This window comes from Orcinus orca, chromosome 10 (genome assembly GCF_937001465.1).
Source record: "Orcinus orca chromosome 10, mOrcOrc1.1, whole genome shotgun sequence".
NCBI classification, from domain to species: Eukaryota; Metazoa; Chordata; class Mammalia; order Artiodactyla; family Delphinidae; genus Orcinus; species Orcinus orca.
This window is the reverse complement of record NC_064568.1, coordinates 74578329-74864089: the sequence shown is the minus strand read 5'-3', so window position 1 is coordinate 74864089 and position 285761 is coordinate 74578329. Positions and strand designations below refer to the sequence as shown.

At 52.5% G+C, this 285761-nt stretch overlaps 2 protein-coding genes across 5 annotated transcripts in view; one reads left to right on the top strand and one right to left on the bottom strand.

Moving 5' to 3' along the window:
• The window catches only part of MRPL14 (mitochondrial ribosomal protein L14), an 11889-nt gene extending 5024 nt beyond the window's left edge, over positions 1–6865 (top strand). Inside the window, exons 2-3 of one of the 4 annotated variants that reach the window (XM_004267534.4) lie at positions 3920–4011; positions 6380–6865. In XM_004267534.4, the coding sequence (XP_004267582.1) occupies positions 3941–4011; positions 6380–6746 (438 nt within the window). In that variant the 5' untranslated portion in view covers positions 3920–3940 and the 3' untranslated portion in view covers positions 6747–6865. Of the gene's footprint in view, positions 1–3919; positions 4012–6156 lie in introns of those variants that run through there. The other 3 variants (XM_033423920.2, XM_033423921.2, XM_033423922.2) reach the window with 3 other exon arrangements.
• Positions 6866–106984: 100119 nt separating this feature from the next.
• Positions 106985–276582, bottom strand: LOC117200644 (uncharacterized protein C6orf223-like). Its single transcript, XM_049716152.1, is given in 6 exon segments — positions 106985–107134; positions 107137–107218; positions 107221–107477; positions 108898–109193; positions 159969–160114; positions 276506–276582. Coding segments are annotated over 6 exon segments (1008 nt in total).
• Positions 276583–285761: the final 9179 nt, after the last annotated feature.

Here is a 285761-nt window from a genome sequence, read left to right as displayed (position 1 = left end):
CTTCTCTTGCCCTCCCCATCCCCCCACCCCCAGAGGTTATTATTCACACTCTAAACCTGGATGGCAGTACTAGTGCTGACCAGGAAGTGGCATGAACAGCCATCTCTGGCGCTGGAGTCTTCCGAATACCTGGCCTCCTCTGAGTGAGAGGCGAGGAGGAAATATCATTGGAGTTAGCTTCCTGTGCAAACACAGGACTCAGAATAACATTGCTTGTGAGACAAAGCACTCTATACAGACTGATTTGAAGTGAATCAGGGCCTATGTCTACAGGATGGATTTATCCTAGGAAATAACATCAAGGTCAGTCAGTTGCTTTGAAATAAATTGTAGCCCTCATTACTCTTACCTGATCTGAGCCAGTTGTTTAGTGGTGCAATGGTGTTTTTTCACAGTGGGCAGTGTAAGCACCAGACCGAGGAGATGATTCCAGGGGCCTGTAGACATAGCATGAGCTGATCCTCTCATGACCAGCACCATGGTTCTCCTAAAGCATGTTTGCATGTGATGTGCTGGTTCCCGATATACGGATGAGATCTCTACAGTGTCTGGATTTCCCTGTGTCGAGCCGTGGGTGGGGGGATCTGTCTTTCTGTTGGCTACCTCATTTATTTTATTCAACAAGTATTTATTGTACTCCCACTCTGTCAGGACCTGCTGGGATCTTTTGCAGGGGTGACAGTGGAGGGGACCACAGATTCTTTTTGTATACAAATATACAAGTATATTTGCTTCTTTTATGCGTTCAAGTTCATAGGAATGCTTACTGCTGTCCATTTGATGTCTTTAAGTCCTTTGGGTCTGGAGGTCACTATCAGATCCACCAAAGAGCTAGTGAAAAGTCTTTGAATTTGGTCTTTTCTTGTGAAAATGGAGGTGCTCCCTGCAGCCATGAATGTATTACGTTTGCGTTTGAGGGTAGTACAGGTAATCCGGAGTCTGTGATTCCTGAGTTCCTATAGTGAGTTCAGATGCCACGTTGTCAAGATCTCTGTGGTTTCTGTGGATATTGAGTAGCAAGAACTAGAATGTTAAGGACTATCAGCCTCATCTCCAGAAATAAGAAAATAAAATAGAAATCCAGAGTTATTCCGTGTCTGAGTTTGGATAGTGAACATTGGCACAGTGAGAGTTCCTTTGGCACAGGACGCCCAGATGTCCTTGGTGTGCAGGAGGGGTGACAGCAGATGCTGTAGCCTTACACAGAGCTGCTCGCAGGAGGTGTGTTTGGGGCCAGGGCAGTTTGGTTGGGCAGAGATGGACCCAGGTTGTGGTGGTGGCTTCTCAGCAAGGCAGAGAGAGGGGGCCTGGGTGTGGTCTGTGCACAGGCTGGCCTGTAGATTTTAGGGAGGTGCCTTGAATGGTGGGGTTTGTTATGCCCAAGTTGGGAAAGTGCTGGGAAGCTTCCAGGCACTTCTGCATTTCTTGGACTCACATAAAGGCTCTGGAGGAAGCGATGCAGCGTGGAGAGGCTGGATGTTGCAATTCTCAGGAGAAGGAATGTGGGTGGCGCTGGACTAACCTTGAGGGTTCTTTGGAGGAGCCGAGGAGCCTCTTTTCTCCCAGGGAGTGAGAGTAGGGGCCCGCCAGCATCAGATGGGAAGGCTTGGCTGTGATTGGACGTAACTGCAGCCTGGACCAGAAGGACTGCTTTTCAGAGCTACTTTTTTTATTCCGTTTTTTTAAAGCCAATTTTCCATTATTGCTCAGAGTGTGGAGCTCTTCTTGCCACCTACACTTCAAATTGTATTCAAAACCTAAATTGGTTGAAAGTGAATGACTTTCACCTGGTGTTTGTCTACATTTCAGTTGATTCAGCAAGCACTGAGTTAGGTCTGAGTAAAATGTTCATGTGACATCAGTATTCTTGATGGAACAAGGATGATCTAACAGTTGGAAAAATATTAATATTTAAGTTAAAGTTACCATGTTAACTGTGCTGATTCAGAGGGTGGGTTCAGGAAACCGACTTCTGGGGTTCAGATTTCAGCTTTGTCACTCCTAGCTGTGCGACTTGGGCAGATTATCTAACCTCTCTGGGCCTCATTTCCTCCTGTATAAAATGGGGCTAATAATAGTGTCCATTTCGTAGTTTTTGTGAGGCTTAAATGAGACGATAATGTAAAGCACTTAGACTAGTCGATACATTTTCATAAAGAAAGAAAGCAGAAAAAGACCAGGTGACCCTCAAAGCTGCTTCTCACCCTGAGTTCCTGTGTGAAGTGGGCTTTTTACGGCAGAGTGAGGCCGTAGGGTGTGGAGGGAAGACCCTGGGACCTAAGCTGAGTCCACTTCTGGTTCTGCTTCTGCCCTGGGCTAGTTACGGGGCTTTATGCAAGTCCCTTCCTCTCTCTGTATCTCAGTTTCCTGATCTTCGAAACGGGACGTGATGTGCTGACGATGATGATGGAGAGGGCTAATAGGTATTGAGGGTGTATTGAGTGCGGGCGTCATGCTCTGTGCTTTGCGTGGCTTACCTCAGGACCGTCTTGTGAATAGGTGTTACAGGTGGGGAAACCCCATGTTACAGATGGGGAAACCGAAGCTCATAGCTCCTTCTCCAGGGCTACCAGGCTGTGAGGGTAAAGCTGGCCTCATCTGATAGTCTTTGATTCTGTGTGTCAGATGTTAGTAGTTCTGTAAGTAGGCCGCCTTCTTTTGCATACGTTTCTGATCATATTTACATTTTGGCCAACGCTTCCTGGGTTGTCTTAAGGAAAACACTGGCGAATAAGTTTGAGGTTTGAGGCTAAATTGTAGTTAATAAGCATTTCTGGAGTGTTTAGGTATTTCTGTGAAAGTAAATAGTGAGTTTTCCCCCACCATTATTAAATAAACTCTTATCTAAGGTGCTTTGAACTTATGCAAGGCAAAGCTGTGTGTAAATACTACAGTGGTAGAGGCTTTCTCAGCAGAGCTCTTGAATGAGGCCCTCTGTAGCCAAACATGTGGGTGGAAAACAGGCATGTCTTGCAGCTGGAATTCCCAGCTGGCTGTAGGTTGTTCTTAAATATTCCCCTCACTGGTGCCCAGGTGTTTCAGGAACCTGGGGATGGCCATAGAGGTTGGTGCTAGGGAGCACAGGGTTGAGGTTCTGCAAGCTGCAGTCAGTCACCAGTGTTGGGTTGGCGTTTGCTCTTTTGTCTCCAGCTTGCTCTCCCAAAGCCCACTTTCAGCTGCAGTGTAGGGTAGGTAGTTTTTCTTTCTTTTTTTTTTTTAATTGGGGTATAGTTGCTTTATAATATTGTGTTAGTTTCTGCTGTACAGCGAGTAGGTAGTTGTTCTGTGTTATGTTGTCAGTTGGGAGACCGACCCAAATAGAGGCCTTGGTCAGTGACTTGGCAAGGGCATCCTTTGGCACTCCTTTGCTAACCTTGAGCTGTCCAGGTGTTCTGGCTTTTACATTTGGGGGAAAGGTGATGTGGTGACAGACAACGTGGGCAGCTGCTCAGATAATCTACTTTCCTCCAGGGAGTAAAAGTTCTGGTTTCAGGAGGCACACGAGTGTCAACAAGGGGCCAGTGTGCAGGTTTTCCTCTGTGGAGGATGTGGGAAGTGCTTCCTGCCTGGGTGTGTCCCAGAAGACTCGTGCTGTGGAGGTGATATAATTATGAAGGCATTCTCTGTGCTGTTGTGTAACCTACAGCGAGAACTGTGGTGGGCCATTCCAGCTCTCTGACCCCAGTTAGAATATGAATCAGCAAAATTGCAGCTGGAATTCCATCTAATCATCTGCGTATCTTTTAACCACTAAGATTTATATTTAGTGACTAATGATCTTTTGCTCAAAGTGCCATCTCCCACACAAGTCCCCAAAAGTCTTAAAAAAAAAAAACAAACACCAAACACCAAAAACTACTGGCTCTGAGTGTGGACATTGACTTAGAAATAAATCCTTTTCCCCCCTTTTTCCCTGCAGGATTTGCCATCTTGGGATCCCATGGCTTTCTTTACTGGGCTCTGGGGCCCCTTCGCCCACGTGAGCAGAGCACTGAGCCAACGCTGTTTCAGGTAACTTTTCCTATTAAGTTCTTAAAGCTGTGTCTTTGAGTAAGCCTCCTGTCAGGGTGGGGTATTGGTGACTAGAGTGGGAGTGGAAACTCAGGGAGGTGGGCTTGGGGTCAGGGAAATCCAAAGGCATAGGTGGAACTGGGGTTTGGTCAGGCCAGGTGAGGGGGATAGGTAAGGAGGCGATATTGCTGTTGAGGACGGGATTGGGAATGGATATAGAGAATGATGAAACCTCCATCCTTGCCAGACTCTTGTAGTGAATCTGATGTCTCTCAACCCTGTCATTCCTCCAGTGCATTAAAACCTTCTCCTTTAAGAAAATGTATATATGTACATTTTATATACACTTTGTATATACACACACACATATATATTCTCTATATATACACATATGTGTATATATAAATATATACTCTATATACATATATATGTATATATACATATATATACTCTATATGCATATATATGCATATATATACATTTTATATATATCTAAAGTATATATATACTTTAGATATATATGAGTATATATACTCATTCTTAGTCACATTGCTATACACCTGAAACTAACAGAACATTGTAATCAACTATAATATTTCATTTTTAAAAAAACATATAAATAAAAGAGGGGAAAAACCCTTCTCTCTTAAAAATGGAATATATATATATATATATTTTTTAAATCACATACTTATTACCATAAACTCAAGCATGATGGAAGTTTGACAACCTCTCCCCTCCCCATTTAGATGCTAAGTCAGGGCGGAGAGCACAGGTTGCATTCCTGTTGGCAAACATGCCTTTTGGCCCTGTTCATGCACTCGTTCCGCAAGTGTTTACTGAGCCCTGTGCCCAGGGTTGGTCATAGAGAGATGAATAAGAATTGCTTCCTGCCCTGGAAGAGTTCTCACAGTTGGCCATGGGAGCAAAGTTGGAAACAAATAACTCTAAGAAAATGTGACCAGTATAATAATAGAGGCTTGTACAGTTCTTTGGAAGGCCCGAGGCAGGGGCTGCTAACGGAGGAGGAGGAGGAAAAGAGGAGGATAGCAGCTGCCTTCCCAGAAGGCACATGGGGGCAGGTCCTGTCCAGGCCCCCAGGGAGGGCCAAGAGGCCAGGCACACTTGGAGAGCTCCAGGGATTCCCGGCCATCGGGGCTCAGAGTGAATGTGTGAGTGGCAGGATAGAGGACCTCAGAAGGCAGGTACATAGAGACCAGGTTGTTGACAGTGTATACAGTGGGGGAACCACTGACCAGTCCTGAGCAGGGGAGTGACCTCCATTTTATATTTTAAAAAGAGCTCCTGGTTGGCAGAGTGAGGTGCGCAGGGAGCTGGTTAGGACACTAACGGAATAGTCTTGGTGTAAGAGAGTGAGCTGCTGGATGAAGGAGGTGTCGACGGGGGTGGAGGGAGAGGACAGAGGTGTTTAGGAGTGGTGTCAGTAGAACGGGGTAGCCAGTGGATGGTGATGGAGAGAGGTTTATGGCTCAGGAGCTGAATTTTCTGGAGAAGCCATCATCTAGTCAGGAAACACAGCAGTGGGAGGAGGTTTGCAGGGGGAGGCGATGAAGTCACTGTAGGACCTACTGAGTTGCAGCATCTGTAGGACACGTGAGGAGTTGGAGTGGAAATATAGGACCGAAGGATAGGAGAGAAGTGGGGCTGGAGATGGAATTTACTAGCTGGAAACAATGGGGATAGAGAACCTTGCCCAGGGTAGGCATGTGGAATGAGAGAAGAGGACGCCGGGTCACCCGGGAGAACACCAGCACTAGGGTCCTAGTGGCAGCAAACTAGAATTCCCACTGTCATCAGATGGCTTAATAATAGCTTATTTGCCTTTAATAGGTACGCTTTATAGTGGGGAAAAATACATTAAAACAAAAGATTGTTACCTTGACTTATTTTCCATTTCTGCTATGTTGCGTCAAAGGACTCCCTTAGCAGACACACTCACTTGTACCTTCTGGTTCTCAGCAACATGTAGATGGGACATTTGGTAATCAGCGTATTCTGGGGGAGCAGGTTTTGCAGGCTAGGCAGTGGGCGAGGCCTGGCCCATAAGGTATTCCCTTAATCCTCAGAGGCCTTTTGGAAACCGAAGGCTTTAAATTAAGTCTGCCATGCAGTTTGTTGTAACAGAATATCAGGTCCTCTTTAAAACCCATCCAGATCGAGGTCCTGACCCGGCAGCAGAAGCCGTGAAGAACCGTGAGGGCACTGCCTTGGGCACAGAGAAGCCTTCCCAGGCACCACCTCTGTCAGGGCCCTGCTGATGTGCACGCTGCCAAGCCTGGTCTGGCAGAGGCCTCTGCGCCCTGACCAGCAGAGATGCAGACCTCAGACTCTTTTCCTCTTCCGCCAGCACCACTGGGAGCCTTGGTGCAATTCAGAAGATGACGCGGGTGCGTGTGGTGGACAACAGTGCCCTGGGAAACACCCCGTACCATCGCCCTCCTCGCTGCATCCACGTCTATAACAAGAACGGGGTGGGCAAAGTGGGCGACCGGATCCTGCTGGCCATCAAGGGGCAGAAGAAAAAGGCACTTATCGTGGGGCATCGTATGCCTGGTCCCAGGATGACCCCCAGGTTCGACTCTAACAACGTGGTCCTCATCGAGGACAACGGGAACCCTGTGGGGACCCGAATCAAGACACCCATCCCCAGCAGCCTACGCCAGAGGGAAGGCGAGTTTTCCAAGGTGCTGGCCATTGCCCAGAACTTTGTGTGAACAGAGCCCAGGCACCGGCTGCCTGGGGGCTCATGGATGGAGCCGTTCTGAGAGCGGTGCCTCTGCTGAGAGGGAGCCCGGGGCGCAGTGTGCTGTGAGAAAATAAATGTTTTCCTGTACGTTTCTTCCTGAGCTTTCTGGGTGTGGCCATGGGGTCAACGGTACTGAAACAGTTAAAAGGTGCCACGTGACGTGGTGGTCTTTGCCTGCAATAGCCTGTGAACTCACCCAGGATTATCAGGCTCTGGAAAACTGGGGTACACGCCAAATGCCAGTTTGTAGATATGCAATGGAATATCACTTTCTAGCCAGGCAAACTGTTTATTTGCCTTCCACAGTGTCATCTTCCTGTGTCAGAGGGCCGGAGGTGCTAAATGGGTATGAAGGTGACTGGGTTGCTGGGTTAGCGTGAATGGAGCCGGGGGACCGTTTCCTCCAGCACAGCGTGGCCTCCAGCCTCCGAGAGAACCTGCACCGTGATCCTTCCTCCACCATGGGGTGCCCTCTGCTAGGCACCGGCTGCTTCTCTGTGCCCAGAGCAGACAGCTTCCTGCCTTGACTCCTGGGGAAATGCACTAGCTCCGGTGTTTGCAGAGCACCAAATCGTGGGCCTGTGCAGGGGATTCAGTGACAGTTTACCTCCCATTTGTTTGTTGGTCTCCTTGGGGAGGTTCTGGGGCGCTCCCTTAGTTTCTTTAAATGGAATCTCATCAGCTCATTTCTAAAGTCACTCCTTTATTCATTCAAACTGTCCTGGGCACTTCTCATTAAACATTCCAGTGGCCTCTGAGAGGCAGAGTTGCATGATGATTAAGCACATGCTCTGTAGCCAGACCGCCTGGGTTCCAATCCTGACTCCACCACTTACACGTAATGCCTTTGGGCAGGTTATTTTGCTTCTTACACCTTCTGTTTCCTCACCTGTAAAATGGGTACATGATAATGGTACCTGCTTGATACGGTGGATGTAAGAAATGAGTTTGTGCCTATGAGTACCTGGTGATAATAAGCACTTGATAGGCATCAGCTGTTCTCTGTCATCATTGCTCTGCAGCTGCCAGCGCTGGGAAAGAGAGGTGAGGATAAGTACATGTCCGTGCTCTCCTGGGCAGATTGACACAGATCACCTAATGACTCCAACACATGCAGATCCCCAAGTGTAACAAGTGCCTCCGATGGAGAGGTTAGACTTTTTCCATGGGACAGGAGGCGGCTTCCCTGAGAAAAGGTTGCATGGTCTGCCTTTTGAAGAATGAATAGGCATTGTGATAGAAGTCAGAATAGTGGCTACCTGCGGGGGTGGGGAAGAGCATAGACCACAAAGGTCACAAGGGAAACTTACGGGTGTTGGAAATGTTCTAAATCTAGATCTGGGTGGGAGTCACGTGAGTGTATACATCTAAATAATTCTTGAGCTGTATACTTCAGTGCACTGTACTTTACACCTTAGTAAAAATAAATGGACAGGCATTAGCTAGGTGATAGAGGAGGGGAAAGTGTTCCAGGCAGAGGGAAGAGCATATGCAAAAACCCTGTGGCAGAAGGGAATGGGGTGAGTCCCAGGGACTCAAAGGAAAAGCCGATGTGGCTAGAGCAGGGTGAGCAGGAGGGATTGTGGTGTGGGATGGGGCTGGAGAGGCAGGGCCAGCCAAGCCTGGGAAGCCCTCCTTATCCTGAGGGCGTTGGGACGCTGTTGGAGGGTATTCAGCAAGGAGGGTCAGGGTGGTGGGAGGGGAGATACGGTTGGATTGACTGTGGAGTGGGGCTGAGGGAGTCCAGAGTGGACGAGTGTAGGCTTTGCGTGATGATGACCTGCTGGCCTAGGGCGGTGGTGAAGGAGGGGAGCAGAAGCCTTTAGCGGGTGCAGTTGACTGGGCTTGGCAATGCGTTAGGGTGGTGGGGAAGGGCCAAGAATGTGTCTCAGGTGTCCAGCTTCCGCGCCTGGATGGTTGGTCTTGCAGAACACCGAGCTGGGTGCTCTGGGGGAGGCCCGAGGGTGGGGGAGGGTGAAGCTGAATGGCGTCTGAGTGGAGGCACCTCTGAGATGTCCGAGAGGTGTCAAGTAGGCAGCTGGATGTAAGTAATCTCTTAAATTGGAATAGCACTCAGTGTCTATTTTGAAAGCATTTGTGTGTACGTGCACTCTTGGTGTTCCTCACGGTTTGGCGGCCACTGGTCCCGTGTTTTACATGAGGACACCGAGTTTCAGAGGTAACGTGATTTTTCTGCAACTAACATGATCAAGCTGGTCTCAAAGCCAGAGCCTGTGACTTCACCGCAGGGGTCTTCCCACAATGTCCGGGGGTCTTACTTTTGTGGTTGATGAGCCCTTGCCATCTTGAGCTGATTCTCACTAGCTGTGAGTCCAGAGGATAATAATCTGGTTTTCCCGAATTCAGTGGGTTCACTTGGAGCCTCACCAGCTCAGCCTTGACTGCTGGGAAGCGAAGGCTCTTCTTTTTCCGTCTTCCTGGTCGAGGCGTGCACCGCTCCCCAGGGCTGCTCTGATTAAAGGCTGATTCAAGGTCCCTCTGGGTATTTTAGGAGCTAGCAGCCCTCCTCACCGGGCCCTCTGGAAGGGCCGGCAGACTCTGGCTGACCTGCTCTGCTGCAGCAGCTGACGCTGGCCACGGAGGAGGAAGCGCCTGCACCGGGGCCTGCTTTGCCAGGGACGAGTGTCTCCCCAGCTGCAGCAGCTGCTACTCAGCAAGTTCTTAATTCCTCTGCTTTCTGGGCTGCTTCCCGAAGGCTGGGGGAGGAAGAGACCCCTGTCCTTAGGGAAAGGAAGGGCGGGATTGCTATTCTCAGCCTGGCATCACCTGCTCAGGGCATGGCCTTTGCTCTGACCAGGGCAGCTTGACCAAAGCTGCCCTCTAGCTTTGAAGGGCACTCGCTGTCTAGGGTCGGGCTCACTTCTTCCCCTGCCCTTAGTCAGCAGAACGTGAGTCCATCCTTTCACGGGTCTACAGGGCACCAGCTGCCCTGCTCCAGCCCCGCTCCCGCCTCCCTCCTGTTGAGGTTTGCGGGAGTCTTTCAAATGACTGTCCTGCCATCCCCCCTCAGCTCAGGTCTGCCATGGGCTTAAACACTCTTCCCAAGGTGTTCTGTGCTGACCGCTGGAAGGCTGTGGTTTCCAGGGGCTGGGGGCCAGAGACCGCTCCCCGACCGTGACGCAGGCCCTGGCAGCACACAGCCCAGAATAGCCTCAGCTCTGCTGCTTTCCCAGCTGCCCTATCACTTTGCAAACTGGAATCTAATTTGCTGTCCACCCTCCCCGCCCCAGTCTCTCAGTCAGTACCGCTTTCTTTGCTCATGAAATATTTATAATCACAGATTATGTTTCCCTATGAGTATAAACTTGCTTTTGTTTTTTTCCCTTCTATGCCCTTAAGACAAGTCAAAGAGCCTCATCTCTCTGGGTTCATAGACCTCATCCAAGTGTCTGCTGCAGCGGCCAGCTCCACCCACAGGTTGACTCCCTCTGCCGCCCCACTGCTGAAGAAACGTGGAAAGCTGTACATTGAGGGTTGTGGTTGGGAGACCTGGGTTCCAGTTGGGCCTGTGCTAACTAGCCATGTGACCCTGGGCGAATCACCGCCTGGGGAGCTGGGGAGCTCACCCCTTGGGGGCTTGGTGCCTCCACTGGTGGTCATGCCTCCAGGGTCACCAGGCATGGCTCTGACTGCACGCTTGCCCCAGCGACCTTGGAGGGTGTGCCCCTGGCTGCAGATGGGGACCTGGCCAAAGAATGTAGGGCTCACCCTGTCACCAGCAATACTCCTGGAAAAATAGCCAGAAGCCAACCACCTCCCGTCGGGGCGGCGAGGCTACAGCACTGCAGGCATAGCAGGCGGTTCCCTCCGGAAACCCTCAAGGCCAGCCCTGCTTTACTGAGGTGCCAGGTGGGGGCAGAAGGGAGGGGGTGCCCCCTGGTGGGCAGGATGCCCCAGAGGCCTGGCTCCTCCGGAATCAGAGTGAGGAGGAGGCCCCCGCGGGGCATGCTGGGCCTCACCTGGGCACAGCCTCCTTAGCTTCCCTGCTCCATCCTCCCATTGCCTTTCTTGGCCGCTTGTTCTCTCTTGTTCTTTCTCAGTTGCTGAGAATTCTTGTTTTTGACGAAAATTGCATGATATTGGAATCAAATACTTACCTGAAATTCAAATCTGTCCCAGCAGCTGCATTTCTTTCCTTCCCCTAGTCTTGTGATTCAATCTTTTAACAAAAAATTTCAGGATTTCATTTTATTCTTTCCCACCTGGAGGATGGATCACAGTTCAGTTCCCCTCAGTATTTTGGACACTTGCTGAATTGTTTTGCCAAATATTAGGTAATTTTCCAAATTAGGTGGACTTCCAAGGCTCAAAGTGAAAATGAGTTTGCTTCTCAGTTTTCAGCATCAAGCCAGTTTCATTATGATTTTTTAAAGCTAGTGGTTTCCAGCCAGATTTGGTGATAACCTGTTGTCACTTGCTTGATATCATGACAGGCTGTCTTGTAAGACATACCACAAGCTTTTTCTTTCTTTTTTTTGGCTGCGCTGGGTCTTCGTTGCTGCGCGTGGGCTTTCGCTAGTTGCGGTGAGCAGGGGCTACTCCTCGTTGCGGTGCACAGGCTTCTCATTGCGGTGGCTTCTCTTGTTGTGGAGCACGGGCTCTGGGCACGCGGGCTTCAGTAGTTGCAGCATGCGGGCCCCAGAGGGCGCGGGCTTCAGTAGTTGTGGCGCGTGGGCTCAGTAGTTGCGGTGTGTGGGCTCTGGAGCGTGGGCTCAGTAGTTGTGGCACATGGGCTTAGTTGCCCCATGGCATGTGGGATCTTCCCGGACCAGGGATCGAACCGTGTCCCCTGCACTGGCAGGAGGATTTTTAACCACTGGACCACCAGGAAAGTCCGTGCTTTTTCTTTTTTTAAATGAAAATGAATTTAAACTTATTTTGAGAATTTCATAAGAACCCTTGAATAATTGGGATACCCCTGGATGTTATGAAACTGCTTGGCAGTTGATTTTAGGCCAAATATTTATATGACAAATAGATGCAGCTCTCGGTCAATTGAGACTGATGATCTGGTGTGGGATCAGAGCCATCCTGCCCTCTCCCTGCTCTGGGCTCCCTGGTGATTTGTACCACCTCCTAGGGCTGGAAGAGGAGAGAAAGAGAGACCTTCTCTCCCAGTGCTGGCCTTTTCAAGGGATGCCATGCCTGGCCTCCCATGGTTTCCCGGGCTGGGAGTGGGCAGTACTGACCCATCCCCATGGGCTAACCCAGTGCCCTTCCTGGCTGGCACAGAGCAGAGCTTTCGTTTGTTCATATACCTCACTGGCACTGTCCTTACCCAGTTACATTAGCTCATCGGTTTGCTGCTAGCTCTGGTTAAAGGTTCGCTAGCGAAGAAGAATGAAACCCTTGCTTCAAAAGAGATTTTAGAGTTGTCTGTGGATTTCGTTTCTCCAGGCTGGGTCCCTACAATAGACAGACGATTAAGAATGACTTACATGGTTCTCCATTTATTTGAACAGTGTTTGCTGCAGATCTGCTGTCCCATAGGCTTACCTTTGTAATTAATTAAATTGCTTTCTAGTAGGTAACTGCTTGCAGAGAGACAGTCCACCTATATATATATTTTCTTTTGTAAAATAAAAAAAATTAATTTTAGTCTTACCCATTCCCTTTATTTATAAGATGTATTTATGGTTTTAAAAAGTCTGGTGCTGAAGCACTTAGGGAGTGAAGTGTCATGATATCTGCAAGAAACTACCAATTGATGCATCTAAATGAGGAGTATATGGAGATTATACTATGTTTTCAACTTTTCAAAGGTCTGACATTTTCAACATGTTAGTAATAAAAGTAATAAAAACGAATGACTGCTTTTTAAAAAATAAATTCTGGGAGGAGGAATCAAGATGGCAGAATAGAAGGATGTGGCTCTCACCTCCTCCCACAAAAAAAATTCTGATGATAAAACCAAACCTGTGTGTGAAACGTGTTTGCGTTGGCCGGGGCCCTGGCTGGCCCCCAGAGCTGTGGCTGTGCGCTGGCCGATGGGGACGGGACAGTTCAGGCAGCAGGAGCCAGGGCTGCCAAGTCCACTCACTGCTGCCCACGCACCAGCTTCTGACCTGGCCGTTCTCACCATCCTCCCCACTTCCGGGCCAGGGCTTGGGTTGTATTCTATAGGAACGTGGCTATATTATTTCTTTTAACTCTGTGTTCCCAGCACCTGGCACATAGTAGGTGTGCGGTAAATGTCAAACTAATAGATTTCCTCTGTTCAAGTCTGTGGTGCGCTTTTCAAGGTGAGGAGAACTTTGCGCTTCCTAAGTAACACTGTTAGTCGATGTGTACTTTGTTTTGGGGAAGGCATAGGGTACCTCTCTCGCCAAGGGCATGTCATAGCTAACCCACCTGTGGCTTGAGTTCATTTCAAAACAAAACTGGGGGTTTTGTCTCACCCATGTGGTTTGAACCTTTCACTATGACTGTGTAGACTTGGGGGTTGAGGAGCCCCCGAATTCCACAGGGGAAAGTAGCAGATTCAGTCAGACCTTGGGTTCTCTGGTGCCTAGTCCTGTTCTTTTCCACAGCATCACTGAGCACTTTCTTTCACCACTGAGTTTAAAAACATGATGAAAAAAAGAATAAAAAATAAATAAAAACATGAGGAACTTTCTGAAAAATACATTTGGATGGGGCCATATGTACCCAGCTGGTAGGGGTAGGAAGCAGCATTGCTTGTGAGCAGCTGGCAGGATCGAGGCTCCCTGGTGAGCATATTTCCCAAGATGTGGTGACCAGGCTGTTGGGTGTGCAGCGGTGATGGGATTGGGAGGAAGCAGATTTGTGATGCTGTGTCTGAAACCTCCCCTCTGACCCTTTAGGTCCCCCACTGGGTCCGAGGGCTTCAGAGCACCTCACAGCCCTCTCTTACTCCTCCTGAGTAGCAAGGTGCTTCCTCACTGGGGTCCTTGTGGTCTCTGAACACCTCTACCTCCACAGAGCCCTTTCGCTGTACAGATGCCCCCATCTTTGTGATCTCACCTCGTGCCTACTGCTAAGGCTTCCCCCAGCTGGGTGGTAGGTAGGGCTGAGGTCCCCGTTTTATACACAGAAAACTGAGTAAGTGTGCAGTGGAATTGAGCCCAGCGTTCTTATTACTCTATACGTGCTATGCCTGGTACCCAGACCCCCGCCAGGCATAGTGCTTTTCACACCTCTTTGTAATTGATAATCCCCATGGGCTCCGGAACAGTGTCCGTCTTGTTCATGGCTGTCTCCCCCATGCTCAGTAAATGCACAAAAAATATTGAGAGCTCCAGTAAGTTAATGACCCCCCCAAAACGTGCTCTTTGACCCCTAGGACCTGCTCTTTGCACAATGCCCTAAAAACAATAAAACATATTGGAGAAGAAGACCTACAGCCTGCCCAGTGGTGTCGTCAAGTTAATGACCGCCAGCACATGCTCTGCGCACACACAAAAACAATCATTTATGGAAAGGTGACATTTCAAAGTGAAAGACCCTCATTGTACTGAGACCTGAAATAATTTTTCCAAAGTGCCATGACAGTCCTGGCCTGACCACGTAGGGACAAGAAAACTCCTGTGCCCAACCTGGAGGAGGAGCCGATGATGTCTGTTCAAGAAAGATACAGAAGGTCTTCTCCCCCTCCCCTGTCTTCCTCTGATTATGAAAATGTAACCCACTAAAGTAGTCAGGGCAGCGCAACGCTTGCCTGCCTGCTTGAAAGCCTCACCAGCATCCTGTTCTAATAAATCACTTCTTATCTATCAAAAAAATATTGAGAGCTCAAAGGTTAAAATTTGGATTCTCAATTTAGGAGTCTGTACAGATGTCTAGTATAGGAGTCAGCAGAAATGGACATTTATGGTATATCTCCAAGGACTGGTGCTGGGTAGCGTTGCAGATCTGCATGTAGATCCTTACCCTGTGGACTTCACCCACACTGGCCAGATGCCCAGCGTTTCCTCTTCGTAAGCTGTCTTCCCATGCCAAGTCTGGATTGATAACCCTGTTAAACTGGAGTTCACGTTGTGTCCAAAGAATCAGTGTGTGCTTCCTTGGAGGAAACCCATGATGAGGTGTGGCTTTTGGCCGTACCTTGGGTATCTCTTACCAGGACTAGCCAGGCATGAACAAAGAGCCTTTAACTGCAGTTTGGTTTCTAACTTTTCCAAACATAAACTACTTTATTCCTAAACTTGCTTTCAGTCACACAAAAATTTTTAATACCTTCAAATGTTCAGGCAACAATAAAAAAGATAGTTATGAAGCACCTTATAAGGCCTTAGTTTCTACGGGGTGCAGAGGGCAGCAGTCCCTTCAGGCGGGTGGATGTCTGTGGGATGGATGGGAGGGGGAAGATGAACAGCTCAATCCTTGGCTCAAGTTCATTGGGTTAAATGATGTCCTTGGAAGCAGTCAGCAGTCCTCAGGCTTAGGCAGGGGACAGAAAGAAAGGGAGTAGGAGGAGAAAAGAAAGCAGTGCACGTGATGGAAAATGACAGTGTGTCACCATAAATCGGCCTCAGTGTTCATCAGTGCCCAGGCTGCCGGCTGCTTCTTTTTGACAGAGCTCTTCCACCTTCCTCTGTCTTGTTTCCTCCACTCTCCCCACCCAGAGGGGTGTAGAATAAACAAGTTTACTAATGGATTAATGTTGAATTTTTTACTCTTTTTTTTTTTTTTTTGGCGGTACGCAGGCCTCTCACTGCTGTGGCCTCTCCCGTTGCGGAGCACAGGCTCCGGACGCGCAGGCTCAGTGGCCATGGCTCACGGGCCCAGCCGCTCCACGGCATGTGGGATCTTCCCGGACCGGGGCACGAACCCGCGTCCCCTGCATTGGCAGGCGGATTCTCAACCACTGCGCCACCAGGGAAGCCCGAATTTTTTACTCTTCACCATGTTTAGGGAAAAAGAAAGCTGTTCAAAGGGTAAGGCAGTGGTTCTCCACGGGGGACACTTGGCAGTGTCTGGAGACTTGGTTTTCACAACTGGGGGTGGCATCTAGTGCCTAGAGACCAGGGACGCGACTAGACATGTTACAGTGTACAGGACAGCCGCCACGACAAAGAACCACCGGCCCCAAGTGGAGATGGTGCCAAGGGTGAGAAACCCTGGTGTGAGACTAGGTGGGACCTCTTGTGTGTAAGGGGACAGAGGACACCTGGGAGTCATTGTGAACCGTGTAGAATTATAGGAATGGAACCCACACTGGGACCCACGCAGCTCTGCACTTGACTGCTATTTATCTGCCCATTGTCCTGACTTGAGCCTTAGAGGTAGAGCAGGTGATGGAGAATCTGGAAGGCTGTGGCTCGCCAAAGGGTTGAAAAGTAGAGTCAAGGCCATCAGAGCGCTGGGCCACTGGCTCACAGAGTGCAGATGGCGGGACGTGGTCCACACGAGAGGCTCTGGGCTGGGGCTCGAGCTCAGCAGCTTGTGGGGTTGCCTTTGGTGAGTCACTTTTCCCAAAACTTTGGCTTCTGCCCCTGCTCATCCTCCGTGACTGTCCTGGCAGTGGCACCAGCAGCCCTCCTACCTTACAAATCTCACAACTTTGGAGTCACTTTTGGCTTTGTCCTGCTGTTCCCTGTCCATTTTTAGTTTTCCCAAAGTGCTACCCATTCTCTTACGGCACGGTGGTCCTCCTCGTCCATCCCAGGGCCCCAAACGAGTCTGGGCATGCTGCTGCCTAGTCACTGTCACAATCCAGCCACCCACCAGAGGCAGCTCTCAGTGTAGGAATCTCATCTCTTCATCCATCATCTAGAGGCCTGGGGTCTGTGGCGCATGGTAGTAGGAGCAGAAAAGAAACACTAATGTATTGAGAAAGCAATGTATTGGGGGCTTACTTTGTGCCACTGTTGTACCAGGCGCTTTACACATTCTGTTCCAAGTAGTGTCTACGGTGACACTGCGGTCATTGTGCCTGGGGTATGTTGCCCTGTCTCACTGTGCAGCTCTCGGCACCCAGTCCTTAGTGGGTTCCCAGATGGAGAGCGTGCGTCCTTCCCCACCCCCAGGAAAGGCTGTCTCTGCTTCTCCAAACCCATCCCTCAGCTGGAAAACCCAGGCCAAGGCAGCCCTGCAGAGGCCAGGCTCGGCTCGCCCATCCCTTCAGCGTGAAGTGCGGTTTGTCCCTCCCAGAGACCGCACCTCACTTTGTCTCTCCAGCCCCGTCCCCTGGACCCCTGCCTTTCCATCAGCACACGCCCCGCTGAGCCCACAGCTCTGGCTGTGCACGTCTTTCACTCAGAATGTCCTTTTCTCCTGGAGTGGAGGCCAGTCAGCCTATGGAGCCCTGCTCAGAGTCTCATCGGTGAAATTCTGATCTCACATTTGTTGCCCGGGGCTTACATCTTCACTTGCCCCTAAGGGTCCCTCTTGCTCCTGTCCACCCTGCTCCGTGCCCACGCAGCTGACCTGCATGATGGACCAGGGGCTCCCTGGCCCTCTGATTTCCAGCTGGGTTTGGCCCGTGGGGGCACCAGCAGGAACTCAAAGGACCAGAGGAAAGAGAGGGTTTGGGGTCTTTGGCGCCGTCACCCCTGCTTTCTCCCTGCAGGGCTGGCCACAACCCTCAGGCATGTGTCACAGCTTCTCATGGCAGTTCTCCTTCCGGGGGCGCTGGCCACAGCCTGTGGTGCCCACTGCCCTGGTCCACACCTTTGTAAATCATCACTTTGTCAAACCCTCCTCAAATGATCTTTTTTCTTTTTAATATATTTATTTATTTATTTTTGGCTGCATTGGATCCTTGTTGCTGTGCACGGGCTTTCTCTAGTTGCGGCGAGCAGGGGCCACTCTTCACTGTGGTGCGCGGACCTCTCACCGTGGTGGCCTTTCCCGTTGCGGAGCACGGGCCCCAGGCGCGTGGGCTTCAGTAGTAGCGGCACGTGGGCTCAGCAGTTGTGGCTCGCCGGCTCCAGAGCACAGGCTCAGCAGTTGGGGTGCACGGACCTAGTTGCTCCATGGCACGTGGGATCCTCCCGGACCAGAGATCGAACCCGTGTCCCCTGCATTGGCAGAGGGACTCCCAACCACTGCGCCACCAGGGAAGTCCCTCAAATGATCTTAATGGAATGTGCACCTCTGTCTGCTTGGACCCTGCCCCACACAAACACTTACTGTGTGTCCCCAGAGGGGCAAAGTATGGTTCCTGCCCTGGAGAAGCTCCCGAGAGGTGGCAAGATGTGTTCATTGTACGGTAAGTGGCACGCAGCCGTTAGCCTGGGAGGTTCAGAGAGGCTTCCTGGGGGGATCACTAGATGCTGGATGGTTGGTCAGAGTTAGCCAAGCGACAGTCTTTCCTCTGAGCACCTTTCATCCCACCCGGAGCCAGAAGTGTGATACCCAGTAGGGTGTACAGGGACCTGCCAGCAGTTTGGGGGCCCTAGAGGGCAGCAGTGAGTGTGGAGGGGGGCAGGCCCGGCCAGGAGCCCGGACTTAGACCTGTCACTACCCTACTTTACATGGCCAGGGCCTCCTCGCCCCAGATGTGCCTTATCAAGATGGCCCGGGGCTTCCCTGGTGGCGCAGTGGTTGAGAGTCCGCCTGCCGATGCAGGGGACACGGGTTCGTGCCCCGGTCTGGGAAGATTCCCACATGCCGTGGAGTGGCTGGGCCCGTGAGCCGTGGCCGCTGAGCCTGCACGTCCGGAGCCTGTGCTCCGCAACGGGATAGGTCACAACAGTGAGAGGCCCGTGTACCACACACACAAAAAAAAGATGGCCCAGTGCTGTGCAGAGGACCCCTCTAAGGGAGGGTGCAAGCGGCCGCCGGGCAGCAGGAAATCCGTAAGTTCAAGAGATGATAAGAACACCAGGCCAGGGCAGGGATGGAGGACGGCAGTCAAGAACTATTTGGGGGGCGGGAATAGGCGTTTAGCAGGCTGGGGGAGCATGGCATAGAGGAGTCATGTTGGGAGACAGGACAGGGGTCCAGAAGTTCAAGTTAGCACAACCAAGCTATTTGGGATAGGTGTGTATTCAGAGGAACTGTGTGGTGGGGTGGGAAGCAGTGAAAGAGGGTGGGTGGGGAGGGAGGAGCCGCTTGGGGGTGAGATGCTCGGCCAGCTCAGGGGTGACTTGTGGTGGCCTGAGCTGGGTGGGCGGGGGGAGATGGCTGCGACATCCCTGGTCCAGCCGGGGCAGACCACCCTGGGGTCCACGTCGTGGCCTGGTCACACTGCCGTGTGACCCCAGCCGTGGGGCTTGCTACCCTCCACTGCCCTGTGCCCCTTCTCGGCCCTGCCCTTACATTCGGAGCCGCCCCTCCTCTGAGCCACATCCTTGAAATAAAGGCATCCAAGCGTCCTGCGCCTTGAGTCCTACGGCTGCTGGGCTACCCGACTGTCAAGCTGCCCCAAGGGGGGATGGGCAGCATCCCATGCATGTCTGGAGGTGGGAGGAGACGAGGGAGCCTTCTAGGTCTCCCAGCTGGGGTGGGGAGCACTGCAGGGCTCCTCAGGGTGTCTGGGGTCCTGGCAGAGGAGAGGAGAGGAGCAAGGGAGATATCTTCTGGTTGTCGAGCTGCAAGTGTTGGGTGACAGTGGGCTATACTCAACACAAGGTCAGGGGAGAGAACAGGGTGGGAGATTTCAGAGGCATCAGGATGTACATGGTACTTCAAACCATGAGGTCACAAGGAGAGAGGGAGGGAGGAGCAGTGGGCCAGGGGCAGAACTTGGGGCCACACTGATGCTTGGGCGGCGGGTGGAGGAGGAGGCAGCTGGGCAGGAGATCTGGAAGAAACGGCCAGGGAGGGAGGACGCCGCCTGGGGAGTGGAGGCCAGGAGGCCAGGGAGGCGAGGTTTGAGGAGGAAGTGGTCGATCTGGTCAGCTGTCACCGGCCCCTTAGCAGTGGGGGCTGCAGAGGGACGGGGAAATGATTGCACAGCTGTCACTGGTGGAGAGCTGGGTCAGAGGCAGCCCACAGTGGGGTGAGGAGGGGATGGGGCAGGGGACTTCTTCAAGAGGAGAGGGGGGCTATAGCTAGAGGGCGACTGAAGGAGCTTTTCAGGATGGAGAGACCTGAGCAACTCTTTGTAGGCACATGGGTTCTCCCCTGGCTCTGAGGGGTCTTTGATAAGAAGATATTAGCAAGGTGAGTATCAAGAGGTTGACGTTAGCAGCATGAGAAGACCACGAGCTTGGTCTGTGTTTCACTCTGAAGCCTCCAGGGACGCCCAGACCAGTGGAAACCGACCCACCCCTCACAGGAGAGTGGAACAAAACTGCCTGGTGGAGGGTGGGGCTCCCACCCTCCCCCTGTCACACGTGCCATGGGAATTCCCATGGCACGTGTGACAGATGAGAAGCAGTGGCTCTCCACACCCTTCACGGGGCACGTCACAGTGCACAAGGACGTTCGTACGTGGACGGGCATTGCAGTTTCATTTTTCTTTGTTTTGGCCGCGCCACTCGGCTCGTGGGATCCTAGTTCCCCGACCAGGGATTGAACCCGTGCCCCCTGCAGTGCAAGTGCGAGTCCTAACCACCGGACCGCCAAGGAATTCCCTCAGCCTCATTTTTCATCGTGAGAGCTGTGAGCAGCCTGAATGGACATCAGTAGTGGGTGGTTCCAGAAGCAAAGCCCATCCTTGCCATGGAATAGCACACGACAGTTCCCAGGAAGGATGGCATAGCTCTAAACAGGTGCAGCTCCCCAAGACATATTGTTGAGTGGGAAAAAGCATGTTCACGAGTGATACGTACACATACATCATTTATGTAAAATCAAACGAAAGCACTCAACAATATTACTTATTTCCTACACATGTAGAAAAATGCATGGAAAATGGACTTGAATGATATCCAGGATGCTGCTAATAGCGGGGTTCTTTGGGGAGAGTAGAAGGTCCTGGGCCCAGGTGACACAGCCCTATCTATACTGCTTTAATGTTTTTATAAGGACAAAATACCTGTTTTATGTGTATACTTAAAACTAATTATCAAATGCAGCACACACACTGGGTATATGGGGGAAGGAGGGCAGGAGGGAGGGATTCTGAAGGAGGTGGGGTGGGGTAGGGGAAATATGTTTGTGTCAGACATCCCTGTATTCCAGTCTTGACCTTGGCAATTACCTGTCAGTGACCTTGGGCAAGTCACTTTAACTCTCCAACTTCTGTGAAATGGGGATGATAATGTCTGCCTTCCAGGGCTCTTATGAAGATGAAGTAGGATAAAGAACTCTTAGCACATAGTAGGTGCTCAATGAATCATAGCCATTATTGTTTTTTAAATTTCAGACCCCCAAATATTCGAGCTCTGACTAGGTGACCAGTTGGGTTAAGGGCTTCGGGACCATAACTGGTTCAATCAGAGGTGACTTCTTGGAGGAGGAGGAGTTACAGCTACTTGAGTGTGTGGGAAACAGGGCATCAGTGAGTCAGAGAGAGGGCTGTGTGCAGTGGCCAGGAGGGATCATATCTGTGTGCCCGTTATCAGTAATGATATTATTATATCCATATTATAGACAAGGATACTTGGAGAGTCTAAATAAGTTGCCTATAGACACATAGCTAGGAAGTGTAGAACTGATCACACGGAAGGGATGGGCTGATGCAGAGAACTCAGGAAAATGCAGAAAACTGGGGTAGTTCTGTGGGACAGGAAAGTGGGAAAGAATGGGCCTCGGCACAAGAAAGACTCCTGAAGACAGGGATGGGGCCGTGTCATGTGCTAGCATGATCTTGGTGAGGGCTCGGTAGAGGCAGGCAGAGCAGGCCTAGGGGGACAGTGGGACCTCAGGTCTTACAATCACAAGGCACTCTTTTATTTTTGTTTTTCGTTTTTTTGTGTGTGTGTGTGGCCATGCCACGAGGCTTGTGGGATCTTAGTTCCCTGACCAGGAATCGAACCCGGGCCCTCAGCAGTGAAAGCACAGAGTCCTAACCACTGGACTGCCAGGGAATTCCACAAGGTGCTCTTGACAGAGGCCACCCACCAGCAGCCTTCCAACTGCCCTAAGGCCCAAGCAGAAAGGATTTGGGGCAACCCACAGGGAGGATGCCAGGCTGCGTGGTCCTGGGAGGCCAAGAGACTTTTCCCAGGAACCTTCCAAGAACTGGGCGAGTTGAAAGCTGGCTGGCGGTGCTGCATTAAATTAAGTCAACACATACCCTGTGACCTGACAATTCTGCTCCCTAGGCAGGGCCACAGGGAGTGTCATGCACAAGGACGCTCATGCAGGATTGTTGAGGGGTGTTGGAGGGGACGTGGGTGCCCGTCACCCTCAGAGTGGGTAAATAGATGTGGAGGACACCCGCCATTGCAATATGGATGGGTTTAAAAACTACGGTGCTGAGTGAACAAAGTGAGAATATATACAATGTATTAAGTATGAAACTAGAAAATACAGGCTCAGGTTTTCACAAGAACACACACACACAAATGGTTGGCTGTGGGTTGGGGGTGAGGAATGGGGATAAAAGTGAGAGAAATACAGAGGGTGTGCGTAGTGAAAAATACAGCCCCTCTGCAGGTGAGCAGAGCGGCCCAGCGGTCAAACCCGCATTTCTGTGTGCATCGCGCCACCTAGTGGGCACAGGGCTGCCAGCACCCTGGACACAGGACATCCTGGGGGGTTTGGGGTGTGGGTGCTGCCTGGCTGGGCACTGGAAAAGAGGGGACAGGGAGGGCTGGCTGGGGTTGGTTGTGGGCCTGGCTCCCAGGTCCAGGGTGGTGAGGGTTCAGACAGGCTTGCCCTGCTCCCAGGGGGGCCTTCCCACATCAGGTGAGCTACAGGTAGATGGTTCCTGAGGCCCATGCCACCTCGCCACACACAGCCCTTGCTCCTGGCAGGAATGGGAGCATCTGGCAGGATCATCATGAAAGCAACGAGGAGAGAGGAGAGAGAGTGTAGCCGGGCTGAAGACCCAGCGCAGGGGAGAATCGATAAGCACAGAGAATTCCTTGGGTAGGCCCCTTGTGCCTCAGTTTCCCTTCTTTGGAGCACAGTTGTATCTACCTTGTAGGGATGTTGTGTGGATGAAATGAGTAAAAATGAAACAACAGGCCCCTCTCAGAGTGAGGGCTGTTAAGTGTTGAGCTTTTATCTGTATCTGAGGGTCACCCAACCCTGTGAAGCTGGCCCCCCATCCTTCATGCTCCCCAGAGAGTAGGGGCTGGGGGCTCTGAGGGAAGGTGATGGGCCTGGGGGCCGTAGGGGCATGAACAGAAAGCCCTGGGGGATTCCCTGGCGGTCCAGTGGCTAGGACTTGGCATTTTCAGTGCTGGGGCCCGGGTTCGAATCTTGGTCAGGGAATTGGGATCCTGCAAGCCGCATGGCCAAAAAAAAAAAAAAAAAAGAACAGAAAGCCCTGGGCCGATGGGGGTCACTGACAGCAGGGCCTGGGGCTCTTGGCTAGGAATGGACCATGGACCTAGGCCAGGCCTGGAGTGAAGCAGGGTGGGCACCCAGGCTGTGCTACCCCATTCTTGAGGTCTGCAGAAATGCCTCTCTGTGTACTGCCTGAGCTCCCCTTTCTCCACATACCCCCCAGCCAGGTTGTGGAGGTTATGTGTGGTCAGCGTCAATATGCCCCCGTGGCGGGGGAGCGGGGACCAGCAGTGCTGTTGTCTCTGGGGTGAGAGGGGCCCTGCCCTGCCCCCCACCTCCCTCTGCAGTTCACACTTCCCTCCTTTTTCCCTCTCTCCTGTCTACCAGCCTCTGTCCCCTCATTAATTTCAGCTGTCCCTTCCCCCCATCCCTCTCCTGGCTCCTGTACCAGAATCATCTTCCTAAAGACAGAACAGCTTAGCCTGTTCAAGAACCTTCCTTGGCCTCTCATTGCCTGTGAGTCAATTCGGGCATCCTCGGTGGCTTTTGTGGTCCCTTATCATCCAGCTCCCAATGCCTTCTCACACCGCAACTGCTACGCTCCCCAACCCAGTTGCCCTCAAACATGCCGTGTGCTCTTTTCTTTGAACACTCTTCCTCCTACTTCTCCACCTGGTACAGTCCTCTTCACTTTTTAAAAAAAATTTTATTTCGGCGGCACTGCGTGCCTTGCAGGATCTCAGTTCCCCAGCCAGGGATTGAACCTGGGGCCGCAGCAGTTAAAGCACCGAATCGCAACCGCTAGACCACCAGGGAACTCCCCAAAGTCCTCCTCACTCTCAAAGGCCTGGTTCAGTGGTCAGTTCCTCCACAAAGACATCCCCGGCGAACCGGCCACCCCTTAAATCTGTTGTCATTAATCATATACCCGTCATGGAGCAGCCAGCCTAGTGCTGCTAGTGGGTAGAGGAAAGAAAACATAGGGGCTTTGACGTCAGGTTGGGAATCTCAGCTTGGCCACTCACCAGCTGTGTGACTTTGGGCAAGGTAGTTAACCTCTCTGAGTCTTGGGTTTTGTATCTGCTAAATGGGGATAAAGCTCTTATCACACAACCCAAATTCCTCACCACAGCCTGGAAGGCCTTGCCTGTCCTGTCTCCTTCCTCTCTCCCCGTGGCTTCCCACGCTCCAACCACACCGGCCCCCCTGCTCTTCCTTGAACTCACCAAGTCCTTTCCTGCCCCCCGGCCTTTGCACCTGCTGCTCTCTACCTAGAACATTCTCCCTTCTCATCCTCCTCCACTTCATCTCCAGTGTCACCTCCTCAGAGAAGCCCTGTGCAACCACCCTTGAAATCGCCGCCCCCCCGTTCTGCTTTGTCTCACGCTGTTTATTTTCTTCTAGGGTTTACCACAATCTGTAATTTTCCGGCTTTCTGACTTGGTTGTCAGCTTTGTTAGGCTGGGGCTCTTGTCTCTGGGATTATGGGAAATGAACAGACTTGCTAAGTGTCACTCCCGGCCTCGCCTCTTCCCCCGGTTGCTCACGGGGAGCCCCTCAGGGCAGGTGTGTGTCTCACTCATGTTTGCCTTCTTAGCACCCAGCACAATGCCCGGCCCAGAGCGGACACTTAGTCTGTGTTTGCTGCCTGCCCATCCTTGTTCTTGGCCCCTGTTTTCCCTTCACAGCTCCTCATGGCCCCTGATGGTTTCTAATGTGTGTCAGGTTGAGCCGGGCATCTCCCAGAATGAGAATGTCCCGGGCAGGCCCCAGGTCTCTGCCATTTACTTTGCTTCCAAGTCAAACATAGGATTTTATTTTTTATTTTATTTATTTATTTATTTATTTATTTATTTATTTATTTTTTGTGGTACGCGGGCCTCTCACTGTTGTGGCCTCTCCCTTTGCGGAGCACAGGCTCCGGACGCGCAGGCTCAGCGGCCATGGCTCATGGGCCCAGCTGCTCCGCGGCATGTGGGATCTTCCCGGACTGGGGCACGAATCCGTATCCCCTGCATCGGCAGGCAGACTCTCAACCACTGCGCCACCAGGGAAGCCCCCTATTTTTTATTTTTATAAATTTATTTATTTATTTTTGGCTGCATTGGGTCTTTGTTGTGGCTTTCTCTAATTGCGGCGAGCGGGGGCTACTCTTGGTTGCGGTGCTCGGGCTTCTCTTTGTGGTAGCTTCTCTCGTTGCAGAGCACGGGCTCTAGGCACGCGGGCTTCAGTAGATCTGGCACATGGGCTTCAGTAGTTGCGGCTCACGGGCTCTAGAGCGCAGGCTCAGTAGTTGTGGTGCACGGGTTTAGTTGCTCCGCGGCATGTGGGATCTTCCTGGACCAGGGCTCAAACCTGTGTCCCCTGCATTGACAGGTGGATTCTTAACCACTGTGCCACCAGGGAAGTCCCCAAACACAGGATTTTACAGTATTTGTTGTTTTTTTTTTTAAGCCGTACGCGGGCCTCTCACTGCTGTGGCCTCTCCCGTTGCGGAGCACAGGCTCCGGACGCGCAGGCTCAGTGGCCATGGCTCACGGGCCCAGCCGCTCCACAGCATGTGGGATCCTCCCGGACCGGGGCACGAACCCGTGTCCCCTGCATCGGCAGGCGGACTCTCAACCACTGCGCCACCAGGGAAGCCCCCCAAACACAGGATTTTAAATGGGGAGTTTGGGTCTCATTTCTGATTGGAGTTTTAGAGGCCTTGGGTGGTAGGACAGAGACCTAGAATGGTCTGGTCTAACCTGAGGGACTTGGAGAGGGCAGGAGGTCCCAGTGATGCCCACCAGCCTCTCACGGGTCGGGGAGCTTGGGTTGTGAGTTGCCCAGGCTGAGTGGAGTCCACGCAGTCTAATGAAGCCTCATTTGGCTCACAGGCAAATTGATCCCTGAACATGGCTTGTCCTTTCTTAAGCTGAACCAGAGGCCTTGTAAAGGGTACAGTGCCATGGCTCTGTGTCACCCACTCCACTGCTGGAGGATGGCCTCTGGCACCAGGAAGCAGGAACCAGTCTGTTGGTATCCAGAGGCTGGCCCTCGGGGCTGTGGCACCCAGCCTGAAATCAGTGTGCTGCTGTGGGGATGCGGGGGAGGGGCTGGAGAGAGCCACTCAGGCAGGGACAGACCTCAGGGCCCTGCCCTCTACCCACCCACTGAGCTAGTGAGGTGGAATTCACCCCCTGCTGGATGAGGGAGACTTGCGGGGGAGTGTGGGTGGGTAGAGGAAGCCATGCTCCTTGGATTTGAGGATTTACAATAAAATTTCAAAAAGTCATTTTGGGAACTGATGTAAGGGCTGCTGGCATCTTATTTTGTTAAGTAAAGACATAAGAATAATTTAAAAAATTATTTTCTTATTATTACAGCCTAAAAAAAATGAACATTTTAATACCAAAAAAGAGAGATAAGAATAGTCTTTCCTCAGAAAGATTGATAGGCATTCTTATGCTGACATTTTGAGCTGTGGACAGGTAAGAACCTGGTCAGGGATCAGCTCTTAAGAATTGTTGGCTTAGGGGACTTCCCTGGTGGCACAGTGGTTAAGACTCCGCCTGCCAGTGCAGGGGACATGGGTTCGAGCCCTGGTCCGGGAAGATCCCACATGCCACGGAGCAACTAAGCCTGTGCACCGCAACTACTGAGCCTGCACTTTAGAGCCTGCGAGCCACAGCTACTGAGCCCACGCTCCACAACTACTGAAGCCCGTGCGCCTAGAGCCTATGCTCTGCAACAAGAGAATCCACCACAGTGAGAAGCCCACGCACCGCAATGAAGAGTAGCCCCCACTCGCCGCAACTAGAGAAAGCCTGTGCACAGCAGCGAAGACCCAACGCGGCCAAAAGTAAATAAATAAAAATAAATTAATTAATTAAAAAAATGAATTCTTGGCTTAGGGATTTGGGGGTATGTGTGTGTATGTGTGTAAGCGTGTGTGTGTGTGTGTGTGTGTGTGTGTGTGTGTGTGTAGGATAGAGGTGTGAAAGCAGGTAGCTACCTAAGTGGTGTGATTGGAGGGAAAAGGGAGTGCTTCCCGCAACCCAAATATTTGTTGGATGAATCCAGAAAGTCTCCACTTCTCTATATCACTTAGAATTTCTGTGGATTAACGAGTTTTCTCTTTGAAAGTGCAAATATCCCATGGGCAGGGTCCCTCGGGGTAGCTGGACAAGTGCTGGGTGTGTGGACGACCTCCAGGACCGTGTTTGTCCAGGTGACATCTGGTTGGGATAAATGTCATGGGCACATGTAGGGACAGGAGACGGAGGAAAGGGGCAGGTTTGCTGAGCCCTCACTTTGTGTCAGGCACTATCCCCTGGGCTTTTCCACGTGTGTCAACTCACTGAATTCTCCTAACAACATGGAGAGCGTCTTCTTCTTCTGTCCATTTTCTGGATGAGAAAACTGAAGCCCAGAAAGGACACAGGGTGTGTCCAAGGTCACACAGCCTGTGCTGGAGCCAGCGTTTATGTCCACGTCTATCTGAACTCAAGCCTGGAGCTGTCATTTTTCTAGCAGGCCAAGGCCCAGAAATGTTTAAAAGCCACTTGAGGGGAATTCCCTGGTGGTCCAATGGTTAGGACTCCGCGCTTCCACTGCTGGGGGCACGGGTTTGATCTGTGGTTGGGGAACTAAGATCCCGCGTGCCGCGCGGCGTGGCCAAACAAACAAAAAACAAAAAAACAAAAACACTTGGGTCCCATATCTGTGTCAGCACAGTGTCCAGCAGACTTTTATTTGTTCTGTCCATACTGAAACACCACGGCTGAGCGTGTGGGCCGCTCCGAGGCCTGTGAAGGGAAGGGACAAGAACTGGTCTGGTCCAGGTTCTGTCTTTCAGTCACTTCTTTTTTAACTTAAAAAAAACTGTGGTAAAATGCATATAACATAAAATTTACCATTTTAACCACCTAAAAGTGTACAGCTTGATTCACTGAAGTGTACTGAATTCAGTAGCATTTAGTACGTTCCAGGGTTGTGCAACCCTCCCCACTACGTAGTTCTGCACCCACTGGGTGGTCACCCCCTATTGTTCTTCCCCCAGCCCCTGGCAACCACTGATCTTCTTTCTGTCTCTATGAATTTGCCTGTTCTGGACATTTCATATAAACAGAATCACACAGTATGTGGCCTTTTTAAAAAAATTATTTATTTAACCTATTTATTTTTGGCTGCATTGGGTCTTCATTGCAGTGCGTGGGCTTCTCATTGCTGTGGCTTCTCTTGTTGCGGAGCACGGGCTCTAGGCGCACAGGCTTCAGTAGCTGTAGCACGTGGGCTCAGTATTTGCGGCTCACGGGCTCTAGAGCGCAGGCTCAGTAGTTGTGGTGCACGGGCTTAGTTGCTCCGTGGCATGTAGGATCTTCCTGGACCAGGGCTTGAACCCATGTCCCCTGCATTGGCCGGCAGATTCTTAACCACTGAACCACCAGGGAAGTCCCCAATACGTGGCCTTTTGTGACTGGCGTAGCAGGTGACTCAGCATGATGTTTTCAAGGTTCATCCACGTTGTAGCAGGAATCAGAACGTCATTCCTTTTTATGGCTGAATAATATTCCACTGCATGGATAGACCACATTTTGTTTATCTGTTTATCAGCTGATGGACACTTAGGTTGTTCCTACCTTTTAGCTATTGTGAATAGGGCTGCTATGAATATTCGTGTCCAAGTTTTTGTCTGAACACCTGTTCTCAATATTTTTTGGTCCCTACTAGGAGTGGAATTGTTGGGTCATATGGTAATTCTATGTTTAACTTCCTGAGGAGCAGCCAAAGTGTTTTCCACAGCAGCTGCCACATTATACATTCTTACCAGCAGCGTATGAGGGTTCCAATTTCTCCACCTCCTTGCCAACACTTGTCATTTTCCTTTTTATAGCTGTCCTAGTGGGTGTGAAATGGTATCTCATTGTGGGTTTTGTTTGCATTTTCCTAATGACTAATGACATTAATCACCTTTGCTGTTAACTCCTTGGGGGCCCCTCACTCTCTCCATGCCTGTTTTCTCATGTCCAAATCAGGATACACCTAAGGAGGATGTGAGGTTGAAATGAGTGAACCAGGCAAAGAACTTAGCATCCATGTCAGGCATATAGTAGGGGCTCCTAGACCACCTCAGGCAGCCCCAGGCCCGCCCTTGCTCTGTGAGGGGAGTCGCTGGCTGCTCGGGGGGCCCTCCTGGCTCTGACCAGCTGGGACTCTGGAATAAGTTAGAGCTGCTCCCCTCTGCCTCGACCACCCAGGACTCTACAGGGAACCGTGACCCTTCGAGGCTGGGTCGGGGCTCATTTCCATTCAACCCAGAAGACAGTTATGGAGTGTAGCAGATCCCCTGGGACCCCTTTTCCATTTCCGAGCACCCCCTGCCCTCCGTGAGTTTCCCCTTCTTTGCGAGCTCTCTGCAGACTGCCCTCAGCTTCTGGAGCAGCAGAAGTGCCTGGAAGCTCATCCCCCCAAGGTGACCCTTAGCCAATGACTGGGATGTGGGGGAGGGAAGACCCAGCTCCCTTGCCTGGCATGGGGACAACCTTCACTCCAAAGTCCCCCATGTGGGACAGACTGCAGGTGTCCTCTGCACACTTATTGGCCTCTTCCTCTCCCCTCCTGCTTCCCCAGTCCCTCTCACGTCCCCTGGGAGCACTCCCTTAGGAAATTGGAATCCCTTCTCCGGATCTGCTTCTGGAAAATTCAACTTAAGACATGAAGCATCTACTGTGTGCCAAGCCCTTTGGAAAATGCCGAGATCGACAAAGATCAGCAAGAGGCAGTTCCTTCCCCAGTGGAGCCCCCAGCTTGCTTGGGGCTGACGTTGACAGCAGTAGCAAGGCTGGCAGCCCGTGTTGTGTACCTGCTATGTGCCCGGCACCGAGCTGAGCGTTTTACATACTTCATTTCATTTAAACCTTGTAACAGTTCTGTGAGGGGATGCTATTATCATCCCCACTTTACAGATGAGAAAACTGAGGCCCAGAGAGGTTAACTAATACGTACAGAGGGACAAACTTTGGGGGGAGGTGGAAGGGGATGTCCAGATGCTCCCGTTCAACGAAGGACTGGTTGTGAGGGTGTTTCACAAGTAATTTGTTACTGACCTTGGTCAACCTTGTGGGAATGATTCAGATTAAGAAGGAAGAAAGAAAGAGAATTCAAGTCCATCCCTCTGATACTGTCATTCTCTGCTCATTTACTCCTACTCTGCTTTCCTGAGCGAGAGATGTGTGGAAGTCCTGCCCATGGGCCAGGTGAAGACCCCGTCCCACACGTGTGGGTGCAAATGGGGTACCAGCTGCTGCCTTACCTGGTCTCCCCACCATCTGAGCTGCCAGGAGGCCGATGTGGAGCAGGTGCCCCAGGCACCCATGGGGGGAAGAGGCATGGCCTGTGCCCCTTTGTGATTGAGCCCTGCCCCAAGTATCAACAACTACCAGACCCCTGGGAAACAAGAAGCACCCACTCAGGAGAAGCCAGGCAATTGCTCTCTGAGAGTGTATTGGGGTGATTAAGTGCATAGACCCAAGGCAGACAGCCTGGGATCAAATCCTAGCTCTTCTGTTTACAAGCTGAGTGACTTTGGGAAAGTTACTTAACCCACTCAGTACCTCAGTTTCCTCATCTATAAAGTGGGGACAATAATAAATTGGTCTCTTAGGATTGTTGTAAGAATTAAATGAGATAATACACGCAAGGTAGAAGAAGGATAGAAGACTGCCTTGTATGTAGTAGGAACTATACAAAGGTTGGCTATGTTATTACTCATTACTATTGTTGTGAAAGGTGAGTCAAGGCCCAGCTAAGACTCCTGGCTTAGGAGTCTTCTAGCAGCCCCTGATAGAGGCCCTGAGTCTCGATGCACTCTCCCAGACAGATGACCTTGGATCCTCGGTGCTCCTGTGGGGCAGGATAAAGTCTTCTGCCTCCCTCTTGCCCCACTTGCCACCCCTGGCTTGCATCTTGCCCCTGCAATGTTCCTGGGGCTCCCCTGAGTGGGAGGCTCTAGGAAGGGGACTGGGGGCTGGAGGGGATGGTCCCAGGGACACCGCCCTGGACTCTGAATGAGGACATTCTGTGTGCCAGCCTGCAAGCCTTATGGTGGGGGTGGGGGGCTGACAGCTGGCTCTGTGTCCTGCAGCTGTGACTAAGCCATCTCAGCCACTACCTCGCTGTGTGACCCTGGCCAGCTCCCTCCCCTGGTCCTGGGGACAGTATGAACATTTTGGAAACACTGCCTCATTTAATCCTCACCCCCATCCCCCTGCTGGTGATTCTGGTCCCCATTATCCAGACAAAGAGGCAGAGGTAGCGAGAGGTGAGTAACTGCAGTAAGACAGGACAGACTCCATCATGGAGGGGCTGGGCTGGTGGAAGCTTCTCCCCGCTGGAAATAGCTGGATTCACTGGGTGTTCCCTCCGTTCCAGGCAGGTGCTGCTAAGGTGAGAAGTCTAGAGCCGCGTGCAGGTGGAGCTGGACCTGGAACCAGATCTGCTTAGATGGGGTTCCAGTGCCTGACCCTGGGCCGCAGCCACGAGGGCCAGGTCCAGGGGCTCAGCCCTTGGACTGTGCCTCTGTCCCTGGCTGGGGTTGGGGGGTGCTGAGGAGGTGCAGGGAGTCCTTGGCCACACAGAGGGCAGAGGGCTGTGTCTCCCCGATCAGACTGCGGGTCCCTGAGGTCAGGCGCTGGTCTCCTCACCTGAGAGACTTTCTTACTGGGAACATTTTCTTTTTTAAGTTTCTATTACCGAAACTTTCAAACATACGCGTGTGTAGAGAACAAAGCATAATGACATTGGTAATCAGCTATGCTTCAATATAAATAGTTTTTAAAAAAGCATAATGAACCCATTCTCAGGCTCAAGGCCACCCCCCCATCCCCTCTCCCTGTCCCCACCCCCAGATCATCTTGAAGCGCACCTCAGACACAGTATCTCACGAATGTTTCTGAATGTATCTAAAGGTAAGGACCCTCCGCAAAGAAAAGAAAGAAAACCCCTTAATTAAGGAGACATTTGTGAAGGCAAGAACCCAATTCTCATTCATTTCCACCTCGCATCCAGCTCAGGGGAGCCTCATGGCTCTGGGTTTGAGGTTCCTTCTGCTTCCGTTTTCAGGCGCGAAAGCAGCACAAGCCGGGAGGGGCTTCGAGTGTGCAGGGGACCGACTCTGGCAAAGACCCTCAGCTGCCTGGGGAGGGCGGGGACAGGGGCGACCTCTGGGGTCCTCAGACCTTGGGGACAGTTCCCCTCGCGGACCTCGGGTCCAGAGTGCGTCTCACTCTGCTCACGGCAGGCTGGAGGGCATCGCTGGCCGTCTTGTTTTGTGTGTGTGTTTCTTCTTTTTCCTTCCCTTCCCACACTCTTCCCCTCTCCTCTCATAGTATTTGATGCCCATCTTTCTGTTGGTATGTTTCCTGCAAATGGGTGCTGCTGCTTTGTAAACTTTTTTTGTTTTACTCTGGTAAGTGTCATTGTGTGATAGACCTCCTTCACTCAGCACTGTTTTAAGAGTCTAGCCTTGTTGCTTCCAACCGCTTCACTGTACCCCAGATGTGCAGACCCACAATTTTCTGCTCGTCCTGACCATGAACAAGTTGCCATGACACCCCCGACTTACCTGCCGGGTAGGGACAGGGCTGAGATTCCTGGGAGGTAATCGTGAGTGGAGCTGCTGGGTCCCAGGCACGCTCGTGTTTCATTTGATTAAGCACAGCTGACCCGCATCCACGGCACAGAGAAGGGGGTCCCTGTGTCCCCACACCCCTGCACGGCTGGGCTTCAGCCTGCTACCTCATATTTGCCCGTGCACCAGAGGTGATGCCTGTGATTGTCAGTGTCTCTTCTCATGCTTGCTAGCTTCGAGGGCCTATGTCCCCTTTCCCGGCTTGTTCATGGTCCTTGTTCATGCTGGGGTCGGGCCGCTGTCCTCTTGTCGCTCTGCAGGCGTTCCTCGTATCCTCTAATCTAGGTATTAATCCCTTGTCTGTTTTGACATGGCGAGTATCCGCCATCATTCTGTCATCCTCCAGAACTTTGAAACCTAACTCCTCTCCCTCCTGCCTGCGCCCGGCTCCTTTCTGAGCGGATGGCACAGGTGAGGCCCTTCTCACTGTCTCTGCCCTTTTGGTAAATGCCAGGCAACCGGAACAGGGTACAACCTGCACCAGGAACTTGCTCTTAGCACAGGGCTCGGGCACAGGGGAGGGAGGGATGGGCCAGGGCAGGATGGCAGCTGCCCCAGGGCCCTAACCCTTGGGTTCCCTGGTCAGGGCCTCTGGGCTCAACTGGTCAGGGTGCCTTCATTCCACACTCCCCAGTGCTAGGCTGATCACTGTGTTGGACCTGGGGCCTCCAGCTTGACCAAGACCCTGCCTTTGGCCTCAAAAACGCCTGCTCAGTGCGGGGAAAGAGAACGTCCACTGCCCAGGGTGGTGGCTGGGCTGAATCTGCAGAGAGAGGGCATTGCAGGACGCAGTCTTGGACCACTGCCATCGCTGGGCAGGGAGGGCTTCCCAGAGGAGGTGTCTTTGATCCGGGCTTTGGAGGAAGCAGGAGCGTTCTCCAGGCCTCAACAAGGTCTTAGCTCAAGCCCGGGCAGGAACAGGAGCCCAGCCTTTCATCTTCATTTCCAGGGAACATGCCTTCTAGGTCTCTCCCTTTCATGGAATTGAGTGGTCATTGCTCCTGGCTTCTCCTTCTGAACAGGGGCCAGGATGCCTCACAGGGAAGGGAGGCTTGCTTGGGGGTTAGCAGACCTGCCTTCCGTCCTTGCTCTCCCAGTGACCTTGGGCAAGTCCCACTTTGTCTCTGGACCCCGTTCGCCAGTGAACAGTGAGAGCGTGGGGTGGAGACAGGCTCTCCCAGAACCCTCTGGGAACGCTGCCAGCATGGCAGCAGTGGCATCTTCCCCTCTTCTTGGTCCCGCCACACCGATCAAGGGATGGGGAACTGAGGGCAGAGGTCACCCGGAGTCTGTGGCCCCAGGCGCTCTCCACTGCCTCTCTGCCCTGTAAACCACCTTGCTAATAGCCCCAGGCTTTGCTCTCAGAGCCTTTCTGTACTTTCCTCATAAAACTCCTGTGAACAGAGCAGGTTCCATGGGCCAGCCGCTGTGCAGGTGTTTTACATTCCTGACCTCATTTACTTCCCACAAATCTGCAAGGTGGGTACGATGACCACCCTCCTTTTGCAGGTGATACAGAGGGGCTCAGAGAGACTGAGACACCTGCTCAAGGTCACCCAGCTTATAAGTGGCAGGACAAGGATCCCAGCGCGGCTCTGCCTGCTCCTAATCGCCTTCTCCCACACCCCCATGGGGCCTCCCTCCTAAATTCCACCTACCCTGTTAGCGTTTCTCGGCCAAGCCCTCTCCATCTGTCTCCTTGATTCCAAACCTCGGCCTCACACAGACACCTCCGCCTCTCCCAGGCTCATTCCTAATTTCCCCTCTGCCGTCCCCCTTCCTGGTGGAGCCCCATCTGCCCCCTCCCCATCCCAGCTTCTTCTCACTTCTCTGCACCTCCCTGGGGTGTGCCCAGGAGCTGGGTGCCTACAAAGCACGCCTGAGGCTCCCCATTAAGCCCCAGCCGTGCAGCACACACTGAGGTGGGGCTTGGGGGTGCTCTGGGCCTCGCATCCAGGGGTGTCGCCCCCCTTCCTGAGGCTGAGCTGAGTCAGCCACGGAGGAGGTCACCCTCTAGGGCCCAGAGGGGCTGGCAGCTCGTCTGGCATGTGCCTGATGTGACCAGCCTGAGGGGTACGTGCCTATCTTGCTGGAAGGCACTGGCTTATCAGAGGGGAGTGAAGGGGCTGGGACACCCCGTCTCCTGGGACGTGCAGGGACTCACGCCACCTGGGGGTGTGCATGTGTGCGTGTGTGCACGTGCCGGCTGTGCCCGACCAGGGCAGCGCCGGCCTGGCCCCAGAGGACGGGTGGTGGGAGTTCTCGGTTCACTACTTGCTTCCCCTGCATTGAACAAACAGCACAGTGTCTGGGACCCAGCAGGCCTCTGGCCCGTCTTCGTTGTTATTATTTTGTAGTTAGGAGCTTAAATCACATTTTCTTTCCCCCCAGGCAAAGCCTGTCTTTCACATGAAACCCCAGCTGGTGGAGGGCCCAGCGTGTGTGTGTGTGTGTGTGTGTGTGTGTGTGTGTGTGTGTGTGTGTGTGTGTGTGTGAAGTGAGAAGTGAGAACTGGGTTGGGAGTGCAGCTGCCTAGGCTGAGTCCTGGCTGTACTTCTCTTCCGGCTGCAAAGTCATCCCCTGCTCAGACTCAGCTTCTGCTTGTCAAGGAGGCCACCAGCACCTGGGATGGTTGCTGAGTCTGAAATGAAACCGGGGCTGTGCTGTGTGTAAGCGCTGCCGTGCGACATAGACGTGTGCGTGGCCTTGCTGCGCAGCGTCTTCTGTTTCTCCTTAGCGCTGTGCCAGGCCCAGGAAGAGTGGTTGCCGGACCCCTGGCTCTACTTGATAAGGATTTAGCTCGTGCCCTTGAAAAGGGATTGGGTTGCCTCGGCCCCTGAGATGTAGAGCTGGCTGGGTGAGGTTCATTGCGTGACTGACCGAGTGAATGAATGAAGAGACATCTGTCTCTGCAGCTGCTGAGGCAGCTGGGAGGTCATGAGGGGCTGGACCAGATGATTTTTGAGGTCACTTCCCACTGCACGTTCTTTCCAGGTTCTGTGACGTGAGCCGACTTCTGCTCTTTTTCCAAGAGCCTCTCACTCCAAAGCCTCCCTGCAGCTGGTTCTGTGCTGGGCACAGTACTTTCTGTGCCTACACGGTCCTGCCCTCAGGGTTTCCTGGGTCAAGGAAAGCCCACAGTGAGCAGAACTGAGGCCCAGGCAGGACCTACGTGATGGGCCAGGGGTGAGGCTGGGGAGGGGAGGACATCCTTCGGGAGGTCGTGGCTGGGTGTGGGGAGGGGGATTCTGGCCCTTTGTGGATCAGCCTGGAAGGCTTTTTGGAGGAATCAGTGTTGAATATCAATGAGAGCGCCAGCGGGCTGGCCTTAGGTCCCAGCCATCACAGGCTTGTGGTAACCAGCATGCGCCTGCCCTCTGCTTGCCATGCCCAGACCATGACCCTGGAGGGCAGGAGGGAGGGGTGCCCAGCTGTGGAGGCAGAGGGACTCCGGCCCAGGTGAGCATGGGAACTCCTCAGCCTGCAGGTGTCAGTCCTTGCTGGCCCATCTGGGCAGTCTCTTGGGAAGCTGGGGCTTCTACGTGTGCTTCCGGCACTGCATGACCTTAGCTGGTTCTAATCTCTCAGAACCTGTTTCCTCCCCTGCAAATGTGTGGTTAGCAAAGGTGACTACCCAGGCCCCCCAGTATGAGAGCTCTGGGTGGGGGTCTGCTACGAGCTAGAGCCCAGCCCAAGACCTTGCACCCTGGGGTGAGCTAGGGGTGGGAGTGATCCCTCCTCTCTTTTCAGCTGCCACTTCCTGGAGGGTTTTTTTGGGGCCTGGCCCCATCCCGCCTCCCCCAGGTCCCTCTGCCCCATTTTGTCCCCTCGGTGTTAAATTCCACAGAGGAAAGTGATCCCTCACTCAAGGCCTGAGGATTACAGGCTGGAGAGAAGTCTACGTTGCCCTGGGAACGCTCACGTAGCCCTTTCCCATCGGTGCCCTCCTTCTGCCAAAGGCCGGGGAAGGGGGACGATCCTGGCGCAAACCAGCCTGGAGGAGCAGCAGGGCCTCTGGGGTTGGGAGGCTGGTCAGTCCTTCCCTCCCCGCCACGGGGGGTCAGCAGCCCCAGTGTGGGGTGAACTATGTTGAGCTTCTAGTGGGCCCTCTCAGGAGGGGGCTAGGGGCTAGGGGCCCTGGGATCTCTGTGTGCCGGTGCCCCCCCGCCCCCTCACTTCTGCCCTGTACCCCCTCCCAGGCTGAAGCCCCTCCATCCCTACTAAGCTGGGGATTTCCGCAGGCTGAGCCAACCGCATGATCCTAATTATGGCGCCTTCATCCTGTTGGGGTTAAGCTCCCCATGGCCTTCCCTGCCCCCACCCCAGAGGCCAGGCCTGGGGTCAGAGATTCAGGAGGCTCATGCCTGCTGGCCCCCCTCTGGGAAGGGCCCGAATTCTCCCTGGGGTCTGGGGGGTGGGGAGACAGCTTGTGCTGGGGGTCTGCGCAGACAAGTTAAGATGTCCAGGGAATGCTGGGGAGGGAGGGCTGGTTTCTCTGGAGAGCCCTCAGGGCAGCGGGGAGCCCTGGGGAGCTGACCTTCAGAGGGCAGTGAAGTCTAGAGATGAGACACTCCCAGGGGCCCCGTTCTCAACCCAGGCTTCATGTAGAATCACCTAGATTTTTAAAAATACCATACTTCGGTCCCACACCTACTGACTTCGATTTCATCAGCCAGGGCTGGGGCAAGCATCTGCATTTAAAAAATTCTCCCCAGTTGATTCTCATGTCCAGCCAGTTTGAGAATCACTGCTCTATCTGATGCCCCACGGTGCTGTCAAGGAGACTGATCTGCCAGCAGAAGGCCCTTGAGGGAGGTAACTTCACTAGGTGGGCAAGACTGGGTTGAAACTTGGGGCTTCTAACCCCATGGCAGGCCACTTCCTCTCAGCCTCCTCCATCCACTGGAGGCTTGCCGGGTGTCCCATTCATTTAATCATTTGGGCACTTAGGAGCTGTGTGACCCTGAACAAGTTGCTTAACCTTGCTGTGCCTGGTGATAAGAACAGAAGGAGATGATGCTTATAAGGTCCCAGCAGCACTGGGAGGGGGGAAGGGTAGCCATTGTCCTTCTGCCTTCTGCCTGGGGCCAGTGTCTGGGCAGAGGCCTCCATCATCTCATCCATCAGGCAGGTACAACCCTCAGAACTCCAGCTACTCTCAGGTGGAGTGGAGTAGTGGCCAGCCTGGAGGTTCCCTGGGCCCTGAGAGGGAGTTGGGAGGTGCAGGGAAAGTGCTGGAAAGAATGGCTCCCTCACCCTAGGACCTCCTGTTAGGAGGTGTCACTGGTCTGGGTCCTGCAGATATAGAAATGGCCACCAGGTGTCACCCTCAGCTCATGCATGAAGTGAAGGCAGTGCCGAAGGAGGGAAAGGGGTTGGGTGGAGAAGAGGAAGATGCCCTTCCGGGGAGTGGGTGAACTTGGAGAGGGCCCGAGGCTGCTGGGGTGGCTGTTAATTTCCTCAGGAAGGTGATCTGCAAAGGTTCAATTGTCCGCATTCAGAATTCTCCTTCCCATGTTGATGGCAAATCACAGGTCAACAGGTTCTTTATGGGGCACCTGCTGCACACGGGAGTGGGGGGGTTGGGGGACGGGTGTGGGGGGGAAGCAAGAGGAGGTAAGAATCTTACTGAACACCTACTCTGTGCCAGACCCTGTGCACATAGGAGGCCACTCAGTATTCACAACAACCTGGTATAGTAAGATCATTAGTCCCATGTTACAGATGAGGAAACTGAGGCTCATACTGATTATGTGTTGGGCTGAGGTCACCTAGCTGGACAAGATTGAGGTCTGTCTACAGACTAAATTCTTTCTCCTATACCAGGTTACTCAGAGGACAGGAAACCTGTAATGGGCTTCCCACCAGGCTGGGAGAGGATGTGGCGGGTGGCAACCCTTCCTGGCTCTGGTAAGCAGGAGCTAGCAAGGAGCTCAGACAGGCCTGCTGCCAGTGTGCTGGGGAGGTAGCTATGCTCACTGCGGTGGGTGGAAGTGGGGTTTGGGTGCATGACGGGTGTGGGCATGGGCAGGCTGCAGACACAACAGCAACGAGAGGCTCTCACTACCTGCACATGTGCTCCTTGGAGCAAACTTCCCACCCCAGTGTTATTTCAGTTTCCTCACCTGTCAATTCTACAGGCAGACTTTGTTCATCCAATACCCTGTCCCTGCCCCCTGCTGGGCTCTGAGCTGACCACTCCTCAGGTCAGGTACTAAGACGGACAAGACAGGCCATCCCTCACCTGCAAACCCCCACCTTATGCCTAGATCCAAAGTTTTTTGATCATGCCCCCTAGCAATAAAACAATTGCTGAGCGTGCACCTGTAATATAAGCATGTTTTCATACTGTTTACCTTGTAAAACACACTCACACTGAATGAAAAAAGATGAGATTAAAAAATATAGATGTCCTAATATTTTCCTCCTGCACCTCTGTTAACCCCTCCAACCCCTCCCCCGCCCCCGCCAACAGCACTTTAGACCCAACTGATCCAGGAAATGGGAGGGTAGAATCAGTCCAACCCAGCTCAGGATGGAAGTATGGTCAGTGTTCTGGAACATCCTTGCCCACCCCTTCATGCCCTAGCAATGGAAGGGAGAAACTTCAGGCACAGCAGGGTGGGAGCGTGGGCAGACAGGAAGCATAAGCAGGGCCATGTCAGGGAGGGACTCCGATGACCTGGACAAGAAGCAGGTTTTTATTTTAGACCCTGATGCTGAAAGTTTTGTGATTACTTTTTACACTGCCCCAGGACATATAGAACCAGATATTGTGTCCTAGGTAGTTATCTGATTTTATGTCCTTCAGGTAGTTCTGTTCTGTTTCCAACAATTTAAAACATCGCCCCCCCCCCCACTCCCGCCCCGAGTTGGGAGCAGTCCTTCCAACACACACACTTGGGACAGGAAGGACAGAGTCTGGCGGGGGACGACTTAGGTGCCCCTTCCTCAGGGGTTTCATCCTCCACTGCCCTTCCTGGGTTGGAGGCCCCTGTGTCATCCTTGCCTGGGCAGGTCCTCCTGCAGGACCAGCACTTGGGGGCCTCCATGAATAGGAGTTGCAGGAGAGGAGGGGCAAGAGGCTGCATCTGGGGTACAGAAGTGAGCCCCCCCTTACTCAGAGAAGTCTTGAGAGAAGCCCCCTTTCCCCCAACCCTGGCTGGGTGCTGGAAAGGACCAAATGGCTTGTGAAGACATCTGGCTGCCCCCCAGGGTGGCTGCCAGGGCGGCAGCCATGGTGGCTGGCCCAGTGTGGGTGCCTTTGTGTGCTGTGACTGGGTGTCTGTTTCCGCAGTCACTGGGTGCTTGTTCTGTGGGGTGAGGGGTGTGGGGGTGGGAGTGGGGGCACGGCCTGTGGCTGGGCAAGTACGTGAGGCTGGGCACGAACAGCCTCACCTACCAGCCCTACTCCTGCCAGGTACAACCAGCTGCTGCGGCTGCCCGCCACCCGCCTCCTCCCTTCCCTGGGCCTGGCCAGGCCGGGGGGCAAATGACTTGGCGGGCACCTCCCCTCACTTGGACCCACTGGGGCAGGGCCGGCTCACCTAGGGTACAGGCCCGCCTCCAGCTAGGTTGGTGCTCTGCTAACTGCCCTCCCCCACTCCTCACCAGGGGGATGGGGGATGCGGCAAGGGAGGGGGCTTGGGGCAGAGCTACGCCCCCTCTCCTCTCCCAGACTGCGGATGGGTAGAGCAGGGCAGAGGGGGCCAAAGGAAGGGGGGCGTTCTCTGTTTAGGGCCAGGAAATGATTTCCATGCAAATAAGATGCAAACTCCTTAATGAATTTGCAATTAGGAACAGAGGCTGCCAGGCCCGGGCAGCTCCTGCAGGTTTTATGAATGGGCCAGCGTGGGGCGGGGGCGGGGGCGGCGCGCCGCCCCGCCCCCACGTTTCCCTGCCGCTGCGCCCGCGACATGCCGCGCCGCACGTTGCTGCCTCCCGGCCCCGCCGCGACCTGGCCCGCCGCCAGCGGGTCAGCTGCTTCGGACCGGGAGCGGGAGGCTGCCGGCCAGAGTCCCCACCGCGCCGCCGGCGGCGACGCGGCGGGCCGAGACACGCCTCCTGGGGCCCGGCAGGGGTCTCCCCGCTGGCGTCCCTTTCCTTGGTTATTGGAATGGTTTCCTGAAGCAGGAGGGAGTGAAGATAGCTTTCAGGCCCTGTTCCCTTAGGATGGGCAGCCCTGGGAGGTCACTGACCACAGGAGGAGGTGGGCCCCTAACTTGGCGGGGGTGGTGGTGGGGTTGGGGCAATGACCTTGGGAAGGCTGGATGTATAATGTATAGTGAGAGGAGGGGAGAGGGACCAGTTCCCATCCTAGAACTCCCTGCGCCTCCCCAGTCCTCCTCATGCCAGTTCCCACCTCCCTAACCTCAACAGGCCTGTTTCCACCACCCCAGGGCACCTGTTTTTTTTCCTGCAGGACCACCGCAGTCTGCTCTGGGCCTTGCTCTGACCTGGCCAAAGAGTGGGTGTCCTGGGCGGGTGAGTTTGCTTAGGTCAGCTCTGGTCCGGAAAGAGACCAGTTTGAGAGTCTGAGCCCTATTAGACCACAGACTCTATCCCCTCCCCTCCCCCTCCCCCATTGCTTTCAGAGTAAATTAACCAATTACCTCTAATTAAATCGCCATGCTTTCTGTTCCCTCCTGGGCCTCAATCTCCACCCTGGGAGTCCTCTTCACCCCGGCTGGTCTGGAAGGGAGCCTGGCCAATAAGGTGGAATCAATGAATCAGTGAGTAGAGCTGGGCGGGGTGGGGGAGGGGAAGCCCACAGTGCCGTTTACTTCTGGGGAGTGGTCTGGGCAGCCAGGGCCCCTACCTTCCTTGGGGTCTGGGGATTGGGCCCCCTGTGGCGCCTCGGAAGGCTGGGAGCCTGGGGTGCCTTTGGAGGTAAGACCTGCACGAAGCCCTGTGCAGATGCTGAGGCCCTGAGGGCGACCCTCCTCAGAGGACTTGTGGGGCAGGTTCTTGAAGCTGCCAGTCCTTGGTGATACCTGCTGCTCCCTCACTCCACACGCCAGGAGAGGCTCTGGACGCCTGGGGGTCCATCCAGTCCCTTGTCTCTCTAACCCATCTCCTCCCGCTGCAGTGAGAACCCCTTCTTTCTTTTCCTCCTGCCCTCCATGGCCCTGAGGCACAGGCCCCAGCGCTAGCAGGGCCTGCACCGCCCTGACACCTCCCTGGCCCCACCCTGGCCCCACGTGTGAGACGTGATGGGGAGGATGCCCAGTGGCCAGAGGCAGGGTGATGGGCTGTTGAGCCGGGTCTCACCTCTTGGCAAGCTGGCCTTTCCTGACACTGGGCAGTACCACACCGGGCTGTGACTCAGGCCCGTACCCTACCTTGAGCCCCGCCATGCCAAGGACCTGTGTATGTGGGGTGGATTTGTCAATTGTAGACTTCTCTCTGGGGTCACCTTCTCTCCCAGCCCCGAGGAGCCAGGCCATGACTAGAAGGTTTAGGGCTTCCAGCCCTGGCTGTTTCTCCCAGCCCACCACCCCACTAGAGGCTGACAGGGAGGGCCCCCTGGCGGGGCACAGCAGTCATCAGAGTCAGTGGGGGTGTGAGCCATCCAGGGCAGGGGCAGGACTCTGCACACAGGCAGGGCTGCCCCTGGGGTGCCCTGAGCCCCCATCTGCCAGCATAGTTGCCCTTCTCTGCCCAGGGAAAGCTGGCTCAAAATTCCCCACCTTCAGGAAGCCTTCAGCATACCTCCCTTATTTGTGGCCATCCCAGCGCCACTGTTAGGGGGTTCCTGGTCTTCATTTGCTTCTTTGACTTCTGTCCGCTTCTCCAGACCCTCCATGAGTGCATCTGCAAGACTCTGTTCTTTTCCTGCATTTCCCAGTGGCCAGCAGAGGGCGCCTCCAAAAAGACGGAGGTATCAGGGAGGAAGCGAATCCGCTTCCCTGGATCCAGGCACTGTGCAAAGCCCAGGCTCATGGGTTCGTTTGTGTGAATTGAAACTGACCCAGGACGCCTTCCTTCCTGGCGATCTAGACTTAACCTGTCAGCAGAGGGCTAGAGGTTAGACTACAGCTTAAACCCAGGCGGCTGCCTTCAAGGTGAACCCAGGTGGCCCGCGCAGGATGGAGAGGATGAGAGAGCTGCCTCCTCCCAGTAGCCCGAATGGGGAAGGGGCACTGGAGGTCGCCAGCTTTCCTCCCCTGACCCTGAGAGAAGAGTTGGGAGGGGCTGCATAGAATAGCTGGTGTCCCACCCTGTGGGAGGGACTGCTGTGGACATCTGGGCCACATCTGGATTCCTGGCAGCAAGGGGAGCTGGTCTGCTTGGGATCCTCAAGGGATATACCGTCCACCCCTTGGTGGCTTCTCACCATTACATTGCTGGGGAGCTCTTTACACACAGGTGTATAGGACACAGCTCCGTACTGTGGTGAATCCATGCCAATCTAGCGGGGGACCCTCCTGACACTCGTTCCTTTGGACATGGACTTAGGGTCCTGGGCAGCAGCCTGCTCTTCTGGGCCACTAGCCCTTTCCGCCATCCTTTCCGAGTTCGCGTGGGAGGTGCTGGGCTTTCCCTTGTGGAAATTCTGGGAACTAGGCTCTAGTGTCCATCCTGTCCATACCCCTTCCTCCAGGTGGGTGGTAAGAGAGAGAAGAGTGAGGCTACAGTACTTCTTAGGGACCCCATCCATGAAAGGCGGAGTGGGAAAGGGCTTCCTGTTGGGTTATCTCACACAAAAGCCTGGGAATGTGATTGGGACGGGAAGAGGGGAGAGGGGACAGCAGGAGTGGTTCTTTCTTGGGTTTGGGTTCTGGGTTTTGGGTAGGGGACAACACGGAGAAAAGCCCCCTTGGTCGGCTAGGTTCCAGGACGTCCGGGCAGGGAACGGGGGTCTGGCCGGAATGGCCTTGAAGTAGGGAGCGACGGCGAGGGGGGAAGGGGAAGGGAGGCAGCGTTGCGCCCACCCAGGCTCCCCTGAAGCCCCTCTCCCCCAGCTTTCCCCCGCCCGGCCCGCCGCGGCCCCTCCTCCAGACCTGGGCACCGCCTCCCCCTCCCCTCCTCCTCCCCCTCCCACCCGGCGCTGCAGCTGCTGCCGACGGACCATTCTGCACGTAGCGAATGGAGGAGACGCACAAGGGAAGCCTCAAGTGCGCGCGCGCGGGAGCCAGAGCCGCGCGGGCGGGGGAGCGGCTGCTGGTGCGCGTGCGCGTGCGGCGCCGGCCCCGAGCGCGCGCGCGGAGCCCCGGAGCGCGCGGCTCTTATGTGCGCTGAGGTTGGGGATGCTCGGCGGTGGGGTCCCCGCTGCTCTGGGGCCTCCCATGCACTCTGCCCACCTTCCAGCGAACCCCACCTCTACCCAGGCCCCTTTTCATCATCCACCCGAATAGCGCGGTCCTTCACCCGCAGTAGGCGCTTCATGGTGACAGGGTGCTGAAATGAATTGATTCGCTCGCCCTTCTCATCCTCTGGGTCACTGCTCTACAGTCGGCTGGGTCCTGGGCTGGGGGTCAGAGAGGGCTGAAAACTCTGGTCCTTTGGGGACTTAGATTCACAACCCTATAGTCCCACCTTTGCCTCAGGAGCTCTCAGCCTGGAGGCCCTCACCCTGAGACCTCTCTGTACCTGGATCCAGGGTAGGCCCCTAGGAGCCCTAGACAAGTGGCTGTCAAGGAAAAACAAATGAGTTCTTTGACCTTTATCTCTGCTGGGTTGGGGAGCTCCCAAGGGAGTGCCTTTCCCTGCCACCTCCTCCCTCTGCATGTCACCTGCACCACTCCCACTCCCTGGGACATCCGGGACAGGACTGGGCTCTGCCCACCCCAGTGGCGAAGGTGTGGTATGGTGAACACAGAGTCTGTCTCCTGGGACAGGAGAGGCCATGCCAGCCTGGGGTAGACAATACTCATCTTGGAGGTGTCTTCTGAGTCCCCGGGGCACCCTCCCCACTTTCTGAGCCCCTGATCCTGGGGGCTGGTAAATGGGTGGCCTGGAGGCTGCTCCTTCCTTCCCTAGAGGGCCCAGATTGGCACCTCACTCCACCCTCCCTACCACTCAGAGGCATGGGATGAGGCTCTTCCAGCTGTGTGAGCCTTGGGCAAGGCAGGTGCAGGGCCTTGCAAAGGGGTGTTTGAATTGGATTGGTCGCCTGTTGGACCTCCTGTTGGTTGGGGTGCGGGGAGTGAGTTGAAGGGGACTGGTTAGTGGCGTGTGGGGTGAAGGTGGCTGAGGGTTCTTCGTTGCATGTGCCCAGACTTGACCTCTCCAAGCCTCAATCTCCTGTCTAATGGGAGCACAGCCTTCACCTAGTGGCGCTGTTGAGGATTGAAATGTAGTCTGCATATAACATGCTTCACGTATTGGAGGCAGATGCTCAGTAAGAGCTAAATCTTTTTTTTTTTTTTTTTAAATTGTGTGTGGACTGGCTGAAAGGCTGGGACCATTTCCCTCTGATGAATTTCCACAGATAGAGTGAATTCAAATCCCAGAACTCCTTGGAATTTGGAGGTGGGTTTTGCAAAAACTATAGAGAAACCAGTAACATGTCATACTTTTGTCATCATCCAAGAATGAACCATTTCACATTAGTTTTCCAGACATTAATATCCGAGACCTTAAAAAGAGATATTTTGGATGGAAGTCACTAGTGGGTATTACACACTTTCCTGCCTTCTTATTCAGACGTTATAGAACATGTGAGTCCTTATGACTCAGAGTTGTGGTTACAAGTGTCCCTCACGATCCTGGTTGTAATACAGTGAAAATCCAAGGTCTTTTTTGGCCGCACACTAATGGCCCATTCCCTGATGTCTATTTTTTCATAGTTCTTTATCACTTCAGCAACTCTCCATTAGCTGTCACTTACCACCATCACTGCCTCAGGCAGACCACCACCTCACCTCTTCTCAACTTGTCTCTATTCTGCTGTGGGCTGAGAAACCAGAAAATCACATCTGTTAGAAGATGTGAAAAACAACGAATCTTCTGAACTTGACAAATTATATTAAAATTCATCTGGAAAAATAAACATGCAAAAAGAGTTTGGAAAATTCTGGAGAAGAGGCATTATAAGGGGCAACTAGAGCTACTAAAATGTATAAATCTTCAGTAATAAAACAGCTGAGTACTGGCACACAGACGGTCAGATCAAAGGAACAGAACAGAGCCCAGACACACACCCATGAACAAATGGAAATTGATATATATGGTAAAGTGACATTTTAGATCAGAGGAGAAGATGTAATCAAATTGGACAACTGGCTAGCCGTTCAAGAAAAAAAAAAAAAAAAGCCACTTCTCCACTTCATTCCTTATTCTGAAGTAAGTCCCAGATGGATCAAATATTTTAAATGTGAAAAGAAAACCATAAAATTACTGGAAGAAATCATTAACAAAAATTTTAAAATGTATATTCTTGAATTGGGAAAGTAGGACACAAAATATAGGAGTCAAAAAGGGAAAGATTTAAAAAAATTGGCTACATAAACATGTAATAGCTTAAAGTCTAAAGGCAAATAACAAACCAGAAAAAATATTTTCACTATACATGACAGGTGAGTTTATACAAGTCAATAAAGAAAAGAGAAGCAAATAGAAAAATGGGCAAAACACATGAACAAGGAAGGGACTACTAATGGCTAATAAATAGGTGAAAATTCCTACCCTCAGTCAAAATACAAGAAATCAAAAGTAAGAAATGATAAGATTCTCTTTCCCCCTTAGGATGGACAACAACTGAAAGAGGGACCCCTCTCTTTGTGGACACAGGCATCCTCGGAATTGGTGGGAAGGCAACTGCACCCAAGAAGGGGGTTGGCAATTACCCGGAAAGAATTAATTCTCAAACTGTTTGGTCAGGGGCTCCATATCTAGGAATTTATCAGATACACTGTCCCAAATGTCGCAAGTGTCTAAAGTCTATGCATGACTGCATTCATTGCAGTTTTATTTCCTAATCTAAAAAACTGGAAGCAACGTCAAGTCCATCAGTAAGGCAGCTGTGTTCTGAGGCATCCAAACACTAGAGTTGCATGCAGTGATGAAAAAGAATGAGGTCCATAGGTTGATATTCATTAAATGGGTTGATATTCATTAAGTGGTTGATATTCATTAAGGTTGATATTCATTAAGTGGGAAAGCAAGTGGCAGGACTGCTCTGATCGTACTAGTCCACAAAGGGTATACCTTCGGGCAGCACTGAATCTTGAGAAGCCTGTTAGAGACCCAGAACCTCAGGGGTGGTGGGATGGGGAGGGTGGGATGGAGCTCAGAACAAGTGGGTCAGGAACTTGGGGCTGGGGCCGAGCAGTCTATTTTAACATGCTCTCTAGAGGATTCTGACTTCAGGTTTGAGAAATACTGGTGAGGAGTATGTCACTATTTGTGTAAAAAATGGATATAAGTCCATCTGCCCTCTGCTTCAGAAATTTCAGGGATTCAGTCTGAGCAGAACAAGGTGGGGCTGAGGTGAACTTTCACTTTGCACTTTATCTGTTTGTGAAAGCCTCAGATTTTTTTACCCTGAGAATATATTACTTTGATTTTCTAAAAGAAATCAACAAGCTACCCAAATGGAGAAACAAAATGCGATATATACATACCATGGAATATTATTCAGTCTTAAAAAGGAAGAAAATTCTGACACACACTACAATGCAGACAAACCTTGAGGACATTATGCTAAGTGAAATCAGCCTGTCACAAAAGGATAAATCCTGTATGACTCCACTTTAACGAGGTACCACATTCATAGAAACGGAAAGTGGAATGGTGATTGCCAGGGGCTGGGGGGAGGGAAGAATGAGGAGTTATTGTTTGTTGGATACAGAGTTTGGGGGAAGATGAAAAGACTTCCGGAGACGGATGGAGGTGGTTGCCAAACAATGTGAATTACTTCATGCCACTGAACAGTGCGCTTAAAAATGATTAAGATAGTGAACTTTCTGTTCTATTTATTTTGTCACAATTTAAAAAATGTTTTTTTCTTTTTAAAAAAGAGCTACCTGACCAAAAAGTTGTGTAAAGTAGGGCTAGGGATGGAAAACGGCAGGTTCTGGGAGAGCCTCTCTCTAGATTACAGCGTATGAACTTGAGGGTTGGGCTTGATGACAACTCTTTCTGCTGCAGGGTCGGGTTGCAGCAAGTCTTGGCATCCGATAAGAGAGAGACCACATCCTCGCCCACACAATGGGAAACAGACCTAACGAACTTGCTCCCTTGAAAGATGGCATAGGCTGGTAATAGGGACAGAGAGGAGAGTGGTTTGGGTGGAATACAGAGACATGCGAGGTTATGGGGAAGCTGAGTCGTGGCCCCTTCCTGGCTGCCTCTGCTGAGACCCTTCCCTGGGCTGGGGAATGGCTGGCTCTCCATGTGGGTAAGAGCTCTGCAGAGAGTGTGGTGAGCCCGGTGGCCCCAGGAAGATGGCTTGCGTGGGGAGAGGAGGGAGAGAGGGCAGGATGAGCAGAAACTGGTAGGGTAGGGCATGGATTTCTCTGGGACAAGTCTGTGCTCAGGCATCTGGCTGGAGCAAGGACTGTACTTGAAGGAGGGATGGCGGGGGTGGGGGGGTGGGGGTGGGGGGGCACTGGCCAAGTTGGACCAGGCATGGCCAACTGGCTGGAGCACGTGGGCTACTGCCTGCCCTTCTCTCAGCTTGGGGAAGAGGGCTCCTGCACCATGCTCTGGGGACTTCTGCAGGTAGCCCAAACTGGTCTGGATGCAGGCCTGCCTGTTCACCCTAGACCCCCCTCTGCCAGGAACCAAGCAGGGGGACTTGTGGCCCAGGAGGGGACCAGAGATGGGGAGGCCCTGCAGCCAACCTGGTCAGGCTGAGGGGGCAGTGCAAAGCAAAGGGGAGGGGGAGAGGATCTGGAGAACCTTCTGAGCTTCCTGTGTGTTCTCTAGGACAGGAGACACGACGAGAGGACCCTGATGTGAGGCTTCCTGCATGAATCCCCCCCCACTCCGCCCCAGGGCCAACCCAGCTCTGTACTCAGTCTGCCCTCATTTAGCAAGCCCTTTTCAGGAAGCTGGAGACAGTCCCTGATCTCAGGGACCTCACAGTCCCACCGGGGAAGGGGCCGCCCTGACACAGGCAGACGTAGGTCTGGCCAGCTCACTTCAGGGCTGGATCTACTCTGTCTCTGCAAAGTCACAGGCCTCAGTCTCCCCTTCTGTACAGTGGGTTGCTAGCTCAGGGTGCTTCCAGAGATGGTGATGCTCAATTCTCAGTGCTCGGTGGGGAGTACAGACCCTCCAACACCACCCAGAAGTCTTTGCCTCTGGTGTGGCCTCACCAGCCCTAGCGCTACATGGCTTTGTGGTTCATTTCCCTGAAAGAGGTGTAGGAGGTAAAGAGGTGACGGAGAGGAGTGGAGGTAGAAGGCTGAGGAGAGCCCTATTCCTGGTATAGAACAGTGGTTAAGAGTGTGGGGTGGGATTCCCAGGCCCGTCCAGCCCATTTCCTGCTTCCTTTACTACCAAAAGTATCCACTCCAGGGTAGGGCTGCCCCCTCGCAGTGATCCGTTGGGGTAGGAGGCCTCTCCTCTAATCTGTCCGGGTAGCGTGCAGGATAAAGGCGAGCTGATAGGAGTTGAGAGCCACTTCCTGTGCTGATTTGGACTCACGCAGGTAAAAGCCTGCCTAGTCCAGCCTCCCCAGGCCACACATGCCCACGGGCTTGTCTGCTCCTCCCCATGCTCCGCTGCAGACCTAGGGGGAACTGGACCTGCAGACTCCTCCAGGTGAGGGCTGCTGGATGTGATGCCAGAGAATGCCAGCTCCCTCAGCTGGACCCCCACCACGTCCTGCACATGTCCTGTGGGTCGACCCTGCCCAGCGGGTGACTTAGCATGAGAGACTGGGGCTAGAGAGCGGGAGGGACCACCCAGAGAGGCGAGTGGGTGAACTTCGAGCAGGCTGCTCTCTGAGGGGGCCCCTGCCAGTGAGCATAATGGGTCTCCCGCAGGATGTGGCTGTTGGGAAGATGCTCCCTCCCACCTCCAGCCCTCCAAGCAGTCTGAAAACCCCAGTGATGGAGGTGGTGCATGAGTCACCTGTTACAGAGCTGAAGGAGATCCAGTTTGATGGGAAATACACAGCCCTGCCTCAGGGACCCCATTCTGAGGGAAGACACAGCCCTGCCCTCGGGGAGCCCCAGTTTGAGGGAAGACACAGCCCTGCCATCCATGTCCCACTTGATGGGGAAATGCCTTATGCTCCCTACTTCCTCCCTGGCGTGTTACTTTTCCTCCCCAGCCGCATCCTCTGCTCTCCTGGAGCTTTTCGTTCCTAGGCAGTATTGGTCAGGGCATGGCGGGGTGTGTGTGTGTGGGTGGGGTGGGGTGGGGTGGGGATCGGGAACTCCGGGCCGGCTCTGCGCCGCCTGCCTGCTGACTCCAAGCCTGCTGATGGTCCCTGCATGAAACCTGTGAAGCTGAGTGTGAGGGTTCCAGGCAGGGAGAGTGAGTCATGGTGACTCCAGGGTGGACTGGACCCCCCTCGCCCCAACAGCAGTGGCTGTGTGAGAGGGGACAAGAGAGCCAGAGGTAGGAGAAGAAGGGGCACCCCCCCCACCCCACTGCCCTCTCTGTGCGCGCTGGGGCCGCACACGTGTGTGGAGGAGCCTGTGTAGCTCCAAGCCTACGTCCTCCCATTTCTGCAGACATGTGGGATGGGAGTGAATCACTGAGCAAGAGGTGGATGTCTGGAAGCCAGATGTGGGCCAGCTGTTCAGGGCAGCGAGCCCAGCCTCCCCAGGACCAGATGTGGCGGCACTTCTGTTTCCCTCCACCCTCTATGGTCCGGGCACTCAGAAGCACCTCTGGGGAAGATGCCCCAGCCCTGGGCGGACAGAGGACTCTCTCTCTCTCTACTGTGAGGCGTTATCTCCCCCCATCAGGCGGGTGGTCCCGGAGGGGGTTCCACACAGGGCATTCACCTGTGCCTGCACACCTTTCGCTTAAGCCTGAGTGCTTAAGGCAGAGAGCGCCCCGAGGGCAGAGGCCACATTTGCCCCATCAGATTAGAGGGTCTGAAGGAAAGGTGCTCCCTAGATGCCCATATAGATAGGGTGCTCCCTAGATGCCCATATAGATAGGTGTTCCCTAGATGCCCACATAGATGCCCAGAGCTGGGGCTCCCTAAGAGCAGAGGCTGAGTCTCCCCATCACACTGTAACTCCTGGGGGCAGACGTCAGTACAACTTCCCCATCAGCTAGGGAGTTCCACCTACAATGCTTGAAAGGAGATTACTTAAATAGCTAGGAAGCAGCTAGAAAGATAACTTTGGAATCAAATACACCGGAGTTTGAGCTGGATTCTTTTAGATCCTCTGAACAGTATTGACTGATTATTTTTTAAATCAGTTAATTTGGATAAAGAGAGTAAGACTTCCTCTCTCTCCCCATCAGACTGGGGCTTCCCGACGGCAGGCCTGTGTGTCCCCATCAACCTGGGGTCCCTATGAGGTCAGGGCTGAGTCTCCAGCTCAGGCTGCTTCCTCTAGGGTCCCTGGAACTCAGGTCAGCTGCAGTTCCCTTCCTGTCCTCTCTGGCCACCGCCTCATTCCTTGAGGCTTCCCGGGGTCTCCTGTGGTCCCTCCTGTGGTCATTTCACTCTCAGTGGCTGGAAAGGCAGCAGATTCCCAGCATCTCCTGCATCGCTGGTGACTCAGCTCCTTCAGCCTTTCTTCCTCTGCCTGAGCAGCCTGAGGCCCCACATCACGGTGGGGAAATCCCTCTGCTTCCCTCTTTCGCTGACGTCTATGCCTGTCTCCCATGTCCTCCCAGTCAGGACGGCCCCCACGCTGCCCACACACACATAGTGTAGTCCTAATGTACCCGCAGAGATCATGAGGAGGGAGCGTGTCACACGCACACACGTGGCTTCATCTCATCTTCACTAGCCTGGGATGTAGACAGGAAATGTAATCTCCACTTGGCAAGTGAGAAAACGGAAGGATTGAGGGACCTGCTCAGGGTCACACAGCTCTTAGGCGGTGGACTGGAAATGGAGCAGGGCCTGACTGTGCACGTTCCCCAGGTCAGTAGCCTGGATGGCATGCCTTGCTCGGCCTCTGCTCTCAGAGAGCACCAGCTTGGGGTGTCTGTGTCTGAGGGAGCACCTTTCCTGTCTTCAGACCCTCTGATCAGACCGGGGGGAGCCACGGCCTCTGCCCTCAGCCTGTCTGCAGGTACGCACAGTCTCCCTGCGGAGAAGACAGGGAGAACCCAATAGCCGTGGAGGGTTACGTGACAGTGCTCGGGCTGAGCTGGCCGTGCCATTGGAGCTGCCTGGCTAGACATGCTTGTGGCTTGCAGCAGAGCCCGAGTGCCAGGGAATGGAGCCACTCTGTGGGTTTGGCCCGAGGGAGGCTGGGATGGCACACGTCAACTGACCAGACATTCTAGAGGACATTCTAATCACTCGATGGAAGAACACTCAGAACTCTGCTAGGTGAAGGCAGTAGTACCTTCTCTGTGTCAGGCCACTGTACTTCATCACTGCATCACTGTGCCCGTTTTACGGGCCGGGAAACATTGGCCCAGAGAGGGTCTTCACTGGGCTTAGAGCACACAGCTCCTGGCCTCGAGCCCATATCTGTCAGACCCCAAAGCCTTCACTCCCATGGGGTCGGAGGCTGAGCACCGCCCAGTCCCATCCCTGTTCCTGCTGCATTCTGTTGGGTGTGGTTCGGCTCTTGACTCAGCTTGCATGGTTTGAATCCTGACTCTGTCCCTTCCAGCTGTGTGGCTGTGGGTAAGTTGCTCAACCTCTCTGTGCCTCTGTTTCCCTATGTATTAAATGTGTATAATGTAATAGTACTTATTATATGGAGGTAGAGTTGGTATTTGTGAGCTGACCCAGAGTAATCATAGGAAGATGTCGGCCTCTTCCTTCTCCCCCACCCTAACCCCCTCAGTCCAAGAGAAGAGTGGTTGAGAGCTGGGACTTGGCAAGACGGGGCTAAGTCTCTCTGGGGGTGGGACATTCCCCGAGGGGTACTCTGGGCCTGTGAAGGCCCCTCCTTGGGAGTTTCGGGGGGCAGGGGGAAGCAGAAAGCCTTACTCCCCACTGATTCCATCCGTCCCGGGCTTCCAGTCCTCTCCCCACCACAGAGTGTGGGCATGTGGGCTCCTGGCACGTACCGGTGATAAGGGCCACCCAGCAGTCAGGACGTGGGGGGGCCAGCGGAGGCGGCTGCTTCGGCTGACAGCCGCCTGCCCAGTTCAAGGGGCCAAGGCTGGGAGGCTGGGCTGTGGGGTCCATTGTCTGCCCGCTGCCCCCCTCTGGTGAGCACAGCCTCACCAGCAGCCGGCAGCGGGCCCTTGGCAGAAGCTCTGGTCCTGCTTCCCCCACGCAAGCACGCCCTGGCCCGCACGTCCTCGCCTGGGCCTCCAGCCACCGTGGCACTGCCCGCTGCGCTGGCCACCGCTGCGGCTGGACTCCAGGGGGCACTGCTTGGGCACCTGGGAAATCCTTGCAGGGTGGGTCAGGGCCTGGGGACTTTGTTTTGGGCTTGTCAGGGGCTGGGTCCACCAGGGTGGAACAGACTGGGCAGGGGGGAAGGGCAAGGTGACCCCCTGGACGCAGCCTTGGAGAGTTATTGAGATGTCCATGTCAGATTTCAGGTGCACAAGGGGGCAGAGAGCTGGTGCTAACCAGTGGTGTGACCTTGGGCCTCCTCTCTCAGGTCTCAGTTACCTGTAGGATGTGGACGGCAGAGGCCCCATCTCCAGGTCACCAATCTGTGATTTACAATACCCTTGTTCTTCCCGGCTGAGCTCAACCCCAGGTGAAACCAGTGCACAAGATAGGGCATGTCCTGTTCTATGTATCTCTCTCCCCTCCTCCATCAAAGTGCGGTGAAGGCTGGGGTCCCCACAGCCCAGTGCCCTTGAGGGTCATTGAGGTGAGGCCTGGCCACACACTTCCCCCTGAGAGCCCGCATCCCCGGTCCTCCCAGGGCCAGAGCTGTGGCCTCTGATCAACAGGTTAAAAATAACCCCCACAGGCTCTTCTCGTTCCATACGAATGGTGTTTATGTTGGCATCCGCGGCCCCTCTGGGCCTGCCAACTTCCACAGCATGTGACATTGTCAGGGGACCATAGGTGTGAGGAAATCAGCCAGAGGGGCTCGTGCTGCCCCGACTCCAGGTGAGGGCACAGTGCAGGGGTCAGAGACAGCTGGCAGGGCCACCTGGGGCCCTGGGGCTGCCACGGGACTGCCATGAGGCTGGGGGCATGTGATGGGCAGGGTGAAGCCCACTTGTGGAAGTAAAATGATGTGGGCTGCAGCCTGGACTGTGAGGTTCTGGGCTGGGGCCGCACGAGGCAGAGCTGTGCAGATGTGTCATTCTTAGTCCTCAGATCCCAGAGTCAGAATCGGGAACCACGGGACTGTGGAATCAAGGAATTCTAGACTCGAAAAGAACTCCAAGGGACACTTTCAGCCTGATCTCTGCCCAAACAGGAGAAAAATAGCAGTGGCCCACTAGAGAATACTTACAGGTGCCTGGCCCTCATCTGACGCCCACTTAATTAATCCTCCCAGTGGCCCTCTGAGCCCAGCTCTGTTGTTGTTTTATTATTTTGTATTTAAAAAAATTTTTTTAACTGAAGAAGAAACAAAGTCACAGCAATTAAGTAACTTTGTCCAAGGTGGCTTCAAACTCACCTCTGTATGATTCCCAAACCCAGTGATCCCCAAATCATTACCTTGTGAGATTCTATGGAGGTGGGAGCGGAGGCCGGGAGGCTCAGATGCTGGCTGGAGGTTCCGCTTAGGGTGCGGGACCCTTTCATCCATAGCTCCCTCTGCATCAGGGCTCATCTCGTGGGCAGTCACAGTTCTCCCTTAGGCCACCTGGAGTCACGGTGACTTTTATGTAAGATCATTTTTTTCTTGTTTGCTGCTCGAAGGAGATATGACAGCCCTCAGTTCCCCTGGGAAAGTCCCTTCGTACCCTGAATCGCAGTCTCACTCGTATTATAAACCCTGGGGTTTTTCTGGGTAGTTTTAGGAAGGGCATCCCTGTGCAATAGCTCATGGAGCTGCAGAAGCTGGCGTTGAGGTGGACCCCAAGCCTTCCCCTCCCCAGGCAGGACAAGCCAATGCCTTTCCCCTTCTGCTCAGGCCTGTGTTCACCCTCCTCATGGCCTCTGTTGCCCTGCGTGGCCTCTCGCCCACTTCCTGTGACCAGACATGGACCTGCCGAGGGTCTGGTCTCACTGCAGTGAGACAGCAGGCTATGCCCTAGCCATCCCCGCCCTGCCAGGTCTCTCTGCTACTCCCATCCCCGCCTGCGTCCTCGGGGTCCCGATGGGGAGGGAGGGTGGCTCTCCCAGGGCATTTACGTTCCTTGATCTTTAGGGTCCCCAAGGGCTGGGGCTGTTGCTCTGGGATGAGGAGCCCAGCCAGGTCTCTCCCTAGACTCACACCACAGGTCACCCGGTGGCAACTCTGTTCCTCACACCCCAGGGTAGGATTTCACGAGAGTGGCAGTAACGAGCTCCTAGGGTTTCCTGCGCGTTGCATTGCGCCAGGCGCTGTGAGAGGCACACTGTGGACTCAGCTCCCTGAATCCTCGTGACACCTGGATGCGGGTGGCATCCCAGTACAGAGAGGGGCTCCAGGCTGGGGGCTGTACTGGTGCAATGCCGCACTGATGCTGTGGTCTTAAAAAAAATATCACTGCTTGTTGCCCTTGAGTAATGAGGCAGTAAGACCCATTCCCGAAGCACAGATGGGAAAACAGAGAGTCCGACACAAACAGTGGGTCAGGCTGGCCATCCTCCTCTCCCCACATCCCAAGCCTGGCTGTCTGTCACCTGAAACATCTTCCCAGGGTATTTCCCTCTTTCTGGATATCTCTCCCCAGCTCACCCACTTACCTGATTTTTTCCTTCCTTCCTTCTTTGCTTCCTTCCTTTTTTTTTTTAATCCACCCACCCATCTATCCCCAGCTCCTCTTGGAGATAGGTCCTCCCAACAGGGCTCCTCCTGGCCTTGCAGCTCATACAGAAGGAAGTGCTCCTTGAGGGGATGTCACATCTCGGGCAACTCCTCTCTCCCAGGCATGCCATCTGTCCCACCCGACCCAGGCACACATGAGTCTTGAGGTGAGTCCACCAGAGGAAGGGCCTATTAGAGTTAGGTTTGAGAAGCCATCGTGCATTTTTTGCTCCTGTACTTGAAGGTGGGGTCAACAACTCTGTGCTGCCATGGATCCAGGCCCCTTCTAGCTTATTGATCTGCTGGGTGTCATTTCTATTTCCAAGGTCAGTTCAGCCACTGGAGCTCCAGCTGGAGGGAAGGAAGAAGAAAGCCTGACCCTTCCCTTTAAGGAAACTTCCCGGAAATCACACACTGTTTCTATCCCACTGGCCACAACTCAGTCCTCCAGCCACCCCTGGCCCAAGGGAAGCTGGGGACCATAGAGTCATTCCCGTGTGGGTCTTGCTGAAAACTGAGGAAGGAGGGACGCATGGAGGTTGGGAGACCGTGTCTGCCACCAGGCCCCTGTTACCTTTAGTCTGCAGTTGGCAGAGCCTGGGTGGGGCTTTCCCAACTCCCTTCCTCAGACAGCCCTGCTCCCCTCCCTTATCTGAAGCCCCAGTTCTTCCTGGTACTTGGCATTTCCTGCCTGGAGCTGTTAAGGGTGGCAGTGCAACAGCAAGACTGGCTGCTGTGGGCCGCTGTCTATCCACTGCCAGGCCAGGGCACTCACTTATCCTCATGGCCACCCGGGAGGCAGTTCATCTTAGTCCCACTTTACAGTTGGGGAAATTGAGGCCCAGAGAGGTTGGGTAACTTTCCTAAGAGCACCCAGCTGGGCTTTGAGCCCAGTTGCTGTGCGTCCCTTTCTTTCCCACAGAGCCTTCCCTGGAGGAGTGGATGCCCTTGGGTCTCTTAGGGTCTGACAGGAGGAACTGGAATGGTCTGGGCTCCAGGAGTGCTTGTCTGGGAGGAGAGGGCAGGCGGGGCGTGACATCAGTCCACAGGTGTCTCCTCAGTACTTAACTCAATGCCACGGTCAGCCGACGCGTCTGAACAGGGTCTACTGACGGGCTTGGGGATTTCTGCTGGCGCCAGGAGCTGGCCACTGCAGCCACGTCCTCAGACGCCACTGTCCCCGGCATGAGTGTCCTGGAGCCAGCAGTGAGGAAGGGCAGGGATGGGGCAGGCTCTGCCACTTCCCCTCTCCCGTTCCTGCCCACCTCGGCTGAGTCCCTACCCCAACTGGGCTGCTTTGGTGGGGGAGAGGGAGGGTGTGCAACCAACTCTGAGGGCAAGGGGCCAGACTCTGGGCTTCTCAAGCAGACCAGGGCAGTCCAGCCCATCCCGCTGCCTGTGGGAAGGACTGTCTTTGCTTGCTGCTGACCCCCGAGGGTGAGGTCACTGCTCTGCCCTCGGGGTAGGGGGAGCTGCTCTGAGCGTAAGCACGGTCACAGCCACCACATCGGTTAGTAATGTTACTGTAATATCGGCTCCCCAATCTCTGGCCAAGAGGAAAGGCTCATGAGCCATGAGTCACAGCTGGCAGCTGCGGCTGTGGGGCAGGCCACGCGCGGCTCCCATAGGGATGTGCTGGGGATAGCCCTGAGACCCAGACATGACCTCTGGCCTCTGGGACTTCCCACCGGAAATAGGTGATGAACAGGAAGAGCAGATGTGAGACTGGAACCCCACCCTCCTCCCCCCAACCCTGGCTCCCCTCCCACCTCTGGCAAGATGGGCTCTATCGTGCCAAGTCTGGGCACCTACAGTTTCTGTGCTAGGAGCGAGGGTGTGGACAGGAATGTGGAGACTTTATTCAAGTCATTCATTCATTCGTTCTTCTGACAAATGTGCCAGGTGCTCAGGATACACTGGTGAACCCCATGGACTCCGTCCTGCTCTCTCAGAGCCTGGAAGAGAGACTGAAAGCAAATGGTCACACAAATAAAAAAGAATTGCAAGCTGGATCCAGGGAGGGCAGGGCCTGGGGGTGAGGGGATGGCGGTTAGGGAGCTTCTGGGGGTCTGGGGCACTCCTGGTGGGCGCAGATCCCCCTGGCAGCCCTCCCCTGCCGGAAAGGGTTCTGCAGGGAGATGGCTGGCCAGCACGGTGGCACGGTGCCCACCAATGGGGGCCGTGCCAAGCGTGATGTGATGTGTGCCGATCCCTCTCCGCTCCTTACTGAAGACCAGTGTCTGCTGCCCCCACAGCACAGGGAGCCTGGGGCAGCGCTCGCATCTCATCTGGAGGTGTTTGCGGGAGATGCCGGAGTGCGGAGAGGGTCCCCCTTGTGCTTCAGGCAGAGGGGCGGTCTGAGAGAATCTGGTCCTCCACCCTCAGCTGAAGGGCCCCCTGGCACTGCCCAGGGTGTCAGTCCCTCTGCACTCCACTTGCACCATTGCAGTGGATGGAGGACGTGGCCCTTTTGACCCTGCTGCTTCTCTTGCCCCATGCTTTGGACCTCCCACCATAAGACGCGTTGGAGACATGGTGTTTTTGCCCTCTTTTGCCTGACTCTGCCTGTTTGGGCCCCAGTTCCAGGAGAGAGAGAGAGAGTGAAGGAGCCTATTAATAAAATGGGGCCCAGAGGCAGGGATGCTCCCATCCCTCCAGAATTAACGAGTGCACGTTGACTGGACTCCGTCTCCTTTTTCCTTCTGCGGGGGTCCCTGTTGTCTGAGATGGGGGGCTGCACCAGGTGGGAGGAGGTCCAAAGCCAGGGGCAGCTACTGTATTTAAATATAGACTCTTGGGTCCTACTCACAGAGCCTCTGATTCTTTAGGTCTGGAAGGATTTAGGACTCTGCATTTCAAAAAGTCCTTCAGCCTTCGTGACACCAATGGCCAAGAAGCACACTCGGCTTTTGAGGAAAGAGCTCAGATTCTGGAGGTCGGAAGTCTTGCTCTCTGGGTGACTTTGGACACTGATTCTTGAGGTCTTGGCTTTCTCATCTGTATAGTGGGATGGCGATATCCCCCTTAAAGATTAAATGGGCAAGTGCAGGTAAAGCACCAGCATTGGGCCTGGCACGTAGCAGGTGCCCAGTAAACAGTGTTCATTCTTGTTCTTTATCTGTGTTTGGAACGCAGTTGGCTCATTCACTTCCTGGGCAGGGTTAGAGCCGCTTGTTCCTTTCACCACTTGGGGATCCTGGTGGGGTGAGGGAGGGGATTCGGAGGTTGGGAATAATGGGTATGCAAAGAGAAGCCCCCTCAGGGCTGCTGCTGCTGGTGACAGGGAAGGGTGAGAATCTCCCCCACACAGGGCCTCTTGCCTTAAAAATAATAACCTAGATCAAACACACAGCATTGTGTATCAGCTCTGTTCTGAGTCCATTAACTAGTCCACTAAATCTTGAGAAAATATTCTCCCATTTTACAGATGGGGAAGCTGAGGCACAGAGGGATTAAAGAAGCTGCCCACAGTCACGCAGGCTGGGGACTGGCAGGGCTGGGGATTGAACCCAGACAGCCTGGCTCTTGACCACTGCCTCTCTGGCACAGGGCTTCCCAGGGAGAGGGATGGACTTGCTTTTTCTTCATGTCCCTCCTGTGGGGATTCTGGAGCTGGGCTGTCTGTGTGGGGTTCTGGTGCTCTGCTCGGGAGAGGCAGGCCTCACTTGCACCTCTGGGGGTCTCTCAGACTCCAGCAGCCCCTGACCATCCTTCCCTGGCTGTCTCTGCTCCTCTGTGGTTGCTGCCTGCACCCTACTTCTCCTTCCCCTGCTCCCAGGTCAGTGTTCACTTTCTCTATCTGTGAGCATCTGGACCCCCCAGGAGCTGTCACTGGGCTCTGCCTACCCCGGGCTGCCTCGGCTCAGAGCCCAGCAATCAGGGAGAGGCGAGGAGTCTCTTGTCAGGCTCCAGCCTGACCTCTTGGCCCAAGACCTGTGACCTCTGTCCCCGGCTCCCTCAGTCCCCAGGGGCTGTGTGTATGACATCACTGGCCCCCTTGAGCTGCTGTTTATGACCTGGTAGATCACTCACTGCCCCCCACCCGGCCCTTAATGAGGGCCAGAGCCCACTATGACACCCCAGTTAATCACACTATCTGTCTCCCTTTAGGGGTGAGCAGGAGCCTGGAGTGGGGATGGTGTGGGTTGGGTTCTGGGCTGGTTTTCTTCCCTTGAAAATGACTTAACACCCACCCTGACCTCTACCGTGCCTAGAAGGTGGCTCCCCTTCCTCACAGGGGAGCCTGGGAGCCCCCCGAAAGACAAAATTTTCTGTCCCACAGCAGCTAGCTTCTGCAGCAGGCTGGATGTGGGTTCAACGGTGACTCAGATGGGATGCAGGGCACCCCATTGTGTATGGACTTCCTGGAGATTTAGGCTGCCAGTATGTCAATGTCAACAAAAGTATCTGAGTACGGGGATGGGCAGGAGGCAGGATGGGAAGAGGGAAGCCCGTGGTTGGTGAGGTCATTCCTGGCAATCCTCATACTCTTTCACTGATCCAGGGGTTTGTGGAACATTTCCTGAGGGCCCAGTGCTGATTGGGCACACAGACGAGTGAGGGAGGGCCTTTGGGGAGCCTAAAGGCCAAGGATCTTCCTGGAGGGTGTGGACTTAAAAGTTCCAGGAATTAGCCCATTTCAGAGGTCAGAACCCTGGTAAGCATGAGAGTTCATGTGAATGTTGGAGGGCAGGGTTGGGGATGTAAATTGGAGAGGGATTAAGTTGCGGACAGGAATCAGAAGCATTATGAATAATTGGTAAAACTGGTCAGTGAACAAAAGCTGAGTTGGGGCAATCAGCGGGTAGTGCCAGGAACCTGTGGGGTGGCATTAGGGCTGCCTGGGGAGTATATGGCTGAATGCACGCCACTCTAGCTTAAGTGGAAGGCACTTTCATTCACTTCTCCCCCAAATATGTGGACAGTTACACAGCATGAACATTGTCAATGTCCATTTCTGCACCATGGCAGGCATCACTAGCCGATCACAGTGCTCTTTCCTTCTGAGTCCAGAAGCAGCTTCACCCTTTTTCTTACACACTGGTCCAGATCATCACTACTAAATGAGCAGAGTTGACAGATGAAATGAAAATCTATTTACCATCCTGGACTGAGATTCAGACATGCACAAGGGTCTAAGGAAACTCTCAGAAGAAAACTCATCGAAGGGAAGAGAGAGTCGGGAGACAATCTTGGCCAAGTGATAATGTTTCACTGTCAAAGGGCAAAAAAGGGCAGTTCTAAGCTGAGTGGATGATTGTCATTGGATATGCTCTGATCCAGCTCTCTGGTAGACTTATATCTGGGTCTGAGAGACAGAGCAGGAGAGCTGGCAGCAGAATACAAAGTGCTGTCCATCAGGATTCTGTTGGACAGACAACAGAATCCACTCTGGTGAGCTTAAAATGGAAGGGATTTATGAAACGGCTACAGATCTATTGGGAGGTCAAAGACAGAGACTCAAGGTTGAGTTTTCAGGAGCAATTCTCAAAACCACACAGCAGAACTGGGCCACCAAGGAAGCTGCTGCCTCTTTGGTAATCATGAGGTCACCAACTCCAGAACCACACACAGTACCATGATTAGGAAGCTGCTACTGCTGCCAGCTCCACACTGCACCTATTGTGATCCACACTAGGAGATGGATGCACTAGACCTAGTGTACTTGATGCCCTCTGTGAGCTCGGCAACAAAACAACAACAACAACGACAACACCACAAATTGCACCCCCCCAAACCCAGAAAGCATCAGGAGCTGCAGAAGCACAGCCTTCCAAATCTCATGCAAGTGCATCTGATTGGCTGAATCTTGGATTCCTGAATCCTAACAGCAGGGGACACTGAGAAATGTAGGGTTTGTTGTTTGTTTGTTTTACTCTTCCTGTCTCTGCAGTCTAGGAAGGCACCTAGCAGAGGGTGGAGTGGGCATTGAGAGCCAGTCCACCATATGCACTGCACACTGTCTCGTAAACTTCTATAAGATGCCAGGTACAGCAGCACTGTTTTGTGAGTCTCTTGTAGGGGAATGGGAGGGGGAGGTACATTCTCCTCTCTTTACCGCAGACCACTGTTTAGCTTTGGCACCTCAAGGGCTTAGACACATCAACCTGCCATTTGCGGGTGGTCCGGGGTGGGGACAGTTTTGGCGTCAGGTCATTGCACCAGGTGAGAACCCCCCTAGGCCTGCCCAGTGATAGCTGATGGGACTTTGGAAGCAGCTGGGACCAGCGGATATTCGTTACTAGGGTCTGAGTGATTTTATTTAACTGCCGGCTGGATCCATCTTTGGAAACACTTCCGTGAGCACCTACTATGTGTCAGGCACCATGCTGGGTGCTGGGAATACAGACAGGAATGGAATCCAGTCCCAGCTGCCTTTGTGGTACCTTGGCTAGCCAAAGAAGAGATGTGGACAGCAGATAAAAGGATGCACATGGTGCCCCGAGGATGCATAAAGAACAGACCCAGAACCCTCTTGCACTGTTGGTGGGAATGTGAATTGATAAATCCACTATGGAGAACAGTATGGAGGTTCCTTAAAAAACTAAAAATAGAACTACCATATGACCCAGCAATCCCACCACTGGGCATATACCCTGAGAAAACTGTAATTCCAAAAGAGTCATGTACCACAATGTTCATTGCAGCTCTATTTACAATAGCCAGGACGTGGAAGCCACCTAAGTGTCCATCGACTGACGAATGGATAAAGAAGATGTGGCACATATATACAATGGAATATTACTCAGCCATAAAAAGAACTGAAACTGAGTTATTTGTAGAGACGTGGGTGGACCTAGAGTCTGTCATACAGAGTGAAGTAAGTCAGAAAGAGAAAAACAAATACCGTATGCTAACACATATATATGGAATCAAAAAAAAAAAAGTCATGAAGAACCTAGGGGCAAGATGGGGATAAAGACTCAGACTTACTATAGAATGGAACTGAGGAAACGGGGAGGGGGAAGGGTAAGCTGGGACAAAGTGGGAGAGTGGCATGGACATATATACACTACCAAATGCAAAATAGATAGCTAGTGGGAAGCAGCTGCACAGCACAGGGAGATCAGCTCAGTGCTTTGTGACCACCTAGAGGGGTGGGATAGGGAGGGTGGGAGAAAGGAGATGCAAGAGGGAGGGGATATGGGGATATATGTATATGTATAGCTGATTCACTTTGTTATAAAGCAGAAACTAACACCACTGTAAAGCAATTATACTCCAATAAAGAAAGACTCAGATGCTGAGAGGAGGCCTGGGTGAGAGACAAGGGTACAAATGAGAAACACAGAAAGCGATGTGAGTGGAGCAGGGGATGGGACTGGAGATTTCTCAAGGTCCAAGACTCAGCCTCCTCATCCAGACCAGGATGCTGTTCCTGCGCTGGGCACCTGCATCTGGCCAGTCCTGTCGTTTGTCCCCTGTTCTCCTCAGGCTGTGGCACAGCGTCTACTGCCTCTGCTCGCACAGGCTGCCGGGAATGACTCGCAGACAAGCAGGAGCTGGGGGAGCCAGGGGCCGCTGCCCAGGATGCAGGCTACGCGGAGGCCTCTCCCCTGGGGTGGTGGCAGCAGAAGAACTAGCCCATGTGGGCAAGGCGGTCCCTATCACCCCACTCTGGGCCTCCAGGCAACAGAGGGAGTCACGGAAGCCCCAAGTCCCCTGCCCCCTCCTCCAGCCCTCCTATGCTCTGCTTTCTCCCCGAGGCGAGGCTGCCCCTCCTTCCCTGCATCCCACTCCATCCTGATGCCAGCCCTCCCGGCTTGGGTGGCTAAGGATACCCGTGGTGGGGTCATTACAGGACACAGCAGCCCGAGGGTCAGAACGGAGGAGGCCCAGCCGTCAGCTGGAACCCATCAGAGCCCAAACCAAGCCCTGGCAGCAGGCGGGAAGGGGAGGGCGGCTCGTGGGAAAGGTGTCCCTGCGAACTTTTCTTAACCCTTCCCAATCCCGTCACCAGGGTGTGTCCTGAGACTTTTCCACCCTAACAGGTGGCTCCAGGTCCCTGGTTCTTCAACCCACGTTGGTGGGAGTGGGGGAGAGATCCTGTCCCTGCCTCAGGAGCCCCTAGTCTGAAGGGAGAGAAACAACATAGTCCCTGTTTTCAGGGAGATCTTAGTTATATGGGGAAGATGCAACTCAGACCTAGTCTGAGAGGGAGACACAGCCCTGACTCAGGGAGCCCCAGTTTGAGGGGGGAGACACAGCCCTGCCCGCAATTAGCTCAGGGTCAGAGATGAGAGAGGGAAATTTCGTCTCGTTGTTAAACTGAGAAATTAATGTAATGGCATCACTCTTGATTTTCTGTGTGATTCTGTGAAGAATTAGCAACTTGAACACACATCGCTGTGCTATAAAAACCCAGGAATGATATGTCTGCGGATCCAGAGGGCTGTCACCGGGGAACGGTTTTGTTCTGGTCACCCTCTTGGGGTCAGCTGCCCACATCGGCCGCCCGCTTTTCTGAGACCCCCCTCCTGAAAACCACTCAGCACATGGGTTCTTTTCAAGAGCTTGTTCAACTCTTTCTTTGGTATCCACGGAACTTATATAACTCACAGCTTTCAATGAACAATTAGAGCTGGTGAGCAAGAGCACAGAAGGAAACAAGGCTACGTGCAGCTGGCCCCTCTTCAGCTGTGGGGTTTAGATTTCCCTGATTTATTTTCCACAATTAGCGGCTGGCCTTCTCCCAGTGACTCACCCAGGGTTCTTGTCGGGGCGGCCGCTGGCTGGGCACAGGGACTGGAGAAGTGGACTGCGGGCACCCCTGCCCCTGCTGGGATCACCAGAGAGGTCAGGCCTCTCCGTGACCGGACTGCACGGGGCTAGTCATCAAGTTCTTCGGTGGGAGGGGAGCCAGGCCTCACGCAGCTGAGGAGGAAAAAGGCCCAGAAAGGCCGACGCTTCTGCTGTGCCCCTCAGTTTCAGGCCTCATTCCGGCTCCTGGCACCAGGCGTCAGTGTCCGCATCTGTTAAATGCGAGTGAACAGTGAGGTTAGGTGGTCCCTAGGGTTCCTTGTGCTTGGACTTTGCTGCTCCTGCCTGCTTGCCTCCCCACCCCGATCTGGGCCCCCCTCCACACACCTTGTCAGGACCACAGTGGGGGGCTCATCACGACCTCGGCCGGCAGCCAGAGTGGTCAGCAAACATGCCACTGGGTAGCCTCGCGATGCCGGCCAAAGGGCTGGGGCCCACCTCTGCCAGCCCTGGTCAGGCACTGGGACACCTGAGGACAGAGTGGATCTATAGGCCAATGGGGCTGTTTGGCCACCTTCCCTGAGACCCCTCTGAGCTGGCCTCTGGGCCTTGCTCTAGAGAGGCCCCCAGCACAGGGAGCTGAGCGCATCTAGGAGGCTTGACTGCGGCAACCATCACACATTTACCGAGCACCTGCTCTGAGCCAGGTCCTGGGCTGGGCAGGGTGGTGACAAAGGTGAATGGGCAGACGTGGCTCCATCCCTCGTGGTGCTTAGAGGCACGTGTATGGGCTCTGACTTCGGTCTGCCGGGTTCAAACCCTGGTCTGACCCTCACTTCAGCAAGGCACTTAGCATCTTATGCCTTGGTTTTCCCTCTGTAAAATGGGGGTACTAACAGTGCCACAGCCATGGGCTGTGGTGAGGAGTAAACGACCCAGTGAATGTGAGTGTTTAGCGCCCAGGGTGTAGTCATTACAGCTTTCATTTCATGAGCACCAGCTCTGTGCCAGGAACCGTTGTGGCATTTGGTATAAACCAGAGCCCTTCCAGGGAGGGAGAGAGATCACTTCCGGTTTGGCTGAGGAAAGAGGCTTTATGGGAGAGTTGGTATCACAGTTTGGTCTAGAAGGACGGAGCTAAATATGATAGGGAGCAGCAAGGAAGGGCATTCTGGAAGGGGGAAACAGCATGAGCAAAGGCACAGAGGCAGGAGAGCAAAAAGTGTGTTGAGGGAACTCTGAAAGGACCAGAGGGATTCAGTATATACTGGAGTTAAGATTGGAAAGTGGGCTTAACCCAGATGAACTCCCAGACCATAGAATGTGGCTTTCCTCCTCTAGGCAATGGGGGGCCACGGATGGTTGTTGAACGAGGGCATCCTGCAGGGAGATAAAGTTGTTGTAATTTCTTTTTTTTTTTTTTGCGGTACGCGGACCTCTCACTGTTGTGGCCTCTCCCGTTGCGGAGCACAGGCTCCGGACGCGCAGGCTCAGCGGCCATGGCTCACGGGCCCAGCCGCTCCGCGGCATGTGGGATCTTCCCGGACCGGGGCACGAACCCATGTCCCCTGCATCGGCAGGCGGACTCTCAACCACTGCGCCACCAGGGAAGCCCGAAGCCGTTGTACTTAAACAAGACAGTAGGGTTAGTTTCCCTAGATGATGATAACAACAGTAAGAATGTCAATGAGAACCCTTTCGTTCTGTAGTACACGGTAAAGTGCACTGAGGGTTTTCACGGGTACACCTCGTCCGATCATCACGGCAACCGGCAACCCCGAGAGGTGAGTTGAGCAGGGATTATCACCTCCACTTTAAAGGCAGAAGGAGGAGGCTCAGGCAAGGTCACCCAGCAGGTGATGACGGAGCCAGGAGGGTCTAAGGCCCCATCCCGTGGCTGCCCAGGGGAACTGCACCATCTCCTCAAGCCCCATCCTGAAGTCCTCTCTTGACAGGTGGCTTCTGCCTTGTCTTTAGGGCTTGGCAAGCCCGTAAGTGTGTGTGTTATGGGGAGGTGATGAAGGTGTCGGTGTAAGAAGCAACCCCCCTGCCCCCTGTCAGGCCAGCGCTGGGTCTGCTGCACTTCTGGCCCACTGCCAGGGGTCAGCCCACCTAGCACGCGGGAGGTGGGTGTCTCCTCTCTGCTGACTGGTCCTGAGAACATCGGTGACTTGAGTTGGGGGGGACAGCCACTGCCAGGGGTGTAGGGGGCAGGCGGGGCTCCAGACACGTGGCGTGAGCTCACACAAAGCTCTGCCCTTACCGTAAGGCTTTCGCCTTCCTAGAAGCCCCCCAGCTGAGCAGCAGGCAAGGAGGAGGGGAGAAGCCTCCGTTTGCTTTTCGTCTCCTGCCAGGCTCCTCTGCGTCTCCTCTGGGTTCCTGCCTCAGGACTGGGAGTCTGACTTCTGCTGCCCCAATCTTAGCTCATTCCTTCCTCTCTTGGGATCCCGCCTGCTTGACTGACACCCCCTCCCCCTCCCACACTGGGAACTTCCTTCTCTGATGTTTAGTTTTGAGGTCCTAGAGCAGGGCTTGGGGGTGAGGAAGGAAAGCGTCGAGCCCCTGGCTTCCTGAGCCCTGCTCCCTGCCCCCAAGGTCTGGCCAGGCTCGCTCTCATTTCCAGGGGACCCGGCCCAGGGCCCGACTCTTGGTGCAGCCCACGTGGCATTTGTTGAGACTGTCCGCCAGGGCCTCCCTCTTCAGGGGAATCCAGCAGCCCTAGGGGGACTAACAGTGAGCATCCTGAAAAGGGCACATCATAAGCGGGAGAGCGGCCCTAGCCCAGGGCTTTGCAGGGTTTGAAGCAGGTGAGGTCTTGGAGCAGGAGAGGAGACAGTCAGGGGACTTCCTGGAGTGGGGCTCCTGACTGGAGCTGAGCCTCAAAGGGTGTGGGGCTTGGATAGGGGAAAGGGCTATGCAGGAGGTCCCTCCCAGAGGGTGGGGGGCTGGCCTTACTGAGCTGGACGAAGCAATGGGTTGAGTGGTGAGAGCAGAGGGGTAAGGGCCTGGCCAGCCCTGGAAGAGGTGTGCATTCGTGGACCTGAAGGCTGGTTAGGTTTGAAGGCCTTAAAGGTGGTTACGGGCTGTTCATTCATTCATCCAATCATTTGCATCTATCCAGTACCTCCTCCCTGCCAAGGGCTGTGCTTGAGGCCGAGGACTTACTGATGGGTAGCATAGATGTGTCCCTTCCCTCCTGGGGCTCCTGGTTTAGCTGGGAAGGCTGAGGAGCAAACAGAGCAGCCCAGCACACTGACTGGTGCCAGGAGAGGAGGGATGCAAGGGCCGCGAGGGCAGAGGGGAGGGCTTCAGCTTCAGACCCCGGGGGAGGTGGAGAGATACCTGCAGGGTGATGAGTGAGCTGGAAGGAGAGAAGAGCATCTCGGAACCGGAACTGGGGCTGGGGGTGGAGGTTCCTTTCAACCGGTGAAGATCATGGCTTGAGGGGGCCGTGGAGGCGAGGTACGCTAGTGGCAGGGGCCAGGCCCCACGTGTTGAGCTATGTTAAGGAATTATCTGGAGGGCACTGGGAAACCTTTGAAAGGCTTTAAGCAAGGACTGGATGGGATCAGATTTCTGTTTTGGAAAAATCCCTTTGGCTCAGGCGGAGATCTGGTTGGGGGACACCTGAGGGATGTCCTGTACCAGAATCAGCTCTAGGACAGGGAGGGGCGCCTCCAGGACACCAGCCCTGTGAAGGCAGATGGCGGCCTTCTTGCTGTTACTCCACAGAGCCCAGTGGGGAGTGTTGCCCAAATCCCATTAATGGAGGCCACGTGGGGTCCTGGGCGATGGCCGGTCTTCTTGCCCATGGGGTCCCTTCCCCTGGCTGAGGTGCAGCCACCGTGATGTGGCCCAGCTCTCCAGAACCATTGAGGAGAGGTAAGGTGAAGGCTGCCAGGAACAGGTGGGGAAACCTTCTGGAGGGGGCAGGGAAGAGCCAGTTCTCAGAGAAGGTGACCACTCCGATTAACCCATTAATACCTGCATCCCCTTCCTGTCAGGTGATTCATTTGGTCTTTAAGAGTAAAACACAAAGTGGTTCCCTTTGCTTGGGGAGGGGTTTGTTGGGTGGGAGAGAGCTGCCCCAGACTAAGCCCAGCCTGTGAGGGGGGCAGATGGGACCCCAGAGATGGGGGTGGAAATGAACTTCATGGCCAAGGGGACAGGTGGGGGTGGGCTGGACTACCAAGTCTGCTGCCCTGGGAAGGATGGGGACCTTGTAGAGTCTGGGCCTTTGGGGTCATACCCTGCACCTGAGCTCATCTGCAGGCCGCCTGCATGGGCTGGGGGATGGGATGCCAGTGATTCAGGAAACTTCCTTCTCTCCCACTTCCCCACACAACCCTCCCTCTCAAGGGAGAAGGGAATGGGAGGGCAGAGGAGGGCTATTTGGCCAGGCCCCCAGTTCAGCTGGGCCTGGGAACCCTGCCCGAGGTGCCCAAGACAATGCTGGGAATGGAGGCCGGCCTGGCCAGAGGCAGGCCCAGGAGGGGCAGGAGCAGGGCCCACTTAACTCACAGTCCTTGCCCCGGAGCTGCACGGTGGCCCAGAGTACCACCCACAATCTTGGGCTCCCCACTCGGTCCTGGGCTTCTGTCCACCCACCCACTCATTGGCAGCTACGAGCCATACCCTCCTCCCAGCAGGCCTTTCTCCTACCCAGCCCTGTCCCACCCCCCTGAAGCACGAGAGTGCGTGAGTGTGTGTGTGTGTGTGTGTGTGTGTGTGTGTGTGTGTGTGAGTGCCCAGATGAGTGTGCCTCGGTGCCTGAGTCCCTGGTCTCCCCTGCGTGGGTGTGTATATATGAGCGTATGAGTGTATGTGTGTATGAGTGTGGGAGTGTGTACATAAGTATCTGACTGTGTCTTTGTGGGTGAGTGTATATATGTGTGTGAGTATATATCAGTGTGTGTGTATGAGTGTGTGAATGTGTGTTTGAGTGCTGGGGAAGCGGTGAGGAGACAGAAGCTCTCCCCGACCTGCCCCTCGCCTAGCCGTTCTGCAGTGGGTGCCCTACCTCTCGTCCGGGGATGAATGCCTGGCATTACTTAGGACAGCCCTCATTCCCACGATTTACCCCACTGCCCCACTAGTGCCATTTATATTGCCAACCCATACAGACTCATATTCAGCTTGGAAAATGCAGCCCCCATTTCTAGAAGTCTCCTTCTCCTTTAGGGCTGGGGGAGGACCCCGTGTTCTCTCTACCTGGCCTCTCTACCTGGCCAGGGAGGGGCCGCTGCAGGTGCCAGGGCAGGTGGACTCCACTTCTGGGGTTCTAGGCTGGGGGTGTTGAGGAGAGGCTTACCCGTTCCCAGCCCCAGGCCTGGCCTGGATTTCCCTGGAGGAGACAGCAGGAGGGAGCTGTGGCCCACAGGAGAACTGGGATTTGATTGTTGAACCGATTTGCAAGTTCATTCCACTTTCCGGCCAACTTTTCTTCCCGCCGCCCTTTCTCCTCAAGATAATAGAAATACCCCGGGAGGGGTTCCTTTCCTCCTGGGCCAGCTGGGGGAGGCTGGTGCCCTGCCATTGGCCCGGGCTGCAGTCACAGCAGGCACACCCCCTGGGCCTGGGCCAGCTCCCACCCCCGCCAACAAGGGGGAGCGGTTACATCAGTTGCTCTCTCCTGGCTCCAGCCCTCTGTGGGAGAGGCCTCTGTCTGGTCCCTGAAAGGACCCGCTCATCCTGAAGGAGGAAGGTCATCCTTGGCTAGGCCTCTTGCCTTTTGAGTCTCCCTGCCCCGGCCAGGTCTTGACACTGTGGCAGCAGCAGGGATCAGTTGGGGTGGCATGATGCCTGGATTTGAATCCTGGTTCATCCGCTTTCCAGCTGTGTGATGTTGGGCAAGTCATTCACCATCTCTGAGCCTCTGTTTCCCCATCTGTAACTGGGATGATCATCGTGCTATAGTTATAGGTTTGTTCTGGGGTTCTGTGGGTTAATATGTGTAAGGGACCTGTGCTTTCTCTTGCACTATGCAAGTGTTGGTTAACTAAATACATCGCTTTCCTAAATGATGACCAGCTAAGGACTAGTAGGACGGGAGGGTCACTGAGCTGCTAACCTCTAGCTTTGTGCGTCAGCACTTACTCCTGTCCTGGCAGTTAGCTCCTACCCCACATGGACCCAAGACTTCTCTGACCTCTGCCCCTTTCCTCTGTGTTGAAGCCTCATCTGCACCATTTTGCCCTGACCTTATCACTCCTGGGGCAGGGATGTCACAGCAGAACATGGAGCCCAAAGGGGGCTCAGGAGAAAGTCTCTCTCACCCTGACCTGTCCCCCACTGCTCTTCGAGAGGTGCCCGTGCAACAGGTCTCTCCCCGGCACCTTCTGGGTCTTCGATGTTCTGGAGGAAGGAGGTGGCAGCTTTGCCTGCTGGGCTAGAGACGACGTAGGTTTCGGTTTGAGGATGGAAAAGATTCACTCATGGAAACTCACCCGCCTTCCCGGGACAATGAACCTAGTCCATTTCCAGATGCTTGTGCTGGGCTGAGGGCAGTAGTAGGGGGGGACTACATGCTGCTTTGCAGGGCTGGTGGAGGGATGCTCTGTCCTCCCAGGCCGCCTCCCCAGTCTCTCCTTCCTTCCCAGGCTAAGATCCCACCAGAGGGGCAGACCTCTGTCTTCCCTGGTCTCCCCTGCACCCCTCCTCCTTGAGGGACACATGGAATCTTGGGCAGCTGTGAGCCGCAGGCCAGAGCCTCACACTGCTGGCCACCTCTACCTGGTCCCACTGCAGCCCCCTACCCCAGCCCCTTTTATTTATTATTTATTTATTTATTTATTTATTTATGGCTGTGTTGGGTCTTCGTTACTGCACACGGGCTTTCTCTAGTTGTGGCGAGCAGGGGCTACTCTTTGTTGCGGTGCACGGGCTTCTCATCGCGGTGGTTTCTCTTGTTACGGAACATGGGCTCTAGGCGCGCGAGCTTCAGTAGTTGTGGCTCACGGGCTTTGTTGCTCCGTGGCATGTGAGATCTTCCTAGACCAGGGATCAAACTTGTGTCCCCTGCATTGGCAGGTGGATTCTTAACCGCTGCGCCACCAGGGAAGCCCCTCAGTCCCTTTTTGATGTGCTCACTCTGGAGCTGGAGACCGAGGCAGGTGCTGAGACCGCTTTGTCCGTGGGCCTGGGGCCTGCCTGAAGCCTGACTTCTTGGTGATCAGAGTCATCCAACTCAAGTCAGAGTTCTAACTCAGTAGCAGGGACCCACTCTGTGCCCTTTTGTGCCTGGCACTGGGGGCCAGCGCTGAAAAAAGGCCCAGGTGGTCCTGGTCACCAGGGAACTCCAACACCAGAGAATAGCCTTCAAAGAGAAGCCAAGGGCCATGAGATTCCTCCCTCCCTCCTACAAATGTTTACTGAGTCCTCCATTGGAGCAGGCCTTGCTAGGCCCTGGCCATCAGTGAAGGCTTACCCTGCTCTGAGGTTCAGAGCACCTCACTGCAGGACCCACACAGTGCTTTCTTTCCTCTGAGTTCTGCAGCTCTGCTCACCGGGGGTCCCCTCAGTCCTGAGTCTCCACCATCAGACTGTGGGCTCCCTGAGGGTGGTGCCTGAGGTGTCTCCCTCTCACAGGGTCTTCTGCATTCATTCATTCATTCAGTCCCTCAGGGCAGCCCTGCTGGGTGCCGGGCTCTTGTGAATTGGCCAGCCATGCACATGCTGTCTAAACTGATTCCCAGTGGATGAGAAGAAGCTGGTTCTGGGAAGGGGGTCCCAGGCAGAGGGAGCAGCACAGGCAAAGCCAGGGCTGAGGTAGGCAGGGAGGAAGCAGAGACTGCCCTGGAGTCAAGGAGAAAGGAAGCTTAGAGAGGGTTGGAGATTTCATCGCTGTGGCAGGAGAGAAAACCCAAGAGAGTGTCAAGTATCCGTTGCCCAAAGGAAGGCAAGAATTCAAAATTCTGCGGAATCCCTGACTCATCACTGGGGGTGGAGGGAGATGGGAGAAGGCTGGACTTCTAGGATGACGGTCAGCTCCTTCCTCACAGACTCCTCCCCCGCTCTGTCCTGTGGGGAATGTGTCCTGGGGCCCTAACTGTCATCAAGTGCTCCCTGTTGTCTAATCACAGTCTCACCTGCTGCATCCTTGCGTGTCCTTGGTGGACATACACCACAGTTGGGGCTGGCAGTCTCTCTTCCCCGTCCCCCCAGGCCCTGGTAGAGGCCCTCCCCATCCCTTTCCCACCCCAGGTACTGTCCTGGGCCACTGGGGCTGGGTCCAGGGCCTGGGGTTAGTTCCTGGGAAGTAGCTTCATCCTCTGCCCCGGACCAAGCTTTCACCTTGATCTCTAGGATCGATTGAGGTCTTAGATCACACTGAGAGGGCTGGAGGAGCCAGGGAACCTCATGCTCTGTTCCTGTCTCTTTCTTACCTTGGTTCCTTTTTTTTTTTTTTTTTTAAATTGGAGTAAAATTGCTTTACAATGTTGTGTCAGTCTCTGCTGTACAATGAAGTGAATCAGCTATATTCATACCTATATCCCCTTCCTCTTAGACCGCCCTCCCCTCTTCCCCCTCATCTAGGTCATCACAGAGCACTGAGCTGAGCTCCCTGTGCTATATGGCAGGTTCCCACTAGCTCTCTATATTACACATGGTAGTGTGTTTATGTCAAAGCTAATCTCCCAATTCGTCCCACCCTCCCCTTCCCCTACTGTGTCCACCTTACCTTGGTTTTTTATCTTTATCTTTTTTCCTATCTCTGTCTCTTTCTCCCCCACCCCCGACCCATCTTTCCTTGGTCCTGTCTCTGCCCCCTCCTTCCCTCAAGGCCGCAGTCTCTGTCCCCTTGGTCCCTCTTTCTGACAGTCCTCTGGCAACGCTGGTGGACACGCTGGAGGAGAAGCTGGGATTATGGGACTGTGGGCACATCTGTGCCCAGCAGTGTGCAGGAGACCTGACAAGGGGCACCATGACGGCCACCCTCTTCCTTGTCAAAGTCGGAGGAGATTCAAGGACAGGGTCTCAGATCAGCAGGCTTCCATACCAGGCCCACTGGAGGAGTTCATAATAAAGGGCCGGGCACTGAAGCCCTGAGTGCTTTGACTTTCTAGAAGAAAAGCAATACGTTTGCTTCTTTAAGAGGGAAACCCTGCCTACCCAGTTCAGGGAAGGAAGAAGGTACAGTAGTTGGACTACAGTAGTTGCTGCCCCTCCGCAGGCCCACACTCATTCTCGGAAAGTCACAAGAGCCTGCCCCACCATGGCCAGTGTACACAGAGCACATTGTGCCACTCCCCAGGTCTCTGCCCCGCCCCTGCCGGCTTCAACGCCAGCTCCCAGTGGCAAGCTGGCAGCCTCACTCTCTGAGGCTGGGACTGCTCACCTGGCTGGGTGGCGGCTCCTTCCGCTGCTTATCTGATGTCTCCCCTCAGGAGGCAGGGGCAAGAGCCACTCTGGGGCGGGGACAGGCATGCTGAGCCTCAGGCATGGCACTCACGCCCCTCCCTGCCAGCTGCCCACCGGCACACCTTGCCCCATTCTAGGAGCTGGCAAGCAAGCCTGGTCTGCCCTCCATTCCCACCCCAGCCTGGTTTTTCCCACAGGTCTTTGAAGAAGCCAGTACCCTGTGTGGGAAGCTCACCCTCTCTTTACTCCATTTCTCAGGCTTCGATTCCTGCCTGCAACTCGCCTCCTCTGGGAAGCCTTCTTGGATTGCCCACTTTCCATCTCAGATAGCCCATTCCTCCTGGGTGCTGCCAGATGCTTGGGCCCACAGCAGACACACTATGTGATTGACATCCAAGTCTCCTGGCTGAGTGCTGTTCCAAGGAACAGCCTGGGGCAAGGAGAAGGTGCCAGCACTGACTACCACCCCCCAGCTGCCAGCACTTTCCATGCGTTATTGACTTCATTCCCACAGCAGCCCTTTCAGGTAGAGATTATTATTGCCATTTGACAGATGAGAAAACCAAGACTCTTCGAGATTACCAACTTGCCCGAGGTCACACAGCAACACCCCTAAACTAAGACACTCTCAAAATGATGTGGGAATGACAGAGGCTTCCAGGGTGGGGGAGGGGGCAGCCCCTGCCCCTACAAGGATTTGAAGTGCCTTAGCTCCTGGGCCTGTTGGGATGGGAAGTCTAGGTATTGCTACCAGCATCTGGGATGGAGGAAGGAGGATGGATGAAATGACCTTCTGAATGCTTGCCTGGGTTCAGTCCGCTCCCTCTGCCCTTCCTGTGAAGAGCTTCCAGCGCCAGCCTCAGAGGGCTCAGACCCTGGCTCTCCCATGAGGGCAAACACTCAGCAGCTCCTGATCCCTGCCCAGTGCCCCCCCGGACCCCACCTCTGGCTCCCTTCCTCAGGGCTGGCCTGGGGAGGCCTGGTTCAGAGCAGCCTGCTAGTTCTCTGCTCCAGTCGGCCCCGCACCCGTCTCCCTTGCTCCCCTCCCCAGACCACCTTGGCTGGGATTCGCCCAGGATCTCCATCCAAGGTGTTTCTCCGGCTTTGGGAAGAGCCTGGATTCAGACTTCCCATCTCCGTGACCGGATACGGAGCTCATCCCTCCTCTTCCCACCCTGTCTCTGCACTTCCTTCTCTCTTCCTCTGGGGTGTGTACTATGTGCAAAGCACTGGACTTGAATGCAGAGTAAGTGGGTCCACCAACAGCCAGCTAAACAAAAACATGAACTAATGTAGCAGGAGCCCACACGAGGCATTGTGGGAGCTCAGGGAGGAATGCAGAGGCAGGCGGGTGCCCTCCTGGATGAGCCTTGAAGGACAGGCAGAGAAGGGAGCTCTGTGTGCGGATCTGTGGAGGGAAGAGCCTCCAGGCCACTCCCCAGAGGAATCTTCCATCTTGCACTGTGAGCTGCTGGGCAGGGCCTGTATCCTCTGAAGCAGGGCTTCTCAGACCGCCTGGGGGAAGGATCAGTTGTTTTTCTTTAAATTCCAATTTGTCATAGACCATTAAATTATAAAATACAATACAAAGGAATTGCTAGGAAAATAAAACAAGACGTACAAGCCCCAACATTTTATTGTTGGATTCAACAGACATAAAATCACTTCGTCAAATAGCTATTAAGAGTCTAAGTGGCTGTCCTTGGTCTGCATTGCCCGGTCCCTGGCAGCCGTGGTTGAGCCTGGTGGATGGATCGCTCCTGGAGTGTCACTGCCTTGGAGCAGGGTGTTCAGGCTGCAGGTCGTGACCTGCTAGTGGGGTGGGAAATTAATTCAATAGGTTGTGACCCGCATTTTCAAAACATGAAATAGAACAGAATAGGAAATACAGCGCCTCACCTGTAGCAGCGGAAGTGTGGTTTTATGAAGTGTTTATTTCAGGCGACTGCACACACGCACTTGAACACACACACACGTGCTCGTCCTGGATTGCGAGGTGAGACGTCTGCCTGGGCCTGTGGCCGGGTGCCCCTCCCCACAGTGCTGTATGGACTGAAATCGGCTCTCTGATGTCGCCATCCTCGCCCGAGCCCCTTGTTTCCCTCCCTTTAGAGTCTACTTCTTTCATCTCCTCCTCTGGCCACCTCTGGGCTCTGGAGTCTTTGGTCCTTCCACTCGCCTGTTTCTTTTTTGTGGACTGTCCTCCTCCTCCCTCACCTTCCCCAGATGCTCCTTTCCTCCTGGGCCCCCTGGAATTAGGCCCCAAATGCTGCACTGGGTCCAGGGCAACCACCAGACACAGAACAGGGGTCCCTGCTCTCAGGAAGGGAGTAGCTGTCCTAGGGAGTCAGAGCTTGTCTGGGGGGGTCAGGGAATGGATTGCATAATATAAAGGAATGTGTGATAGCAACTGAACCCCGAACCCAAGCCCAGCCACGACCTGGTTCTCCCTGGAGGCCCTCGATGGGGAGAAACACATGACCCTACCCAGGGTCCCTGCTGAGCGGGCAGCTCCTCTTTTAGGGCCCTGTTGATATGCCTCTCCCATTCGAGGCATAACTTATTCAACCAGTTCTCTAGAAATGAACCTCTGGGTTGTTTCCAGTTTTTTTTTGCTTTTGTTTTTAAGTATCTGAAGCAATTAGAAATGGTGCTGTAATGAACGTCTTTGTGCCTCTCCCTCACCACATCTGAGCTGCTGACTCCCCGAGGTCCCCTCACTTCACCTCCTGTTTCTCTCGTCTCTAACCACACATGGTCCACATTCCTCCTCAGACCCCAGCTCATGTCCTGGGGCTGAACATGAGCCACAAGTTTGGAAAATGTGATCTTCTTCCCCCTCAGGCCACACACCCTCCTTCCTCAGAACGACTCATTTGCTGTCTTCAGCCAGGCTTTCTAAACACCCGGCTGTATCATAAGAACCTTTGACTGGAAGTAACAGAAAACCCGACTCAAAAATGGTTTCGACTCTACAGGAAGTTTTCATTTCATAAGAAAAAATGTCCTGAGGTAAGGTGGCTCCAGGGAGGTTAAGTGAGTCGCTCTACCACTTCATCAAGCATCCTGGTTCTTTCTGATTTTCTGCTCTGCTCTCCTCAGATTTGGCTTGCTCCTTAAGTGCTGTAGTTCTCCTCATGGTTGCAAGATGGCTGCTGAAGATCCAGACATCACATCCAGACATGCTATGTTTGGAGGTTGAAGAGGGACAATCTCTTTCTGTGTGTCTATTTTTTAGATCAAGAAAATGTTTCTCTGAAATACCCTTAGCAAAACTTATCCTCGGCTCTCATAGGCCAAGGTTAGGGCACATGTGCATTCCTTTGTTAACTCCCTAACTTTGTAGGGAGAATGTGTGAGCCCCAGGTTGGGTTTTAAAGGAGAAAAGGAGTATGGGAACAGAGACTGAATAGACAAGCCTGTGGCTCCTGCTCTGCAGACTTAGCTTGAAACTGATTCAATTAGAAAACATTTTTTGAAGGAATGAGATATGGTTTTGCCCTTGAGGGATTTTGTTGCAATGTGGGAGAGCAGAGAGCAGGGCCAGGGTACAGGGCCCGGGAAAGAAGGCTGAATTTGTTGAAACTGGAGACAGGAAGTGCTCTAGCCCTTCTCTCTGAGGGAAGGAGTTGATGAGGATCCCGGTTCCTGCTGGATTGGAGGCAGGGGACTGACTGAGATGACCTGGAGCTGGGCTTCCCCTAGAGCTGAGGCCAACTCTCTGTCAGGGATGGGGAGACCAAGGTATAGGAGGTACAGAGACAAGGGGGGCACTTATCCCAAGCCAGGGTCCCCTTTTTTCTGGCCCTCAGGTGGGTCCTTGTCCGTGCCCCTGAGTCACAGAGGGACAGGAAGGAAAGAAGGAGGGTTGTGAGTCAGGAGCCTACCTGGGGAAACAGAAAAACACAGGAAGTGACTCAAGGCTAAAGGGCAGACAGGTGGTCTGTGGTGCCGAGGGGACAGACCCTGGGGGTGTTGGCTGAGGGCGAGGGTCCCCTCCCCAGAGGCTGCTGGTGCACACCATCCTGGCTATTTCTGCCAACCATGTTTCCCACAAACCCTCCCGTCCTCACCACAGCAGGCCACCTGCCCACTCACCCACAAACCCAGCCACCAGCTGTCGCAATTCCTGGCACTGGTCCACCCCCTGCATCCGGGAGGGCTCATCACTTCTGACCCCAGAAGGGGGGTCAACCCCTTTCCCTGCTTCCCCTGAGTCCATCTTCTCTGCCCTAAAAGCCAGAAGGGAGAGATGCTGGGGCCACTAGGGGCTGTGGCTTTTTTGAACAAAGCAGATGCCTCTGTGCACACATGTATGATGGGGCCGTCCTCAGGGTCAGGGACATCAGGGTCACATCTAGGTGGAGTGATGGGTACAAAGACAGTGGGAGCACAGGCCTTGTGAGCTGCTGGGTCCCCTGCTGGGAGCGAGTCAGAGGAGCCTTTGTCCCACTGACTGGATTTCGGGTTTGAGGTCGGGGTCCCAGCTTGTAATAACATGATATTTTGCTTCCTTTTACCTCTGTTCTTATGCATTAAGCTTCCTTAGGGACCTTTGAAGGAGGAGGTGTGGCAGGACCAAGGCATGATTAAAGCATATTATATTAGGCTTTATTTTACAAATGTTAGGTTATATTATAGGTAAATTTAGCAACTTATTTTTTCACTTATTATCTTAGACATCTTTCCACAATAGTATATATAGAAAGCTTCCTTATTATTTTTATTTTTTACTATTTTTAAATTTAATCTTTATTTTTTTGGCTGTGCCACACAGCATGTGAGATCTTAGTTGCCTGACCAGGGATCAAACCCATGACCCCTGCACTAGAAGCATGGAGTCTTAACCACTGGACCGCCAGGGAAGTCCCCCTTATTCTTTTTAATAGCTGCATAGACTTTCACTCTATGGATATACTATAATTTATTTAAACAATTCCCTATAAATGAATCCCTGGGTTGTTCCCCGAACTGCCCCTTTAAAAAAAATTATAAACAATGCTGCAGTGAACATCTTTATCCATTTACCTTTGGGCACATGCATAAGTGCTTTTACAGGATAAAATCCAAGAAGTTAAACTGCTAGGTCAAATAGTATGAACGTTTAAAATTTAATAGATAATGCCTAATTGCTCTCTAGAATGTACTAATTTTCCTTCCATCAGCATTGTATGAGACGGCCTTGTAACCACATCTTCCACAACCTTGTGTGGTATGAATCTTCTTAATCTTTGCAAATCTGTTAAGTGAGAAATTATATCTTGTTTTCATCTGCATTTAAAATTGTTAGTGAGATGGAACATTTTGTATATTTTATTAGCCAGTTGTGTTTTTTGTGAATGACCTATTTACATTCTTTACCTGTAGTCTCCCATTGGATTGTTGTCTTTTCCTTATTGTTTTATAAAAGACATCTTTTGTTTTAAATTTGGAAAAGGAGCATCTTGTTATACATCTTGCAGGTATTATTCTCTTATTTTGTCCTTTGATTTTATTTATGGAGTTTTCTCTTTTAATTTCCATGTAGACACATTTATGAGTCTTCTCTGTTATGACTTCTGTTTTGTTCCATGACTAGAAAAGCCTTTGCTACCCCAGGATCATAAAAACATTTACACACATTTTCTTCTGGCATTTTTATGGCTTTATTTTTCAAATGTTTTATTTTCAAAAATGTATTTTCTTTAAATCTTTGATCCTGTTAAAATTTATTTCAGTGTTAGGAGTGAGGTAGGGAATACAGATTTATTTATTTTTGTCTTAGTGTCTCTGTTTATTAAATTGAATTCTTATGTTTATTTGAGTCAATATCAAATTTGCATTCTTTACTACTGGAGTAAGCCCTTGACCCAGAATTCTTTACTGCATTCTTTACTACTGATCTGTCTGCCTGTAGCAGTCCCATACTATTTTAATTGTTATAGTTGTATAATATTTTAAAAAGCATTTTATAGGGCTCCCCCCTCCCTTATTAGTTTACTTTTTTCTGTCCAGAGATTTTCTGGCTATTCTTTTCTATTTATTTTTCCAGATGAATTTATTTTTTATTTTTAAAATATTTATTTATTTATTGGCTGCATTGGGTCTTCGTTGCTGTGCGCGGGCTTTCTCTAGTTGCAGTGAGCGGGGGCTACTCTTTGTTGCGGTGCGCGGGCTTCTCATTGCAGTGGCTTCTCTTGTTGTGGAGCACAGGCTCTAGGCGTGCGGGCTTCAGTAGTTGTGGCTCGCGGGCTCTATTGTGCAGGCTCAGTAGTTGTGGCGCACGGGCTTAGTTGCTCTGCAGCATGTGGGATCTTCCCGGACCAGGGCTCGAACCCGTGTGCCCTGCATTGGCAGGCGGATTCTTAATCACTGCGCCACCAGGGAAGTCCCCCAGATGAATTTATAATCACTTGGTCACATTATCTCAAAAAAATTTCTACTGAATTAATAGATTCATTATGGGGACACTGACATGCTTTCAATGTTACTGACTTTTTATCCAAAAGCAAAGTCTCTTTCTCTCTCCATTTATTCAAGTTTATGATTTGGGTTTTATAGTTCTTTCCATGTATTCCTGCACATCCTTTTCTATATTTCACGTTATGAGTTTATTGCCTTCATGCATGGGACCTTGATTCTTGTGCTTAGGAAATCTCGTTTTTAAACTAGCCACCTTGTTAAATCTTCTGATTATTACCAGAAGTCCTTTAGCTGATTCTCTTGGAATATCCATGTATAGAATAATATCATCCAATGATAATAATTATGCTTTCTCCTTACAATATTTATAACTCTTATTTTATTCTTTTATCTAATTGCATTGTCAAGTAATTCCAAAACGATGTTAAATACTCTTGGTGGTAGTTGACAGTGACGGCTGACATCTGTCTTTAATATAGGGCTACTTCTAGACTCTCCCCATGAAATATGTTATTAACATATTAAGATAGTAGGTTATGCTGAGTTTCCCAGTATTTGGCCTTCTTGTTCTTCTGAAAGGAACCACACTTAGTCTTCATGTATTCTGCTTTTTATTAACATAATCCTAACAAATACATCCTTCCTGAGCTCAGAACCTCCTCTTAGATGATCATTCCTCCCTTGTAAGCAGAGGCATGAGAGAAGGCATGAGGCAGCAGAGAAGATGGGTGGAGGTGTGAGATAAGCGAAGAGCTGTGTGGTCCATAATGGGTGCAGGGCATCGAGGTGGCTGAGGGCACCTATGTACATGATGGGCTGAAGCCAGGTAGCCAGAAAGAGATGGAAGTGCCTTTCAGGTGTCTTCTCCGAGCTGGCCTCCCTCTCTTTACATGACCAGCAGCTCCAGGATCACAGAAGGAGTAAGCCCTTGACCCAGAATTGCTGCGCTTCCAGACCCATGAACTCCCCTCTGGCCCTTAATTAACCCAGTCATTTAAGAGGAAGGGAGGTGAGTTTGTGACTGTGTTCATATTAACCGAGTGGGTATAGACACAATCCATTCTTTTCTCATGAGAGATCAAGAGCATACAGACATGTGTGGAGGTAAACTGAGTTTCAGGGAAAGTGAGGGAGAGCACGGTCAGACATTCACAGGAGGCAGGCCTGAGTGAATGGTGGGCACCCTGCCCGGAGGCAGGGGATTGAATGCAATGACCTCTGGATGTCGATGATGCTGCGAAGATTAACGAATTCTTGTCTTTTCCTGCTACTTTCGGCACATCCCAGTAGGGGCAACTGGGGCTAACCCCATTTCCCGGCCATGGGAGGCTGGGAAAAGAGTGGGGGTGTGGTCAGCAGGAAGAGGCTCCTGCCGACAGACTGGGGCTCAGGTTGGAAATCCAGCTTCTGGCAAGACGGCAAGAGCAAGGCCGACTGTAGCCCTGGGGGCGTCAGGACGCTGGGTGAGCGTTCAAGGCAGGGCCTTGGATAGAAAGAGGCAAGATGTGCCCTTGAGTGCGGACGTGAAGGTCCAGAACAAGGAGGGCTGCATGCGGAATGAGGAACCCTAGGGGCATTTGAGTCGGTCCCTTCCAGCCACAACCCAAAGGGCTTTCCTTAGAATCGTCTTGCAAAATCATGGTGGGTTCTTGAAGGATGTGGCTTCCTGTGGAAAAGTAGGTGCCACGGTCCTGTTAAGTGATTTGGCCTGAGCCTTACTCATTTCCAGTTCTTCTCATTTTCTGTACCAGGTCCAGGCCCCCCTGGCAGCGGGTGAGCTGCTAGTAAACACATCCCAGATGTGCTGTGTGAGACGAGCCAAGATGGCGGGCGAGATGGCTGCCTTTTGGAATAAAAAGCAATTTCCTCAGAAAAGCCTTCTCCTTTGGGCAGACACCACCTGATGTCAGCAGCTCAGAGAGACCAGAAGAGCTCTTCCTCCCCTCTCCAGAGCCAGGGACCCTCGGGGTTGGAGGGACCCTTTCCCCCCAAACGGTGCCCCAGGGCGCCTTGGGAGCTCTGTGGAGCCTCCTGAGGGGGTGGACAGCTGAACGGGAAGTGCTCAGCATCACCCCAACCCTTCCACCCTGAGCTTCAACCAAAGACGAGCCTCTGCCTCGATTTGTTGTACTTATTGGGTTCAGAGTAATGTCCTTTATACCGTGAGTTCTGAATCTTAAAATACATCTGAAAGACCCTGGAATAGCCCAGGGGCCCTGCCCTGTGGGCTCTGTGCCTTGGCCATGCATGCCGTGCTCCATCCTGGTTTACAGGCAGGGATCTGCAGCCAGCTGCCCAGAGTCATACTCCTGGGGCTGCCTTCTACCAGCTCTGGGAGCTCAGCCAGGCTACTTAACTCCATCTGGGCCTCAGTTTCCCGAGTTGTAAACTAGGCTGTCGTGACAATTAAGAAAGCACTTAGCATGATACCTGGCGTGTAGTGTTAGCTATTACTAATGTCCTTATCCTACCTGCAAACCCAGGAATGACACTAGCTCACTGTCTCTCCAGGACGCCTGGTCTGTGTTCTGACCCTTCTCCCTGATTAGGCAAGGGCCACTCTGTCTCATCAGCTTGAAGGGGATTTTTTTCCTGAGTATAAAGGTAATACATGTTTTTGATAGTAAAGAGGGAAAATTCAGAAAATCAAAGACAAGGAATAAAAAAGGAAAGAAAGAAACAATAAAGATAGAAATGACCACTGTCCAATTACCCAGAGAAAACCAGATGCAGTATCTTGAGGCTGGCATTCGTTTCTCTGCAGCCATAACAAATGACCACAAACTTGGCGGCTTAAAACAATCCCCATCTATCATCTCAGTGTCTGTTGATCAGAAGTTCCAGCGTGCTCGACTGGGCTCTTGGCCTAGGGTCTCACGAGACTGACATCAAGGTGTCAGCAGGGATGTTTTCCTTTCTGGAGGTTCTGGGGGGACGAATCCACTTCCAGCTGGTTCAGGTTATTGGCAGCATCTAGTTCCTTGCAGTGTAGGACTGTTTCCTTGCTGGCTGTCACCTGGGAGTCCCTAGCCTGTAGAGTCCTCTCTCTGGCCATTGCGTGTGGCCCCTACATCTCAGAAGCAGCAATGGCACGATGTATTCTTTACTCACTTGGACTTTCTCTGACTTCCCTCCCGTCATATCTCTCCTGTCTTCCTCTTTTGCCCCATCTTTCTTCTTCTTTCAGCCAGAATTCTCTGCTTTTAAGGGTTTGTGTGATTAGATGGAGTCCACCAGGATGATCTAGGAAAACCTCCTTATTTTAGGGTCTGCAGCCTTAATCAAAGAGTCCCTTTTGCCAGGGAACATAATACACTCACAAATTCCAGGCATTAAGGCAGAGACATCTTTTGGGGGTACATTACTTGGCCCACCATAGTATTTATGCTCTCAGTCTTTTCTCCAGGCATATTATCTTTGTAAAGAAATATTTGTAAAAGCGTGCAGTAGTCTGCTGGCAACTCAATATCATTTCCTTCCCCTGGTCTATGCTTTCCTCTGCCCGGCAGGGGCTGGAAGCCAGGGAGCTACAGTTCTCAGAATCCCGGCCAGCCGACTAGAGGCACTTGCGTTGAGATCTGGCAGGGAGGGAGAGAAGCATAAATCATAGCATTGTTCTCCCGGCGGCTACAGGCAGGTGCGTGCGCTTCCAGATAGGAGATTTGGGAGCAGACTTCAGGCACTTCCTCCATGTTTCCACCTGAGGAGGCTCAGATGTCCTGAGGTTTCAGCAACTTCCTAGCGCCCTAAAAGCTCGTCACGAACCTGACAGCCAGCCCTTGCACAGCTTTGTAGACACCTCCTTCTCTGTACTACATCCCTCTCTGCTTGAAATGCCTAGAGTGGTTTCCAGGTTCCTAGCTCACCGATCCAGGGATCTCGTTGACCATAGCCATTTATAACCTTCTAGTTTTCACTAAATAATAGATCGTGAAGATAAACCTGTCCACAGGTCATTCAGTATTCTGAAAACATTTTTAAAAATCTGGGTTTCCATGGCTGTAGGCTAACCTATCATATGGATGTACCATAATTTATGTTACCAACCCTCTTTTCTTAAACAAGTTGTTTCCTGTCTTTCACTTTTGTAATCTACACTAAGAACATCGCTGGCCATGAATCTTTGTGCAAGACCAAGAGTATTTACTTAGAATATATTCTTGAGGTGCAATAATTAATTAAAGGGTATTAGCCTTTTGAAAGCCTTTATGCATATTTCCAGATAAGTCATCTGTATTTTCTTTCCTTTCTCCTCCCACCTCTCCAGCTGTGCCTTCTCTGTCTCCTTGGTTGCTTCCTTCTCATCTCTCCGACCTCTTGCCAACGGAGAGCTAAGGGACTTAGTCCTTGCCCCTTTTCTCTTTTTTATCTATACTTATTCCTTGGTAAATTAATTTACTTTCATTGCTTTAAATACCATTTGTATGCTGACGACCCCTTCATTTCTATCTTAAGCCCAAGCCTTTCCCTGGAACTCTAAGCTTGTGTATTCGAATTGCTTTCTCAGAATCTGTCTGGATGACTGATGGGAACATCAAAAGCAGCACTTCTGAAACTAAACTCCGCTCCTGCCTCCCAAACCTGCTTTCCCCACAGTCTCCCCATCCCAGCTAATGACAACTCCTTCCTTCAAGTTGCTCGGACCGAAAAATCTGTAGTTCTCCTTGACGCCTCTCTTTTTCTCATACCCCTTGTCCAATCTGTGAGCGAATCCCGTTGGCTCTAACTTCAAAATGCATCCATAATCTGCCCACTTCTCACCAGCTCCACCATTACCACCTGGTCCAAGCCGCCATCCTCTCTTAGCTGGGTCATCGCAACAGCCCCTCCTACCTGGACTCTCGTTTCCCCTCGGCTTGGTCTATTCTCAGCAGCAGCCAGCGTGATCCTGTTAACACATCAATCAGATCACATTGCTCCACTGCTTAGAACCTTCCAGTGGCTCCCTTTCCCCTCCACATCCTTAGAGTGGCCTGCAAAACCTTGACCAATGCCTCCCCATTGCCTCTCAGACCTCCTCTCCCCACCGCTCTGCTTCTTTAATCTATTTGAGCCACTTGAGCTTTCTTGTTTCTCAAACATTCCAGGAAACAGCCCACCTCGAGTCATCGCGCCAGCCTTCCCCTCTGCCTGGAACACCTTCCCCAGGCGTTCACGTGACAGGCTTCCTCGCCTCTTCAGGTCTTAGGTGAAATGTCTCCTCGTGATGCCTTGTCTGACCCCACCCTGACAACCCCCGCTTCTACCTTACTTTTCTCCAGAGCTCTTATCACCATCTATCAAATATATATAAATATATAACTCATTTTATTATCTGTTTCCTTCCATTAAAATGTGTGCTTTCTGAGAAGGGGAAACTTCGTCTGTTTGGTTCACGGATGCATCCCCTGAAAGAGTCCTGAGAACAGCAGGCACTGGATAAATATTTATGGAATGAGTAAATGCATTTGGTAGTTTTCTTTTAGCGGACTCTTTGAGAAGCACGTTACGTTTTACAATGTGGATCTCACTGTACCTCAAAGCCTGATGAGTAGGGATGGTACAGGGGTAAAGAGATCGCCTCACTGTGAACCCTTTGGTGCTGTAGTTTCTCATCTGCGGTAATAACCATCTCACAGGCTTGTTGTCAAAACTAAATAAGAAAATTCAAGCAAATGACTTGCATAGTGCCTTGCACCTATTAATCACGAAATAATTACGTTTGTTTATTGCCATTTTATAGTAGACAAATCTGAGGTTCAGAACATTTAGGAATTTGCTAAAGCTCACATGGCAAGGGGAAGAGGGAGGTTTGAATCTAGGACTTTTTTTTTTTTTTTTTTTTTTTGCGGTACACGGGCCTCTCACTGTTGTGGCCTCTCCCGTTGCAGAGCACAGGCTCCGGACGCGCAGGCTCAGCAGCCATGGCTCACGGGCCCAGCCGCTCCGTGGCATGTGGGATCTTCCCGGACCAGGACACGAACCCATGTCCCCTGCATCGGCAGGCGGACTCTCTACCACTGCGCCACCAGGGAAGCCCCTGAATCTAGGACTTTTGATTCATGATACTTTCTGCATCAAACCAAACTTATGTAAAACTTAATTAAGGGCATAGGACTCTCCCCCAAAGCCCTAAGGCTAGAGAGATCTGGGGAGTCTCTTGATTTCTTTCTGTTGTTTGAATCCTCTCCAGGGTGTTTTGGCCAAGTCATCACTTCTGTTTGAGTCTCTCTGGGCCTGGGAGACTCACTGCCTCCAGGCTGCTTGTCCGAGGGCAAGGCATTCAGGCATCTGTACAGTTTGTCATGTTAGGTGGGCAAGGTGGCAGACAGTGTTAGGTACCCACCAAAGAGCTGTCCTCCCCACTCTCCTTACTCATACAAGTCCAATTCTCTCCAGGGCAGCAATGTGCCCAGCAAAAGCTATACTCTCTTTATTTCTTCACAACAAGTGTGGGCCTTGTGATGTAGTTGTGGCCAATGAAATGTGACTGGAGATGGCTGGATGGTTTTCCTGATTAAGAGGGGGTAGGGATTTTCAGCAGGCAACATGCCCTGCCCTTCCCTCTTCCCCCTTTTCCTGCCTGGAATATGGATGTGATGGCTGGGGGTCCAGCAGCCATCTTTTGAGCATAAGGAGGAAAGCCATATGCTCAGACTAGAGGGAAGGAAAGCTAGAGAAGCCTGGGTCATGGAGGGTAGTGACAATATGGAATATCAGTCTCAAGCTGCTGTTACTGCTGTGCTTCTCATTGTGTGAGGCAAATAAGGCCTCTTTGGTTAAGCCTCTGAGATCATGTTTCTGATACTTGCAGCCTAATGCAGTCCTAACCAACACACTGACCCAAACGTTCTATAGTGGGTGCTGTTCCTCAGGCTTGAGCATCTTGGCCATTAGTCCCATTTTACATGAGGCTCAAAAGGCTCCAAGGCTGTAAGAATTTGTAGCCTCCCTGGGAAGCAACAGGGGTTGATACTCCTGTGATGGACAAACACAGGCTGCAAGAAATCCCAGCTAGACATTCCCGAGAGGATCCTGCTGAGGTGGGTCCCTCCTGCACTGGGCTCATCACTAGGGTGTCCTACTACAATAGGAGGTCCTGCCTATGGAGCAAGATTTGAAAAAAGGTGTCTCCCTTTGGGCCTAGCAATTCCGCTCCTGGAACTTTGGTTTCAAATAACGGTCAAAGAAATGAACAGCTATTTGTGTAGGAGAACGTTCATTCACCACAGTCCTACGTATAACAGTGGAAACTAGAAAAAAAGTTAAAAACCCAACAGCAGAGGAATAGCTAAATAAATTATGACACATCACGTTATACAATAGGATGTAGCTTAGTGCAATCATGTTGTGGATGGCTGTTTATTAAGGTGGGAAGTTATTGCTAAAAAATATAAACTTTGAGTATGCACAGTAGAGTTCCAGTTTTGTCAAAACTACATCTCTACGACTCCCTTCTGCTTGACTCCAGCCCTCTCAGGATGAACCCCAGAGATAGCTGCTCTTATCATGATTGACTGCCACTGCTTCCCCTACTGGAACTTGTGGACTGGAGGACAGGAACCCTGTGTTTCATCCCTAGAGCCCCAGGGGCTTGCCCCAGCCCCAGCACAGAGCAGGCAGACCGTAAACTTTTATGGACTAAATGAATGGGCAATTGGCAGCCAGAGATTTGATGCTACCCATTGCTCCCTGTGAGGGTCCCTGTGTTTCCAGGTCCTGCTGACCTCTCCCTCTGCTTCTCTGCCTGGCCCTGCAACCACATTCAGGTGGTCTCCCAGGCCAGAGAGGGTGGTCCCCACTCCTGGCTGTCTGTCAGCCTCACCGGGGCCTCACCCCACACCAGGGAGATGAGAAGCTCTGGGGTGGGCTGGCTGTGCACGCAGGGAACATGCTGCCTGCAGCCCCAGTGTGCTGTCCCTGAGGCCCCATGGGGAGTAGGGCTCAGTTCTGATGCTGAAAGGGGATCTCAGCTGCTGCCAGCCACTGCCAGCTATAAAGCTATCATCCCCACACCATTCTGCTGCAGACAGGCAGGGTTTGGGTGGCCCCCGTAGGCAGCCCCTCAGGAGCAGTCATCCCACTCCTTGTGACACGGTAACCGTAAGAGTTAACATAATGCGAACAGTCCCAGAGGTCAGGCCCTGCTCTAAGGCTTTCCCTGGATCAATTCACTTAGTCCTCACAGCCAGCTGAATTAGGTATTACTACTACCATCTGCATCTCACAGAGAGACTGACTCAGACACAGAGAAGTCAAATAGGCCTTTCCTGTCACATCCCTGCCCAGGGATGGGGTGGGGTCACCATCCCAGGCGGCCTGGGGCCAGAGCCTGTGGCTGAGCCCCTCTGCCCTGTTGAGTGGGAGTTATATGTCTAAGCACCTTCTATGTGCTCAGAAGCCTCCCACATGCCACCATTCCAGAAACTTGAAAGGAAGACCACATGGATAAAAATACAAGAGGAACAAGAATATTGAAGACAACAGGCTCTTTTCCACGCTGCCTTCCCCCTTCAGTCTCAGGGTGGGTGCTGTTCCCGTACTTGTCCCCTCTGACTCTGCTCTTGTCCCCTCCTCATCATCCTTCTGGAAACCTTCCTCTTGTCCCCAAAGAACCCAAGCTCTCTTTAACGGAATTGCATTATGTCCCGAGACTCGTTTGCTTGGGCTGCCGGATGCGCGGTGGGCACCTTGCGGGCAAGGCTGGGGCGATGGAGACAGATGGCGACTGGAGGGAGATTGGATTACCTACTTCTCCCTAAAGCCAATCCTCCTGGTAACTGTGTTAGGGCCCATTATTGATAGGTTTCCTCTCGGCTGTTGCTTGAGATTTGGTTTGCCTGTGACTTCTTATATCCGTTATGCTTAGAGATGCATGAGTCAGGGCCCAGCTTGGAGGTTGAGGGAGGAGGGAGGAGGGAGGTGGCAGAAGATGAGTGCCGTGGGGACAGGCTGGGGAGCAGGAGGTCAGCCAGGGCCAAGTCAGCTCAGGGCAAGGGGCGTCCGGTGAGACAGGGAAGAGAAGATGGAGCCAGAAGGTGGGGCATAGGGGCCTCGAATGCCAGACTGAGAAGGCTGGTTTACATGTGGTCAGTAATAGGGAGCCTGGTAGGCATTGAAGCAAGGGAGGTGACAGGTGGATATGGTTTTGGAGAAAAGGAGCAAGGTAGTGTGGCAAAAATCCGGCAAGACAAGGACGGTTGGGACCCCTTGACTGTCCCTTGGAGGAGGGCAGAGGATGGAACCAGGGATCCTCAGCCCTAGTGAGTTGTGGGAGGGAATGGGACTCATCGAGTTCTGACAGAGACAAAATAAAAGTGGGGCAGACACAACAGACACTGCTCTAGACCCACGCCCGTGTTAGATCTCACTCGGTCCCTGAAGCAGGGCTGTAAGGCATTGCATGTATTAACACAGAAGTGGAGGCCTGGGAAGGGTGAGTCATTGCCGGGCTCAGAGTGGAGAGGAGGTACAGCCCAGACTATCTGATGCCAATGCCATGTTCTCCTCACTGAACCGCTTGGCCTTCCAGGGCTCAAGAAATGCCCGTTCTTCCCGGCTCTTCTCTGCACTTAGAGCTCATAACAACAGTAACAGTCAGCTAGCCACCGCTTACCGAACACTGTCTTACACGCGTCCTCTCCAGTTGTGGTTGGACTTGATGATCCTCATTTGACAAGTGAGTAAGTGGAGCTCAGAGAGGTCAATGCCTGCCCAGACCACACAGCGGGTGCAAGCCTGCCTGGTACCCCTCACCACAGTGCGCCCCATTCCCAGTCTCCGGCCCCTGTATTCCTGAATTCCACTTACTCTAATCCTGGGATTAGTAAGGAGGGGGAATTGACAGAGCAGCTCAGGACAAGCTACTCATCATGGAAACTTCTCTGAGCATCCTCAGGCCTTACCCCTCCCCACCCCATATCTCTTTACAACCCAGACCTCCATCTCTCCAGGCCTGAGGTCTGGGAGCCCAGGGAACAGGGTCTGTGAGCAGGGCTGGGGAGGCTCTGGGGCCCGTGGGCATGGGGTAGGGGGGCCGGGCTGCAGCCCCGGGCTTCCCCTCCCTGGTTGTAACAGGGAGGGGTGTGGGGAGTTGGGGGAGGGGAGGGGGCCCTATTGAGTGGGAGCATGTCCCTGCAGGAAGCCAAGAGTCTCAGAGGAGGACCAAGAATGACTTGGCCTCAGCCCAGCCCTAATCTCTGTACACACTCCCTTCCCTAAGGATTTTCCCCTGGAAAAATCCGTTTAATTTTCCCAGCTCAGAGACAATGAATGGAGGATTTGGGGTGGAGTGAGGATGGGTGATGGGGAGGCCTGTGGAGCTTGCTGTGAGAAAAGACATTTGGAAATGGAAAAGCCAGTTTCTGAAATGCCCCCTCCCCCAAGAAGAAGCCAGGAATGCCGGCCATCTGACTATGGACCAGCAGAACCCCTGACTGGCCGTATGATCGAAAGGCTTTGGCTGACTGTCTCTGCTAGTTTGTTTTGTTGTTCGCATGTTCTCAGAATAGGAGACCCCAAAGACAGAAACTGCATGTGTTCGGCACAGGAAATCTCGTATTGGTGAACGTAATTATTGTGGTGGGATGGACAGTGGCAGTGGTGGTCACAGTGGTGGAGGCCATGGTGGGCGTGATGACGGTGGCAGTGTGGTGGTGACGGGGGTGGTCATGATCATGGAAACTCTGAAATCACGATGGGGGTGGGTGGGCTGGGAGTCGAGGGGTGGGCTTAGTAACCTGACACCCCTGGGTCCCATCCCAGTCCCAATTCCCTCTAGGAGTCACTTGGGAAAATCAGCCTCTCTGAATCTCACTTTCCTCATCTGAAAAATGGGAATCATCAGAGCTATTGGTGGAGTTCAGGGCCCCCTGGGGTGGGCGCTGACTTCCTCCATTCTGCTCTGTCTCCAGGGGTTCTTTGGTCCCTCCATCTGCCCTAGCTCCTTCCCTTCTGCCCACAAACTTCCTCCAGTAGTTCTCAATGGCTCTTCCTTTAATCACCATCTCAATTCCTTCCTTCAGAGCCCCACACGTTTTAAAAAAGAAGTGTATACACATTGCCTCTGCTTCCTGGCCTCCCACTCACTCCCTAACCCCTTCTTGGTAGCCTCCGTGTTCCTGACATTCTACGGAAACTGCTCTCCCCGTCAGCAGAGACCTCCCCCACATCTCAACCTCAAGCTCTTGGAGGAAATTGGCCCTACGACCCGCAGGGCTTCGAGAGAGCCTCTTCCCAGGGCCGTCAGGGCCCACGTGTTTCTTCTCCCTGCCACCAGGCACCTGTTCTGCCTCCCTCTGCCCGCAAAGCCCAGTGCTCTGATGGCATCTCCTGTCTCTGTACACACTCCTCCGGGGTCACTTGATTCCCCTGGTCTGAGTCCAGTCTGTGCACAAGCAGCTCCCAAGTCCATGTCTCTGTTCTATCAGATCGCCCAGTTAGAACTCCACTTCCGGCCACTGACCGGCCTTCCCTGCTAGACTCCCTCCAACCCAGTAAAGGAAGGCATCCAGTGCTGAACTCACTGTGTTCTCCCCAGATCTAATTGCTCTCCACTCCCTATCACCCCAGATCCAACCCTCCACTCCTCATCCCTTCTTATAAATTTCCACCCACCCACCAGTCCTGTCAATTTCCCCAGGTCATGGTGCTTTTAAAATGAACATGGAATCTAATTTTTAAAAAATTTTTTTATATATATTTTTTGCAGTACGCGGACCTCTCACTGTTGTGGCCTCTCCCGTTGCGGAGCACAGGCTCCGGACACACAGGCTCTGGACGCGCAGGCTCAGCGGCCATGGCTCACGGGCCCAGCCGCTCCGCGGCATGTGGGATCTTCCCGGACCGGGGCATGAAACTGTGTCCCCTGCATCGGCAGGCGGACTCTCAACCACTGCGCCACCAGGGGAGCCCTGGAATCTAATTTTATTTTCAAAACATGAAACTTTGTTCAAAACATAAATTCGTCATTTAACTTTGCCCTTTTACAGTTTATAATCCTGATTAACAAGCCCTCTTTGGTATTAAAGTCAATAAATTATATAAATCTCAGATCTTTTTTTAACTCAGAAACATAAACTCTGTTGTGACAAACCATAACATGTTAATCTGTGTTGCGTAAACTGTTAGCTTCAAAAAACACACACGCCTTTTTAACACTGTTGCAAATGTCTCAGAAACTTCTTACACATCATGGTGCTTTCAGAAACAGTAGACTAGGTAATGTGGATTAACCTTCCTGCTGAAGGTAATTAGAGAAGATATAAATATATCAAAATATGTGTATATATACATATATATGAAAACACAGTATGTGTGTATACACACACACACACACACACACACATATAAGAAAAGAACAAACTGAAGCATCTGAGTGCTAATAAGATCAATAAGGCAGTAGAGAATTATTGGGCTGGGATGTGGAGACTAGGGAGGTGCACCTGGCTTCAGAAACGCTTTTCGTTTGGGAGGGGAGGAAGCAACTGAGGTGCTGCAAGGTTGACTGGGGCTTTTGAGGGTCTTCTGGGGATAAAAGACAAGGCTTATCGAGAGAAGTGTTTGGTGACCCCCTTGCTTTGCATTGGGACCCCAAAGGGCTGCACCTGAGAAGGAAGGATGATCTGGATGTGGACAGGTTCTCACAGAGGCTGCAGCTTAGCTTGGACTCATCCCAATTCCTGAAATTGGATTAAGGTGATCCAATGTTGCTAGTGCCTTCAGGCTCTTGTAAATCCTCTCTGGAAGAAGATATCATCCTGGTATTAGATAATTTCTACAAATGATTTTGCAAAGACAATGTCCAGGGCATGCACACATAAAAACATAACCTCCCAAAAACCAAAAAACCAAGACTCCCCCCAAAACCTAAAAAACAAAAAACCAGACACATGATGAGACAACATGAACAAATATATAAGGAAAACATTTATAACATCCTCTCTAGATGTTGGAGTTATGCATGTAGATTTAAAATTTTAAAATATAATGCTTAGCATTTTGGCAGATGGGTGAGGATGTGGAGAAAAGGGAACACTTTTGCACTGTTGGTGGGAATGTAAGTTGTTGCGGCCACGGTGGAAAACAGTATGGAGACTCCTCAAAAAATTAAAAATAGAACTACTATATTATCCAGCAATTCCACTCCTGGGTATTTATCTGAAGAAAACAAAAACACTAATTAGAAAGATATATGCACCCTTATGTTCACTGCAGCATTATTTACGATAGCCAAGATATGGAAACAAACCAAGTGCTCATTAACAGATGAATGGGTAAAGAATATGTGATATATAGATAGATAGATAGATAGATGATATATAGATATATATGTTGGAATATTACTTAGCCATAAAAAAGAATGATATCTGGCCATTTGTGACAACATGGATGGACCTAGAGGGTATTATGCTAAGTGAAGTAAGTCAGGCAAAGAAAAGTACTGCATGATTTCACTATATGTGGAATCTAAAAAACAAAGCAAATGAACAAATATAACAAAACGGAAACAGAGCTATAGATACAGAGAACAAAGAGGCAAGAGGTGAGGAGATGGGGAAGGAAATAAATGGGTGAGAGGGATTAAAAGGTACAGATTTCCAGTGCAAAAGAAATGAATAATGGGTATGAAATGCCCATGTGGAGCAACATAGTCAATAACTATGTCATATCTTTGTAGGGGTGATATATCATAACTAGACTTACCATGGTGATCATTTTGAAATGTATAGAAATACCAAATCACTACGCTGTGTAACAGGAACTAACATAGTGTTGTAGGTCAATTATATGGATACGTCCATCAAACTCATAGAAAAATATCAAATTTGTGGTTAGCAGAGGAAGGGAGTCAGGGTAGGGGGATTTGGATGTAGGCAGTCAAAAGGTACAGACTTTTAGTTATAAGATAAATAAGTATTAGGGATATAATGTACAACATGATAAATATAATTAACACTGCTGTATGTTATATATGAAAGTTGTTAAAAGAGTAAATGCTAAGAGTTCTCATCACAAGAAAAATATTTTTTTCTATTTCTTTAATTTTGTATTTATATGAGATGATGGATGTTCAATAAACTTATTGAGATAATCATTTCATGATTTATGTAAGTCAAATCATTATGCTGTACACCTTAAATGTATACAGTGCTGTATGTCAATTATATCTCAATAAAACTGGAAGAAAAAAAGAATTTTGGCAGAAAATTGAAACTATTTTTTTCAACATGGAAATCCTAGAACTGAACGTTATAATACCTGACACTAAGAATACAAAGGATAGGTTTAACAGCATACTAGACAAAGCTGATAGAGAATTAGTTAATTGAAGCTAGATGAGAAAAAATATCCAGAATGAAGCATGGAAAGGGAAAAGGTTGGAAAACATAGAAGAGAGTCGAATAGACCAAAGGAAAGAGTAAGAAGGCTCAAGAGAATGGGGTAGAAGCAAGATATGAAGGGATAATGGCTGCGATCTTTCAAAACCTGATAAAAGACACCAATCCATTTGTTTAGTAAGCTCTAAGAACCTAAATCAGGAGAAGTAGAAGGAATATATACCTAGGCCTATCAGCGTAAAATGAAAAAGTACATTTTTACCTCTAGATAAAACTAAAAGCTGAAAATCAAAAATAAGGAGATTTTAAAAACAGAGAAAAACAGATTACCTTCAAAGGGACAACAAACTGGATATACAGCTGATTTCTTTTTTTTTAAATAGTAATCTTTTAATTATTCATTTATTTTTATATTTATTTTTGGCTGTGTTGGCTCTTCGTTTCTGTGCGAGGGCTTTCTCTAGTTGCGGCAAGCGGGGGCCACTCTTCATCGCGGTGCGCGGGCCTCTTCACTATGGTGGCCTCTCTTGTTGCGGAGCACAGGCTCCAGACGCACAGGCTCAGTAGTTGTGGCTCACGGGCCTAGTTGCTCTGCGGCACGTGGGATCTTCCCAGACCAGGGCTCGAACCCGTGTCCCCTGCATTAGCAGGCAGATTCTCAACCACTGCACCACCAGGGAAGCCCACAGCTGATTTCTTAATGGAAAACAATGGAAGCCAGAAGACAATGGGATTCTTTAGAGAGCTGAAAGAAAATAACCACCAACTTATTTTTCAATACCCAGAAAAAAATATTCAGGTGAAGATGAAATAAATACTAAGGCTAATAAAAATCATGAGAATTCATCACCAGCAAGCCCACAGTAATAGAATATTTTTCAGGCAGAAGAAAATAATCCCAAATGGGGGGTCAGAGATGCAGAAAGGAAGGGAGACCAATGAAAATGATAAATACGTGGGTAAATATCAAATAATACTGGCTGTATAGAAAAATAATATGATAGTGTTTGGGGGGAGTTAAGGCCCTAAGGTCCTAGCCTACATTTTGAGAGAAGAGAGTAAAAGAGTTAATTAATATTAGGCTTTGTTAAGAATGCATGCTGTAATCTCTGGGTAACTACTAAGAAACTGTAAAAGAGTGAATGACTTCACAAAATAATTGAGGAAGATAATTGAATAGAATAATTCAGGCACAAAGAAAGGAGAGAAGAGGGAACATAGAGTAGGAAGAACATATAGAAAGCAAGATAAAAAAATAGATTTAAAACCCAAGTATAAAAGTAATTTTATTATATGTAAAATTTTCCCATTAAAAGGCAAAGACTTTCAGATTTTCAAACTTATTTTGGATAAGAACCAAAATTCGACTATACACTGCTTACACAGAGGTACCTGACATATAGAGACAAAGAAAGATAAAGGATGGGAAAAGATATAACACACAACACTAACCAAACAAAAAGCTAGTGGAGCTATGTCAAAATAAGACTAGATTTTAAAGCATTATTAGGTGTAAAGAGAGCTACTTCCTAATGATATAAAGCTTAATTCACTAGGAAGATATAACTCTACATTTGTATGCACTTGATAACTTGGCATCAAAATATATAAAGCAAAAATTGATAGAACAAATTATTGTACTTCAGCTTCCTTCTCTGCCTTCCTGGGGTCACAGAAGCTAGGCATTTCAGCTGTCAAGGCCCTCTCTCAGAAAACTCCCACCTAGTTCACTTATGGAGTCACTTTTAGATGGGGAGCCATCTTGGCTAATTCACTCAACTTGTATGTAAATAATGTGTGTTGCAGACACCATCAGTGCCTTGCTCCATCTTACAGGTACTCACCATTTTCCTACACATCTACCTGGTGGCTTCCAATTGCAAGCACCCGAGACTGTACCTGAGGACTTTTTCTGGCTGCAGAGTCTGCTCCTGCATGTGGAGCATTCCAGAAGTACCAGAGAGTTAATGTTCCCAGGAGCAATCCTCAAACAATGCCTGGTGTGAGTCAGTGGATAGATACTCCCAACTCCCTTGCCCTTTAAGGATTAACTCAGAAGTGTGTGTTCCCGGAGATTTCCAGCAAGATTGATCTCCAGTAGCCCACAGGGGTAACTGGCTTGATGTAATACACATTTTTTGTTGTTGTTGTTGCTGTCTTCCCTTTCCTGCCTGAGTTCCCCACTCCCCTACTGTTATTCTTTGAGATGATCTTCCAAATAAACTATATTCAAATCTTTTTTTTTTTTTCTGGACGTGCCATGTGGCATGCGGGATCTTAGTTCCCTAAGCAGGGATCAAACCAGTGCCCCCTGCAGTGGAAGCTCAGAGTCCTAACCACTGGACCACCAGGGAATTCCCTCAAATCCTTTCTTAGGGTTTACTTCCAGGGGAACTCAAACTCAGATATCACTTGTTTTAATGTTAAGGACATCACCAATCCTTGCAATGTTGCTTGGCTCTGAGGTGGTCTTCATTCCCCTGCCCCATCCCTTTGATCCTGTTCTCGTCTATGACTTCATGTGTGTCTTTCATGAGGACTGTTCAGACAGTGGCTTCCAGCGCCCATAATTTCTCTCCCACTGTTTCTCCACAGGCGGCTTCAGTAATCTTCCTATTAAGCAGAGAGCTCATCATTGCCCACCTTCTACTCTGACATTTTCAGTGGCTTCGTATTGCATGTAGCAGAAAATCCCAACCCTCAGTTGACATGCAAAGTCCTCTGTGATCTAGCCTCAATTCACCTTTCAGCCACTCTCCATTCTCCACTGCTTTCTCCCCCAAATCTGTGCTCACTTCTCAGCCACCTTCACCCCTGGGCACCAGTCCTCATGTCTCACTGTTGCCCATTATGCTCTCCCCAGTTTGAGAAGTCACAGGTCCATGAACCAACCAACCTCCAAGGCTCAGCTCAAACGACACTTCTGTGCAGCCTTCCCATTAGTCTCACATTAGTCTTTGACTCTCCCATAGTGCCTCAAATTTGGTGACTGCTGGTGGATTTTGAACAGATGACACTGAAATTCTTAAGAAGGAGAACTCCTGGGTTCCCCTCATTGGATTGCCTATAACACAAATGTGCTGTGTAATCTTGGGCCAGTCCCTTATCCTCCATGGCTCTTAGTTACGACAACTACACAGTAAGTATTTTTGACTAGAATCAGTGTTTCTCCAATGAAGGAAGGGGTGCAATTTTTCACTGTGCAGATGGCCTTGTGCGTTGTGGGACATTTAGCATTTAGCATGGACAGCTGTGACTTGGGGAGCAGGAGAGTGCTAGAGACTGACCACCCGACATGTGGGCAGTGGCTACAGCTGTGACAGCAGCACTCCTGCTGGGGGAGGCTGCAAACACACCTGGTTGTCTAGACTGCATGGTGTGTGTGGGGGATGGAGGCAGAGAAAGGTTGCCATGTTAGTGAGAGATGAGAGATGGTAAGGGTGGATGAAACAGCTGTAGGGAAGCCTTTCCTCAGACCTAGCATGTGGCTGGGGCTCTGGAGAGAGCTGCCCAATGTTGGGAGCCCAGGGTGAGTTTTCAGGAGGTTCTGGGAACTGCTCCATTCATTGGTTCACTAAGTTATCCATTCAACAATCATCTCTGGGGCTGGAATGAGACCACCCCAATCTTGTACGTGTTGTGGGATCATACTTCATCTGGTGTGAGGTGTCAGGGCTTTGGTGACTGATAAAGGAGGAACGTGGAAGGAGAAGAATTCGTCAATATTTATCCAAGTGGGTCCAGGAGATGCTGCTCTGAATGGAGACAACTGGCCTCAAGATGGCGAGGGAGGAAGGCTGGAAAGGTACCACGGCCGCTGATGCTGTGTGAGTTAGACGCTATGATTTCTCCTATTTTGCAGATGAACAGAGGCCCATTCTTGAGTTCAAAAGGGCATCCTTCAGGCTCACCCAGCTTGAACAGCCCTGAAAATCTCCAGCTGCCCTTGCTGTGAGGTCTGCAATCTTTAGATCTCAGGGGGTGGCTGCCAGAGCAGGAGGCAGCCACTGTGGCCAACGTGGTCCTTCTGACAGCCACCTCTGTCCCCACCATCCATCAGTTTGTTGCAAGCCTGGTTATATGACCAGTCTCCTGGGATCTGCTCACCCTTCGGCAAACTGATAAAACCAAAATTTTGAACTTTCCACACTAAGGACCAAGTCTTGGTGACTCCACCAACCATCCAGGAAGGTTAACTCACACGTTCTCAGTGCTCGTTCTGTGCCTGGCACTGCGCTCAGCAATTCAAAATATATTTTGAAGACTCATTCAGTCTTCACACTAACCTGGGAAGTAGGGACCACTGTCAGCCCCATTTTACAGATGGGGAAACAGAGGTATGGAGAGGCTGAGTAACTTGCCTATAGTCTCCCAGGTGATAACTGGCAAATTGGGGTTCAAATTCAGGCATGCTGGCTCCAGAGGCTCCAGAAGTCTGGCGAGGGGCTGCCTGAAGCAGATTGCACCCCATGCCATCTGCCCAAAGTTAAGGACAGCTGGATTTGGGCCCCCAAAGCCTGCAGTCAATTTCTGGCCATACCACCAATTAGCTGTGTGACCTGAAACATGTCACTTACTCTCTCTGAATCTCCATTTTCTCCCTGGTTGAATGAGAGGGTTGAGCTGCATGATTCTGAGCTCGGTTCCAGCTCTGACATTTCAAGAGGCTTCATCAGGCTAAAATAAGCAGTAAGAGGCACGCTGCGGTTGGGAAAGGGCAGCCTGGGACGTGCGTGCGTGGAGGCTGGGAGGCTGTCCGTGGTGAGGGGGTGTAGAGGCTTAATTGTGAGTTCATGAGCTCAGCAGGGGGCCACTTTCTCCGTTCCATGCCCACAGCTGGCTGTGAGTCACTGACAGTCATTGACCGTGACAGGGCTGCTGGTGACAGGGCAGGCTCCAAGCATGGACGGGAGACAAGTCCAACCTGGTCCCAGCCTTGGGGGTCCCAGGGGGCCTCAGGCTCTGCCCAGTTCCCGTCTAGATGCTACTGTATCCCCGGTCCCTGCGCTGGGCGCCTCCTCTGTCGGGGGGTGGCATAGAGACAGATAAGACACAATCTCTACTCTCAGGAAGCTCACGGGGGTGGGGAGGTGCATCTAGGGGTGGGCTGGGCACTTGTCTCAGGCTTCTGAACTTGCCAGGATAGGGGACCCAGAGCCAGGGTGCTGCCCCCTGCCCACCCCAGGCTCTGCAGGCCAGGCCTTTGCCAAGTGAGGCCAGGTGTCATGTTCCACCTTCCCAGCCCCACCTCCCACCGTGAGGAGGAAGCTGCCAGAGGGGCACAGACCTCAGGACAGACTCCTATTGAGGGGTCATCCTCTGGGAAAGTGGCCCAAAGGGGGCTCCGGACTGTGGCCTCCTTGGGAAAGCTGGGAGATGTGGGAGGGGATTTCAGGGGTGAGCTGCTCCCAAGACGCCTCTTTCCTGGCCCCGCTGTGAGTGTCATTCAGCACCACACGTCTGGCACTGCTGGATGGATCAGAAGTGTGGGGGCTTCCCTGGTGGCGCAGTGGTTGAGGATCTGCCTGCTAATGCAGGGGACACGGGTTCGAGCCCTGGTCTGGGAGGATCCCACATGCCGCGGAGCAACTAGGCCCGTGAGCCACAACTACTGAGCCTGTGCGTCTGGAGCCTGTGCTCCGCAACAAGAGAGGCCCGCGCACCGCGGTGAAGAGCGGCCCCCACTTGCCACAACTAGAGAAAGCCCTCTCACAGAAACGAAGACCCAACACGGCAAAAATAAATAAAATAAATTAATTAAACTCTAGCTCGGGAAGCAATTCCGAAAGGAAAATGCGTCAGATATTTAAAAAAAAAAAAGAAGTGTTCTTTCCTGTATGTGCGTGTGCTGTGTGCATCTCTCGCTAGGCCGAGCGCCTTGAGGACAGGCCCACGGCTCTTCATCCAGGTGGGGCCGGACCCACAGACCCAGTTCTGGGACAAAGATCAGACTCCAGCCTCTGCTCAGTGCGTGAAATGCTCTGTCGTTGCCATTTTTCATCCATTCATTCATCTTCATTGGTTCCACCATTCGTTCAAGTAATAGTACGTCTGAGAAGCATTCCTCTTGGTTCTGCTTAAACTCACCCTGCTCAGCCTTCTGGGGCAGCCCAGTCCACAATGTGAACATCTGACTTTTATTGTTTTTTTATTTTTTATTTTTTGCTGTACGTGGGCCTCTCACTGTTGTGGCCTCTCCCGTTGTGGAGCACAGGCTCCGGACGCACAGGCTCAGCGGCCATGGCTCACGGGCCCAGCTGCTCCGCGACATGTGGGATCTTCCCGGACCGGGGCACGAACCCGCGTCCCCTGCATCGGCAGGCAGACTCTCAACCACTGCGCCACCAGGGAAGCCCATACATCTGACTTTTAAAACCTTACTGTTGGTAATTTGAAATCTGACTTCCTAGGTTGACCTTCTGCTGCTGGTCCTTCTGTCCTCCTTTATATGGCAGCCCTTGGAGGGTTCAAAGTTCATTCAGCTCCCCCTCCATTCTTCCCTCCCCCTCTCCGCCTTTCCTCCCTCCCTCCTTCCCTTCCTTCCTTCCCTCCCTCTCTCCTTCCCCCCTCCTTCTTTCCCTCCTGCCCTTCCCTCCCTCCTTCCCCCTTCCCTTTCTCCTCCTCTCCCTCCCTCCTGCCCTCTCCTCCTTCCCTCCCTCTGCAGACATTTATGGACTTCTCCGCGCCAGGCACCAGGAAGACAATACTGAGCAGCAGCACATCCAGCCCTGACCTCAGAGCGCTCACCATCTAGTCAGGGAGACACTGCGAACAGAACAATTCCACAGATAACTGTCTCGCTGCCTCTGGTAAGAGCCACCCTGGGACCAGGGCAGGGTGGTAGGCAGAGCATATAAAAGTGGGACATAATCCACAGAGAGGTCAGAAAAGGCTTTCCTGAGGAAGCGGTGCTTTAGCTGATATGAAGACTAGGGAGGGGCTTCCCTGGTGGTGCAGTGGTTGAGAGTCCGCCTGCCGATGCAGGGGACACGGGTTCGTGCCCCGGTCCGGGAAGATCCCACATGCCGCGGAGCGGCTGGGCCCGTGAGCCATGGCCGCTGAGCCTGCGCGTCCGGAGCCTGTGCTCCGCAACGGGAGAGGCCACAACAGTGAGAGGCCCGCGTACCGCAAAAAAAAAAAAAAAAAAAAAAAAAAAAAGACTAGGGAGGAACAGGAAATTTGCCAGCGGCCGTTTCTCATATGATGGGGTTTCTGGACGCCTCCCCACCCTGTCACTCTCTGTCATCAGCCCCTGGAGAGGGAGACACCCAGGTCTGGACCCACTGCTCCAGGAGGGCCTGGTCAGCTTAAGGTCAGGGGCACCCCTCTCTCTCTGGCTGCTGCTGGCCCTGGGGGACAAGTCCCCTCCCAGGAATGCTCATCTGAACTGACCTTACATGTGGCCGCCCCCAGCTTGCTTCTGACTGCTGTGTAGAGGCCTAATTGTGAGTCCTTACATGGACCCTACGCATGCTCGTCGCTCCGGTGTGGCCTGCTCACTCCAGCCGGCAGGGTCTGTTGTGAGTCTGGATTCCACTGCTGGCCGCGATGCCCAGGCCCGCATCCCTGGTGAGTGACCAGCATTGAGTCTGCATACCCTGGACAAGGTGTCAAGAGGAGAGGCCTCAGAGCCTATGGGGAGCAGGGGGAGGGCAAGGGGCCTGAGATCCTTGGGGGGGGCTGTGGAGGGGCCTCTGCCTTGGCACCCCAGAAAGAGGTGCTTAGGGCCTGAGGCCTGAGCTATGCTGGGGTCCTGCTGTTCTGTGCCTCCCCCCATCCCCTCACCAATGCAGACCAGCTCCGCGTGCGCGCGTGCGTGTGTGGTGGGCGCTTGCCTGTCTGCGTGTGTGTGTGGAGTGTGTGAGCCGGTGTGAGTTGTCCTTGCTGTCGACTGGCACCACCCTTTGCCATTAGTAACCCCATCACTCACAGGGGCCGGGTCACCAGAGACTTGGAAGCGGCCCCACCCGACCTACCTTGCCTAACAGCCACACCACGTGGCCCCCTTTGCCCTCCTGCCTCTCTACCTGCCTGCAGGGTCCTCATTCACCACCCCACCCTCTCAAGTTGCTGACCAGGGAGCCGGGCAGGATCCCCTCCTCAGTCTTTTATTTCTGCCCACAGCATCCCTGCCACTGGTGCCACCCCCTGGTTCCCTCCTCACCTCATCACTTCCCCTGTCACCCCCTCTTCATCCGTTCAGACTCAGCGTAGACATGGACTCCTCCTCTAGGAAGCCCTCCCTGATCCTCCTCTGTGTTCTCAGACTGTAGGACCTAAGAGGGCATGGCCTACATGGCATTTATTATAGTGTTTTCAGAGGCTAAAACCTAATAGATCCTCTTAAATGAATCAGACTATAACCTCTGTGGGCTTCATATTTCTTATCTGTAAAATGAAAATAATACTATTTGACACAAGGGTTCTGAATAGGGAAGTAGATGATGAATATGAATTTCCTGTCGCTGTGCTGGAGAAATCACAGATGTTCCAGAAACAACTCTCATGTCCCTGCCCCAACGTTTATGGATACACGTTCTTTTCTGTTTAAATCCTTTCTATTAAAAATATTGTACATTTTTGGAGTCCTTTGGCCCCAGAGCACAACCGGCTTCTTGTAGCTCAGGTCTCTATTGGAAGGTCACCTCCTCACGGGGACTTTCTTTGATGACCCCATCTAAACTGCCCCACCCATCCAACACTCTCCACTCCAGTGGTTATCTCATCATGACCTGAACTTGATTCGTTTGTAACTTTTTGATCTGTCACTCCCTCCCTAGAATGTGAGAACCACAGGGACAGAGACCTAGGCTGCCTTTCCCATTCCTGGAGCCCCCAGTGCCCAGAGCCATGCCTGGCACACAGTGGCGACCCCTGAGTTTCCGAGGCCGAGGCTGTGAAGTCTCTAGGGGACAAATGCCAGTGTGTGTGTGTTGTGTGTGTGTGTGTGTGTGTGTTTGGGATAGAGGATGGTGGGGTAGCTCTTCCCCCTCATCATACGTCCCAGGGAAGTGGGCTGGGGGAGACTCCTGTGCTCCCCCCACATGCTCCTGGAGGGAAATCGGGAGCCATGGTCCCTCCAGGGCTGCCTGGGCGTGTAAGGGAGGGGGCGGCACCTTCTGGTGACTCCTGAACGCAGTCCATCTGCCAGCAAGGAGGGACGGGGCTGCTTCCGCTGTTCCCCCACTTTGGAGGGACACTCCCTGCTGCCCTAAGCTGGGACCCCACGCCCTGGCCTGCCTCTTACTGGTGCCATTTTCTTCCCTGTGTGGCATTTGCTCCTCTCCTTTCCTCACTCTTGCCTTCCTGTCACCGGAGTCTGACAGGCCCCCTCCCACCTGCATTCTCCATCATCACCAAATCCTCAAACATCCAGCTTTAGGGGTGCTGCGAGGTTCCCTGTGTCTCCTGCAGTGGGGAATGCTACCCCACTGGGGCTTCCTGGTGCTCAGCCCCCACCCTGCCACTCTGGCCCTTGCCCTGGGCATGGCGGGAGGGATTCCAGAGAAAGGCTGCCAGAGGCTCCCGCCTGTACCTGCTGCCCTTCCTGCTGGGGAAGGGAACTCAGTCCCCATGTGTCCCCCCTCCCCCCAACTGAGGGGGTCCAGGGCCAGACAAGCCTACTTGACTTCTGGCTCAGGTAGGCACAGAGGGTGTGCATGGACCCAGCTTTGGACCCAGGCCCTTGGCCAGCCTCAGTGGCATTACCCGGGGTGGCAAGGACGCCCCCTACCAGCTCTGTCCCCCCACCCCATGACCCCTCAGCCCTGCTCTCTACACCGGGGTGGCCCAGAGTCACTGCCTCATCCTTAGAGCTGTCAGCACCCCCGGTTCTAGAGCTCCCAGCCCTGGAAGGGCCCCAGAATGTTTGCACAGGAGATTTCAGGGTTCAGAGGTTTGTGAAGTGGGCTCTGTGGAATGCCCTGGAGCCTGCGTGCACGTGTGTGTGTGCGCACGCGTGCGTACGCACATGTATGATGGACTAAATACTGGGGCTCTGGGTCCCCACTCCTACTGTGACCATAGAACCCCAAACTTTTTCTGTTACTAGTGAGACTCCACATAAGTTACTATTTAAGTAAAAGGATCCATTATTTTTAAAAAAGAAAGGTTTGAAAATCATGAAACCTAGACAAAACTCATTTTATGTGCGGGGAAACTGAGGCCCAGGGAGCAAATGGCTTCTCAAGGTCACAGTGGGATCAGTGGCAGAGCTGGTATCATACAAGGCTGCCTGGCTCACAGGCTGACCAGGCCGAAATGTTCCTTTCAAGAGGTGGCAGGTGAGGGCGGAATGCCAGGAAGGCCTCATCCAGAGACGCGGGTTAAGGTCACAGCCTCCCCACCCCACGGGCCCCCTGTGAAGTGCCCGGGAGAACAGCTGCATTGGAAAGTTCCCTCAGTTCTTAACTGGAGGCTTGAGGTTCGGGAGTGGAAAGGGGCGGGATGAGGGAGGAAGAGTGGAGTGGGGGTGGGGGACAGGGGTTCATCCTCTGGGTCACTCATACCCCATCCCCCAATTAAAACACCAAATGCCCTCCTGTCATTTTGAGACTGCTTCTCCATTCCCCCGTGGTCAGTCTGACAGTTCTCCGCAGGAGGAAGATGAAGGCTGCTCCACAGGCACTCCCTGCCACAGCGCCTGTGCCATTGGAAGCAGTCCCCCACCCCAAGCACCTGACTTCCAGGCAGAGGGACTTGGTGGCAGGCATACAGAGGGCTGGGTGGCACTGAGGTGATGACTTCTGGGGTGGGAAGGCTGTGAAGAAGGGGGGTGGGAGTTCTATCTCAGGAGTCCTGTAGCCATCCCCCTACTGGCAACAGCAGGAATGGCATAGTAGGGGGCTCTGTGGCACCCCGTGTCTCCTGCCAGCGTCCAGATGGGCACCGGGGAAAATGCTATTGAATGAATAGTTGTGTCCATCCTCCACCAGCCTCTCCACAATCACCAGTCTCGCCCGCCCCCTCCAATACCCCTGTCCTTTAGAGACTACAAGGACTGAGTTATTCTTAGCAGGTTTCATTCATCGAAGCGTGACAAACAGTGTCCTGGGAGGAATGTCTACGTGCAGCCGAGAGCCAGAGGGGTGAGATGGGTTCAAAGGCCCCATCTGAGGGGACAGTCCAATGCCTTCAAGGAGCTCCAGACTGAGGGGAGACACAGCCCTGCCCTCAGGGAGCCCCGGTCTGAGGGGAGAATCTAATGCCTTCAAGGAGCCCCAGTCTGAGGGGAGACACAGCCCCATCCTCAGGGAGCTCGCTATGATGGAAGACACTACCTCCACACCCCATTCCCCTAGCCCTCAGTGAGATCCCAGTCTAAGGGAGAGATCCAATATCCTGCCTTCAAGGAACCTCTGGTCTCATGGCAGAAAATACCATGTCACCCCCGCTGGAAAAGATCTGGTGCCTACCCAAGGCAGAGACGGATATTCAAGATGAAAAAAGTGGCTGCCAGAGGGGTTTCCAGAAGCCTATGCAACCACCACTGGCCCCACATGTAGGGAGCATAAGGCGGGGCTCGGAGGGACACTCATCTTGGCACGCTTTCTGAGAAACATGCAAAAACTACAAAGGTGCAACAGGGCAGACTGAGATCCTAGAAAATGAGGAAAAGGCTAAAGGCGCAGGCCAGGTGGGCTGGTCTAAATCAAGGTCTCAAACTCAAATGCCTTTGGGGACCTAGTGTGGCCACACTGGCCTTTGCCAATGGGGAGGGCAGCCCACATTGTCCGTAGAATATAAAAACCACATACTCACTGAAGGTCAAAAAAACCTCACTGAAGATTAAACTTGGCCCAAGGCCATCAGTTTGCAACCCCCTGGGCATCAGGAAAAAATTCCTGATAGTGGAGAGGTTGGAGCCTGGTTTGGATAAAGAAGCTGACAGCCAAGTTGCTCCCCTCAAGTGCTGGCCACCAGGCTTGGCTTCTGTGTCTTCAGGGCCTCCTTCCACCCTTCCTGGGATGGAAGACTTGAGCCACACTTCACCAGCTCCCTTGTGGCCAACAGGCCACAGCTGGTCGGCTGCCAGCACTCCAGTCTGCGGCGGGGGTATCACCTTTCTTCGCAGGAATGTAATTCCCCAGGCAGGGGAAGGAGCCTGTCCGGCTCCTTAAATGAGCTGATCTGGAAGTTCTAGCTGGGTGGTCTTCCCTGAGAGCCTTTACTTGTCTGAGCCTTCAGTGCAAAATGGGATACTATCGCCCGGGTGCCCTACCCACCCCCGCCCGGGACAGTTAACTTTCCAGTCGGCCTCAGTGACCATGTCTACGAGAGGGTCCTGCCCCCTCCCCACTCTCCCAGTCCCTTCCTGCAGAGATCTCAAAGACTGTAGGCTCACGGGAGGGGAGGGGCCGGCTTCCCCACTTCAGGCCTAGGGACGGGTCTCCAAGTCCTCCCCTCCCCCCACCCCAGGTTGGGGGGGGTCTCATAGCTCTATCCTGGGACCAAGGGGGCAGTCCCGGAGGGCGGCAGGAAGCAGCGGGAGGAACCGACGCGCGCGCTACTGGGGACAGGGGACGGGGGACGGGTTCCGGGACCTGGGAGGGGCGGCCTAATTACGGCGCGTTGTCCCCGTGCCGCCGAGCGCCGCGGAGGAGAGCGGCGGTGGGTAATTGGAGCGCACTAGCCGTGCCCCTGCAATCCTGTAATTTCTCCGCGCGCTCCGGGTGTGTTGTAGGAGGTGAAGCGATGCGGGCTCGGCTCTGAGTCAGACTCTCGGAAGCCCGGCTAGGGACGCAGGGGACGAAAGAGGCCGCGGAGAAGCGACTCCCGCCGCGGGAGGCGCCGGCGCCTTCTCCTGGCAAGGAGTCACCCGTCCCGTGGCTGCTCGCAGCGCTTCCCCACTTCCGCGGACAGAGTGGGGCGGGGCCTGGGGCGGGGCAGCGAGGGGGCTTGGCCCGGGCCTCCTCCCGCCTCCAGGGGGCGCTCCTCAGTCCTGCGGCTCTTCCCCAGGCTTCGAGTCCGGTGCCCTGCACCCAGCCATGTGGCTGGCGCCCCGCGCGCAGGTGGACAGAAAGAGATGCAGATGCAACGCGGTAACAGACCTAGGGCAGTGAGAGAAAAAAACACTCAGAGACATCAGAAGGAAGTGGGGGCGCTTGTTCTAGCTGAGCCCTGAAATCAATTCTGGGGGAGCAGGGAGGAGCGAGCGGGGGGCCGAGGCTGGGAGGGGAGTTTATTTATTAGCCAGATTAGCCAGCATTAATGGGGGAGCGGTGGTGGCCGGCGGCGGCGGGGACATAGCTGGCATAGCTGGCATAGCGGCGGGGCCTCCCGCGGCGCGGGGCTCAGGCGGCTTCAAAGGGGCTTAAAGAGGCCCGTGGTGGCACTGCCACGGCCCCGCGGGGGAGGGCGTGGGCGCGGGCGGCGGGGGAGAAGGCGGCCATTGTGCACCGAGGGATTAGGGATCTGGCCTGGAAGGAATTTTAAACTGCTGCGAGCCGGCGCCCCAGGACTCCCCTCCTGCCCCTCCACTGCTCCAGGAGCAGGAGCAAGGCTCAGATGTTTACCTGCATTTCCGCGTCTGGGGGGTCCTCCCGCCCTCGGATTGGAGGCATCTAGGGTTGTCAGATTTGGCAAGTAACGATGCAGGACGTCCAGTTAAATTTGAATTTCAAATAAACAATGAATACTTTTTTTTTTTTTTTTAGTATAAGTATACTCCATGTGTTGTATGGGATATACTTATACTAAAATATTATTCGTTGTTTATCTGAAATTCAGATTTAACTGGACGTCTTGTATTTGCTTTTCCAGCAGCCCTAGAGTCACCAAAATGTCTAATCTGTGTCTGCCACAGATTGGGGGCTCCCTAAAAATTCAGTGGGGCTGTGTGTGTCTACCCTCAGACTGTAGGTTTCCTGAAGCCCAATGCTGTGTTTCACCCTTCAGAATGGAGCTCTGATGGTAGAGTACACGTCTCCATCAGAATAGGAGCTTCCTGAGGACGGAGCTCAATTTCAGATTGGACCTTTGAGGTCAACGTCTGTGTCTTCATCACACTGGAGGTTCCTGAAGGGGTGTGTGTGTGTGTGTGCTTCCTTGAGGGCAAGTCTGTCTCCTCCTCCAAACAGGTGGTGGCCCCTCCCCCTATTGGTGTAGTTTCCTGTCTACAGGGGGCGCCAGGGTCCCAGAGGACTGACCTACAGATGGATGGGTCCTGTTTCTTGGCACTCAGGGCTGCAGGTTCTCTAGGGTTGATGGACCTGGGGACTTGGGAGGTGGGGTCCCCATCCTGTGTGGCTCTTGACCTGGTCCTGGCCCCTGTCCGGGAGTTGAGGCCAGACCTGCTTTGGCAGAAGCCGTGGCCAGCATGTGGGAGAATCTCTGAGTCTGGTTACTGACAGTTTTTGGCAGGAAGGGACAGTGTGGCCCTCGGTGCAGAATGGCCCTGCCCACCTCCTCTCTTCCCATAACCATTGCAGCCAAGCCTCTGTCCTCTATCAACCTCACAAACCCCATTACCCAGCCTTTGCCTGTGCTGTTCTCTGTGCCTCTCTTCCTGTCCTTGAGGACAGCTGAAGTCTCACCACAGCTCCTGGATGTTCTGGCCTTCAGCAGGGTAGGTATGGCCAAGTAGGCTGCTTGTGCCTGGGGGTCTTGTGGTGCGAAGAGACATCCATCCACTCCTTCCTTCCTCACCAACCTGGGCCACAGGGGCCAGAGAGGGGACAAAGGTGGGGGTGGGGAGAGATGGGAAGGTGGGGGGAGTGTAGGTGGAGGGGAAGCAAGGGGAAGCAAGAGGAAGTCTTGGCCACCATCTCCTCCCCGCCGCCCCCCGCCACTGTAGCCCCTTCCCAAATCCACTGTTCCACCCCCTCCCCCGCCACTGTAGCCCCTTCCCAAATCCCCTGTTCCACCCCCTGTCCCTCCCCCCACCCCCAGCCTCTGAACTCTTTTCCCTTGAAGCTGAGGGAAGCGGGGAGAAGCCCTTTCCCACGATCACAGCCTCAGCAACCCCACCCCCTGCTCCTTCGGCCACAGCCACCTTAGCCTCTGCAGAGCACAGGCCTGGCCTGCTCCATCCCTGCAGGGCCCCCTCCTTGAGCCAGGACGCCTGCTTCCTCGAGTGGCATCACCCCACTCCTCAGGCCGCCCAGTCATCAGGTCAGCAATTAGCTACCGCATGAGGCCACCAAACGTCACAGCCCCTCCCCCCAGGCCAGCCGGCGGCCCGGAGTGCTGGGGGGTGCCCCCCACACTTTGTAGTCAGTGCCAAGTCCTGGCAGGACCTCCCCCCAGCCTACTGAGCGCTGGGGTATTGAGCTCTTCATCTCGGGACCCTGCGCTCCTGGGGGCGGGAGAAGCCTTGCTGCTCCCTCCTCCCTCCATGTCACCCCATCCCATTGGGTGAGGACACTCCCACTGCCTGGGTGGGGCAATGCCAGCTCAAGGGCACCTCAGCCTGGAGCGAGTGGAGCAAGCGGGTCTGGGCCTGAGATTCAGGTGTCTCTGTCCCCAGTCACAGGCAGTTTTCACCAGGCTGTCACCTGGGGCCTGGGAATCTGTGCACTGAGGATGGTGGCAGCGACCTGGTAAGGGGGGAGCAATGGGCGGCCCTCTGCAGAGACCCAGACGTGCAGGGGGGCAGCCTCTTCCTGAATGCCCACGGGGGGCTTGCACACCTGTACCTGGGCACACTCACAGATCCAACCTGGGCAGTGTGTGTCCCGCTGCAGTCATGCGCTCAGGTGTCCCTGGCAGGCAAACCCACCTGGAGGTATACCACATGCCCAGACGACCCCTCCTGTGGCATGCACACAAACCCACCGACATGCTCACAGGCAACAAGCTTACCACCACACCAAAACCAAAACCAGGATATGACAGAGGAGCCCAGCCCAGGAGGGTGGGATGAGAGACCACGCCCCCCTCCCCCATCCCACCCCTTGGCTCCGTGTCTCCCTGGGGAAGGGTGGGAAGGGTGTGTGGTGGGCAGGTGGGCAAGTGGGAGCAGCTGTGGTCTGAGTCTGGAGGTGGGGGCAGGGTATGGATTTCCAGAGAGAATAAAAAAGTTCCAACAAATTTAAAGAAAGGTGTGGAATCTTAGGCAGATCATCACTCCTAGGGCCTCAGGGATTGCATCTGTAAAACGGGGATATTAAGGACACCATTTAAACTTGGTTGGGAAGTTTAATGGAGGTAACTGGCTCAGAGCAGGTGCCCAGCCCACATAACTATTGAGGAGACCCTCCCTATGTCCCGTCTCTGGGTGGTGGATTTGCCCACAAGAGCTGCCCTGAGGAGAGAAGCAGCCCTCATCCTGGGCCTTACCTGAGCATGTGCTCACCGCCGGTTTTCTCCACTTCCTGGCGTCCAGCCCTGGCCAGGCGTTGGGGCTGATAGGGTGTTGCTCTGGATTGGCCTGGGGGCAGGGCCTGGGAGGGGCTGTCTGGCTGCCCCGCCCCTACCTGACTGGCCCAACAGGTAGCTGAGTGCTGGCTTCCAGCCCTGGGAGGGGATGAGTCAGTCAGCACCGCCCCATCCAGGCAAATGGGGCGCAGGGGACGGGAGCTTGGGTGGAGGGGCCTTCTAGGAACGTTCCTGGAAGAGGACCTGGGAACCACGCTGCTGCCTGGAGCCACCGCCTCAGCCTACTAGTCTGTACCCAGCTCAGCAAACACCCTCGTCCTTGCTTCTCACAGCGAGCCCTCCACCCTCTGGATTCATGGGGCCGCCCCAGCTGGGAGCAGGGAGCCAGGCCTGAGGCCCTCGTGCTGCCTTGCCACCCTCCTCAGCCCTTCAGGAAGGCTGTCCAAGCCATGGCCACAGGGCCACAGGCACACACATGCTCTTGTACACATGTCCGCAGCCACATGAGCACAACCAGAGACATGTTCCCACAAGCACACGCACACGCATACTCTCACTGCTCCCTCACACCTATACACACCCACATAAACACCCGACTTCACGCACACACTCATGTGCACGACACACAAACTTGCAGAGTCATATTGTTGGTTGGATTGTGTCCCTCAAAAGATATGTTGACATTTTTGCCCCAGTACCCGTGAATGTGACTTTAGTTGGAAACAGGGTCTTTGTAGATGTAATCAAGATGATATCTAACTGGATTAGGGTGGGCCCCTAATCTAATGACTGGTGTCCTTTTAGGAGAGAGATTTGTAGACAAAGAGATACGAGGCACACAGGGAGGAAGGTCACGTGATGACAGAGGCAGAGCTTGGAGTGAGGCAGCCACAAGCCAGGGAGCACCAAGGATTGCCTGCAACTATCAGAAGCTGGGAAAGAGACGTGGAGCAGACTCTTCCTAGAGCCTCCAGAAGGAACCAGCCCTGACGACCCCTTGATTTTGGACTCTGGCCTCCTTAATTATGAGAGAATAAATTTCTGTTGTTTTAAGACACCAGGTCTATGGTATAGTTTATTATGGCTGCCCTAGGAAATGAATACTCATGCGCACGCACACACAGACACACACACACTCACTCACACACTCACACTCACACACTCACAGTGGCTCTAGGCGCAGGAATGAGGTTGGTGGAGTCCCTTTTAGGGGCTGCTCTGTCTCCGTCCTCCTTCCCCTGTGACTAGTCCAGTCGACACAAAAAGGCTCACGGCACCAGGCAGGAGCTCAATAATTTTTCATCTCTCCTTCCCTCCCTGGAGTTCTTAACGAGGCATCCCCCTCAAAATCTGTTCTCAAGAATGGGTAGCCATGGTTATGTGCACCAAAAGACGTGTCCAAGGAGGCTGCGGTTGCTTTAATGCTGTTAATTAAGAACTGGAAACAACCAAATGTCCATCAACAGCAGAACACATAAATCAGTTGTGGCATAACTATTCAAAGGAAGGCTACTCAGCTACGAAAAAGGAAGAACTGGTGTTGCAGAAACAATGTGGAAAACCCTCACAGACCTCATGTCCAATAAACTGGGTCAGACACAAAGACTGCATGCTCTAGGAGTCCGTTTGCATGAGGTTCAGGAATAGGCCAAGCCAATCTGCGGTGAAATGAGTCAGAATAGTGGTCACTTCTCTCCTGGAGGGAATGGTATTGTCTGGCAGGGGCTTGAGGGAGCGTCCTGGGGGGCTGAAATACTCTATGCTGGATCTAGGTGGTGGTGACATGCTATCTGCCAGGCACATACTAAGTATCTTTGAGGGAGGTGGCAGTGTTCCCATTTCACAGGCAAGAAAACTGAGGCTATGAGCTGTTGAGCAAATTCCCAAAGTCACACAGGAAGCTCAACGGAGGGGATTTGGCATGATAGATCCATCATACTGGGGCTGCCTGTCTCCTGGTCAGTGTGGGCTCTGGGGTTTCTAAGTCCCTCTGCAGGAGGGATTTAGGGGAGGATCTTGTCTTGAACCCGACTCGTAGCACAGGCACTGCTTTCCTGGCCACTCAGCTGCCCCTCACCGTGGCTCTGACCGCTCTGCCTAGCTCAGGGCTCTGCCCATAGGTGTACCATAGTTTGGGACCATGGATCTGGGGGGTGAGGGAAGAAGCGGGGGAGGGCGTGGATCAGAAGGACCTGTTCCTTTAGCGACTGTGCTGGAATCAGCTCTAGAGGTTCCCACCCCTTCCACTGCTTCCTGGCCCGGCCCACTGGGTGGGAGTCAGGACCACCCAGCTAAGCCATGCCAGAGCCATGCTGAATGGAGAGCTGGACCCTGCCCCTTGCCAGGAGAACCAGCTGGGAGAGGGGCTTCATTAAGGATGTATAGAAGGGCAGTGTGCAGGGTGGCCCTCAGCACAGCCCAGGACCAGGTGCTTCCCACCCACCCGGGCCTTGCCCGCAGGAGCTGGGTCATATGATGGTGCCGAGGAGGCAGGTGTAATAGGAGCTGACATCCTCCTCGGCCTGCCCTGTGACTATATTAAGTTCTGTGCCTGGTCTCCCCTCCACCCTATCCCCAGGACTTTCCCTCCTCCCGCAGGGGATCCTGCAGTGCAGACCGAGGAGTCCTTCCTCCCCTCCATCCCATTGTCCTAGGAAAGGGGCAGGAGTTTAATGAGGTCACAGCCAGTGGGTGGGTAAGTGGAGGCGGTAAATTTAGGCCTTGGTGCTAATGAGCTGTTGTGGGGAGCAGCTTGGAGGGAGGCTGCCTGTTCCTAAGGCCTTAGCACCCCTCACACTCAGTCATCCCCCCACTGCCCCCCTCCCGCCCCCACATCACCCAGGGCTCACAAGGGCACACACAGAACACGCTCAGCAGCTGCTGAGACACGGTTTTCACTCTTGCAGGGCAACCACGTGGAGGTACCCTTGCACGTTTGCACCCCTGGGAGCCCATTACCACCCTTATAATCCTGTTCAGGCGCTCACGTTTGCACGCCCAACCATGCATGCTTGCAGCCCCATGACCTCACATGCACACCACTCACCCCCGTTCGCCATTTCTCCGAAGCCCCCAGAAGCAGAGGAGCCCTGGGGCTGCAGGGGGGTCGGGGAATGCAGTCTGGAGGATGCAGGGCATTTGCACCCCCTGCCTAGACCTAAAGGCTCAGTCTCTTTCTCCCCCCACCCACAGTGGGACTCATCACCCCTGGGTGAGAGGCCAGAAGCCCCAGGAAGCCCTGCCTTCTACCCAGGGTGAGGGCAGAGGGCAGGGCAGGGTTTATTAATAAACTCGCTCCTGACTGGGAAGGCCTGTACAGGAGGCCCAACCTCGAGCCAATCACAGCAGAACTTTCCAGGAATGTCACCCCCAAGCAAGCCTTCCTCTGACTCCAGGATTATTTCCCACCCCTGATTTCATCCTCTTGGTGTGTGGGGCTCCCGCCAGGCTGCCCTGGCTCTGCCCCACAGGCCCGCTGTCACCCGGCAGCTGACATCTGCCTTGGCTGCCGCCCAGAGGTCACAGCATGTGGGCGATGGGACTGGGATTAGGACCGCTTCCTCTGTAACCCAGTCCTGCTACATCTCGCTCCCCCAAACCGAGGACCACTGAGCCCTCTGTGTTGGGAGCGCAGGAGGGCCTCTGCCTCGCTACCCACTCACGGCATCACGATGCTGCCCTGGACCCCCACTCCAAGTGGGGCGGGGCCCTTAGAGCAGAGACCCTGGGCCAGCTTCTTGGCCTTGTGTCCTTGGGCGAGCAGAACGTGACTTGTCTGTGGTTCACTGTCATCATTTATAAAAGGAAGGTAAAAACGCCCTCCCAAAATCAGCTGTGAGGATGAGGAATGTGTGATGGCTGGTGTAAAGCTATAAAGGGCTGTACAAGAGTGTAGAGGAAATGGATTTTATGTCTTTGCCTCTGTCACTAATTCCATTCCCATCTCCATCACCACCACCACCATCACCGACACCTCCATCTCCTTCACACCGTCACTTCCTCTATCACAGAATCACTGCCATCGTCCTCAGCCTCCTCACACTGCTGTCCTCGGCGACCCTTCCATCACAGCCACCACGTGATCACCACTCCATTGCTCCAAGAACACTTATTCAATACCTACTGTGTTCACAACCTTTTGGAAATTACTTCTGTCCAGGGTCCCGCAAGTTGGGAATGGCCTATACCTCTCACTTCCTTTAAGCCCTGACACACAGCCCATCTCTGGCAGGAACTGTTCCTTAATCTACCCTACATTACTCAGATTTCTTCTGTACACTGTGGTTCAGCTTCACCTGTCCCCTCCCTGGTTGCTGTGTGTGTGTGTGTCTGTGTACTCACACCCACACTGTTTAAACTGGTTTCTAAAGGCAACCTCCACCCAGATATCCTACACAGAGCATGGTGGCTCTGGGTCCCACTCCTGGCTCTGACACTTTCTAGCTGTGGGACCTGGGACAAGCCAGGTCTCTTTGTCTTCCCAACTGTAAATTGGATTTAATAATCCCATGTCTCATAGAGTTGTGGTGAGGGGTGTCTGAGATGTTGTATATACAGCACTTAGAGCAAGTGTTCAATAAACACTAGTTATTGCTGTTGCTGTTATTATTAGTCCTTCCTCCTGCCAATGCTTGACACAGGGCTTTGTGCTGTCAATGAAAATGAATATATTACTGGATACACTCTGACTTTGCAATATGAATATCTTGGGAGGGAAGGAAGAGTTGAACCTTTCTGAGAACTCTCTCCCCACCTGCTTCCAGAAGATGCCTGAGACCTCTGGGTAAGGGGTGTGTGGTGGGTTGGGAAGGACCATGAGGGGAAGTTGGAACCAGGAACAGTTGAGTTTGCATCCTGACTTCATCAGCAAAGCAACTATGGGCAAGTTGTCACTTATCCACCTCAAGCCTTAGTTTTCTCATCTGTAAAGTGGATCACCACCCTGGCCACTGTGAGACTATCATCTCTGTCTGTCTTGAGCACAGTCGCCACAGACAGTTCTGGATGGGACTCAGGGCCAGTATACCCTTGGGGCTCAACCTTCCCATGCAGACAATGGACAATCCCAGCAGAGCCTGCTTCCCTGAGTAGGTCGGCGAAGATGCTGAGTGATAATGGGAAGTGTTCAGAAAAGTTAAACACCCTGGGAAAGTTCCAGGGACAGTCTTAATAATGATTGGCTCGAGTGAGGTCTAGCTTGGCCTGACCTGAAAGAACACACTGTGGTCTGATCTGGGTTCCTGGAGCAGGGTGGGGGCCAAGGGGAGGAGGGCCAAGGGGTCCCTAACCGCAAGTTTGGGAAGGCCACTCTGTGCTCAGACTCCCACGTGCACCATGGTGTGATCCATAGGGGGCAGGAGGGGAAGGGCAGCTGGGACATGGCAGGACGGGGTGGGCCTGGGAAGCATACAGCCTTTTCTGGGGTCCCTGGTACATTGATATCCACACAGCCGCAGCCACCTGAGGATTGCCCCCGCCCTGGCCCTGAACCCCCAGGGAATAAACAGGGACAGCAGCCGGCTGACTGGTGTGTACTCCTGGTCCCTACAATGTAAACTCCCAGGACATATTTATGTTCTGTGGGCCTGGCCCCAGTCCCCTGCCCAGCTCAGAGGGGTCACGCCACACCAGAAATCACACATACGGGATAGCTGGACGTCTCCACAAGGTGGGAGAGGGGCTGGGAAAACCAGGGGGCGTAGTGGGGGACAGGGACCAAAGACAGCTGGAGCTGGGTGGCCAGAGGGAGAGTTGCAGAGGGGGAAGGGTGAGCAAGCGCTATCGCGGAGTCAGGCAGGGCCCTGTTCCTAGAACTGCAGGTCAGAATCCTAGCATAGCCCTGGCCTGGCTGGTGACCTAGGTCACTCTGTGGTCTTCCAGGGCCAGTCTTGGCCTCGGACTCCAGGGTCACGGAGCCTAGGGCTCTGCCCAACCCACAACTGGCCTGAGAATGGGACTGCCATGCCTTTCTTTGGTTCACCTTTTCCCTACCCCCTGCCGGGCACTGTGCCAAATCTCTTGTGCGTTATCTCACTTAAGCCTCACCACCTGCCGGAGGGCAGGAGCTACTGCTGCCCTCATGACCCTGTGGAGGGTCATAGGGGTAAGTAAGTGACCTGAGGTGATGAAGCCTGGAAGTGTCCAGGCTGGGGTTGGAACCTGGATCTGTGACCAGAGTATCTCTGCTCTTAAGAGCCATGCGTGGCAGGCTACTGCCCTTGAGGGCAAAGTGATGCCAGTCACATAGAATCCAGGGCTCTCGAGTCCTGGGTCAACTTTCTTCCCACTGGACCAGGAACAGAGTGGTGAGGAGACACAGCCCTTCCCTCAGGGAGTCCCAGTCTGAGGGGAGACACAGCCCCGCCCTCAGGGAGCCCCGGTCTGATGGGAGACACAGCCCTGCCCTCAGGGAGCCCCAGTCCTGATCCCAGGGAGCACCAGTTGGAAGGGAAGCCCCTGACCTCAGGAAATTACTGAATGGCCACAGCATTGGGGAGGCAGGTGGAGCCAGAGGGCTTCATACAGCTGGAGTCAGCGTGGGAAAGCTTCCTGAGGGAGGGGGCTGGCAGCCCCTTTAGGAAGGAGGAGTTGGGCAAGTGATGGGCAGCTTTTGGTGGCCCTGGAGACCAGAGCTGCATTCCCACACTACCCTGATTAGGAAACAAGGCTCATCTCTGCTCCCTGCACTGCCCCGCTTCCCTGGGTAGCACTACCATGCAGGCCCCGCCCTGCCCGCCTGGGAGGGGCAGGAGGAACACAGCCATGTGACAAGCATTCAGCTGGGAGCCGTGCATGTCTCAGGAATGACACCCAGGGAAGGCTATTTTAATCTGGGAAGTTGCCTGTTCCTCCTGCCCACCCCAAAATAACCAGGCTCCCAAAGGAACCTGCAACATCGTGGGCTGCCACCAGCCTAATGGAGCACTCCAGCCCCCGCACCTCCACTGTGGCCAGCCTCCCTCCTCAGTTGGAGCCCTCGCCTGCTGGGGCTGTATTTCCTCCCTCAGACTGGGGCTTCCTCAGGGCAGAAGCTCTGTCATCAGACTGGGAGCTCCTGGAATGCAAATGTTGTATCTCCCCACTCAGACTGGAAGCGCCTCAGAACATCCAGGCCCTGGAGCCTGCCTCCCTGGAGCCTGCGCCTCTGTCTGTCAGGTGGGTTCTAGGAAGCCTTTTTCTCCTGAGCTGTATTAGGGAGAACGCCCCTGTGATGGAGAAACCAGGTTTCCCTCCCCCATTGGCCACAAGTACTCCTGGCCAGTGGGCTCACTTGGGGCCTAGGCCATGCGTGGCAGGTCCAGGCTTCCCTGCTGCTGGCCTCATGGCGTCCTGACAGGAGGGCTTACGTGTCTCAGCATCAGCCAGCCACCTGCTGCCTCCTGCCTCCCAGAATAGGAAAGCGCTGGCCTTCTCCCATTACCCACTGCGTGCCCCACTGCCCTTGTCCTCGGAACGGGGCTCTCACTTCTCACTGTGCTCTTCCATGGTGGATGTTGAGGGAGTTGATCCCACAGCCCTGACTGTTCTCAAAGCTGAATGACTGGATATGGCCAAAGCAGGGGTTGCTCTGGTCCTGAGCTGGGTACCAAATGGGGAGGGTGTCCACTAACTTCAGGGCTCCTTGTAAGGAACCACTGTCCATTGGTCCTATTAAGAGTACCCCCCAGGGGCTTCCCTGGTGGCACAGTGGTTAGGAATCTTCCTGCCGGTGTGGGGGACACAGGTTCGAGCCCTGTTCTGGGAGGATCCCACATGCCGCGGAGCAACTAAGCCCATGCGCCCCAACTACCGAGCCTGTGCTCTAGAGCCCGTGAGCCACAACTACTGAGCCCATGTGCCACAACTACTGAAGCCCGCGCCCCTAGAGCCCGTGCTCCGCAACAAGAGAAGCCACCGCAATGAGAAGCCCGTGCGCCGCAAGAAAGAGTAGCCCCCGCTCACCACAGCTAGAGGAAGCCCGTGTGCAGCAACGAAGACCCAATGTGACCAAAAACAAATAATAAAATAAAATAAATAAACTTATTAAAAAAAAAAAGAGTACCCTCCACCTTCTCTCCTCCCCAGCATCCAGCAAGACCCCTGGCATGGATTGGGGCTGGGCACGATGCTGTTGACCTAAGTAATATCATTAACTACTGCTTATTGAAGACTGAGAAACTGAGGTTCAGAGTTTGAGAAGACAGCTCCTCTCAACAGCCTCCCCTCCATTCATTTCACAAATAACCATTTTTATTTTTTATTTTTTTGTGGTACTCAGGCCTCTCACTGCTGCAGCCTCTCCCGTTGCGGAGCACAGGCTCCGGACGCGCAGGCTCAGCGGCCATGGCTCAGGGCCCAGCAGCTCCACGGCATGTGGGATCCTCCCGGATCGGGGCACGAATCCGTGTCCCCTGCATCAGCAGGCAGACTCCCAGCCACTGCGCCACCAGGGAAGCCACCACAAATAACCATTTTTAACTGAGCACTTACTATGTCCCAGGCATTGTTCCCCATTAGTTACTATGTTTTAATCCTCACAACATCCTACTGAGAAGAGTATAGTTTTACCATTTAAGTGTAGAGGGAATGAGCCTCAGAAAGGTTGAGTGAATTGCCTAAGGTTACACAGCAAGAAAGTGGTAGCATTGGTATTCAAATTCAGGTTGGTACAATGTTGCCTTTTTCTTTTTTCAGTTTTTGGGGGGATATTTTATTGTGGAAAACTTTAAACATTCAGACAAGTAGAGAGAATAGTACAATGACCCTGCAAGCACCCATTACCAAGATAGAACAATGAACATTTTGCCAGGTTTGCTTCTTGCTTTGGGGAGCTGAAATATTTGAAAGTAAATTATTGACATTATGACATGTCACCTGTAATCACTTCGGAATGCATCTCTCAAAAATTAACCCAATTTTCTATATAAACTAGCAAGCCATTCTCATGCTGAACAAAACAATTTCCTGTAATTATCTAATGCACAGATCATGTTCAACTCCCCCAAACTGAACATGATCTTCGCTGGATCTTGTCACTCGACCGCACTGCCGCCGAGCGGTGGGTGGACAGGGTTTGGAGAGACCTTTGTCAGCCTCTGTCCATTAGTTTCACTTGGGGACACAGATCCTTCCTTCTCTTTTCCCTGTCGCTGGGGGCAAGGTTTCTAGGTAGGAGAATAAGAGGAGCCCAAGGGAACTTGGTGGGTGGTGGAAGCTTTGGGGAGGTTCAGGGGACCTCTGTCTGCGTCTCCTGGGGTGGGGACCACGGAGTGAAGTGGGTATCCTGAGGAGTTGAGAGAAGCCGTGAACTGGCAGTAGGGAACCTCAGCAGGGGCTCTGGTGCGGTCGCCCTCCTGCCAGGGGATGGGCTGTCCCAACCCACTGGGGCCTTGGGCCTGGGGGCCCCTCCCATACAGGGTCCCCTGTCCATCCTGGGCCCTCAGATCAAACAGCCCACCAGCCCTCCAGCCAAAACAGGAGCTGGAGGAAGGTCAACTTATCGGCCTCCCCTGCTCCCTCATCCTGCGGGCCTGTCTGTGGGCACTATCAGTGTCTGTGGTGAGGGAAGGAGTTGATGGGACAGGGGGCAAGGCCACCCCCGAGGTCCATTCCTGCATGGAGAGGATGCTTTTTAGCAGGATTCTGGGAGAGCCTGGGCCTCACAGGTGGCAATGAAGGGGACTGCCAGCCAGTGACCATTTGGGACACAGGTCTCTAAGTTCCCTTGCTGCTCCGTGCCTGTCCTATCCTTAGTCCTTTGGGGGGTGGGGATGGGAAGGACTCTTACCTACGGCAGGAGATGATGACCTCTGGATCTTTACTCCCTGGATGAGGATGGAGGTGTTCAAGGCTGAGTCAGACCACCCTGAAGGGACAGGGGCTGTGTTTCTCTGCTTAGTCTGGGGGCTGCCAGAGGACAGGGGCTCTATTTCTCCCACTGGAGTAGAATATTCCAGAGGGCAGGGCTATGTCTCCCCCAACAGACTGGGTTCCCTGAGGCTGGGTCAACACTGACCTTCCCTCATCATCGTTACCTCCAGGGGCCCCAGAGTGAAGCCATCTCTGAGGACCCCCAGCTCCTCATTGCTCAGGAACCTGGGCAGGGCGGAGAAATAAGCTGGCTTCAACTTGCTAGCAGTGAGCAAAAGTGGGATGGTCTGGGTTATAGACCATTCCTGGTGGGTTATAGAATCTGCTTCCTTTGATGGTTTTGGGTGTGACCACCCCTTGTTGGGGCAGGGGATGGAAGAGAGGTCTCCCCTGGGGCTCCTCCTTCCATCTCTAGAGCACCCCAGCTACCTGTCTTGTGAGACATTGCCAGGCTATGGGGGATTCAGGGTCGGGGGAGGGAGACTCAGGAGCCAGGAGTTGGATCCCAAGGGGCAGGCTCTTGAGGGAACCCCTTCCCCTGCTTCCCCTGGCCCAGCCAGGACTTGCTGGGCAGGAGCAGGAGAGAGAGGGCTCAGCCTTGGGTGGGCCTCAGGGGATGGGGGAGGACCAGCTCCTGGGAAAACATGGACCAAGGCTGCCAGATAAGTTGAGGGTGGTGAGGAGAGGGGTGGGTGGGATGGGGAGGAGCCTTCAGGGGTTCCCCAAGGGCCAAAGCTCTGAGGCCACAGGTCCACCTTCTTCAACCTGGACCCAGGAATTGGTCCCAGGAGGGTCTCCTTCAAGGAGGCTGCTTGACTGCAGCTCCCACTTCTCGCTTCTCTCCCAGACCCCTGCGTCCGTGCAGCCACACCCCAGCGCTCAACTCCCGACAGTGCCCAGGCCTGTCTCCCCAGCAGCCCAGACATTGCATATAGATCCTCTTGGTCGCTCCCCAAACACCTGCCAGTGGGCCGTGCATACAGCAGGCGCTTAGCAAAGCCAGCTGGCTGATGGCTCCAAACGGAACTCTTTGGTTACAGCTCTAGTTCGTCCTGAGCCAAGTGGTCAGAGAAGTGACTTTTATCAGCACTTCCTTCCTCAGGAGGACCCCACCCCACTCTGCGCCTCTGTCTGTCAGGTCCAATCACCTTGTTCCTTTGGGTGGTCACCCAGTGGTGCACGAATACTGTTGGAGAAGCTGATGCTCAGATCCCCATCCTGGGGTTTGAGAGGGGAAAGGACCCCCAGTCTGAGGGGCAGACACAGCCTTGCCCTCAGGGAGCCCAGTCTGAGGGGACACACAGCCCTGCCTCAGGAAGCTGTAGTCTAAGGGGGGAGGCATAGCCCCTACCCTAGGGGAGACCTGTCCCTTCAGCTCCTACTCACCATCAAAGCATTGAGGGTGGGGGAGAAGGAGGGCTAGTGGCCGAGGGCTCCCGCGTTGACTCTCTCCAAGTTCCTGACAGATTTCTGCTCTCAGCCAGGGCCTGGGTGAGGTGAGCTCCCTCCATAGACCCTTGTGGGCTTATTTTCACCACTCAGAGCTAATGGTAGGAATGCCCACTGCCTCATTAACCCTTGGAGATGTTCTGTGGAAGAAGGAAGCCCCACGTCCAGCACACACAGGCGCTTTCCATTCACGAATTTTTCCTACCCATTATATCAGGTGAATATCACACTGCCACATGTCCTAATGCAGCCCCATTTTATAGATGAGGAAACTGAGACTCAGAAAGTTGAGAGGATGCCCGAAGCCCCATCGCTAGGAAGTGACAGAGGCCCAGGTCAGCTTGGCTTCAAATTGTATGTTCTTTTCAGGACTTGAGCTTAGAAGGGGGTGGCCCCTCTGTTCACCTCCAACCCTCCCACACCTCAGCTTATATGGTCCCACTGGGGAGTGTGGATTGGCTGTGCGATTTCTGGAGGTCTGAGTCTTGGGGCCTTTGGGGAAATGCCCTGTGGATCCTTGGGGAGACAGCAGCGAGGGGTGTGAAGCAGGGCAGGAGAGGGAGGAAGAGGGGACTTTATGAGCCACTACTGTGCAATGGGTAAGGGCTGCCTGGAGGAACAAAGGAAGCAATCTCAGTAAATAGCAACAGCCTCTGTGACCAAGCAGGCTCTGCAAACACGGACAGGCTCTGCAAACCACAGCAGGTTCTGCAAATGCGGACAGGCTCTGCAAACACTGACAGGCTCTGTGTTAAGGGGCCCCACAATGGCAAGGGGAATGAGGAACATTATGGAGGAGAAGACCCTGGGGTCCAGAGATGCTAAGGGAAGTTTCCACTTACCTTAGATGTGAAGGCAGGTGCTTGGTTCCCAGCAGTGGCTCAGCCTCTGTGTGGGAGCCCCGGAGGGGGACACCCAACCCTTCTCCCCTCCTCCACAGCCCTCTCCAGTGCCTCTGCCCAGTGCCCACCCACTTAGCAGGCTGCAGAGGTGCCAGGGCAGGAGGACTATGACTGGGGGAGTCCATGGAGGACACGGGGGGAGGGTCTCCCAGGTGGAAGGCGGGCCAGCTGGGGGATGGGGTAGTTTGGTCCCAGGCTGCCATGGGGCAGGCTGGAAGCCCCGTGTGCCTTTGCCCACGGCCCCTCTGATCTCCTGAGTGTCTCAGCCTCGGGAGCAGAGGAGGGAGTGGTGGGAGCAGCAAATTTTTCCGAATGGAAAATGATGAAATCTTTCTGGAAAGCTGACTTTTCCAGGCTCTGGTGGGTACAGCTGACAAGGGGAAACCTGAGCCGTGTGGGCAGGCAGGGGGTCCGGCAGCAGGGGATCAGAGGCGTCTCTCTATGACAGAGTCCTGGGAAGCCACTCCAGAGCTAAGGAGGGCCTGCTGCCTGGGGGCTGCCTTGGTGGGGCAGGAAGTGGGCAGCTGAGTTAAGCTTCAGTCCTTGGCCCTCTACAGTCTATGCCCAGCCCAGCAACTAGAGTGATGCTGTGACAAAGTCAGTTCCTGTCTCTCCTCAGAGTCAAGGCCAAAGTCCTTCTTGTGACCTACATGGCCCCATGTCATCCTACTCTGCTACCACCCTGCCCCCCCACTCACTCTGCTCTAGCTCCCTATTCCTCAGATTGCTGGACACACTCCTGCCTCAGGGCCTTTGCACTGCCCGTTCCCTCTGCCTGGATGCTTCTCCCCTCAGACATGCACACCCCCTCACTTCCTTAGGTCTTTGAATATCACCTTCTCAGTGAGGTTTTCCTGACCACCTATTTAATACTGCAGTCTGCCCTTCCCACTCCAGCACCTACACCCTCCCTTCTATATTACTATGCTTTATTTTTCTCCAAATAACCTCAAATTATTTCTTCTAATATATTTGTAGTGGGTGGAAGAGTGGTCCTGCAAAAGATATGCCCATGTCCAAACCCCTGGAACCTGTGAATATGACTATAGTGGGTTGAATAGTGCCCCCACCCCCACCAACTTGAGGTTCACCTGGAACCTCAGAATGTGACCTGATTTGCAAATAGGGTCTTTGCAGACGTGCTTAAGTGAAGGTTCTTGAGATGAGATCATCCTGGGTTTGGGGTGGACCCTAAATCCGATACTAGTGTCCTTAAAAGAAGAGGAAAAGAAAGAGACGTGGGGGAGATAGCCACGTAAAGATGGAGGTGGTCGTTGGAGGGATGCCGCCACAAGCTGAGGGACTCCGAAGATTGCCAGGAACCACCAGAAGCTGGAAGAGGCATGATTCTCCCCTCCTGGAGCCTGTGAAGGGAGCGTGGCCCTGCCAACACCTTGATTTCAGACTCTTAGCTTCCAGAACTGTGTGGGAATAAATTTCTGGTGTTTAAGCCACCACGTCTGGGGTAATTTGTTATGGCAGCCACAGGAAGTGAATGTGGCACTCTGTAATTTACTTATTTATTTTGTTTATTATCTATAAACATGCTCCCTCGCCTCCAATCTGGACTCCAGGAAGACAGGGATTTTGTTTGTTTTGCTCACTGATAGAGCCCCAGTGACTAGCACAGCACCTGGCACACAGCCGGTGCTCAATAAATAGCTGTCAGATGGCTGCATGAATAAGTTAGATGAAAGCCAGGAGGGTAGGGGTGGGAGTCGGGGGGTCTTCAGGGACCGACTTGGCTGCCCAATGCCTGGGCCTGCTGAGACCCGCTACTGTGCAAAGGACACCTGGGAGAAGAGGAAAGGGGGATCTGGAGTCCTCCGGGACTAGACCCCCAGGTCATCGAGATAAGCAGGGCCTTCCCTGTCCCCACGATTCAGCCTCCCCAAGCTTGGTCCCTGCCAGAGGCTTCGTGGGGTCAGTTTCTGCAAGGAGTAGGTGCCCTCCCCCCACATCCTGTAACAAAGAGACCCACCCCCCAAACCAACTTCAGACACCTCAACAGTTGGTACAGAGGGGCCCAAGCCCTCCCCACCTCCCTGTGCAGCCTCGACCCCAGCCCTTCCTCCTGCAGACCAGGTCTCCAGGGCCACCATGGACAGAGCACTGGGGAAAGTCATGGTCTGGGGGCTGATGGGAGAGAGTCTTGGGGGCAGGGGTGGGGCCTCATCCATCTCTAAGTGCCCAAGTCTCCATCAGGCCACTTGAGCTCTGACCTGACTTTCCTGACTCTGGAGAAACTCGGCTCTGCTGCGATGGATTAAAGATGGTCAGAGCTTCTTTGCTTCTCCTACCATCAAGAGGTAGAGTCTACTTTCCCTCCCCTTGAATCTGGCTTGGCCTTGTGCCTTGCTTTGATGGAAAAAATGCAGCAGAAGTGAAATGGTGTCTGTTCCAAGCTTAGCCCTTGAAGGGCCTAGTGGTTCCCCTCCCTTCTTCTCTCCCTTTCCTCTCTCCCTCCTTCCCACTCAGTTCCCACCATACTGGAGGGAAGTCTAGGCTGTTCTCCGGGAGAGAGAGGCCCTGGAGGATGAGACGCTAAGTGGAGGAGAGTGGAGGCCCAGCAGGTGGCGTGGAGGCCTAAGGTTTGTGAGCGAGGCCGCTGGGACCTTCCAGCTGAATGCAGCTGATGCAATGACCTAATCCCAGGTGAGACTTGCAGGACAGCCAGGACAAACTCCAGAAATGTGAGAAATGAAGAAACCGTTGTTGTTTTAGTCTCTACTATGTTGGGGAATGGTTTATTTGCAGCCATAAAAACCTTAGAGGGCTGTGTCTCAGAGGCCCCTCTCACTGCAGCATGGTAGGATTCTGGACACCCTAGGGGGTGTGCAGAGAAACATATCTCAGACTCCATAGACACAAGGTCTTGAGCTGGAAGGACTTCGCCAATTCTAGAATGCTGAACATCCAGGGAGGCCACGCCCACCCGTTCCTCAGCTCCTCTCCACATCACCTCCCATTGGAAAGCTTCCCTCCAAGTTCACGGGCCTTGGCCCAGCTCCAGCCCAGGACTCTAGGGTGTGGGCAGAGGGTAGGGGGCAAAGCCAGAAAAAATGCCTGGCGTAACTGGCAGTCCCCCCCGTCTCTGTGTGCCCCCAACCAAGGTTGCAGGCTGGAATGGCCAGGCATAGGATCTTGTGCATCTCCCTGCCTCCAGGATGGGCATGTCCTGGCTGAGAACCTCCTTCCATGCTGCAGAGGGTGACCACGAGGTTCCCCCACCCCAGGATCCAAACCCCCAAGCCCTAGCTCAGTGGGGGATTCTCCACATGACCTTGAGCAATTTATCATCCTGGAATTTCTTCCAGGAAGACTGGAAACTTCCTTAGGGCTGGCTCTCCCATCTCTGCCATCCCAGCGTTCTCTGCAGAAGTGGTGCTGATGCGGACCTCCCTCCCTCCCTCCCTCTTCCTGCCTCCCCTCCTCTCCCTCCGTCCCCTCCTTCCCTCTCTCCGTTGTCCCTTCTTCTTTCCTCCCTGTGGGGAAGCTGTTGAATCTCTCTCAGCCTCAGTGTCCTTATCTATCAAAGGGGAATCATAACACCCGCCGTGGGGAGGGTAGTCAGGATTAAATGAGGAGGTGGGAAGGAGGGATGGGATGGAGGACAGTGTCTCAGGGCCTGAGCAGGGGGAACCCACAGGGGAAAGACCTGCTACAGCCTCATTTCCGCAAGTCGTGGGCCACCTGTGGGCCCATTCTGAGCCTGTCCTGAGCCTTTGAGCCTCTTCTGAGCCCGCCTGCCCGTTCTGTGCCCTGCAGGCCTGTTTTCTCTAACTTTGATGTGGGCCTGGGTGAGGGGCCTGCTTGGCCTGCATGTGACACGGAGTGGAGTGGCTGGACGCAGCGTGAGGCGGTGCTCACCACCCTGGGTAAACATCCTTCCTCCGCCCCAGCGTGAACACTGCTGGTCCTCCCTCGTGTGGTGGACAATGGTCACCTTGTGTGAGTGAGAAGGAAGAGTGGGGACTTGTCATTGCTGATTTGGGCAGGGCCCCAAACAGGCTCGGAAAGGGCCAAGCCACGGGGGGCCTGGGCAGCCCCTGCCGATGTCTGGGGCCGGCGGGTAGGAAGGAGGGCGCTGGGGGTGCGGCCCGGCCACAGAGAGCGAGACACCGAGCAGGGAGAAGGTGGAGGAGCCCGAACGAGATGCTGGAGAAATGAAGGGAGGCCGCTGGCTGGGCAGGAAACAAGTGCGTGCGGAGAGGCTGGGCGGGGCCCGGAGAAGCCAGGCACTTTGCGGAAGGCTCTGGCTACAGTTCCAGGCAGAATGAGCTCTGCTTCCTTCCAGGCCCAGGCCCCCTGGTGAGGGAAGCACTTGAGGAGCGAAGCCAGCCCGGCCCTTGCGCTGGACAGAGCAGAGCAGAACTCTGAAACCTGGCTGTGTACTTAGAACTTGCCCACTTCCACGCTGAGAGGCCAAGTTTGAGCTTTCTCTGGCCGCAGGAAAATCTTTCTCACGTCTCTCAAAAGCTGGCCCTGCAGGCAGCTGCGGACGGTGCTGAGAGCTCGATGGGGGCAGCAAGGAGGAGGCCTGCGCTGGACGCTGGGGTCCACGTTCCTCTACGCCCCACGCTGACTCTGAGCCCCCCACACAGGTGCCGTCAGACGGAGCCTTACCTGGGCCCAGAGCCTCCCGTCTCCCTCCTGAGGCCTCTCCGAGGTCCTGCGCGAGAACCTCAGCCTGTGCATGCCTGAGACCTGCTGAGGTCCCCCGGTGTGCACACCTCAGAAGGGAGGCCCACGGGGACACTTTTGCTCAGTGGAGGGACAGAAGCCAACAAACAGATAAATGTTTCCCTATTTGCCCTCCTGGGCAGACAGTTTTGAGACACATTTCCTAAGGCTCTTTAATAGGTCCCTGTGGGGTCACCAGTCACCCTCCTGGTATTGGCTGACCCTCCTTCCCTGTCTCACTCTGTCTCCTGCCCTCATCCTTCACCCCTGCTCCCTGGGGTCACTTCCCAAATAAATTATCTCCACTCCAGTCCAAAGCCCCCGCAAGCCCCGCCCTTGGAGGAAACCAGGCTAAGATAGAGGCATCCTCTCTGAAAGAGTCTAATTCCTGGGGGCCGGGGTAGGAGGCAAGTGGGAGTATGGCCTATGGAAGGCACCCCCCTAGCCTTCTCCCAAGTGTAATATTGTAAAGCACAGCTTGGGAATTCCCTGGCGGTCCAGTGATTAAGACTCTGTGCTTCCACTGCTGAGGGCCTGGGTTCGAACGCTGGTCAGGGAACTAAGATCCTGTAAGTTGCACTGCGCAGCCAAAAAGATAAAAAGCACGGCTCTAGGCTGGCTCCTCCCTGTGTAGAGCTCGCAGTAATGACGACTCGGTGTTTGCCTCGCCACCCCATGGACTCCACGGGGCGTGAGCATCTCCCTGGATCCCGTCAGCCTGAGGGAGAACCTCCGGACAGGTGCTTTGAATAATTAAGTGTACAGTTGACCCTTGAACAATGCAAGTTTGAACTGCACGGGTCCACTTACAGGCGAACATTTTTCAGTAGTAAACACTACAGCACTGCATGGTCCGTGGTTGGGCAGATGCGGAGGAACCGTGGATGCGAGTGAACCGCAGATGCAGAGGGCTGACTATGACTTATACGTATATTAACGCTCCCCCCACCCCGGGTGGGGCATTGTTCAAGGGTCAACTATTTTGCAGCAGTGTCAGGTGCAGGCGCGTCCCCTCTCCCAAGGCCCTGCTTTGGGGATTTGGTGGTGGTGAGTGGGCCTGGCTCAGCCTCTGGTTCCCAACTCCTGGAGGCGAGGATGGGTCTCCTCCATCTGGCTCCTCCTGCCTGCAGGCCTTTGTTAGCAGAGACTCAGACTGCTCTCCTGGGAGCTCATGCCCATGGACCCCATCCCAGACGGGGGCTCTGAGAAAGCCCTGCTTCCCTCTTCTGATGCCTGTGGGACAGCAGTGCTGTTGTCGTGGGAACTGGGCCAGGTTAGCCTGCAGCCAGGGCCTGGGAACACAGGAGTATTGGGTGGGAAGCTGGCTGGACCCGGGGTCTTGACTCTGACCCCACTCCAGGGATAGCCCATGTCTCCTTCTGACCTTTGGGGCATGAGGAAGCCCTGGTTTCCTCCCCAATCCAGACTTGGGCTGGCAGGGTCGCCAGGCCTCCCGCCTCTCCAGAGGCCTTCATTCCCCCCTGCTCGGCTTCTGGCTGGAGCAGAGGGGATGCTTTCTCCTCAGCCTGGGGATCTCCTGCCTGAGTTCCTCTTACTCTTCTATGTAACTTGCCCTGCGCTCCCCCAACTCCTCCCCCTCCACCCACTGCACTTCTCAAGGTGTGTTGAGTGAATGGGAACAAAGGAAAGGGAGGGTGAAGAGCGAGGGAACCCCAGCTTGGGGGTACGTCCCCCTGGAGGGGGCAGCAAGGCCAGGGGCCAGGGGGTGTGAGTGGCAGACGTTGTTTTCCCCAAATCTCCCATCCTACAGTTCCTTGCCACACCCTTGTCAAGAGGTGGAGTCTGGTCCCTCTCCCCTTGAATCTGGGTGGGTTTGTGACCTGTCTGTACCCAACAGAAAGTGGCAGAAGAGACACTGCGTGACTCTCAAGGCTAGGACAGAAAGGATGTCAAAACTTCCACCTTGCCGGCTGGAAGCTCACTGCTGGAGCCCAGAGGCTGCCATGCTATGAGGAAGCCCAAACTAGCTCGTGTGAAGAGACCAGGTGGCCAGGCCCTGACTACGTGAAGAGTCCAGACGTCCAGACAGCCTCCTGCTGCTCCAGCTCCGGCCACCATCGGACTAAAACCACAGGACAGAACCCAAGCCAGAACGCTTCCCGGGCGCTTCCCAGGCCCCTGACCCACGGGCACGGGAGAGGCTATCAAACGACTTGTTGTTTTAGCCACTCAGTTCTGTGGTGCTCCGTTACGCAGCATTAGCTGACCGGGTAGGATGATGGAAGCTTCATCAGTGGCAGGATGTGGCCTGGAGTCCCAAGATCTCTGCCACCAACTGGCCCTTGCAGGACCCCTCCGCTCTGGACCTCGATTTCTTTTCTGAACACTGAAGGGCTCAGACTAGCTGCGGCCTGAGGCCCAGTTCCCCACATTGCTGGACAGTAATGTCTGGATAAAGTGCTCCCCGGTGCCCGCTGCCTCCTCTGTATAAACCCTCACTCCTCCTAAAGGTCCAGTCCCCAAGCGCCACCTCCCTCATGAAGTGCTCTGATTTCTCTCTAGCAGAGCACCTAGCACACAGGCAGTGCAGCTGCTCCTCTGCCCCTCTTGGGTGCCTGGGTCTGTGAGAGTGTCATTACGTGGTGAGATCTTGAACTTCAAGGGCTGTCTTTCTCTGCTGTGTTTCCCCCAGAGCTTTAGACACAGTGCCTGGTGCATAGTTGACGCCCCCACTGAAACTAGTTAAATAAATGAATGAATGATGTCGACTACCCCTCGGACTGTCACTACTGAGAACTTGCAGTGTGCCAGGCACTCTGTTAACCTCTTTACAAATATCAACTCGTTTTCATTTTCATAACAACCCTGTGAGGTGGGTAGCATTCGCAACCTCATTTTACAGTTGAGCAAACCAAAGCACAAGTTTAAGGAAGGTTAAGTAACTTGTCCAAGGTCACACAGCTAGTAAGGGGCAGAGCCAAGTTTGGAGCCCAAGGACTGTGCTCTTAACCACGACATCATGGTGCATTTTATAGGTGAGGAAACTGGACTGAAGACCTTAAGCAAGCCGCCTAGTCACATAGTTGGAAAGGGGTGGAGCTGAGATTTTGATTTGCTTCTGTTTGCAGAGGGCTGTGCCCCTAACCATTGGGTGCCCTTGTCCCATATCCAGGGCTCTCATTCCTCATGCCACCCGTGTGGGTGAGGTCGGCTCCTGCTGAGAGGGCAGGCAGGGGACAGGGAGACAGGATCACAGCCTGGAGAGGGCTGTCGTCCCCTCCGACTTGATGATGACTGTGCAATTAGGGGCCCTGGGTGTGAGCGGCCCTTCTCTTCAGCCCTGGGCAGGATGCTTTGTGCAGGGAGGACCCTGAGCTGCCAGATGTGGCCGTGTTCTCAGGCCTCCCCTCCCTCTCGTACTTTCCCTCCAGCCGGGATGTCAAACCTCTTATCTCACTGGGTGTGCATTGCCTCTGGGCTGTGTGAGGACGCGCTGGCCCAAGAGGGGTCAGTGACTCAACCGGGGTCTCCGTCGAGGCCCAGAGGGGCAGGGGTCTGACTGGGGCTGCATTTCACTTCCCGCTTGGCCAACTTGTCGCCACACTTGCTGTCATCGCTTGCTCTGCGGGGGTCTAGGCCGGGAGACTTTCTGGGGCCTCGAGTTCCGAGTGCACAGAGAGACGACTTTGGGGCCGAAGTCCTGCCCACAGCCGTGAGGGAGCTGCCACCATGGTCAGGGAGCTTCCCTGGAGCCAGTTGTCTTTGTGGAAACTCGGGCAGGGGCAGAGCTGCTGTGTGCTCCTGACACCCCTGGGTGGGTGGCAGCGGGGCTCGGGACCCCAGATCTGGGTGTCTGGGGTTGAGGGCATTTGCATGCATCTGTTGGGAGCAGTCAGTCAAGCGTGGGGCCCTAGCAAGAAGGTGTGTTAGGCTCCTGTGTCCCCTGTGTCAAAGAAACAAAATCCTTCCCCTTGCAGTTATTCAGGCAGAAGTGGACTCAGAAACAGATTACTGAACCAGGAGACTTGGATGAGACTGTTCAGAGTAGCGCTGTTGATGACAGTAGGGCTAGAAGCCACCCATGTGCTCATCAGCAGCAGAGTGGATGAATGGGATGTGGCTGGGTGGTCACAGGATGAAATATTAGACAGCAGTCAAAACGAATGACCTTCTCTAACTTGCAACATTATGCATGAATCTTGGCAACATAAAATTGAAAGGGAAAAGTCCCATGGGATTATGTTCCACACGATACTCTTTTTATAAAGTTAAAAACCATTAAAATTTAAAAATGAATTTTATGGAATCCATATAGATGCAATTAAACTCTATAAAGCATTAAGTAAGGGAAGGACGGAGAGCAGATTCAGATGAGTTACCACAGGTGGAGGGACGGGGAGGAATGAGGGGGCCAAGGTTAGATGTGGTTATTGTCAAGAACTAGCTATTGTTCTGGGTGGTGGGTTTATGGACGCTTATTGCATTATTAAAACCAACTAACTAACCGATGTAAATCAAATTGGGCTGCGCATGGACCACTGAGTATCATAGATCACGGGTTCTGTACTGAGGTCCAAACAGAAGAAGAAAACAAAGCAAAACAAAAGGCATGAACTGGGAAGGCTCACGTCCCCACAAGAGGAGAAGGCATCAGGAAATGATTGAACGGTGGGGGGCAAGAGCTTGGTAGCTTGGAGACCCATGGGTCCCAGCTCTGGGACCCTGGGAAAGGGCCTTGTACTCATTTTCTATCGCTACATAACAAATCACCATAAACTTAGCTTAAAACCACACCAATCTGTTATCTCACAGTTTCTGTAGGTCAGAAGTCTGGGCACAGCATAACTAGGTTCTTTGCTAAAGGTATCACCAGGCTGAAATCAAGGTGTTGGCTGGGACTGCAATCACATCCGAGGCCAAGTTCCTCGCAGCTGTAGGACTGGGGGCCTCGCTTAGAGACCACTGCTGTTCCCTGCCATGTGACCCTCTCCATAACATGGCAGTTTGCTTCCTCAAGGCCAACAGGAGAACACCTCTGCTATTTTGAACCCCTCTGAGTTCTTTCATCTGTGTCCTCTGATCTCTCACCTGATTAGGTCAGGCCCACCCAAGAAAATCTCCCTTGTGATTAACTCAAAGTCAACTAGTTGGTTAGGGACCTTAATTACATCTGCAAAATCCCTTCATCTTTGCCATGGAATGTGATCTAATCACAGAAATGATATCTCATCATATTCATGGGTACTGACCGTACTCAAGAGGAGGGGATTTCACAGGGTATGGATGCCAGGAGGTGGGAATCTTGAGGACAGTCTCAGAATAATGCTTACCACAGCTCCTTTCCAAGCCTTGGTTTTCTCCTTCATGAAGTAAGGAGTATAATCTCTATCCTGTAGGTATTTAGGGAAGATTATATGAGATGAGGTATGCGGAAGTACTGTCATTCATTCAGAGATACTTAGTGAGGGCCTGCTGCATGCCAGGTGGGCCCCTGGGAGCTCACTGAACATAGCAGTGTGCAACATGGATGTGGTCCCCGTCCTCATGGTGCTGATAGTCTGGTGGAGGAGGCAAGTATTAGCTGAACAAATGAAGACAACAGTGTGATATGCAGGATCTTTATGCTGAAAACTACAAAATGCTGTTGCAAGAAATCAATAAAGGGACTTCCCTGGCGGTCCAGTGGTTAAGACTCTGCACTTCCACTGCAGGGGGCACAGGTTAAATCCCTGGTTGTGGAACTAAGATCCCACATGCCTTGTGGCATGGCCAAAAAAAAAAAAAAAAAAAAAGAAATCAATGAATACCTAAATAAATGAAAAGATACACTTCCAATCCATGAATTGGAAGATTCAATGTACTCAAGATGTCAATTTTCCCAAAGTGAACTGTAGATTGGACACAATGCCAATCAAAATTCCAGCAGGAGTTTTTTGGGAGGTTAGATATTAACAAGTGGATTCTAAAATTCATGGAAAGGCAAAGAACTAGAATAACAAAAACAATTTTGAAAAAAAAAAAGAATAAAGTGGGAGGAATCTACTCAATTTTAAGACAACATAAAACTACAGTCACCAAGACAGTCATCAAGGCAAATCAATAGACACATAGATCAATGAAACGGAATAGAATGTCCAGAAATTGATGCACACAAATGTGATCAACATGCGCAAAGGTACAGACGTGTCGGTGGAGAATGGATAGTCCGTTCGACAAATGGCATTGGAGGGACTTCCCTGGCGGTCCAGTGGTTAAGGCTCCGCGCTTCCACTGCAGGGGGCACCGGTTCGATCATTGGTCGGGGAGCTAAGATCTCGCATGCCATGCGGCATGGCCAGAAAACAAAACAAAACAAAAAAATAAACAAATGGCATTGTAGCAGTTGGTCACCCATGAGCAAAAAAAAGTAAACGTTGACTTAAATACAAAAAGCAAATCAAAATGGATCAGAGATCTAAATGTAAAACATAAAACTGTAAAACTTTTGGAAGATCACATATGTGAAAAATCTTCATGACTTGGGGTGATGTGAAGGGCTTTAAAAATGATACCAAAGTCATGATTCATGAAAGGAAAAATTGATAAATTGGACTTCATTAAAATTAAAAACTTTTGCTGCACCAAAGACACTGCCAAGAGAATGAAGAGACAAACTGCAGAGTGGGAAAAAATCTCTGCAAACTGCACATCCAGCAAAGGACTTCTATCCAGATTCTGTAAGGAACTCTCATAACTCAATAGCAAGAAGATAAGCCACCCAATTAAAAAATGAACAAAGGACTTGTGCAGAGACTTCACCACAAGGATATAAGGATGACAGACGAAGGCATGACGAAGATACTTAACATCATTAGCCATGAGGGAAACACAAGTGGAAATCTTGATGAGATACACTGCTCGCCTATTAGGGTAGCTGTAATAAAGACTGTTGACAGAAGCAAGTGCTGATGAGAATGCAGAGGAACTGGGACCCTCATATACTGCCGGTGGGAATATAAAATGGTACATGCACTTCGAGAAACGGTATGTTAGTTTCTTGTAAAGTTAAACATACGCTTCCCATGTGACCCAGCAATCCTGCACCTACATATTTACCCCAGAGAAATGAAAACTTTTCTTCACATGAAAGTTCATGAATGTTCATAGCAGCTTTATTTATACTAGCTGAAGCTGGAAACAATCTAAATGTCCTTCGGTGAGTGAATGGTTAAATAAAGTGTGGTACATCCAAACAATGGAATACTACTCGACAGTTAAAAGGCACTATATGGAGACAGGCAACAACTTGGATGGATCGCAGACATTTATAGTCAGTGAGAGAAGCTAGTCTAAAGGTTACATACTGCATGACTCCATTCATTTGACAGTTTAGAAAAGACAAAATTATAGTGATGGAAAACAGATTAGTGGTTGCCTGGGTTATGGGTGTGGTGAGGGTGTAACTTATTATAAAGGGATAGCATAAGGGATTTTTGGGGGATGAGGGAACTGTTCTATATCCTGATTGTGGTGGAATCTATACATATGTTAAAATTCATAGAACTGTATACTAGAAGGAAAAGAAAGTAAACTTTACTGAATGGTAACTAAAAATAATAACAACAAGAAAAAAGCCCAGTGTGGACAAGTGCTCTAGGAAAGAGATGCTTGGCCCTTGGGAAACAGACTCATGTTTCAGAAATGAAGCGAAAGCAAGGTAGATGCCCAGAAAATGCTTGGAAGATGCCCAAAGCCAGGCCTGCCTTGACCTGGAGTGGGTGGCCTGCAGGCCTGGGAGGGCCAACTCCAGACCCCACCTCGTGGCCAGACCTTGCTCAGAGCCGCCCAGAGGGGCTGGGTCTTCAAGGGTGGAGGAGGAAGCAGCTGCTCTGATGGAGATCCAGCTCCCTCTCCTGAACTGTCAGGTGGCCCTCAGCCATGACCTACTTTTCCTACCTGTCAGTGCAGGTGAACACGCCGCCCACAGCTATTTTTATCCCAGAGGAATTCCCAGCTATTTTTACCAGCCCGGCATGTGGGAGAGTTGGATTGTGGGAGATCCTGATGGACATTCCTTACCCTCCTTCTCCCAGTGAGGACCATGCTGCCTTCCCACAACCACCCCTGCCCCAGGTGTCTCCCCTGCTGTAAATCCTGCAAGAACTCCCCATTGCCTACAGGATAAAGTTCAAACTCTTTAATTGAACATTTGAAGCTCTCTCTACCTGGAACCCAGCTTCCCTTTGGCCTCATGTCACTCCATACCTCACAGCCATCCCACCCAAGGGGCTAACCAACCGGGCCCCTTGCCAGATGCTGACGAGGCCTCTCAGTTTCCTGCCTGTGCACTTTCCCTTCTGCCTCTATTCAGCCCAGCGCCTGTACCACTTCCTCCATGGAGCCCTCCTTGGTTCTTCAGCTGGCGGGGATTGTGCCCTCTCCTGGAGAACTGTTGTCCTAAAACCATTTATCTGGCACTCTCTTCTCCTCTGCCTCAGGGGATATCCATCTATCCGTGGGCCTCTCTTTTCCTGGTTCTTGGGGCCGGCCCTTGCCCACCTCTACCCCTGCACAGAATGTGTGTGAAGGATGGAGAAGGGTGCTGCTGCCTCTCTTGCATCCTCCAGGCTGCCCCGCGTGCCCGGGCCCTGGGATGCCCGCCCTCCCCAGGGCAGGGTGAGGGCTCTGCCATCTTCTGGCTGCTAGGCCCTCTGCCTCTGTGAATCAGGGCCTGCAATGGGCTCAGCACTTCTTTAAGTGCTCTGGGGAGGGTGTGGGGGAGGAATTCAGGGGAGACATGCCCATCAGAGGGAGCCTGGTAGGCAGACCTGAAGCTCCAGGGACTATACAAGCGGTGGGGCGTGCCTGGCGACCCCCAGAGGTGCACCCCACTGCCCCTCAAACCACTGCCCCGTCTTTGTCCTCTTCCTGGAGAACGCCCCCCACCTCCGCTTCCCGCCGCGTGGCCTGCCTTCTGCTCCTCCTCACCCCTGGTCCCTGCCCTGCGGGCCCTGCCAGGACCTCCAGAGCACCAAATCCGCCGGGCGCTGCTGAGCTCCTATCTCCCTGGCCTGAGCCTCTGCACACTGACCTCACGCGTTCCCCTGGTTCTCCTCCTCCATCTCCATGAACGCCTCCCACCTCTGTGGTCCTGGAGAGGCCAGAAGTCCTTAGGGTAAGACTGGGCTCTCCCTTCCCCCTGAATCCCCTCAAGGCCTCAACTGTCAACACTGGCCTCCAAATCCTTTCTTCTGCCTCAGGTCGTTTTCCCCGAGCTGCCGACCCCTGAAATTCTCAGGGCCTCTGAAACTTAACATGGTCTAAACTCAACTCATCCCCTCCTTCGGTAACTCAGTCCTTCTCTGCCCCACCCCCTGGCCTCTCCCTCACCCTTCTGACCCGGCTTCCTAAGAACCCCGGGTCAGGCCTCCTATTTCCCAATTACAGCAGCCACTCCTGCTCTGGCTCCCTGCCTCCTGCTTTTCCCATTCCCACTCATCCTCCACTCAGCAGTCAGCACAAACCTGGCCAGACCTTCTTTAAAGTCTTGTTTACAGAATGAAGTGTCAGAGTCTCAGGAAGGAGGCAGGGGCGTGTAGCATCAGGTGAGGCCAGGCTGTCGGGGGCACGTCCTGCTGGCTGTGGAGCTCGGGCAAGTGACTTTCTTGTTGTGGAGTCTCCACTTCCTCGTTTGTCTGGCATATCCACCCCTGGGGCAGTTGTGAGCACCAAATGAGGCAATAGGTGTGATGGGTCTGGAAGGTGCTGGCCTGCAAGGAGCACTCCATGGACGTGGCCATCGGTGTTATCAGCCAGCTGCGTCCTTTCGCCTGGCTCTCTGCAGCTTTGACCCTTCTTTCCCACGTGGCCATGAAGCCAAACTGAAAAGCCTCTATGCCCCTGACCTTGCTCTTCTTTCTGCAGCAGATGCCTCCTCCTACCTGCCCACCTAGCTGACAACTTTTCCTACTTCATTCATGGCCCACTGGGAATCCCATGTCTTCCGTGCAGCCTTCCAGAGCTGATGCCTCCCCAGGGCTCACCTCAAGGGAATGGAACACCCCATCCCCCATGACCCCTGGGGCCCATGCCTGACCCCTTCCTGTGGTTCCAGCATCCAGGGCTGTATCAGGGCCCTCGAGGGCATAGTGGGAGGCCTGTCAGAACACCCTATCAGAGTCTCGGGGACCCCAGGCCCCAGGAGAGGGTGTGACCCGGGAGGGGTCCTCCCGCTTGAGGCCTTGGTGTGAGAGGGCTGTCCACACATGTCTTCCCAGTGGACTTGGGTCACTAAGCGCCCACCGAGGAGGCCTGGGTCCCCTCTGGGGGGAAAGCAGTGCTCTCTCCCTGGCGTCACGTGTGGCTGTTAGCACTGTCCGGGTCAGGCCCCCCAGGGAGCTCACTCAGACTGCACGGGGCTGCCCCTACCTTCCAGGACACCTTTGGGGCAGGTAGGGAATATGGAGGCAGACGTGGGTGGGACAATGAAGCCCTCACAGGGGAATATGGGAGAAAGAGGGAGGCTTCCTGGACGTCTGGGAGCAGCCAGGAGGAGGGTGGATGGAGGCCCCCGTCCTGCCTAGTGGCTCAGCAGTTTGAAGTACAGTAGCCACTAGCCCCATGGGGCTATTTAAATTAAAATTAAGTAAAATTAAAATCCAGCTCCCCGGTTGCATGAGTCACACGGCAAGTGTTTAAAAGTCACACGGGACTCGCGGCTACCATGTTGGACAGCACAGACACAGAACATGTCCATCACGGCTGCTGTGCTACCGCTAAGCTTGGGCCAGTTACTGGTCCTCTCTGTGCCTTGGCGTCCTCTCTAAATGGGGATAACGACAGTCATTGAGAAGATTAAACGAGTTCGATGCATGTAAAGTACTTGCAACAGCACCTGGAAAGGGCCTGCGAGTCTGCCAGCAGAGAAAGGCACAGCCCATGCCAAGTCGTTAAAAATAAGATACGGTTTACTTTTTGGAAGGGTTTGTAACATCCAAATATACAGGGAAAAGCCACCCACAGTGCCGTCCCCCAGCTACCATATCACCCTGCCATGGGCAGCCCGCGCCTGCCCCATTTGCTAGGCTGGCATCATCACCTCCCATCTGCAGACGAGGAAAAGGACCTGCTCAAGGCCAGTGAGGAAAACCCTGTTCTCTGGACCCAGGCCCAGAGCTCACCTCCACTGCCCCAGGTACGACCCAGGACTCCCCAGTTCCTTAATATGCCCCAGGGCACCACTTCTTCGATGATGTATGACACTCCTTGTCTAGCCACACCATCCGGAAGTCCTTTCCCATGTCTGACCTCAGTCTCACTAGCTGCAGAGTGACCCTTACATCTTAGGCTTCCCCCGTGGAGATGCCACAGGGGCTGAGGTGGGGAGGTAGCGAGAAGGAGAGACGGCTTTTGTATGATCTATTTCAGAAACCACCCTCATTCAGGAAGTCAGTTCATGCTGATGTCTAACTGCACTCCCACCTACCACGGGAAAGCCTGTTTCTTCTTGCCTGTCCTTGGAAGACATGGGGCCTTTACTCCAGGGCTTCCTTACCCATCCGACAGGGACAGGGGTTAAAGCCTGGCCGTTCCTGACTTGTCTTTTGGCAGGGGGTCCCCATGGTTACACAGGGTGGGCTCACTGCCAGCCCAGGCAAGAAGGCACATCCTAACCCTATCTATCCAGGGAGGGGAGGCCTTTGGCCAACCCTGTAAGGGCTATGCTGCCCATTGCACAGCAGGGGAAACTGAGTCCCAGGGCAAAAAAAAGGGCTTTCCCCAGGGCACACAGCCAGGACTGAGGTCTCATGCTCACTGCAATCCTCTCTCCGGTCTGTCCAGGTCTTTGGGAAGGCACTAGAGGTTTGTAGCATCCCAGAGCCCGAGTCACAGGTGGAAGAAAAGCAGGTGGAAGAAACTGCCCTTTATGACTCCAAAGTAAGAAGCTGCATCCTTCTTGTCTCCTGAAGGTCCAACACGGAGTCTGGGAGAGAAGCCAAAAAGAACTTGCTGTCAGTAGGAAGTGAGGCGCACCATGGAATTCACTTTTCTGAGGGTATTTGACCAACAGATAAGCAAGCGAGTCTTCCTAGTACAGTGGTGCAGGTTGTCTACTGTGCGAGGGGGCAAAAGGGGAATGAAATTTCTCTGATTCAAACCAACATGCTCCAGAGGCTTGTGGGGAGCGGCTGCTGTAGACTAGCCATCCTCATGTTGGGCTCCACCTGGGTCTGGCCCGGGAGAGAAGCAACTGCTCCCATCCTTGTCTGCTCTGTGTCTTGCCCTCCTGCCCACCCTGACTGCTCCTGTGATTGAAATCTCCCTGCTGGTCTCGGAGCTGACCTTCCCGCCTTTAATTCAATCAGGAATCACAAGCCCTTTTAATTTAGGAAATAAAAGACCAGCTGCTGAGCTGGCTGCCCCTGATTGACGGGGCTGCCAGCATGGCCAGGCTGGCCTGGGGAGGGGGCACAGACCCGTGACCTCAGCCAGCCTCTCTAGGGTAAGGACGCTTCCCTGAGACCTGGGGAACAAAGAAGAACCACCCCCCTCTCGACCCCCAGTAGAGGAGGGGCCAAGGCCACATGGTGGGGGGTGGCTGCCAAGGCCACATGGTGGGGGGTGGCTGCCGACTGGCCCAGAGAAGCTGTGGAATGTCAGGCTCTCACTGCAGCCTGGGGGACTTGGGGCAGATGTGAGGGAGGACTTCCCAACCCACTCATGCCTCCCTTAGTCGTTCCATGACTCTGGTTCAATGTTCCAAAGTGCCCTGACCACACATCTTATTTTTCCAAGGGGGCAGAAGAGGTGTCAGAGGAATCAATGCTAGCTTTCCTGGACTTCAGTTTCTCATTTATATTTGAGGATAATCATGCGACCCAGCCACAGGGCTCTTCTGAGGATTAAATGAGTTAATGAAAGCTCACTGGTACATAATAACCTCTCATTAAATTATATCTAATAATATTCTTAATAATATTACTCTGTTAGAGGAACACAGCGTTCCCACTTCTACTTGGAAGTGGCAGAGACTTGGGGGAGAGTGTCCAGGGCCCTGAACCCTGTTGCTCCCTTTGCTTCCCATGAGGTAGCCCAGGGCAGACCTGCCCAGGGCCTAGCCTCCTTCCCCAGGGAGGCAGGATGGGGCAGTGGAAAGCTGCTGGCTTAGAATTCTACCTGAGCACACTTTGGCTAAGTGACCTTGGGCAAGTCACCCCACTGCTCTGAGCCTCAGTTTCCTCCTTTATTTATTTATTTAGTGGCTTAAAACAGTATTTTTATCTCTCATGGTTGTGTGCGTTGTTGGGATTCAATGGGTCAGTTTCCTCCTTTTCAAAGTGAGCTAGGAGCGCCTACTGGCAGGATTGTTTTGATGCAGTGTGAAGTGCCCAGGCTAGAGCCTGACCTGTAGAAGGTGCTCAGACATGGTACCTGCCTCTCCAAGCCCTAATCAAGAGCCCAGCATGGCCTGGCCAAGTGGGAAGCCCTAGTTCCCTGTGGTCTGAAGCTCAGCTCTGAGCAGCCACTGCCCTGGTTCTGTCCAACCACGTTGCATGAATGTCCTGTGGCCTGATTCCCCCAGGGTCCTGCCTGTGGCCAGGGCCTGCCTGGATGCTCCCACTGTGGCCAGCCTCACCTTCTTCCTGGGTTGCTCCTGTGGAAGGAACCACCTAGGGCTGACCCAGATGGTCTGCTGCTCCCCGCACATGTGCAGCACGGTGCCTGGCACAGAAAAGATGTTCAAGGAGGCCTCACCCCAGGAGGCCTGACCCCCCCTCCTGGCCCAGATGTACTATCAAAACACATACTATCATATCGTTCTTTGGTCTCTCAATAAGCAGTTCCCCACAGCTCCTGTGTAAAATAGATTTGGAGCTGAAGGTGATAGTCACAGTGGCCACCCACGGAGCTCCAAGCTTACTCCGCGCTAGACTTGGGGCTGAGCGACTGACCCGCCCACTGTCCTGTGAGGTAGAGATTGCACTGCACAGCTGAGGAGACGGAAACTCAAAGAGACTGAGTCACTTCTCCAACCTAAGCCAGCTATCAAGCAGTGCGGCTGGGATCTAAACCCAAGCTCTTGTTTGGATAACTCATAGAAATTTCTTGTGTCTATGTTGCCTCTGATCGCACAGCAACCCTGGGGGTATGCCAAGCACGTGATTACCATTATTATTATCCTGTTTTACAGAGGAGGAAACGGAGGCTCCAGGTCCCACAGTGGGTCAAAGATAGGACAAGGGACTTAGATTCTAACCCAGTGCTCGGGCCCTGGCAAGCATAGCCTCCCCACTGGATTTAGAAGGAGTCCCTTACTCCCTAAAGTCAAGGCTCCAACTGGATCATACATTCATTCATTCATCCATCTGGCAGATATTTTTCAGGCTCCTTCGTGAAGCTTACCGTCTTTGTGAGTAAGAAAGACTTGAGACAATCACGTCTACAAACATGATAAAAACAGCGATGATAAGCATTGTTCCTGGAGGTGGGGTGAGAGATTAGGGAAGGTCTTCCAGGGAACACCTGAGATCTGAAGATTAGGCATTTGCCCTGGGAAGTGGGTGTGGAGGCTGGGAATTGCAGCCTAGGCAGAGGGGGACAACATGTGCAAAGGCCCTGAGGCAGGAATGAACAATACAAATAAGGCTGGGAAGTACTCACAGCAAGAACCTGGTGGGCTTGTCTTCATCCTAAAAGGAGGGACTCCAGGTTAGTGGAGAGGAGATTGGAGGGGGTTGAGTCATGGTGGGGACCCCAGTCAGGAGGCAACCTTAGTGGTTCAGGCACAGGGCTGCAGTGGAGCAGGAGGGGAGGATGAAGAAGGTGGGGCAGCCTAGCTCTACCCGCAGCTCCTTCAGGGCTCCTCCAGCCCTATCCCAGGGGCTTACTTTAATGGTTAATGCTTAGGATACCCTGACCTCCAGGCAGTGATGTGCTGGTAATTGTTTAAGGACTGCTCTCTGGGGAAAAGTCTTTATTTGTAGCCTTTGCCAATAACCACGGTGTAAATACTTCCACCATTGTTGATTTCAGTCTCCCAACCTGAAGTCAATGAATAAGAAATGGGGAAGAAATGTTTATAATTGCCCAAGCTTGAGAAAGTTGGCTTCAACATACTACTGCCCTCAGGTCTCAGAAAGGCAGTGGTTCTAATGAAATATTATTTATATGTGTCTCACCCCCCTGTGTAATTCCTGTGTATATGTAAGGGGGAGAAGGTGAAGGCTGGGTGGAGGGGATGTGTAGGAAGGAGGGTGGGTAAGGAATTAGTAGTAATGCCACTCTCCACCCCCAGTCTTCCCAATGACTAAGAGGTTGGTACTATTATTATCCCCACTTCCTGGATGAAGAAACAGAGGCACAGAGAAGTCAAACAACTTGTCCAAGTTCTCACAGCAATAAAGGGCAGAACTACGGACTCAGTTCAGGTCCTCCTGAATCTCTGCCCTGTCCCACCTGTGAGCCACCCAAAAGGGAGGGAGATGAGGGAGAGTTGGGAGGGGACAGTGAATGGAGGATGGGTTAGCTGGGAGGCAGGAGAAAGCTGTCAGAAGAGATGGTTGGGGTGGGGGGGTCATCTGAAATTCTCTGGCTGAAGCCTTAATTCTGAAGGGGGTGACCTCTAGAAGTCAACTTGGGGTGAAAGTGATTTTTAGAGGGCGGTTATGAGCTTACTCTGTGAATGCTCCCTGGAGAGGGCAGGAAGTTGGGGTGGGCAGAGGTCACGCTCCTGGAAACCCACACTTTCCCCATCTTCTGCAACCTCTGCAGGGTGGGGGCTCCAGGCCAGAGCCCATGCAGCTGCAACTCTCTCCAGGTTTGCAAGGAAGGTGTCTCGGCGGACCCCGACGGCTCAGCAGGGACCTGGGAGCAGTCAGGTCAGTCCCAGCAGCCCGGGAACAGCTCCAGTCTGGGTTCAATGAACTGGGAGCTGGCAACATCCTCTCGGGCCAGCGTGGATTGGACGGGGTGTAAGGCTCTGGAATAGGGCTTGGGCCCAGGGCTGGGGCAGAGGCTGAGGGACACTGATCTGATCTTCAGGTCTTCAGGACACTGCCCACGGGCCGTCTGCGTTCTCCATTCTGCAGAGGCTGGTGGCAGACTGGCAGGTCTAAGCCCCCATCCCCACATGCACACCCTGATCCTGTGTGCACCACCCTGAAGGTCCCCTCGCTCCCTCTCTCTTCCCTGCGTTGCTCAGAATTGCCATTGCACCTTTGACATTTCCTTTTCCAAGTTCTTTCCAGCCATGAGAGTCCTGCCAGTGTTCGGAAGTTAGTGTCCTTTCTCTGGGCCTCCGTTTCCCCATCCTCACAATAGAGATAAGTTCTCGCGAGACTCCATGAGTCTATGAGGCAGTCTGCATATTGTGTGTGTCTAGGGTTGGGGAGCATCATCCTTCAGATGTACTGGCTTGGTGCTAAGCACACAGTAGGCGCTTTATGGATTGGTTTGGTGAGCCTGCCTTGCCCAGGAGTTGGGAATGAGAAAGACTCCTAAGGGGCAATGGGCCTGCATCCAGTGGTCACCCCAGGGATGGGTTGGGAGTGGCCCCTCCCCACTGTCTCTTCCCAGAAGCTCCTGGATATTCCCACTTAATTATTAATTAATTCTTATTATTCTCATCATCCCCATTTTGTGAACAGAGAGACAGAACCCCAGAGAGCTTACATTGCTTCCCCAAGGTTATTCAGCTCATAGGTGGCAGAGCTGAGGCCTGAACCCAGGCAGCCCGGCTCCAGGGCCCATCTCTCTAACCATTGGACAACACAGCCTTTCTTGTAGTTTAGTGGTCTCCAAAGTGGGAAGAGGTCAGGAAGGAATTACTAGAAATTGTTGCATTCATTTTATCTCATCCTTTAAAATTTCTATTGTGAATGTATATTTTACATGCAGTACATATATATCATTTATTATTTTTAAAAAATTTTATTTTTGCCTGCTTTGGGTCTTCGTTGCTGTGCGCCGGCTTTCTCTAGTTGCAGAGAACGGGAGCTACTCTTAGTTGCTGTATGCAGGCTTCTTGTTGTGGTGGCTTCTCTTGCTGTGGAGCATGGGCTCTAGGCACGTGGGTTTCGGTAGTTGTGGCGTGTGGGCTCAGTAGTTGTGGCTCATGGGCTCTAGAGCGCAGGCTCAGTAGTTGTGGCGCACGGGCTTAGTTGCTCTGTGGCATATGGGATCTTTCCGGACCAGGGCTTGAACCCTCATCCCCTGCATTGGCAGACGGATTCTTAACCACTACACCACCAAGGAAACCCCATATACTTCGTTTTAAAAGAGCTTTATTGAGTATAATTTACATACCATAAATTTACCCATTTTAACAGTGCAATTCTTTGTGCAACCATCACCACAATCCAATTTTAGCATATTTCCATCCCCACCCAGAGATTCCTCCTGCTAATTTGCCATCAATCCCCTGGCCACTGTTAGTCTACTTTCTGTCTTTATAGATTTGTCTTTCCTGGATATTTCATATAAATGGAATCATACAATGTGTGTTATTTTGTGTCTGGTTCCTTTAACAGCATAATGTTTTTGAGATTCATTCATGTTTTAATATGTATCAGTATTTCATTCCTTTTTATGGCTGAATAGTAGTCTGTTGTGTGGATAGACCGTCTTTTATTGATCCATCTACCAGTTGATGGTTATTTGAGTCATCTCCACTATTTGGCTGTTATGAATAATGCTGCTATGAACATTTGTGGTTTTTGTGTGAACATAAGTTTTCATTTCTCTTGGGTATATACCTAAGAGTGGAATTGCTGCATCATATGGTAAATTTATGTTCAACTTTCTAAGAAGCTGCCAAAATGTTTTCCAAAGTGGCTGCACCATTTTACATTCGCACTAGCAATGTAAGAGGGTTCCCATTTCTCCATATCCTCACCAACACTTGTTATTATCTGTCTTTTTGATTATAGCCATCCTAGTGGGTCTGAGGTGGTATCTCATTGTTGTTTTAACTTGCATTTCTCTAATGACAAATGATGTTAAGTATCTAAGTTGTCTAATTTTTTGGCATAAAGTTATTCATAGTATTCCCTTATCACCCTTTTAATTTCTGTGGGGTTGGTAGTGATATTCCCTCTTTGGTTTTTATTTTGGTAATTTGTATTTTTTTCATTTTTTTTTCTTTTTCTTGGTCAATCTAAAGTTTTCTCAGTTTTGCTAATCTTAAATTTTAGTTTCATTGTTTTTTTCTTATTGTTTTCTATTTCACTGATTTCTAATCTTTATTATTTCATTACTTGTGATTGCTTTGGGTTTAGTTTACTCTTCTTTTCCTAATTTCTTACAGTGGAAGTTTAGGTTATTGATTTAGCATCTTCTTTTTCTAGTATAAGTTTTTCAAGCTATAAATTTTATTTCTAAGTACCACTTTAGCTGCATTCTACAAATTTTCGTGTTATGTGTGGTCATTCAGTTCAAAATATCAATACTTTAGAATTTGCCTTGTGATTTCTTTTTTTTTTTTTTTTTTGCGGTACGCGGGCCTCTCACTGTTGTGGCCTCTCCCATTGCGGAGCACAGGCTCCAGACGCACAGGCTCAGCGGCCATGGCTCACGGGCCCAGCTGCTCCGCGGCATGTGGGATCTTCCCGGACTGGGGCACGAACCCGTGTCCCCTGCATCACCAGGTGGACTCTCAACCACTGTGCCACCAGTGAAGCCCTGATTTCTTTTTTGACCCATGAGTTATTTAGAAACGTGTTGTTTAATCTCCAAATAGTTGGTGATTTCCCAAATTTTCTTCTGCTGTTGATTTCTAATTTAATTTGTTGTGGTCAGAGAACATACTTTGTATGATTTTAATCCTTTTCAATTTATTGAGACTTCTTTTATGGTCTAGCATATTATCTATCTTGGTGAATATTCCTGGTACACTTGAAAAGAATGTGTATTCCTGCTGTTGCTGGGTGGAGTGTTCTAATACATGACAGATTAAGTTGTTTGATAGTGTTGTTCAAGTCTTGTATATCCTTGCTGATTTTCTGTCTAGTTGTTCCATACATTATTGAAAGGGGGCTATTGAAATCTCCAGCTACTATTGTTTTTCCTGAAATTTTTCCCCTAGTTCTTTGGAAGGCATACATTAAAACAATTTTTTTTTAATTTTTCTTTCGTTTTTTATTTATCCATTTAGCCACTTAAAATTTTTTTTAATTTTAAAATTTTCTTATTGAAGTATAGTTGATGTACAATATTATATAAGTTATGATGTACAACATAGTGATTCACAATTTTTAAAGGTTATACTCCATTTATAATTATTGTAAAATATTGGCTATATTCCCCATGTTGTACAACATATCCTTTAGCTTATTTTATACATTATAGTTTGTACCTCTTAAGCCCCAACCCTATTTTACCCCTCCGCCCTTCCCTCTCCCCACTGGTAACCACTAGTTTGTTCGCTATATCTGTGAATCTGTTTCTTTTTTTGTTATATTCACTAGTTTGTTTTATTTTTTAGATTTCACCTATAAGTGATATAATATAGTAGTTGTCTTTCTCTGTCTGACTTACTTCACTTAGCATAATACCCTCCAAGTCCATCCATGTTGTTGCAAATGGCAAAATTTCATTCTTTTTTATGGCTGAGTAGTATTCCATTGTATATATACATGCAACATCTTTTTTATCCATTCATCTATTGATGAACACTTAGGTGGCTTCCATATCTTGGCAATTGTAAATAATGCTGCTATGAACATTGGGGTGCATGTATCTTTTTGAATTAGTGTTTTCATTTTTTTCGGATATATGCTCAGGCGTGGAATTGCTGGGTCACATGGTAGTTCTACTTTTAGTTTTTGGAGAAACCTCCATACTGTTTTCCACAATGGCTACAGAAATTTACATTCCCACCAACAGTGCACGAGGGTTCCCTTTGCGCCACATCCCCTCCAACATTTCTTATTTGTGTTCTGTTTGGTGACAGCCATTCAGACAGGTGTGAGGTGATATCTCATTATGGTTTTAATTTGCATTTCTCTGATGATTAATGATGTTGAGCATCTTTTCACGTGCCTGCTGGCCATCTGAATGTCCTCTTTAGACAAATGTCTATTCACGTCTTCTGCCCAGTTTTTAATTGGGTTGTTTGTCTTTTTGTTGTCGAGTTTTATGAGCTGTTTATATATTTTGGATATTAACCCCTTATCAGTCATACCACTTGCAAATGTTTTCAGTAGGTTGTCTTTCTAGCTACTATTGTGGAATTCTCTATTTCTCCCTTCAGTTCTGTCAGGCTTTGTCTCATGTATTTTTAGACTCTGTTGTTAGGTCATATCATTTTTGATGAATTGACCTTTTTATCATTATAAAATATCTCTGTCTTTAAGTATATTTCTTGGTCTTAAAGTCTATTTTATCTAATATTGGTATAGACAATTTACCTCACTTGTGGTTACTGTTTGCATGGTGTATATTTTTTCATTCTTTTGCTTTCAACCTATTTGTGTCTAAGCATCTAAAATGTCTCTTGTAGGGAGTGTATAATAGAATCTTGTTTTTTTAATCTGGTTTGATAATGTTTAAGTCATTCACATTTAGTCTGAATGTTTAAGTTACTTATATTTAGAGTAATTATTGATATGGTTGGATTTCTCTCTGCAATTTTATTTTTTTCTATATGCTTCATGTCTTCTTTTTTTTTTTTTTGTGCTTCTGTTCTTCCTTTACTGTCTTCTTTTGTGTTAAATAAATACTTTTCTAATGTACATTTTAATTCCTTTGTGGTTTCTTTATTATATTTTTGAGTTACTAGTCTCAGTTTGTTCTAGAGATTATAATATGTAATTTATCACAGTACACTTCAGATTAATACTAACTCAATTCTAATAAATTATCAAAACTTTGCTCCAATATAGCTCAATTCCCTCCCTTATCCTTTGTGCTATTATTGTCACATATATTACATTCATATATGTTATAAATCCAAAAATAGTGTTATAATTATTGCTTTATATGTCTTTTTAAAAATTTAAGAGAAGAAAGGAGAAAAAAATGTATTTATAGAATTCTTTATATTAAACCACATATTTATCATTTCTGGTTCTTTTCATTTTCTTCTGTGGATTCAAGTTACTGTCTGGTGTCCTTTCCTTTCTCCAATATAACTCTATTCCCTCTTTATGTTATAAACCTGACAGTTGTTTTTTAACTCAGTTAAGAGAATAAAAGAGAAAAATATGTTTGTAGTGTCTTTGTATTTACCTATATAATTGCCTTTTGCTCTTTATTTCTTCATGTGGATTCGATTTACTGTCTAGTGTCGTTTCCTTTTACCCTGAAGGACTTCCTTTAGTATTTTTTATAAGGCAGGCCTGTTAGCAACAAATTCTCACTCTTCGCTTGTCCGGGAGTGTCTTTATTTCACCTTCATTGTTGAAGGATACTTTTATTGGACAAAGACTTCTTGATTGACAGGATATTTTTTCTTTCAGCACTTTGAATATGTCATCTCATTCCTTCTGGCCTCCATTGTTTCTGATACAAAATTAGCTGTTAATTTTATTGTGGCTCCCTTGTATGACGCATCAATTTCTCTCTTGCTGCTTTCAAGATTTTCGCTGTCTTTGAACAGTTTTACTACGATGTCTACTTGGACTTTGGATGTGTAAATTCATGTTTTTCATCAAATTTTTGGACTATTATTTCTTCAAATATGTTTTTATGCCTAATTCCCTCCTCTCCTGGAACTCCCATTAAGTGTATATTGTGTGTTCAACGATGTTCCACAGGTGTCTGAGGCTCTGTTCATTTTTCTTCATTCTTTTCTTCTTTCTGTTCTTTAGACTGAATAATCTCAATTGCTGTATCTTCAAGTTTGCTGATTCTTTATTCTTCCAGCTCAAAGATGCTATTGAACCTCTCTAGTGGATTTTTAATTTCAGTTATTTCACTTTTCAATTCCAGAATTTCCATTAGGTTCTCTCTCTCTCTCTCTGTGTATCTATGATATATATATCATATATATAATACATATATATGCGTATAATTTCTGTCTATTGATATCCTCTATTTGATGAGTCTTTCCTTTAATTCTTTGTACATGGTTTCCTTTAGTTCTCTGAACACATTTATGATAACTGCTTTAAAGTCTTTGGCTGATAAGTGCAACAGGTGGACCGCCACAGAGACAGTTCCTATTAACTGCTTTTCTCCCTCTGAATGGATCACATTTTCCTGTTTCTTTGCATGTCTTGTAATTTTTTGTTGAAAACTGGACATTTTAGACAATACATTGTAGCAGCTCTGAATTCTGACTCCCCATGACCATGATCAGGGTTATTGTTGTTGAGCTCAGGGTTTCTTGTTTGTTTGTTTAGTGACTTGCCGAGACTAATTCTATGGAATCTGTCTTCCTCACAGTGTGAGGCTGCTGGTGCCTCTGCTCAGTTTATTTTTAAAATTCTTTTTATTTTTAAGCCTGGCTTCCTAGAAATTGCCCCAGGTCAGCATAACTTAGTGTTCTGCCAATGACTGGTCAGAAATTGTGCTGAAATACCTTGATCCAGTTAGGCTTCTGTCCTCTGCCAATGCATCTGTGTGTGGGTTGGGGAGCATATTGCAGATTTTGGCAGTTTACAAGTCTGCCCCAGTTGTTACTCCCCGTGTGCTGAGCCAGGGATGAGTTGGTAGCTGAGGCCTTCTCCAGTGTCCTCTTAGTGTGCACACAGCCTTCCACATCCCCAGAGATACATGGGAGCTTATCTAGACTCACTATGGCTTTCTTATTCCTGGATATCCCTGTTAAATGTTTTGCTGTTCTGCTAATTTCTTACTTGCTGCAACTAGTATTATACCTCAGGCTAGCTGCGATGTTGGCCTTAAGGGACGTAATTTTAAAGAAATATACCTATACTGAGTGCGTGCTTCTATTTCCCGATACGGGTGCACGATGAAACAAGTTTGGCAATGACTGGTCTGCTTTTGTGCATCTCTAACTGCTCTGCCCTAGCTGGGGGCTCTGTCTGGATGCTGAGTGCTGGCACTGGCATCCCTTAGGTGGGGTCTGGGGAGCATTTGAGAAGAGCTGCTGCAGCAACAGAATTCTCCAGAAGGCATCTCAGGGGCAAGCGGTGGTCATCCAAGGTGGATGAACTTGACTCCTTAGGACTGTCGGCCCTGCCCATCCTGGCTGGGCTTTTGCTCCCACAGGGATGCAGTCCTGGCTCCTCTGTCAGCAGGCCTGGGGTGGGGGAGCCAGTTTCCCTCTACACTGGCTTCCAGTCACCGGAAGCCTGCCAGACACTCAGGAGGAAAATCTAGCGGAGCCAAGAGAACGCTCAATTCCCTTAGGGCAGAGCTGCCAGCAAGGGGGGTTACCCAGGAGGCGGCTGTCTCCTGCCCAAGAAGCCCAGGCTGGAGAGGGCTGGGACCTGTGGCCTCCTTGGTCCCCTGGGTACTCACTTGAAGACAAGGAGTCAGAGAGCAGCCCCTCCCCCTGGCTACTGCCCCTGTCCTTGGGGTGAGCACGTAGAGAGGCCTGTGCCCATGAGCTGAAGGTCGGTGTGCTCGGCCGGCACCGTGGGTAGGAGGGGTGGAGGGCAGAGGGGAGAGCTGGGCTGACAGTCACGTAGGTTGATGTCATTGGTCACTCCACCTCCCTGAGGTATCGCTTTCCTCATGGCCAAGCCTGCAACTGAGTTCAGGGAGGCCAGTCACGTCCCATCCCTGGCAAGCTCTTAGGCCACTCACTGTACCGCCTCTGGGGCTGCTAAGGTCAGGGTGGCACCTGCCAGCACTGCCTAGACTCAGCTCAGCTCCCAAGGTGGGGAAGGGGAGGCTAGGGGGTAGGGAGTGTGGCAGGGACAGGTGCCTGGGGTCTGGGAGTGGCCAGACTGCTGAGAAGGTGTCCCAGGGTATGAGGTGGGTGGGGGTGGGTGGGAGGGGGACGCTAAGGTGGGTTTATATCACAGGGGAGCATCACCACAATTCAGGAGGTCTCAGTCTGAAGTGGGGGGAGGCAGCCCCTGCCCACAGGTAGCTCCCAGTCTGAGGGAAACAACAGAGCCCTTGCCCTTAAGGAGTTTCAAGTCTGATGGGAGAGACGGTCCCTGTTCTCAGAGAGCCCTTGACTAATGGAGGAGACACAGCCCCTGCCTACAGAGATAGTGGCTGTGTCTGAGCTGAGCATGGTGGTGGCTGGGATTAGAACCCCCTGCCCTGTTCTCTCCTCCAGTGTAAGCCTCCCAGGTCATCCAGAACAGATTCTTAGGAGGATCCCTTGCCCAGATGCAGGCAGAACCCGGCAGGTGCCCTGCATGTGACTGTCCACATGGGACAGGGAGGGGCTGCCAGAGCGTAAGTGCAGACAGACAGCAGCGTCCCCGTGTCTGAGTGCATCCTTGGGTCTGGGTCCAGCAGAGGGAGCTGGCAGCCAGCGGGAGCCGAGCAAGCCGGCCCTGACCCCAGAGATGGCCTTGAGGCGCTCCTGCTGCCCACCCAGGGTGGGCGATTCACCCCATGGCTGGAGCTGGAGTGTCAGCAGCATACGTGGGGACCCAGGCCTCCTCAGCCCACCCCAATACCCAGGGCTGCCCCACAGAGACCCCCCCCCCCCCTGCAGAATCCCCAATTCCACACTTCCAGCTGAGCCTGTGAAGTCTTTCCCACGGTCACTGGGATAGGAGGGAGTGCAAGGGGTCAGAGCCCTGGGTGGGAGTTCTGCTCCCTCTCTTACTAGTTCTGTGACTCTGGGCAAGTTATATAATCTCTCTGGGCCTCAGTTTCTTCATCTGTAAAATGGGCTGCTGTGGAAGGAAAGTGCATAGGATGTGCCTGGCACATAGTAGGTGCCAGTTAGGCAACTTCCCTTCTCCTCACTCCATTCTTCTCTGCTTCATGCAGGGGGCCTCTCCCTGACCTGAGGCTGAAAGGCTCGGGGGAAAGCCAGCTAAGATCGGGGGCACTACCAGGGCAGGCTTCTTTTGGAGATGAGATTTGAGTTGATGCTTCCTCTCAACCCGTAACACAGACACGTCAAACTGCAGCCAGAATGAAGTGACACTGATGGGAGAAGGGGCACAACCCCGTTGACTCTTCACTTAGCACCCTGCCTAGCAACCCTCCCATTCATGTGCTCCTGGCTGCAGGTCAGTAGGACTTATTGGGCTCTTGTGACCCCGCCATCAGTGCTGAGGTCTCCTTGGAGTATGTAGCTCTCTGGGTGTTCCCCCTCTTTCCTGCTCAGCATATTTATTGAGCACTTATTTTGTGCACTTCTAGTCACTAGGGAGACAGCAGTGAGCAAAACTGACAGGGGTCCTTGACCTCATGGAGCTCACATTCTAGAGGGGAGGGTGAAAACAACAAAATAAGTATATTAGAGGGTGGTAAGTCCTCTGGAGAAAAATAAAGAAGGGATGAGGGATAGGAGTATGGGTGTAAAGGGGTGGTGCACTTGTAACAGAGATGTCAGGGAAGGCCACACCGAGAAGGTAACAGTTGAGTAAAGACCTGAAAGAGGGAGCCATGTGCGAAACGAGGGGAAAACATTCCCTGAGAGGGAACAGCATGTGCAAAGGCCCTGGGGTGGTAGCAGAGCTGGCTTATTTGAAGAAGAGCAAAGGGGCTGGTGTGGAATGAGTGAGAGGGGGAGTAGTGGCAGATGAGTTCAGAGAGGTAGGAGGGACCAGATCCTGTGGGGCTGGTAAGCCACTGTCAGGATGCAGGAAAGAGACAGGGGTCACTTTCTTTTCCCCGATGGGCGGTGAGACAGTAAGGAAATGTCACCTGCTTTAATAAAAGTGAGCCACAGAACTTCTAAGACTGGCACTGGAAATACCCTCCTGACTGAGAGAGGCAGCTTGGTCCATGAGACTCCGACTTCTTGGGGCTCTCTCACAGGATTCTGGTGCCGTCCCACATTGATCTTGGGGAGAGCGGTGGGGCTGCTCAAGGAAGCGTCGAGAGCAACCCGAGGGCAGGAGTTTCCTGTTAATCCTGCATCCTTAGTACCTGGACTTATGAGAGGTGCTCAACACAGCCCAGTTGAATGAAAGGTGGAGGGAGTGAATGAGTGAGGGATGGACATGGGCCCTGGCCCTTCATTCCCCATTGTAGCAGAGACCAGGCTGGAAGTTTTCTCATGTCCCGGGTGACGCACTCAGAGAACCAGGCCTCTGAGACAATGTGGCTGACGAGGCCTCATCCTACTCCTTTTCCACGTGGAGTCTCTTGCGGGGGGTTCTCTGCTGGCTCCTGGGTGGCATTTCTGTGGCTGAACCACATTGCACACCCCACCTCACCCGCTCCCCCATACACACACACCTCAGACATGCAGCACCTTCAGAGGCTGAGCTGTGTGTCAGGATCCCCACCGCCTGAAATCCAGCGTCGGGTCTGAGGTCCGTCTCTCTCCCCCCTGAGCCACATCAGAAGGCGCCACCCGCTGTGGGGAGCTCCCCTGGACCCCGACACAGGGTGGTGGTCTTTTGGACCTTAACAGAATGACCCCAACCTCAGGCAATGGCGGGGAGTGGCCTAGAGCTTTGTAGTAATACTGACAACAATAGCAGCTTCTCACATTCATCAAGCTCTGGCCATGTGCCTGACTCTGTCCTCAACACACCACCCGCATTACCTCACTTAGCTCAGAGGCCGCCATGCACCAGTCAAGGGGGCTGGGGCCCCGAGAGGTCAAAGAACTTATCTGGAGGCGTTTTCTGGGTGGGGGTAGAAGGCCTGCAGGGCCCCAGCTCAGAACGGCCCCGCCTACCACTGCCCTGGACATCTAAGCAGAGGGGTTCGGTCCATGACCCACGTTCTCCTGGGAGACCCCAGCTGAGGATGTCAAACTCTTGCCCACCCTTCAGAGGAGAGGCTGGGGTCCTGGGGTGGAAGGGAAGTGAGCTAGGAGAGCTGGGCTTGTGAGATGGAGCGGCCCCCTGCTGTCCCTTGTCCCTGGCTGAGCTGCAGGGAGAGTGGAGGTGGCTTTGGCACTCAGGGCTTGGGTGCCCCCAGGGTGTGTGCTCCTTCTCCCGTCTGCGGGGCTGCCAGCTGCTCACTCGTCACCTCTGGGCCGGCTGGGCCCTGCTGGAGAGAGGTGCTGCCAGCAGGGCCAGGCCCAGCCTCCCCGCCCTGGCTGAACAGAAAACAGATCTGGGGGACCCACAGAGTCTTCCAGAGCTCGTGCCTCCTGCCCTGGCGGAGGAGACTGAGAGTGGGACCCTGCTCCAAGCCCTGCTCACTCCAGGCCTCAGCTGCCCTCTCTGGCCAGCGACGCCGCCTCCCTGCCTGCTGGCTCACTGGAGGTGAGAGGATAAGGGGCAGGAAAGCTGCAAAGTGCTCTGTAAATTCACCAGTTCACACAATGTCACCACTGTTCACAGCTGGGTGGCCTTTCCTCTGAACGCAATGCCCAGGAACTATATCTCTCACCTGGGCACTGTGCACCTTGCCTTGCTGGGTGGCCTTTCCTCTGAACGCAATGCCCAGGAACTATATCTCTCACCTGGGCACTGTGCACCTTGCCCTTGACTGACAACCACCTGTGCACATCTCTCACCCCCAAGCACAGACAAGCCTGGGGGAAATGCAGGAATTGGGTGGGAGTCCACTCAGCACAGTGCCTGGTACAGAGGGAGGTCCCCTCCTACTTCTCTCCCTTCCAGAGAACAGCAGACAGAAGTGGGCAAGGGGTGGGGTGGAGGCGGGGTGGGGTGGCTGTGCTTAGGGAACAATAGGAAGACCCTGGACTGGTGTCCTGGCTCTGCCCAACCGCACCTACGTCCCGTTTGCCTCCCTTTGAGATGTTTGAGACTGGAAGTGATGCCTTTGGGGACACATGCTCAGACTGCCTCATCAGATAAAGGCTCTATGCATCTCAGAATTCAGAGCTGGCAGGATGGGAGGATGTGCTCCTGATAGATGTCGTGAAACTGGCAGAGAGAAAACCTGCAGAAGAGGCCAGCCCCACAGCCCGAGCTCTTGCAGCCGCCTGATCACAACCCGTCGTGGCAGCCAGTGGCGGCCAAGTCTCTGTGCGTTTCCTCCAGGGCAGGAGCTGGGCTGTATTCCTTTGTATTCCTAGTGCCTAGGGCAGAGTCGGGCCCAAAACATGCCCATAACGTGATTGTTGAACAAATCTGGCCGAGGTGAGTGGGGTCCTTGCTCATGCGAGTGCCAGCTGGAAATGACAGTGGCTTCTCTTTGTGAGTGCTCGCTCAGCAGTGAACCCTAGGAAGTGGGGCCTATGGGTGATGGACATCCTGGACTCCAGGAAAGGAAGGATTCCATGGCTTTACACTCTGGAAGGCACTGAGAGCCAGGAAATATGCAAGGCTGGGAAGAGGGGCCCCTTCCGAACCATCATGGCCAGGCTTGCGTGGAGGCAGCAGCGGGGCCCTGGGGGTGGAGAGGGTGCTGAAACAAACTCCATTTTGAAAGTCCGTGTTCAAAATCTGGTAAAATGAACTCTTGGCCAAATTCCAGTGGATGGCTCATACATTGGCCAAATGCATATATGAGTGTGTGTGTGTGTGTGTGTGTGTGTGTGTGTGTGTGTGTGTGTAGGGGGAAGGGGATGGAGCAAGCTTTATAAAAATTCTATTGAAAAAGACATGGAAGTTTGGTTAACCATAAACTCACTGAGAATTGCTTAAAAAAAAAAAGAAAAAAAGCAACCATAATCTGAGGTTATATTAATAGGAGCATAGGACCCAGGATAAAGGAGGAGATGTATGTCCTGCTATACTCTGAGCTGGTCAGGCTGTACCCAGAATGTGGGGCCTCTCTGAGGGAGGAGAAGCACTAGTAGCTAGATCAGACCTGAGGGGACAGCTTGGCTAGAGTGGAGGTGGGGTAGATGCTAAAGAGAGAGGGTCAATGGAGGGCTGGCATGTAGAAGCAGGAGAGACCTGATTATCGTATTTGCTCCAAAGAATAAAACACTTGGATTGATGGTTTGGAAGGTACAAGGAGATGAATTTTGGCCTCGGCAAGGCCTTTCTAATCATTAGAACTGAATTATATAATAATAATATAATATATAAATATTGTACTACATAATTTAACAATATAATATAATAAAAGTACTTTCTAATAACTGGTACAGGTTTGAACTCTGCACCACTGGGTGTATTCAAGTAGCCACTGATGACTTCTATCTAGGATGTTGCAGAGGGCATTAGCAGAATCACCAGGACCCATGATTTTGGGCTCATGGCAGCCCTACTGAAGTTCAGTCTAGAAATCTGCTTTACTTATTTATTTTTATCCCAGATGCAGACAATTGAACTAATTATACTATCATCATTGTTCTGTTCAAAGCCCCCTTTAATGTTATTTTTCATTTTATTTTTCTCCTTCACCCCTGATCTCCACTGCCATTTCTCACCATCCCCAGCCCCCTGCCTCCAGACCCTCATTCTATGTGCTTGATATTGGTCTTGAAATATGCATCTTCGTATACTGGGTCGTGTTGTTTTCTGCATTTTTTTTTTTTTTTCGGTACGTGTGCCTCTCACCGCTGTGGCCTCACCCGTTGTGGAGCATAGGCTCCAGATGCGCAGGCTCAGCGGCCATGGCTCAAGGGCCCAGCCGCTCCGCGGCATGTGGGATCCTCCCGGACCGGGGCACGAACCCGTGTCCCCTGCATCGGCAGGCGGACTCTCCACTACTGCGCCACCAGGGAAGACCTTTCTGCATGTTTTATCATTTATATAAATGGTGTTATGCTATAACTCTCCTCTTTTTCTTACTTTTTTCATTCAGCACTGCTGTGAAGATCTGTGTATCCTGGTACATGCCTCTGGCTTGTTTCTAACCACCATGTGGAAGGGAGCTGCCATATCTTACTTATCCACTCCCCCAGGGATGGACACTTAGGCTGCTTCCAATTCCCCACTACGCTAGATTTTGCTGTCATGAGTACCCTGTACATGTCCTCTTTCCACCTATATAATCGTTTTTCCAGGCTATTTACCCATTTGTGGGATTCTGGGATGTCAGGTGTGTGCGTACTTAGTTTCACTAAATATTGCCAGATTGCCGCTCTCAGGATGGATATATAAGCTTATCCTCCCATCTGCAGGACACAGGAGTCTCATCTCCTCACAGCGGGTATAATCCACCTTTCTACTTTGTGCCATTCAGTTGTGTGTGGAGAGACATATTGTTGTTTGAAGTATGCAGCTCTCTGATGACTAATGAATTGATCCATCTCTTCATATCCTTGGCCATTGTACTTCCTCTTTTGTGGCATGCCTGTTCATATATTTTTGCTCATTTTTTTTTCTATTGGATTTCCTGTCTTTTTCTTGTTGATAAAAGAAGTTCATTGACCATTTTAGATTCTAATCCCTGGCAGGTTTCGAAGTTGTGAATCTCTTTTCCCAGTCTGAGAATCTTCCATTTTAGCTGGTGTTCTAAGGTTCAGCTGGGTTTGGGAAGCCCTGGGGTAGATCATTTCTAATTCTGTCACTGCATGCTTTTAAGATTCTTGGGCTTTCTGAGAAGATTCCTTGCCACTTGTGGGGGAAACAGAGGCCTCAGGAGGTGTGAGGGCAAAGGGATGTCGTTGTGAGTGTGGATGTGGAGCCGGGGCAACCCCTGTTTCTTGACCGTCTCTAGCAGTGCATTGTGTCATGAAGATGTTCATGTGATGTGGCCCAGACAGGCTTGTGAGGTCCTCCTGGGGGGTGATACACAGCTCATTTGGATAAAACCTAGAATATCTCATTATTCAGACGAGATCTTCAATCTACTGGAATTTTCTCAACAATAGCAACTTAACTTTTTTGCCTCTGTGGAATTTTAAAAATTTGACTGCAAAATTTTCAACACTCCTCCCACTGAGAAGTAGTGGGGGGAGGTCTGTGTTTCCTCCCCTTGAATATGGGCTGTTTTTTCTGCCCAGTAGAATTTAGCAGAGGTGATGCTGTGTGACTTCTGAGGCTAGGTCAGAGAAGGCCCTGAATCTTCTGCCTAGCTCTTTTGGGACACTTACTCTGGAGGAAGCCAACTGCCGTGTAAGACATCCAACTACCTTGAGACTGCCATGCTGGAGAAGCCACACATAGGACACTGGTCAACAACACTACCTGGGCTCCCAGCCAATGACCAGTGCCAACTGCTAGCCATATGAGGGAGCTGTCTTGGATGTCCAACCCTAGCTGACATCTGACAGCAACTGTATGAGAGACCCTGCAGTGAGAACTGCCCAGCCAAGCCCCTCCTGAATTCCTGACCCACAAGATCACGAGACAACAAAATTGTTGTTTATACCACTAAGTTCTGGGGGTAATTTGTTAAACAGCAATAGTAACCACAACAATCTCCTGGAACATAGCTAGCATAGTTACTTTAAATCTTTACTGATAACTCTAATACAAGCAGCTTTTCTAGGTCTGTTTCTATTTATCATTTCTGATGTTTTAAAAATTGTTATCTGACTCCTCATGTGTATAGGTATTTTCAATTATGTGTTAGACATTGTATTTACAGTCTTGTTTGTAAAAATAATCTGAGGTGTAGAATGATGTTACCTTCTTTGGAAAGGATTGACATTTGTGTCTGCCAGGTGCCTGGGGCACTAATAATACAGAATCACCTACTTCAATTTTAAGGACTGAGTGATTAGAAACTGAGTTGTCTTCTTCTGGTTCACCCCTAACTCCTAGGATGTATAGCCCTTTTGGGGTGCCTGCCCAAAGAGAAAGGGTTCACCCCTTGGTAAGCCTGGAGCTCCAATCTATGTCTCTTAGTCTCACAAGGCTGTCAAAAGAGTTGTTTAGCTTCTTGGACTCTCAGCTGACCCCTCCAGAATGGGCAAACACCCAAATGCCACTCTTACTTTTCTAGGTCTCAGCTGTGGTAAAGAAATTTATTGCTGTCTTGTTAGCTCCCTGATGACTTCAAGTAAATTTTAAAACTATTTTGTCTAGCTGCTGTAGCTGTTCTCAGTAGGAGCATTGGTCTAAATCACTTTGTCTACAATTATTAACTCATTTAATTAATTCTTTAAATGTCAAAAACACAAAGAAATATAAAATTATGTTCTTCAAAAGTTCTTGTAAAAATATATATCACACTGTCTCTAACCTTAAACAGATATTGACCATAATCCAGTTTTCCACTGAAGACACAGGGTTCCCATTAAGAATATCCCCTATCATAACTAAAACGTAGTGGTGCCCCTAGAAACTGGGGTACATCATTTTCTTTGTCCCTACCCTGAATTCTGAGTTCTTGGGTCTCCTTTTTATTGTTTGTGTCTTCACTTGATACTTTTTGCTGTCAGTAAAAATATCCCTAATGACATTCTCCCCATTCTAACTTTAAACCTTGGCGTTTTCCTGCATGGTGTTCGCCAGGGTCCGAGCGGAAGGTGGATGCAGTGCTCATCCTTGATCAAGGGGTGATGCATCACTTCAGAGGTGATACTGGAATAGAACTGCAACTTCTCGTCATAGGCGACACAAGGGGGCTTCTTGGCGGCAAACTTCTCCATCACGATCGCTTTGTCCAGTTTCCAGAACGGTCGGTACTGCTTGCATTTCTGCGGGTACTTCATAAGATTGATCAGAATCCTGTGGACGTTTTGGGGGGTCATAACAACCTGCTCAATTATCTGAGGGTTCTGAGAAATATTATTGTAAAAGCTGATTGTAACAAGTCTTCTTCCATTCCCTTCTGAGGTGGGCATTCTATGCAGCTGCCATTCATCCAGTGAACAAAATTCTGGCAAAATAAGAATCGGGGGAGAAAAGACAGCCCTTTGGTATCTATTTTGCTTCCTATGTACATATCATATTCAGTAATAAGTCTTGCTAGTAAGGGATATCACTTTATTATTGATAAGCTGTGCTAGATGGCGGAAAATCACCACAATCCTTTGTTCCTCCCATCAAGAGGTTCTGTCTGTTGACAAAATGGTCTATCGGGGGGACCTATTTTCCTGCCCTGGGCTAGCTTGTGACTTGACTTGACCAACAGATGGGGAAGTGGCATTATACAAGGTCCAAGCCCAGGGCTCGAGTAGCCCAGCCGCTTCTACTCTCATGCTCTTGAAACCTTGCAGCCACCAGATGCGTGAACTTCAGCTAGCCTACGAGATCATGGAGACCCAGGAGAACCAGAGCCCCCCAGCCAACAGCCAGCCAATCATCAGACATGTGCTTGAGCACAGCCAAGTTTGGATGTATAAAACAACATTTTCCAGTGTCCCAGAACAAATCTGTCACCTGATGCCTCCCTGCTATGTAGTCAAGAGCCCCTCTTCTTTCAAGCAAACCGTGGGTGGTTATACATAACATCTCTGAACCACAGTCTGGCCACCTGTAGAATGGGAATAACAACAAGTACTAATTCTACTGCTCACTGTAATACTAATACCAAAACTGATAGCTAACGTTTATTTAGAGCTAATTGCCAAGCACTGTGTTAAGTGTTCTACATGTTATGCCATTTAATTCTCCCAACCCACTCTAGAACATGGATTGCATTGTCATTTCCACTTACTAGATGAGGTAATCCAATCCTAGTTTAAAACTTTTGCTCACCGTTTTCAGTCATGAAATATGAATCCTGAAGCTCAAATAGTGCAGTCAAGCCAGCTTAAGTCACCTCGTCCTAAGTGTTTATTTGCAGAGATTTTTGTTCATGAACTGCATTTACAACACTCTCCAAGTGGATAGGTAAAGATTCTCTTCATTTAAAAAAAAGCATTGATTAAAAAAATAATAATAAATAAAAGAAAGCATTTATGAAGATAAAATAATACAGTCTTCGCTAAAAAGGCTCAAACCCATCTGTGGTGGGGGTGGGAATAAACTGGTATGAAATACTATGATTAATATCCACAATGTTTCACAGAGAGTTTTTCCTATTTATTTACCCCTTGGAAATTTTTGTTTTCCTGTTCAAAGACTTGGTAATGTAACATCTAAAAGTTAAGAGCATTTATAGGACAGAGGTTTAATAAATGACCTATTTGCATAGATTAAAAAAAACCTTTAATACATACGTAAATTAGATAACCAGGCATACAAGAATAGTGTGTAAGGTAAGAGCAGATAGGCTCTGATTCAGGTTGGGGAAAAATAGATCAGTAAAGTTTAACTGTCAGACAGCTGTTGAGAGCATCTCCTCAGAAGCCTTTTTATCTCGGCTCTCAGTCTGGATGGTTGAGGTTGTCAGATACGTGGGTTCTGGATAACTGAAGTGACACCGCACTTGCCCTGACTTAGATGCCCCCACTGGAAGCAGGGAGTCAGGGGGCACAAGCAGCGTCCTAAAGCAGCTCAGGGGCTTTGGCCAGCGCTAGGCTGCCTTGTCTTTGTTTCCGAGGCCCCACCCTGTCTCCTGACTAAGGAGACTCAAGAAATCCTGGCAGAGAATGCTGTTCCCAGCTGCCCTGCGGAGATGACCACTTCACGGAGAGCGGAGGGAGGAAGGAGGAGAAAAGCAAAAAGAAAGGTCCTCTTTCAGGCTTAAGATTATGTGGAGTGGCTGCCGCAAGGCCTGCCAAGGGCTGACTCACCAGGCTGGGACGAGGCACTACAGGTGCACTCAGGCCAGCAGGCGATAGGCGCCGGTTGCAAACAGGCCCACGCCCGAGACAGACCACCAGGGACAGGTGGAGACAGCCCCTGCGGGAGCATGGGAGCCGGAAGGGCGTGCTTCCAGGGCCTGGTTCTGAGCGCTCACAACCATGGAGACCCTGTGACTTCATGGTCAAGGCATAGGAACGCTGATCCAGGAGTCCAGAGACCTGGGGCACCCTCTAATGTGGGCCTCATCCTCCTAGCTCTAAAGTTCTGGTTCTAACTGCCATTAGTATGCTCTGGGACGTCATAGAGAGCACACACACTTTTCCAGCCTTGTTTTATCCCTTTCGGGGTGACTCCTTCACCTGTGGTATCTCTAAATCTTTACCTACTTTGAGTCGGTGCCATTATTAGTCCTGTTTTATAGATGAGAAAACTGAGGCACAGGTTGTCCAACGATGCACAGCTGAGAGCTGGGTTTCAAAGCCAGATCTGTGTGAGTTTGGAGCCCATGCAAAGCCCTGCATTGTGCAGCCGCCCCAGGAGACCAGGAAACAATGCCCTGCATCTTGGCAAATACAGGGCCGGCTCTGGAGGTCTGGCAGGGGCAATAGGGGTGGGATGGTCAGGGAGCTTCCTGGAGGAGGGGGAGATTGAGCGGCTCCTAGCATGGGGACAGGCAGCACGGGAGGTGAGGGCTGGTGGGAGGCTGGTAGCTGAGACTTGGATCCTTAGCTGACACCTGCATTTAGCAGGTTGAGGGTAGGGGTTGAAGGATGGAGAGAGAGATTGACTTCTGCCTCTCTTCTGCCCTGGGGGAAGTGACCTGGGACCCCCTCCAGAGCTGGGAGCCAGGGCAGGCTGTTCACTACTCTGCTCATTACCAGCTGTGTGAACTTAGGTAGTAAGTTCTAGAGACTTTGTAGACTTTAGTTTTCTCATCTGTGTACGGGAATTATAATATGGAGGTTGTTACCATAATGAGATTGAGTGAATGGAGTAACTCGTGCAGAGACTAGGCACGGTAGCAGTACTCCTCACCCACACCTTCTCTTCTCTGGGCTGAGGCCTCACGTCTCTCATCTTTCCCCAGAGCCCTCCTTGCTGGAGTCTCTGACGTCCCCGGTGGCCCAAACCATCCCTCCCCATTGCAGTGGACTCCCTGAGTGACCAGCTCCTTCCTACCTTGTCCCCCTCCTACCTTCTTTCCCTGGTGGGGCCCACATGCTGCAGCCTGTACTCCCTAACTCCTCTGCCAGTGAGACTCCAGCCTGAGGTCTCATGGAATGTTTTCTCTGCCTTTGCCCCACTGGCAGGAGATGAGGTGCCCTGGAGCTAAGTGCTGGAGACCTGGGTTCAAAGCAGGCTCCATCTCATTTAATGGTTGGGTCAGCCACCAGCCCTCACTGGGGTTTCCTATCCAAGGTTGTTTGGGGGACCTCTCCCGGGGGCCTCAGGGCCAGCTGAGGTGACTCCGGTCAGTGGCTGTACTCCCTGGCAGGGAGGGGTGGGTGAGGCTGGGCAGGCAAGGATGGAGGGACAGCTGTCCTCCCTTCCTGTTCTCACCGCATCTCCCTCCCTCCCTCCTCCTGTCCAGAGGCCTCCCAGGGTCCTTCGCCTGAGAAAGAAACTGTCTGCCCTCTCTTGTCAGAGGACAGGGGCTCGATAAGGAATTAGGTGAGCAAATCCAGCCTGCATGTTAATCCCTCCTTTTGCTCTGAGGGACCAGGGAGGTGGGCAGAATGAGCGCCCGGTCCTGGGAGCAGTCATGTCTAGACCTCCCGCTATCAAGGCAGCAGATGATTAGCCAATTAGCCTGGAGGAAAGCAGGTCTGGCTCCTGGGGGCTCTGGGCTGCATCTCCCAAGAGAGCAGGGCCTTCTGGGAGTGCTGGCTAGGTGAACAGGGGCAGCTGTGGCGCTATGCCTAGAGCCCACAGGGTACCCACAGGAGGGGGTCTTCCTGTCTGCCATGTATGAGGTAAGGGACAGCAGGGGTGGGTCCTGCACTCAGTACCCCATCCTCCTGGATATGAGTCCTGTAATGACAGAGAGGACTCGGCACACAGGCAGTGCTGGGTTGCGGTCGACCACTGTCACTGTTAGTATTGCTGTTATCGTTTCTACCATGTGCTGAGCATCTGTGACTCGCCGTTATCTCTATGAAGTCATATTATTAACCCAACTTTAAAGATAGGGAGAAATTGATTGGAGATTCAAACTCAGGTGTCCAAAACCTGGTCTCTTAAATATTACACTTTGCTCTGTTTGTGCCATCCTGGGTCACCTGGGGCACCTGTAACAAATGCAGGTTTCCTAACCCACCCCAGGCCTGCTCAGTCTGGACTTCTTGGGGACAGGGACAGTCCTAGGAAGCTGTATTCTCAGGAAGCTCCTAACCACCACATCATGACTGACTGTGATGCGGGAGATCTGTGCTGTGACTCCAAGAAACTCAGACCTAAGAGACCCTCCTTCCCCTCTTCCAGGGCACCCTCTACGCCGCCTGGGGCAGGGGGGCACCACTCCTTTGGGAAGGGGAGATTTCCCCTCAGCCACTTCCTCCCCTCATTCATTGAGGAACATTTGGTACCTCTGGCATCCCTCCAGAGGCCATGGCAACAGTGGAGGGCAGGCAGGCGGGTGGCTTCCCTGGCAGAGGGGCTCACCAGCTTCATCTCGGGTCAGCCTGGCAGCCCTGGCCTCACGAACTGCTTCTCTGCATCCATGATGGGGAAGGCCCAAAGGGGGCCCTCAGTGGTCTGAGGTCACCCAGATCCCAGGAGAAGACAAGCCCTCAGGCCAGTGGGTTACTGAGCCGCCCATGCCCATGGGCAGCTCAGTCGGGTCTGTTTCTCATCAGCCTCTCTGGGCCTTGAGGAAACCGAGGCTTGAGGCCGGCCAGCGGCCTTGTGGTTTTGGAAGCAAGGGGAGGCCAAGTCCTTGAGTTCCCAGGACCTCTGCATTCATAAGTCTGCACAGGCGTGCACAAGCACACACACACACACATGTGTGGATTGGCTGACACATATTCAGCATGCAAATACCCACATGCACACGTGCTCAGGGCTCAGACTTTGGCAGCCAGGGAGATAGGAGGGCCTGGTCTGAGGACGCCTCACCCTGTCTGGTCCCATCTTCCTCCTCAGGCTACTTGGCCCCAGGACAGGGAAGGGCATGGGCTCTGGCTTCAGCTCTGAAAGGTTCTCCCTTTCCTTCCTGACTTAGAGGGGCTTCTAGGCCAATGCGTGAGGCTCGTGAGGTATGAGGAGCCTTCTCTATCCTCTGTCCCCACACAAAGGAGAACAAGGCTGGTGCCAGAGATCACTCATCTTGCCTGCACTCGTCTTGCTGTGTGTGGGGCCGGCAGGCAGGGTCAGACCTGAACCGACTCTTTTTTTTTTTTTTTTAATTTATTTATTTATGGCTGTGTTGGGTCTTCGTTTCTGTGCGAGGGCTTTTTCTGGTTGCGGCAAGCTGGGGCCGCTCTTCATCGCGGTGCGCGGGCCTCTCACTATCGCGGCCTCTCTTGTTGCTGAGCACAGGCTCCAGACGCACAGGCTCAGTAGTTGTGGCGCACGGGCTTAGTTGCTCTGCGGCATGTGGGATCTTCCCAGACCAGGGCTCGAACCCGTGTCCCCTACATTGGCAGGCAGATTCTCAACCACTGCGCCACCAGGGAAGCCCCCTGAACCGACTCTTGAGTGATGCCTCCTCCGTGGTTAACTTCAGAGACAGGAGCTGACTCCCTCCTCTCTGGGGTGGTGGCTGGCGTCCCGCTGCCCTGGGCCAGGAGGCAAGGGCACTGGGGCCTAAGGTCTTGGACACAGACCTGGTCATCTGGCCCTGCCTCTGTGGGGGTTAGCCGGGCTGACTTGGGGATGGGTCATCCCACCCTCAGCCCACTTTCCCTACTTGGATTTGGGGGCCTATGGGCTACCACCAGCTACAACCGGCTTCGAGAGCTCCTTGGAGACTGGGGCTTCCATCCCTGCGTGGAGACCCAGGCAGGATGGTGGCAGGCACACGGTAGGTGCTCAGTACACATGGAGTACGCCAATGCACGCTGTTTGTTCCCAATTCCTTTACTTCTATTTGTTCCGTTTTTTTCTCCCTTTCTTTCCCTTCCTATGCCTTAGGCCTGGGACATCCCCAGCACTGCCGAGCCTGCTTAGGACCCCCAGGGAGGGGCATAACCTGAGCTTCCCGAGGCTATCCCGTCAGAGGCCAAATCTCCCATCGATCCCGGAGATGAGGGCTGCCGCTCGCCAGCCTCTCTGGGCCTTGGGACAACGGAGGCTTGAGGCTGGCCAGCAGGATATTTACTTCTAAGAGACAATTCTCCTCAGAGGAGACTGGGACTTTCATCACAGCCACCACAGGCAGAGCCTCTGCTCTGACGATCTTTGACGCTAGCACTCTGCCAGCCATCAGCACCCACCCTCCTCCCGGTCTGAGGGCTGCCCTCCTCGGCCAGCTCAGGGAGTCCTGCCCTGGGCCCAGAATGGGAGGAGATTTCAGACTGTGGCTGCCAGGGGCTGCCAGCCTGACTTGGGAGATGCCCACTCTCCACAGAGAGGTGGGCCACAGGCTGCGGACTCAGGACGGCTGGGGCAGGCCAGGCCAAATGCAGGTCACTTCACTCAGAGATGGCCGACTCAGCCCTGGCAGAGAGCAGGGCACACAGCGGGACTGGCACAGCACCCTCGCGCAGGGCAAAGGGGAGGGAGTGGGCCTGCGGGTGTGTGGAAACCTTCAGGAACGGGTTTGAGAGCTCAGCCTCTGTCCCTGACTGCCTGGGTTTGCAGTCAGGCCTGAGCCTCACGTGCTGAGACCTCGGGCACTCAGGACCTTTGTGAAACATCAAGCCTAATAGCTCTCCCTGGTAGACTTGTTTCCAGAATTAAATGAGTTTCTCATGTAAAACACTTAGAATAGTGCCTCGCACATAGTAAGCCCTCGGTTGATGTTGGACATGATTGTTACAGACTGGAGTGAATTGTAACCCACTCTAAAGGGCCTTAATTGACTGTTGACATTTGGTTTCCTCCATTGGACTCTGAGCTCCCCAGGACCTTTATCTCCAATGCCTGGCACATCTCAGGGACTCAAAACTACGTGTTGAAAGGATGAATATGTGAACGAGTGGATGAGGGAGGGTAGGGCATCAAGAGCTTCTTCCTGGAAGAGGCAGCACCTGGGGAAAGGGCCCCACAGAGTTGGGGAGGAGAGCCTCGAAGGCTGGGAGGCCTCTGCTGAGCTGGCGTCAGGGGAGACTGTCGAGGAGAGGAGCCCCGCCAGGCCTGAGTGGACAGGAAGGAGAGGGGCTGGAGGGAGACCAAGCTGGCCACAGCCTCCCACAGAGGCTGGCCGGCCTGTCCCCTGTCCTGGGTCTCAGGGGTCTGGGGCTGGATGAAGCTGCTTCTGAGGTGAGGCTGCGTGGGAAGAGCACACGGAAAAGCATCCGGGGCCTTCAGCTCACACCCATCTTCCGCTTCCGGCCAGACACCCATGGGCCATTTGTGGAGCCTGGAATCCTGTTGTCACTGAGAGAAAAACCAGCCTCGCTCCAGAGACTCCTCAACCAGCGGAGAAGCAAGTGTTGGAGATAAGAGGATTTTAAACAAATCAACTCCCTGACAGGAGACTTAAGAGAGGAAAGGCTGTGAGTTCGCTCTCCCTCTCTCTCGCTCTCCTTTCCTCCCTACTCTCCCTCCCTTTCGTCCTCCTTCTTTCCTTCCTTTTTTCATTCTGTCTTTATCAACAACCCCCACCCCAAGTTCAAAACAAAACAAAAACTCCCCCTGCCCCTCACAGTATCATCCTGTGCTAAACACTGAGCACTTATAAAAGGGTTTATTGACCCAAAGAGTCAATAAAAGGGTCATCCTGTACCTCCCCCTGCTTCCGGTTGCAACCGCGTATAGATCCACACAGGTGATGCCCCGTTTCCCTCAGAGGTGCCCTATGGCACCTGCTCTGGCCCCTTGTGTCCAGCCATCAGGCCCAGCTCTAGGAAATGATCCTTGGGCAACAAAGGGCCCAGTGTAGACCCCAAGAACTGACCACTTACACAGAGAGCAGGTGAGGCTGAGCTGGGCCCAGGTCTGGACGGTTGGTGGCAAGAGTGTCACTGAAGGGGAGACGGGGCCCCGCCCTCAGGGAGCCCCGGTCTGAGGGGAGACACAGCCCCTGCTCTATGAAAGCCCCAATCTGAGTAGTTAGATAACCGCGCTCTGGATAACAGCCCATTTTTCACTTTTGGTGCAGGACGGCGGGATGTTCGGAGGGATGGGCCCCCCACAGAGGGTGTGGGTGAGAATGTGTCTGAAGCTGTCGGGACGATGGGCAGTGGGGAAGAACTGTACCCTTAGTTTCCTCTATCCCTTTTCTGTCCCCAGCCTGACCGGCCATCACGGAGGGTCACTGGAATCCAGTGTCTCCTCGGGACAGGGGAGAGTCAGGGCTCAAGAAGCCTAGTGGCTCTCTGGAGCCTGGCAGGCGAGTGACCACAGGAGATAAGGCCCTGAGATAAGAAGCAATCAGGTCGCCTCATTTAGTGGAGAGCCTGTCGGTGGCAAGCCGAGCCCTGCACGGCCCAGGACGTGTGTGGTGGGGAGGTGGGGGAGTGGGCATGAGGTCAGGGCTGTTGGGCAAGAGGCCTTCTGAGGCAGCCCCCCAGCTCCTCCCGTCTGTCTCTGCCCAGGTGGAAATATTCCCATTTCCCTGACACCAGAGCCCCTCTAGTGGGACCTCATTATGACGGAGATGGTGGGGATGGAATTGAGGGGAGGCGTCTGGATTCCCAGCAGCTTCTTGGCTCCTATCCACACACACCCCCCACCTGTCACATCATATTGAGTGCGAGCTGACTGGCAGCAGGCATGTCTATTGGGCACTCACTGAAGCTCCCATGACCTTGAAGCCTGAGGGAGGCGTCCAGAGGAGGAAGAGTGTGGCATAGTTGGCTGTGGCCTTTTCTTGACAGGAGGATCCCCTCTGCGGCCCGGATAATGAGCTGGGGTTGCCAGCATGCATTCGCAAAAGCCAACACTGGGAAGACTCTTGTGGTACAGAAAGGGAAGCTGAGGCTCAAGGAGGTGAAGGGCCCTGTCTAGGGTCACTCAGCGCTCGAGAGTTGCCAGCTCTCTCCCCGCTCCAGGCTCTGCAAAGACTGTGAAGTCAATTTTCCCCTCTGATCTGTGCGTGTGTATACGCATGTGCATGCATGGATGCCGTGGGCGTGTGCTCTGCAGGCCCAGCGGCTGCAGCCAGGTCCTGGAAGGGGTCCCAAGCCCAGCCCTGTGCGGGCCCCTGACCCTCTGGTCAGAGGAGGCAAGCCACATGGGATGGCCCCCAGACTTCAAGGCGACACTCACTTGTCACTCCATTAGTGCTCTAACCGAGAGTCTGAGGGCGGTTCTCATTCTGGCCTGGCGCTCCCCAAGGCCCGGCAAGAGAGTGGAGGACACAGCTCAGCTTACGGGTCCTCAGGGACCGCCCAGCTCACAGTTACTTCAGCCAGAGCACAGTATGGTCAGGCAGGCGGATTCACTCTCAGGAAAATCACGTCAGCCTTCACCAGGCGAGGCTGAAGAGAAACACTGAGATTGTCTGCAGCTGGCATGGTCCCGGCCCTGTCTTCCCTTCCAGAAGGGGGAGCACAAGGCATGGGGACAGCCAGCTGGGGGAGGGGAGCAATGACAGAAATCAAAATGCCTGAAATGAATATGGATAGAAGCATACTTTACGTAAACCTATGCAAATAGGCAGGCAAATCTACCCCAGGATGGGGAGGACATGTGCAAATCAGGACTCCGGAAAGTCCTGACAGTGAGACTCTCTGTTCTAATGAATGAGACCCAAGCATCCCCAAGTATGTCCTTGCACAGAGCTTGGGTCTCTGGCTCTACCAGAACCCAAACTCCCCCACTCCACCCCCCGCCCTCTGCTTGCATCGTGTGGTCTGGCCCTTGGTTACTCAGGCTGTGGCCAGAGCCCAGGATGGCCCAGATGCAGCTCCCATGGGGCCCAGCTTCCTCCTGCCTGCACTGCTAAGTGCCCTCCAGCTCCTAACCACTGTCCCCCTCCCAGTGGCTGGGAAGGGTCTGTGGCTGCCCACCCCGCCACGACCACAGTCTCCACCCCAAGCTTGCCTTGTCCCCCAAACGGGGCCCAAAAGAGTGGTCTACTTATCAGAGAGATGGCTTCCTGCAGGGGGCCCTCGTGTTGTTTCCAGCAATGCCCAGCACACAAAAGATGCTCACCAACAGATGAATGATGGAATAAATGAATACACAAACGCAAAATTCAAATGTACAGTCACTTCCCTCTGGGGACTGTCGTACTCCCCTGCTGCTTCTTGCTCGGTATTTTTTGCAGCTGTCAGCGTACTAGAGCTGAAATGTTTGGGCTCTTTTCTCATGTCCTCAACTGGCCTGAGTTTGCCATGGGTAGGAGTGTGTCCCGGTCTTCTTGCTGGTCCTGGCACCTGCCACGGAGGGCGCTCAAATCTTGGTTGATTCAGTGAACGCATAAACATGCGTGTCTGTTTCTCACAACCCCTTACTGGACCATGAGTGCCTAGAGGGTGCGGGCAGCTTCCTCTGTCTGGAGAACTCAGGACTCGGCACAGAGCAGGCACTCACTACATGGGGGACAGATGGTTGGGTGAATGGGGACCTCTGGGTCCCTGACCTGCTGACCGGTCTGTCTTTCCTATTAGACTGCGAGGGGTCCTGGGCAAACAATGGATAAAGTGAAAGGATGAACAAGTAAATAGATGAGTGAATAAATGGCTGAGTCCTATCGGGGGTCTGAGGAGGCTGTTGTCTGATGTTCAGTGTCACTGTTCCCAGCCCAGGTGGCCCAGCATATGTGTCCTGTGCTCAGATCTGAGCTCCTCTCTCAACTTCTCCCCGGGGGCCCACTCCAGCCTCCAGGCCTTTGTTCCTACACCACTCCTCACTCCAGCCACTCTCCCACAGCCTTGATCCCCCGCTCCCAGGCCCCCTGGCTCTTCCTGTGACCTTGACCCCACCTGCCCAGCTGTTTGACTTAGAGCCCTCCAGCCTCTGGGTGGCTTTTTCCTGCCTTCCTTTGAGGTTGCCAGGTCAAGTGCAGCTCTGGAGCCAGCCAGACTTTCAGGGCTTGAGTCTTCCTTCTGCCATCGGCCAGAGGGCAAGAGACTGAGTCTTCCCCAGCCTCAGTTTTCTCATCTGCAAAATGGGGCTAGTACCAGCTGTTAAGAGACTAAATGAGGTTTCAACTTGACCCCTGGAATGGACCCAGTTGCTCAGTCAAGTACTCAGTATGTGGGGTCTCCCTTCCCTCCCTGTCCCTGCCACTGCTACCCCCCGTGGACCCATGGTCTGTGTGACCAAGGAGAGCCCCCCTGCTTTCTAGGAGTAGGAGTGAAAAACTCATGCCTATAGGAAGTGCAGTCCTGGAGCTGGTTTGGGTGGAGCCCCCAGCCCGGGAGCAGAGAAAAAATGAGGACCATTAAAGCCAGAAAAGAAGAGGTGCCCTAAGAGAGATTTGGAACTGGAACCTATATGTGGGACAGCCCAAAGGAAAGGTTAAAACTGAAACAAGAGAGCTTGAGGTTGTGTACAAGAAAGGACTTTCCAATAATGGAGGTTGAGGGAGAGAGCCCATTGGCTGAGGCAGGAGCCAAGGCTCTCCTGCCTGAAGTTTAGGGCACTTTGAGAAAAAATAATTTGAATTTATCTTCTTCCAAGTTTTTTTTTTTTGGCTGTGTTGGGTCTTTGTTGCTGCGCGTGGGCTTTTCTCTAGTTGCAGGCTTTTCTCAAGTTGTGGCGAGCGGGGGCTACTCTGCGTTGTGGTGCGCGGGCCTTTCATTGTGGTGGCTTCTCTTGTTGCAGAGCACAGGCTCTAGACGCGCAGGCTTCAGTAGTTGTGGCTCGTGGGCTCTAGAGAGCAGGCTCAGTCGTTGTGGCGCACAGGCTTAAGTGCTCCGCGGTGTGTGGGATCTTCCCGGACCAGGGCTTGAACCCATGTCCCCTGCATTGGCTGGCGGATTCTTAACCACTGCGTCACCAGGGAAGCCCTTCTTCCAAGTTTTTTAAGTGTTTGCCTAATCCTTATCTTACTTCACCCCCATAATAAGCCCTTAATATGTGGCAACAGTGTCATTTATAACATAGGAGTGGCCAACACTGTGATTCCCTCCCACACAGGAAGGGAAGGTTCCAGAGGCCACAGGATGGCCCATGGTTGTCTGAAAGAGGGTCAGGGAACTGGGGTGAGAGCTCTCTCATGAATAAGGCCAGGGTACTGGCTTTCTCTCATCCTTTCCAGGGTTTAGTAAGTCTGGCATAAGTTTTTGAAGTTGAGGTTTAATGCTGATTTCCTTGTTTAAGTTAAAAACGGGAAGTGGAGGGTGGAGGAGGTTTTCCCAATCCTGTAGAGAACAGGGGGACCCGAGTTTGTCCCTATGCCTCAGGCTGGACTGGGACGATATGGAGGGCAGTGGGGAGGACTCTGCAAGGCAGGAAAGGGAGCATCAGGGCAGGGAGGAGGGGTTGGACCTCAGCTTCCATCAAAGGCAGACGCCTCTTTGACCCCATCTGGGCAGCCCTCCGTTCGCCCGCCCTTGCAGCCAGACCCGCCCCCCCCCATTCCCACCCCAGCCCGGCCCATCTCTGCCTTGCCCCAAACCTGCAAACAATGCGTTGTTGACAATCTGCGGGGGCTAAACATTCGATAACACGGTCCCCACCATGCCAGACATTCTAACAGCGGGCAGGGCTCTGTGCAGTGACGGGAAGATGCTTTGAATACATCATCCTGTCAACTCAGTTTATTATTCTTTCGCTTAAGATAAACTGCCGCCGCCAAAGAGGGGCTGTATAAATTCCAGGCTCAGAAGTCAGGCAGGCCCCACTCCTCGTTAAACACACACGCACACACACGCACACACACATAAATCCTGCTGAGAAAATATCGCCTCTCCTCAGCCCCACAGGTCTCTCGGGGGCTTGGTAGCCTCCATCTCATGGGGTGGTCCCAGGAGCAGCTGCAGACATCAGGGGACCCAAGGCTCGGGCCTCCCCTTGGGTCATTTCCTTGGCTGGGCCTGAGCACAGACTCACTCTGGGGGCCAGAGAAGGTGTCCCCACAGGAGACAGCTGTGCCCCAGTCAAGCCCAGCCCCTTGACTCCCGGACTTCTGTCTGTCCAAGGCTGCAGCCCCGTGTGGGTGGCTGGAGCACTCACAGGGCTGTGTTGGAGAGGGGAACAGTTTCCAGACTCTAGAGCCCACGGCCAGGCCCTAGACCCTGATGAGGCCTTCGAAAGCAACCAGCATCTATCCTGGGGGAAGGGGACCCCATGGACCACTTGATCCCCATACTTCCCCGCTAACCCCAAGGAAGTGCTGAGGAATTCATGTCAGCTCCACATCCTGGCCAGAGAGGGGGTCTCTGTACTCAGAGCACAAGCACAGTCCTTTCCTCCCAGGCCCCCTGGGTATTTGCAACTGGAAGCGAGAGATCCTAAGGGCTTTATTTCAATCTTGCCCTGTCTCACTTGGGAACTTAGAATAAAAACAAAACCAAACCAAACCCCATGCTGGGCGCAGGGACAATGTTAGGGAGGTCGCAGGATGTAGCGGAAAGAACAGGAACTTTGGTGATCGATGTAGGTCTGCCTCTCCAGCTTCAGTTTGCTTCTCCATAAAATGGGGAGAGTCATTTCTATCATGGGGTGTCATCGTAACGACTGGTGGCCAAGCATGGCGCGTCGTAGGTGTCTGTGTCAATTTCTCCATTCACCACGCCCTCTTCCCATTCACCGCCAGGCTGGGCAGAGAACGGTACTGTCCCCATTCTATGGGCGAGGAAGCCAGGACTCCAGATAGATTCCAAGGCAGCTCCGATAGGAAATTCATTTCACTCCCAGCTCTGAAGCACGATTATCACAGACAATTATTTAGCACCTGCTGTAAGCAGGGGACTGTGCTGGATGTTGAGGGAATGTAGGGAAGGACTTCAACCTAGGTTACCCTCCTCCGGAGTGCAGGCTCTGTCAGGACAGGGATCTGTCTGTCTGTCTGTCTGTCTTCTGCAGGGCATCTTTCCCCGCTGTCCAAGAGGACCCCAGTACCAGCAGGTGAAGCCCTGGACTTGAGGTTTGATCTCACCACTTTTGAAGCCACGTGACTCCAGGCAGATCTCTTGACCTCGCCAGCCTCATTTTCCTCATCTGTGAAATAGCCAAAGGGCGGGATCTTGGCAAGGAAGGACCTGGCCAATTCCAGGGGCCCACCGTGCGGAGATGTTCTTACCATCCCAAGGCAAGGAAGGAGGGTCAATCCAAGACGTCAGAGGCCCTGCGCTTATGAAAGCAAATTCCTGCCCTGACCAGCTGCTACCCACTATACTGGTCTTCAACAACTGGTCCAAAGATCATCCCAAGTATTTCAGACATTCCACCTCCCCCTCCCCAGCAAGGACAGCAAGCAGGTAGAGGAATCTGACAAGTTGAAGGGGGCTGAGCGTGTGCCAGCCCCAGGTCCCCTCTCCTTCCACCCCCATCCCATTATCAGCGCTCAGGCCTCCCCAGAGCTCAGAGCCTGGGCTTGGGGCAGCCTCCTTGGAGGGCTCCTGCAGCAGAGTATTCATAAGACCAGGGACTTGGGGTCATTCCAGGGGCCACTGCTTGAAGAGAGGACCCAGGATGGATATCTAGCACCCAAAGCATCTGGCCAGGTGCCTATGCTCTCCGCAGACTGCAACTCAGGGAATTGGTAAGTCGTGCTTCGGAGGCTGCCAAGGGTATAATGGCCCGAAGCCCGCCCCACCCCCCAAAATAAAGCTCATTTGACTTGTGTCATATTGTGGGCTCCACCTAAGACCTGACTGAAAGGAGAATTCCACTGCTATCAAGCACGTGGGGAATGCATTGGTGGAGTTCAACCCTCTCATCTCACAGATGAAGAGACTGAGGTTCAGAGGGACTGCAGCCACTCAGAGATCACAGAAGAGCTGGGGTTAGGCTCCTCGCCCAGTGCTCCATCCTCCACCCCAACCTGCCCGCAGCCATCTCCCAATGGCTCACCAAAGCTGGGGTCATGAAGATTCTGTCATAATCACCCAGGCAGCTTGTTAAAATTAGGAACCTGATAATCGGGTTCTTTGCAAGCTCCCTGGGTGACTTCAGTTCCTACTGGGACTGGGAACCAGTGCTCTGGGCCATGAAGGGTGCTCACAAATCATCAGTACAGAGCTACGTGCCCGCTGTGTGACGCTAGGCAGATTCCTTTCCTTCTCTGTACCTCAGTCTTCTCATCAGCTAAAGGGAATAACGATAGCACCTGGTGTTCGGCATTGCTGTGATATTAAATGAGTTAACACACAGCTAATATCACACTGTGTATCAGTGAATATCACACAAGTATCTCGTCTTCTGTGCTCTGCTCTTCTCTTATTCTGCTCCAGCCACAGCCGTTGTTCTTTGAACACACCAAGCATGTTCCAGCCCCAGGGCCTTTGCACTTACTCTTCCCTCTGCCTAGCATTTATGTCCTCCAGATAGTCCCGTGCTCCCACCCTCAACATCTTCAGGGGTGAGCTCAAATGTCACCAAATCAAAGGCCTTCACTGACCATCCATTCTCCTGACTGACTTTTCACCACCCGGACTATTTTCTATTTACTCACTTCTTGACTTATTCTGTTTCTCCCACTAGAAAGTTTCTGAGGGCAGAAACTTTGTTTGCCTTGCTTCCTGCCATACCCCCAGCATCTGGAACAGAGCCCGGCACTCAATAAATATTATTGATTGAATGAATGAAAATAAAGTACTTAAAACCGTGCCAGGTAAATAGTAGGTGTCTAATATATGTAGTCATTAATGTCACTCACATCTCCACCTACACTGGATGTGGTAAAGACCAAATATGGGGCACGACTCAACACCCAAGGGTGGGGAAAGAAGGAAAGGATGTACTTTACAGGCTGAAGTAGGCCCACGGGAGCTGTAGGACCTCGGGTGGGCGTGTCCACATGTCGAGTCCAAGTTTTCTGTCTGATCACATGCGAGCACTACACCTGTTCTGGGTTTTGCTGTTGCCGGGAAGGGTATCCAGGCGCTCTGTCTCTGCTGACATTTTGGCTCTCTGCTCAGAAGCAGACAGGTACCAAGGACAGATGCCTGAGTGAGGTCACGACTTAGGGATCTAATGTCATCCTGACATGGGAGCAGAGTACTCACCTGCCTGGGCGATGTGGATACAAGGACGGTTGCCTCACCAACAGGAGGATGTGCCGGGGGAGCTCCTGACAGGTGGGAAGAGGCCTCCAGGTGGCCCCCTCCCTGTCACCACCTCCTCACCCCCAGCTTCTGTTAACTGAGGCAGCAGGGAGATGGCAGCCGATAAGGCGCAGGGCCTGCTGGGCCAAGCAGACGGGACAGCTACCCCACTGCCACTGTCTACCTGGGGCTTGGCCTGAACTGGGGGGAGTGGCTTCAGGGACATTCTTCTCCCTGAGGTCAGGGGCTTCTGGAAGTGTCTTCTGGGAAATGTTCAAAGTGGCTGGGTCTGGCACTCCCCCTCTCCCTTCACTACACATATTCAGGTTACACGGATGAGTAAGTGAATGAATGAATGAGTTAGTTTTCCATACTTCACCCCCAGTCCAGGGCGTCAGGCTACATCTGCCTCTTTCCTGTTGTGGGAAAAGGCAGCAGTTCAATAAGGAAGGCACTTCTGGGCGCTGACTGTATGCAGGTACAGCCCTGGAGTTCGCGGTCGAGCGGAGACGCAGTACCCAGGCTGCTTTGCAATCTGACGCGGCACTTGCTAAGATGGAGCTTTCGCTCGGGTGGGGGAGCACAGAAGGAACACTTGGATGAGGGCTTCTGGGAGCTGACGACACAGGAGTGAGGCCCCAAAGGCTGACTCTGAACTGGCCAGTTGAACAAGGGGAGGGAAGGGTAATCTGGGCAGGGGGAACAGCATGTACAAAGGCATGGAAGTGTGAAATAGCCGGGGGTGTGCTGGGAAGGGACCTGCCATTCAGGGTAACTTGGGGACCTTCTGGTGGGGCCCTGGCCTGGGACTTTGGGGAGGGGGGACTTTGATGGGGCAGAGTGCGATCAGAGTCACGAGTTTCAGCTACATCCTGCGGCTGCAGAGGCAAAGGGACGTGGGGGCTGAGACCGGGGACCTGTATGACAGTCCAGGGGCGAGATGCTGGGTCTGAGTAAAGGCAGTGCTCGCTGGGATTCCATCCCAACCTCCAGCTACTTGTTGAGAGTACCCCCTCCTCTCCCATCATTTTAGAATCGAGGAAACTGAGGCCCAGAGAGAAGACATGGAGGCCCCAGAGTGGCTGAGTTCACAGTTCAGGGGGCAGCTACGATCTCTCTCTCGGATTCAGAATGAAACTCTGCTGGGGCTGGGGCTTGTTCAAAACAATTTCCCATTGGATAGTGGCTCTCACTCTGGTTTTCCAGAGAGCAGAGTTCATTGAACTTAAGGGCACATCTATATCCTGTCCTTCCTCTGCAGAGATAATAAAGTTCATGGGACTATTTTCCGTGTGGAAGAATAGGGCTGCTAAGAAAACATTGTGGAGTAAAGGCTGTTTGCAAAGGCCAGACAGAAAGGGGAAATCTTTGCCACCAGGAGGAAGTAAAGGGCGTGTCTACCAGGCTGTGGGGAACGGTGCCACCGGCACCTCGCTCTGCCCAAGCCTGCCGCGTGCCTGTGCTGACTTCCCTCTGTCTCACCAGACTCTGATTCACGCAGATGGCCAGATTGCAGAGCTGCCCGTCCCGTTTCCCTGCTCTCCAAGGTGCAGGCTAGTTGGTTAGCTTTGGGGAAAAGAGTTTATTCTAGACCCAGAGAAAGTCCAAACTGGACTTTTAAGATTGTCTGGGTCACTGCTCTCATGGTACATGGGGACACTGAGGTTCCCACTTACACTGAAGTGAGCTTGTTTCAGGTCACACAGCCAGCTCTGGACAGGCCTGGTAGGGAAACTGAGGCATGGAGATGGGAAATGGCTTGCCCTGGTCGTACAGCTAGCTGATGGATTGAAGTTGGGAAAATGAGGATTGGAGAGGAGAAGCGGCTTGCCCAGGCTCCCACGACCTGCTGGTGGCAGAGGCAAGGGTTGGACTCAGGATAGAGCTGGCTCTGTCATCAACCCCGAGCTCCTGTCCACTCCCCCTTCCCCTACTGCTCTGCAGAGAAACCTCAGCATCACCACAGTCCATCTCTGTTTGCTGAGTGTCAGTCATCCCTGATGGTGTCTCCAAACGCCCTGCTCAGCCCCTTTAGATCTTATCGGCTCAGCCCCTATGAGGGCTCCTCACCTGGACCATCCCCAAACAGCATCCGTGTGCACAGGTGCACTGGGCGGGCGGGGGCTGGGCATTCCAGCGGGGGTGGGGGGCGGGTAGACAATGGCCGGGTTAAGAGGGTCATCTTCTTTTCGCACCTCCTGATTCCTCGAGTTTGTAAATCATTATCCCAGGCTACACAAAGCAGGCATTGAGCAAGCCTCTCATCACCTTGTGACACGGCAGGCAGAGACTGCTAGGGTCGAGTGGCTGGGTGGCTGGGTGGCAGCTCCCAGCCCCCTCCTGGGCACCAGGATTGAGTTACCCGCATAATCCCTGCTCTTCCATCCACCCTCTTTGTGCCTATTGTAATTTATAATTGAGGGGCATGATGCAACCTGCTAATTACATTGCTAGATTTTGAACACATCCTGGCTTCTCTGACTCAGGCGGCAGAGGGGGGCGGGAGCTGCCGGCTCTGCTTCACGGCTTATCAGGGCTGGGTTATTCCGCTCACACCCGCTCACGCCTCCCCGGCCTTTGTTAACCGCGGCTTGCATCACCTCCTGCTTTCCATTTCTGCGGAATTTTTTTTAACGGCCCTTTTTTATGAGCCGCTCCATCTTGTCAGCTTATGAATGATTGTGGGGCAGCGATGGGGATCGCTCTGTGTCTTTATTAAATGTTACACGATTGCAATTATGAATTGATAAGGGACAACGAATAAAAAATATATATAATCCATTCTGTGGCCTGGGGCAGACATGAGACTCACTGCCTTGTTCCCAGGCTGAATAATTCCGAGCCCTGGGGACCACAGTCTGGACGAGGACTCAGCGAGGGAAGGATGGAGGCTGCCAGGGCGTGGGGGTACGGCCGGCAGAAGGGCTAGGGCTCTATCTCCAAGCCTCTGTGGAGGCCTCCCTACTCGTCCCAGAGCTCGGGCTCCCATAGGCCAGTGTCTGGACTATTGAAATTCCTTCTTATCAGCTCTTCCTGTGTCCACCGTCGCCCCGCAGCCCCTTCTCCACATCCCAGCAGAGTGAGCCTCTCACGATGACACTGGCCACACCACTGCCCTGCTCAGACTGCCTTTAGTGACACCAAGACCTTCCTTTTCAACCCTCTGCTTTCAGTAAGTTATTCCCAGGGCTTTTCTGTCCTCACTGAACCTGCTGGGAGTGGGCTGAGCCCATGGAAGATGAGCGACCCGAAGAATTGGGCAAGAGGAGAGTCTGGGAATTGGAAGGAGTGATGGGCAGAGGGTCTGTGCCTGGCTGTCACTTACCCAGTAGTGCCCAGGGCCATGGGACATGGAAATGGAGGGACGTCAGCTGCCTCATCACTGCTCCAAAAGGCCAAAGGGCAGGGATTTATATTGGGTACACAAAAGTGAAGGAGATAATTTACTTCTCATTCAGAAGTATTTGATAGGTTTCCCCCAAAAAAGAAATTTTACATTGATAACAAGCTTTTGGACAAGAGTTTAAATCATCTGATCAAAAAGCCAAAGTTCTATGCTACCTTCTCGGTTATATTGTAAGCCTTTTTCCCCCCCTAATTTAAAATGAACGCTACAGAAGAGTTACTCCATGTACAACTGGTCTTTAGTTTGATGGATGAGGTATGGATTATTTCATAGATGTTCAATGTTTAGATTCTATCCACCTAGATATCTAGGGCTGCTCTGCTGTGCCCAAGGATGGTCACTGAGCCTTTGCAGGTGCTGGGTACACGGGGGTGCTTAATAAATACTCAGTGGTCTGAAGGGATGGGCAGAGGCATGGGTGATGTCCACATCCCACCCAGGACACCCCAGCTCATGCCCTGAAGACAGAAGCTGGAACACACCCATCCACACGGCCACAGCTGTTGAGTACCAAGCCTGGCGTAACTTCTGCGGAACCAGGGACACGGTACAGCCTGTCAGTGAGGGGTGCCTGGTGGGCAGAGGAACAAGACCGCTGAGATCTAGTGTAGGCAAATCACCTCCTCTCCCTGGGCCTCGGTCTTCCCACCACTTGAGTCCACGCTCCAGTGTTCTGTCTGCATCCTAGTTAAGCTACTTGCTTTTCCGCCTTCAGCCACCCAACCCTTTGCGCTCCCTCGGCAGGGCCTCGCCTCCCATTCTCTGCGGGCCTGGCACTCGGTAAACGCTGAACTAACGAGCAGCTGAAACAAAATGCTCTCGAGGCACCCACTCCGTGCCAGGCTCCTACCAGACGCTTCCTATGTGTTACCAGGAATCCTCCCATCAATGCTGCTGGGAGGACTGCTTAATCCCCATTTCACAGCTGAGGTCACTGAGGTGGAGAGAGCACCCAGCCCGTGTCCAGCAGGGTGGGGCTGGGGCTGAGCCGTCCGCACGTGGCTTGTGAACCAGAAGCTGAGTACTGGCCGGGGGCCCCCCTCCTCCGCTTTTCATGGCCTGGGTGGCAGCAGGCAGGCAAGTGACCGTGGGGCGGGAGCCGGCCAGGGTGACCGCAGGCTGGGCGACAGAAGGAACACAGTCTGAGGACACCGCTGAAGTTCATCTTCAAACACTGTGGCCGCGCTGTGGGTGCCGGGAAACCACAGCCGCCCACATCTCAGCGCTCGGGGCCAGCCCGGGGCAGGAGGCAGAGCTGGCAGTGGCAGGGCAGCTGGGGGCATGCAGGAGTGGCAGGAAGGCTGGGGGAGGTGGGCAGTGGGCTGGGGGGTAGGCAGGAGGGGGCAGGAAAGGGTTGTAACTCATACACAGAAAGCCTCAGCCCGGCTGTAGCAGGCCCGGCTACATCATTCTGGGGGGCCTTGTTCAAAACTACTAAGAATTTCAAGATGGCAAGAGCAGACCTTAAGCCAGTCTTGGACCCTCATAAGTACGGGCCCTTTGGGTCACCCATCCAGCCAGTCCTGGCCAGCAGGTTGTTTGCTTGGCTCTCAGCTCGCAAATGAGGGGCTCGCCCTGGCATGGCACTTGGGTAATAGACACAGAGTAAAAGGTCTGGCCCCTCATTGCCAGGGAGGAGCCCGTGTAACCCACAGTGCAGGGCATGGCAGGGCTGGAAGAGGGGCCGGGCATCAGGAAGACTCATGCCATGGACTTTTTGGAAGCTGCGTGGACAAAGGCAAGCCAGCACACTGCTGGGACGGCAGGCAGGCAGGCGTTCCGGGTGTGGCCTGCCTGGTGACTCACACAGCTTGGCTGTGCTGCTGCTTTCGCTGTGAGCATGTTGGGGAGAGGTCCCAGGCCCTGCCAGAGGCATCCAGAGTCCCCGGGGGGGACACGTGCAGACCTCAAGCCTGCAGGAAAGCCCAGGGTCCTGTGGGTGCCCAGAATCAGACAGGCAGCTTGGCCTCCAGAGGCACGTACATTGTCACCAGAGAGGAACTTGGAGCCCGCCTTGAGCCTGCATCCCCCAGGCTGGCTCTCGGCAACAGGGATGACAGGCCACCACTGGCTGGTGGCCCTCCTCTGACCTGAATATGGTGCCCCTGAGAGGCTGGGCTGAGCCCCAGTTTGTGTCTTCCACCCCAGTCCCTGCCATAAGGCCCTGCGCACAGTGGGTACTCAGGAAATACTGGTTGAGTGAACACAGGAGATATTGAGAGAAGATTCAATTCTGCCTCATTTGTGCTACAGCTGACACTTAGCTTGGAGGTGAGGGAAAGGAAGGATGCTCTTGGTTAGCAGAGTGGTGGGACACACTCCACACACAAGTGTTGGTGTACACATCTGCATTTATGTGGGTCTGGGTAAGAACGCACATGTGGGGGACTCATCTATAGAGGGTGAAGATATAGATAAGCATGCATGCGCTTGTGTATGTGTGAAGGTGATTATAAAAATACATATAGGGGCTTCCCTGGTGGCGGATTTGTTGGGAGTCCGCCTGCCGATGCAGGGGACACGGGTTCGTGCCCCGGTCCAGGAAGATCCCACATGCCGCGGAGTGGCTGGACCCGTGAGCCATGGCCGCTGGGCCTGCGCGTCCAGAGCCTGTGCTCCGCAACGGGAGAGGTCACAACAGTGAGAAGCCCGTGTACCGAAAAAAAAAAAAACAACCATATAGGAGGGGCACATGTGTGGGTGGGGACCCATGCATATGTACATGTTTGTGTGGGAGACATGCATGCACCTGCATGCACATGGCACGTGTCAGTGGGAGTGCGCACAGATACCCAGCAATCCTCTGCTTCCTGCACTCCATCTCCCCATCGACCACCCTGCCCCATCCAGGAGCCAGACCCTTGCGGGCAGTGCTCATGGCACGAGAGAGGTAGAAAAGTGTGGTGGCTGGGAGTGCAGGCTGCCTGGATGAGTCTAACTCTGCCCCTTACCCACTGTGCAGCCTTGAGCACGTTATGTAAACTCTCCTTACCTCGGTTTTATTGTCTGTAAAAAGGGCTCAGGACAGCAATTCCTTTGAGCTATAAGGCTTGAAAAATGGTACTTAATAAGGCTCCACAAAGGTTAGCTGTTGTCAGTATCTTGGCTGGGGGCTGCTGCCGCTGCGGGTACCAGGGCCAGCACTGAGAACAGGGCTGCAACCTGTGTCCATCCATCTCCATGAACGAGATGGGCAAGTTCCAAACACCGGATGCCTGGCTGGAGAGGTGAGAGGAGGGGAGGGGATGGCCCAAGGCTTCAGAGGCCCTCGCCTCTGACAGCTGCCTCGGACTCCTCTAACGGCCCTGGGAAGGCCGCTGAGGAATCCCCAGATCTGGAACACACACGTGGTAGGGCATGGCAAGGTAGGAGCAGCTCTTTAAAAACAGTCCTCCTGGGAGAGCGGAGCTGGGCCCCAGAGGCCACCCACCCGCCATAGGGACTGGCGGCTGTGCGCTGCAAGGTAAATCACCCCCGATTGCCCTCTGGAATGCGGTCGCTGTGAACAGTAACACGCATGTTACTGCTACGTAAACACAGTTAAACTATTTACGACGGCCTCGGCCTGGCGGCCCCAGGAAAACTCTACCACGTGGGCCGCCTCAGCTCTGCCGGCCAAGGTGGCTGGGAGAGGGATTTATTTTGTCAAGACCTAGATCCCTGGCACTCCCTGCTGCCACCCAACCCCAAGACCTAGCACTGGGCCAGGGGAGGTTTCTTCTCAAAGGCCAGAATGAAGTGTTTTGAAACTATGGAAAGTTGAAGAATAGCAGAATGCCCTCTTTATTTAATGTTAGCCCTTGGCCTTTGTGGAGGACATTTTTTTAAGTAAGCGGGAGCTTTGGCCCCAGATCTCAAGAATGCATTGGGGTAGATCTCCATGCAGGATTCTGAGGGAGAAACTGAGGAGAAGACTCAACCTAGCCCCCAAGGAGCCCCCCAGCAAATGGGAAAGAACCAGCCCCTGCCCACAGCAGCCTCCAGCCTAAACGTGGAGACACAGCTCCTGTCCTCAGTCCCTTCCCTCCTCCTTCGCAGTCTGAGAGTGCAGGCGCAGTCTCTGTGTCCCTCCCCATTTGGTGAGTGGGCTGGACCACCTGAGGCTCAAGGCCTCAGGTAGACTCAGGGAGCAGGCCGCCCTGGAGGGCAAAGGCCCTAATGGTGGCCGTGACCATTTAGACCTCCCCAAGAGAAACACGGCTGAAGACTCGCTGGCGCCCCTCTCTGCCCTGGTGCAGGTTCTAGCCTTGGTCGATTCTCTTTCTCCAGAGGCGCCATCACCTACCATTTATTTTTTCAAAAGGTACCGGGGTTACCCGAGAGGTCACTTAGGCTGGTAAACACTACAGGGGTTTCCTACCAGCGTATGGAGACCCCGCCCGCCCCTGGGCCCTCTCCCTGGCCCCTCCAGGCCTCCCTCTCCTCCCCTGCTCGAGGGCTGCCTCTCCATCCGCCTCCTGTGTTTGCTCCTGTGATTCTCGCGCCTGAAGTCCACCCCTTGTCCCTTCCTACCCCACCACACGCTGAGCACCTGCAGAACGGGCCTTCCTGGGCAGCTCGGTCAACAAGACCTCTTCCCTCCTGTTGTCTACACAGTCTGATCCAGGTCATCTGGATTAATCTGCTTGCCCCGAAGCTCCTCTGCTAATAGTCACCACCGTTCATGGAAGGCCTTTGACATGCCCGACGCTGGCCTTATTAGCTCACACACGTTCTCTCCAATTTTCCACCACCCACAAAGTGGCAATTTCAGGCCCCCATTATGGTGATGAGGGAACAGAGGCTGAGGGAGGTTGGGTTATCTCCAGAATCACAGCTGGTGAGTGCCACGGGGCTCTGACACCCGTGTTCTGACTACGGCACCGCCTTGCCTGCTCTCCTGCACACCCCAGGGAACAAGGAGCAACATGTCCTTGATTAGGTGGGGTCTGAAGGGTTGACCGTTTTGGGGGGGGGACCCGGTTTTCATAAAAGAACACTGGAACTTACACACATGCATGAGGTTACCATTCAAAAAGTTTACCTCAGAAGACGGCAGTTATTCTGATCATGCTGCTTGTTCAGTGCGTTTTGGTTTTGCTTTTGTTTTACGTTTTATTTCTTTGAATCAACAGGGGCACAACAGAAAAGATCAAAAAAGCAGGTTGCCCCTGACCTGTCTCAATGCCACCAGCCACTTCCTTCCTTTCTTCAGCTGTGATAAAGAAAGCTGTGGCTTTCTGTAGTTTTATTCACAGTCCTTTTAAAGTCAATTAAACTCATCACATCAGAATCAAATTTTTTTTTACCCAGTTTAATCCATCACTTTTTTTTTTTTTTTTTTTTGCAGTACGCGGGCCTCTCACTGTTGTGGCCTCTCCCGTTGCGGAGCACAGGCTCCGGACGCACAGGCTCAACGGCCATGGCTCACGGGTCCAGCCGCTCTGAGACATGCGGGATGTTTCCGGACCGGGGCACGAACCCGTGTCCCCTGCATTGGCAGACGGACTCTCAACCACTGCGCCACCAGGAAAGCCCTGTTGGAAGATTTTTTATTTTAAATCACATTATTTTTTTCAACTTGATTTCAAGTAACATTTTAAAAACAAATCCTTTACTTTAGAATAGTTTTAGATTTCCAGAAAAATTGCAAAGATAATAGAGTTCCCATACACTCCATATCCAGGTTCCTCTATAATAGATATCTTAATTACTATGGTATGTTTGTTACAATTAATGAAGAAACATTGACACATTATTATTAACTAAAATCCACGCTTCCTAATTTCCTAAGGAAATTCAGATTTCCTTAGTTTTTACTAATGTCCTTTTCCACTTCCAGGATACTATCCAGGATACATTACATTTAGTCTTCATGCTTCTTAGCTTCTCTTGGCTGTGACAGTTCCCTCATTTCCTTGTTTTTAATGACCTTGACAGTTTTGAGACCTACTGGTCAGGTATTCTGTAGAATGTCCATCCCTCAGTTGGGATTTGTCTGATGTTTTTCTCATGATTAGGCTTGAGTTACGAGTTTACGGAGGAAGAACACAGATAAAGTGTCATTTTCATCACATCATATCAACGGTACATACCATCAACATGACTTATCACCGCTGATATTGACTTTGATCACATGGCTGAGGTGGTGTTCGTCAGCTTTTTCTATCCTAAAGTTACTGCTTCCCCTCACCCCATCCTTTCCATACTGTCCTCTTTGAAAGGAAGTCGCTGCGCAGAGCTTACACTTAAGGGGGAAGGAGCTGTGTTCTACCTCCCTGGAGTGAAGTATCCACATCCTGGATATTTGGAATTCTTCTGCACAGGAAATTTTGTCTCTTCTCCCCCATTGATTTATTTAATCATTTATTTATATCAGTTATGGGCTCATGGAAATTTATTTTATATTTGGGTTATGGTACAAAACTACTTTATTTCATTTCTCAAGTTCCATCTTTGGCCACTGGAATTCTTTCAGTTGCCTCTTGTGGGGTTTTTTGGTTTGTTTGTTTGTTTGTTTTTTGTTTTTAGCACTTCCTTACTTCCTGGCACTGTAAGATACTCTGGGCTCATCTTGTATATTTCCTGCCCCAGTCCTAGACTCAGTCTTTTCTCCAGGGAGCCCTGGTTTCTTCGAATGAAGAATGGTATTAGAAACCAAGATCTGAGCACTAGGTGTGCTTGTCACTACTGGGGTATAGCTGCTTATAGACACTCCCAGTTGACAGAGAAAGGAAATATATGTCTTTACTAAATCACGTGTATAATACACATTTCTGTAAGTATTTCTTTTGTAACCATCCGTATCTGTATTAAATTAGACATGAGTCTGTACTTATGTCCCCAAATCTAATCCATTACCACATGGATCATTCTAGGCTCCTCCTCTTACTGAAACCTTTCACTCCAACAGTGAGGAAACTGGCTCCTATCTGCCATCCATTTACTTAAATGTTCAATTCCAGTATACATGTATATTACTTCAGATTGTTAACCCATATTTCCATGGGAAACAACTTTATCAACTAGAGTACAGTGCTATGTGCAGCTCCCTTCGTCTTTAGTCTTACAGACTCCATTCATTCCCAGAGTTACTTAGTACATTTCCTCCCATCCCATTCAAGGAGGTGGTTTTATACTTTTGTAATACAGTTAGATCCTTTTCTCACATTCTGTGTTCTATCCTGTGATCTCCCAGCTTCCTAAATGATTTTTTTAAATTTGCCTACGTTAAGGCTCACTCTTATTTATTTATTTATTTATTTACTTACTTACTTACTTACTTACTTACTTATTCTTGGCTGCGTTGGGTCTTCGTTGCTGTGTGCAGGCTTTCTCTAGTTGTGGCGAGCGGGGGCTACTCTGTTGCGGTGTGCAGGCTTCTCACTGTGGTGGCTTCTCTTGTTGTGGAGCATGGGCTCTAGGTGCATGGGCTTCAATAGTTGTGGCATGCAGCCTCAGTAGTTGTGGCTTGCGGGCTCTAGAGCACAGGCTCAGTAGTTGTGGCTCACGGGCTTAGTTGCTCCACGGCATGTGGGATCTTTCCGGACCAGGGCTCAAATCCGTGTCCTCTGCATTGGTAGGCGGATTCTTAACCACTGTGCCACCAGGGAAGCCCAAGGCTCACTCTTTGTGTTGTAAATTTCTATGGGCTTTGACAATCACAGTACTTATCCACTATTTCACTATCACACAGAATAGTCCTACCACCCTACAAAATTCTCTGTGCTTTACCTATTCAACCCTCCTCCTACCCCAAACCCATGACAACCACTGATCTGTTTACCATCTCTACAGTTTTGCCTTTTCCCTAATGTCATAAATGAAATCACATAGTATGGACCTTTTCAAGACTTCTTTCACTCAGTAATAAGCACTTGAGATTCATCCATGTCTTTGTGTGCTTGATAGCTCTTTTCTTTTTATTGCTAAGTGGTATTAAATTATGTGGATATACCACTTTGTTTATCTCGTCACCTATTAAAGGACATCCTGGTTCTTTGGCAATTATATTTTTGGCAATTCTAAGTCAATTGCTGCTATAAATATTCCTGTGCTGGGTTTTGTGTGGACATAAGTTTTAAAATCAGTTGAGTAAATACCTAGGAGTGAAATTGTTGGATCATATGATAAGACTATGTTTAGTTTTATGAGAAACTTCCAAACTCTTTTCCAACATGGCTTTACCATTTTGCATTCCCACCAGTGATGAGTGAGAGTTCCTGTTGCTCCACATCCTCACCAGCAATTGATATTGCCAATTTTTAAAAAATTTTAGCCATTCTGTTAATAAAAAGTATAGAGTGGTTTTTCATTGTTGTTTTAATTTTCATTTTCTTCATGACAAATGACACTGAGCATCTTTTCATTGGCTTATTTGCCATCTATATATCTTCTTTGATGAGCTGTCTGTTCATACGTTTTACCCATTTTTAAATTGGATTGTCAAATAACTTTTGATTGTTTAAAAAAGTCAATTCCAGCTCTGATCCGGGAGGATCAAACACCACTGAGGATGTTCATCATTTACATAAGATACCTAAGAAATATTTGTGGAATAACATTCCATGGAGACCTGGAATCCCAGAGCTAAAAGGCACCTCAGAGTCCTTCTACAGGAGAAGAAAATGGGTTTTGAGAGAAGAAGTGGTGAAATGACAGAGACATTTTCTCTTCACCACATACCCACTTGACCCACCCTTACTTCCCAGTCCCTCACCATTAGGTGGGACCACAAGACTAACTCTGACAGACAGGCTGTGAACAGAGATGCAATCTGTCACTTCAGAGCCAGAGCATTTGAGAGCCAGTGCACAGCCCTCCTGCTCTTTTCTGCCCCTGCAGACACAACCATGGAAGCCACCTGTTGAAAATGATGGATCTAATATCCAGGATCTCTAATGACTTTGTGGAGCAGAACCCCTGCCAGTCTGCCTTGGCCAAATTGTGTGAGCAAGAAACAAACCTTTGTGATGTGAATCCACTGAAATTTCAGGGCTCATTTGTTACTGCAGCACAGCATAGCCTATCCTGACTTGCATGGCCAGTCATTGGCTGGTGCCTTTGGCAACTCATCAGAGTCCCCCAGACCTGGTGCTATGCCGGCCCAGTAAAAATTTGCTTAAGGAGAGAGATCATTTAAACCAATCAGCATCTACTGAGACCCACCACGTGTCTGGCCCTGTGTAGGCACATGTCTTCATCACCTCAGTCTGTCAGGGAGAAGCTCTCTGCTGAACGCTCTGCTCTTATCACTTACTGGTCCTTATCTCCCCAGGTGACATATGGTGGTTGACATATAATGGAAGCTAACTTTCCCACAATAGAACAATCCTTATGGGATACTAAAGGCAGATTTCCCCACCCAAGTCAAACCCTCCAAAGTTCCTATAAACCCCACGTCCCCCACCAAAGTTTTATCTGAGAGGAAGCATGTCTCAGAAGCTCTTTTCTATCTCCCGCTGCATCTTTTCTTCAAACTCAGGACTTGCTTTCTGCTAACTCCATCCTTTCCAGAGGAGGAAGACATTGCCATCTCCGTCGTCCAGAAGACGTGCACCTGCCAGCACTTAACAGGGCTTTTTCTCCAGCTTGGCCCTGCCTAAAACAATTTTCCCTGGGCTGGCCTCTGATAGCAGGCCACAGGCTATGGTGAAACACCTCGACAGCCTCCCAGCCTCCTAATCACAATATCTGGGGGCCTGATGCAGCCCTCAGGGCAGGGAGTGAGGGTTTTCTTCCTGTGAAGTGAAGTAATGCTCACAGGGCTCAAAATCAAGACCATGACCTCATTAGCTTGATGTTCTGGTCAACAGGCTTGAGGAAATGTGATGATGTTAATTATGTGCTGATTTATTTAATCCCTGTTCTTGTGAAATGCAAGCATTTGCCTTCCCCTCCTTTCCCCAGGGGCTATGAACTCCTGGGGGCTTGGCATGGGGTGGAGCAGGAGGGGGAAGGACCAGACCAGGGTCACCCAGACCTGGATTCACTTCCTAGCTACTGTGACTTTGGGTAACCTTCCTGAGCCTGGGATTGAGCAAGGATTATGGGCTTGGCACTGTGCCTGGCACGTAGGAAGCATGGAAAATTAGAGCTGTTATTACCACACTCTTAATTATTATTTTATCTATCAACTGAAGGATGAGTTTCCATTGTTCCATCTTGATTCTGAAGAGACAGTAGAGAGTAGACCAGCATTGTTCAACAGAACTTTCTGGGATGACGGAAATGTTCAGTATCTGCGCTATCTAATATGGTCGCCACTAGCTACGTGTGACTGCAGAGCCCTTGAAAGGCGGCTGGGGTAACTGAAGAACTGAATTTTTAATTGTATTTCATTTTAATTATTTCAGTTAAATAGTTCCATGAGGTTAGTGGCTACTGTATTGGGCAGTGCAGGTGTAGAGGGTAAGAATGCAGGCTCTGGGGTAGACCACTAGGGTTCCCATCCTGCTTCCTAGCTGGAAGCCCCTGGGCCAGTTATGCAACCACGCTGGGCCTCAGCTTCCTCATCTGTAAATATGGATATTATAGTACTGAATTCCCAGGGTTGTTTTGAGGGTTAAATGGGTCAATCTACATAAAGTGCCCCATTTTAAAAAATATTTATTTATTTTTGGCTACGTTGGGTCTTCATTGCTGCACACAGGGTTTCTCTAGTTGCGGAGGGGGGGGCTACTCTTCGTTGTGGTGCACAGGCTTCTCACTGTGGTGGCTTCTCTTGTTGCGGAGCACGGGCTCTAGGAGCACAGGCTTCAGTAGCTGTGGCACGCGGGCTCAGTAGTTGCGGCTCACGGGCTTAGTTGCTCCACGGCATGTGGGATCTTCCTGGAGCAGGGCTCGAACCCGTGTCCCCTGCATTGGCAGGCGGATTCTTAACCACTGCGCCACCAGGGAAGCCCAAGTGCCCCATTTTGGAAAGTCTATTATTATTGCTGTCTGCATAGCACTGGTGTCTGGTCTGTAACCCATGGGCATGACTATGTCTCCTGCCTTGAGGGCCTCTGTCTGATCCTGCTCTGAATTCCTCAGGGCCCCAGCCCAGGGCAGAGAAAACCAGTGTCCACCGGACCAGGGGGTGAAGGAGACTCAGAATGCCCCGAGAATGATAAGGCCAATGGACAAGGATGCCCTGGCTGCCCCTCTCCCCTCTGTGGTGTGGGCCTGCCGCCCTTCTCAAGAAGGGGTGGGCTGCAGGAGACAGCTCATCCTCTGGTCCTGGGGCGTTTGGGGCATGGCAGCCTGAAAGAGGAGGTTCCGATGGGTTCAGGGGTGAGGGTTTTTTCCTCATTCCAATCTCCCAGGCCACAGGGAGCCACAGGAGCCAAACTGTGTCCACTCTACCCTGTCTCCAAGCACGGAGATGGATGATCTGATCCACCTGCCAAACTCAGCCACGAAGCCAGAGGAGGCCAGACGTCAGGAGGGCTCTCCCGGAAAGCAGTGAGTACGCTTCTAAGAAATGGAAGACCTGGGTCCCACGCCAGGGCCCTGGAGCCGAGTCTTTGGAATTCCCCCTCCCTTCTCACCATGATGAGGAACAGAATTCCTCCATTTCAGGGAACGGGTGCGAGCCTGGGTCCTGTCATCTTAGCTTCTTCCTCCCCAGGGGTGCAAGGGCCACGTGGGGATTTCTGGATTCCGGGACCTCTTGGTGCCCCCCGAGGCAAAGCCTCAAATTTCCCCAGTGAACTAATCAGCATCAGAAGCCAAGGACCCTCTGAGGGTCTCACAGTCCCTGGCTTCATCCTGGCGAGCTCCTCACCTGTCCCAGACTCAGTAGGAAATGGAAGGGTCTGCGGGCAAGGCCCAAGTCCCCTCTGTGAGGTGGCCCAGGAGAACACCTCCTTCTCCCAGCCAGAGTCCCCTCCTCCCCCAGTGTCTGGGACTCCTGCTTCCGCAGCCAGGAGCAACCCACCCTCCAGAGCCACAGAGGAATGCCACAGTCTCATGTAACAGTGCATAGGACAGGGACCATCTTTGCTCCACTTTCCCTGATTTCAGAGTAAGAGACAGCAGGAGGCACCAAGGTTAGACTCCAGGAAGGACTTCCTCATGATGAGCAATAATGAGCCAGTTGGTTGTAGGAGCCAGTTGTATTCAATCTTCTGATCAGGCTGATGGGGAGGGCTCCGGTAGAGTGGGATGATGAGAAAACTGGGATTTAAAATACACAGGCTATATGGCTGATATGATCTCCCAGTTAGCTGGATTGAGAGTCAGACAGACTTAAGTTTAAATCCCAGCCAAGCCACTGACTGGCTGGGTGACCTTGGGTTAATTGTTTAATGATGCTTCCATTCAGTCTCCTTATCTGTAAAATGGGGATAAAGAGATTCACCCTCCAGCTTGTACTAAGGAGTGAGGGAGGCCTGTAGGTGAATGGCTCCAGCCCAGTGCCTGGCACATACCAGGGGGGGTAGAGAGGTGGCCAGGTCTGAGCAGGCTGGGGGTTTAGGGAGCAGTGAGAGGGGAAGACATGCAGGAACGTAAGCCGGGGTGGGGAGCTCAGTGCCCCATGGGAAAGACCTGTTATCCCAGCTGGAGGTGGCCTTGGAGCTCCACTGCAGGCCAAGGAATGGGCCCCACTCCCTGTGCCCTGGCTGAGAGTCTCCTGTTCCCCAGGCCCGCTTCGACACCCTACCTCAAGGCAATCGTGCAAGGACAGTAAGAGAACTGGGACCCCCTCCCTGGAGAACTCTGTTCTTCCTGCAGGCTCCTAATCCCACCTTGATCTGGGGACCTTCATCTGCCAACCCCAGGAAGCCCTTCACTGGACTGGTTAACCCAGACAGTCTTACTCCTTCTCCTGCAAGATGCTGAGGAAGACTCCAGGCTGGGGGCCAGCCTACCCGCCTGCTTCAGGCCAGTGCTGGCGAGCATTGGGGTGGGGAGCCCGTTGGTGACTTGGGGGGCCAGCTGGTGGGCAGGTTTGCGGGGGACCCAATTCCCACCAGACTCAAGTATAAATCGAAAGACCTTCCAGACCTTGCGGTGGGGCAGGAGGGAAGCTGGCTTCGGCCGGCGGCTGGCACGCTGAGGCATCAGCTGGCCCCAGTCTGAGCCGCCTCCAAGGGCCTCCCTCCCCCAGGCCTCGGCAGGGGTGAGAAGGGCTCAGTGGCCACTGGCCGTAAACAGTCATAAAGCCAGCGCAGGCGCAGGCGCGGACGCAGGCGCAGGCTGGAGGTCCATTGCCAAGGAGGAAAACAGAGGCAATGAGGGCTTGAGAAGCCCAGAGCTGTATGACCCAGTGGGAGTCTTTAATTCAATTCTAGGGTTCTTGGATGCAAAGGAGTTAGGCTCTCATCCTAAGTGAAGACATAGCCCACACTCCCTTAGACTGGGGGCTGCCTGAGAGCAGGGCTGTGTTTCCCTATCAGAGTGCCTGGTGGGGGGTGGGACCAATCAGCTTTGACTTTCTCCCGCCATCTGAATAAGACCATGGTGTCTCAGGAGAGAGAAATCTCTCACTTGTGGTATCCAGGGTCTGAGAGTGTTATTACTGATGAGAGTAACACAGGGGGTGGGGGCGGGGTGGGGGGGTTGGGCATTTTTAACTTTTCTGAAAAGCTGTGGACTCCCAGAAGTCTCTCTTGGTTTCCCCCTACTTCTCCTCATCCCCTCACATGTGCCAATCCTCCCAGGGTGAGGAGGACTAAGAGCTGGGGTGGCCCCAGGGCAGAACCTGGGATGTGGCTGGGGTATAGCGAGCTGCCCCGCTCCAGGCCCCTCCTGTTCTCTCTCTCCCCTGCCCCTCACACCCACGCTGGACCCTCTGGCCTCCCTGCAGCCCTTGCTTGTCCAGAGCAACCCCAGCTGGACACCCCCCTCCCTCCCTCCTTTGCCCACAGAGGAGGTCGCCTGCTGCCCACTGCCAGGTACAGAGGATAAAAATAGCCAGTGGAAAAACACGTGGCTCCAGGTCAAACATTAACCTGCGGGACCTGGCATGCCGACCACGGTGTCCCTTCCCAGGTTCCCTGGCCACCAACATGCAGCTGGTGACGGCATTCTCTCCCCGTGGCCATCGCTGTAATTCTCGGACATTTACTTGCAAGCTCCAGCTGGGAGCACCCACCCCCCTGAGGGCCCCGAGGGCACAGGTGTGGCCAGACCACCCAGACTACTGACTTCAGGGATGGTACTCCTTCTGCTCAGTCTGGGGTCTTCCCCGAAAAAGCCAAGCTCACTTAGAATCCCGAAGGAAGTGGAGGGGACAGCAGGGTCCAGACAGCGCTGGCATACACCCCTCAACACACTGGGAGGCCACCTGGAGGAGGTGTTGGGAGAAGCAGGCAGGTGAGACATTCCAGCCCTGTCTCTAAGGCACCCTGCGTGTCCGGCTCCGGTGTTGTCTGGGGCTGTGTTGACCAGAGGGATGGGTGAGCCCCCCATGGACACAGATGACTCTTCCTATACACCTCAGGCCCACCTCGGCCTTTTACTGGGCAGGTGCTACTCATCGGCATCCCCACAGCTGCCTGTGGCTCAGCAGGGCACAGCCTGCCCCTGGCCCTTGCTCCTCACACCTCCGGAGTCCGATGCCCCATGGTTCTAGGAAATGCCTGCACAGCAGCCTTGAGCCTGAGCCAAGTGCCCCATTTTCTGTCAAGGAAGCTTGGCGGCACCAGGAAAGGGAAGTCCATCTGGGCACAGCACGACTGTCCCATCATCAGGCTAGCTGGAGTCTGATGAGCCCCCATCTTTGAGCCCGAAAGGGATTTAGGGGGTCTTGGGACCAGAGAAGCCCCCCCGCCCTGGCCACTGTGATGTCCACGGCAGCAGCACAGCAGCATGGTGGAGAATGTGTAAATATTAACTTTTAAGGGGAAGCAGAGGGCTTGAGTGAGATCAACAAGGGCCTCGCCTGCCTCTCTCGGGGGAGCTGAGAGCTGGTCCTCTGGGGACTGGCGTCTGCTGGCCCTCACACCAGGTCAAGAGTCCAGCGCTGGACAGAGAGTTGGGAGCCCTGGGGCCTGCCCTCTGAGGAAAAGTGAGTCTCCCCCGGGCACAGGAATTCCCACCCAGGATTGTCTCCCAGACTCCTGGAAATGTTTCCCACCAGGGTGGCTGTCCCTGTGCCAAGACAGCGTTCTGGAGACAGTGCTGGAAGGCCCAGCCCTGTCTCTGACCCAGTCAGGCCACACAGGAGGCCCCATGGACTCTGGAAGCCTTTGGTTAACAGCCAAGTTCTGCCACTTTCAAAGCTACATGGTCATATATGAGTTACTAAGCCTCACTGAGTCTCAGTTATCTCATCTATAAAATGGGGACAATTATGTCCAGCTCTCAAGGTGCTCCAAGGGTTAAGTTAGCTGATCTCTCTGTACTGCCTGGTACATAGAAGTTATGTTATTGATGGTTGCTCCCGTGAGCTCTTCTCTCCATTATGGGCCTCAGTTTCCTCCGTAAATGGGGATAATCACGCCCAGCTCACAGGACCAGATGAGCTAATCTTTATATTGTTGTTGTATGTGGACATTGGTCCGCAACTGTCAGCGTGATCGTTATCTGTTTCCCTCTCTGCACCTCTGTTCCTCATCTGGATTTGGTCATCTCTGTGGACCTTGCCTGGAGGTCCAGGGTGCTAGCCACCTGCTCCCTGAACTCAGTCACACCCCCTGCTCTTCCCCCTCCTTGCCAGGGCCAGAGCGGCATCATATCACCCTCATTATCATGCTGACATTTGCTTTGGCCCACAGAGCAATTACCTGTTGCATTGAACAAAGACCCAGGAGCAAGGCAGATAATAGGACAGCCAGAAGCCCTGGCTTTGGAGAGAGAAGCAGACAGCGGTGTCAGCCTGAGCCTGACCTCAGGCCCGGGAAACAAAGCCAGGGACGCAGGGAGGTGGGTGTGAGGTGGGGGTCAGTATTAATTTCCCCCGGCTGAGGAGCTGAGCGGCTGGAGCCGGGGAGGAGGAGGGATGTGTGCATCTGGATGCCATCTGGACAAGGGCAAACATCGAGGGGCCACTCGAGGAAATGCCTGAGCGGCAAATCAAATCCTGCAAAGAAACTGCTGAGCCCTTGAAATGAATGTCTGAGGGAGAGGCATGCATCTGGGGAGAGGTGGTGGGCGGGGAGACCAGATTGGGGTAGGAGGCGGGGTAGGGGGGGAACGGAAGGGACCATGCCTGGGAGCCTGTGGTGGGGGCCTCCCTGGGCTGGTGGCCCCCAACAGACACTGAGGCTGGACCTGCGGGCTGGGAGTGTTGAAGGAAGGGTCCCCAGACATGCGGACGGTCCACATTGCCTCAGAATCCTGGGCCTCTCTCCCTGTAGCCCCCCAACCACTTTTCAGACCCCAGACCCCGAGTGCTGCCGTCCTTCAGATCAATGACCACTCCACACGCATCGGTGTAGCACCTACTGTGTGCATGGCCACAGGTATGGGAAGCCTAGACGCTCAGAGTTGTGGCTCAGCGTGGTGCTGGGTTCTGACAAACTCAGGTTCAAATCCCCTCTCTCCTTAAACCGGCTCACAAAATGTAACTCGCTTGGCCAAGCCTCCATTTTCTCCTTTGTAAAAGAGCATAATCTTGTACCTTCTTGGGCCTCCCTGGGAGCGTGGCCAGCGCTAATCCCGGATGGGACTCCAGAGCAAGGCAGGAGATCTGGGAGACCCTCAACGCTCCCTGGGCTGGGGACTGCACACCCTCGGCCCCCTTCACTGACGTAACGAGGCGGGTGCTGCCTCTGCCTTGTTCCGGGAGGTCAGGAAACACACTCACCCCCCTAAGCCAGCCAATGGCCACAGGACCTGGACACGTGGGCCTTCTCCCCTCCTCCTCCCATCAGCCAGGCCACCAGGCACACACAAGTGTGTGTGCCTGCATGCACCTGTGTGTACTTGTGAGTGCACGTGAGTGTGGGTGCGTCTGTGCAAGTTTTTGCATCTGTGGGTGTGCACATGGGCTTGTGTATGTTTGCACAGAAGTGTTCTGTGTGTGGTGTTTATTTGTGCGCGTTTTGTGTGCTGTGCAAATGTTTGTGTGTTTCAGCATGTGGAAGCCATGTGCACATGTTTGTGTGACTATGTGAGCATACATTATGCAAATATGGGTCACATGTTTATGTGTCTGTGTGCATATATTTACATCTTATATGTTTTCATACAGTATGTGTATGTGCTGTGTGTTTGTATATTTGTGAATATAGGATCTACGTGGGTTTGGGTTTGTAAATAAGGTATGTATATGTTTGTACAATGTGTTTCTGTGTTAATATATGTTTGTGGGTATAATGCATCTGTGTATAATTGGCACGCCCGTGTATCATGTGTGTGTGCGTGTGTGTGCTTGTGTGTGTGGACGATTATATGAAATGCACCTGAATCTGTATGTATATGTATGTAATACGCCCACGTGGAAATATGTGTGTATAATTAGCATAAGTGAACCCCGTGTATATGCGTTTGCACATCTATGTGTGTGACATGTGGGGTGTGTGTGTGTGTGCCTGGGCCTGTAGGAGGCAGCCTAGCATGTGAGGAACCGCCCTGGACTTGCAGCCAGAGGAGAGAGTTCAGACCCCAGACGGTGAGGCCTTGACGTACATATTTGGCCTTTCTGAGCCTCTGTGGGCCCGGCTCTAACCGCCCCGGTGGTGCTGCCTGCCCTGCCTCCCACCTGTAGGGTCTGAGGTGGGGGAACGTGTGGACGAGTAGGAAGCCCAGAGCAGGACTGTCCTGGCAAGCACAGGAAGGTCTGCTGGGCCCAGCCCTGCTCCTAGGATTGCAGCGGGGCACAGCATAGAGCCTGCCCTCACCCATCTTACAGTCCAGCTATGGAGACAGCAAAGAGAGAGAGCACGAGGAAGGGGCCGGAGGGGACTGGCAGATGTGCTTGCAGGACCAGGAGGGGCCAGGCGGGCTCAGACCTGCAGTGGTAAGAGCCTGGGTGTGTGGGTGCAATTGTTCTGGGGTTGCGGGCAGTCACTTAACCACTCTGTCCCTCGGCTTCCTCATCTGCAAAACGAGATACAGTAGTGCACACCCAGAGGGCTATTGTAAGGACTAAATGAGTTAGTACGTGGAAAGTACTTAGAAGAGTGCCTGGCAAGGAGAAAGCGCTCAAAGAGTGTTAACTGCTATTGTTACTACAACACGAGAAGCCGCTGAATTTGTTCTAAGGACGTAGAAAATCAAGCTAACAGCAACAAAAAGGACGATCATCAATTCCAGGAAGAATAAAATGTTGTGTAAAGGAAAAAAAAAAACACCCAACAATCACAGTTTACTAAATAGCTCAACCTTGGATGTCAATGTTTTCGCAAGGTCACGTTCCATTCCCATCTAACCAGAATGACATGGGGACTGTGCTGGGGGAGGGTGGGAAGGCTGCACAGGGTTGTGGTCAGAGGCACCAGAAGAATCTGTCCTGACCAGTGAACGTGGGCACCTCTGCTGGGTAAGGAACCTTATAGAGCCCTGTGACTCTTATGTGTATAAACAACTTTCATGAAGATTGGTAAAAATCCATTTAAATACATCAAGTAGAAACCTGTGCCCGCGGTCAAGCGTCCCTGAGCTCTAAGTATTGAAGAGGTGATGTTGGCTCTCTGTCTCAGCGGAGGGTGAGACACGCCAGCAAGGGTCTCCAGGAACCAGGGGTGTCTGGGAGGGGGGCCTCTCTCTCCCCACACCAACCAGGGATGACTTTAACAAGGGCGTATCCTGGCAGACTATCACTACTTTGACCCCTGCCAACCCCTCCCCTTCCTCTGTACTGTCTATTTAGTCATCCATCTGAACGCATGGGTAAGAAGAAATATAATGATATTCATGAAAACTTATATGCTGTTTGAGAGGTACCACAGTTCTAAGCCTTTTTAAAAAAAATTAATTTATTTTATTTATTTTTGGCTGTGTTGGGTCTTTGTTGCTGTGCGCGGGCTTTCTCTAGTTGTGGCCAGCGGGGGCTACTCTTTGTTGCGGTGCCCAGGCTTCACTGCAGTGGCTTCTCTTGTTGCGGAGCAAGGGCTCTAAGCGTGCGGGCTTCAGTAGTTGTGGCTCGCGGGCTCTAGAGCACAAGCTCAGTAGTTGTGGCGCACGGGCTTAGTTGCTCCGCAGCACATAGGATCTTCTCAGACCAGGGCTCGAACCCATGTTCCTTGCATTGGCAGGCAGATTCTTAACCACTGCGCCACCAGGGAAGCCCTGTTCTAAGCCTTTTACATGTTTTAACTCTTTTAATCCTCCCACCCATCTTGACAATAATCTGTTCTGACGTCCATTGTAAGGATGAGGAAATGAGGCACAGAGAGGTTAAGTAACATGCCCAAGGCCACAGAGCAGAGGCAGAACTGGAACTCAGGCAGTCTGACCCTGGGGTCCATGCTCTTAACCACCAATTATTCAAGAAGGCCCATAGGAGCAGCGTGGGGAAAGAGACAGATACACCTGGCCCATTGCCTTGGGAACCGCCAGCAGCCAAGCCACACTGGGTGACCTTGGTATCAGGACTTGACAGGGAGAGGCCATGTTCCCATGGGGGGCAGGGACGATTAGGTATGGCATCCCTGCCAGGGCCCTTGACAGGAAGTCCTGTTTGGGCTGCCCGTGTGGGACCAGGCAGGTGGTAGGGTGAGGAGGAGCCAGAGCCCAAAGGCCTTCAGATGTCAAGTTGCTGACATCAGCTCCAAATCCGCCCAGAAATGCAGGCCTGGTCCCTCGACCCTCCCGCATGTGCGCCTGCCTGTCGGCACGGCGGTCACTCGGTCACAACAGAGGTGCCCACCGAGTGCTCATCGGGTGCTTGGAAGTGGGTTCAGTATCCGAACGCGGAGGTTTGATTCCTGTCACCTCCTAGCTGTGTGACCTTGGATGAGTTACTCAACTGCTCTGTGCCTCAGTTTCCCCTCTGTATACAAAGATCATAACAGCACCGATCTCCCGTTCGGTGTGAGGATTAGGCGAGTTAATAGCTGCAAAGAGTTTAGCATGGTGCCTGGCCCATAGTGTGTGCTCAATTACTCTAGCCACTCTGTGTCCCTTGACCTTTGGGGATATGAATAATAACACCCGAGCTTCACCTGCTTAATCCCTAGGAATGGTAATAAGATGAACAAGAGTTTGCCTCTCAGCAAGCTTTTCAGCCTAATAACAGAAAAAAATAACCACCAAACGAAGGCATGAGTGAGTTCATTGTGCCTGAAGGTGGGCACCTCGCAGCCTTTGGTCCTGGAAAACTAGCCCGTGGGTGATGGACTCAGCGAGGGCTGGAGGCGCTTCCTCCTCCAGCTTCAATCAGAACAGCCAAGCAGATGGACTGATTGACGCCCCTAAAGAAGGGTTGGAGCGTCAGAAGGGGGCTCGCTTGGCCCTGGAAGGAGGCAGCCCGGAGGCACGGGGGGCAGCTCCGCCGAGGCCCGCTGAGCAGCCCACGGGCTCCACCACGCAGGCTCTGCTTTTGCTTGTCTGTTCTCCTTCGGCTAAGTCCAGAGCCTCTCCAATCTGAATGCCGAGAGAGCCCTCGCCCACCACACGGCCAAGGAGACTTCCCGCTCCTCGAGGCGATGTTTTCTCCTGGATGTGAACGACGTGACTTGTGATTGTGGCTGGTTTCCACTGGCAGGAGGGGTAGGCTGGGTAGTAGGCCTGTTTTCTCACCCCAGTGAATACCTGGGCAGTCTAGGGTCTTCCTCAGGCTGTGATTCCCCCTGGGCACTGGGGAGGAGGGGGGCTAGGACACTGGGGCTGCTCCTGCACCCCAGTCAGATGTGCCGACAGACCCTCCCCAGCCAACCAAGTCAGCGGGGCAGGCAGCACACCTCTGGCCACCAGGCTTCCTTCTGCCCCACTTTCATTCCGCTGTTCATTCTATAAATGTTTAGCTGAGCATCTGCTTGGTACCAGACTGCATCCTCCACCTTTCTGGGAGGCCGGCATCAGCCCCATTTCACAGGTGAGGAAAATGAGGCTTTGAGAGGTTAGAGAGAGAGAGCTAGGAAGATTCAGAGTGGGACTGGAGGCCAAGCTGTCTAACTCCACAGCCCAGACATCGATTTCCACCTCTCATTAGTCTTCCCTCTGACACTGGGATGATGGTAACGATGCAGAGAAATTCGTTGTGCCCTTCCTATGCGCCAGGCCTCACTCTGAGAGCTTGATGTCCTCACAGCACAGAGATTAAGAGCTTGCCCCAGGTCACAGAGCTCAGTGTGGAAAAGCTGGCCTTTGAACCCAGGATGTCTGGCTCCAGAGTCACTCGTGCTCGCACCACTCCTGGACAGATGCCAACACCTGGACCCAGGGAGATGCGAGGTCGCTCTCTGCGCACGGCTGTGGAATACTAGCAGCTCTCCCAGATAGATGATGAGGGGAAAAGCCAAGGGGCAGAACAGTGTGGTCGGGAGGCCGCCATTTGTAGGAGGGAAACCTAACAACGTAGCCTGTTGACACTGCAGGTGGGGGACCCTGGGGCTGGGGGTGGCAGGCCCCGGGTGTGTGCAGTGGCAGAACCTGAGAGGGGGTGTGATCTCTGAGCTTTAGCGGGGTCACTGGACACAGGGGCTGCATCCCTGGATGGTGCTGACTTATTGGCAGGTCTGGGGTTCATGATATCTGGCTGGAAAATGTCCCTGGGGAGACATTGAGGGGAGCATCCCCAGGTATCGAGCAGCAGCTTTGAGTCCGCATGGAGCTGGCAGTACCAAGGTCTGGACTCAAGATCAGGGGAAGGGGGACATGCCAGGCAGGATGAGGTTCTGTCAGGCCTCTAGGAGGCTGGGATCAGAGGGCTACAGCGCCCACCTAGGATGCTTGCTAAAATACAGCTTCCTGAGGCCCAACCCTGGAGAAACCCTGATTTATAGGAGGTCCAGCGATGGGGCCCTGGAATCTATAGTTTTGTTTGATTTAAAAATGATTTTCATATAGTTTTGTAAAGGTGAAAAGAACAGAGGGAGAGAGGGAGGGAGGGAGGAAAGAAGGAAGGAAAGAAGGAAGGAAGGAAGGGAGGGAGGATGGTACTGAAGAGAACACAGTGACAAGCAAGTCTCCCTTGGGTGCTCCTTCCTGGGGACTGTCCCCTGGGGCCAGCAGTGGCCAGCAGTGGCCAAGCTACTTGCCTTGTTCCAGGTACATGCCCCACCCATATCAAAGCATAGAGGGCCGCTTTTTCACAGCTCTGTTGTAAAGAAGATGCATTTTTAAAAGCTTCTCAGCAAATTTTGATAAACAGCTAGTTTGGCTTAGAGAACTCCTTCGGAGCTGACAGCCCTAGATTCAAATCTTGCTTCTGACATTTATGAGTTTAAGTGAACTTGGGCAGAATACGTGACCTCTCCGAGCTGCAAGCCTTCACTTTTCTATGCATAGAAGGGGGTAATCCTGGTAGAGGTTTTTTTTTTTAAGATTTATTTATTTAATTTATTTTTGGCTGCATTGGGTCTTTTAGTTGCAGCACACAGAATCTTCATTGAGGCATGCAGGATCTTTCGTTGTGGCGCACGGGCTCTTCGTTGCGGTGCACAGACTCTTTGTCACAGTACGTGGGCTTCTCTCTAGTTGCAGTGTGTGGGTTTTTTCTCTTCTCTAGTTGTGGCGCAAAGACTCCAGGGAGCATGTGCTCTGTAGTTTGCAGCACGCAGTCTCTCTAGTTGAGACACGCGAGCTCAGTAGTTGTGGCACGCGGGCTTAGCTGTCCCATGGCATGTGGGTTCTTACTTCCCTGACCAGGGATCAAACCCGTGTCCCCTGCGTTGCAAGGCGAATTCTTTACCACTGGACCGCCAGGGAAGTCCCCTGGTAGAGTTTTAATAAAGATTAGAAATAATTTTATGGCCAGTGCCTGGTGCATACTAGGAGATAATAATAATAACAAAGGGGATGAGACATTTGCACGTATATGGAGTAACATGAGAACAATCACGAGGAGGGTTTCAGGGAAGGGTTCAAAAGACAGGCCGCCTGCAGAATGAATCCTCTGAGCTTGGCCAGCTGAAAAATCAGTGAATGAACAAAGTGAAAGAGTGAGCCACATCCCCGCAGTCCATTAGCAGCGTCTGGGGTGGCGGGGGCCAGGCGGGGTGATGGGCCAGATGAGATGCCTTTCCACCTCTGGCCGGACCACTCTGAACACCAAGAGAGAACTTTCTGGGAAGAAATGACAAGTCTGGCATGCACTCTTCTTTGGAGGATAATCCGTTTTGGTCTGGATGGCAGGTGTCACTAAATCAGGGCTGGCAGGACCAGGGTTTGCTGGGAACCGCAGTCGTGGGGAGATTGGGTCAACTGTCACGGGAGCTTCCATCAGGCCCAGTGCTTGCCTGTTGCTTGGCCTGGTGGCTCTAGGGACTGGGACTTCTTGGGTCCAGCGTGGGGCACATGCAGGACCTAAACAAATCCTTACGGAGTTACCTTTTGGATCCCAAACCTAACTGGAAAAAAATAATTCCATGGAATTCAGAAAAAAAGTCAAGGGAGGGGTTGAGTCAGCAATGGGTCCAAGTCCCAGCTCTACAATGTCCAAGAGGTGTAAATTCAGGTGTGCTCTAATTTTCCTAAGCCTCAGTTTCCTTGTGAGTAAACAGGGCCTCCCTTCAAGGATTAAGCCATATAATGTCTGTAGAGCAACTGGCATAGGGCTTGCTACACAACAATAATCATAGTCTAAATTCATTATTTTTCCTTTTCAAAACAGCCAGTTGGAATTCAATTGATTATATTTGCAAATGAATTTGATATACACTGCTCTGGAGTAGTTGTCACTGAAGTTAGGAAAGCTTGAGCAAAGAGATTTTTTCGGTAGAAGTGAGTTCTGAATTAGTGTTGAAAAGGAAAATTACCTCTATTTAATTCAACAATTTTTATTCGGCGTCGACCACATACAAGGCAAGGTCTCAGGCCCTAGGGATGAAGCAGTGTGTAAGGCAGACCCACATCCTTCTGCCCTTGTGGAGTGTACGTTCCAGTGAATTATTCTAGGACTAAAGCACCCAGTCATGGTTGGCGGGGGGCGGGGGGGAGCTTTTCCAAACCAAACAAGCCCCTTTCTCCACTGAGAGGGTTAATCTAGGTTGCATCCCACTCAGGAAATAATGACTTGGCTAGTAACACAGGGACACTTTACTGATCCCATAGAAACCCATTCTGGGTTTGATGAAAGACTCACCTGGAGTGAGGGACTGGCACTGCCTAGAATAGGCTCTAACCAACGGCAGAGAACCCAACCCATTCTGGTTTCTGTACACGTCTAGACTGGCTCCCTCCAGATGGCTATCCCAGCAGACACTGGCCTTCATCCAACCATGAGGTGGATGGGAAAGGATGGACCTTACTTCCCAAAGGCCCAGCTAGTGATAGCGCTGTCTTTTGAGTCCCTGAGCTGTGTTTTCTTTCCCCTTGAACTGGGGATCCCTGAGGGCAGGGCTGTGTCTGCCTCTCAGACTGCAGACTTTTCCCCTCTCCTCCTCTCCACGCCTGGCCTCTGGGGAAAAGGGATTTTCTTCCCAATTTCTGAGGTGACGGCTGGCAAACTAAGGACTGAGTTGAGCGGAATTCGCTCTCCTGCTGTCAGGCCAGGACTCTGTCTCGTACACAGAACACGCTCAAACTCTCAATGTGTCCTTTATCTCCTAACAAGCTCCAGAGTCATCTCTGCCCTGTTCACAATGCTGTCAGGAGGCCTGGTTTCCAGGCCAGCTGCTTTCCCATCTCAGGAGAAAGGGCATTGTGAACGCTGGTACTTTCTATCTCACCCCTCCCTGGGAACTATTAGGCAAGCGAGGTGTTGACTTTTCCGAAGCCCTTACTGTTTAGCTACGGGATTAGTTCTAGTCCATTTATTCACCAAGACCGCTGGTCAAACGCTGGGACCAGAAAAGCACATCTCCGTTGCATAATAAATGTTTAATAACAACAGTCGGGATTGACCAGAAAATGCCCTGGCTGGCAGGCCTGAAGTCGCAGCGGCTCCAGGAGCGATGAAAGTTCAGCTCCATTGCCCCCACCTACCTACTCTGCCTGCCTCCAGGCCCTGGGAGCTCACAGGCAGCCTGCTTACCTGCCTCCCTCTGCCACCTGCCCACCCTGGGACAGCGGAGCCAGCAGGAATGAATCCCTCCACAGCCCTCCAAGGTCCTCTGCTGGGTTTCAGGATGGGTCTTGCCTCCTCCTTCAGCCTGGGGCTTCCTTGGGCAGGGGTGCCCTTCTCAGACTGAGCTCCCTGAGGGAGGGGCTGTGTCTCCCCTCAGACTGAGGCTTCTTCCGGAGGGCAGGACTGGGTCTCCCCCTCACTCCCAGCCCCATTCAGCCTGGGATCTCCCTTCTCACGTCTGCCCACCCAGCTCAGCACAGAGCTGGTTCCACCTGAGGCTGCTCTGCACCCAGGCCCCAGGCTCATTAGCAAACAAAGACCAGATCTGTGTGAGCGCTGGCAGATGGGAAAGATAACCCCACTCTGCCCTTTAGGAATTAGTCTAAAATATACGATTATATTTCAGGAGACTTAAGGGTGTATCTGAAACCTTGGGGCCCAAGACAGTTATAACATATGTCCATTTTAGACTTTGGAAAATAGGGCGCTATAATTGGAAAAGTTAGCAAAGCACTAAGTACAGGGAGCCGGTCTCTTTACATCTCAAATACCAGGTATTTAGGTGGCTTTCTTGGAACCTGGCATTAGGGACACGTGTGAATGGGCCAGGCTCGTTTCTGAGGAGTGAGTGGGAGCAGCTGGTGAGGGTGCTCACGCAGGGCAGGCGGCACCATCTCTGGGCCTCAATGTTAGTGTCCCACATGCCTGGCACAGGGACCCCTTCTTCTTCTCTTCTGACCTGAGCATTCCAAGGTCCCCAGGAGCACGTTGTGGACTCGGGCTTGGCACTCATGGCATAAAGCATGCCAGGGCCTAGCCTTTTCTCCAAGGGTAGCTATGCCCTTGGGTGCTAACGCCAGACTGTCTGAGTTCAAATCCTCCCATGCCCACATAGGCAAGTTACCTAACCTCTCTGGGCCTTGATTTCCTCATCTATAAAATGGGATGAAAGTCATAATACTTACTTCCCAGGCTTGTTGAGATGATTAATGCAATAACTTACATAAAGCATTTCACACAATGCCTGGCACATAGTAAGAACTCAATGTTAGCTACTGTAATTATATTTTGAAAGAGTTAAAAATACTTCCAAAGCAATCTTCATTACACCTGGACTCTCTATTGACCCTGCCCTCCTGGGAGACCCCTCTATACTTCTCTCACCTTCACCTCCTGCTTTGATCCAGATGAGTTACTTTTCGTTTGCAATTTATTCATTTGTTCATTCATTCATTGGGTCCTCCAATACGTACTGGGGAGTCCATTGTTGACACAGGCAGCCCTTGCCGGCCAAATGCTGCCCCAAACCCTCATCTAAGAGGCCTGACACTTCAGCAGCTTTGTGAGAAAGCAGGGGTGGTCTGTGGAACCCATCCCATTCCTGGAGCTACAGATCCAAGCGTGAAGCCAAGTGATAACCACCTGCAGAGTTGAGGGAGGGGTGGGTAGCCCCCCACCCACACTCCCACCCCCAAGTATTTCCAGAGCATCAGCAACTTCCTGTGTAGTGTTTTAGTTTCAAGGTGTGAGGATGACACATTTGGTGTTTTGGTGTAGAGAAAAGCACAATAGACTTCAAGTTTTTCAGACAGTGCAAAGGTCCTGGGGCCATCCACATGTATTTCAGTTACCTAGAGCTGTGTAACAAGCTACCCCCAAAGTTAGTGGATTAAGACAACAGTTATTTATTTGATGTTGATTCTGCAGTTTGGACGGGGTATGGTGGGGACAGCTCATTTCTGCTCCATGGCTCCATGCCTCAGACTGTAGGACCACTTCCAGGATGCGTCCACTCAGGTTGGCGAATCGGTGCAGAGTCAGCTGGGGCTGAGCACGGGGCCTGAGTTCTCCTCCACGTGGCCTCTCCTTCTGGCTGTGTTGGGCTTCTCAAGATTGGAAGCTGAGTTTGGAGAAGGAGCATCCCAAGAGCCAGAATTCTAAGAGTACAAGCCCCGCTATGTAAGTGCTACCCAGTTTCTATCTGCATCACTCTTGCTAATGTCCCATTGGCCAAAACAAGTCACATGGCTAAGTCCAGAGTCACTGTGAGCAGAGACCACACAAGGGTGTGAATCCTGAGAGGGACGATCTATTGGGGACCACCAAAATAATAGTCTGCCAAAGAATGAGCCCCAGTCTCTCCAGTGACCAGACATATCCATGTAGGCCCAGATATGGCCATTTCACTGAGACACAACAGTAATGAGTATGTAGGGTAAGCTGCTGGGACAAAGAAACTCCAAAATACAGAGGCTTAAGCAGGACCGAATTTGATACATTTATACATCCAAGTATGTAGTCCGCAGATGATGCAATGGTTTAATCGTGTTAGGTATCCAGATTCCTTCAGTCTTGCTGCTCTGCCTTCCTCAATGTGCAGCTTTCATCATATGGTCCAAAATGACTGCTCCAGCTCCTGCTATTGCATCTGCATTCCAGCCAGTGGGAAAGAGAAAAATGAAAGGGAGCACTCCTTCCTTGCCATCCCATTGGCTAGGACCTAGTCACAAGCCACATCTAATGGCAAGGGAAGCAGGAAAATGTGGTCCCTGGTGGAGAGTGTTGTACCCAACTAAAACTTTTATCACCATAAAAGAAGAGAATAGATATAAAGGAACTTTGTGGTCTCAGCCACAGGAAACAAATGACCAGCCCCAGGACATTCTGTCTGTTGATCTTCTGAGTTAGGAGGGATCATATTCCTGACATCAGGAGCAGAGATTTTAAAACAACCTTGAACTATGGCTCTTGACATAGGAGAAGGGTCACCCATGGGTGACAGGTAGACTGGGCTCCGAACAATCAGGAGCCAGCTGACTTCCTAGGGAGCCAGCAGAGAGGAGCACCGGTTCCTACTGGTTCTATCCACTTCACTGCCTGTGGGCAGCCCCTGAGCATCTCCAAGGCGTGGCAGAGGAGGGTCCACTAAGACCACCCACTGTTCCCTAGAGGAGGCTGTGAACCATCCGCTACAGCCCAAAGCACTGGGCGTGTGCTGGCTCCCAGAGCCCGTGATGGAGCTCTGGACCACAGAGGCCAAGGTCATGGATAGGATCTCACAGGTCAACCTGAATCCCTGGCTTCAGAGAGCACCTCTTGTACCACCAGCACCCCCAGCTATGGAATAGCTGGGAACATCTGGCAAGAGCGGGCAGCTCAGTGCAAAGCTATCTGGCTGCCGGTTAAAGGCTGACCTGATAGTCGTCAGCTCTCCCTGCCTGGAGGGGCTCCCCCTGCCTCCACACCACTGGCACCCTGCAAGGGTCTCTCACCAGGCCTGGCCCCTCCCTGTCGGTGTCAGCTGCTTAGTTTACTTTGTAGCATGCCCCCTCCTCGGTCTTACCCCCTTTGATCGAAGGTTCTGTGCTTCGGAGCTAAGCGATTTGTGGGCGATGTGTCCCCCAAAGGGTCTGGGGATAGACAGCGGGAGAGAGGACCCTCAGCTTCTTATAAGAATGATGGCACATTTCCACAGAGAGTGGTACAGATACAGGAGCGCTCTCTCTGGGAGCCTGGGGGCAAAAGTGTGTACACATTCAGTCCAGAATTGAGACGAGACAAGAGCCAAGGAAGAGCGGACAGGGGAGGCAAACTGAGGATGTGTCCCACAGTACGAGCAGCAAACCAGGGCTCCTGGGAACTCGCAGTTGATTCATTTAGAAGAAGGCGCCAGACAGGAGAAGGCAAATGCAGAGATCCTCCTAGCTGGAGAGGTCCCTGCTCAAGATTGTCTAGTCCAAGTAGCACGCCAGGTTGGCAGGGAGAAGGCGGTTTCTCAGAAACACTGATTGGGAAGCCAGTCAAAGCCCCTCAGGCTTCAGGACAAAGGAGAAACCACTTAGGGAGAAATCGTCCTTGCTCCACCCACAGCCCCTCTCAGCACATCGATGTTCTGTGCGGCATTCATACCTGTTAAGATATAAAGCATATCCAAGATGGGTGGATGTGGACAACACACACAAAAGGAACATAAGGAAACATATTCAGCGTTACAAATAATCCAAGAAAGGCAAATGCAAACAAGTTAGCATTCACACCAGTTATACAGTGTATACTTTTTGTTCAGTGTAACAGTGCGTCATGTTAACCCTTGAACACATCATGGGTTTGAACTGTGCAGGCCCACTTATATGTGGAATATTTTTCAATAAAAATTCAATAAATTTTAAAGTAAAATACAGGACTACACAATCCATGGTTGGTTGAGTCTTCAGATGCCAAGCCATGGATACAGAGGGCCAACTGTAAAGTTATACACAGATTTTCCACTGGGTGGAGGATGGGTGCCCCTAACCCCCGCATTGTTCAAGGCTCAACTGTACTACTTTTAAATGTGTTTTGGCAAATTCCAATGCTGGGACATCAGGATGGTCTGTCCAGCTGCCCTCATGGCCCACCCTCCTCCTGTCTGAGCCTACCCCCATCACAGATGATTGGACCTTGACTCTAGGGTTCCAATCCATAGGCTGACCTGAGCCAACCAGGTTCTCCCTCTTCAGAATTTGAACTCAGAAATGATAGGCCATTAGTGGTGGATATGGGGCCTCTGTGTTGCCAGGGAGACTGGGATAGTGGTCCAGAGTATATGTTTGCAGTGAGGCAAGCTAGTGAGGTGGGACCTGGCCCCGCCAGTTACTGACTACATCTTTGAACAAGTTACTTAGTCTTTCCTTGTCTTGGTTTCTTTATCTGTAAAATGGGGATAATTATAATCCCTACCCCAGAAGGTGATTGTGAAAATTAAGGTAATTGTCACAGGCAGTTGGTACAGTACCTGAGACAAAGTAAGTGCTAAGAACACGTGAGCAGTGAGTTACAAAGTGATTTGTCCTCAGAGCTGACAGCTCTGCTAGGTCAAAATTAAAAAAGCTTAAGAAAGAGAGAGAGATGGAGCTGGCAGAGCAGAGAAGCTGGAACAAGGCAGGCCCTTGGGAGCTGGAGGCATCTGTTTGAGCTCCCGTTGGCTCCCAGCTCCGGTTTCCCAGCAGCCTGACTCTACTTGGCTCCCAGCGTGGATGTATCCTTACATTAAACCTCCTTCATTGACTTTTGGAAAGCAGTTTGGCAGCCCACATCAAATGGCACATAAACAGCCTTGCTCGCTGACCTGGGCACTTATCTTACAGAAATAATTAATGAGAAGGAAAGAGCCACATGCACAAAGATGTCCAAGGCAGCTTTATTTATAATAATGGAAAGCTGGAAGCCATCAAATGCCCAGAGATCAGGGAACAGAAAAGTCCCTTGGATGGAATATTATGCAGCCATTAAGAATGACTAATATGAAGACCATGTGGCAACATAAACTGTTTATGGAAGAATAAGCGAAAAAGAACAGAACACAAAATTGCAGGAGACTCATTACATTGTGTAAAAAAAAAAATGTGTATGTGTGTGGATAGGGCTGGCTGAGGTTGCCGAAAATGACAAAAACAAGCTTATTCTTGGGCTATCTGGGGGAAGGGCTCTCTGGGGGAAGGAGTCTCCTTCCCAGTCACCCCCAAGGCACCCCAGCTTGGGAAGAAGAAGGATAAATGCCCTCAAACCCCCGGTCCCCACACCCCACTCCTTGCCAGCCCCCACCCCCCTTCTCTGGGGAGAGGATGCTCAGAGCTCAGGCTGCTGGTATTTTTAGCCAGGACTCTTGCAGTCCAGTGTTCCAGGGTAAAAATAGCTGGGGTGGAGGGCACAGCACTAACTTCACTGCTTTCTGCGGCCCCCCCCCGCCTCCCCTGGACCAGGCGCCTCCTGGTCTTGGAGCCACGGTTTTCCACTGCTTCACTCTGGCTCCATCCCATCTCTTAAGGCTTCTCAGCGGCCAGGGAGGAATGTTCTGGTCTGGTACGTCTTGGAGTCTTGGAGGTCAAGTGTTCCATTTTATGGATAAAGAAACTGAGACCGAGATAGAAGGGACATGCCAGGAAGTAGTTGGCCAAAGTAGTCCCATCCTCACCTGTACCCATCCTTTTCCGCCCACCACCCTCTCCCCTACTGCTGTCACTTATAGGAGGGAAGAAGAGCCACGTGGTAGCCACAGGGCTTCAGTCAGGGGAAGGGGGTGCTGGAATTGGCAACATGAGATATGCATTTGACTCCTGGCTCTACTGTTTGTTAGCTGTGGGATTACAGGTAGGTCACTTTCCACTCCAGATTGCAATTTCTGTGTCTGTAAAATGAATAAGTTGGATAAGACCAGCTCCACCAGCTTTTGGATTGATGAGTTGCATCCGCCATCACAGGCTGGAGGCCAGACTTGCCAGCCGTTTCCACCTTTACCTACCATCTTCCTAGGAACTGCCGGGTGCTGTGAAGTCTTAGCTCCCCAGGTGGATGGCACACCTCAGTGATTATCTATGGCCATCACTGCCTGTCAGGTGAGCTCCCCCCCAGCTCCGAGCACACATTTGAGGTCCCTCCGTATGTTGGGGTACCTCCTTAAGGAATGAACACTCATTGTAACAGCTGAAACCAACGCTAATTAGGGAGGTAAATCCTACAAGTGCAATTTGAAGCAAAATACATGAGACTTGAAGATAGTCAGCTGCTAGAAGCCTGGAACTCTTCTCCACTCCCCCAAAGCATAGAGAGTGATCCTGGCAAGAATGTACCCACCACAGCAGAGACTATCCCAATGTGATGTGCCTTCCACTTGGCCCACAATTCTGCTCCCACGCTGGACCTCGCCCTGCCAAGAGCACACATAACGCCCCGCTTGGACCTGTGATTTCAGTCCACAGATCTTATCCCCCGACTAGCTTGGACGTTCCCACACATCGCCCGGTTCACAGCTCATATGGGAAGGGCTTAAAGTGAACAGCCCCAAGTGAGAAATCATAATGCTTGGAGCCAGGAGACAAGCTGAGCCTAAAGGACTGGGCTGGCAAACAAGTCCCATCACCCCAGGCCCAGCCTGCTGGCTCTTCTGGGGCATGTGTGTTATTGTGTATATGTGAACGTGCGTGCCTGCAGGCCTCTCTATGGACGTGTCTGGAGCCCGTGCGTGCCACAGAAGAGTCTTATGACTCCTCTAAGCGTCCCGAGCCTGGGGGCCCAAACCCTCAGGAGTCTGTGATGACAGGACGGGTCCTGAGCTCTTTTCAATATTTCAAACATTAACCTGGAAATTCTACCTGGTTCCCTTAGACAGTTGCAACCTCTAACCCAAGTGTCGAATCTCTGCCCTTAGGTGACACTTCATTTGTACGGTAACACTGGAAACTCTGATTATCTCAGGAACAGGCCTCCCTCATTAATAAAATGGGGAAATGGATCAGTGCATGTTTCGTAGACAAAACACAGAACCCAGGCAGGGATGCTAATCCTGAAATCCTAGGGCTGAGAAGCCCGAGATCAAGGATTCTGAGTCAGGACTTGGAGATCTTGAGAGCCGAGGTGGCTGGAGAGAGGTCTGCACATTGCGGTGAGTCCTCAGACCACACGCGAGACACTCCTCATCGTCTCAAAGGAGGGTAGAGGCGTATGTGGCCTGTGGGAAGCTCCTGTGGGACCAACCCTTCCTTGTCTCTTGCTGCTCCCTTATCCTGGCGGCCAAAGGCAGAACCAAGCACTCAGCCTGGCAGGCAAAGGAGGGAGAGAGATGGACAGGGGGTCTTTATCCAGCCTATCCTCTGCTCATGTCACCTGTGGGCAGCACAGTGGCCTATCCTCTGGGCAGGGCCACGAGGGCACATCTGGGATCCCCATGGCACTGAGTCACCTGGCAGGCCCCCCAACACAGCTCTGGGGCTTCTAAGCCCTCTCTGAAAGCCAGGTGTCCCCCAAATATGTGTCTACCATGTGGAGGTCAGAAGGATGGTCCAGTCATTGTGGTGTGGTGTGGTGTGGTGTGTGTTAACTTAGGTTTTAACTTGGACCCTATCTCTATTAAGCTTTGTTTCCATTGTCCTCAGCCTCGGTTTCCCTGTCTATAAAATGGGAATTGCATACAGACTCTGGGTTTCTTACTAGTCCCACTTGCTAACTGACCTTGGGCGAGTTACTCAATCTCTTTGAACCTCAGTTTCTTTGCCTGTAAAATGGGGACGCTAATCTACTCCCTGCCTTCCTCACTGGGCTGGGTGAGAATCAAATGGTATAGCATCTGCTGAAATGCTTTGAAAATCAAAGGCTCCTCTGATTTTCAGGAGGAGGACCACAGGGCAGTGTTATTATGACCAAGGACATCCGGTGCACCCCACCTGGGCCAGGCCCTGGGACCACAAGGGAAAGCAGACATGTGGCCCTGTCCTTAGCCACCCTCTGACTTGGGGAGATAGAAATGACCAGTGCCCATTCTGATGTGGAGGGTGAGCAAGGTACCTAAGGGCTGAAGGGGTTCAGTGGCTGGAAGGGACCCCTAGGGGACTGGAGCTAATCTAGGAGGCTTCCTGGAGGAGGTGAGTCACCTCAAGTAAATGAAGGGCTTTTAAAGTAAGCCCTTGGGGGCTTACTTTAAGGGCTAAGTAAGCCCTCTTACTCATAGAGGGCTTGCTCTGCTCCTGGCCCACACTTAACCCCTTGAAGCCCCTTTACTGGGCTTTTTAGTTACAACACATTGTCTTATTTGATCTTGAAAACAGCCCCATTAGTCAGTTATTATCGATGCCCACCAACAAAGAGGTCCCCCAGCCAAGAAGGCACAGAGGTGGGCCAAGGGTGACCCCAGATATCTGCTGCCCTCCCCGTTTCTCTCCCCATCCCTGCCCCTGCTCCTCTACCTGCATGAAACATAAATGCAGATGGGCCCTTTAGTGTCTCCAGGGATGGAGAGAAAGACTTGCTGCACAAAAGGCCTTTGCTGCTTCCCTTCCCCAGCTTGGGCGCGCAGCCCCTCCCGTTGGCCACGGGAGCCCGCACCTGATCGGCTGGAGTCGGGGGCGGAGCGGGGAGCATGGGGGGGAACACTTCCCACAACATGCAGTAGGGCCAGCGCCTTATGCTCCCTTGGAGTACATTTTCTCACCTTTGTTGGGTGATTTGTGTGTGGAACTGTTGTCCCTGCTGGGCCAGGCACTGTCACATCTCAGAATAATGAGAAAGGGAGAAAGACAACCAGAGACACAGATTGACAGAGGGACAGACGTTGCAGGAGATGGAGAAGCATTCAGAGAGAGAGAGAAGGAAGAGAAACAGGGGGACGGAGCGGGAGAGGAAAGATGGACAGCGGAAACCTACCAGACACACAAAAGAGACGCAGAGGGAGAAGATACAGAGATGGCAGGAAGAGGGGAAGGAAGCAGGGCGAGAGGAACAGGGCGAGAGACAGAAGGCGAAGACATTGACGAGTCAAAAATAAAGCAGAGACGGAGTTTTGAAAAAACGGGCCAAAAAATGTAGAGCAAAGTGGTAAAAAGAGGAAACAACGGTAGTGACGTAGAGATGGGCCGGCAGAGCAGGAGAGGGCGTCCCCAAGCTCGTCATCACTGACGGGGGTTCCTCCAGACCTGACCCCCACTCTGAGCTCCTCACTCCCCACGCCACGAGGTTCCCTCCTACCCTCCGGGCCCCACAGCTCCCCGCCCAGAGGACACGCAGCCTCTGGGACCAGGTGGCCGGAAGGGCAGCGACAGGGGGCCTGAAAGCTAGCAGACCTGGAGCAGGAAGGGCGGGGGCACCTCGTCAGGAGTCCCCGTACTGCCTCCCCACCAGGGAATCAAGTCTAGCAGGCCCAGCCCAGTGCTGAGAGCCCTGGGCCAGAAAGCTGGTAATTCCAGGGCAGGATCTTGCCCCGCCCCTTTTAACAGGCCTGGAGGCGTCAGAACCAATCTCCGTAGCTGACCTTGACCTACGCCTGGCCTGGCCCTTCACCCTTTCTGGAGGGCAACGACCTAGACTTTCTGAAGCCAGACCTCTGGGTCCTCCATTCCCGCCCTGTCACTGACCGCTGGGTGACCTTGAACCCATCACTTCTCCCCTCTGAGCCTCATTTTCCTTATCTGTGAAATGGGAGATAATCGCAGTGCCTGCCTCGTGGGATGACTCTGAGGTTTAGATACGACAAGGGTGACGTGTGCTCAGCACAGCGCCTGGCACGGGGCACTGTGCCACCGAGGGGGGTCCCTGGGGTGCCGCTGCCAGTGGCAGCAGCCGTGGCCGCGCTGATGGTGTGGGATAGGAATGCTGGCCCTGCCTGACTCCTAGGGACTTCCTGAGGTTTATAAGAGCTAAGGGATGGGAAAGGTGTCCCCACCAGATGACCGGGCTCCGTGCTGGTTCCTGTGCCCAGGCCCCGTGCACCCACCAGGCACAGCTGGGACAGGGTTAGCCCTTAAGACATTTAGGGGCCCAGGAAAATGTTTGGTTTTATTTTAAAGTCAGAAGGAAAAAAATTATCTTGTAAGTCAAAGAAAAGGTTTTCATATGTAATACACATGGGTTTGTCTTTATGCCAGCGAAGTTTATGGAAGAAGGCCTCACACAGGCAAAGTGCCTATGGCCCACAAAAGTCCCAGCTCGGTCCTGCCAGCCAGTGAAGGGAAGGACAAGAACACTTTTTGTGGCCCCAGTGGACCAGAGGGAGTAGAGCTGGGCCAAAGCCTTTAAGACCCCTAAGCTGAGGGAAAAGCACATTCTCTACCCTCATGGAGCCCCAGACCGAGGGGAGACACAGCCCCGCCCTCATGGAGCCCCCGTCTGAGGGGAGACGCGGCCCCGTTCTCAGGGAGCCCCCCGTCTGAGGGGATACACGGCCCCGCCCTCAGGGAGCCCCCGTCTGAGGGGAGACACAGCCCTCCCCTCAGGGAGCTCCCAATCTCACAGCAGAGACAAAATACAAAAATTTAAAACAGCAAGCAAAATCGCCAAGGCTGTCCCACAATTAGCTGTGTGGCCATGAGAGAAGTCTGAAGAGAGCTCCCAGGTGGCTGGAGGAGGGTGGTCATCCCAGCAGAGACGAAGGCCCTGGCCTAAGGCGGGAAGAGATGTGGAGGATGGGCAGCAGGGAAGGGAGGTGCTGGCACTGCTCTCAGGAGGGCAAGCCGAATGGAGCGGGGAGGACTGTGGGTCCAGGTACAGAGGGGTCTCAATGTCCAGCCTAGCCCCTCCACGCTGTGCCCACACCTGGGGGCTCCACAGACCATGGCTGTCCCTGAGGCATCTGTGTCCAGAGCTGCAGAGAAACACAGGAGTCACTCCTGGTGCGGTCAGGTAACCGCACACCCAAGGTGCCCCCACAGCCAGGCGCCCAACAGAATTAAATTACCATATTGGAAATAGCAAAGTAAACACCAATAGGTAAAGTGCAAATTAAAGCCGGTCCTCCCAGATACCTTATTTATAGACCTGAGCTCGGTGGCCGCGCCCTCCTGGGCAGGAGCCGCAGGAGCAGCGCAGGGCACCTGCCCGGTGCCAGCCCATTCCCCGGACACTGGGCTTCTCTCTGGCAGGGGTTGTGGCAGGACCCACCTGAGGCCCGGCCACCCCCAGCATCTGGCCTCCCAGAGGGGTGAGGAGGGGCCACCCGCGTGCCTGGGCTTCAACAGCTTGAGGGCTGTGGGGCCAGTGAAGGCTTGCTTGGTAGGAGGGAAGGAGTGGGAGTGGGGGCCAGATGGGGGGTACAGGGTCCGTGGAACCAGTGTTGGGGGTTGAGGTTACTGCAATGGTAACAAGAGCTGACACTCACGTAGCGGTTACGGTTCTAAGGGCTTCCAAGCCTTAGCTCACTCCATCCTCACGAGAGGCCTGTGTTCATCCCCTTTTTACAGATGGGGACACTGGCGCAGAGAACGGTACACCACTGCTAAGCGTCCTGTCCGGGATTGGAACCCCACAGTCTGTTCTCTTAATCACCACACTCTGCCACCTCTCCAGGGCCACTCCAGCCAATGTAGAAAACTGGCTCAGCGGCCTTATGTGTGCCTCCTACCTAGCACTTGCTTGGTCTCCAGCGTTTTCCCACCATCATACGTGCCAGCCTTCACGTAGGAAAGCGCCCAGCTCCACGCCTTGCCCAGCGGCAGCAGGCAGACCAGCTCAGTTAGGCCCTCCCAGGGCTGGGGACACAGAGATGCCCACAAGCTAACCGGCACACAGCTGCCCCCAGGGCGGATCCCTGAGGGCTGCAGGCTGAGGCATGGGACAGAGCACACCTCCCTGTGATGCCAGCCAGTCGGGGTAGAGCCTGACCTTGGCCTTGCTGGCACGGTGCTCTAAGCCGTGGAGCGTGAGGCCATGGCTGGTTAGCCACAGGTTTATTAGTGGAGGGAAGATGCCGGGCCAGGGCCAGGAAACCACACTTTGCCCAATTTGCTCATCCCACCAGACCTGGGAAGGCTGTCACCATCTTGGCGGCGGGGAGCCAGGAACAGAAGCTGTGGGCTTGGCAAGAGGGTGGACAGGAAGGAGAAACGGCCACATTATGTAAAGGGAAAAGGCTCGCCAAAGCCTCATGCTCTCAGCCAATCGGTTGCACATCCGAGAGCTGTTTCTAGTTGAAAGCCAAGGGACACCACCAGACTGACCCTTTGCAAATATCCCCGCCGCCAGGCAAACAGCACCTGCTAAAAATAGCCCCTGTCCTGAGTGGGCTGGCTGGAGGCACTGGCCAAGGGGAAGGCAGGCCCCGAGGATGGGCTCAGCCTGGCTCCTGCTGGGCGCACACCTGTCAGGGCCCTCACCTTCCCTTGCTGGGACTGGCCAGTGGAGATCCTTGTCTCTTTGGTGAGGGGTAGGGGGAGGACTCTAGTGGTTAAAGATCAAGAGGCAGCCAGTGTGCTGGCAAGAGCCCTAAGAGGGCCTGGGTTCTGCCATCCCCAGTTGTGTGACCCTGGAGAGGTCACTTCTCCCATTTAGGGCTCGGTTTCTACATCTGCACGGAGGCGACAGCCATCCTGCCTAGTCAGAGAACAGGAGCCGGGTGAAGGAGGCAGGGTTGCCATCCTGCACCAGACCCAACAGGGATAAGAATACTGACTTGGAGAGCTTTCTATGTGCCCGGCCTGGTGCCACGCACTTTACCTGTGTCAATTCCTTTAACCCTCATGATGACCCTAGGATGCAGGTATTAGCCCTAGCTCCATTTTACAGGTGAGGAAACTGAGAACAAAGAACTTAGGGCACTAGCCCAAGGTCACATCTAACGAGGACCCAAAGTGGGACTTGAACCCAGGCAGTCCGGCTCCAGAGCCTGGGTTTTCACCACGGCAGACACCAGGTGAGGCATGTGTCATTGTAAGGGTGGAAATGGAAAGGGGTGTGTGTATCAGCCCCATGCTCCCAAGAACCCACCTCTCCTCAAAGAGACCTTCTAGAAGCCAGAGGCCAGGATGAAGAGGCGGGAGATCCCTCACATCCCGTCCATCTCTGCTCCTCCCTCAGGGGGCCAGATGGAGCCGGGAAGGCCACTGCCGAGCCGGCAGGGTAACCGGCGTGTGAAACGTGCCCCGGTCAGAGTGCCCGGGTTGGGTGGGGGAGCGGGCTGCCGTCCATGTGGTCCCTAGCCCACGCACTGTCTGGCTGCCCAGGGGGTGGGTTGGGGAGCCCATAAATAGCCGGCTTCTCACCGGTGTTGGGAATAGAAACCCAATCCAAACAGTGTGGTGAGTCGGGGCTTTCCATAGTGGCCACAACCCCCAGGGGCCTGGAGGCAGCTGTGAGGGCCCCCTTCTCCTCTCGTGTTTCCTAAGGGATCAGGTCATCTTGGGGAGAAAGCCTAGCTGGCCGCAATCCTGGAATCCTTCATAGCTCAGGGAGGAACACTAAGTGGTGACAGGGACACACAAGTAATATTTATTGAGCACCTGCTAGGTGCCCGGCACTGTTTGAAGTGCTTTACATGGAGTATCCCAGTTAACTTCACCTCAATCCTATGAAATAGGCTGATGATTCTACCCATTTTACAGAGGAGGAAACTGAGGCACAGAGGAGCGAAGTCACATGACTGAGGTCATACAGTTAGAAAGTGGTGGAGGCACAGTGTGTCTCCTGCTCATGGGCCTGGGGGCACAAACCAGTCACACTGGGTCCTACTCTTGAGGTCATCTTGGTCTGGGGGGCCCAACATTCACGGAAAAGACAGTAGTGGCTCAAGGTGTGTGCACTGCAGGCCTACCAGACAGAGCTGGGCCTTCTGAAGTTCCTGGGCTAGTCTGCCCCGTGAAACTTGAACACATCCTCCCGCAGAGCAGAGCTTGAGGGGCAAGGGGGCCGGGAGGTCCCCAGCAGGGCTGACTGGCTGAGGGCCAGCCCAGCCTTGAAGGTGAGACCCCTGTTCCTGGGCCCACTCCATTCTGCAGGGAGGAGTGGAGGGAGGGTGGGGGGATTCCCCAGGGCCATCGAGAGGGGTACAAGTACTCTTAAGGAGAAAAGTCCTGAGGGTCCCACCCCATTGCCACCCAGTCAGAGGCCCTTCCAGGATTCTGAGGCCCAAGGAGGGAGTTCATGGTCTACTGTTAATGCCCTTTTGAGATTTGATCAGGCTCAGATACCGCCTCCTGCCACAGGGACCCCACCAGTCTTGGGACTCTGTGTGTTTTCTTGTTCCCAGTAGCTGCCCTTCCCCAGGGTCCCTCGTCAGGACACTCATGATGCGGATTTGCCGGCCTGGTGGAGGCCTTCATTTCTCTTCTCCTTCCAGGATTCATTGCCAGCAGTCAGCAAAGACATGGAGAAATCTGGATAGAAGCCTAACATCTAGGAGTTCTTGGAATGAGGAAGTCTGTGCCCACGTGGGGCAGGGGCAGGTGGCAGCCTGTGGCCTGGATTCTGAAGCACAGGAGAAGGTTGCCCACCTCTCCACTTGGGAGACACAGGTGGGCTAGGGGGAATCAGACCCCTGCCATGCCTCCAAGGTGCTCCCGGGAGAGGGACCTTGGGCAGGTAACCGGGCATTTTGGCGCAGGGGGTCAGCAGCTGGGGGTCGGGGAGGGGGCAGGAGAGGGAAGCTTTCTCAGAATGGGGCTTGAGGAAGAAGACACAGGCTGGCACGTGTCCTTCAAATCAAGTTCCTGGCTTGCTCTCCGTCCTCCGTACAGCTGGCTTTCCACCCTGCTGCCCCAAGAAATTGCCTCTCTCACCCAAGGGAGGAAGTAGGGTGGGATGGGGTTGTGTCTAGAGGCTCCCTCTCCTGCTCCCACATTCTCTGGGCCCTGCCTCACAGCCCAGGCCTTCCTGCTTCAGCTTCGTCTTATATGGCCTCCTGGGTCAGGTTGGGCCGGTAGCGGCACAGAGAGCTGGAAACTGGGTCCCTCTCCCCATAGAGGATGCTCGGTAGGCATTATTTTGAGGGAACAAGTGTTGAGAGGATGCAGACGGCCTTTTGGAGGAAATGCTAGGCGAGGAATTCAGAGTCTGCAGAGCTGCTCTGAACTTGGACTTGAATCCAAGGCTGGGAGAGAAAGGGCAGTGCTTCCCTCAAGCCTCAGAGTCAAGAGGAAGGAAGTGGGAGGACTTCCCTGGTGGTCCAGTGGTTAAGACTCCGGGGCGCGGGTTTGATCCCCGGTCGGAGAACTAAGATCCTACATGCTGCGTGGTGCGGCCAAAAAGTTTTTTAAAAATTTGAAAAAAGAGGAAGGAAGTGGGGCAGAGCTGGCTAAGGACGGCAGCCCAGAGAAGGATGCTGTGCAGAGCCCAAGGCAGACTGCTGGAGGCCATGCTGCGTGAACTGGGCACAGGAAGCGGGTGCTTGGGGTCAAACTCGCTGTCCTCTGTTCCCTCTGGCCATGAGAAAAAGAAAGCCGCTCAGAACCACAGACCCCAGGGCTTAGCAGACCGTGGCACCCACCCTCCTCCAACCTCAGGGTACCTGATGGTTAGAGCTTTTGAGCTCTGGTGTTGGTGCCGTTCAGTCATTCTGCATGCATTTATCAAGTACAGATTGCACTGATCGAGGGCCTGATCCAGCAGGGGACCAAAGGCAAAATCACTGCCATCGTGGAGCTTACATTTCAGTGAAGGGAGACAGGCAATGCACAAATCAATATAGAAGTGCTACCGAAAATAATAATGATAAAGCAGAGCAAAGGGAATAGAGAAAGCTGGGGGGTTCGGGAGGTGACACTGGGGCAGAGACCTGAAGCAAGTGAGAGGGAGCCATACGGCGGCTGGGGAAGAGCCTACCGGGCAGAGGGAGCAGCCCGTGCAAGGGCCCTGAGGCCGGAGTTTGTGTGGCCATTTGAGACACGGCAGAGGCTGCTGGTGGGGCTGGAGTGGGGCCAGTGAAGCGAGGTGGTAGGAGAGAAGTTTGGGGGCACTGGGAAGCCAGATCAGGCAAAGGTGTGGCGGCCTATGTGAGGCCTCGGGCGTTTACCCTGGGTGAAAGGGAGCCACTGCAGGGTCTGGAGGGAGGACAGCTGTGGGCTGTGTCCACCAGACTCACTCCGCTGCCATGCTGGAAATAGTCTGAGGGGGCAAGGGAGGAGCAGGGAGACCAGATAGGAACTGTATGATTTGGGGTCTGAAACTTTGCCTCTCCGACCTGGGAGCAGAAACCTCTCGGAGTTGTGGCGAGCTTTGAATAAAATTGTTCCTATACAGGGTCCCACCTGAAATGCAGTGATGACTCCCCACATCGTGGGTGATAATAGGTAATTCTTGTTATCCTTCATGTGGGGTCCCCCAAGAATCACCCCCAGCAGGTGGCCTTCCTGCCTCTCCTTGAATCCCCCTGGCCATGGGAGCCTTCCAGGAGGGTCTAGGCTTTTCACAGGAGACAGGTAGGCAGGGCCTGCAATGTTCTCCAACATTCCCTCTGATACCCGGGCAGGCAGTCCCCCCAGGAGAACACTAATAGGCCATGGCTTGGGTCGCTGCTGCCAGGCCCGTCAGAGCTGACCTGGGCTGTGGGGCTCGGGGCTACCCAGGGCAGGACTGCCCATGTGAGTGGGATGGATGGCAGAGCCAGGGAGAGGGTATGGAAGAGGTGGCAGATGTGTCTAGGAGGGATTGGGGGGATGCAAGTGGTTGCCACATCGTCACAGCTTCTCCCTCCTTCCTGACACCAGTGCCCTGGGGCAGATCCAGGGCAGCCTGCACTGGCTGGCAGGGCTCCTTGTCTCCCATGGTGCTCAGGCAGCCAAGCAGGCAGGCTCTTCTCACTGGTTCCTTGAGCATGGCTGGAGCCACTGTCCTACACAAATATATGACGCTCTGAGTCTGGCTGGGACCTCGCAGACACCTGGGATAACCCTGGCCTTGGACCAGAAGCAGCCTGAGTGAGGCTGGTGAGGCAGAAAGGCTGGGACTACCATTGATCAAGAGCCTGCCGTGGAGAGGCCCTGCTCATCTGCTCCTCACAGTAGCTCTCCCTGGAGGACACTGTTGGTGCCAATCTCAGCTCCTCCAGGTTCCCCCAGATCTCTTTATGGGGCCTGGGTGCCTCCTCTGCCTTCTGTGGCCCTCCCCTTTGGGCACACTTCCCTGGGTGATGGCCCCAGGCTACAGGACCTGCCTTGCCTGCAGAGCCAGAATTACCTGGAAGTTTACACCCCCAAAGTGGCCTTTAGCCAATGACTAGGGAGCAGGAGAGTGAGATCCCAGCTCCCTTACCTCTGATGGGGACAACCTCGAGAGCCCCACTGTGGGACAGGCTGAGAGCACCCTCTGCACCCCTGTTGGCCTCTTCGTCTCCTGTGCAGCTACACTCAGTCTCTCGCCAGTGTCCTTGGGGACCTCCGCCTTAGGAAATCACTTAGCTGTGATTCCCCATCTCAGCATCTGCTTCTGGGGAGCTGGACCTGAGACACCTTCTAAGGTGATAGTAGTAGTTGTAGCAGTGACAGCTAACATTTATTAGTGCCTGCTGTGGACAAAATATTGTCTTAAGTGCTTTACCATATTAACCTCACAACAACCAATGAAGTAGTTACTCCCATTATCCCCACTTCCCAGATGAGGAAACCAAGGTACAGGTAGGATAAGTCCGTTGCCACAGAGATACTATTGTTATCCTCATACAGATAAGTGGCAGAGTCAGGATTCTTATTTGATACCACTTCTGGTAAGGCATGGACACACACAGACACTCATACCCGCACACACGCACACACGCACACACGCATACGCGCGCACACACACACACACACACACACACACACACACACACACGCACACACATATTTTGATGATGCAGCCTGCAGGGCTCATGGGCCAAACCACAGCAGACACTGTGCCTGGCACTGAGTAGGCATTTGGAGGATGTCCCATAACATGGTATAGCTGAAGACCCAGGGCAGGCCACCCTATCAAGCCATGATTTGTCCCTATGGGTTCAACAGGGGCAACCTCGGGGCTGTTTCTCGTCCAATCCCTCTCTCACATTCAAGGGGGCAGGACAAAAGAGGCCCACTGAGTGAGGGCAGCCCTTGGGCCTCCAGATGTGTGGTCATTGCTTGGCTCATCCCACACTCATAAAAAGTCCCCTGATTAAATACACGGATTACCTCAGGCCTAAAGGTGGGGCCACAAACCAATTAGGCTCCACAGAGCCAGATTTTTGGCGGAGAAAACCAAATATGCACATACATATGCATATTAAATTGAATCAACAAAAAATACTGTTCCCAATAACTTTTGAACAAACAAAATCATAATCAAATCCAGAACCGTAAGCTCTAGGGCCCCCACCTTAGGCCGTTCATTTTGCCAGAAGCCACAGGGACCTGCAGACAGGCAGGATGGAGACCCCAGCCTCTAAAAGTACAGACTACCTGGGCCGGGGTCTTGAGGAGGCCTAGGGAGCATCTTGACCATCAGGACCCAGGAGAAGGGAGTGTCCAGGAAAGGCACTCAACTCAAAAGGCATTTTCCATTCTCAACTGAACAGCCAGGCGCTCTGTGTGTGCCAGCTGAGCCCCACCCTCTCCTGGGCCCCCGCCCCAGCTCAGCGGGTCACTCAGGCCGCAGATGCAACCAAAGAGGTCTTCCATCATCTCATACACACCAGGCCCGAGCCCTTTCAGGCCCAGAATCAGAAAGGAGAACCCAGTCACGCCCACCAGGCAGATTCTGGGAGAGAATGTTGCTCCACGTCTGGATCCCTACTGCTGCCTCCTGACGGCTCCCAAAAGGGCTTCCCCTGTGCAAGCGGGCGGCCCTCCTTGTCCGGTGGAGGACGTCAATGTACCCTTTGTCACAAAACCCTTTCAGAAGCAAAGCTATTCAGACAGGGCGGCAAACTTTGGAACGATTCATTACCAGGCTGGGCAGCCGCTGCCGGCCGACTCCCTCCCCTCCTGTTTCCGTTTTTCCCTGGGGTGGGGAGCCAGCCTCGGTGGGAGCCCGCACTCCTCCTCTCACGGCTTCCTGCGGGGGCGAGACTCAAGCAGGGCAAGACTGAAAGGCCTCATGGCCTCTAGTGATGTCCCAGCCACGTAACATCCTCTGAGCAGCATGCCAGCCATGGCGCCAGGCAGAGAGGCTGGTGGGTACCCGCTGTCCAGAGAGGGACAGCTCCGTTTCCTCGGGGCTCCAGATGATTTCAAGGGTCCTGCTCCCCGTCACTCTGATCCCCCTTCCTAAGGCAGTCAGCAGAGAAGAGGGACCCTGTGCCCAGCACAGTGCCAGGCAGACAGTGGGTATCGACAGATGTTACTGAATAAATGGTCAGGTTGCCACTTCCCACTTATGACACCAGCCTCTCAGGAGAGCGATTCCGGCCAGAGCCTCCAGGACTGGGGAAATCACTTGTGCTCCTGGCCCCAGCGCAAAGCCCTCCCTCCCTTCCTGATACGCCCTCCCCGAAGGCCCTCCCCTACGGCCCTGGCCTGTGACTGCTCTGGCTCCACCGTCCCCCCTCCCCCACCTGTTCTCTTCTCCTCATTTTCCTTTCTCACTCCCCATTCCTCGGTCTCTTCTCCCTCTATCCCTTCCGCAGACATCTTTGGCACTCCTGTGCTGTGCTGGCCTGTGGGGACAGGGCGAATGGGCCATGGTCTGTACCCCAGGGAAGCAAGTGGCAGCAGTCACCATATGCTGGAGTTCAAGGGCCGGGTAGAGGTGTATGTCAGAGGCTCCTGAGTCCCCATCCTGCCCACAAAGGGGAGAGGGCTTCCAAGAAAAGGGCCGTTGAAATGAGTCTTGAAAAATGTGTGCTTATGAGATGGAGAAGGTGAGGGTGGGGGAGGGTATTGCTTCTAGAAGGAACAGCTCTGCAAAGGCCTGGAGACAAGACAGAGCACGGCATGGGTGGGGAGGGGACTCGGGGATCCAGTGTGGCGGAAGTGGAGTCACTCCAGGGTCCTCTTCACCTCTTCCCACCCATGACCCACCCTTCTTTCCCTTTGCCCTGACCTGTAGCAGAATAGCTCTCCAGTCAAGGTCAGTAGGAGGGCGTGGGACGGGGGCATCTGGAGTCGGTACCTGGCTCCACCACCTATAGAGGGTGCTGCCGGTCTCTCTGCCCAGACTCCCCATCCCTTCTCCAGCAGCATCTGGTGGGAGCAGCTTAGCACTCCTGCTACTTGTAGTTCTGGTGGGACTGCTAACTGTTGTCCCCATGCTCCTGGCTACAGGGATGGCCTGGGATCAGAGATGGCCTGTCGTAGAATCCCATCCCCTTGGGCAGAATGATGGGTCCTGGGACGAGCATGTAATCCAAGATGTCTCCTGGATTTCACATACAGCCCCTAGGAAAGAGAGATGCTCTGCACACCTCAGTAAAGGGCAGGAATAGGGTTGTGGTGAAAATGAAGGGAGACGACGATACACTGATACACAGTGTTTCATTCAAGGACTCCCTAAGTGCTTGGTGAATGTTACCTTTTGTTTCTATTTTCTTTTTCCTTCCCAGCCACACACTCCGGATTGCTCAGGCTAGTCACACCCCTCCTGGTACACAGGGGCACACTGGGGCCTGGAGAGAGGCTGGGACTCGCTCCCTCACTAAGTCTCCTGACTCCAGGGCTGGTTCTCGCCCCAGTCACTGCTCTGGGGTGAGAGGTGGCTTTCCCATAGTGATCTCTCTTCCCAAGCAGAGAGGCAATGGTGCCTCAGCCTACCGCGGGGACAGTGGCGGAGTGCAGACCCGGTGCCTCCCAGCGCACAGCCTTCCCCACGTGTCTCCTCCCGCCCCTGCTCGAAGCCCTGGCTTCTACGGGCTCCTTCTGCGTCCCTGCCCTGCCGTAGCCTGGCACAGGAGCCAGGCCTCTGGGGTCACTCTGCCCAAACCACCGCATGTTTCAGAGTAACCTCTGCTGTTCCCGTGGGAGTGGGACAACCAGGAAAAGGCCTCAAAAACCGACCTGGAAGGCTTTTCAAACAAAAGAGTGTGATTTCCTTCAGGGGAGGGAAGGAAAAGGGAAAAAATACCCCCCATGGTCCTCCTTGGCTCCAAGTGCCTCAGTCACCGTCTTGGGTGCATTTAGTGGTTTGGCAACTCTGGGTATATTTTAAAATCTGCTGTCCAGGCAGAGAGACAAAGGAGGCTGGTATAGGGCCAGGGGAGACCTCAGAGGACAGGGGTATTCATCTTGTTAAAAATAGCCCACCCCGTTGCTATTTCTATAGAGCTTGGCAAACAGAGCTGTATGATTTTCCCTTTTTTCGGCCATGCTTTGCTTGGACCATCTGATAAAAATAGTAGATAACAAGCTCAAAAAAAGCTGGGCTATTTTTACGTGTAAGCCCCACTTGGAGTGGGCCTGAAGTAGGGTGGCCAAGGAGCAGGGGGGGTGGATGAGAAGGGGAGCAGCCTGGGTAGTTGGGTGGGGGCAGCGCCTGTGACCACAGAGGACCAGGGAAGGGAGGAGGGCAGGACTCAGCCCAGGGAGGAGACACGGGAAGGGACAAGATGCTTCTTCCTGTGTCTACAGCTCAGGGTCAACAAACAGAAGCTGGGCCCTCCTGACCCACTGCGGACTTTGCAGTTTCCCAGGCCCTGTTGGCCCCAGCCCCGACCTTGAGCCCCGTACCCACCACCATCCTCGACGTGGGGAGCCTGGGCTGGAGAGGAAGCAGGCACCGGGCATACCTCTAGGTTGGACTAGCCGTGCCAGAGCTTGTGGTAGGGAGAAGAGCCTTCTGGAGAGATACCTGAGGCCTGAGGTGGTGTGAAGAAACAGCAGGGTCTGCTTCCACTGGGGGAGGCTCTGGGGTAGAGGGAGACTGGCCATTTGCAGGGATTAGGTTGAAGACCCCATGCAGGTCAGCCTCCATGGCCAGAGGCAGAGGTCTGCTACCCTTTAAGCTAGAAATGAGGGCAGGCCCCCAGCTCACCCACCAGCTTCCGGAGCAGAGGGCTATGGGGTGGTGTGGCCTGCAGGGCCACTGGATTAACTCTTCGAAACTTAAGCCCTTGGACATAAGAGCCTGGAGACTCCCCACAGGCAGAAGTTGTTTCTCCCCATGAGACTCTCATTCTTCCTAAGAAATGCTCTTTGTGGGAGGAACATTTTTAAGCCCAGGGCCTGGCACACAGCAGGCTTCAGTATTTTGAATAAGCAGCTAAGATGGTGAGTCAATGCGAGGGTGCAGCAGGGGTAGACCAAGGCTTCAGGCTTCTAAGCCAGTCTCTCCCAGGGAGAGCAGATGTCAGCTGCTGCCCCCAGAGCCATCCCTTGTTTAGCATAGCCATCTCCTGTCCACAGCCAGAAGGTCAGTCCTGAAGGCACTGCAGCCACCAGCGTCCACCCGAGAACTGAGTTAACTCCCTGGGTTTTTTCCCCCAATCATTACCTCTGACAGTCATCTCTGAGGGTCACATCCTGGCCAGGGAGCACCATGGACTGTGAACTCCCTGCTGTCCCCTCCCCCTTCATTGTCCTAGACGATGTTGACTTTGCAGGAGTCGCTGGCAGCCCATGTGGCGGGATGCTGGGCCCATTGACTGGCGGGGCTGATTTCTCAGCTGAAACTTCAACGCAGGTAAAAGGCAAACAAATAAACAGGAGGCCGAAAGGCACCTCTGTCCAGGGGCATGGGACCCGAGGCAGGCAATGGGAGGACAGTGCCCAACTGAGCCCTAAGACACTTTCCCCCAGATCCAGCTGGCCCCTCAGATCTCCTTGGGTTTTCTGGGCTCAGTTTATTCCACCTTGAATATGTGGTTCCCAGAGCAATGGTTCCTCAGGGTTAATAATGGCTAAGAGTTGGCACTGAGTGAGCACCAAATGTGTGCCAGGCACTGTGCTATGTCTTGTGTAGGCATCACCAAACCCCACCAGGTAAGTAGCTGAGTATTATTATCAACCGTGTTTTCCAGATAGAAAATAGAGGCTCAGAGAGGTTAAGTCATCTGCCCAGGGGCACACAGCTAGAAAGTAGCAGAGCAGGGGATCTGACCACTTTCTCTCTATTACTCAGAAGGTCATTGCTACACCCTTTCCGAGCCACCATCATCTCCCACCTGGTCTGCTGTAGGGCCTCCTTGCTGGTCTTCTGCTTCTGCCCTCACTTGTCCCTTATAGTCAATTCTCTACCCATCAGCCAGAGTGAGCCTGTTAAAGTGTAAGTCAGATCACGGCCTTCCTCTGCTCAGCTCACTCGTGACTGTACCGTGACCAACAATGCCCCACGTGATCTGCTTCCTTGCTACCTCCCTGAACTCAGTCCCTCCACTTGCCCCCTCACTCTACTCCAGCCACCCTGGTCTCGTCATTGTTCCTTCAACACAAGCATACACCTGCCTCAGGGCCTTTGCACTTACTGCTCCTGCTGCCTAAACTGCTCTTCCCCATATATCCATATAATTCACTCCCTCATGTCTCTGCTCGAATGTCACCTTTTCAGAGAAAACTTCCCTGCCTTTCCTACCTGCCTCCCATCTCCTGTCTCCTCTCCACCCCCTTGCCTTGCCTTGCTTCATGTTTCTTTGGAGTAATTATGGCTACTGATGTATATGCACGTTTATCAGGGTCTTATTATTATTATTATTATTTTTTATCTTCACCTACCAGAATGTGAGCTCCAGGAAGGAGGGGTTTTTATCTGTTTTGTTCATTGCTGTATCCACAGAGCCTAGAATGGTGCCTGGCACATACGAGGTGCTTAAGAGTTGTTGAACAGATGAATTAAAGAATGAACGATCTAGAGCTGCAGTTTTTCCGTATTCTGCTGTTGCTACCTCTGTGCTTGCCCTCCTCAAATTCCACTTGGGGGCACAAGCTGTGGCAGCCCCTTCCTGCAGATTTAGGGACCCCTCAGGCTGAGGACTGACTGTAGTTCCTGTTTATTCTACTCTCTACGCCCATCCGCACCCAGCCCCCCTCCCTTAGCAGCACAGAGCCCTAAGCACATAGAGGGTGATTGAGAAAAGTCTATGGAAACTTAGGGCTTTGCATACCTGACGTATTCCCTCACTACAAGCTGGCCAGCTGCTGAGGAGGGGAACAGAATCCATTCTAGCTGTTCTGGGTGACCACCCAGCAATGACCGGCTGGGCCCCACTCCGGCAGCACTACTTTGGACTCAGACCCTGGTGCACAAGGTTGTGCCGCCTTGTCCACGTGCATGAAGGTCCACTGACCCAGAGTGGATGGTCAGGTAACCATACTCGTGGCAACACTGCCCTGTTCACCTGTTCAGGCCGCCCTGTTCACCCCCGCCGGCATCCTCGCGGGGCTGCACAGGCCCTTGCTCTTGCCTGCCGTGGCCTTGAGTCCGCTGCCTCTCCAGCTCCTCCCTGGGGGGGACAGGCCTGCTCTCTGCTCAGACTCTACTCCTGGGTCCTGGGCAAAGCACTTGGACCCCTGGGACCTTGGTTTCCTGGTCTGAGAGCAGGGAGCCTGGGGCAAGCTTCAGCTTCCCTTTAAGCAAACCTAGATTTATACAAAGGTTCCCTCAAGGAATTCTCTCTCTACTTTTACAGAGGGATTCACCACAGATCTCTTCAAATAACCAATGACCTTATGGCTTAGTATATAGGATGCAAGTTACAGAATAAAATTCTGATAGAGGCTGGTTCCTAGACCTCGTTGCTGGCCACCCCCGCTCCTGCCTTCCTGGTGGGTCTCTGGGGGACTGTGCGTAGAAGGCCAGTGTATTAATAAAAGAACTTTGGCAGGTTCTTTGCGTGAAGTTGAGGTGACCTGGCCCCTCTCAGGCCACCTGTCTGTACCTTGGGGGCTGAGGGGTTCTTTCTGGTTCCAGCATGCTCTGGGCGTGGCTAGACATCTGAGGGCTGGGGTAGTGGGGGGTGACAGTGCTTGGCCGAGGAAAGCGTGGCTTAGGGGGAGGTGCTTCTCCTGGACCCTGGGAAAGGCATGCCTCCAGGAACCCTGGCTGTTCTCCTGGAACTCCCTAGACAGGGACGGATCAGGCTTCCAGACTGCGAAAAGGAAAGAGGTCTCTTGGTGTAAGTAAGGTCCGACATTTTGGAGGTGCCTCTTGGTTTCTTCGTCTAGCAAGCATTTATAGAGTGCCACATATGCCAGACATGGTACCAAGAGTTGGTAGAAAAACACAGACCCAGCCTTGCCTTGGAGGGGTTGCAGTCTGTGGAGAGGCAGACATTAGGCCCTGGAACAGGACTGGCCCTTGGTAAGAGGTCACGGGAGGCACACAGGGCAGCTGCCTCAAAGGGTGTTACAGACTTTGCTCCAGTCTGTGACACTGGAGTTGCCATGCCCATTACAGATGAGGAAACGGAGGCCTGGAGAGGTTGGTTTATAAACGGCAAAAACAGAACCCAAACTAGCTGCTCTGGCTCCAGGCTGATGTTCCTACCACTCCTTAAAGTTTTTCCTCTAGAGACATCCTTCCCCCTCACCTCTACACTTAAACTTGAACTTGTATTTTTAGGAGGGGCAGTAGATTTCCTCTAGGACTTCCATTTTCTGACCTGGATCCTTTGTTCCAACAGAAGTGATCTGCAAGAAGATGAGTGGGAGTTAGATGTTCAAACCTGGGAAAGAAAGCACAGCCACTCTGATAAAGCAGTATAGGGTAATGGTTTAGACCAAGGAGTCTGGAGCCAGACCAGGTAGGTTTAGATCCCGGCTCTGCTACTTATCAGCTGTGTGGCACTGCTTTACCTGCGCCTCAGTTTTCTCTTCTGTAAAATGGAGTGATAATAGTACCCGTCTCCTAGGGTTATGAGATAACACTTGAGTGACCTGATAAATGCGAGATGCCTAGAACAGTGCAGGACACAAACAGAGTGTCAGACACGCATTAACATTATTGAGAAGCAGGATTTCTAGCACCATGTCTGGCTCCTGGTGATATGGACCCAGAACTTTTGCATTAAAAGAACAGAGAGCGAGAGAGAGATTATCATAAACACCTAATCATCCTTCAGAACACATTCAGACAGGACCCTTCCTCTAGGTCCCTGCTAGAGTGTTTGCTCTCCCTGCTTAGGGCTGTCACGGGAGTTTGCATCGCTCAAGCAAAAGTAGGGGAAGGAAAGAGAATTCATATATATGAGCGCCTATTATACATAGGCACTGCTAGGCCCTTTCTAGAGTTTATTTCATTTAGTCTCCACAATGACACTTAGAGGTGATATAATTATCCCCTTTTTAAAGGTGAAGAAATGGGGTTCAAAGAGGTAAGCGACATAGTAAGCTGGAAATCAAACCCACTTAGCATTTCTCGTACCGTGTTTAGTTCCTGGTTTCACGTCTGCCTCCCTGGCAAGGCTGATAGCATTAAGGAATTTTTAACCCAGGTTGGTGGCATAGGCAGTTTTCTGGGAAAGGGGATATATACTGCTCATCACTCATCAAGAAGACTTTTGCTCCCCAAAAGGTTAAGAACTCGCATTCCCCACCTCTTTAGACCCTCAGAGCCCAGCAAAAGGCCAAGTACTTGTCAGTACTCAGATGCATTTATTGAATCAATGAACGAACAAATGAACGAACCAAGGAAGAGGAAGGAACAAACCAAGCAAACCATGAGGGAGAGCAGGATTGAATCCATAAGTGAATCTGAAGGAAACAGGATCCTTGTCTCGATTCTCTTTATTACTCTGGAAGAAAACCAACAGCCTGGACGTAGACCCTCACTGCAGGGGGCCGTGCTGTAGGGTAAGAACGAGCTCTGTTTTTGTTTGCCTTCCACCACTGGGCAGCGAGCCCCGTCCACAGTCCTCACCCCCTCTAGAGCCTCCCCTCCCAGGGCCCACTCCTCCACGCTTGGCCCCTCTTAGAGGAGGCCCCTCTCTGCATCGCTGGAGCGGCAAACACCCCTTTTCCTCGGGTGCCTGCCTCAGGCCTGGGAGGGCTGGGGGAAGGGATGGGAAGGAGGCCTGAAAGGCTGTGTTGGGACCTCTCTGGCCTTTTCTCCCCCGGGCCCTCTGAGGACCAGTGGGAGCCTGGTACCCAGTAGGTGCTTGGTAGATGGCTGGCAATGGAAGGGAGCCCAGGTTTCGGGGGGTGGGCGCTCCCTCCCTGTGCCCCACCACAGTCTCCCAGCTGTAGAACCAGTGATCCCAGTCAGTGTGGGCTTCTCTCAGGCCCCGAGCCCATGCCCATAAACACCCTCCTGGGGGTCACCCCCCCCCCAGTACTGGAGGCTCTGGCTTTCCCATCAGGGGCCCCAAGGGGAAAGTGACCAGTGGGGTAGGAGACAGAGGCCAGAGCCTTGGTCAATCTGCCTGTGGCTGGCGTCCTGTGGGGTGCCGGCTGGCAAGGGGCACCTCCCCCTTCCCCACACAGAGCTGGCAAGACAACCGGTTCATGTCTTCTTCAGCCACAGCCTGCAGAAAGCATGTTCCCCTCAGAGCCACGGGCCACTGGCCAGTCCACTGGGGACACCCCTCAGGGAAGGGAGGGTTGGGAGGGGCAGGGCGGGCACCCAGGCTGGCGCACTGTGGCCAGCCACCCTGCTCCGTGGACTGGCGGTTTTCCCGTCTGGCTCCCTGCGGCCCAGACGGCCCCAACACGTCACTGTGGGGTGAGCGGGCTCCTGCCCAAACTCGAACTCACAGCTCAAGCTCCCTGAGGCTCAGAGCCAGGGCCCAAGGAGGAGGGATGGGGAGAGAACAGAGGAGTCGATGCAGAGCTCCCGGGTGTGGCTCACAGTCTGGGCAGATCAGGGAGTGTGCTGAGCCAGAGACGGGAATACCGAGAGGGGCAGATCAATCTGCGGACCTCCTGGAGGAGGTGGGGCAGAAGTGGAAGAGAAGCTGGAGGACAGGAAGAGAAAGACTCTGCACAGAAGGAAGGACAGGAATCTGGGTGGCCAACCAGAGCGCTCCTGCCTCTCTTCACTTACCTCCTGACGCTCCCCAACCCCATTGGGCTTCCCCAAGAAGCCAAGACTCTCCTGCCCCCGGGCCTTTGCACGTGCCATTCCCCCCACCGGAAGTGCCTTCCCAACCCTTCCTCACAACTCCATCCTTCAAGGCCAGCTCCCAAGTTAGCCTCTCTGTAAAGTCTTCCCTGATTCTCCCTAACTAGAAGCAGTGTCTCTTTCTGAACTCTCAGAACACATCGTTTATGTAGCCCATTCTTTCTGTCTGCTTTGCCCCCCACATATTCATTCATTCATGCAGACAGACATTATTTAAACAGCCACTATCTTAGGTGCTGGGGGATGCTTCCTGCTCTCATGGAGATGGTGATTGTGGGGAAAGAGTCACATAAGCAAATCACCCTTCTACAGTGGCACAAGTGCTAGAATTCAATTCCATAAGCATTTAAATGAGCACCTACTATGAGGTGGGCAGCAAATAGGCACTTTTGAAACCTAGTCCTGACCCTCACAGGCACTACCTTAGCTGAGGGTTCAAAGCCTCAGCCAAAACAGGTAGTTGGCAAAGGGTTTTTGAAACTCAGGAAATAACATTGCTAAGGTACAGACCTGGCAAGTTGGGGCACTAGTTTCAGGGGCCCGTTTAGCTAGAGTCATAGAGGCCATGAGAGGCATGTAACTGGGGAGGTGGACTGGGGCCAGAGCACCAAGGCAACCACACCCAGAGCTGGGGTCCAAGGCCCATTCTCCACCATTCTCTGTTTGGGGAGGCTGGTTCCCAAGGACACCATCACCCCAGTTCCCCCGCCCTCTGGCTTCTCGCTGAATTGAGCCAATGGGAGATACCAGCAGGTGATCTGAGGGTGGGAGGAAAGAGAGGACCCCAGAAGCCTTGCTAGACCACAGTTTGGCAGTGGGTTGTGTCCCTCTATCTATGACCACAGATCCTGGCAGGCGACCCCTCTCCTGCAGCAATGGCTACTGCCCTGGTCCCTACAGGTCGAGGGGTGGCTCCAACCCATGTTGGTTCCCTCAGCTCTGCTCACACCCCTGTAAATAGCCCTGCATCCAACTCTCTTCAGTTACCCCTTTAAGGCAGCCTCAGAAGCCCGCTGGGACGCTGACCCATTGAGACTTGCTTCTGGAGGCCTGGGAGGAGCCCCGGAGGGCCTTAGGACAGAGAAGGAGCCGGAAGGAGTGACAGAGGCTCCACTGAGGTGGCATTTTGTGGGACGGAGAAGCAGAGGAAGGTATTCTAGGCAGCGGGCAAAGCTTCTGCCACAGCACAGAGGTGGGAAAGTGTGAGGGACACAGGCCAGGGTGACTGAGCTCAGGATGCCAAGGTAGAAGACACAGGAAGTAGGACGAGCGGGAGGCAGGAGGCAAGGCCCTCATTGTGTGCTGGGAAGTTTGCTCTTTATCCCGTAGGTAATGGGAACCATCAGAGTTTTTGTTGTTGTTGTTGTTGTTTTTTGCAGTATGCCGGCCTCTCACTGTTGTGGCCTCTCCCGTTGCGGAGCACAGGCTCCGGACGCGCAGGCTCACCGGCCATGGCTTATGGGCCCAGCCGCTTCGTGGCATGTGGGATCTTCCCGGACCGGGGCACGAACCCGTGTCCCCTGCATCGGCAGGCGGACTCTTAACCACTGCGCCACCAGGGAAGCCCCCATCAGAGCTTTTTAAAGCATGACACAGTGTGCATTTTAAACAACTCACTGGTGACCTCTTGGGGATAGACTGGTGGGGGTTGGGGGGCATGTCTGGATGAGAAGCCAGAGAACCTGCTGGAAGCCTGATAGAGAAGGCAGCTGAAGAAGAGAGCTTGGGAGGACTCGGCAGGTTTGAGAGGCAGAACTGACCAGAGCTTGCAGATGCTGGCTGTCTGGCCCCAGGGCTCTGTGGTCACAGTTGGTCCGACGTCATGGATGAGCAGGGAAGCCAGAGGAGGAGCAGGTGTGGCAGGGGACGGGGTGGGGGGGGGGAGGACACTGAGGGAGGCAGGGAGGGGTCTGGGGGAGAGGCGAGGGCTAGAGACAGGAGCTGCGGGTGGAGGTGTCGGCAGGAGCCAGAGATGTGGACGAGATCCTGGGCCCGCTCTCTCCAGAGCAGGCAGAGGAAAAGGCCAAAGAAATCAGAAAGCGCAGGGTGTCCTGGGAGCCGAGGGAAGAATACCCAGCTAGTGTACAAAGGAGTCCGCTCTCTGTAGGACAGACATCCCACCATGCCCAGGTGCAAACACCCCACACGCCCAGGGACAAATGCCCTGCTACGCCCGGAAGCAGGATAACCCATTGGGAAAGGCTCCTTTTCTGTGCACTACAAATCTCTGAGACCCTTTTGGGGGAACGGGACAAACATTTCTTGAATTACTATCTTATTTAACCTTCATATCAAGTGCCTCAGACAGATGGAGTAACTGGACCACACAGCTTAGGGAACTGGGGAGGCTGGGATTTGAACCAGGGCAGTCCGGCTACCCCCTCAGTCTCTCTGTGTGACCTGCCTCGTGGTCACACACGCCTCAGCTGCTTTCTGTCCATGTCAGGAGCTCATTTCCCTCCTCTCCAGGGCAGCACGCTGGGGCTCCAAGGAGTCTTGTCTCCGTTGCTCCCCCCATGAGGATTAATCCTGCTGGTGGAGCAGCCCCCGCAGAAATCCAGCCTGCACTCCGTAGGACAGAGTTACTGGGTTTGAAGACTGTTCCCGCAGCACCCGCATCTCCCCACCCTCCTCTCTGAGCGGGGCTTTGAGGGTCCCTCTCCATCCCCGTTTCCCAATCCTCGAGTTCTGAAAACCTGAAACATAAGAAAAAGCCTCATGGGAATTTAGAAGCAGGCTCCGCTTCAAATACATTCAACACGTGAAAACTGAGACCGATGGTCCTTAACTGATGATGATGTCCCATCTTCTCCTGCTTCCCAAAACATGGTGGAGCCTGGGGTCCCTCCCAGCCCTGAGATTCTGTGGTTCTAGGAAGTCCTCTGCAAGGCCTTAACCCTCCCCAAGGCCATGAGTTCTCTGCTTCAGACAGTTGCCAGGACTTCTTCCATGGACACCGTGCCCCACCCCACCCCTGCACAGGAGGCAGCGTGGCCAGCCCACCAGGACAGATGCACCCCACACACACACACACACAGACACCCCGTGCATCTCACAGCTGCAGCCCTAATCCTAGACTTGTTTAAAATTGAATTATGGGCTTCCCTGGTGGCGCAGTGGTTAAGCATCTGCCTGCCAATGCAGGGGACACAGGTTCGAGCCCTGGTCCAGGAAGATCCCACATGCCGCGGAGCAACTAAGCCCGTGTGCCACAACTACTGAGCCTGAGCTCTAGAGCCCGCGAGCCACAACTACTGAGCCCACATGCCACAACTAATGAAGCCCACGCGCCTAGAGCCCGTGCTCCTTAGCAAGAGAAGCCACGACAATGAGAAGCCCACGCACCACAACAAAGAGTAGCCCCCGCTCACCCCAACTAGAGAAAGCCTGCACACAGCAATGAAGACCCAATGCAGCCAATAAATAAATAAACAAATAAAATTTATTTAAAAAAAAAAAAACTGAATTATGAGCCTGTCCTGCAGTAGCTGAGAAGCTGAGGTGGGAAAGGATTTACTGGTCACATTAAATCACGTGCTTATTGTTACGTGAGCTGGCCAAGGAGATGCTCCGCGTCCCTCCTCCTCCCCGGGTCCTGCCAAAGTGCCCACCCTCTCGCCCACAAAGACCACCTCTGGGGCCCTGTCAGCTTCTTCCAGAGGCCCACACCAGTCCCCCAACCCCACACACCTTGCAGCGGTGGGCAGAGATTATTTAATCCCCACTGTAGAGATAAAGGGGCCTGAGGTCTCAAAGAGGGGAGGCCATTTGCCTTGGGCTGAGATGCAAGGAGGCAAAAATGGAGCAAACAGGCTTCTGAACCTGGGGACCCTGCGCCCCTGATTTTACAAGCACGTGTAAGCTCTGGGGCCTTTTCTGGGAAGAGGTCCTTAGCCTTAGGTAGAAAGGGTACAGGGCACACAGTAGGCACAGAGCCCAACTCTCCCCGTAAGATCTCAGGCTATTAAGATGAAACCCCTGAGAAAGCACAGAGGCCTGCCCTGGGGGGTTGGGGGAGGAGCCCCAGCACCCAGTACCCCATCCCAACCCCACCCACTCGTGCTGGTGAGTCACAGCCTGAGTGCTGGCGGACAGGTTCACAGCCCAGTGTGAGATTCTCACCAGGGACCAATCACTCAGCCTGGTCCTCACCCCCAGCCCCGCCCAGCCAGTGCCCCCACCCCCATATTCGCATCCACATTCCCACTCCCCATGGCCCTCTGCCCCGTCCACTGTTTACTCACGTGCTCCACTCTCTCTGCTCACATTCCTGGCAAGTCCCCTCCCAACCCACTGTCTCCAGGCACCCCCCACTCACCCCCTGCCCCAGGTGCCCCTGGACAGGCCCTGAACCTGGAACACTGTGAGATTCCTGCCAGGCTACCTTCCCAAGGGACCAAGCCCCCGGGGACCTGCTGAGCCCAGGGGACTTGACCAGGGCACCCAGGCAGCCGGCAGGCTCTCTGTGTTGGTGTTGGCAGGACCCACTGCCTTGTGCTGCCCCTGAAAAGAATTCTGAGGCATCTTTGGCTCTGTTTAGCTGGCGTTTCTACTGCTTAAGGCTGGAGGAGGGGCAGGGCCAGTGACGCACGGTCCCTTGACATCGGCAGCCCTCCTGTCCACCAAGAACGTGCAGGGGTCTAGCCTGAACCCCACAGCCCTGTCCAAGTCCCCACAAGGGACCCCTGTTCCAAGTAAATGGCACTGCAGGCATTTAAAAGTGTTTCTCATTCATAGTCTTATGAAAGGCCCATAACATACCAGTTTGGGTAGGTTTGGCGGGGGTGGGGATGGTTATTCACCCATTTTACAGGAAAAGGGACTGAGGCCCAGAGAGCAGACCTGAGGCCAAGGTGGAAAAGGCCGCACAGGTTCTGGCAGACAGACCTTGACCCCAATGACCTTATCAGGGGCCACTTTCTGCTCAGCTGGAGGGAGACTCCTGTCACAGAGGCTCACCTGCATCCTCACCCAACAGGGCTGACCTGCAGAGTTGGGAGGGGAGCAAATGTCCCCTGGACATCCCAGGTGGGGCTAGTTGATCCATGCATTTGTCTCTCTGGATTCAGTCCCTTCAGGGCATTGAGAAAGGGCTTATTTTCCCCCACAAGCTTTCAAGAGCCCCTGGCTGTGTGAAGTGGGTCTTCCTGGGAAAAACAGTGTCCTGGACTGAGGAAGCCAGAGAAGGGGGGAGGGAGTGTCTGTGGGTCTCCCTGTCTCCTCTGGGTGGTAGGGGGATGAAGAGGCTGCAGGGGAGAGTCACTGACCCCCAGTGCCCCCCATGCGGCTCAGCCTGCCTCCTAAGAGAGTCCTCACTCCCACCCGAGTTAGGACAGGGCCGGGGATGGTGGGGGATTTGACAAAGCTGGGCCAAGAGTTCAGGTATTTCTAAAAGAGGTGGTCAGTCATGAAAGAGTGGCCAGAGGGAGGGAGGCGGGTCGCGGGGAGCAGAGGGAGAAGTGAGGCCGGGAAGAGTCTGGCAGGAAATTGAGGGAAGAACACAGCAAATGAGCAACGTGTTTGTGAGGGGCATTGGGACAGGCATTGCGTGTATCAAATTGTAACCACGGCCTTTAAGGAAGGTAGGAGCATCCCCATTCTAGAGATGAGAATACTGAGGCTCAGGGAGGTAAAGTGACTTTCCTTCAAAGTCATTCAAAAACAAATGACCTTCTAAGGTGGAACTCAGACACAGACTCTGTGATTCCAAGTCCTAAATGTTTTCTTCCCTACAAGACTCTAACCTCTTTTGAGAGCTATGACCATTGAATCCTCCACCATATCCAGTACTGAGTTCAGGGTTTAATAATGTAATAGGTGTTCAATAAGTATTGTTGCCCTAATGACTTCAGCCAATTTCCTTGTTTGTAAACTGAGCTAATAATTCCTGAGGTGGACATGCCTGGAGGCAGTGTTTAGACCAGGCTCTTAGAGGCCCCTTCCAGCCCTCCGATCTTTATCTAAGCCTCCCAGACAGTCATCCAGGGGCCACCAGGGCTCAAGAAGACCTCGAGTCCCCATCTATGAAATGACCTGGGGAGACAAGGTGGCCACCCAGGTTCCTCCCAGCATCGGGGTCTATGACCGTCGCCTTCCACCTTCCACCCCAGGACTGCTCCAGGCATCCCAAGAGATACAATACAAAGTTCCCCAGAAACACACGAAGACTAATTAATTTTATGTTTGGAGGGGAAGCCCCACAAATAAATGAAGGAGAACGTGTGACTGATTCACAGAGAAGTGGCTTAAAAGATCCAAGTCTCAGCCTCATGACTGAGCCTCAAGTCCCCAGTCACATGACTATGAGCAAACCTCTCCTCTCAGCCTCAGTTGCCACATCAGTGAAATGGGGATAACTGTACCTGCCCTGCAGCCCTCATAGGACTCTTCCAAGCCTCAGGTGAATCAAGATGTGAAAGACACCTCTGCAAGCAGGCAAGAGGTGTGCAGAGGTTATTTGCATTTATTGCCTTTAAATGATTATAGTTTCTCATTTATTATCATGATTTGGCCATTAGCCCAAAAGGCTTGGGAGCCATTTCTCTGACTGAGGAGTTCATGGGAAGCCCACACTCACTCGTGCTTAGAGAAGGTTTTTCATTGAGGTGACTGTGGGAAGTTGAGCTGCTTCAAACCGTGTCTCCTGGTCAATAAACACTGATTCAGAGACTGAATGGAGGAAGGAAGCAATGACCTCTGTGCACGGTTACTCCTGCATCCTGTGCTAAGGTGGGAACATATGGGCAGGGCTCCTTTTCTGCCCCCTGGGTCAGCAAGTGAAAGTTCCTGAAATGAAAAGTTGAATTTGACTTTGATACAAGGTTCGTCGTGGGGAGGACAAGGCCCCAGAGACACAAACCTTTAAGGAATTTTGAACCCTTTCAGGACACAATTCCAGCTCCAGGCAAAGAGGATGTCTGATGAAGGGGGAGGGAGAACACCTCCCACCATTTTCTCCTGCTCCCTTCTTCCCCTCCCCCTTCCCTAGTCTAGCTCCCTGCCCCCAACACCCTCTGGTGCAGCCAGACCTGGCCTTGCGTTGGGGACAGTGGGGGGAGCCGTGGGAAAAACAATCAAACCTTGGTCAGCCGGATAATTAGCTGTTCCCCTGTGACCATGGCCTCTGTGTCCTCTCCCCCTGGCCATCACCCCCCCCAACCCTCGCCCTGGCAAGACAAGGGTTTCCAAACAGCCGGGAGACATCACCTCATTAATGTTAATGGGAAGTCCGGACATGAGCCTGGCCAGTCATAAATTGCTCCGCGTGAGAAAAGGTGAAAGAGTATGTATCTGTGTGTCCTGCACATGTGTGTGTGTACACAAGCCTGTGATGTATGTGCAAGTGTGTATCACTTGTGTTGCATATGAGGGTGTGTGTGTACAGCAAGTGTGCTTGGCACAAAAGAGAAAGTACACGTGTGTGAACTGAACGTGTATACTGCATATATATGAGTGTGCTTGTGTGCGCACTTGGAAACATGCAGGCAGCAACTTGTGCCTTTGTAATAAATGTGTGTGCATTTATATCAAAGCACTGCATAATATTTAGGTGCCTGCATGTGCATAGATTGGGCACATGTGAATACATGCATGACTTACACACACATGTACTGTGAGTGTGCTCTGTCAATATTTGTGCATCTCTATTGGTCTGAAGTGTTTAAAGTGAAGTCTGGCCCATACCAAGCACCCATTCAATGTTGGTTATTTTTATCATTAATAGATCTAATTACGCACGTCAGCAAGTGCATGCAGGGGTCCACTCTGTAAATCTAGGTCTCCAGGTAAGTGTTTGAATGTCTACATCCAAGCGGATGCTGTGAATATATCTGTGAGTCTAAGGGTACGTGTGCACACACGTGGTGTCCGCGTCCGTGAGGATCTGGGTCCCCCTGTCCACGTGGACAGGGTTACGGGCACAATGACCGCGAAGAACAGCTGGGCAGCTGCTGCCTGGCCCCACACTGCGGTCCCACAGGGCTGCTTGGAGGAGGGGAGGCTGGACCCGGCACCCCCAGCCCCGTGCCGTGGCAGACACAGGTGCACAGCGCGCAGATGCTCACAGACTGCCCAGGGCCACTGACCGGCCCAAGGGGTGAGCAAGAAACCTGGAGCCTCCCTTCCTCCTCTCCATTCTCCCTACAAATCCTCCAATCTCCAAGCGCTGTCAGCTCCCATCCTAAATCTCTCAATTTGCCCATTCTCCTCTCTGTCCCCTCTCTCGACAGCAGTAGCCTCTTGTCCCTCCAAATCCACTCTTCACACAGCAGCGAAAGTGATCTTTTAGAAATGCAAATCTCATCACCTAGCTCCCTTGCCTGCTTAAAACCCCTTAATGGACTTGAGGATATGGGGAGGGGGAAGGGTAAGCTGTGACAGAGTGAGAGAGTGGCATATATACACTACCAAATGTAAAATAGTTAGTGGGAAGCAGCCGCATAGCACAGGGAGATCAGCTCGGTGGTTTGTGACCACCTAGAGGGGTGGGATAGGGAGGGTGGGAGGGAGGGAGACGCAAGAGGGAAGAGATGTGGGAACATATGTATATGTATACCTGATTCACTTTGTTATAAAGCAGAAACTAACACGCCATTGTAAAGCAATTATACTCCAATAAAGATGTTTAAAAAACAAAAACCTTAATAGCTTCCCTTTGCTCTTCGGATGAGGTCTAAACTCCCCTGCACAGCCTCTGAGGCCCGGCTGGACCACCCCAGCCATGTCTCCACCCTCTCCCACCCCAGCCATGTCTCCCACCCTCTCCTGCGGCCCCAGCTCCTCCCACAGCACCTTCCCCTCCCAGGGCCCCTACACCTTCTGTTCCCTCAGCCTGGAATGCTCTGCTCCTTCAGGCTTCTTCTACCCCGTCAGGCCTTGCCTCTGGAAGCTTCCACTTACAGATCCCCCCAGTTTTATGCTTTCCTGTCGCCCTGTAATTCTCTCTACTGCCCTCAACACCCAGGCGATTCCATAGTTGTGTTGCTGTGTCATCCTTGTCCCCCCCTGTGCGCTGTGAGGTGTCCTGGTCACCAGGTGCTGCCCACAGGCTCAGGTCCTGTGTGGCCCGGGCACCTGCTGTGTCCCAGCTCTCAAGAAGCCAGCAGTCTCTTGGGAGAAGAGACACAGACACAGAGAAGACTGTTAAATTTGTACATGCACTGAGAGCCATGAGGAGGGGCAAGAGGGATGCTGACAGTGCTGGGCCTTGAGAAATGAAGAGGGAGCCAGGACAGAGAATTCCAGAGGATTTGAACAGCAGACACAAGCAGCATGGTGCCTGCAGCTTGCTGTCCTCGCGGCATCAATTATACGCGGGAGGTAGTGAGAAGTAAAGCTAGGAAGGCCTGTGGGGACCAGATTGTGGGACCTCAAACACGTTCTTATTTTTATTTAACAATTAGACACCCATCAGCCCAAGAATCCAAAGTCCCATCTGTGTTGGGGACACTCCTGTTCATCAGGTACCACATGACTGAGAGGTGGCTTCCCTAATGCCTGCTAGAACCAGCCCAAGGACCGCTGGGATGGCCAATGAGTCCACGGTCCCAAACTCCCACTTATCAGCGGGAAGGAGAGGTCCAGAGAGGAGCAGTGATTTCCCCTCAAACCTATAGCTCAACCAAATGTCCCAGTTCAGCCCAAATTGGACCACCCAGCCTGCTCAGAGCCTGTGCCCCAGGGGACAGGGGTCAGGGGTCAGGCAGCTCCTTCCCCAGGAAGGCTCCAGTCCCCTCTAAGTGGAGGGGACCAGCCCCTCACATAGGCCCCAGGCAGGAGCTTGGGCCAGGCAGCAGATGAGAAGGCCCAGGTGGGGACCAAGGGGGTGGGACCTCGGTGACAGGGCCAGGAGCTGTAATCCTCCCGTTTCAGTCGCTGCTGCTAATTCAGGTCCCCAGAAGCTTGCTGAGTTTGCCCTGGACCCAGCCACTTCATCTTCTAATACCTCCCAGCAAAGCCCCTTTTTTCTCCTTCTCGCATAAGGTGGTAGGAGCCGCTGCAGCCTCTTCCCCCTCAGCACCTCCCTCATCACTCAGCCCGGAGCCTCTGCTGGTGGCTGTGGCTGTACTTCCAGTCCCTCCCAGGGTCCCCAAGTCCTTTCCAGTAGAGGATAGTTAAGGCAGCTAACTGCTAGCAAAGACACACCTCTGAATCTGTCTCCCCTGACTTTGGGGAAGCCTGACATTGTACCCCACTGGCCCTCGTGCAGGCGGGATCCCCAAACTGGGGCTTTCACTCATCTTGGGAATAGGAAGGGCTTGGCTGGCTCAGAGACACATCCAGCTGCGAGGCACACGTCCTCCGACCTTCCAGGGGCAGTCTGGCTGGGGTCCCCACTCCTAGTGAACAGACGGACTCTGTCCTCTGTGAGTCACGCCTTTGCACAAAGGCTCACATCTAGAAGGGTCGCACACTTGGTTTAACGCTCTGCTGTCACCATCTTGAAATCCTTAATAATTCTGAGCAAGTGGTGTGGCATCTTCATTTTGCAGTGAACCCCATGAATTAGGCAGGCAGTCCCTCCTGGAGTTTTGGAGGACGTCCAGGAGGCAGCCAAACCGGGATCCTGAGGAAAGCTGGGTTCTGGTCCCAGCTCAGCCTGGATGATGTATGAGCCTGGGCAAGTCCTTGTCCTCCCTCTGGAACTCAGTTTCCCCAAGAGAACCTTGACTTGGAATACTAAACTAGTTTATCTAGCTTGAATACCAAACACGCTGTCTGGAACTATCCAAAAAGCCAAGCTCAACAGGGGCCTAAATAAATCAGAGATCGTTGGAAAATAAGAGACAGGGAGGGGACAGAAAAGAAGAAGGGGTCTGTCAGCACCCGTCTGGACAGAGCCTGGTGCGAGGAGTGTGAGGGAAGCAGAGCTAGGTGCCTGTCTTGGGCCTCTGCGTCCCTTCCCTGGGGGCTGGGAAGGCCAGGCAGGGAGAGGGGGTAGTCCAGTTGGCCATGGGCATGGAGGGAGGGCAGGCATGGTCCCGGTGCCCATGACCCTAGTGGAAGGCACCCCCTGTGGGCAGAGCCCCCTCTGAGCCAATGCTCTGTTACCATCCTTGCCTTTGCTAGGTGGGAGGGTGGGCTCGTGCTTAGGGAACAACAAGGGGTCAGCTGCTCAGGTGATGCTGGCCAGGACAGCTCCTCTCCCTTCCCAGGTCTAGTAGGACCCAGAGTCTTCCCCAGGATGATTCCCCCAGACCCAAAGCATGGCGGGGCCGTGTCCAGCTTCCATTCTCCGACCCCTTCTCACTGACCATTATATTAGCCCATATGCCAGGGAAGAGGCCCGGGAGGAAACAGTTCCACTCCTTGGGAGCTGCAGGCTGCCCTCACTCAGGACCCTCGGGGCAGGGCCCGGCTTTATGCCTGCTGACACAGGGCTTCTGTGGGTCCCTGAGGTGTTGGCTGGCTTCCCCACTGGCTACAGAGGTAGGGGCTGGGTATCTGCCCAACATGGGGGCTTCCTGGGGCAGGGATAGATTTGCTCTCCTCTGTTTCCCCTCAGTGGTTAGGACAGGGCCCTGCACGGTGAGCGTGGATGGGGTCCCGCTGGGGCGCACGGCTCTCGGGGCTTACTCTCCAGACGTGACACGTGAGCCTGCTCTTCCCGATTTTCAGGAAAGCAAGGCCAGGCCAGCCTGTGAGCTCCAGGAAACTAGGGCCCTGTCCATCTGGTTCCCTAGTAAATCCCAGGTACCTGCCCCCTAGTAGGGGCCCGTTTATATTCATTAACCAAATGAATGAATGAATTCATTTTTCAATTTCATTGAATAAAAGAATGAATTAAAGAACGAATGAAGCAGCACCTGGAAGCTTCCAAGGAGATGTGCCTTTGCTCTTACACAGGCCCTGGGTAACCAGACAGAGTTCTTCTCTTCCCTGTGGTTTGCTCTTTGGATTTGGAGCTGAAACTGAATGAACGGAGAGGGGTGGGCATGGCCCTCGTCCAGGGTCTGGGGAGGCGCTGCCCAATCTCTCGGGGTCTCTAGGTCACAGGAACTCAGACTCACAGCACACCAGGATAGAAGGGACCCCGGATCCTCATCACCAAACTCCTCAGGCTCAGCTGAGGCCACTAAGGCCCAGAGAAGGGAAGGAACTTGCCCTAGGTCGCACAGCGAGTTGGTGGGGAAATTAGTACTAGGACCTAGAAGCCCTGACTCCCAGCCTGGAGCTCCTTCCATCTCACCGGCAACCCAGCTATGCCAGGCCTGGACACCATGAGTCTAGGTTCACCCCTGGTCAGGCAGGCTTGGCCTGTGACCTGGGCCCTGGCTGTCCCCAGAAGTGGCAGCCTGGCCACCTGCTGGCCAGAATGCTTGGAATTGCCTGGGAAGCAGCAGGTTTACAGTTCGGTTGGAATCAGACAGCCTTGCACAACCACGAGGTCTGCAGGAAGCTGGGCAGACCCCTTTCTTTTCTACCGCTGCTCTGGAGCCAGAGGGCCAGCGGGCCACAGGGCACACAGGGCTGAGCCACCAGATCAGGAAAAACTCAGGGCCCCACTGTTTATGGTGGGGATAGCTCCCCAGGCTCTGTGATCAGACCTCATGCAGGGAGGGACGTCACAGACAGCTGCTCAGGCAGCAGTGGGAATGGTGGCCAGGACCCCAGGCTGGGAGACCAGGCTCTGCCCCCCACCCCAAGTTACAGGCTTGGAATGAGCTCCAGCCGCCCCCTCCCCTGTGCTGCACTCCCTGACAGTTTCCAGGGTAGGTTCTGTCCCTCTCTCACCACCACTTGGCCGTCAGTATCAGATGGCCCCATTCTACAGACGTGGCAGCTGAGGCTCCGTGAAGGATCCAAACCCAGGTCGCTCTGGCTTGGAAGTCTTCTCCCTTCCCCGCATTCTGCAGTCGAGTGTCTCGTGACACTGTCCAGTTCTCGTGGCAGCCTGCCTTCCCAGACCTCTCTGTTAAGAAAGACCCATGGGACCCACAACCATGGGAAAGATACATTAGGCGCTGATGTTAATGGACCATGTCAAGTCAGCAGACCTAACCAGCTCATTCTCTTCTAGCTGAAACCTTCCATGGCTCCCCAGTACCCACAGAGTACGGCCTTAGCTCCCCATCCTCTACTGTGATCTCACCCCTGCAGTCCTCTCCGGACTCAGCCCCATGCTCTCCCTGCTTCAGACCTCATGATCTAGTCCCTAGAAGGTGACTTCTAAACCAGCCCTGGCCATGCTGTTTCCAGCCTCCAGACTTACATTCAGGGAGGGTACTCTGTCTGCCTGAACACCCTCCAGCCCCCTCCTCCCTTCTCATAACTTGACATTCAGATAAACCATTATCTCCTTGCCTTCCACACGCCCCCCAAGGCTGAATCAGGTCCCCCTCCTATGCCCCCTTAATCCTTTGGCATACTTACACCTCACTAGAGAGAAATGATCTGCCTCTGTGCCCGTCCACCTGTCTACACTGTGAACCAGGCCTCCACCTCTCAAACCCAGTGCCTAGCACTGTATGGGGTATCTGATGGGTATGCAATGAATGCTTGTTGAATGAATGAATAAAACGGAGCGATGTCCTGGGGAGGTGAGCCCCAGAAGTTATGGGAGTGTCCAGAGGGCTGGGAAAGTCCCTGGCCAGCCAGGAACCCTGTCCCCCCCTGGAAACACTGGCCTGAAATCAACAAGGTGAAATTTAACTGGAATAAATGAAAAAACTTCCTGGCGGTATCCAAGAAGGCTGTGACCAGGTGGCCCGCAGCCAGGCCAGGGGAATGGAAGGTCACCTCCTGCCCTCCCCACGGGAGGGTCTGCCATCCCAGTACCAGCCAGGGAGGGTGTGGCCTCCAGAAGCTCCTCGGACTCAGTCCAGCCCTCTCTCCCCTCTTGAGCAGCATAATACCTCCAGCTCTTGCTCCACAGGCAGGCCCAGAAGTCCATTCACTCTCAGAGGGAAGAATGGAAACTTTAAATAAAGAAAGGCTATGTAAGCTTCTAGAAACACGCCAATGGCAGTGAGCCAGGGAGCAGGGAGGCATCCCGTCCAGCCTTCCTGCCTTCGGCAAGGTCCTCAAAATGACTGAGCACTTCAGCACCAGATTCCTGACCAGGGAGCAGCTGGGGGAGAGAGAAATGTGCTGTCCGCAAAAGCATAATCAATATTGTGATTTAATATTGGGAACATAAAAACACACACCCTGTTGTTCCCATATACCAACTGTAGACAAGGTTCCTGGCCGATGGAACGAGGCAGGGGACAGTGGGGCAAACCACGGGGCCACAATTTAAACAAAGTTGACCTGTGCTGCCTGAGTCGTGTTTTTCAGGACGATTGTTTATAGAAATTGGTAAGTTATTAATATTAATGGTTGTCATGCATTGTTCCCTTCCTTAGCACTGTACCAAGACAGCATTTTTTATATGCATTCTTTTACTTTGCCTCATTTAATGCATTAATTATACTTTGCTTTATACTTCTTTGCTAAAGGTAATCTTCTGTGTGTTTGCCTGAATTCTCCTACCTTGCCAAGCACATGAAAATGCTTCGGGATGGATAAACAGCTAAGTTTTATACAATTCTTGCAGTAAGACCAGTACAATTTTAGCTTACTGGTGGTCAGAGATGAGGGAGAAACTCCCTGACTTTCTTGCAACGCCTTCTTCTCTTCTCTGAAAATGGTCACACACCCTTTTATCCCAGAAATCCTTGGCACCCACTCTGCTCGCTGAACTCACCAGAAGGTGTTACAGGTGTTTTCCACAATCCTTATATTTTTAAAAAATATTTATTTATTTATCTGGTTGCGCCAGGTCTTAGTCGCTGAGGGCGTGCTCCTTAGTTGCGGGCGTGCTCCTTGGTTGCGGCTTGTGGGCTCCTCAGTTGTGGCACGCAGGCTCCTTAGCTGTGGCATGCAGATTCCTTAGCTGTGGCATGCGAACTCTTCGTTGCGGCATGTGGGATCTAGCTCCCTGACCAGGGATCGAACCCGAGCCCCCTGCATTGGGAGTGTGGAGTCCTAACCACTGTGCCACCAGGGAAGAAGTTCTTTCCACAATCCTGTTTTAATCCAATGAGCCTTTTGAGGACAGGTCCCAAAAGTATGATCTTAAAACCACCACACCATGCCATTCTAACTGAAAGAGTTCATGTTGCTGCCTTTTCCTTGTTTTTCTTGAAGATACTTGTTAGTATTCTGATCTTCTATTAAAAGTTTTATTAAAACTCTGGAAAAAAAAAAACCAAAAACACCACAGCAGCTATTAAAAAAAAAAACCCACTGTAGCAGAATCGCCTGCGAACTTTACTGAAAGTACAGATTCCTGGGCAGCCCCCAGTATCTTCCTGCTCCAGAGTCCCTGGGGAGGGGCCCAGGAATCAGCCTTTTTTCATAAGCTTCCTGATTGATTCTTCTGTGCACTTAAGTTTGAGAACCTCTGGCCTAAAGCATGGTAGGTATTCAGGAAATGTGTGCGGAATGAGCTACTAGTGAATGAGTTTCAAGAGGTACAGTGTAAACAGAAGCGCCACATCCACGGAATCGCTTGGTATTCTTCCCGGCTGACCATGGCATTGGGCAATGTTGCCTCTGAGCCACTCACTGGACCTTGCCTGGACACCGTGCTCCATCCCCATGGGGCTTAGGTCGGTGTTCCTGGTGAAGGTTTCTCTGAGAGCGATGAGGTTCCTCACTCTGTCCCTAGTAACTCCTGTTGGTGGGTACCCAGAGGCGGATGGCCAAGGGATCAGTGAATCCCGCCCCTCCACACTGCAAACTGTATTCTCTGCTTTCTATGACCAACTGGGCCAGGGTCACCTTTTGTGGCCAAGCTGTAGGTTCAGTTCTAGTGCAAAACAAACACTTGCCCTTTGGTGCCCATCACCCCCTACTTCTGGGTATAGACCACTCTGTTTTTGAGTAAGCCATATCTTTGATCCTGTGTACAGACTGACTCCTAATCCTAGGTGTAGACTGACCCTTCGTCTTGGCTACAGCCTGACCCTTAATCCTACCTAGCCCAAATCGAATCCCCCTAAACCAGAAAACAGGCTGACTCCTAACCCTGGTCAGAGCCTGATCCTAAACCCTGATCTCCGCCCCTGTAATTCTAACCACAGAGTGGCCCAACTCTACATAGATTCTCCATAACCCTGACCACAGACTGACCTGGGGCTGGTCTACGAGAGGGGGTGGGGGGAGCAGATGGGAAAGGGATGTGCTGTCAGTGGAGGCCAGAAAGTCATGGCCAGAAAAAAAGGGACGGGGTCTGATCAGTCAGAGTTTTGACGGCTTGTATCTTCCCTGCCACAGCCTGGCGGGGCCTGAGGGCACTGGTACCTTGTGACCTTGGCCGGGCACCAGCCTCCCCTATTGCTGCCTGGCTGCCCCAGGGCCCCTGCCCAGCCCCACCGCATCCACCGCAGGACCAGACGGGAAAGGGAAGATGACTGGCCCCGATGCAGGGCTCAGGAATGTGCAGGTATCATTAGTGGACAGAGGCCTGGCACGCGTTGGCCTGTCTGCTCCCACCCCCTCCACGGGGGCAGACCCCAGGGCACAAGTAGAGGGGGTGAGCCTGGAGTGTGGTGTGGGAAGGCCGAGTAGACTGTCCAGATGGGCGACTGGGTCTGACTTCTCCCTGCCTCACCTAGGTAGGGACCTCAGATGTCCCATGAATAGGGTGGGAGCAAAGGCTGTTAGGAGGCTGGTGTCTGGTCCACAAGACTCAGCTCACCCTTAAAGGTTTCCCACTTTCCAGCCAGATCTGAAGAAAATTCAGTCTTGGATCTAAAGGAACAGGGGTGAAGAAGACTCACCTGTGGTTCCAGTTTCAGTGGTCACCCCATCCTGGCCGTAGGAAACATTTGGGTGCAGGGGTGACACAGCCCTCCCCTCAGCATCATAGCCTCAGGCCTTAAGGAAACCCCCCAATCTGAAGGGAAAACAGAAACCCTGACTTCAGAAAGCTCCCCGTGTGAAGGAAGACACAGAGGCCCTACTTCAAGCCAAAACACAGCCCCCTCCCCTGCCAGTAGTGACGTTGTGTGTCCATGGTACTGCTGGCCACGTCGGGGCGGGGGCGGGGGGGAAGACTAAAGGGGGTGAGACAGGTTTATCCAGGCAGCCTCCTTGGAGATGATCCCCACATCAAAAGGAAGGCTAGCTCGCCCCTCACACACACACCCTCTGCTGGGTCCTGAGAGCACCCCAGCCCCAGGAATGTTCAGGGCCCAAACCATTTCCTTCTGTGCAACCCAGTGCCCAGCCGGCTAGAAGCCTTGCTGCTTCCCCCTGGGGAGTTTAGGAGGGATGGGGGGCAGAAACAAGCCTCCCAGGCATTCCTCCCACATTCCTGGGGCCATGCCCTCCTTCCTCCCTGCCTCAGCCCAGCCATAAACTATTTCAGGCTTGCAAAATCTGGGCTGTAGCTCTCCTACTCACAGCCCCCAGCGAGGCTGAGGCCTGGGCCCCTGCCAGGAAACCCGCAGCACCCACAGAGCCCAGATGGTTCTGGTCAAGTGGGATGGAGGAAACCGGGTATCCTCTTGGGCCACCTACCATAGGGGTGGGGGAACAGAGAGGGTGGGGCAGAGCCCCAGAGCCACACTCCCCAGAGACTGTGTCCAGGGAAAAGGGAGAAGTGTTTAGGAGGACAATCCAGCATGTGTTTGGGGGTCCAACAGGGGCTGGGGGCATTCAGAGGGATGGTCTCATATAAGGCCCACCTCCCCTTCCCCCATCCCCAGGGTCAGGTCATCATTCCCATTGTATAGATGAGAAAACTGAGCCTTCAATCAAGTTTTTCTTTGGGTTTGTGTAATGTCTCCCCATCTGACCATATGCATTTCAGGAGCCTGGTCTTCTGTCTCTCCATGCTAGCCCCTACTCTCCAGCCCACCCAGATGTCAATAAATGTCATTGTCCTTTCTCCTCCACCCCAACTCCCACATACCCCTGCCCTAGATACCTCTGCAGCATCCCATTTGCCCTCCTTTCCCAGAACCCTCCTCCATGCTCCCTCCCCTCACCCGCTGTGGGTTGTTACTTCCTTTCCCCCTCCCTCTCTGGCCACGGGCTATCTGTGTTAACACTTCTGGTCCCCTCTGTGCCTTGGAGGCTGCTCTGGGACCTGACCTGCTTCTCAAGAAGAATTCTTTCCCCCAAGCCCCAGCTTTCCCCTCTCTCCCCAAGGCCCCCTTCCAGAGTCCCAGCCAGCGTACCTAGGCAACATGCTCCCATCTTCAGGCAGCTGGGGCCTGAAAAAATGGGTCTGAAACCATCTGCTCCATGGGACAGAGGCCGGGTCTGACACCTCTCCGTATTATCAGGGTCTAGAATAGAGAAGGCCCACGAGAGAGGTAGCCAACAGATGAATAAATCAACAAACGAGTGACTGAATGAATCCCACGATTCCACACTGAACGACTACGTGTTCTAGATGCTGACAATATGGCGATACATAAAATGGGGGGGGAATTCTTGTCCCCATGGAGCCTCATTCTAGTGGGGCAAGGGGACAGAGGACAAAGAGAATCCACATATAATGTCAGGTACTTCCAGAAGCAAAATAAAGCTGGAGGCACCGTGGGAGGGATAGGCTGGGTGTGTCTGAAGGATGTTCACCAAAAGGGTGCTTTATGCGTATTAAGTCAAAGGATGAATATGGAAGATGCTGGGTGAGGTTCTGACCCTACACTGCCACTAACCGTGGCAAGTCAGGCCTCCTCCCTGAGCCTCAGTTTCCTTCTGTGTAAAGTGAGGCAGTTGGACTGGAAGGCCACCAAGGACTGGCCTCGGCTTTGACCTTCCAGGACTCAACACATTATGCCTCTGTGAATGCGATGGGAACATTACAGGCAGCTTAGAAGCGGTTCTGAAGGAGACCGTCCCCTGCCCCAGCTATTCCCCAGGCTCCAGTTCTTCTGTTGATGTCACAAAATCTGCATGTTGAAGAGTAGATTTGCATTCTAGGTCCCCAAGCTCCTGGGGTGGCATGTCGTGCAAATGTCAACAATTAGCACAAATAACTAGACTCATATTCAGGGAGTGGGGGCAGGATCACCTTGGGCTGCAAGGAAGGTAGAACTCGCTGGAGGCCTGGGAGCCAGCCCTGCTTCTTCTCCCCTCTTCTGGTGCCCTCATTCTCTAATCCCTAGTCAGACAGCCCCGGCTGGGCTACCCTACAAATGCCCACAGGGACCTCCTCACAACTGACTCCTGACAGCGGGACCAGTCTTTCATCCAGGGTTGGGGGATAACCTCACGTAAGCCCCTAAGAGGAGCTGCGCAAACCTGAGACCAGCCCTGCCCCGCCCCATGAGCCTCCAGGGTTTGCAGCAGCCTGGGGGGTCCCGAGCACTTCCTCCTTCAGGCACCACCCCCCATGCCAGGCCAATCCTAGAGGCTCCAACCTCTAAAACCTCCCCAGACCAGTGAACGCTGTGGCTTCCGCTCGCTGTGGCTGCCGGGCCAGGATTTGCGAATCTCACACGCGTACACACACGTGCTCTGACCCAGAGTCTTGTGCGTGCTCTCACACACAAGGCCACGCTGAAGTACATAGAGAACTCCCAGTGGGACTGATGATTTGTGGAAGGAAGAAAACTGACATTCGTGGGGAGTTTTACTTTTGCCCGTCACATTTAACCCTTCTCCCACTGGTGGAGTAATATTTGAGCACTCCCGTTTTACAGAAGAAGAGACAGAGGCTCCAAGTCACACCCTCCCCCAAGGGAACAGCAGATCCAGGAGTGAGCCCGGCTCTGTCCGATGCCAGCCCCTGTGAGCTCGCTGCCCCACGCAGGATCCCAAATGTGCGCACATGGAGGGGCTGTTGCAGAAGGAGTCCAGAGCCAGTAGTCCAGAGCCTGAGGCGCTGAGCCTGGTTCTGCAGCTGCCTCTCCAAGGGGACCTGGGTGCAGCTCTTCCCCTTCCAAGGCCTCAGTGTCCTCACCTGGGAAATGGGAATCACAACACCTCTCTTTTCTCTGCATGGGATTAAACCAGATGGCCCTTAAAGGGCCCTTCCGATTCCCACGTCCAGGGTCCTCTGAGGCTAGGCTTGAGCCTCGGGCCACACAAGGCTGTGCGTGAACCTGGCAGGGCCTCCCCGGCTGGCCTCTTGCCTTGCCTCCCCATTGGGTGGTGGTTAGAGGAGGCCGTGCCAGGCTGGGCCTCTTCTTCCATTGGCCCCTGAGCCCGAGCCCCTCTGGTGCTGACTTACAGTTTCGCCTGTTGCTGACATCAGCACCCATCTGTTTGTGGTGGGAAAAGAGGCCTCCTAGGGAAAGAGGTTTGCTAAATCTCAGCCAGGAAGGACCTCCCAGCCGGGCTGTTGGAGCAGGTTTGGTAAATACCCTGGGCAGGCGCCTCTGGAACCAGGATTGCGTGACCAGAAAGCAATGCTTCCCTCAGGTGACCTGCCCCTTCCCCAGGCACCCGAAACCATGATCAAATTTTCATCCCCGGCTTTGGATCTTCCAGCTACTTCCCTGAACTACTCAGCCCATTCTTCCTCAGCCCAGCCCATCTCCTGCACCACTGTCCCCCACCAGTGCTGTTTCCACCCTCTATCTGTCATCTTCAACCACCAAAAGTCCATCATCCCTCCTCCATCTTCATCCTCACCCCTACCTCCAGCAGCGCTCCCCCACCCCAACCCAAAGGTCACTATCTAATCCATAATCGATCTCACCCCCTGTCTAAATTCTTTACTGAGCGATAAACTTTGGCCGGAATGATATCCAGAACAGCTGCTCCAGGAGACAACAGCGTTCTGTCTGCTACTTGACTGGTGTCCCTTCCAGTGAGGTCTATTCATACGGCCATCTACAAATCCTCAGAAGATGTGGACACTTCCCTTACTTAATAACCAGCTGTCCCAGGGTGAGCTGAGGGGGGCCCAGCTGGATGCGGCAGCATCTCTAATTCCTCTGAGCAAGCAGTAAGCAATGTACCTGGCTTGTTTAAACACAGATAGTCCAGGTGCTGAAGAACAATTAAAAGTGATCACAGTGGATCAGCCTCCCTGATCAGTCTTCCCTGTCTTAAGCTCAGATAAGCCTATAGAGGAATCTGTTTCCAAATCTATCATTTCTGACAGCAGATACGCTGGATTTCCCCTTGCAGAGCCAGCTGGGCTCGATGGAGTTCACACTCCAAGTAATAGCAGAAGAGTTGCCTGAGCCTTCATCCAGCCTGATGTGTCTGCAACTTAAGGGCTAGAAATTATTCCAGAGAATCTTAATTAACGTTCAGTTGTGGTGTAGGAAAAAAAAACAAACAGACTCACTTTGGGGTTCAAAGTCTAAGTTGGAGTCAAGAAAAGACTTGTGTTGGGATCCTGAATCTGTAATTTAACTAATGTGCCTCTGTTTCCTCATCTGTAAAATGAGAATGAGAACATCCTCATATTCGCCTCATAGGACTAGTTTGAGGGTTGAGTGTGTTGAAGAACTCTTAAGGACCTTTTTTCAAGCTCAGCCTGACTGCAAGATTGAACAAGAGCTGAATCTGAGTAGTCATTCTAGAACACTGCCAGAAAAGCTGCACTTACTATCTTGTCTGACCCATGTAATTTTAAGAGTTCTTTTTACGTGGGTCACTTCCAAAATCAAAATTAAGCCTATTACCGACAGTGCAGTTAAAACAGGACAGTGAGTTCCGATAATTTCTTTTATGAAACCACTTACTTATTTTTATACGCAGACACTCTCTCCAGCTTTGATCTGTTTTTATCTTTATGATACGTTGGAGACAAGATGTTGTATCTGCTCTTCCCTGTGTAAGTCTGGCCACGCCCTTTGGCCAAAGGCAGCTGGAGTGTGAACTTCTATCACTGTCATGGTCACTAGGATCTGAATGTTTCTTGGGACGTGCGGAAAAGGAAGCAGACATCTCTCCCCCTGCCCTCCCCAACCTCCCACCAGGCAGGAGGAGGGTTCAAGCTGAGCCTGCAGAGGACAGACCAAAGCTCTAGGCCGCGCTTCTCAAAGAGTGGTCCCGGGCCGGGCCGGCAGCATAAGCCTCACTGAGGAACTTGTTAGTTGTGCAAAATTCCCGGGCCCCAGCCCACGTGTGCTGAATCAAAAACTCTGATTTATGCACTTGAGGATGCATCACCCGGGTTTGAAAACCACCACATTCGAGAACAGAAACCCTCAACCACAACATACATGGACAGTAGGAAACGTTAAGGCACATCCAGGTCCGAGGAAGTCATTTTAGCGTGGAAAAGAAAGGAGGGAGGACATGATGGGCGCAGGCCTGGGCGCCCAGCCCTTCAGCACTCCTGTCAGCATGCGGGGAGGGCAGCCTGGATCCAGAGAGACATCAGAAATCTTGGGAATTACGGGGCCGAGAGGGAAGTGGTAAAGGAGCAGCTTGCCTGGTGGCCTCTCACTGGCTGGGGGTCCCAGCAGCTTCCCACAGTTGCCTCTGTTGGCAGGAAACTCCTCCTTCCCCAGGCTCACCCTGAACTCATTAGTGATGCTGGCATTTCCAGCTGTGGTTTGGCACCAGGGTCTGGCACCCTCCCAGACCCGGCCCAGGGCTGTTTCCCCGATAGGGACCTCAACCAGAGGACCTGAGTTCGGGGTGCTCAGGCCTCGACTGTATAAGGCCCCCTGGCCCACTGCACTGTCACAGTCCCCCCTCCTCCCTCCCTGTGTGCCTGGCACTGCACCCGGCCTTGGAGCTAGGGTGAAGGGACACAAAAGCCATGACTTCTGCCCTCAAAGAGCCCATCAAGTAGGCCACTGTTCCCCAAGTTGTAAACCGTGTGCACATTGTGCTGAGTTCTTTGTAAACATTATAGGACTTAATGAGACCGTCACCCATGAAACAGATACCAACCCAGGGCAGTGAGCTATGAGCACCAGAAAAGTGTGGTTGGCCACGTGTGCAGAGTCCAGAGAGGGGTGTGGCTGAGAACAGGGTAGTGGGGAAGGTTCCCCAAAGGGAGGAGACCCCGTGCTGATTTGGAGAAAAAGGATGTGGAGGAAACAAAATATTGTCTCTCTGTCTCTAACCCTCTTTGTCTCTGTCTCTACCTCTCTCTACCTTTTCTTCTTCCCATACATAGACCCCTCTATAAATGAGCAAGCTCTTTTTATGACAGACTGTGATCCTGTCATTAAAACTCTATTGGGACGATTCACTGGAGACTGGGTAAACCAACGTGGAATAGCCGTACACTGGAATACTGCTCAGTGAGGAAAAGGAGCTACTGTTGTAGCACGTCCTGTTGTCCATGCTACAACATGGATGAATCTCAGAGGCAAGATGCTCCATGAAAGAAGCTGGATAGAAAAAACGACACACTAACGAGATGATCCCATTTAATATGAAATTTCGGGAAAAAGTAAAACTACAGGAAGAGAAAACAGATCAGCAGTTGCCTGAGGTTGAGAGGCGGAGTAGGGACTGAGACAAACAGCACAGGCAGCTTTGCCGGTGACAGAAGTTTTCTAAAACTGGATCGTGTTGATGGTTGCACAACTATGTAAATGCACTCAAATCACTGAATGTGTGCTTCAGATGAGTCAATGTGGGGATAGATAAGTTTTACCTTCTTAAAGGAACATGACAATTAAAACAAGAAGATAGTGGATGGATGGTTCGACACGTGAAAAAAACGATTGTTATAACGTGTTGATCGTGTGATTAGATCATGTGATTGTATTGCTACGGGTGCCCCCTGTATAATTTTTTCAGCTTTTCTGTATGTTTGAAAGTTTTCACTATAAAATGTTGGGGGATCTTATAAAAGGATCTATGATTTTAAAAGGTCACTCTGACCACCAGAATGGCAACATGAACACCACGGATGGTGGTGGTGGAGAGGATGTGGAGAAACTGAAACTCTGACTCACTGCTGCTGGGAGCAGAAATTGATAGTCACTTTGGACAACAGGTAGTGTCTACCCTATGATAGTAATTCCTCTCCTAGGTATATGAGAGAAATGTGTACACTAGTGCACCACAAGCCACAGATAAGAACGTTTATAGCAGCTTTATTCACCATCGCCCTAAACTGGAAACAACACAATAGTTACCAGTGGAACAAATGAAAAGTTGTATATTTATATTACGGGACACCACGCAGCAATGGGAATGAATGAACCACGCACACACAACATGGTGAATTCACAACGTGTGATCACGGTGTTGAGCAAAAAAAGATCACACACAACCAAGTACATGTGATGTGATTCCACTTATATAACATTCCAAAGTCAGGCAATACTAACTGTCAGGAATAGAAGACGGAAGAGTGTCTGCCTTTGGTTGGGGCAGCAACTGGGAGGGGCATCGAGCAAGGGTTGTGGGAAGCTGGCAGTGCTGTTTATTAGATGATTAATTGCACGTAAAACTCATAAGCTGCGTGTAAAAAATGATCAAGCCAGGAACGGGATTTGTGTACTCTTTGGCATGAGTGTTTTAATTAGATAAAAATTAAGTTTATTAAACAGTTAAAAAAAAAAAAGAAACCAATTTGACCTTCACTTAAGGAAGCTTTCACCTTGAACCTGACCCCTGAGGGGCTCCCAGAGACGTAGCCAGTTTGCTTCCGGCTACTCTGAGCAGCCTGGGATGGTCCCCACACCATGTCTAGCGGAGGCACAGACCTTGGCATTTGTTAGATCTGCAAGGTCATTGGAGGGGAAAGAGGCATCAGACGCTTTGATGCCAGGCTAGCCCAGGGAACCCGCAAAGTCCTAGAAAGTTTGGCACTCCACCCTAAATCAGAGTGAATCATAAAGGAGCATTCCAGCCCGGGCCTGTGTGAGATCAGGGTACATGCAAACTGTGGGTGAGAAGAACGTGAAGAATTGGGGAGAGACGTAGCAGGTCCACTCTCCTGCGCAAAGTCGCCATCCTCAAATAATCCTCTGCCTTGCCAAAGTCGTCTCAAAGGGCTTTAACAAAAATCTGCTAAAACGTACTCAGTCGGAACTCCTTTTGTAAAAGGAATACTCACCCTTTAGATGTATTTGTGAGGTTTCAGTATTCAGATGACAGATCTCTCAGTGCAAAATCTGCCTTTCTTTTTCTTTATAGCCAACTCCAATTTTCCGTGAAGGGAAAGGTGAGAGGTCGGTTTATAGGTTATCTATAACAGGAAATCTAATTCCAGGTAGAACAGTCAGGTTTCCCCATTATCACAGCTAATTTTGGACTGGCATTGTCCATCTGCCTCCATGTGTGTGATAAAACGCTAAGAATGTGACTGGAAATCCCAAGTCCCTGACACAGGAGTGAAATAGTGACAACACGCACAATCTAAAATATTATCAGATTTCACCGACAGTTTTGCTGTGTTAACAGACCCAGAAAAAAACAACCATCAACAATGTATAAACTCATTGTGAGCACCATAATATTTAAGAAAAATGTGGAGAATGAATGAATGAGCAGGGGCCTTGGCAGAGCGAAATTTTGGAGACTTTTGCTGGCCGATGACCTTTCTAGCCCACATCATGAGCTGGCTTCTCCCAGCAAATACCCTGATAGAGTTGCTGGGTATTGGGGGAGGGGCTCTAAGGCCAGATGATCCCCTACAAGCACCATAAGAGCCTTCTGTGCCCAAACAAGTTTGAGAAATGCTGTGTTCAAGCGAAACAAACTGTTGGCAAGGCTATGGGGTAACAGGCTCAAATACAGCTGGCAGCGATGCAACCGGGAGCATTCTTATGGAGGGCACCCTGGCAGTATCTTTTGAAATTAAAAATGCACATGGCCTTTGACCCAACAATTCTGCTCCCTTGGCATTTTTCCTACACTCCCACAAGTAGCAAGTGACGTGTGGGCAAGGATATTTGTTTTGCAACATTGTTTATGATAATAAAAGCCTGGAAACAGCCCCACTCTCTGGAAGGGGGTCTGGCACGATCATCTTGGGAGCAGTGGCTCCCATTTATGGAGTGCTTACTGCACGTCAGGCAGGATCCTAAGCCCTTTACAAGCATTATCTCATTTAATCCACACAAAACACTCAGGGGTAGACGCCCCTCTTCATCCTGGTCGACACATGAGGAAACTGAGTCCCTAAGAGATTAAGTAACTGGCTTGACTTGAAACGACTGGTTTGTAGTAGAGCAGCAATCTACACGCTGACATTCTGCTTCCAAAGTCAATGCTCTTCACCTCTCCATCACACTTTCCAAATGAAAATTTGAATCACCTCTTCGATGGAATGCACTGGAGCCATAAAAAAAGCCCAAGACAGCCCTACGTGTGCTGATACCAAATGGTTTCCAGATATAGTGTTAAGTGAAAGAGGCAAAGTGCAGAGCAGTGTGGGGCAATGGGAGAAAAAGTTTATAAGTACATATATTTCAGACTATCTTTAGAAGGGTGTACAGGAAACTGGTAACTCGGATGCCTCCAAGAAAGGGAACTAAGAAGTGGCTGGAGGAAGAGACTTAACGTTTCTGTTTGAATTTGTTTTCAGCTTTTTATTTTATTTTGAAGTGATTTCAAAATTATGGAAACGTTGCAAGGAGAATTGCCTATACCCTAGATTCATTCATTTTTACTGTGCTTGAACTTTTTTTTACCATGTCCATACAGTACCTCTTTGAAATAAAAATTAACAAGACAGAGTTAAACAAGCATTTTCTACCACAGAAATTCTGGAGACTCTAAGATGCTGGGTGTTCAAATCTCTCAGAAGCGAGTCGACTGCATAAGCCTTTTTAGGAAGTTGATCTTGAAACACTCTGCCCTCTGGAACAGATGCTTCCTCACCGATAAGGATGTGACTGAGCCTAGAGTTTTGGAGAAGGGGGCTAAGGACGCTTCCAGAACCATCAAGCTGAGGCCAGGAGCAGCCGAGCCTGACTCGGGGGATGAGGCAGGGCTGACACGGGCCACAGGGCTGCTGCCCTCGGGAGGTCCTCTCCACATGGTAAGGACCACAGCAGTCAGGGACAAAACAGAGGGGTGCCAGGTGTCCAGGCAATGCCAGCCAGCCCTCCCAGTCCTGCCTGGCCCCTTTTATTACCTGCTCAGGCCCTGGTGCCTGTGGACTCGATGCCTGAGATGGGCTGAGGGCCCCTACCCTGTAAGCCAGACACTGGGGGGAAAATCTCGTGTCCAAACACATGGTCTAAACAGACAGAGGGCAGAGGGCAGGCTCCCTCTGCCACCTTAAAGGGCACTGCCTCCTCTGAGCACTTGCTACTTAATCTCCGAGCCTGTCACTTGCCCCCTTTCTGGCCCAGCCCCTGGGGCTCTGCTGCCCTATAATCATCTGCCCTAATTTTTCTAGAGCTTTGCAAGGGTCATCAGTCTGTTTCATGTGTGCGTCATTCTCTCCTGCCCCCACTATCACCTGGGATTTTTGTGATAACAGGGCTGTGTCTCCTCAGACTGGGGCTCCCTGAGGGCAATTCTGCATCTCCCCCTTCAGACTGGGGCTCCTCAGGTTGGGGACCTTGGAGAGCAATAGATCGGGCCCTGTCCCTCTCCTCCCACTGTCCCTTTTGGTTCCAAGGCCAAGGCTCTTTGCAGGCACACATTTCACACACCCCCAGTCTGGGTGCATGCACTCCCTGAGGCCCTTTGCCTGCCTGAAAGGGAGGCTGAAGGCCTGTAGCTGACACCAGCGGCCGGTGGTGGGGCCATTGCCTAACAGAGGCCCGGCCGCAGGTTTCCGATGATTCAGCACTATGGCCTGCACAGGACTTCTGTGGGGCTGGACCCAGGACAAGGCTTCTCAGAATCAAGAAGCAGGAGGCCCAAGGAGCCCAGCTCACCTGGGGACCCTACACTGTAGCCCTGACACACTGGGAAGGAGACACAGTTCCTGGGCCCCTCCTGGCGGCCCCAGGCCTGGCCTCTCATAGCACCTGGGCCTGAGTGCCAATGCCTGGGCCTGGCTAGAGGTTCCAGGCCAGTGTTGGGCCAGGAGAGCCCACTGGTGGGGCTGTAGATCCCTCAAGCAAGGTTGTGGCCCCAGGGGAGAGGGGCCTGGTGGCCAGTGAAGGGGACCCAAGGGCCAGCCCAGGCCTGGGGGGCCGGCTTGGCAGTTCTTTTTCAAACCACTAGATGTCACTTCCATTTCAAAGGAACCCACTGGTTGGCATTTTCCCCAGTCAGGTCCCCCCCCCACTCCCCACCCCCCACCCCCACCCCCCCATCCTTCTCCAAGTCTTAAAGACACAGGCCACAAAGGAAAACTCCACTTTCCCCTGTGGACCAAGACATTGGAAACCCAGCCAGGAGCTGCCTCCAAGCCTGAGCTGAAACTTCCAGGAGCTCCATCATACCCCACCCCACCCCTGCGAAGGGGTAGAACCCCCATCTCCCCGTCTCCCACCACCCTACAGCTTCTTATGGGGATGGTATTTTCTGAAACCAAAAATGAAACACATGGTCAAACTAATGTTGAATGTATTTAGGGGGACAATACTTAAAACAGGGCGAGGACTTCCCTGGTGGCGCAGTGGTTGAGAGTCCGCCTGCCGATGCAGGGGATGCGGGTTTGTGCCCTGGTCTGGGAGGATCCCACATGCCGTGGAGTGGCTGGGCCCATGAGCCATGGCCGCTAAGCCTGCGCGTCCGGAGCCTGTGCTCCGCAACGGGAGAGGCCACAGCAGTGAGAGGCCCACGAACCTCAAAAAAACAAAAAAAACAGGGGGACACATACGCCCAAAGATCCTACGCAGGACCAAGAGGTTCCAGATTCAGCAGAGGCCATGTGGTCCAACCCCTGGCTTCAGACCATCATCAGGAATTTCGGGGGGAGATCTGAAGGGAGTTTCCAGAGCTCTGCTCTTCTTAACCCACATCCCCAATATTCAGTCAACATCTCTAGGTTGACTGGTGCCAATATTACAATTTACAATATGATTTATTCCACTTGAGTGCTCCAATAATCTCCATGAGATAAGTATAACTTAACCCCATTTTACAGATGAAGAAACAGAGGTGTGGAGAAGATCAAGTGAGAAAGTTCCTTGAGTCTCTTGCTGCTCTCACTTCACCTCCCTTAGCCAGGCCCTCACAGAGAGGGAGGCTGGAGCCAGCTGGTTGGTTTTATCTGCAGCTCAGGTGGCTGCTTAAAGACTTACTCTTTTGAGCTCATTAATTAGTCCTGTGGTTTCCAAACTTGGTTGTACATTAGAATCACCTGGGGAGCTTTTCAAACTCCTGCTGCCCAGGTCACCCCCCTACCAATTAATTCAGAATGTGGGAGGGCTGGAGTGAGAGCTGGATGTCTAGGTTTTCCAAATGTCCAGGTGGTTCCAATAAGTAGTCAAGTTTGAGGACCGCTGCTTCCATCACCCCACTCCCGGCCAACCACCAACCACTGAGGGTTTACTTATAAGCTTGTCCCGGTGAGGCATGTGTGCTATTACGTAGCTCATATTTCATAATAGGATACTAGGTACACATGTATTGTTACTTTTCTACAGAGAAGTGAGGCAACTTGCCCGGTCACCCAGCTCCTAAATTAGCAGAACCAGGACTAAAACCTAGTCTTGGGCGTTCTCAAACAAATGGTCTGGCCTCTGACAAGGTCAGCTTCTTCCAGAGCTGTTAGCTTAACACAAAGAAAACAGTTCCCAGTCAGTATCTGACCCCTCGCCCTGGCCACTGACTGATGGCCGTCATAACCACAACTGACCCTTAATCTCCACCGCAAGCTCACTCCAACCTGACCACAGCTTGACCCCTAACCCTGACCATGACTGACCCCTAATTGAGATCCCCATTTTACAGATGAAGAAACGGGTGGAGAAGGTTGAGAAAGTTCTTCCTTGAATCCTTCCTGAGGGCCCAGGCTGTCCCTAATGCTGGCCACTGTCCCACACACATTCGTCACTTGTCAGAATGTGGAGGGCTCGGGCAGCCCGGTCACGACACTGGTAAATAACTCTGCATAGTGTCATAATTACTAACAATAATAAAATAAACGCGTGGGGCCTGTGTGCCAGCCAGGAGGTTGCTGTTTTCATATCCATGATCTCTTCAAAGGATCTCCTGTACTACTCTATTAACTATCAGGTCAGGTGTAAAGCCTTCCCAAAAGCTAGAAAACCTCCGGCCAGTCCTGTCACCTCTCACCTCCTCTCCTCCGTGTACCCAAGGCTCGCCCTTCCTCACTCTATGATCAAACACACACACACACACACACACCCCTCATACACACACACACACACACCTCACACACACACACACACCCCTCATACACACACACACACACCTCATACACACACACACACACCCCCCTCATACACACACACACCTCATACACACACACACACCTCACACACACACACACCTCACACACACACACACACACACACACACACACACACACACACCCCTCCTTGGCTGGAATGCCATTGCTCCGCCTCCCCAACACCCATGACCCAGGATCCCCCCAAGACCTTGCCTCCGCAGGAAGTCTACGGGGCACCGAGGGTCCCACGTTTTTCCTGATACTGACCCCCTCCAGGACGTGTCACCAGGCCCAAGAGAGCGAACAGCCCCCTGGCTGAAGCATCTTCACCAGGTGCGGGAGGTCAGGGCCAGCATATCCTTGGGGGTGAAGGTCACATGGCAGAGGTCACTCGTCTACACAGGCACTCACATACGCACACATTCACTAAGTGTTTATGGAGTTCTGAGCAACTGTAAACGTGGCTCCCTCCGGCTGCCCCCAGGAGAGGGAAAACCATAAACACCTCCAGCTCTGGCCAGCTCCCCCAACAAGGCAGGTCACCTCCCAGGACTCGGGGACCTTATCATCACAGGGACTGGCTGTACTCATCTACCTTCTCTTTGGCGAACAACACCTAACCTCCTGTCCCCAACACAGGGGGAAGTCTCCCTCACAGGATCCTGCTTGTGCTTCTCCTGAGCCTTTGCCCAGCTGTACCTGCCCCTGGGAATGCCTCACCTCTCTTATTCCTTCCAAACTCACCACCCTGAAAAGCCCACATTAAGTCTCACCTCCTCTAAGACACTTCCACTGATCTCTGTCACATACAGGGAGTACCTTCTGGAAGAGGATTTAGAACCAAAAAAGCATCTGTGGAATAAGACCTACTATTTCACTGTTAGAAATTCATTCCTTTGGCTTGGATATTACTCTCTCCTCAGGAAGGGTCCTTGGGTATTTATGCAGATGTGCCCCATCAGAGGCAATCGGTACACTGGAACATGCATTCTGGCTCTAACTCTTTCACTACCTGCTTGAGAGGATCATGGCCCTCTGAATGCACAGTGAGGAGGATGGGCCTGAAGATCTCTCGGGCCCCTCAGCTCCAGGAGACAGTGGTTTCTCCTTCCGATCAAGGCTTTTTATTGGGAAATCACACACTTGACCTTCCCACTTTGAAATGTCGCCATAACTTTAAAGGGGGAGAGAAATCCTACTGGGTCAGGCCTAAAGTGGGACAAAATTAAGTTAGCTCTAAGGAAGACTGTGCATCACAAAGCTTAGGGAATGGTCAAAGCAAAACCACAGAATGTTTCAAAATGCAAGAAAGATGCCCCTCAAAGTCTGAATCTGAATTTACTAGAGGTTAGGGCCCTTTTATTATTTTATTTTATTTTTTTAAAAGGAGAGAGAGGGTGACCTCTCCTTGAGCAAGGGGGTGGGGGGCAGGCCTTGATAGAGTTTCCAGTGCCAAATGATAGAGTGCTGAATGGCCCAGGGCCTCACCCCCGCCTCCTCCATTGTCCCCCATTCTGCTTAATGAAGGCTCAAACCAGAACAGCCAATGAGGCTTGGAAAATCCGCCTGTTGTGAGAGAGGATTTTCCATAAATCTCCCTCATTCCGGCGGCGACAGCCCCGTGCCTACGGAGGGAGGGCTGCCTGGCTCCTGGGGACCCTCCTTAAGAACAGGTGCTTTCTGGCCAGCTCCTTGCTTCTCCGGGCCCCTTGGCTCCCTTGGGGGAGGGGGTTCGGGGGTAGGAAAACCCACCCAGCTTCCCCAGAGCCATCTCCAAGGAAAATGACCTTGGGTCCCTTCCGGCCTGCCAGGGCGAGGACATGGGCTCTGACTCACCAACGGCACGGCAGTGTGGAGGGTCGCTTGGCATCAATTTGCTTGCCACCCGTTCAAGTCCCACCTTGTGAAACTTTATAGACCTGCGTTATGAAGTATGGTAGCCACTAGCCACATGTGGCTATTTCATTTTAAATGAATGAAAATTAGGTTTTACAAATCCAGTGACTCAGAATTTAGTTTAAGTGCATAGATAAAGTGCTCTGAAGCCACATGTGCCCATCTAGAACCTTTCCACCATCTATTCTATTGGACAGCTCTGCCTATAACCACTACTAGGCAGAGCAGCCTTGCAGAGGTGAAGATGGGCCCATTCAGGGCAAAATTCTGGCATCAACAACAGGAACAGAAATCTGGCACTGACAATGGAGAAGGCCTCAAGGACTCAGGGAGCCCCATCTGGGGGGCAGACAGCCCCTGTCCTCAGGGAGCCCTCAGCCCAAAGAGGGTTAACTAATTCCTTGGCCAGATCTTGTTTTCCCCAAGCAGGTGAGGAGGAAAGGGTCCAGCTGTCACTTAGCAGGCTCATTAGTGATGTCTTCTGGGGCCTTGCCCTCCCCATGGGTAATTATTAACAGGCCTCAGGTGTGAGAGAGCATGCAGCCTTGTCCCCCACCCTCCCATCCAGCTGACTGGGCCAGCTGGGCATCTTGGGGGGCCCAGAGCTGAGAGTCCCACCTGGAGACAGCCCCAGGCTGAGTACATCGCCCCCTGCCCCCCACTCTGAGCCAAGCCTTGCTTCATGTTGGTAAGATGAACCTCCATCCAGGGACGGGGCACTGACCAGGAAAGCTGCCGACCACTTCCTGATTAAACAATAGAAACTGTTCAGCAAAACTGTTCCACATTTGCTGAGACTTCTGTTTGCCTTCTCCATTAGCTTAACAAGCATGGATGGAAAGATGACTAAGGTTATTAGTGACTGAGTGTAGCTGGGACAGAAGGGCCAGGAGAGGATGGGGTGGCAGGGGCTGGAGTGTGGCTGAAGAAGCTGTGAGTCAGACAGAAATTGTGAGTACACGGGGCCTGCGCCAGGCTTGGGAGCCTCAGGCCTGAGGGGAGGGGGCCCAGGATCAGAGACGGCAAGTGATGGCTTTAGCCTTGTTACCATGGAAACAGCGTGAAAGAGGATGCAAGCCCCTGGGTGGGTCAGTGGGCCTGGGGAGGAAGAGGCCTATTCTGCAGCCACAAACGGTGGCCCAGCCCAAGCCCGGCCCTCAAAGGACCCATGTTCACACATACTGACAAGGGCCTGGGGATGCCACCAAGGAGCCCCACCTGGACCTCTTGCTGGTGGGTGGAAAGGGTGGCAGGAGGAGTGAGTTCTTAGAAGCTTCTTCCTGTGGCAGATCCCAAGCAGGCCCCCGGCCATTATCCATTTCAGTAGGTTTCTGATTCTTTCAATCATACGCCTCTATCGATAAAAAATCTGTGACGTGTGCCCCAACAAATGTATATTTCTTTATAATTTACATGTACTCTCGTACTAATAAATTATGTACATGATTGAAAAATACACAAAAACTAGACATTTTAAAAGGATGAAAGAAAAAATAAAGTCAGTTTCCAATTCCTTCCCAAACGCGGATGGATCAGTCCTGTTGCACCCTGTTTTGGAGACCACTGATCTACTTAAAGAGTGTGGGTGACACATTGCTAACGAAGCTCCTTAAACAAGCAAATCTTGTGTCTGCAAATTTGACATCAGCCATGCCCCCCAGGTGAATGTTAAGATTAGTTGCTATCTTGAAATTAGTTTGAACGTGAGTGAACCCTTGTGCGAGGGTAGAGATGGTGGCAGAGCCGGTGTTGACAGCTGACGACAGGCTGAGAGGTTCTCCCACACACACCCCATCATCACTTTGCCTGTGTTCTTCCTTCTGTGTGGAAGGCCCTTCCACCTTTCTCCACCTTGACAATCACTCATCCTTCCAAACTCCAAATCTCTGCTCTCTTCCAGGATATCTTCCCTGAATCTCAGGCTGGACAAGGGTCCCACCTCTAAGATCCCACAGCCCAGTATGGATACCTCCATCCTGGCCTTTACTACATTCCCTCTGCTCTCCCTAGACTGTGAACTCCTACAGGGCACTGGGTTGCTATATTCATCTTTGTATCCCCGGCCACCAGCATACACAGACATGGACATACCCACCTATATGCACCCCTTGACTGGTGTTTCATGGGATCACCTCCTAAATCAGCTACTAGTGCTCAAATCCTTCTCTCGGGGGGAACCAGGCCAAGACACTGACATATATTAGGTGCTTAACAAATTCTAATTGAGGGTCTATTGAGCAACATCTATGTCCAAGACACGGAGGGTTCAAAGGGGGGGAAATCTCACTGGGCTGGAGCAGTAGCGGAAGGTTCCTGAGGAACCTGTGGATAGAGTTGGGCCATCCAGGATGGGCAGGGTGGAACAGGCAGACAGCAGTGGAGATGGAACTCCCAGGAGAAGGAAGAGCACGAGCAAAGGTGGGGATGCTGGAAAGAAGGCGACCAATCCAGAGAGCAATGAGGAAGTGTTGAGTGACACACCCCACCCTTGCCCCAAGGGGTTTCCCTGTTCCATGCCTAGGCCCTGGGTTCCTCCTTCTCCGAGTCCGGAGTCTCAGCAGCTAGACTTGGGGCTTGGCATCTCAGGGGAGGAGCTTCTCAGGAATTCCACGCACTGGCAAGGAGCAAGCCCCCTCCCTGCCCCCACGCTTTGGAGCACTGCTCCCAAGAGCTTTCCCAAGACAGGCGAAGGGATTAGGCCGACTTCTGGGAAGGCTGATGCCTCCACCTGCCCCCTCTCCCCACGTCTGCAGAAGGGAGGGAGGCAGAAGGAGGGAGCCAGGGGTGCTCTCCGTTTCTCTGTTGATTATTAAATGCAATTAAAAGTAGGCAGGAAACAGATCTGGGCACGCCAAGAGTGCCCTGAAAATCCCCTCGTCCACCTTGGCCGCTGGGGTTCCTGCCTGAGCTGGCAGCCATCCAGGCAGTGGTGGCCACAGCAGCAGCAGTGACGTCCATCCTGGGCAGCCACACTCAGCCAGGAAAGGGGCGTCCAGGTTTGCTCTGAGGCTAAGCTCCCACCCCTTAGAATGAAACTCAGAGAGGGCTGGCCAAGGAGTCCAGATACCTCATGCCCAGGCTGGCTCTGCCATCTGCTAGTTGGGGGACCTTGGATAAGTTCCTTAACCTACCCGTGACTCAGTTTCCCCAGCTGTACAATAAAGGAACTGAATACGGAGTCCCTTCAGCTCTGATGTGTTATGTTCTAAGTCTGAGCTGCATTCTGCCCAAGGTTCTTCAGCCCAGATATTCGAGGGACTGACCCACAGATCTCAAACTAAACTGCTCTGGGGTCCCAGGCTGGGGCCAGAGTGCTATTGTAAAGACCATGACAATTCGGGAGGAGGGAAGACCAGCATTTGAACACTCAGGCAGGTTCCAGGGGGTGAGGATCCTCACTGGCCCCTCTCTGAGCCAACCAGGCCCCAGCAATACCAGGCCCACATATTTTAGGGTCAGATTGCCTCTGGTTTCTCTCCTCTCTTTTCTGAGGAGAGAGTGGTCACCTGGAGCAAGAATATGGGGTCACAGAGAACAAATCACAAAGTTAACCTTCTTTTCTCCTTCAACAGGGTCTTGGGTCCTGAGAGACACCATGGATACTACGATTCCAGGGAAACCAGAAGGGGCTTAGCACCCAGTCATTCATTGGCGCCTCCCATCTTGTGATTCTCGCATGCCACAGAGGGCCAACATGGAAGCACAGCACGGTCTTTGGTGGAGGAGGTTGAACCTCAGGGAAACTTCCCCACCGATGTGAGGTCCCAGGGACCTGGCCACGTCCCGGGAAAGCGCTCTAAATTAATACACACAAGGCCCCATCCCATCCATCCACAGGCAAGCCGATGTGGCTTTTCCAGGCACGTGGCTTTTCCAGGCACCTTCGGATATGAAGATGACTTGGGTGGGTCCTGCCATGGTTAGAGTCTCTCCCTGGAGCCAGTTGTCCACAGGTTAAAGCAAATAAGGTCAGGGGCACGGGCCCTTCCTGGACCCCTTAGCCCTGGGAAATACTCCACTCTCTGACACTGCAACCATCTCACCCCAGCCAGACCTTGTAAATAAAAGCATGTCCAAATTAGAACTATAGTAGGATACAATTCTTCACCTAGGAGATTGGCAAAAATTCCCCCCCAAAAAAAATTGAGAGCACGCTTTGTTAGGCCAGGCTGTGGGGAAATAGTCACACTCATCCATTGCTGCAGGAAGTTTAATTGTTACAATCTCTGGAGAACAATTTGACAATATGTATCAAGATTACAAAAGCATATACCCTTTGACCAACAATTCCAGGTCTGGGAATTGATGTTACAGATATACCTAATAGTGTGAAATGACGCATGTAGAAGATTATTCACTGCCTCATTGTTTGTAAAAGCTAAAGATGGAAATGACCTAACTCAACAAGGGACTGGTTGAATAAATGACAGGTCAGCTGTGCAATGGAATACTATGCAGCTGTAAAGGGGTGGGGAGCGGCATCAAGACATTCTTTATGTACCGTGACCCAAATTCCTCGAAGATAAACTAAACCGGAGAGGTGAGGTACAGAACCACGTGTAAAGTATGCTACCTTTTGTGGAGGAAAGGGAGGAAATAAATAAGAAAAGAAACTTAAAAATCCATGCCTTCCCTTGTGGAGACAGGGTAACAGCTTAAGAGCATTGGAACCAACTTGCCCTGCCCATGCCTCCACCTTGGACTGAGGAGTGAATGAGGTAACAAGAGAAAGTCAAGAGCTCTGGACCGACCAGGGGAAGGTACCCCAAGAGCCTGGCTGCAATTAGTCCTGTCCCCAGGCCTCCCCCTCATCCCCCAGGGTCTTCTCATTTACAAGCTAACCTCAGGAAGTAAGTTTGAGCACACTGCCCCTGGCCTCATTAGGGCCAATTGTCCTGGGCCAATGAGGAAAGAGCAGAGGTGGGGCTTAGTATGTAAATGAGGCATTGTATCTGGTGAAAGCAAGCCCTGCCCAGGGAACAAAACCTTAAACTATGTTGGTTGTCGCTGGCGCTCTTCACACCACAAGTGATGATTTGGCTTCAGCACTAAAGTGTCTGTCCTCCGTTTGAAATTGATCGCTTGTATTCTATTCTTTGTAGCTAAACTGCAGACTGATTCTGGTTTTTGAGTCGTGTAAAGGCTGCTAGTGAAAGGTGTTTTATATCTAGCTGTATGTCTGCCTATATCTAAGCGAACCTGATTGAAGTTAATACTGGGGCCCCCTAAGGATATTTTCCCCTTGAAATGAGGCTCTAGTTGGGGAGGGGGGTATCCTCTTGGGAACACAGTAGGTGCTTAGAAAATGTTTCCTGAAATAATTATCTAATTTAAGTAGGAATCAGATGGAAGCCAGAAGGTCCTGTCCCCCTCCCCCCGCATTGATTGCAGTTGGTGAGGAAGCTAGGCTTTCATCAAGGGAAAGCAGGGGCCCACACCTGGCCTGTACCCTCCACACACCTGCCTGGGGCCTCCAGTTTTCTGCCTGATCTTGTGGTGGTGGCAGACCAGGGCAGACCACTGGCGACAAGGGGCGTGGTCCCCCCAAGTCGACTGGAGCGAGTTCCTGAGATAGGGATGCAATGGCAGGAATGTGAGGGGCCAGAGGCAGTGATGGACCACGCCAGCCCAAGAGCTGAACAAATATTGACCCTAAGCAAGGCGGCCTCTTGAAAGCCCTCCACAGGATGCCTCTCGCTGTTCTCCTATCTCCAGCCACCCTCACCTAGTGCCTCCAGCAGCGGGGGAGGGGAGTAAAGGGCTGCTGCTCTCCCTTTGGGACCCAAGGCCCAGAAACCCTGGGCGGGGGACACTGTGTCAGCCTCGCTGGTCCTGGTATGAGGTTCTGGGAGCTTCCAGGCCCGGGTCTCACTGTCCTCTAGGCTCTCCAGCCTGGATGTGGGTGGCACCTGGAATAGGATGTGGGCTTCCCTGGAGCCAGGCTGCCTTTAAAATGCCCCAAGGAGGCCCTTGTCCCAGTGCGTTCATTTAAAAAAGAAACTCACTACAGGCCATGGACAACTGTGTAGCCGTCAACTGCCTTCCCAGTTACTAAGTAACATTTATTAAGAATCTTCTGCATACCAGGCACTAAATGCTTTACATGTATTAACTCATTTAATCCTCACCATAACTTTAAGAAATGGGTATTATTTTTTTATCCCCATTTCACTGAAGCAGACACCAAGGCACAGGGAGAGTGACAAAAGTAGAGAAAAGTCTCTCAGAGATATCATTCGGCCATTCAGGGTGTGGATGTAGAAATGTGGAGATGGGAGGTACTTTGAGAAGGTTGGGTACCTGCCACCTTTTACAGATGTGGAGACTGAGGCCCTGAGGGGGGAATGACTTGCACAGAATAACTCGGGGCCGCAGAGCAAAGGCGCTGAATCAAAGGTGCTGCTGACTGGTTGACATTCCTAGGAAGCTGACCGCTGAGCCCTAGGGTTACCTGAGGTCTTGTCTTCCAAGAATCCCAAATGCTTTGTTTTCTTTTCCTGCAGGCCTGATACTCTGGGTAAACACCCCCAGCCCCTGTCCCCGTTGGATCTCTTTCTCCTCTCCCACCTCACTCATCCTCACCCTGACATTTTCTCACATCACCCCAGCAAATTGCTTTCCGGGTCCCAGTCCCAGGGCCCTGTCTTCTGTGGCTTCTCCAGTATGTTTTGGAAAAACCTCTATGGGTCTCCCTGAGGGCATTGGGCTGGCTGATCCCCAAGAACATGCCCTCTATACCTCTGAGGTTCTAGGAATCTCAGACTCTATTTCTATATTCCACAGAGTGGTTTCTGTCTCCACCTGGACCCTGCTTGGACCCTGCAGGGAGCTGGGGTCTGCTCTCAGTTTCACAGCCAGGTTGGGAGAAAGTCAAGAATGGGGACAGGAAGACAGGAAGGGTGGGGAGCTCGGAGAGGTGTATTCAAGAAGGGGTTCACTCATCACCACCCCCTAGTCTCCTAACCAGATTTCATCACTCCATCCCCACATGGCTTGCCAGCCTCCAAAGCCTGGGCTGGACCCCTAGGACCCCTCTGCTGGTGGGGGAAGAATTCTAAGAGAATGTAAGCTGGGATGGGGTGAGTTGGGGTCTGTGGCTCACTGACCTCAGAGGCTGGCCTCCCCTCAAGGACGCTGAGGAGCCCTGGCTGGGGATGGGGATGGGCCCCTCCAGCTCTGCCAAGGGCAGCGCCTTCTGCTCAGAAGGAAACACAGCCTGTGTGTGTGTGTGCCCTGGCCTGCCCCTCCCCAGGCCCGCCCTTGCCTCCCAGGTCGGTGACCTCGGAACTCCGAGAATACTCAGGAAATCTCCCATCCTTCTGCTTGTCTTTAGGTCAGAATCACTGCATGAGATCCCCAAGCAGGGAGAAGCCTCCTGGGTGCTCGCCTCAGCTCTCACTGCCCACACGCCGTTTGGGAAAAGGGCAGGGCAGCCCCCCAGAGCCCCATGCAGACCCGCAGGTGGCCCACGCTCACCCCAGCCCAGCTGGGGCCTCAGTCTGTGTGGCGGTGTAGAGTCCACATCTTGCAGGGGAGGCTCTCAAAGAGGCACCAGGCTCCCCATGTCCCCAGGACATGCATTCCCAGGCTCCAGGAGAGCCTGGAGGCAAGAAAGGATGAGGCACAGATACCTTCCAGGGACCAGGGACAAGCAGTCAGAGGAAAACAATCTAGTGCTGACACACTGAGCAGGCTGGGAACTAAGGAGGTATCTTGGGATGGGAAGCGGAAGCCAGGCCCAGAGCATAAGTGGGTGCTTCAGAACACAGAGGAATCCCTCCATTTCTTTTACCTGATGCAGGTGAGCTGGGCTTGAGAACTCCCTAGGGCAAAGCTGTGTCTCCCCTCAGACCGGGGGTTGTCTGAGTTTTTTTCCTCATTAGACTAGAAGTTTCTAGAACATGGACTAGGAGCCAAGAATAGAAGTTAAAGAAGACCAATTCCAAGCCATGACCAGAAAGAACTCACTTTTTTTTTTCTTTGTCATTTTAATTATCTTTATGGAAAATAAAGCCCACACACATGCTGGATATCAAAAAATTTTCAGTTTGGTCATCAAGCTCACCTACTCTGAGAAACACATCTTCATCTACCAGAAGGAAAAGATGAACAGCTAAAATTTCATCTCACTTGCTTTTTAAATTAGACAATATATCCAGATGGTTCTAATATCGAAATAATACACAAGGATACACCTTGAGAATTCTTACCCCAATACCTCCATTCCTCCCCATTCCAGCCACCATATGTCATCACTCACAGCAGCCTCTATGTGTCCTTCCAGTGTCTGTTAATGTAAATACAAGTGAATATTCTTGCTTTCCCCTCCCCAGAGAGAACTTTCTGGTAGCTAGAACTAATCCAGTCAATAGCTCAGGTGTGATGCTCAGGTGTGATGCTGACCAGTCTGACCTTCAGGCCCCTCGCCTGGGTGGGGGTAACCACCTGTAGCCCCACTTGCTGTGAGGAAGGTGACAGCCTAGGTAATGGCCCAGCATACAGCAAGCGCTCAATAAGTGAGTGCTTATTGTTGGGGGGGGTGGTTAAAGGAGAAATCATCTGAATTCAATCTGTTCCCTTACATTGGGCTAAGCTGGGCTTGTGGGCAAGTGGATTTGGAGAGAAGAGCTCTCCAAGTAAAGAGGACGGGGAGGGAGGGGGGACTGAGAAGTGGGGTGAGGCCAGCACAGATGTAGAGCAAGCGGCACTTCTGAGGTCTGCGGGTTCTGAGAATCTCCCCACCAGGCATCCTGGTCCTGGAACAGAAGTCATGCCCGTGTTTCCCTGGTAGCTCAGGCCCAGCAGCCTCGCAGGCCAGGTCTAAAGCCCTATCTAAGGTACACAGCGTTATCTCCATTCCCCTCGCCCGGGGAGCCCAGGCCTCCCAGTGGTCCTGGCTCCCACTGCTTCGTTAATGTTTACCATCACTGGAGATCGGCAGGCACGCACAGAGCGGGCGGCCCCCCCCCCCCACCTGGAAACGAACGCACACTGGGGCTTGTGAAAGCCACATGCAGCTGATCGCCTCTGAGGGTCCCTGTGAGCCCCTCCCACAGCCAGGCGGGCACCAACGGCAAGTCCCTGCACCCCCCGCTGGCAGCCCCGGCTCCTTCAAGCACAGGGAGGGACAGTGAGACAGATCACCCAGATCTCACTGTCCAGCCCCCACGTGGCTGGTGCAAATCAAGACGCGCTGTAATAGGTGTAGAATGCGTTCAGATTGTGAAGGCTTAGCCTGAAAAACTAACATGAATTATCTCAATTAGTTTTCATCTATTGATTACCTGTCGATAATATTTGGGGATATATGAGGTTCAATCAATACATATAAGTATATAAAATCTATTATTAAAATTAATTTCACCTGTTCATTTTACTTTTTTAATGTGGCTACTAGAAAAATTCAAAACACAGACATGACTCATTACAATTCTATTAAACAGTGCTGACCAAGAGCATTACGGGAAATATATCTTGGAGGCTGTACCCTTTCCCTCCTGTCAGAACTGGGATAGGGTCACACCACCTCTTCCGGCCCCTAGAGCCTGTCCCGCCTCCTGCCATCAGATTGGGGTCCTCTGAGGTCAGGGGCCAGGTCTCTGCTCTCTCCTCCTAGCTGTGCCTAGACAGCTGGGAGGAGCGCAAGGTGGCAACGTGGGAGCCGGCCATCCACACCCTCGGCCAAGTCAGTGAGGGCGTGGCCCAGGGAAGGCCCTGCCCCCAGCCCTGTGGCCTGCCATAATCACAAGTCGCTCATCTCATTCCGCTGGTCTTAAGAGGAGGCATCATTTTCCCAAGACTTTGGATGCAGTCATTCAGCAAGTTGTGGAACACACCTGGCTTAGAAACGGCTTGGAATGTTCACAAATGGCAAAATGTCATGGGGAATCCACAGATAAATGTAGGAGAGGTCGTGGCACAGTCTGTCTCCTTTCAGCCTCATTCCACCATTTTTTGACGCACAAACCCTTCCTAGGAGGGCTCTTCTCGGAATGGATGATGTCCCCATGTCCACTCTCTCCCAAGCTCAACAGTTTAGCTCTTTACCCTCACAAAGCCCCTTTTCCAGGTCCTCACCCTCTATGCGCACCTGCACACGCTCACCATGTCTCCCCCTCCACCCTCCCCAGCTGAACCTGATTCACTTCGTGTGCTGTGCTCAGCAGGTCAGTCACCTCCCTCGCGCTGAATATGTCCATTAACCCAGCCTATAACTGCCTTGCTTTTCAATCACTACACATTACTGTTGACACATCATGAGTTGTCAACAAGTCTCCCAAGTCTTTTCCACTAAGTCCCTCTGCTGCCTCCCACTTAGACAGTTGGTGTTGGGGACCCCAGTACAGGGCCTGGAAGATGCCATCTTGTACCACTGGATGCCTCGTGGCCACCTGCTGCGGCCCTTCTGGGTCCTGATTCCCTCACTGGTGCTCCACTGCTCTGGTCAATTCTAAGGTGAATCCTCAGACTTCAGCCCGGTTGACTTCTCAGTACCATTTGGCACAGTTGGTCACCCTCTTATGAAAACCTTTTTTTCACTTGATTTTCCAGCCGTCACACTCTCCTGGTTTTCCTCCTTCTCCCCTGGCTGCACCTTCTCAGCCTCTTCCACTGGTTCTTTCTCAGCTTCCCAGCTCTGTAACGTTGGAATTCCCCACGGCTATTCTTTGAACCCCTTCTCGCTTCTCGTTCTTATTTTCACTCACTCCCCTGGTGAACTCATCTGGATCAGAAGCTTTAAATATTATTTATAAATTAATGCCTCCCAAATTTAAATCTCCTGCCCAGACCTCTCCTCTGAATCCCAGACTCACACATCCATCTGTACATTGTCATCTCCACCCGATGTCTAAGCCGCATCTCAGACTTAGCATTCCATACCTGACCTTCTGATCGCCCCACTCCCACCAACATGGCCACCCACAGGCCGCACCATCTCAGAATTTCGGTCCCGTCAACTCCATCCTTCCAATGGCTCAGACCAAAATCCTTGCAGTTACATTCAACTCCTCTCTCTCTCTCCCATCCCTATCCAATTTGGCAGCAAATCCTGTTGGCTCTATATTGAAAACGTATCCAAATCCAACCATTTCTCTGTCACTTCCAATCTGGTTCAACCCACTATCATTTCTCGCTCGGATTTTTGCAAGAGCCTCATGACTTTTGCCCCCGCTCTTTGGATTACTACAGTTTCCCTGCTCTGCCCTCCCCCACTACAGTCTGTTCTCAACCCAGCAGCCAGAATCATCCTATTAAAATCTAATTCAGGGCTTCCCTGGTGGCGTGGTGGTTGAGAGTCCTCCTGCCGATGCGGGGGACACGGGCTCGTGCCCTGGTCCGGGAAGATCCCACATGCCGCGGAGCGGCTGGGCCCGTGAGCCATGGCCGCTGAGCCTGCGCATCCGGAGCCTGTTCTCTGCAACGGGAGAGGCCACAACAGTGAGAGGCCCGCGTACTGCCAAAAAAAAAAAAAAAAATCTAATTCAGATTCTAGCCCTCCTCTGCTCAGACACTTCAAGGGCTCCTGCCTCACTTGGAGTAGACGCTGAAGGTCTTCACAGGGGCCCCAGGCCCTACAGGACCCAGCTTCCCTTTCCGTTTCCTCCCCATCCCCTCCACACTCCCCCTCATTCTCTCTGCTCCAGCCATGCTGGCTACGTGCAGCTCCTCCAACACCTGAGCTTGCTTCAGCTTCCAGGGCTTTGCGACCGCCTCCCTCTCTGGATAGCCTCGCGCTCCCTCCCTCCTTCAGCTCTCCGCTCAAATGTCACCTTCTGAGGCCTCCCCTGACCACCGCATCTGGAACTGCCACCCCAGCCTCTGGCACTGTTTATCGTTCCTTCTCACTTAATTTTTCTCCCTAGCACTTTTTTTTCTTTCTAATATACTATATACATTTCTTATTTTGTTACTGTCAGTCTCCTACCACTAGAATATAAGCTTCAGTGGCGCAGGGGTTTTTGTCTGTTTTGTTCACAGCTGTATCCTTGACTCCTAAAAGAAAACCTGGCACATACTACATGTTCAATCAATATTTGTTGAATGAACAAGACAGGAGTAATAACAGATTCCCCTGCCCCGGTTGGCATCCATTGGAAACTGAAAACTGTCCTCTTCTAGACCTATGTGGGTTCATTAAGCAATACCCTTGGCATACGGCCTTCTAACACACTACATAATTCACTTAATTTTTCTGGTTTTCATTTATTGTTCATCTTTCCCTGTTGAACATAATCTCCGTGAAGGATTTTTTTTTTTTTTTTGGTCTGTTTTCTTCATTGATGTATACCAGTGTCTTAGAGGAAAGCCCAGCTAATAGTAGGCCCTCCAAGAATGTCTGCTGAATGAATGGATGACCATTTATCCAGCCACTGATCCATAAAACCACTTCAGGATCCAGCTCTATTTCCCCATCTTGACCCTCAAAGTACTTGAGAGGTTTTATCAAGAACTCTGTGGAGTTCCCATACTTCCCACAATCCCTACATCTTCCAGTCTCCAATCTTCCTGAGAGTCAGAAAGTCCATTAGTCAGAAATCTTAATATGAGAAAAGTCTATGAAAACTAGAGTTTTCTTCTCTCTGATTACCCAACACCAGTAAGACCTGAATGTTTGAAAACACACTGTTAGCCAAAACACGGGGAAATAGACCCTCTCATATGTTCAAGATGGGGACACAAATCGGCACAACTCCTATGGAATTTGACAACTTGATGATATCTATCAAAAGTAAACATGCACGTATTCTTTGACCCAGCAATTCTACCTCTGAGTGTTCATTCTATAGAAACACATACGTATCACACATATCAAACATTCAGGAAGTGACATATATGCAAGGTTATTTGTTGTAGAGATGTTGACGAGAGAGAAAGTCTGGGGACTGTGGGGGACTGACTGAATAGATGATGGGGCATTTGGACCATGGTTACCCCCAGGGCATTAAAAAAATGAGGTAGCTCCGTATGCACGGCTGTGTAAAAATCTCCAAGATATATTGTTAGAGGAAGAGAAAGATTTAAAAATGACATGTGAAATATGCTACAATTTGTCTTTTTAAAAGGTTAAGTAGGTAGGTAGGTGGATGGATGGATACATACATGGATAGATAGATAGATAGGTGAATAGATAGATAGATCGATAGATAGGTGAATAGATAGATAGATCGATAGATAGGTGAATAGATAGATAGATAGGTGATAGATGGATAGATAATATGTATGACCAATGGTAACACTGGTTGCCTTTGAGGATGGGAACTGGGAGGCTAGGAGTCGGGGGTAAGAGAGAGACTTTTCACTGTATACCCTTTGGTACTTTTTGAATTTTATTCCATTTTATTCTGATCTATTTCTCAACACTCTTGTGTGGTTTTTTAAAATTTATTTATTTATTTTTGGCTGCATTGGGTCCTTGCTGCTGTGCGCGGGCTCTCTCCAGTTGTCGCGAGCGAGGGCCACCCTGTGCTGCGGTGCGCGGGCCCCTCACCACGGTGGCCCCTCTTGCTGTAGAGCACGGGCTCCAGGCACGCGGGCCTCAGCAGTTGCGGCACGCGGTCCCAGCAGCTGTGCCTTGCAGGCTCTAGAGCGCAGGCTCAGTAGTTGTGGCGCATGGGCCCAGCCACTCCACCGCATGTGGGACCCTCCTGGACCAGGGCCCGAACCCGTGTCCCCCGCATCGACAGGCGGACTCCCAACCACTGCGCCACCAGGGAAGCCCAACACTCTTGTTTTTAATTGGCCTGACACACTAGTCACGGTGAGCCCATGCTGGCTCCTGGAGACCCCTTCCTTTTCTAAGTGCCCACAGACCATTTCTTTCCCAGTCTACAAGGATCCTGGCCCAGGACTGCCCTCCGCTGTGTAGCTGCATGTTCTGACCTCCTCCTCTTTTTGAAACTCAGAACCACATTTCCTCTTTACTGCGTACCCATGCCTTAAACATCTTCCGAGGGGGCCAAATGGACCCAGCAGTCTCGTTCACAAGCTTCCTTTGTGCCTGAAATGACATTTTATGCGGGGAGACCTCCGACACATCCCAGGAGAAGCTGGTAGGAAGAGCTTGTCTTGCCTCCAGGGCCCGCTGGCCTTCTCTTTCCTCTCCCAGTGTGTGATCCTGTCCTCTGGGTCTGAAGGCAGGTCTCCTGGTCTCTGGAAGAGGAGCAAAGCCCAGGAGCGCCACCCTCTAGCCACACCCCGCCCACATTCTGCCACCAGGCCCAGCTGCAGCCTCTTTCTCCCTTGGTCTCCCCCAGGCTCTGGTCCTGGCCGAAAAGGCTTGAGTGGCCCCTAGTATCTTTCACAAATTTCTGCCAGTTCTTGTCTTCCAGGCACCAGCTTTACAGGCCTGCAGTCCTGTCTCGTATGTGCCCTTGTCTTTTCTGCTCAAGCCTTCCCCAAACAGGAATGTGGCAAAGCCCGTGCTGCCCGCTGTCTCTTTGGCCACCTCTCCTCTTCCTTCATCGGTGGAACATAAACCAGCCTGTGTGTGATTGCACCATCTCATGTACATTTTTGGGAGCTTCCAAGCCCTCTTGAGATATCTTTCCCTCCCAGAGATTCATGCCATGGGATCCTGCCTATCTCGTCGCTGAAATATTGTCAGGCTGACTTTGGAAAGTCTTACTACAGGCCCTCAGCAGCTCTCATCAGGATGTTTGCAAGAACATTCTTGTTTCAGTCTGAGCTCCTCCCAATGTCTCTCATCCATTCTCCGCACCGGCACTGGGTGACCTTTCTGATGCACAGCTAACCAAGCCCCTCCACTGCTGAAAGCCATTCAAGACCCTACAGGATAAGATCCAAGGTTGCCGCATGACTTACAAAGCCCAGCATGGTGTGGTTTCTGGTCACCTCTCCACCTGCACCTCCCACCTCTCTCTCTCTCTCTAACTCCATCCTTTAACTAAATATTTAATTGTGCACACTTTCCTGGACTCACTATGTTATTTCACATCTTTACGCTTCTTCTCCTGCTGCTCCTTCAAAAGAAGATGACCTTCCAACTGTTCTCGATAGGGGTACTCAAGACCTCGCTCAGGGGCCACCTTTTCCAGGGAACTTTCCCTGACCCTTCCCTCTCCAGGTAGGGCTAATTCTGCTCCTCTGGTTTCTCTTTGCTTCCTGGGCTTGAACTTGGCTCTTGTTACACATAGAAGACACTGCTCATTCTCCCTAACAGCCATACCCCCTACCCCTTCCTCCTTGCCACCAGAGCCCAGAGCCCACCTTGCCACCAGGTGACGATGTATCCAGGCCCAGAGGATGAATCAAGCTTCATCTAAACTATCATGAGCATCTTGTTCCCAGCCACCTGACCTTCACTTTCCCCACCTCCCTTGCAGCATCCCCTCTCACCCCCAGCCAATGAGTCATGAGAGGTCATTTTCTAAGGGGGCTTCTGGGGAACACTTTTCTTCCCTGATAAGAATACAGCCTCATTACCTAGAGATTGTCATACTGAGTGAAGTAAGTCAGACAAAAACAAATATCATAAGATATCTCTTATATGTGGAATCTAAAAACAAAAAGGTACAAATGAACTTATTTACAAAACAGAAATAGAGTCACAGATGTAGAAAACAAACCTATGGTTACTGGGGGGGAAGCAGGGGGGTGGGGGGGAAGAGGGATAAATTGGGAGACTGGGATTGACATATACACACTACTATACATAAAACAGATAACTAATAAGGACCTACTGTATAGCACAGGGAACTCTTCTCAATACTCTGTAATGACCTATATGGGAATAGAATCTAAAAAAGAGTGGACATATGTATACATATAAATGATTCACTTTGCTGTACAGCAGAAACTAGCACAACATTGTAAATCAACTATACTCCAAAAACAAATTTTTTAAAAAAGAATAAACCCTATTTTCTCCTTGGTCTTTTTTTCTGCTTTGAATGTAAATGTAAGAGGCACCATAGCCACCAACTTGCAACCATGAAGCAACAAGCATGTGGACAAAAAGTTAACATGTTGAGGACGGCAGAGCAGAAAGAAAAAGACAGAGGTTTTTTTTGGGTTTTGTTTTATTTATTTATTTATTTTGGGCTACGTTGGGTCTTTGTTGCTGTGTGCGGGCTTTCTCTGGTTGCAGCGAGCGGGGGCTACTCTTCGTTGTGGTGTGCGGGCTTCTCATTGCGGTGGCTTCTCTTGTTGCAGGGCATGGGCTCTAGGTGCTCGGGCTTCAGTAGTTGTGGCACACAGGTTCAGTAGTTGTGGCTCGTGGTCTCTAGAGCACAGGCTCGGTCGTTGTGGCGCACGGGCTTAGTTGCTCCGTGGCATGTGGGATCTTCCCGGACCAGGGCTCGAACCCGTGTCCCCTGCACTGGCAGGCGGATTCTTAACCACTGCGCCACCAGGGAAGTCCAAAGCCAGAGTTTTTTATGACATGGTTGAGTCCTTCCATCAAGCCTGAAGCCACCTGCCCCCAGACTTCCTGCTGTGTGAGACTGATAAATGTCTTTTTTGCTCAAGTCACTATCCATTGTGTATTCTATTACTTGAGATCAAACGCACTCCAAACTGCTATAACATGGTATATGAAAATGCTCTTGTTGGACTCTGTCTCCGTGACTAGATGGTATGCTTTTTTTTTTTTTAACGTCTTTATTGGCGTATAATTGCTTTACAAGATGGTATGGTTTTGAGGGCAGGAATGGTGTCTTATTCCTCTTGGTGTTCCCAGAGCCTAACACAATGACTCAAGAAATGATGGTTCAACTAAACTGAACCAACTTCCCTTCTCTGACTATTAGGAGTAAGGGACAGGCTCACCTTTATCCCACATTTCCCATGTCGCTGTCATTATGCCAACCCACTCTGTCAAACAATCCTCCTGCCCCCATTCACCTCCCCCAACCCTCTGAGAGATGAAATGGTCCCCAACACCCGTTAAGAGCTAGTCAGATGCCTGGCGAGTCCTGGCAGATGAGGTCCCCCCACCCCTGTGTCCCACCCTGGGCCAGGTGGGCGCTGTGCATCAAGAAAGCACCATCGGGGGCTTCCCTGGTGGCGCAGCGGTTGGGAGTCCGCCTGCCGATGCAGGGGACGCGGGTTCGTGCCCCGGTCTGGGAGGATCCCACGTGCCGCAGAGCGGCTGCGCCCGTGAGCCATGGCCGCTGAGCCTGCGCGTCCAGAGCCTGTGCTCCGCAACGGGAGAGGCCACGGCAGTGAGAGGCCCGGGTACCGCCAGAAAAAAAAAAAAAAAGAAAGCACCATCCCATCCCTGTCCTTCTGCTGCCCCAGAAGCCCCACGGGCAGAACACACCCTGTTAGCCCAACCAGAAGGTTCCTCCTTCCCAGTGTCTGGATCCAGATTCCTACTGCTTCGGGGTATCTCACCTTCACTCTCTTTAGGAATAGACGTTCCTCAAAGGCAGAAACTTGGCCTTCAGGATGGAGCCCAGCCTAGCCAAGTACAGTAGACACCTCAGTAAAAAAGAGGGCACTGCATCAGCCACTCCCAACGGAACTACCTACTGCTGCCTTTCCCAGGGCTTGGCTCGGGAAGATGAGACGTTCCAGAATGAAATGCCAGGCTTGCCAGCTCATTATTAACAGAGGCACAAAACATACCTTTTAAACCTAATCGTGCCGAGCATTTAAACCACCGATGGCATTTCATATTGATTTCCAAGGGCTCGAAATATGTGTACCCAATACTGAACACAGAATTTACCTTCCGGTTAAATGTAACAGAGTGTCACCCTGGGGACAGCTCTCCCCCTTGCCCACATTCTCACCTGGTGACCAACCTCACCTGGGGCCTCAGCCGATAACCCTGCACGGCCTCCGTGAAGCCTGCAGACTGATGATGCCCATGGCAGGGAGGGCCCGAGACAGCCCCCCCGCCCCGACCCTGAGGGAGCTCTCCAACATGCCCATCCCTTTCTGCTCCCACCAGCCAAGCCACATGTGTCCCAAGAACCATTTTGTTAGTCCCTAAATCTGTCTGCCAGTTGTGCTTGTTATTGTAATTATGTAATTTAATCAACTATGACACAAAACAATGAAATATGACTGTGAAAAGAAAGAGTTTTCTTTTTTTATTAAAAAAATACAAGTTGAATGCTTTGGAAGTTTTGGTAATAGCAAACCACTGAAAAAATTGCCATTGAGTCAAATGGGAAAAAGACAGACTGTAAAGAGTGGGACTGGCAGGCTGGGAGGGAGTCGGGGGGAGTGGGGGGGTCCAAACATCTGGAAGAATCCTGCCCTTGATTGGTTCTTTTTTTTTTTTAAGATGTGGACCATTTTTAAAGTCTTTATTGAATTTGTTACAATACTGCTTCTGTTGTTTATGGTTTTTTTAAGTTTATTTTTGCCACAAGGCATGTGGGATCTTAATTCCCTGACCAGGGATCGAACCCACACCCCCTGCATTGGAAGGCAAAGTCTTAACCACTGGACCGCCAGGGAAGTCCCTTTGATTGGTTCTTAAGAGGTATGAAGTTCTCGCTCTACTTTAAATAAACCAGAACTGGAGCTCAGAGAAGACAAGAGTGTCAGGGGTAGTTTATGCAAGAAAGACCATTTAGCACTCAGGAGAGCCTGGGCCCAGGGGAGGGGGCCTCAGCCACACACCTAAATGCAGGCAAATGTTAGCGCATCCATGAGTCTCCAGTTAAAATGACATATTTACCCTTCATACATCTAATTATTTTATGATCCCCATGCTAACCAGCCAACTGCAAGCCTTGATGTTATTAGATAGGAGGGCTTCATTGCTCCAAGTATAAACCCTACAGCAGAGGGCTTATCACTCTGCACCTCCATTTCCTCATGGATTATATTTGACCTGTCTCGGAGGGCTGTGAAGATTAATTGGGAGAGTGAAATAGTTAGCAAATCGCCCAACACATAGGAAGCACTCAACTCACCAGCCAACCAATTAAGCAAGTCAGAAACTTTGGAACCACTTCTAGCACCTCCCTCTCCCTCACCTCCCAACTCCTTCTACCCAGCCCATCGTCGTAACCCTGCCAAGTCCACTGCTAAAAAAGCTCCTGACTCTGTTCTAGGAGCTCCAGCCTCATGGCAACCACCCCAGGCCAAGTCACCACCTTGCTAGAGGACAGCACCAGGTCCCTACCTAGTCCTGCTGCTTGACCTCTCATCCCAACCCAGAGTCCAGCCTCCTCCAGCAATGAGGGATGTTTTAAAAACACAAATCCGGGGCTTCCCCGGTGGCACAGTGGTTGAGAGTCCGCCTGCCGATGCAGGGGACACGGGTTCGTGCCCTGGTCCGGGAAGATCCCACGTGCCGCGGAGCGGCTGGGCCCGTGAGCCATGGCCGCTGAGCCTGCGCGTCCGGAGCCTGTGCTCCGCAACGGAGAGGACACGACAGTGAGAGGACCGCGTACCACAAAAAAAAAAAAAAAAAAAAAATCCCACACATCCAATCATGTCACTCCTTTGCTTAAAACTCTTCAACAACTTTTCAAATTCCTTCAAATGGCTGAAAAAGCCCTACACACACACACACACACACACACACACACACACACACATACACACACATGCATGCACTCAGAGCATTCCAACTGTGCAAGCCGCCTGTCAGCTCCTCAGAATGCACTCTGCCCCGCCTGTCTCAGGACCTTTGTACATACTGTGCCTGCCACCTAGAACAGTCCTTACCCCTTCTTGGCCTGGTAAATGGCTCCTCACCCTTCAGGCCTCTTAAATGCCATTTTCTCAGTAATGCTTTCCCTTTCACTTATACAAAACTTATTTATTCGGTACCTTCTACATGCCAGGCACAGTTCTAGAAACTGGGAATACAACAGCAAGCAAGACAGACAAAATCCCTGCCCTCCTCAAGATTATATTCTAGTGGGAGAGAAAGATAATATACAATTAAATACTATTTTCAGTTGGTGGTAATAAAAGCATCTAATCAAAATACAATTCATTTTATTATTAGAAGAAATAAATGATTAGAAGACATGATTTACATTTTTAATTGTTTAAGAAAATTGTTTCAATAAGGCATTTATTTTGATATATATCAAATATATGATACATACATGTATACATATATATAACAGGGACTGTTAAAATTTAGTTCTAGAATGTTTTTTGTTTGTGTAATTTGGAAAGTATATGACTCCAGCATGTTCCCTCAATCAAAAGACAAAATAAAATACAATGGCACTGCTCATGGCTATACACACGTGAACACACATTCCTAAAAACTGAGATACAGAGCCCGTTACAGGACACAGGCTCACACAGGTACATACACAAAGATACACCAGACTTGAAACAACACACACACACACACAAACTGACAGTCATAAACACACAGAGACCAACCCCCCAAAGCCAGCCCTGCCTGCTGGAGGTGTGATCACCAAGGGTGACAAACCTCCCCCCCTCCTAAGTCATCATCATTCAGATGCTCATCAGCAGCTGGGGTGGCAACGGGAGGCCCTAAATTCTACCCCAATTCCCAACAGTTACCCAGAAACCCGACTCCCAGGCAGAGGCTGAGGTTAAATTAAAATAAAGAGAGATCAAGGTACCTTGTAATTTTGTGGTCACTCTCTACACTGACCTCTGCTCAGCCCCCAAGCCCAGCATCAATACCAGTCCCGTTCCCAACACAGACCACCCCACTCAAGGCACAGGCACCCATGAGCACACACTCTACCCACACTTCACACCATCCCCGTCCTCACGTCCCTGCACACACACCTACAAACCACACACTCCTACACAAGCCCATCCCACTCACATGGAGATGCAGGTCAGCTACCAGGCTTCTCGGAAGA